The sequence below is a fragment of the Lepus europaeus genome, chromosome 18 (assembly GCF_033115175.1).
Source record: "Lepus europaeus isolate LE1 chromosome 18, mLepTim1.pri, whole genome shotgun sequence".
Taxonomy (NCBI): domain Eukaryota; kingdom Metazoa; phylum Chordata; class Mammalia; order Lagomorpha; family Leporidae; genus Lepus; species Lepus europaeus.
The window spans coordinates 13,148,571-13,384,135 of record NC_084844.1 but is presented as its reverse complement, the minus strand read 5'-3'; the positions used below and the strand labels follow the sequence as shown (position 1 = coordinate 13,384,135).

Sequence of the window (235,565 nt, the reverse complement as noted above, 5' to 3'; positions counted from 1 at the left end):
ATTTTCTTCCTGGCAAAAATTCTCTCTCTCTCTCTTGATCTTTTCCTCTTACTGATATCAGATGTGTGGAATCCTTATTCACTGAATTGAATGATCTTTAAAGACCATTTTGTCAAATGCTTGGTGGACAAAAGTACCAAGGAACTTATTAGTGTAGGGTTTCATGGTGGACCAAGCTCTAAGTCACCCATCTCAAGCCTAGTGTTTTCCCACCACATCTTAACATTTCTAGAGACCAGCCTTGCCACAGGGGTTCAGGCCACACTGTGTGCTTGCCACTGCTGGCACAGAGCCCTACTCTGAAACTTCAGTTACCTAGAGCCATGGGAGTTGGTCTTGCGGGCCCTGTGCAAGTCCATTTCACGTGACTAGAACAAAACCCCTGAGTCTGCCTAACGTTATAAAAAGAGGCTGGTGGAGCTCGCAGTTCTGGAGGTTCAAAGGCCTGCCTCTGGTGGTATTCTTCTGGCTGGCAAAATCCCAAGGTGGTACAGTGTGAAACAGGGAGGGTGCGTGTGTGTGTGTTTCTCTCTCTTTTCTTATAAAGCCACCAGGCTTCAACCGTGGGGGCTCACCATGATGACCTTATTTAGTTCTGACCACTTTTCAAGGGCCCCACCTCTAAGCACCAGAGTTGGATTAAGTTTCTGCCCTTTCAGTACACAACAGGGATTAAACTGTAACACATAAACCCTTGGGGGACTTGCGCAAACCACATCCAAGCCATAGCAGACCCTACATACTATTTCCACTTGCAGTCAGATCTAGGGTGGAAGTTTCCTCACATACATTATTCTTAGTGCTAATTGCCTGTAGAAGAAATCTTGGTCCAATCACAAATACCAAAAATTGGCTACCAGAGTATTTCTGATGTGTTTTGTTTGCTTGTTTAATATTAGTTATTAAGTGGAACATGGAAGATGAAAGGCAGGAAGAAAATTAATTGCTATTTTTAAATTCCCTGCTTAAACATTTATTTATGTATTTATTTGAGAGGCAGAGAGAAAGCTCTAAATACAAACGCCTGCAATGGCTGGGCCTGAGGCTGAAGCTGAGAGCTCGGAACTCCATCCAGGTTTCCCTTGTGAGTGGCAGGAACTCAATTACTTGAGCCATCATCATGGCCTCCCAGCATCTGCTTAGCAGAAGACTAGCATCAGGAGCCACAGCTGGGTATTGTAGCCAGCTACTTGTATGTAGAATGTGGGTATCTCAACTGCTGGGCTAAATGCCCACCCCTAACTCCCTCTGTTTTTGTTATTCATTATATTTGTTTGAAATGCAGAGATGGAGAGGGATCTTCTATCTGCTGGGTCACTCCCCAGATGCCTGTAGCAGTCTGGGGCAGGCTTAAGCCAGGAGCCTGGAATCCCATCTGGATCTCTCACATGGGTGGCAGGGACTCAACTACTCGAGCCATCACCTGCTGCTTCTCAGGGTGTGCACCGGTGGAAGGTTGGGATAAGAAGAGAAGCAGAGATGCAAACTTGGGCATTGTAACAGGAGGGGTGGGTGTTCTAAGTGGCGCCGTCAGTGCTGTGCCAAGCACTACTGCTAAGCCCCTAGTTCAGAAGTGAAACACTTGATGTGATAAGACCTAACCTTGATTCTGAGGAAACGCTTGCACAGTGGCTGCTGTTCTGTTGCATGGGAAAGAAGATCCCCACAAGCTGAGGAGCAACATGTCCTCCTAGGCCTTCTTCGGGCAGAACTGCTGGGAGGAGCCTGAGAAGGGACACCCAGATTCTTTCCCCAGCTTCTACATGGAATGCTTGGAGAGATGGAAGACCACGTCTGCAAAGGAAAAGGCCAGACTGGAAGACAGCAAGAGACGATGCAGCTCGGAGATGAAAAAAGATTCCAGTGTTCCTGAAGGACCACCCTCTGCCATGTTCTGCTTTGCTGTGAATGTGGCCAAAGATCAAAAGTAGCATTGGGGGTACCGTAAAAAACCCTTGGGTGATACATAGTCTGGACAGTCAGCCAAAGGTAAACCACTGTGTGAGTGGAACACAGCCAAGAGAGGGATCTTTCTACATACTGTGCATGGGCAGAAGGGAAGGAGGCAGTGAGGAAGGGCCCTGGCAGGCCTACAGGCTCGAAGGAAAAAGAGCCAGAGGACAAGAATGAGGAGGAGGATGAAGACCGAGTGGCTGTCTTGTGATGATGTGTGGGGAATGTGTTCAGGCTACTGGTTTGCTCAGAATGTGAATTCAAGTTCGTCTCCATATTAGCTTCAGTATAAAAACTGTAGAGGGGCTGGCACTGTGGCACAGTGTGTTAATCCTTTGCCTGCAGTGCTGGCATCCCATATAGGCACCAGTTCGAGTCCCACCTGCTCCACTTCCGATCCAGCTCTCTGCTATGGCCTGGGAAAGCAGTAGAAGTTGGCCCAAGTGTGTGGGCCCCTACACCGGCATGGAGATCTGGAAGAAGCTCCTGGCTCCTGGCTTCAGATTGGCACAGCTCCGGCCATCGTGGCCATTTGGGGAGTGAACCAGCAGATAGATGGAAGACCTTCCTCTCTGTCTCTCCCTCTCTCTGTAACACTGCCTCGCAAGTAAATAAATAAATAAAATCTTAAAAAAAAAAAAAAAAGAAAAAGAAAAGGCAAGTTGTCACTTTTTGAGAGGCTACTCTATACAGTTAATTTTACAGCTTCTGGTCTTAACTGTTCCTAAATACTTAATGGTTTCAGTGATTTCTGTGATTTTTTTAATATTTATTTTATTTGAAAGGCAGAGTTACAGAGAGGCAGAGGCAGAGAGAGAGAGAGAGAGAAGTCCTCCATCCGCTGGTTCACTCTGCAACAGCTGGAGCTACACCAATCTGAAGCCAGGAGCCAGGAGCTTCCACCAGGTCTCCCACACAGGTGCAGGGGCCCAAGGATTTGGGCCATTTTCCACTGCTTTCCCAGGCCATGCAGAGAGCTGGATTGGAAGAGGAGCAGCCAGGACTCGAACTGGCATCCATATGGGATTCCAGCACAGAGGTGGCAGCTTTACCAGCTGATGCCACAGCACTGGCCCCCATGATTTCTTGACTTGCATATGGCAGCTCAGCAAACTCATAAAGTATCATAATAGTAAATTTTGCATTATTCAGGATGGTGCATTCTGCTTTTTAATGTAATAAACTTCTGCATGTCAAACAACAACAGAGTTAACCTAGGTGCAGAGTACCCAGCCATGTTTTGAGCCACCTGCAGATTAACAATTGATAGAAATGCTGTTTTTTAATCCCCTCATACAGGAGAGAGGACTACTGCACGGAGAGGCAGAGGGACCCGCTTAGGGTCATGTAGGACGGAGGAAGTGTTGTGATGCTTTTCGTGTTTCTGTTTGCAGATGCTGGGACTCCCAGCACATCACGTGACATTCTTTAGACCCCTCCGCAGAGGTGTGGAATCTGCCTGCAAGTTGGCTCCTTCCCCTTCGAGAGATTTCTGTGGCCTTTATTTCCTTCCTGCTGTGTTGATTCAAGACCCCAGGAAGCTGGGCTTCCTGTCATGAGCAGTTTGAGGACAGCCTGCAGAAATGCCAACTCAGCAAATTGGTGGTCGGCAGGCCAGGGCCTGCAAAGGCCAGAGGCAGACACACAGCCCACACAGGTATCTGTGCACACATATATGCACATCCGTGATAGAATACACACATGCTCACACTTGCATACACTCCCCAAACTCAAATGTGTGCACACACGTGGACAGAACACACATGTGCGCATGATTGCTGAACATGCATACCTGCTCATATGTGCACACAGTCACTGACACACATGTATGCTCAACATGTGCATACTCACTGAACATACACATACATACATACTTGTGTGCATACATACACTGGCTGAACACACACATTCTCTCTCACTTGCTGAACAGTCTGACTAGGCGAGAACAGGCAAGGTGGTGGCTGTGAGGGAGAGATGAGAAGCAGGAGGCAGCAGCTCCATAGGTGCGGGGACACCAGCTGTTTACACTTTTGCCTGCTTCTTTTTAGAAAGCTTTCTGCCTTCATTGGCAGGGACAATATTATAAAGGTGCTTTTTAAAAAACACATAGACCATGTTTTATAATTTTATTTTAAAATTGAAGTGAAATTCACAGAACATGAAATTAGCAATTTTATCTTTAAAAAAGATTTATTTATTTGAAGGGCAGAGTTATAGAGAGAAAGAGAGAGACAGAAATGTTCCATCTGCTGGTTCATTCTCTAAATGGCACAATGACCAGGGCTGGGTCAGACTGCAGCCAGGAGCCTGGAACTCCATCTGGGTCTCCTACATGGATGGCAGGGGCTCAGGCACTTGGGCATCTTCTGCTGCTTTCCTTGGCCATTATCAGGGATCTCGATTAGAAGTGGAGCAGCTGGGACTCCAACTGGTCCCTATTTTGGGTGTTAGTGTCACAGGTAGTGGCTTAACTGTTTGCGCTACAAAGCTGGCCCCACCACATTTTACCCTTTTTTTTTTTTTTTAAAGATTTATTTTAAAGAAAGAGAGAGAGAGATCTTCCATCTGCTGGTTCATTCTCCAAATACTCGCAATAGCCAGTGCTGGGCCAGGCTGAAGCCAGGAGCCTGGAACTCCACTGGGGTCTCCCATATGAGTGGTGGGGGCCCAAGTATTTGGGCCATCTTCTGCTGTCTTCCCAGGCCCATTAGCAGGAAGCTGGATAGTAAGTGGAGCAGCTAGAACTTGAACAGTGCACTGATAATGGGATGTGGGTGTCATAAGTGGTAGGCTTAACCCACTGTACCACATCAACGGCCCCCCAATTAACCATGTTAAACCTCACAATTCAGTGAGCTTTAAAATATTTTTATCACCCACAGAAAACTCCATGCTTTGTTTTAAAAAGCCTTATTTATTTGAAAGGCAGAGTTACAGAGAGGCAGAGGCAGAGAGGGAGAGAGAACTCTTCCATTTGCTGGTTCACTCCCCAAGTGGCCGCAATGTCTGGAACTGGGCCGATCCAAAGCCAGAGGCCAGGAGCCTCCTCCGGGTCTTCTATGTGGGTGCAGGGGCCCAAGGACTTGGGCCATCTTCTGCTGCTTTCCCAGGCCATAGCAGAGAGCTGGATCAGAAGTAGAGCAGTCAGGACTTGAAATGGCGCCCATATGGGATGCTGGCACTGCAGATGGGGGCTTTAAGCTGTTGCACTACAGCGTCAGCCCCTCCATGCTTATTAAACAATACTCGCTTCCTTGCTCCCAGCCCCTGGCCACTCTGAGACTTTACACACTACCTGGGAGGCAGTAGTGATGGTGTAAATGGCTGGGTCCCTGCAACCATGTGGGAGACCCAGATTGAGTCCTGGCTCTTGGTTTTGGCCCGGCCTAGCCCCAGTTATTGTGGGTGTTTGGGAAGTAAACCTGTGAATAGCAGTTCTCTCTCTCTTTCTCTATCAAATAAGTAAATATTAAAAATAAAAAAGGACTTCCTCTTCCATTCTGCCTTTGCTGGGGCTTGCAGAGCAGACACTCTGGCCAGCTGCAGTCCTGCTACAGAGATCTTGCTTTTCTAAAGCCGGACTGGACTGCTGGGCTGGCTTACACAATCTCTTGCTACAGTCTTCACTTCTTGCTCAGATCTCTTCCCCCACCAGCAAAAGCTGGCCAGGACCCAGCAGATAAGGATTAGAATCCTCCACAGACTACCATTTATGCTTAAAAAAATGAAGATAACATGTGTTTTAAAACAGCCAAAAAAAATCACATGTGGATTTGCACACATTCTGTCCAATATTTTACAACCTTCTTTTCTGTTTTCCTTAACCTTTAAAAAAAAAAAAACAACTTTTGCCCACTTTTTTTATTTTCATTTTTTAAGATTTATTTGAAAGAGTTACACAGAGAAAGATAGGCAGAGAGAGAGAGAGAGAGAGAGAGAGAAGAGAGGTCTTCCATCTGCTGATTCACTCCTCAATTGGCTGCAATGGTCAGAGCTGCGCCGATCTGAAGCCAGGAGCCAGGAGCTTCTTCCAGATCTCCCATGTGGGTGCAGGAGCCCAAGGACTTGGGCCTTCTACTGCTTTCTGCCACAGCAGAGAGTTGGATTGGAAGTGGAGCAGCCAGGACTTGAACTGGCGCCCATATGGGATGCTGGCACTTCAGATGGCAGCTTTACCCACTATGCCACAGCACAGGTCCCCCCCCCCCCTTTTTTTTTTTAAAGCACCATTGAGAGCAACCCAGAACCCTAACCCAGGCCACCTACTTCTCTTTGGAGGTGGCCTTGAACTTGAATTACACAGCCATCATCTCCTCGCCAAGAGTGAGTTTGTCAGTGCTACAGTTTAGTTTTGCTGGCTTTTTGAATTTTATGGAAACAGATTTACACAGCATGGACTCTTGTGTCATTGGCTCAGCACAGTCTATGAGATTCATTCATACTGTTGACTGTAATAGTAGCTCTTTCGTTCTTGCTATGTGGTATTTGGTTGTATGAATATAGAAGTTTATTTATTCTGCTGTGAATATCTGGGTTTCCCTCAGTGTTTGGTTATTATGAATAGTGATGCTGTGAGGTCTCTTGTATGAAGGTACTTCAAGGAGTGCATGGAGGGGAAAGTGTTTAGCCTACAGTTAAGGCACTGATTAAGATGCCCGCAACTCTTTTCTGCTGGAACCAAGGGGTGTGCTAAAGAGAAGAAAAAGAAGGTGCCTGCTGTTCTAGAAACCCTTAGGGAAACCAGAGGAATTTTGCAGAGCTGATGATCAAGTGCCTGAGAAAGAAGTTTGTGCAGGAGATGCTTTGAAAGGCAGTGAGGAAGGTTCTCCACGAAAAAGCTGAGCCCATCTCGAGGCCTGCAGGCAGATGTGTGCCAGACTCAGTGGCGAGGACAGCAGGACAAGCTGGCAACTGCTCTGCACCTGCAGAACCCAAACTAGCGATGCCATCAGGATCAGGGGCGTCGGTGGTGTGAGCCCCAGAGCCCAAAATATGCGGAAGCTTCTTAAGGAGATAAAATGAAAAGGAAAAATTCAGTTCCCCAGTGCCTTGTATTAAATATTAGCACAGATCATACAATATTCCCATTTTTTAAAATCTATACTCTCTAGCAGCTTTATTGCTTTTTCTGTCAAATTTGTATTTACAATCCACCTGTAATTAATTCTGGTTTATGGTGTGAAGTGGAAGATTCATTTTTTTTCATGCGGGAGTCCACTTGTCCCAGGGCCATTTAATGGAAGACTGTCCTCCCTCTGCACCCTGCACTGCACCTTGGATGTAAATCAAGTATCCCAACAGGATATGTCTGTGTCTGCTGTTCTATTTTTTTTTTTTAAAGATTTATGTATTTATTTATTTGAAAGTCAGACTTACACAAAGAGAGGAGAGGCAGAGAGAGAGGAGAGGTCTTCCATCTGCTGGTTCACTCCCCAATTGGCCGCAACGGCCGGAGCTGCGCCAATCCAAAGCCAGGAGCCAGGAACTTCCCCTGGGTCTCCCACATGGGTGCAGGGACCCAAGGACTTGGGCCATCTTCTACTGCTTTCCCAGGCCATAGCAGAGAGCTGGATAGGAAATGGAGCAGCTGGGTCTCCTGCTGGTGCCCATTTGGGATGCCTGCACTTCAGGCCAGGGCGTTAACCTGCTGAGCCACTGTGCAGGCCCCTGCTGTTCTATTCTTTTCACATATTCGTATGCAAACCATGTTGTCTTAATCTCTGCAGTTTTGTCATAGGTTTTGATATCTGGCGAGCAAGTCCTCCTCCCTAGCATTGTCTTGACAATTCTCGTCCCTTTGCATTTCCGGATTAATTTTAGAATTGGTTTGTCATGTTCCACAATAACATTTGGAGATTTTGATTTGGTCATATCTAATCTATAAATCAAGTAGGGGAGAACTGACTTCTTGATACTTTTGTCTTTCATCCATGAATATGGAATTGTAGTTTGTAGACGGAATGCGGGGTACAAGAGTTTATGAAGCATCAAACCTGGGAAGAAAGGCAGAATTGGGCAGAAGGAAAAGTCAATTCAGATCTGGAGAGTCTTCAGGTCACCTGGTGGGAGCTTTGGGGCCAATTCCTGGAGTTAGAGGGTCTTGCATGGCTGAAATTTCCAAGGCTGAGTTGTGACAGTAGGCTACCCTGGGAAGGGCAGGGAGGGCGTAACCTCAGACCACAGAGTGCGCATGCGCAGCAGCTGCAGCGGGCCCTGATGGAGCTGAGCCCATGCGCTCTCGGCTGCTGGGCAGCACTCCTTTCTGTGAAGGGGGTCAGGGGGCAGCTAGCGCTGCTTGCTTTCCTTCCTTCCTTCCTTCCTTCCTTCCTTCCTTCCTTCCTTCCTTCCTCCCTTCCTTCCTTCCTCCCTCCCTCCCTCCCTCCCTCTCTCTCTCTCTTTCTTTCAAGATTTATTTATTTGAAAGGCAGAGTAAGAGAGGGAGAGAGAGAGATCCTCCATTTGCTGGATCACTCCGCAGGTGGCCAGATCATACAGAGCTGTGCCGATCGGAAGCCAGGCGCCAGGAGCGTCTTCCAGGTCTTCCACGTGGGTGCAGGGGCCCAGTTGGGCCATAATCTGCTGCCTTCCCAGGTGCATCACCAGGAAGCTAGCTAGATCAGAAGTGGAGCAGCTGGGACTTGAACCAGCACTCTGATGTGGGATGCCAGTGTTGCAAGCAGTGGCCTAAGCTACTGCACCACAATGCTGCACCCCTTCTCCCTTTTGTAGAGATTTACTTATTTATTTATTTATTTAAAAAGCAGTGACAGAAAGAGAGGAAGAAGAGTCTGGTTCTTGCCAGCTCACCCCAGACAGGTCTTGAGCTCTTTTGTGGGGCAGAGCCCCTTCCCTCCGTTATCAGTCCCCTCATGGCCCTAGCAGCCACACTGTGACTTAAGCTAATTACAGGCGTAGTGGTTGAGGAGAGGGAATTCTTTGAGGACCCTTTAATCCTCCCAGAGATGTTTCTGCATCATCTCACAGCAAATGGGAGAACTAACTCTTCCGGAGGGCACTGGGGTGGCAGACACTTCTGCAGGCTCAGGAGGTTCAGCGACATGGGGGGAGCCAAAATCGTTGGAACCATCACCCTTATATTCCTAGTCCATAGGTGAGGGCCCCTGGTTTCCCATCTAGGGCTCTGACCTTGGCATAACAGACCTGCTTTTGTTGGGTGTCTAACCATCATTGAAATGCAGCTACGTAGACCATTGAGCACTTGGCTTGGCCTTAGCTTTCCAGAAAGCTGCCTGTAGGAAAGGGAAGCTTCACTGTAGGCCACCAAAGCTTCTAGTTGTCACCCTTGCCTTTCAGTGCCTAGTTCCCTTAGCAGTCTCTCATCATTCTCTAGAGCATTCATGGTGCTTATCAAGGCCATCCAAATCAGCTAGCTGAATCTACACATTCCTCTGATATACTACATCTGCTACAGCACTCACTTCAGCCCAGACACCCTCCTCATTTGCAACGGGAAAAACTTGAACATCTTAACCACTACCTTATGCCCAGGACTGTTTGAGATCCACTGCTTAGCACTAATGACAGGCACCTCAGCGCCCACCACTTCCAAATCCCATCTCATTTTCTGCTTTCTCAGACCACTCCTGGTATTGACTGTTAGGGTTAGATTATTCAGAAGGAGCAGAGACAGATTGCAGACACTTCTGAGGGCTGGGTGTTGTGGTGCAGTGGGTTAAACAGCACTTCGGAGTCTCACATCTCATAACAGAGTGCCTGGGATTAAGTCCCACCTCCCCTTCCAATCCAGCTTCTTGTTGATGTGCCTGGGAGGCAGCAGAAGATGGCTCAGATACTTGGGTGGGAGTGCTGGATGGAGCTGCTGGCTCCTAGCTTCAGCCTGGCCTAGCCCTGGACGTTGTGGGCCATTTGGGAAGTAAGCCAGCAGGTAGAAGATCTCTCTCTCTCTCTCTTTAAAGTAAATACATTTTTAAAAAGGAGCATCCTTATTTAAACAAAAACAAAAACAAAACAAAACAAACAAACAAACAAAAAAAACCCAGCAAATAAACAGCAGCACTTGGGAAAGGAAGAGGAGGACACAGCTCAGGCAGCGGAGTGAGTCACACAGCAATGCCTGCCCAGCTAAGCTTTGGCCGGAGAACTGCCTCATCTCGGAGTGGCCCGCACCAGGCGGAAACGGGCAGGTTGTGACGTCCCTGTCTCACCGTCACTGCACGTGCGCTACTCCACGACCTGTGTGAGCTCAGGCAAGGCAGCTGGCTGCTGCAGGGGCAGGCCTCGGAGAAGCAGGGAGCTGGAGGGGGTCTGCTGACTCCATCAGCACAGCTGAGCAGAACGTTTTTTCTCGAAGGGCATCTGAGGTGACACATTTCCATGTCTACCACAGTGGCGTACTCTCCATTTACTTAGATTTTCCTTTATTGCTCTCCAGAATGTTTAGTTTTGCATAGAAGTCTGGCATAAATTTCCTCAGATTTGTTCCTATCTATTTAATACTTTGACAGTCTTGAAAGGTTAGCTTCTAAAACTTTTTTTTTTAATTTATTTATTTTATTTGAAAGAGTTAGAGAGGAAGAAACAGAAAGATCTTCCATCTGCTGGCTCAGTACTTATCTCCCCAAATAGCTGCATCAATCAGGGCTGGGCCAGGCAGAAGCAGGAGCTAGGAGCCTCTTCCGGGTCCCCCATGTGGGTGCAGGGGCCCAAGCACTTGGGCCATCCTCTGTTGCTTTCCCAGGCACATCATCAATGAGCTGGATTGAAGTGGAGCAGCTGGGACTTGAGCCAGTGCCCATATGGGACGCTGGTGCTGCAGGCAGTGGTATAACCTGCTACACGACAGCGCCTGCTCCTAAAACTTTGTGTTCTACCTGATTGCTGCTTTACTAGTATAGACTGATATGCAGAAATACATCTTGTTTATTCAGCTAACTCATTACTTTTTGTTTATTTGAGAGGCACAGAGACAGCTCCCATCTGCTGGCTCACTACCAAGTGTCCACACTGACCGAGGCTGGGCCAGGCTGAAGATGGGAGCCAGAAATACAGTCTGGTCTCCCACATGGGTGGCAGGGACCTTGTGACTTGGAGCACCACTTGCTGCCTCTGAGTGCACATTAACAGGAAACTGCTTTGGAAGCAGAGCCAGGGCTTGAACTCAGGCCCCTGAAAGGGGATGCAGGCCTGCAAGCCGTCTTTCAGTCACTGTATCGAATGCCTGCTCCCGGACTTTTCAGAGTTACATTTTGACAGTTTCTATTTCTTTGTTCTTTTTCCGTGCTTCGTTAACTATTCTAATTACTCAACAAGAACACTCTTATTTTGGTCTCTCTTACTCTCTAAAATAGGTGTTTAAAAAAAAAAATAAGACTTTCTACTCGAGCATGGCTTTAGCTACAACTCAATTTTGGGATGTAATATTCTGCCAGTTTGAAATACTTTCTAGTTCCCACTGTGACTTTAAAAAAAATCTGTGTTATTTATGAGTATACATGTAGTTTTGAACTTGCAGACTTTTTCTACTTAGCTTTTTTAATCTTTAACTTAATTGCATCATTGTCTGAGCATGCAGTCCATACGATTTAGATCTTTCCAGAGTTGTTGGGACTTGCTGTATTGTTAGCGTTTCATGAGTGTTCCATGTGTACCTGAGAAGAACCTGTGTCAGCAGTTGTGGATGCACTATTCTATGTCCATTCATTTCAAGCTTGCTTATCCAGTTGTTCAGATCTGTTTCTTCCTAATTTTGCACCTGCTTTTCTAAACAGTTAAGTGATATATAACTTTGAGTATAATTGCAGATTTCTCCATCTCTTTGCAATTCCATCCTCCCCCCCCCCCCATATATATTTTGAAGCTATGTGTGTTAGGCACACACAAATTTAGAACTGATGTATTTTCTTGGTGAATTGAGAGTATTCCTTTTTATTACTAGTAATCCCTTTTCTCTAAGTCTACTTTCTTTTGGTAAATTTTACATGGTTTGCCTTTTTAAAAAATTGTGGTAAAATACACATCATTTTTAAAAAGGGTTTATTTATTTTAAAGGCAGAGTGACAAAGAGATCTTCCATCTGCTGGTTCACTCTCCAAATGGCTACAACAGCCAGGTCTGGAACAGGCCAAAGCCAGGAGCCAGGAGCCAGGAACTTATCCAGGTTTCCCACGTGGGTAACAAGGGTTCCAGCACTTGGGTCATCCTCTTTTGTCTTCTCGGGTGCATTAGCAGGAAGTGGGATCAGAAGCGGAGCAGCTGGCATTCCAACTGGCACTCCCGAATACCATGTCAAGGGGTGGCTTAACTCACTGCTCCACAATGCCAGCCCCCACATAGTATGAAATTTATCATCTAAACCGTTTTTAAGTATACAGGTCAGTAGCATTGGGTACTTTCACACTGTTTTGCAGCTGATTTCCAAAACTCTTCATCTTGGAAAAACGAATCTCTGTGTTTATAACAGCCCGTTTCCCCCTTCCCCAAACACCTGGAACCGTGCTTCTACTTTTTGTTCCTATGAATTTGGCTGCCCTAGGTGCCTCATGCAAGTGGAACTATATAGTATTTGTTCCTTTGTGTCTCGTTTATTTCACTAGCATGTCTCAAGGCTCATCCATGTTGTAGCATGTGTCAGAATGTCCTTCCTTTTTAGGACTGAAGATTCCCTTGTATAGATAGGTATACCACATTTTGTTACCCATTCATCTGTAGGTATACACTTGGGTTGCTTCTATCTTTTGGCTGTTTTGAGTATGCTGCCATGAACATGGGTATACAAATATCTGTTTGAGCTTTCAATTATTTTGCACATACACCCAGAGGTGGAATTGCTGGATCGTAAGATAAAACTGTTCATTCTTCTGAGTAACTGCCATACTGTTTTCCATAGCAACTGCACCATTTTACATTCCCACCAGCAACAATGACACATTCCAACTTCTCTATATCCTTGCCAGCACTTGTTATTTTCTGCCTCTCACATTGGTGGCAAGGACCCAACTACTACCTTCTGCCTCCCAGGGTTTGCATTAGAATGCTAGAATCAGGAGTGGAGCTGGGACTTGAACCCAGCCACTCCTGATATAGGATGTGGACAACCCAACTGAGTATCCTAAGTGCGAGGCCGAACACCTGCCCCCATTTTCACATTATCACTCCATTCCAGCATTTCAGCTGTCAATGGTGAAATATTCCTCCTGATTGGGAATGACCACTGCCACTGCTTCACTTTCTATAGCACCAACTCCAGTACCCATGAGACCAAGGGTTGGCAAACTATAGCCAATTTGTCTAATTCTGCCCTCAGTCTGTTTCTATGGCAATAGAGTGTTAAGAACAGTTTTTATATCTTTGGGAAATCTTTTTTATTGTGGCAAAATATAATATATAAACATAAAACTTGCCATTTTAAGTCTGTAATTCAGTTGTACCAATTATATTCACAATCTTGTGAAACCAGTATCTATTTCCATGAAGTTTTTACATTTTTAAAGGGTTGTAAAAAAACAAAATGAGGGGACCAGTACTGTGACATAGCAAGTAAAGCTGTCACCTGCAGTGCTGGCATCCCATAGGGCACTGGTTCAAGTCCTGGCTGCTCCACTTCTGATCCAGCTCTCTACTATGGCCTGGGAAAGCAGCAGAAAGTGGCCCAAGTCCTTGGACCCCTGCACCCACGTGGGAGACCTGGAAGAAGCTCCAAGCTCCAGGCTCCTGGTTCCTGGCTTCAGATTGGCTCAGCTCCAGCCACTGTGGCCATCTGGGAGTGAATCAGGGGACAGACGACCTTTCTCTGCCTTTGCCTCTTAAGTCTGCTTTTCAAATAAATATTTTAAAAAGTGAAAAAGCAAAGCAGATTACACAACAGAGACTAGAGGGAATTCATTCATTAACTCACTCAACATGTGTACCTCCTAAATGCCAAGCTCTGTCTGGACACTAAGGATAGACCCATTAATGGACAAAACATATATAAATCCTTGCCTTCATTGAGGTGCCATGGTAGTAGGCTGTATAGAAACCAACCTGCAGTCATTAAGGTAATAGATGCTATAACAAATACAGTAGATTTCATATTCTCAGTGGCTTAACAATACTTATTTTCTGTTCCTCTTAGTGTCCAGTGTAGATGTTTTTGGCCAGATCAATTTTTGAGTGCTCATTTAGTCATAGTTGTTCTAGGTCCACAGGCAAGAACTAGTCACATGGTACAATGGTTTACATGTGATTTTTTTTTTTAATATTTTCAATTCTAATTTACCTTTTTTTTTTTTTTTTTTGACAGGCAGAGTTAGACAGTGAGAGAGAGAGAGAGAGAAAGAAAGGTCTTCCTTCCGCTGGTTCACCCCCACAAATGGCCGCTATGGCCAACGTGCTGTGCTGATCTGAAGCCAGGAGCCAGGTGCTTCCTCCTGGTCTCCCCTGCGGGTGCAGGGCCCAAGCACTTGGGCCATCCTCCGCTGCCTTCCCGGGCCAGAGCAGAGAGCTGGACTGGAAGAGGAGCAACCGGGACAGAACCGGCGCCCCAACCGGGACTAGAACCCGGGGTACCGGCACCGCAGGCAGAGGATTAACCAAGTGAGCCACAGCGCTGGCCTGCATGTGATTTTGTTCCCCAAGGTTTCATGTGTTGGATGCATGGTTCCCCCATGTGGTGGTGGAAAATTGGGTAGACTCTTTTAGAGGTGGAATTTACTGGGAGGTTCTTGGGTCTACCTGGGGCATGCCCGCCAAAGGTGCTGTGGGACCCTGGTCAGTTCTCATTAGAGGATAAGTTTGGGCCTGGCTCTACCCAGCCTCTTCCTGGCTTCCTGTATTCAAGAATGATCACTTGTTCCCATATGCGCTCCTGCTACTGCCATATGTCATGCTGCGACCCAGCTGAAAGGGCTCCCTCCAGAAGTGAGTCAATGCAGGTGCCCTGACCTTGAGCTCCCACCAACTGTGAGCTAAGTAGGTCTCCTTTCTTCATAAAAAGCCTGCCTCAGGGACTATGTTATAATAACAACAATCCTGGGCAGTACACATGATCCCAGCAAAAGGTGTATTTGGGAAATGGAGTTCCTAGTGGCAAACACGAATCTTTGGTGTTTAGCAAACTAATTACATGGGGAGGGACAGACAAAAAACTGAATAAAGGAACTGTAGGTTATATTAGGTGATACATGCTTTGGAGAAAATACAGCATGTACTTTCATGTGACATGGAATATTGTGATGCTAAACAGAACAGTGAGAAGGACTCCCTGGAGTGAGCAAAGGCTTAAGGGAGGTGAAGGCGTGAGCCATGTGGAAAATCCAGGCCCAACATGGCTGAAGCAGAGCAAGGGGAAGGTAGGAGATGAGGCTAGAGAGGAGAGCAGGCAGGACTCCGGCTTCTCCTCGGAACGAGTAGCTATCAGAGCACTGAGTGCAGAGCTCTGACAAAACTCGACTTGCATCTGAGCAGAACCGGCATGGCCGCTGCCAAGAGGGCAGGAGGGAGGCCATTGCGGTAGACTGGACCAGAGTGTGTGTGTCTGAGGGCAAAGCAGGGTTGACGGAGGGACCGAAGGTGGGGCCAGGAAAGACCACAGTGGAGCACATCTCTAGGGAAGATCAAGAATTCAGCGCTGGAAGTGCTGATCTGAGATGTCTAAGGGAGGTCCAAGTGAAGAGGCTTACTTAGCTCACTGTTAGGTAAGAGTGAGAAAGCCCAGAGTGGGAGCTAGAGGCTTGGGAGTCCTTCCTCAGGGTAAAGATGGTGACTTTAGCCTGGACACGGAAGACACGTCCAGGGAGTGTGGCTGAAGTGACCTACGGACTGAGCTCTGGTCTCTTGTAAGCAGCCGGAAACTAAGAGCAGCCCGTGGAGAATGAGGTAGAGAGAAAACGAGGGAAGAGGGGGACTCCTGGGACTGCTCCTCAGATCAGACCGAGAATGGAGCCCAGTTAAGACTGGCCAAGGGGCCTGTTTTCCCCCAGCATTTTCCCTGTGTTCTGTGCATGGTCCCAGTGGTCTGTGGGGGTCCCCCACTCTCTTTCATCAACTCCTCCTTGCTCAGATAAAGGTTTAGTTAAGTCAGCAAATACTTGCTGAGGGCTGCGTGCCAGGCCCTGTGCTCCCAGGGAGCCTGTACCCTAACGGGGATGGGGCAGATCATAAAGAACACAGAATAACGTGTAACCTAGGCCGGAGAGAACACTGACCAGCTGGACTAACCGGCTCATGGAAGTGCTCTTCAGGGAGGAGACATCTGAGCTCAGACCTCAGGGATGGGAAGATGAGCAGGGTTCCCGGTGGAAGGAATTCTGGGATGCAGCCAGGCAGGAGAAGGCCAGCTTGGCCCCCATCCCAAGGAGCAGGGGAAGGTGGGAGCCTGCAGGCCGCGGCTGGGAATTCAGATTTTATTCCCAGCGTGGTGGGGAAGCCTTTGGTAGGTTTCAGGGGTGTGTCACGTGACCTGGTGCACATTCCGCAGGTGTGACTGGCTGGTCAGAAGCAGGATGGACTGCAGGGGGCCGAGTGGAGACCAGGAGGAGAGTTAGGAGGCTCTCCCAGCCGGCGCCACAGGTGGTGTCCTTGGCAAGGATGGACCGGGCAGACACAGGAATCCAGCCCACCCCTAGCAAAGACAGGCTACTGTCAAAGACCCGCCTTGGGTGGGGCAGTGTTTACTTACAGGAAAGGCAAAGGCGCTCTGTGAACAGCAGAGGTTAAATCAGTGCCTCCAGGGGGAACTGGAAGAGGAGCCCAAGGAAGGGAGATGCCTGCATTTGCCGCAGGAGGTGGGTGGGCTGCGAGGGGCACCGCCTGCCACCACCCTAGCCCTGGGCCCGTGAGATGCTGCTCTCCGGCTCACCCGCAGCTTGGAGCTCGGAACGAGGACGCGGCGAGGCCCGCCCCGCGCTGCCTGACTCACTCCCAGGCGCCCGCCCTCGCCACTGACCCGGGGCCAATCCCTTAATGAGTCTACACCTCACTCATCTGGCCGGGACAATTGCCTGGTGGAGTTTTTGACTCCCTGGGGGCAGAGCTCCGTGTGCCAGCATTCAGGCTTGGGAGGGTCCCTGGGAGCCAGCCCCAGCCCCGGGCCCTCCCCGTGCACCCCGAGCGCGGGTGAAGGCCCGTGGCCCCGGCTTCTTCCGAATGCAGAGCGTCCCGGCAGCACTCTGTTCCGGAGACGCGCCCGCAAGGACACCTCCCGAGGAGTCGCAGAAACTTGCCTGAAAGGAAAAAGAGCAAACGGAGCCCAAGGCCGGGGGTCGGCCAGGGTGCCCGCCGTTCTGGGAGGCCGGAGGATGCTGGGGCTCCCGCGGGCTGCTGGCAGCGACCCCGGGCTTCGCGCCCCACCTGGCCCCACCCGGAGCCAGAGCTCGCACCTGCCCGGGCCGCTCCCCCAGCCCCCCGAGTTACCTGCCCCGGGCACGTCCGGCGACCCCGGGCTTCGCGCCCCACCCGGAGCCAGAGCTCGCACCTGCCCGGGCCGCCCCCCCAGTTACCTGCCCCGGGCGCCTCCGGCGACCCCGGGCTTCGCCCCCCCACCCCGAGCCAGAGCTCGCACCTGCCCGGGCCGCTGCCCCAGCCCCCCGAGTTACCTGCCCCGGGCGCCTAAGGCGACCCCAGGCTTCGCGCCCCACCCGGGGCCAGAGCTCGCACCTGCCCGGGCCGCTCCCCCAACCCCCCGAGTTACCTGCCCCGGGGAGCCACAGTCCGGCCGGGCCTCGAGCCGGGGCCTCCGGCGGAGCCCGCAGCCGCCGCATTCCTAGGGGCGGGGTTCCCACCTAGAGGGTCGCGGGTCGCGTTCCCGGCCGAGACGAGGAGACCGCGGGCGGCAGAGTGAAACCGAAGAGGGGGTAAAAGTTGCATTTCGCTTCTCCCTCCCCACCCCCACGCCCCCGCGCCGCGCCCCGACGTGGCTGACCGAGCCACGGGGCCCGCCTAGCCCTCGGGGCCCGACGGCCGCACCGTCCCGGCCCGCAGGGTGCCGCGGCCCCGAGGGCGGGAGCGGGAACCCTCCGCCCACGCGCGTGCCTCGGCCCACGCGCAGCCCGCCCGCGGCAGCGGAGCCTCGGGCTGACCCGCTGCAGGCGTGGGGCGGCGGCGGGGGCCAGGGCGGAACCCCCGGGCCACACGGGCGGGATGGGGCGACTGCCCCACGCCGGCCCGGCGCGCGGGGCGGGGGCCAGCTCGCGGCCGGAGGGGCGGCGCCGGCGGCGGGAGGCGGGAGCGGGGGCCGGGGGGAGTCACTTTAAAGGCGCTTTCCTACCCATGATGCTTTGTGGGGACGTTGACAAGTGGATCCAAGATGGCGTAGAAAGTAATGACAGGTAAGTCCTGACTTCCCCCTTCTCCGCTGCTGGGGCCGCCCCGCGGGCTGCCGGAGCCCTCCGCGGAGGGGACCGGACTCCTCTCGGGCGCCCCGGGCCCCGGGCGAGGCGGGCCCGGGGCCGGCCGGGGGCGCGGGCGGCCCGCGGCGGGGCCTGGGGAGCGGGGCTCTTCGAGGCGAGGCCCGGACGCTGGGGCTGTTTACAGCTTCTTCCCCTCCTCGGTCCCCTTCCCCTCCGCTGGGGGCCGCGCCGCCCGGGGCTCAGGCCTAGGGGGCCGCCTTGCACGCCCCGGGCCGGGAGCCTGCGGGAGGCTTCTCCCGCCCCGGGCACGGCGGGAGCGGGAGCCGAGCCTCCGTGCACGCTCCCCTCCTCCGGGTCGCGGCTGGCGGTGGGGAGCGTGCGGGCCTCCCACGCCCCGCTCGATCCCCCCTCGGGGCTCGGACTTCCCCGCGGCGGGGGCGCGCGCCCGAGGGTGGGCGTCGCGGAAAGTGGGTCAGGGGCGCGTCCCCACCTTGGCCCGCGCGGGGCTCCCGGCCTGAGGTTCACTTTCTAACCTCCCCCTGCTCCCCGTCCCCTCCTCGGAAACGCTCCTTGGCCCCCCCCCCAAGCTCATCAACAAAAATAAAGACAGGCTCTTCTTCCTGGAGATGCCCACAGGGGTCCCCTTCGGGCTGCAGCCTCACCTGCTCGCTCGCCCCCAGTTGTTTGTGCCGTCTGCACCCTCCTGTTGTTTTTTCCCCCCACTCCTGAGGTTCCTTCAGACAGGGCCGGAACCCAGGGTCTTCCTATTCTGGAATTGGCGCCTGCAGGTTTTGTTTGCAACTCAAACATTGGCATCCACGCTTTTCAGTCAAACCATTTTTTATAATAAAAAGTACAACTCCAGATACGGTGGGTTCCGGGAGGAGGGGCGCCTTGGCTGGGTCTCTCTCAAACTCATATTCGTGAGGTTTTGTTTTTTTCTTTCTTTTCTTCATCTCTTTCTCTCTCTCTTTTTTAAAGTTGTCAGTGCTGAAAATGATTTTATTATGTTTTTGATTTCAAGAGCACTTTGTCATCTATTTTATGTCAGTGAAAGGAGATGTTTTCGTTTTAAGGTAAAAGAAACCCCTTTGAAAGCTGCTGCACCATTTCTGTGACTTCTTCTGTTTGAAGTTGAGATGCCCTCACGCGTAGGCTGACACAGTGTTTGCTGCTGATCTTGTCTATTGCTGGTGCTGTACAGACCAATTTTACTTTTCTGTTTGCCCCAGGAATCGGATGAAGTCATTGATCACTAATGAACTACAGTGCTGGTGAGATGTGTAAGGTGAGACTGCAGTTAAAAAGGAGTTCCCTGCTTTCCTTTTTAATTCTAATCACTCCATATGGGTAAGGCTGAAGCTAAGGAATTCGATGGATCCAGCTTTATGTTCCAAATATATCACTCCGGCCACTGGGTGTATGGATTGGGCTACATTTAGCCGGGTAAAATATGTCCAGGGGACTGGTCTCTCGGTGGCTCCGGCACGCTCTAACACAGTGGAGCTCATCCCCAGCCAAGTGTTATTTGCAGCTCTCCTTGATCACTCTCTCCACCAGAGGTAATTATAGTTTGCCTCTTCAGATTTCCTTGTGTAACTTTAATTGGATGTCTTAATCTTATCTTTTACCGTCCATTACTTACTCTGCGTTGAGTATTAGCACGTGTGTGGGGTTTGTGTGGCCACAGTCTGTGGGATACTTGTCTAGCACACCCTTTCCATGGGAAAGAATTATCCCAGGCAAGTCCACCACTCCAGCTTCTCGCTTCCAAAAACAGAATAGGATTTGTGTCTCTAATAATTACTCTGAAGTAAAAGTGATAGTGTTGAGTTCTGTTGAGGGATGAGACTAGTTGGTCATCATTTTGTGGTCACCCATGGTGTGTGAATTCCAAGTGTTGATTTATTTAATGGAACTTGGAATACTTTGGATTTAAAGGGCATTGGTGTTAGTATACGGTTAGTACTCTGCTAGGGAGAGGGAGACAAGTGGCTAATTTTGTATTTTTCACAAGCAGTTTTTTTTTCAACTTTAAAAAATATTCTGCTGTGATTTCTTCAGAAAAATGTAAATAACTATGGTCAACTGATTGGTTACTGTAAATTTTTTTTTTTCCCTTTCCACATCTGGGCCTCTGGATTTTGAAATCTTCACCCAGACTTTTCATATCTGTTACATCTGCTTCAGAAAAGTATGTTGTACATGATTTTCTTCTCTTGATTGAGGTGTATAATTGGCATTTTGCCTTACTCACACACACACACCTTGGGAAAGGTGGACATAAACCAAGATTATTCTAAGTGCACATACCATGTTTGCTTGTGTTTAAAACTCAGCAGAGTTTATGTGTATTAAATCTAATTTTTGCTTTTATTCTTGGCAGAGCAAATCTGAACTTTGAAATTTGTTTTCTGTTTGCTCATGGAGGCATTATCTGTAGGCTTCCCAATATGAATTTTTTTTTTTGAGACCTTCAGATTATTTTGTAGGAAGGAACAGATAGTCTGCTTTTTGCCTATAGAGATTGTTCTTTGTAGTCTGGGATTCCGTATTGGAAGTGGGGGATCTTGTGTGGCTACTGTTGCTTAGCCTGAATGGTGTCAACACATTTTTTGCAATTTTCCTACATGTGAAATGTTAGTATTCACTTCAAAGTGAAGTTAGTGGTGGGCCACCAAACAATTTGTTACACAGAGTGTTCTAAAACGGGAAATACCATAGTATTGAAGGTTGTGGTGAAGTAGAAGTCTGTGTCTTTGGGCTGAATAAAGACATAGCTTTTTTAGTCTGTCCATTTGGCTGAGAAGCTGGGACACTATTTTTAGGTAAGGCCGTAGTTTTTGGGAGTCAGTAAGTACAGCCTTGTACCTCTCTGTCAGCAGGGAAACTGGATTTTTGCACTGTTAGCAAGAAGTTTTACTTTCTAATGCCATAAATGTTCAGTTGACACTCTCTTGAAGTCTGTATTCATTTGTGAACTATACAGTTTTCTCTGGAGAGGGAAGTGATGCCACAACAGCAGGAGAAATGATTTCTACTTGCAGAGGGCCTTGTATCATTGAAAATCTGCAATGTATTCATGAAAGGCTGAGAGTGGTGCAGAGGGCCCTGCAAGTAAGTGGACCAGGTCTTACAACTGCATCTGTGTTCTGTGTTTAAGAAGTAGGCTGGGCATCAATACTGAATGGACATCAACCTGGAATTGTTTCTCAGACTATATATCAGATCCAGATCCAGATCCAGGCCAAGAATAAGATCCTTTGCCTGTTGTTTCTGATGTACAGAAAAGTTTGGGCCAGATTGACCAAGAGTTGCTATCTGAAACAAGGGGAGGAATTATGCAAAAAAATTGTAAGCCACTTGTTCAGATCGTTTGTTTTCATAGACTTAGGTATGAGTTCATGCAAATATAATTGAATTTCTGCGTAATCTTTTGAAATGTTTCCTAGAAGAGCAGTATAATCCAGGTGGAGAGTCTGGCCACTCTACCTTGCAAGTTCATTTCAATTCATGGGCGTAGTCAGGACTGCTTGTGTAGGAGAGCCTTGGTTAGAAGAAGGCTACAACAGTGAGGGACATGGGATAGAGCTATTGAGTAACCATGCATCTATTAGAGGTAGTCATCCTCTTTTTAGAAGACAATCAAGATGTAAGATGAAGACTTTTTATTTGTATACATAATTATTTCATTAACCTTCCAATTTTCTGAAAGAAGTTGAAAGTTTGTCAACCCCCAGGGCTGGTGCTGTGGCATAGCAGGTAAAGCTGCCACCTGCTGTGCCAGCATCCCATATGGGTGCCAGTTCCAGTCCCAGCTGTTCCACTTGCGATCCAGCTCCCTGCCAGTGTGCCTGGGAAAGCAGTAGAAGATGGCCCAAGTCCTTGGGAGACTTGGAGGCTCCAGGCTCCTGGCTTCAGATTGGCCCAACTCTGGCCGTTGCAGCCATTGGGGGAGTGAACAGGTGGATGGAAAACTTCTCTCTTTCTGCCATTGCTACTGCCTCTGCCTCTCTGTAACTCTCCCTTTCAAATAAATAAATGAATCTTTATAAAAAAAAAAAAAAAGAAAGAAAGTTTGTCAAGCCAGTATCAGTGTTCATATCTTTTTTTTTTTTTTTTGGACAGGCAGAGTGGACAGTGAGAGAGAGAGAGAGAGAGAGAGAAAGGTCTTCCTTTTTGCCGTTGGTTCACCCTCCAATGGCCGCTGTGGCCGGCGCATCGCGCTGATCTGAAGCCAGGAGCCAGGTGCTTCTCCTGGTCTCCCATGCGGGTGCAGGGCCCAAGGACTTGGGCCATCCTCCACTGCCTTCCCGGGCCATAGCAGAGAGCTGGCCTGGAAGAGGGGCAACCGGGATAGAATCCGGCGCCCCAACCGGGACTAGAACCTGGTGTGCCGGCGCCGCAAGGCGGAGGATTAGCCTGTTAAGCCACAGTGCTGGCCAGTGTTCATATCTTGTAGATTGTACTGGGTCAGTTTCTTCCACTAGCATCAGGAAGTTGTCTGATAAAAGCAGAGTTTATACATTTATCTTGCTCCTGGACAAAAACACCTGATTCAGCATCAGGTTCTTTAAAGAATGTATTACATGTTTTGGACTGGACCATTCTGAAGTGTGAATGTTTGTGATTATTGTTGTTTCTGGACCATATTATTTTTTTATTTTTTATTATTATTATTTTTTTATTTTTGACAGGCAGAATGGACAGTGAGAGAAAGAGACAGAGAGAAAGGTCTTCCTTTGCCGTTGGTTCACCCTCCAATGGCCGCCGTGGCTGGCACGCTGCGGCTGGCGCACCGTGCTGATCTGAAGGCAGGAGCCAGGTGCTTCTCCTGGTCTCCCATGGGGTGCAGGGCCTAAGCACTTGGGCCATCCTCCACTGCACTCCCTGGCCATAGCAGAGAGCTGGCCTGGAAGAGGGGCAACCAGGACAGAATCTTGGTGCCCCGACATGGACTAGAACCCGGTGTGCTGGCCCTGGACCATATTGTAGGTGTTTTTGGCATTCTGAATTTTCCTTTTTCTTCTGTAGAAATTCTCCTTGTGGTGAAAATATGCTTGTCATAAGAACTTCCTGACAGTAGGCAATATGTATAACACAGCTTTTTAAACTTTTTTTGAGCAAAACTGATACATGACTTTGATGAATAAATTTTATATATATATATAAAGGTGTATTCCCCTGAGCTGCCCATGGTAAATAGTTGAGTGCCAGTTAGCTTTTGGAAGGCCCTTTTTTTCTGAAGAGGGGCACTGGCAGTCGGGCAGGAGAGTGAGAAATCAGGAACGGCATGGTCATTCATCGAAGCGGAGTTTAGATGTTGTACAGGGACTATCCTGTTCTTATTTCCTGCAATGTGTGGTAGTAGTGATAACCTCAGACTACCATCAGTTGAAGATAACTGTAATTGAATTGTTGAACACACAGTTAATTCTGTTGTCAGATTGTTGAAGTTTTGATTTGATTTTTTTTCCCCAAAGCTTTACTTATTTATTTGAAAGAGTCATGGAGAAAAAGGGAGAGACACAGAGAGAGATCTTCCATCCTCTGGTTCACTCTCCAGATGGCTGCAGTGAAAGCCAGGAGCTTCATCCAGGTCTCCCACGTCGGTGGCAGGGGCCCAAACACTTGGGCCATCTTCCGCTTCTCTTCCCAGGCCCCCAGCAGTGAGCTGGAATGGAAGTGGAGCAGCTGGGACCCAGACTGGCGTTACATGGGATGCAGGCGTCGTAGGCAGCAGCTTTACCTGCTACACCGCAGTGCCGGCCCTTGATCTGATCTTTTAAGGAAATATTTGGGAATTGAATTTGTCATTTTAGGGTTGGGATGGATAATGGTGGTAATGAGATACCACTGGTTGAATTTTATGATAGACTGCACATTGTATTTATAGTAGGCTTTTTGTAACTCATCATCTCCTTGAATTCTCACCACAGCTCGCCAGACAGTTGTTACTGCATTTTGCAAAGGAAGAAATTTAGTCTTTCTTTTTTTCTTTTTCAAGATTTATTTATTTATTTTGAAGGCAGAGTTTCAGAGAGGCAGAGGCAAAGAGAGAGAGATCTTCCATCCACTGGTTCACTCCCCAAATGGCTGCAATGGGTGGAGCTGGGCAGATCCGAAGCCAGGAGCTTCTTCTGGGTCTCCCACGTAGGTGCAGGGGCCCAAGGACTTGGGCCATCTTCTACTGCTTTCCCAGGCCATAGCAGAGAGCTGGATCGGAAGTGGAGCAGCTGAGACTCAAACCAGCGCCCATATGGGATGCTGGCACTGCAGGTTGCGGCTTTACCCACTGTGCCATAGTGGCGGCTGGAAATTTAGTCTTAAATGTGAACTAACTGGTGTCCAGGCACCAGATTTGTGATGTCGTAAAGCTGACTTCCTTTATGAAAAGCTTGTGCTCTGGTGGCTGTAGGTAGTCTTTTTCCAAATAAGGACATTTAGTCTTTGAGAAAGTATGTGATTTACCCAAGGTCACACAGTTCAGTAGCAACATTAATGCAAGCTTTTATCTCTGGGTGCTTATCTCAGGACTCTGTGTCCAGTGCTGGGTGTGCTACATTTTATTGAACCAGGGTGGACCAAAAAACTAGATGCTGTGAACATTGGATACAAATGCTTCAGAACTGATACATGGGAAAATGGTGTTTTCTGTGTATTTAAAGGCTTCCTTCTCTCTTTTTCAGAAATTATAAAGAGCTCTGATGGGCTATTTGGGTGTTACCCAGTGCAGTGAACTGCAGGTGAGTAAGGTTAAAGAGCAACTCAACAAAAAAGCCAAATGCACAGCAAGGCTTGAAAAAGAGGAGGGGCTGAGTCGGGAAAGGAGGGGCTGAGTGGAGGGGCTGCGGGGGGGCGTGGCGCGGTGAGGTCGCTTTAAAAGAGCCTGGCCTCCGGAGGCAGGTCCTGGTCAGCTTCTGCTGGAGCGGACTCCATGGCCGGCAGACTCTGAAGGCTCTGCCTACTGCTTGGTCAGACTGGTTAGCTGGAGAAGTGAAGGTAGGTTAATCTTCCACCTGCGTTCAGACAAGTAACTGCCCAGGGGCCCAGCTTGGCTGCCTGTGATTGCAACTCAAGAGGCTCTTCACTGTGTGTGTCAACAATCTTGCGTGGTAATCGCCCTGTGTCTGCTGTGTGCTGTGTCCTGAATGATGGTACATACGTGTCTATACTACGTCCTGCGAATTATTTCTCTTCTGCTGAAATGCTTGCTAGGAAAGACAGTTTAGTCATGAATATTTATTATTTCACAGTAAGTCATTTTCTTGGTCCATTATAATATCTTGGCCTTTTGTTTTCAAACTTAGAAAATGGTAATACTACAGAAAAAAGTTGCAGTAATGTTTAATAGTGTCCTTGTGGGATGTCAGGGCTCAAGCTGGGTTTTGACGTGTTTCAATACTGGTCTTTTGTTAGACATGTCCACCCCCAGAAAGCTTCGTCTCTTACTTAGGTAACCTGGCATCCTGCTGTTTGCGCTCGGGCAGGGTAGCGTTTGCAAGAGCATCGCAAGCTGCTTTCCACCAGTCTGGTGGAAGCTGCAGTTTTTAGCATTGCGTTCTTTGAAGTTGAAAACATGCGAGTGCACACGCACATGCTCAAAAAAACTTTTTTTTTTCCTTTTAACAATACCCAGGCCTCCTGCCCCTAGTTTCTGCCTTTTAACTGATAATAGTCTACTGTCACTTTAGCAAATTGGCCTTGAGAATCTCCCAGAGTTTAATGTGGCAGTTCTGTATACCTTCAGGGCTTAGATGAGACTTAGGGCTTGGCAACTTGCTGATTGTTAAAGTAATACTTGGCTGAAGAGGTTCTTTGTTTGTTGAGTGTGCTTGTTTTGCATGATTTGTCCCCCACAGACTCCTGGGAGCTGATCAGAAAACCCAGAGGCAGTTTGCTGGTCTTTGAAAAACTAGGGTCTGGGGTAGTCATTGGTCATCCTGATCAAAGAGAGCTGGAAAGCTCTCAGTAACGGCCAAAGTGAACAGTAGGCAGGAGAGGTGGTTTTCTTCTTGAGACTTTATCAAGTTTGTGTCCTGGAACCCCTCTCTGGGTATGGTGAAAACTTTTCTTAATATTGAGTAAGTTGATAGGAAATACACTGTTAAGTGAGTTATTACCCTAAAACAGTTGTTTTCCGATATTCCATTTCAAAATACACACATATTTAATTATAGAACATGATAGTTTGGTGTTTTTAAAGACACATATCAGGGCATGAAACATTTCCATGTTGTGGATTTTAATTTATATGCTGAAAGGCCACAAAAATAATTTCATCAAGTCATGCTCCCATAATTTGCTTAAATCTCTTAGTGCTGGGTGTTTATGTTCCTGGCTGGTTTTCAGTTAACACTTTTATTTAAAGCACTGCAGGCATTATTGGTATTTCTTCTGATTAATTTATATCTCTAGGATAAATTTGAGAGTTCATTATCTTAAAGATCGTGAATATTTTATGACTTTTGGTGTATATTGTCATACTGTTTTCAGGGGTGTTGTGCCAGTTTGCATGACTAACACAGACATGGATATAACCTATTCCAGCAGACACTAGACAGAATTCCATTTTTGCCCTCAGTTTCTTGCTAATTGTAATAGTGTAAAATGGCATTGCTAGGGGTGGGTGGTTGGCATAGCAGTTAGGCTGCCGCTTGGGGTGCATGCATCCCATCCTGGATGCATGGAGCATTGGAGTCTGAGTCCTGGCTCTGTTCTCCATCCCAGCTTCCTGCTAATGCGCACCCTGGGACACAGGAGGTGATGGGTCCCTGCCACCCACATAGGGAACCCAGACTGAGTGCTGGGCTCTTGGCTTCGGCTTCCCACAGTCCTGGCTATCGCAGACATTTGGGGAGTGAACCAGTGGGTGGGAGAGCTCTCTGTCTTTCAAATAAATAAATAAAAGGAAAAAATGACATTTACATTTGTGTGTTATATAATGTTGAATTTGACTCTTTGTGTCTCTTCATTGTGAATTTTCATTTGTATCTCTCACTATATTATGTGATAAACTATTGGTGAGGGCTTTGGATGATAAGGCACGTATAACCAGCTATTGCACGGGTAATGATTAGGAAGATAACCAGAGCATGATCAGTGAAAGAGTTCATAGAAGTATAGTGTAAATGGAAAGTGATCTCAGGAATAGTGGTTGGATTGGAACAGATGGATCATTTCAACATTTGATTCAGTAAGTATTCATTGGGCATCCATTGTGTAACACATGTATCTTGTATTATTGTGGTATGTGCTGGGTTGAAGGAGGGGATTGCTTGAGGCCTTGCCACTTTGGAGTTCTGGCTTGTGTTGTTCCTTTGTGGCTTCGTGGAGGGCTGAGATCACCACCCTGTGGCCATCTTTCACTCACTCATGCTGTGGCACACTCTTTGAGAGGCTCTCTTCCAAGGGATTTGAAGATCAGTGCAGCATTATTCCCACTGACAAGGAGAAGAGAGGGGCACCAAAAAATGACACAGGAATTTGTTAGGTGCTGTGAAAGGGGTTTCTCCCGGTTCTTGAGGATTGGGTGGAGGGAGTGATACTGCCCCCTTGGGGACAGCAGAGAACACTTCAGCTGGAGGGATGGCACTTCCATTGTGCCACCCTAAAACAGAGAAAAAGGAGGGAAAGAGGGTATTTTAGAGGGAAACCTCCAGGTAGTGTGAGGAAACTGCCTGTCTAAGTTACCTGAGCCCTGGGACGTGATACATAAAGGAACAGGATGGAAGATGAGGCTTCCAGTAGGGCAGGGCCAGGTTTTGGAGGTCATTAATGTCAGGCCAAGGATGACGGAGAGCTGGGTAGTGAGAAGGACTTTGACAGGACTCATGGTAGTTGTCCCTGTGGGGTTGGAGGGCCCTGAACTGAGCTGGTGGCCTTGGGAAGGCAGTGACGGGTTCACAGAGCTTGTGGAGTGGAATGGAGGTGGGCTGGCTGATTGGATTCGACAGGGTGGGGTGGGAACAGCAAAGGCAAGGCTGCGGTTTCTGTGGCTGAGTGGCTAGAACAGGACATCAGGAACAGGGAAGTCAGGAGGAAGAAGGGGTCTTAGGAGTTTCTGAAAAGATGAATGTGGTTTTGATTGTGTCGAGTTTAAGGAGCTAGCGGAAAGTTGAAATTGGATTTTTAAACTTAGAAGGAACTTTATAGATTTATTGGGGCAATAGTTAAGGAAGTTGGGTGCCTTGAGGAAGAAGAATCAGTGAGCTTTCACAGTTAATTAAATGAGCAGAGTGAAGACTGAAGCTTCCTGATTCCTGGTGGAGAACTTTCTTCTTTGCCTCTCACTGAGCAGCGCTGCTGTCTTAGTGGCATTTCCTTGCTCAGGTGGCACTCCAGGCAGAGTTGGGAGCAGCACAGTGTGTGTTCTGAGGGCTTTATCTTTTACTTAAAACATTTTTGTATGGAAACTTTCATGCATACAAAGATGGAAGGAAGAGTATGTGGGTACTTCAAAAAATTTGTGGAAAAAATTGAATTAAAAGATGTTTATTTTGGTGACCCCCCAATTAAAACCCATGTATCTGAGGGGGAAATGTGTGCTTTGTGAAAAAAGCTATGCATAAATTTAAAAAATTTTCACCAAAGTAAACTTATTAAATTTGTGAGGCAAGGACACACACACACACACACAGAGAGAAATACCCTGGTGTAATTAATCCCAATCTTCCAACTTCAACAACTATTGATGTTGTTTCTTCTGTTTCTTAACCCTTAACCTTTCTTCTGTTTCTAACCCTATCAATTACATTGAAGCAAATAGGATAAAGTGATTTGGTGACTTTGAATTTTACACATTTGCAAGTTAGGAAAGTGGAATGGCTTGTGGGGTTTGATCCTGGGCTTCTGGATGGAGTCCGGAGTGAAGAGAACTAGCATTGACTCCAGAATTCCTAGGCTGCCTCAACTTTGTGACTAAATCTTGTTTTCATAATACGGAAACTTGGTTCTTGTTGAGTACAGGAGAATTAAACAAACAAAAAAGACCAACCCCACCACTCAGACTTGTTCTAACTTATCATTAAAATTTTTTAAAAGATTTATTTATTTATTTGAAAGTAAGAGTTACACAGAGGGAGGAGAGGCAGAGAGAGAGAGAGGTCTTCCATCCGTGGGTTCACTCCCCAACTGGCCGCAACTGCCGGAGCTGCGCCGATCTGAAGCAGGAGCCAGGAGTTTCTTCTGGGTCTCCCATGCGGGTGCAGGGGCCCAAGCACTTGGGCCATCTTCTCCTGCTTTCCCAGGCCATAGCAGAGAGCTGGATCGGAAAAAGAGGAGCAGCCGGGACTAGAACCGGCACCCATTTGTGATGCCGGTGCTTCAGGCCGGGGCGTTAACCCGCTGAGCCACAGTGCTGGCCCCTAAAGATTTTTTTTAATTACTAATTTTCGTTTTTATTTGAAAGGCAAACACAGAGACAGAGGAAGATGTCTTCCATCCACTAATTTACTCCCCAAATGTCCGCAACAGCCAGCCTGGGCCAGGCTGAAGCCAAGAGCCTCCCACGTGTGTTTCAGGAACCCAAGTACCTGAGCCATGATCTGCTGCCTCTGGGTGCACATTAGCAGGAGCTGCAGTTGTAAGAGGAGCGAGTGGAACTCCGAACTAGGCACTCCAGCAGGGGCCAAGTGTTCCAGAAGACTGTGTTAGCGGCTATGCCAACTGCCCATCTGACACTTAAATATCCTAATGAACTTTTGATTTTGAACTCCTTTAGGTTTATAGGAAAGTTACAAGTGTAGGCCAACATTCTTTTTTTTTTTTTTTTTTTACTCTATTTTATTATTTATTTGACAGAGTTGGACAAAGAGACAGACAGGTCTTCCTTCCATTGGTTCACCCCCCAAATGGCCCCTGCAGCCGGTGCTGTGCCGATCCGAAGCCAGAAGCCAGGTACTTCCTCCTGGTCTCCCAAGCGGGTGCAGGGGCCCAAGCACTTGGGCCATCCTCCACTGCCTTCCTGGGCCACAGCAGAGAGCTGGACTGCAAGAGAAGCAATCAGGACTAGAACCCGGCGCCCATATGGGAAGCCGGCGCTGCAGGTGGAGGGTTAACCAAGTGAACCATGACACTGGCCCCTTAGGCTAACATTCTTATGCACTCTTCACCTTGTTTCCCCAGTTACTAACATCTTTATTTCCATCATACGTTTGTTTTGTCTAAGAAGCCATGCTTGGTGTATTAGTATTAATGAAATTTCAGGCTTTGGATTTTACCAGTTTTTCCACTTACGTCTTTTCAGTTCCGGAATCTGCCCAGGATCCTATATGACTTTGGTGGTTAGGGCTTCTCATTCTCTGGGCTAGGACAGTTTCTCCCGTCTTCTCTGTTTCTCATGACAATTTAACTGTTGTCCCAAATGCCTACTCTGCAAATCTAAATTTCTAAAATATATCAACAGCTAAAATTGAGATTTAAAGAACCCTATTATCTTTGTTTTCTCTGACACATTTTATGGAATTGACAATAATTCTGCAGATAGCCTTCTTTTACTGGATATTAACTTTCTTAGTTTCAGTAATTCCAAATTACTTCTTGAAGAATTTGAGCCTCTCAAATCATTTAACATGCTTATTAATCAAAGATATGAAGAAATAAAATCTCATAGTTAAGAAACAACAAATCACACTAAAAAGCTGACTTCTAGAAAAGGTTGCTGCTTGCCCAGAAAATTTTAATATAATAAAAACATTTTCCATTCTTCATTTTTCCTTCCAGATTGTGTAGCAATAATCACATCATAATCCAAAATAGTTGAGCTTTTAAACTAAACATAAATCGATGTAAATAAACCACAGTTGCATTATTAGAATGAAAGTGTACCGCCATCACCCTTGATGGCTGTCTTTAGTTTACCATCAGGTTATGTTCTAAAACTACTTTTTTTTTTAAGGATTTATTTATTTATTTGAAAGTCAGAGTTATACAGAAAGAGGAGAAGCAGAGAGAGAGAGAGAGGTAGAGAGAGGTAGAGGTCTTCCATCCAGTGGTTCACTCCCCAGATGGCTGCAATGGCTAGAGCTATGCTGATCCGAAGCCAGGAGCCAGGAACTTCTTCTGGGTCTCTCACGTGGGTACAGGGGCCCAAGGAGTTGGGCCATCTTTTACTGCTTTCCCAGGCCATAGAGAGCTGGATTGGAAGTGGAACACCCGGGTCTCGAACCAGCACCCATATGGGATGCCAGCACTTCAGGCCAGGGTGTTAACCTGCTACACCACAGCACCGGCCCCTTAAAAACGACTTTCAAATCAGATGTTTGAAATTCAGAACAATTTCCTGGAGAAACAGTATTAAGAATAGGGTTTGGGGCCGGCATTATGCAGTATTAGGTAAAGCTGCTATCTGCAAAAGCAGCATCCCATATGGGCGCTGGTTCGTGTCCTGGCTGTTCTACTTCTGGTCTAGCTCCTTGCCAATGGCCTTGGAAAGCATTGGAAGATGGCCAAGTGCTTGGGCCCTTGCTACGCATGTGGGAGACCTGGAAGATGTCCTTGGCTCCTGGCATTAGCTTGGCCCATCCGTGACCATTGCAGTCATCTGGAGGGATAAACCAGCAAATGGAAAATCTCTCTCTCTGTTTTCCCTCTTTCTGTGTAACTCTCAGTTTCAAATAAATCAATAAATATTTTTTTTAAAAGAGTAAATGTTAGTGGGAAGATATGAGGTGACAAAGATTACAAAATTATCTCTCTGCTATATATATACACACACACACACACCCACACCCACATGCATATCAATGTAACTACTTTATATATGTCTCATTTTGCAAGTAAAAGGAAGCAAAGAACAAGTGGACATGGTGTGGATTTTTGGCCTTAAGACATTGTTTGGGAAGCTTGCATCCCATATCAGGGTCCTGGCTCTGCTCCTGATTCCAGTTTCCTGCTAATGCACACCCAGGCAGCAGGTAATGATCAAGTAGTTGAGTCCATGCTACCCACATGGGAGACCTGGATTGAGTTGCCTGCTCCTGGCTTTGGCCTGGCTCAATCAAACCTGGCTGTTTCGGGCATTTGGAGAATGAACCAGTGGATGGAAGATCTCTGCCTGTCTCTCTTTGCCTTTCAAAAAAAATGAAAATAAATAAAAAGTAAAAAATGATTAGGTTTTCTGTTTTTATCATTTTAATCACTAAAAGTAATAATAGAGATTTTATCTGGATTTTTTATGTATTTAAAATATTTTACTTTACTATACTGAATTCCATTTATTGAGGAGTTTAGGAGAATTTTTTTTAAAGATTTATTTATTTGTTTGGAAGTCAGAGTTACACAGAGAGGGAAGGTGAGGCAGAGAGAGAGAGAGGTCTTCCATCTGCTGGTTCACTCTCCAATTGGCTGCACCAATCTGGAGCCAGGAGCTTCCTCCGGGTCTTCTATGTGGGTGCAGGGGCCCAAGGAATTGGGCCATCTTCTACTGCTTTCCCAGGCCATAGCAGAGAGCTGGATTGGGAGTGGAGCATCTGGGACTTGAACCAGTGCCCATATGGGATGCCGGCACCGGAGGTGGCAGCTTTACCCACTATGCCACGGTGCCAACCCCGAGAATTTACTTCTTTAGGAAAGAGCTTCAGGATAGAATGTCATTGATGACTTTAGTTTTTAGCTTTCTTTTCAATAGGCTTAATATGTCTTCTAATTCATCTTGTACACTCAATGATTTTTTTCATATGTTAGAGAAAAGTTCATGTCTGAATATTAAGTACAGTAAAATAAATAAAACTTTGAAGAATTATTTTTGCCTGTGTATTCCATAGGACCATCACAGATTCCAATTTTTGATAAAGGCAGATAAATTTAAAGGTAAAATAGCATTGTGGTTTATGAGTTGACATTGTAATGCTAACTGAATTTGGTACAGGACAGATAGTTCTTGGAATGCTTGACATTTAGGTTATTTTAGGTCCTATCTTTGGGAAATTGAATTAAAATACTTAATGGTTTGAAGTGAATTGGATGGTTGTCAGGGGGTTAAGAGTGGTATAAAACATTCTTTCTGTTTATAAAATGGTTATATTTGACTATTTGACAGATAAGACATCTGATGTGACCTTTTTTTTTTTTTTTAGTTTGTTTGAAAGGCAGAGTTACAGAGAGTAAGAGAGAGAGAGAGAGAGATATCTTCCATCTGCTGGTTCATTCCCCAAGTGGCAGCAATGGCCGAGGCTGGACCAGGCTGAAGCCAGGAACCAGTAGCTTCCTCTGGGTCTCCTATGTAGGTGCAGGGGCCCAAAGGCTTGGGCCATCTTACACTGCTTTCCCAGGCACATCAGCAGGGAGCTGGATAGGAAGTAGAGCAGCTGGAACTCAAATTGGTGCCCACATGGGATGCTGAGGCTGTTGGCTGTGGCTTAACCCATTGTGCTACAGTGCTGCTCCTGTTGTGATATTTAATACAAGATAATATATTTAACCAAGATAATAGATGACTAAGAGGCCAAATAATCCTATAGAAGTCATGCTCATTTGTGCCTAGTGAAGTAGACCTTGCAGTGTTAGGTAAAGGCTGGGTAGGATTCAGGCCAGGAGAGGAGAGGAGAGGAGAGGATGTCCGTGGAGAGGGAGCAGTATCCTCAGAAGCTCAGAGGCCTGGCTGAACTTGGAGTTTGCTGGGAGCAGTGGGAAAGTTAGGTTGTAGCTAGATTGTGGGTGACCCAGATATCAGCTTGGGCATCATTTTATAGGCATTTTGGTATCTCTGTGCCATCTCTAGAGTAAGGGTTTTTAACTTTTTTTCCTTCCAGTGAACGATGCTAGCTGTGCTGTCCTGCCGAGGCCCTGCTGCTCAGTGGGTGGGGGCGTGTTGTGATAAACCTTCTTTCCTCGCTGCACTTGGCTAGGACATGTGGGCTATTTTAATAAGGTATCAATCTGCCTTGTCTTTCTTTTACCACAAAATTTACTTTATAGTAGAGTCTTATTTTAGGATAATGATAGTTATTAGTGGGGTATTAGGCAGAGTAAAGGCAGCCAACTTAAAACAGTGTGTATCTCTAATTTCTTCTAGTAGTTCTTTTTAAAATTTTTGTCATTTATATAAAGAAACATGTATTTTACTGTATTTGTTTTTTGAGTTTTCCTATGGTTTTATTGCTTATGTAGGCTAATAAGTAAGGATAGTCTGGGGTGTAATGAACAACCAAGTATGGATGTCACGAATTTCCGCCAAAAGAAATAGTGGTCATGTTTAGTGCAACTTATCAGTCTTTTTTTAATCTTTTGAAATGCAGAGTTAGTCATTCCACTTGAGCTAATCATAAGGTACATAATTTTTGTCCTTTCGGAGGCAGATATATAAGACAGAGATGCAGAAATCAAAAATCCAAAAAAAAAAAAAAAAAAAAAAAAGAGAGATGCAGAAACCATCTTGAATTTAGTTTGAAGAAATTCCAATTTCTACCATTGACTTCTGCTATTTGATTGCAGGTTATCTTAAAGTCCAATTCTAATCCCTGAAGGATTTAGATCTTTTGAGATCAAAGGGGACAATAACCACATTAAGAAGAGAAGGAACATATTTATTTATTTATTATATAATATTATTTATTATATTTATTATTATCAATGTTATTTATTATATACTTAGTTATTCATTATTTAAAGAATGTAGATGGTTTTTAGTAAAAGTCCACTTCATGACTGGACTCAGGGTGGTGTGGTTATTGTCACACTGTAAGAGGTCCATGGTGAGAAGAGAATGCTGTCTGTTCATTCGTCAAGGAAAATGTGCGAGTCCAGGAAGCGGCCTCTGCCTTTGTGGCACACTATTGATCACATTTTTCCTCCATTATTTACTTTTGGTTCTGGACCAACAGTCTGGGTATGATGGCATTCTTGAAAAGTATCCTACACTTTGTGCCAAGTGAACTCATTGATTGTTCTATTTGGAAATCTTCTCTCTGAGGCTCCATTCTTGCCGCCCAACTGCAGGAGGGAAAACGTATGGGTTTTCCATGTAACAACACACTGTCCCTCTGAGTCTACATTCAGTTAGCTTGGTGGTTTGGGATGCTGGCTGGGACACACACGTCCCACATCAGAGTGCCTGAGTTAGATTTCCAGCTTCTTGCTAATGTAGACCCTGGGAGGCAGTGGTGATGGTGCAACTAACTGGGTGCCTGCCACCCATGTAGTAGACCTTGGCCTTTGGCCTGGCCCAGACCTGGTGTTTATGGGCATTTGTAGAGTGAACCAGTGAGTTGGTATTCTCTTTCTGTCTCTGTACCTCTCAGATAAATAAGAATCATATCCATTGTGACATTGAGATTAATTTTTTTCTTTAGATTTTATTTATTTATTTGGGAGAGAGAGAGAGAAACAAAAGTCTTCCATCCTCTGGTTCACTCCCCAAATGGCGGCAACGGCTGGGACTGGGCTAATCACTGGTCAGACGGAAGCCAGGAGCCAGGAGCTTCTGCTGGGTCTCCCATACGGGTGCAGGAGACCAAGCACATGGGCCATCTTCCACTGCCCTTCTAGGCCAAAGCAGAGAACTGGATTGGAAGAGGAGCAACCATGGCACAAACTGGTGCCCATATGGGATGCTGGTGCCGCAGACGGAGGCTTAGCCTACTATGCCACAGCGCCGCCCCTGAGATTAATATTTAAACAATATATTTGGGGCAGCACTGTGGTGCAGTGGATTAAGCCGCCGTCTGCAGTGCTGGCATCCCATAAGGGTGCTGGTTCGAGTTCTGGCTGCTCCACTTCTGATCCAGCTCCCTTGGGCCCCTGCACCCATGGTGGAGACCTGGAAGAAGCTCCTGGCCTCGGTTTGGTCTGACTGGTGGGTGCAAGATCTTTCTGTCCCTGCTTTCTTTCTCTGTAACTCTGACTTTCAAAAAAATAAATCTTAAAAAAAGTCAAAAATTTCTTAGATGAACATGTTGTAAAATGACTTTGGTGTTTAATTTTGATGTTAACCCGGATGCAGTTTGTGCAGCCGTTGTGCAGTCAGGGTACAGGTGGGTGTCATCCCAGAAAACGCCCTCCGCCATCCTTCTGCACTTAGTCCCTTCCAGCCCATGACTCTGACAGCCACTGATCTGTCCTCCATCTTTGTAGTTTTGTCTTTTTGAGAGTGTTAGCTAGATGGAGTCATACACTATGTAAGCTTTTCTGACTAGATTCTTTAACTCAGTAATGTTTTTGAGAATCAGCTAAGTGTCTGCATGTATTGTGACGTTGTTTCTTTTTGTTGCTGAGTAGTTTTCCTTTGTGTAGAGGTACCACAGTTTGTCCAGTCACTCATTGAAAGATATTTGATGTCTCCAGTTTTGAGCAATTATAAATAGAGCTGCTATAAATATTGTGTACAGATTTCCCTGTGCACCTAACTTTCATTTCTCGAGGGTAACTTCAGGGAGGGAGAGGGATTGCTGGGTCTTAACACTGTCGTGCACTTCGGCTGTGTGAGCAGCTGGGAAGCCTTTCTCCAGAGAGGCGGAGTTGTTTTACTCTCCCACTAGTAACACGTGAGAGTTCCACTTGGTATTGTCCATGTTTTGTGTTTAGCTCTTCTAATAGATATGTCGTAGCACCTAATCATGGTTTCAACTTGCATTTCTCTGATGACATTGAGCATATTTTCATGTGTTTCTTTGCTATCATTATAGCCTTTGTGGAGAGTCTGTTGAAATCTTTTGTATAGATTTTGATTTTTTTTAAAGATTTATTTATTTTATTTGAAAGGCAGAGTTACAGAGAGAGGGAGAGATCTTCCATCTGCTGGTTTACTTCCCAAATGGCCACAACAGCTGAAGCTGGGCCAGTTCAAAGCCAGGAGCCAAGAGCTTCCAAGTCTCCCATGTGGGTGTCAGGAGTCCAAGCACTTGGGCCATCTTCTGCATTCCCAGGCCATTGGCAAGGAGCTGGATCAGAAATGGAGCAGCTAGGATTTGAACTGGTGCTCCTATGGGAACTCTGGCATCACAGGAGGCTGCTTTACCCAGTATGCCACACCGTTGGCCCCTATATACTTCTTAAAGTTTTTTTTATTTATATGAAAGACAGAGTTACAGAGAGAGGTAGAGACAGACAGAGAGGGAGAGGGAGAGAGAGAGGGAAAGGGAGAGGGAGAGAGGTCTTCCATCTGCTGATTCACTCCCCAAATGGACACAACAGCCATTCTGGGTCTCCCACTCTTGGGTGCAGGGGCCCAAGCACTTTGGCCATCCTCCATTGCCTTCCCAGGTGCATTAGCAGGGAGGTGGATCAAAAGTGGAGAAGCTGGGACTTGAACTGGTGCCCATGTGGGATGCTGGCACTGTAGGCTGGGGCTTTAACCACAACACCAGCCCCCTGTACACTTTTTAATAAGATAGTCAACAACTCACATCAATCATATCTGTCTACTTCATGTCAATTAACTAGAATTTAGTGCCAACTATCTGAGATATCAACCTAAACTGTTTTAAGCTAGAAAGAACTTTGTCCTCCTTACCTGCAAAGCCTAGGCACAGCTAGCTGGATTCAGAGCTGAAGAGATGTTATCAGGACCCAATTTCTTCTGGTGAATCAACTCTGCCTTTTACTTTATAGACTACTTTTGCAGGCACTGTGTGTTAGGAGAATGACTGCAGTGTGTTTACCTCTTGTGGGTTAGATTTTAGATGTAGCAATAAAGAGCCTTTGCATCGAAGCCTCAGTAAAAGTCTCATGACATCTCATTGGCTCTTACATGGGTCACATGTCCTTCCCTGAGCCAATCACTTTTGGGGGCTGTGATGCTCTGATTAGCCAGTTTGGGTCACGAGCCACTTCTGGAGCCCTGTGTGGAATTAGTTCATTAGGAACTACATGGACTGAGAACTGAGAAGAGGTGAATTCTTAAAGGCAAATGGTGGGCTTTTATTACCAGGAAAAGGAAGGGATACTGGGCAGCAAAATAACTAATGTCCATTGAGTGGTATTAGTCTCTTTTGGTATATAGGTCAACAACAGATTGGAGGAGTTAATGGATTTGGATTAGCGTCTTGGTTTCTGATTCCCAGCTTTCTTGTCTGTGAAGCCTCATTTTCTAAGTAAATGTTCCCCACAGGAGTAGGAATTTGCAGATAGCTAGGGTTTTATATTTTTTTAATGAACGTTTGGCCAGTGTTAGTGTTTAACAACTTATTTGTGAGATAGAGCTCCCATCTACTGGTTTACTCTCCAGATGCCCAGTGTTTGTGGCTGAAGTCAGGAGCTGGGGACTCAGTCTGTGTCTCCCATGTGGTTGACAGGATCCTAATCACTTAGGCCTCACCACTGCCTCTTAGGGTCTGCATTATCAGGGGCTGGCGTCAGGAGCTGAAGCCAGGAATCGAACCCAGGTACCCTGATGTGGGACACCGGCATCGTGAATGGCATCTTCATTGCTGAGCCCAATACTGCTCCAGTTTGGCTAATTTTTAACAGGAAGAGAAAGAATTAGGAAACATCTCAGAAGTGGACAAATGTGGCACTTCCTTCTACCTTGGTGCATTTAATGTGACTCACCCCAGTGGCTTCCTTTCCCTGTACCTCTGTTCACATGGGAGACTCTCTGTGACTCATCAGTGTCTGCTCTTGTAGGTCCTGACAGTAAGATTACATCCTACAGATGTGGCTGTATGTCTGTGAACTAGAACTGAGGTGTCAGCCACACAGTGGAGTGCGTCAGGAAGTTGGCCTCACTGTGTATTATCTATAATCCATTTCAGCATGACTTTGTGATGTTTTCTGTCTTTGACTTTGGACATTTTTATTTAACTTTGGAAAACCACTTTAGCTTCTTCAGTAGGAATGGGTATAGCAAGGTCATGCTGGTTTTTGTTTTGTTTTGTTTTTTGGAAAGCCCAAGAAAACAGTGGAACAGAGACCTGCCTGGTATTGATCCCTTCTACAAGGAAGTACCCCTGGTGAGGCCCTTGTAGACCTTAGAAACTAATGTTCGGCCCCTGATTAACAAAGATAATTGTGGTGGAAGCAAGATCCCCTTCTGAGTTAGGCACCTGAGCCTAATGTGTCAGAGACATTTACTCTAAAGACAGACATTTCCCCCAAAGCTTCTGACATTAGTAGTCCTGCCTGGAATCTTTACTGATGCGTTAGTGTTACTTGATCTCCTGACTAATCTATTTGTTTACCAAAGACACTAATGTTGGTCTGTCTTCGTGTCTCTGCATAGCCAGTTTTAGGGTTTAACTAGTCTTTATCACCAACGTACAAATTACTTATTTCTCTGATGGCTCTTCTTGCATGGTCAGTACCAGTTTACTGAGATGGAGAAGTAAGTGAAATAATTCCTCTGTCATGCAGGTAAAGAGGTTGCATAGGGTTATTTTTTTTAATTTTTATTTTTTATTTGTGTAGGGGTTATATGTTCAAATCAGTAAAGTGATTATCTTTTATTATAAATTGAAACTTGGGGATTTCAGGGAAGTAGCCCAGCCAGTGTCCTGAGCACTCCTTATGCGCAGACATTCTTTTACATGTTTACTTACTGTTTCTCGGCATTCTTTTTTTTTTTTTTTTCTTTGACAGGCAGAGTGGACAGTGAGAGAGAGAGACAGAGAGAAAGGTCTTCCTTTGCCATTAGTTCACCCCGCAATGGCCGCTGTGGCCGGCACACCACACTGATCCGAAGCCAGGAGCCAGGTGCTTCTCCTGGTCTCCCATGGGGTGCAGGGCCCAAGCACTTGGGCCACCCTCCACTGCCTTCCTGGGCCACAGTAGAGAGCTGGACTGGAAGAGGAGCAACCAGGACAGAATCCAGAGTACTGGCGCCGCAGGCGGGGGATTAGCCTACTGAGCCTCGGTGCCGGCTTTCTTGGCATTATTAAAGTAACCACAGAAGTAGGTGTTCAGTCTTCTTCCCAGTTTAGGAGTAAGTGAGTTGTCATACTGGATGTTGTCACTTACCTCAGACCACACAGCTGATAAATGATGTTACTAGTGTGCTTTTACTTTAAATTAAAAAAAAAAAAAATTAGAGATGGAGGAAGAGAAAGAAAAAGAAAAAGCAGGCCGGCGCTGTGGCTTAACAGGTTAATCCTCCGCCTTGTGGTGCCGGCACACTGGGTTCTAGTCCCGGTTGGGGCGCCGGATTCTGTCCCGGTTGCCCCTCTTCCAGGCCAGCTCTCTGCTATGGCCCGGGAAGGCAGTGGAGGATGGCCCAAGTCCTTGGGCCCTGCACCTGCATGGGAGACCAGGAGAAGCACCTGGCTCCTGGTTTCAGATCAGCACGATGTGCTGGCCACAGCGGCCATTGGAGGGTGAACCAATGGCAAAAAGAAAGACCTTTCTCTCTGTCTCTCTCTCTCACTATCCACTCTGCCTATAAAAAAAAAAAAAAAAAGAAAAGAAAAAGAAAAAGCAAGGGGCCAGCACTGTGGCATAGTGGGTAAAGCCGCCGCCTGCAGTGCCGGCATCCCATATGGGTGCCAGTTAAAGACCCAGCTGCTCCACTTCCAGCTCTCTGCTATGGCCTGGGAATCAGTAGAGGAAGGCCCAAGTCCTTGGTCCCCTGTACCCATGTGGGAGACCTGGAAGAAGCTCCTGGCTCCTGGCTTCGGATCAGCACAACTCCAGCTGTTGTGGCCATCTGGGGAGTGAACCAGTGGATGGAGGACCTCCCTCTCTCTCTGTCTCTCTCTTTCTCTCTCTCTGCCTCTCCTTCTTTCTCTAAGTAATTCTGACTTTCAAATAAATAAATAAATCTTTAAAAAAAAAGAAGTGCCAGCAAGCTGGAGTAAGGAGCGGAAGACGGGTATTGAACTCAGGCACTCTAGTGTGGGATGCAGCTGTTTTAACAACTAGAGTAAGGCTCACCTCATGCTTTAGGTTTTATAAAGTATACAAATTCCAATTTGAGGAAAGTAGAGACTATTACAGTGTCTTCCCTGTGTGTGCCACCCGTGTTTAACAAAAGCTAACAAACACCATTGAAGTCTTTCTTGAGCTTTTCTTCATCTCATTCCTTAGCTATTTCTACATTCTTTGATATACCAAGAAACTCAGGAGTTGAGGAGGCTGGAACCTCTTGGCTCACTCATTGCTGCTGGCTGTGAGCTATTAGTCCCCAACTTCTCCCCGCTGGAGTTTGTACTTTGTAGGTGGCAGATGGCTACAGAACAGTTAGGGGGGCAGAGTCAAGTAGTCATTATCAAGACCGGAGGCCAGTGTCGACGCTGGGAGCCATCAGTTTCTCTGGAGACAGGCAGAAGGGACAGGATGAAGGTAGATACAGCAAGAACAGCTGGTTTGCAGGCTCCACAGAAACAGTCATCAGGGCTGAGCAAGGTGGATTGGGAACGTCAGGGGAAGGGTTTCTGCTCTCTGCCTGGCCAGTGAGAGGCCTGGGGAGAAACCATGCTTGCGCACTCACTGTCTCTGAATGGAGCGTCTCACTGGCATGATTAATGGCAGTGCTGGCCGCTTCTTGACCCTTGCAGTTTGTCCCCCCCCCCTTTTTTTTTTAATATTTATTTATTTATTTGAAAGAGTTACACAGAAGGAGAGGCAGAGAGAGAGAGAGAGGGAGGTCTTCCATCCACTGGTTCACTCTCTATTGGCCTCAATGGCCGGAGCTTTGCCAATCCGAAGCCAGGAGCTAGGAGCCAGGAGCTTCTTCCGGGTCTTCCCATGCGGGTGCAGGGGCTGAAGGACTTAACACCATCTTCCATTGCTTTCCCAGGCCACAGCAGAGAGCTGGATCAGAAATGGAGCAAATGGGACTTGAACAGGCGTCCATATGGGATGCTGGCATTGCAGGCAGTAGCCTTACCTGCTATGCCACAGCGCTGGCCCCTTCTAACCAGTCCTTCATAGAACTTATTTTTGATAGTTTCCTTCTTTATTGAAAAACTTTCTATCATGCTGCATTGCCAGTGGAATAAAGGCCTCTGTACTTGTGGCATTCATAGCTCCTCCTACTCCTGACACCTAGATTTTTTTTTTTTTTTTTTTAAGATTTTATTTATTTATTTGAAAGAGTTACAATGAGAGGGAGAGACGAAGTGAAAGGTCTTCCTTCTGCTGGTTCACTCCCCATATGGCTGCAACAGCCATAGTTGCGCCCATCCAAAGCCAGGAACCAGGGGCCTCTTCCCGGTCTCCCATGTGGGTGCAGGGGCCCAAGGACTTGGGCCATCTTCTACTGCTTTCCCAGGCCATAACAGATAGCTGGATTGGAAGAGGAACAACCGGGACTAGAACCATTGCCCATATGGGATGCTGGTGCTGCAGGGGGAGGATTAACCTCCTGTGCCACAACACTGGCCTCACACTTTGAGTTTAAGCTGCCTGTTTTTTCCCCTTGATGGTTTGCTTAGCTCTCCTCTGAGCTCTTCTCCCGGTGACCTGGGTGGTGAACTCCTGCTCTCGCTGGGAGGCCAGTTCATGCCTTTAGGTGGGTGGAGTAAGTCTGCCTGGGAATTGTTCCTCTGTGCTTTGCTTTTATTGCTAAAGGCTGAGTTTCTTAAAGCAGTGACAGCAGCTTCCATCTTTGTGTTCATTGCTGCTGGCACACGGCCTGGCCCTCAGGAATTGAATTGATGGACAAGTCAGAATTCCATTTTATGCACTTTTAATTTGGTGGCGGAAAAGTCCTACATGGTATAGATTTTGATTTTTGGCAATCATAATCACAGAATTACGAGACTGAAGTTGGGAGGCTTGGATGTGAGACATTTCTGTAGCTTTGGTTAAAAAAACAGAGGGGCTGGCGCTGTGGCGTAGTAGGTAAAGCCGCTGCCTGCACTGCACTGCTGGCATCCCATGTGGGCTCTGGTTTGAGTTCTGGCTGCTCCACTTCTGATCTAGCTCTCTGCTATGGCCTGGGAAAGCTGTTGAAGATGGCCCAAGTCCTTGAGTCCATGCAGCTGTGTGGGAGACCTAGAAGAGGCTCTTGGCTCCTGGCTTTGGATCGGTGCAGCTCTGGCCATTGCGGCCAACTGGGGAGTGAAGCAGTGGATAGAAGACTTCCCCCTCTCTCTCTCTGCTTCTCCTTCTTTCTCTCTGTAACTCTTTCAAATAAAATAAATAAATCTTTTTAAAAAAGAAGAAATCCTTTCTGACTTGTTATACTTTCCAATATTCAAAATCATGTTTCATTTATAAGTTTGTCTCACTTATAAATTTGGTGTATTGGGGCTGGTGCTGTGGCGTTGTGGGTAAAACTGCTACCTGCAGTGCCAGCATCCCATATCCCAGCACTGGTTTGAGTCCCCGTTGCTCCATTTCTGATCCAGCTTTCCACTGTGGCCCGGGAAAGCAGTGGAAGATGGCCCAAGTCCTTGGGCCCCTGCACCAACGTGGGAAGACCCAGATTAGCTCCTGGCTCCTGGCTTCGGATCGGCACAGCTCTGCTGTTGCGGCCAACTGGGGAATGAACCGTGGATGGAAGACCTCTCTCTCTCTCTGCCTCTCCTCTCTCTGTGTAACTCTGACTTTCAAATAAGTAAATAAATCTTTTTAAAAAAAGTAAAATTGGAAACAGTTTAAAAAATTAAATTTGGTGTATCATGGTGTGAGCCTGGCTTTCGGCTGACATTTTGCTTGGCTCCCGGTGAAGACGTTAGAACATAACAGAGAAGTATTGATTTGGTAGCATCAACAGCTGCTGCTTAGCTGTGACCCCGATCAACAGGCTAGTTGAGAGTAACTATTCAGATAGATAATTAAGCCAGCTGAGACTGGAATAGGACTAGACTTTGTAATTAATGTGTTTTAAACCTTCTCTTACTTGTTCTTTCTTCCCATCTGTAGGATTTTTGTTCCTGAGTCATGGAAGACAGCAGAGCTGAAAAGTCATGTGAACAAGCGTGCGAATCACTGAAGAGGCAGGACTATGAGATGGCCCTCAAGCACTGCACAGAGGCCCTCCTTTCTCTCAGCCAGTCCTCCATGGCTGAGGTCCCAGGGCCATGCCCAGTGGAGATAGAGCGCATCAAGATGGAGAGTCTTCTCTACAGAATTGCCTCATTTTTGCAACTGGTGAGTAGACATTGTCAGGAACTGCTGATGAGCCTGGAAGATGGCCTTTCTCACTGAGTGGGCACCGTTGCTGGGGCCCTCTGTCTCGTGTGAGTCAGGTAGCCCTGGACTGATGGGATTTGCCTGAGCAAGCAGCTGTCTTTTTAAACCTTGAAAATTGATCTTATTTGTATAGCATTTTTTAATTAATCATTCACTCACCAGGTGTTTATTGATGGTATAATATGTGCTAGACACTGATCTAGGTAGTTGGTATATAAATTGATGGAAACATGGAGATAAACCCCCATCAGCAGAGAGACTGACAACCAACAATAGACATTAAAGATACTTGAGATTGGTAAGTGATGGTAGTCATGTGAGAAGAGGAGAACAGGGCAAGGGAGATTGGATGTATCAGAGTTGGGCTTGGTGCAGTTTTAGACAGAGCGGTCAAGGTGGGCCCTAGTGAGCAGGTGATCAGGAGGAGGTTGAAGGGCTGAGACATGTAGAAATCTGGAGGAAGAGCATTACGGGCCAAAGGAACAGTCAGTATGAAGACCCTGAGGTAGAAGCACACCTGCCATGTTTGTGTTGAGCAGCTGGGAGGCCAGTGTGGCTGCAGCAGGGCACCAGAGGGAGAGAGCAAAGGGCTGGAGCCTGCGGGACCTGCTGGGTCATGTGCGTTTTTTATTCTCTGTGGGGCAGGGAGTTCCTGTAGGCCTCTGAGCAAAGAGGTGGTGGGGTCTCATTTCACAGGAGATTTTTGATTTTTGTGTTGAGAATAACCTAGTAAAGGGTAAGAGTAGATGCAGGGAGACTCCTGTGGCGCCTGTTAGAATAATCCAGGCCAGAGCTGACAGTGGCTCAGACCAAAGTGGTAGTAGTGGAGATAGTGCGAAGTTCTGATTTGTAAGTTAAAGTAGATACAGTAGAGTTTCCTGTATGTGTAGATGCAGGGAATGAGCGAGCAGTCAGTCAGTTGCCTCAGCGTTTTGTGTCCGAGCAGTTCCTTTGAAGTCAGAAAGCTGTAGCTGCAGAGTAGGTTTGGTGGGGGGAAGGTGGGAATTTAGTTTTTTTTTTTTTTTTTTTGACAGGCAGAGTGGATAGTGAGAGAGAGAGAGACAGAGAGAAAGGTCTTCCTTTTTGCCGTTGGTTCACCCTCCAATGGCCGCTGCGGCCGGCGCATCGCGCTGATCCGAAGCCAGGAGCCAGGTGCTTCTCCTGGTCTCCCATGCAGGTGCAGGGCCCAAGGACTTGGGCCATCCTCCACTGCCTTCCCGGGCCATAGCAGAGATCTGGCCTGGAAGAGGGGCAACCGGGATAGAATCCGGCGCCCCAACTGGGACTAGAACCAGGTGTGCCGGCGCCGCAAAGCGGAGGATTAGCCTGTTAAGCCACAGCGCCGGCGGGAATTTAGTTTTGAACCTGTTGGTTTGAGGTATCATTTAGGTATCTAGCTGAGATGTTGTATAAGCAGTCACATTTGCAATGTGGCGTTTGGAAGAGTGAGGAGTTTCAGTCTGGGATGTAGATGCTCTATGAAGTCTAGGGCCTGGGTAGATTCAGGGGAAGAAGTGTCCATGTAGAAATGAAAAGGCCCAAGGATCTAGTCTTCTGGTACAGCAGTGTTGAGGAGCAGGGGAGAAGAAGGAGGCGCTAGCGAAGCAGCCTGAAAAGCTATCTGGGAGGTAAAACAGGAGAGCAAGGCGTCCTGCTAGCCAGTGAAGAGGGTGCGTGCGTTAGTCAGGGACTTTGCAGCCATGGCTGCCACAGTCGTGAATGAAGGCATGGTGGTGTTATCCAAGTGGGTACCTGTGAGCCTGGATACAACGGAGGTCACTGGTGACCTTGGATTGTTGGGGAAAAGTCTGATTAACAAGAGCTTAAAAGAGAATTGGAAGGGAGGTATGGAAATATGGTAATATAGACAGCTTTTGAGGAGTTTTGCCACAGAGAGGCACACACACACATACACATACACAAAGCAAAAAAGGGAAAGTACTAGTAGGAGAGCGAAGTCATGAGGAGGACTTAGATGGCGGAAGTAACGGCATATTTGTTGATAGGAATAAGATGATCGAAAGCAAAGATTGGCGATGTAGGAGAAACAGGCGGCTTGCTGGAGTCGGTGTGCTTGAGCAGGTGGCAGGGCACCAGTGTGTAAGTGGTGGGCTGTCTGTCACAGGAACACCGTAGCTTACCTGCTGACAGCTGGAAGGAAGGCAGTGTGTGCTGAGAAGTGGGGGGCATGGTGGTGACAGCCTACTCCTGGCTTCAGTTTCCATAGTAAAACCGTTCACTGCCTGAGAAGGAGGCTCCGGGGAGGTGAGACGTAGGGGTGTGAGTCAGTGGAGTAGGGGAGCCTACTACGCTATTTATTTGTAGAGTGTTTTGTAATCCTCAGAGCTCTGGCATTAGCTTTGCTCTGTGAATATTAAATTTACATTAATGATTAAACTTTGAAACAAACTCCAGCCTCTCTTTGATACCATCTCTGTTGAAAGCAGCCATTGAGCTACTTACTTTATCTTGTGTCTTTTCTTTTGCAGAAAAACTATGGGCAAGCTGATGAAGATTGTAGGCATGGTATGTTTACAAACGGGACTCTTTCCTGATTTGAAGATTTTGAATTATTTAATTGAGCAATGTTTGAGGTTTGATTCCTTTTCATTTGCTGATTTCAAGTGATGGTAATATCCAGTGACTGGCTTGGTGGCTTTCCTGCTGTGGCAGGCATTGCTCCTGCCCACAAGTGTGGGGGCTCCTGTCACTTGCCTGGGACCACTGATAGTGTGTCCTTTCAAAGTTTGAGTAGTTCCAGCCAATAACAGCCAAACCTCAAGAAATGTAACACATGTTGATTAAAATGTTAGGTTTGGTGGCTGTGAGTAGTGAGGACCCTCAAGGTGCTGGCTGGTATTGTCTTGTTCTTAAATTGGGTGTTCGCTATGAAGGTGATCAGATGCCCAGAAAAAACTCATTGATCTGTGTACTTAAGTGCATTTCTTGATATGTACCTTGTATTTTTTTTTTTTTTTTTTTGGACAGGCAGAGTTAGACAGTGAGAGAGAGAGACAGAGAGAAAGGTCTTCCCTCCGTTGGTTCACCCCCTAAATGGCCGCCACAGCTGGCGTGCTGCGCCGATCCGAAGCTAGAAGCCAGGTGCTTCCTCCTGGTCTCCCATGCGGGTGCAGGGCCCAAGCACTTGGGCCATCCTCCACTGCCCTCCCGGGCCACATCAGAGAGCTGGACTGGAAGAGGAGCAACCAGGACAGAACAGGCACCCCGACCGGGACTAGAACCCGTTGTGCCGGCGCTGCAGGCGGGGGATTAGCCTAGTGAGCCACGGTGCCGGCCTGTACCCTGTATTTTAATAAAAAGTTTTTTAAAAAAAGTTAGGCTTGAAAAAGTGGGCCTCTCCCTCCTAAGATGTTTTTTCCTGTTGTCAGAAGGTTTTCCGTCCGGAGAAGAGTCTGCCAGAAAGCTGTGTCGTGATTTTCCTGTTTTCTTTTGGGCAGGAAGTTGAGATTCCGATTCTAGCCCTTTGCATGGTCGCAGTAGAGAAATGCTCTCCTTGGTGATCGCTGCAGTTTCGCTCGGGTGAGCCGGAGAGCGTGCGGGAGGAGAGGTGCCCCGTTCACTCCGACGCTCTCCGTGGAGGCGGCCGCAGTTCCGCACTGAGTACCTGTAGTGTTTCATTTCTCCAGCCGCCAGGGCCTCTGAGGTGTTTTCAATAAGTCAGTTATTTTCTACTATGCCTTGTGTCAATACTTTACAAGGTATTTTTCTTGCAAATCGCGTAAAACCATATTTCATATTTCTGTGGTATATTGAACATAATTTAACCATTCATTAAATATTCAGTGACCCCTGTGTGAACCGTGCTTCATAGACTTGCGTGCTTTGGGAATGGATTTGAATCTGAGGGATATCTAGCACAATCTTTTAAAAATATCCCTGCTATCTGTGAATGTCTTAAAATCACCAGATAGAAGTCAGATAATAGAGGAATGCGAAGACGGGAATGACTTCGTCTTTCTTTATCTGAAGAAATCACTGTTACTAGTTTGCCGTGTCTTCTGCATCTGTGTCTCTCTGTAGTGGTAAGCACAAATGCTTATAGTACGTGGATGGGATTTTTAAAAATCCTGTTAATAAAGAATTAGAATATGATCCTCACAAGGTAGTTTGCTTTCTTATATCCCAGTGTATCTGAGCTGTCTTTCTAGCTTAATACAGTAGCTCTAGCTCTGCTTTAATCCTCGGTGGAGCTGTGCTGTGGGCATTTAGGTGGCTATAGTTTTCTAGTTTGTCGTCATAAACCGTCTTGTAATAAACATGATGATAAGGCATATGGCTGAGTAGTTTGAATTGCACACACCTACAGAAGTGTGTGAGGATACTGGGTCCCTGTCATCTTCCTCAACTGAAACTGACAGTCTTGAAATTTTGCAAGTCTCCTTTCTCTAAGTTTTGCTTCTCTGAGTGCTGGTGAAGTTGATGCAGGCTTCTGATTTTGGAAATGCACAAACAAAAATCCCAGAAGGTTTAGTAGCTTGCAAAAGGCTCAGAAAAGTAAATGTTGGTGGAGGAAGACAGGGGAAAAAATGTTGCATTTTTTCTGTTAATTGCTTTACTCAGCACTTTAAAGTTCGGTCCTCTTTTATAACTATTGAATTACCAAAGTAAATGTTTCATCGTTGTCTGAGATAAAGTTGTAATGAGATGAGTATACTCTTGTCGTCTTGGGAGAGTGTGATCATGCTGGAATGTGCAATGTGTTCGTGCCCTTTGACCCACTAATCTCATTTCTGGGATGCTGTCCTAAGTAAATAATCCAAAAGAAGGAAAAAGTTGTACACAAAGTGATGTCCGTTGCAGTGCTGTGTGTAAAAGTGAAAAACTGGCTAGCTTGGAGTGTTAGGAAGGAGTTACTAGTTAAATTCTATGCATTCCTTGTTCCCCTTTATGTAATTAGGAAGAATGTGGAAAATTCTTATTTTTTAAAAAATATGCAGAAACAGCAAACACGAAGTTGTTTATTTGAAATAGACATTAGGGAATATTGGTAGAGATTATGGTTGTTGAGTTCTGCTATTACATATAGATTTTCTTTTTAAATTTTCATAATGCTGTTTTTGTATGAGACAAAATGCTATTGTTAGGCAGTCAGTAGTAAAGAGAGCCTCAGTGCCTCAGTGTTCTGTTGATTATTAACCTTTCTGTGCGCGGAGATGCTTCCAGGGATAGCTGCTATCTTAAGGCCCCCACCCGACTCCCCCACCTCCGTGCACCCTGTGTTTACATTTTATATACAGTGTGGTGTTGCTGGTTGTTTTCCTACTTTCAGGCTATCAGTTTGCATTGCCTGGAATTCTCAGCATGCCTTATTGTAACTACCCTCCTCCTCTTCTCCATGTGCCACTTCTGACCTGCAGCGGGCAGGAGCTCAGACTGCAGATCTTTGTCATAGAATTAAAAAACATTAACAGTTTTTTTATTATGAAAGATTTAAATTATACAGGAAAACAGGAAATAGTATAATAAGCATTCATATTCTTAAAACTAAAGTTGAACAATGAAGTTTTTCCATATTTACTTCATCTTTTAAAAATATTTTAAAATAATTATAGATATGATATTTACCTTTAAATACTTCAGTATGCAGCTCTAAAAGTAAGGCCATTACTGCATAATCACAATATTATCATTAACCTAATAAAATTGACAATAATTCTCTATTTTTATCTAAAACCTAGTCTATAATCAGATTTACCTGGTTGTCCTGAAAATGGTTTTTATGGCTGATTTGTTTAAACCAGGAACTAATCAAAGGGTCATAGAATTTTGAAGTTGCAATTCTACTTCAATTAGAGTAAACAGGCTCTGGATGAGTACTCACGGACATCTTGAAAATAAAGTACAGAAGATTTAAGTTTGTGGGCCGGCGCCGTGGCTCACTTGGTTAATCCTCCGCCTGTGGTGCCGGCATCTCATATGGGTGCCCAGTTCTAGTCCTGGTTGCTCCTATTCCAGTCCAGCTCTCTGCTGTGGTCCGGAGGGCAGTGGAGAATGGCCCAGGTGCTTGGGCCCCTGCACCTGCATGAGAGACCATAAAGAAGCACCTGGCTCCTGGCTTTGGATCGGCGCAGTGCTGGCCGTGTCGGCCATTTGGGGAGTGAACCAACGGAAGGAAGACCTTTCTCTCTGTCTCTCTCACTGTCTATAACTCTACCTGTCAAATAAAAAAAAAAAGATTTGAGTTCGTGTATTTTGGTTCCAAGTTCAGTCTTGTTTTCTGGATCAAGAAGGTTGCCAAACCAGTGACCACAGGGTAAGTGAGGTGGTTAAGGCATTTTCATTATCAGAACATAAATTTTATCAGGCATAACAGGAAAACTTTCATGAAGCAATTTTTTCTGCCTTTGAAATATTATAATGGGAAACTTAAATATTTTTTTACACCAACAAAATGAATGAGGTAAATGGCAAAAGTGAAATCAAAAGAAAATCTTACCAACTACAGGAGTTTTATGTTGAGGGCAGTGGTATTGTGGCATAACAGGTTACACTACTGCCTGCAACACTGGTATCCAATGTGAAGTGCCTGTTTGAGTCCTGGCTGCTCCAATTCCAGTCTAACGCTCTGCTAATGCACCTGAGAAAGCAGTGAAAGATGGCCCAATTTTTGGGCCCCTGTATGTTGTGGGAGACCTGGGTGGAGCTCTTGGTTTCAGCCTGGCCCAGTCCTGGCTGTTGCAGGCTGTTTCAGGAGTGAATCAGTGGATGGAAGATCTCTCCCTCTCTCTGTAAGTCTACCTTTCAAATAAATAAAATCTTAAAAAAAAAAAGTTTTATGCTACGTGTAATATATGTATGTAAAGCTTAATCATATGCATCTGAAAAATTTTCATAAGACTAAGATTTTTGTTTTTAAAATTTATTTTACAAGATTTATTTATTTTTTTGAAATACAGGGTGACAGAGAGTGAAAGAGAGAGAGATCTTCCATCTGCCAGTTCATTCCCCAAATGTCTCCAATAGCCAGGGCTAGGCTAGACCAAAACAAGGAGCCTGGAACTCCATCTGGGTCTCCCATGTAGGTGGCAGGGGCCCAAGCACTTGCGCCGTCTTCTGCTGCCTTCCCAGATGCATTGGCAGGGAGCTGGATGGGAAGGGGACCAACCAAGACTCAAACATGCGTTATGGTATGGGATGCTGGTGTTGCAAGTGGCTCCACAACACTAGCCCCTTACATTAATTTTTAAAGATTGATTTACTTGAAAGAAGAGAGAGGAGAGAGAACTTGGGCACAAGTGTGCTTTATCTGCTGGTCCACTCCCCAAGTGAATGGAAGCCAAGAATCCAGAACTCCATCGGGTCTCCCACATGGATGACAGGGGCCCAAGTACGTGAGCCATCATCTGCTGATTTCCCAGGTGCATCAGTAGGAAGGTGGATTGGAAGTTGCCTCCCAGGGTCTATGTCAGTTGGAACCTGGATTCAGGAGCTGGACATGGAAATCAAACCCTGGCACTCCAGTGTGCAATATATTAACTGCTAGGATAAACACCCACCCATCCCTTGGTAAATAGTTTTTATAATTAAGTTTTTTTGTTTTTGGAAAAGTAGTTAATGAAGAAACAGTATTTACTCAGGTTTAATCTATCTTGGAGTCAGGTCTTCTGCAATGTGTTATTTATTTATTTATTTATTTATTTGACAGAGTAGACAGAGAGAGAGAAAGAGAGAAAGGTCTTCCTTTGCCGTTGGTTCACCCTCCAATGGCCGCTGCAGCCGGTGCGCTGCGGCCGGCACACCGTGCTGATCCGAAGGCAGGAGCCAGGGGCTTCTCCTGGTCTCCCATGGGGTGCAGGGCCCAAGCACTTGGGCCATCCTCCACTGCCTTCCCGGGCCATAGCAGAGATCTGGCCTGGAGGAGGGGCAACCGGGACAGAATCCGGCGCCCCGACTGGGACTAGAACCCGATGTGCAGGTGCCACAAGGCGGAGGATTAGCCTATTGAGCCATGGCGCCGGCCCTGCAATGTGTTATTTCATGTAATCACATTGTATTACAAGTGAAGAATCAGACTTTGTCAGGTTAAGAAACTTGCTTTGGAGCACAGAGCCAGCCTGGAGTGGAACTGCGGTTCTGAAGGGAGGTCTTTCTGATGTGAAGGGCTGTGCTCTTAGCCCCAGCTGTTGCTGTGTAGCTGCAGGGTGTTGTAGATTCCTGTCCCTGTCTCTGCTTTCTAAGAACTGCTTCTTCATTGTAGAAATGGGCAAGTTGGGGCTCAGGATCGCTGAGATACTCGTTAGTGGAGTGGAGGAGAGAAGTCAAGTCTTTTTTTTTTTTTTTTTTAATTTGAAAGATAGAGTTAGCAGTGAGAGAGACAGAGAGAAAGGTCTTCCTTCCATTGGTTCACTCCCCAAATGGCTGCCATGGCCAGCGCGCCACGCCAATCCAAAGCCAGGAGCCAGGTGCCTCCTCCTGGTCTCCCATGCGGGTGCAGGGGCCCAAGCACCTGGGCCATCTTCCACTGCCTTCCCAGGCTACAGCAGAGAGCTGTGACTGGAAGAGGAGCAACCGGGACTAGAACCCGGTGCCCATATGGGATGCTGGCACCACAGGTGGAGGATTAGCCTAGTGAGCCACGGCGCCGGCCCTGAGAATTCAAGTCTTAATATTCCTAGATCATCCTGTAGTTTTTCTATTGCCCAGGCTTTTAAAATAGAGATGCAGTCCAGTAGCATCCTAACTCATTGTTCTTTTGATCCAGTTCCATTAACTGTTTTGAAAGTATTTTAATGTGTAGAAGCTTTATTTCTCCCGCAGAAATTTTTAAAGCTATTTAATTAGAAATAATTGTAGATTCACAGGAAGATGAAAGGTAGTGGAGAGAGCTCTTCACCCGCTTTCTCTGAATGGTGTCGTCATACATAAGTATTGTACAGTTTCACAACCAGGAAATTAACAGCGAGTACAGTATTCTGTCATTTCCTCCTGTGTAGAGTAATGTAGCCACATTCCAGGAGCAGAACTGTCTTAGCACTGTGATCCCCTGAGCCTTCTGTTAGTCTCTCCACCTCCTTCCTCCCTCCATTCCCAGCCCTTAATAACCGTAAATCGCCCTTCAGCTCGATGGTTTTGTTCTTTTGAGACTGCTGTGTAAAGGGAGCCATACAGTTTGTCACCTTTCAAGATGACTTTTTGTCTCTCCTTAATGCCCTTGGGATCCATCCGAGTGGTTGTGTGTGTCAGTTGTTCACTCGTTTTCATGCTGAGTGGTGTGGCTGCACTGCAGTTTTGTTTTCCAGTAGAAATTTAAGACTTTATAGAATGGGATCTTATTTTCATTCTAAATTTCTCTATAATACCTATTAACTGTTTTGAATGAAGGTCCTATATTTGATAGGCATAAAACTTAAAAATTTACTTAATTTTTGGACAGTGTAGGTCAGAGAAGTGGAAGTTTATGTAACATATGAGTTAAGTTTGAGGACTGTTGTCTAAAGTTGCAAAATAATTTTTTGGATGAATAAATGTTGAAGTAAGCAATAATCTTTTTAAATTTTTTTTTAAGATTGATTTATTTGAGAGGCGGAGAGAGAGAGAGAGAGAGAGAGAGAGAGAGAGAGAGAGAGAGGTCTTCATCTGCTTTTACACTCCCCAAATGGCTGCAACAGCCAGGGTTGAGCTAATCCAAAGCCAGGAGCCGGGAGCTTCCTCCAAGTCTTCCACACAGTACAGAGGCCCAAGGACTTGGGCCATCCTCTCCTGCTTTCCCAGGCCACAGCAGAGAGCTGGATTGGAAGTAGAGCAGCCAGGACTCAAACCAATGCCCATATGGAATGCCGGCACTGCAGACAGCAGCTCTACCTGCTATGCCACAGTGCCAGTCTCAGGAATTGCATTTTAATTGTTACTCTTCCCCTTGTGTTAGCCAGAGGCTATTAACCCCTAAGAAAGAGTAGTTTTTTTATTGGAAAAGTTGAATGAATACTTTTTTTTTAAAGAAGATTTATTTATTTTTATTTGAAAGGCAGAGTTACAGAGAGGCAGAATTAGAGGCAGAGAGAGAGAGAGAGAGAGAGAGAGAGAGAGAGGTCTTCCATCACTGGTTTACTCCCCAGATGGCCGCAACGGTCAGAGCTGAGCCAATCCGAAGCCAGGAGCCAGGAGCTTCTTCCTGGTGTCCCACCTGGGTGCAGGGGCCCAAGGACTTGGGCCATCTTTAAATGCTTTCCCAGGCCATAGCAGAGAGCTGGATTGGAAGTGGAGCAGCTGGGACTTGAACTGGTGCCCATAGGGGATGCCGGCACTGCAGGCGGCGGCTTTACCCACTATGCCACAGTGCCAGCCCCAGAATGAATACTTCTTTAGTATTACTCAGTTTCTAGATTAAAACATTCCAAAGAAACCCATTTCAAGTATTAGGAAACACTACGAAATTTAAAAATGAAGGAGGACAGAGACTCCAACACAGTAACACAGCTGAGGGGGAGGTGTGCAGACTTCCTTCTTTGTGACTCCTAGGGAAAGAGGACCAGTGCAGTGTGAAGAGAGTTGTGTGGTCACAATACAGTTTCAGATACTGGATGGGAAGAGAATTTATGTGCAAGGAATGGAACTTTTTTTTTTACGATTACTAAGATTAGATTGTATTTTTAATGTCATCTCTTTTAGCAAGTTCAATTATTATAGTTAAGACAAATTTAATACTTTGACGTCTTTCAAGGTTTTTTAAAGCTAGTAAAGCTAATAAGGGATCAGATTTACAGCATTGCAAAAAAATTTTTTTTTTTGAAAGAGTAAAGAGAGCCAGAGAGAGAGAGAGGAGTGAAGAGTGAAGAGAGAGAGAGAGGTCTCCCATCCAGTGACTGCAATAGCTGGTGCTGTACCGATCCAAAGCCAGGAGCCATAAACTTCTTGTAGGTCTCCCATGTGGGTGCAGGGGTCCAAGCACTTGGGCCATCTTCCACTGCTTTCCCAGGCCACAGCAGAGAGCTGAATTGGAAATGGGGCAGCCGGGATTGAACTGGTGCCCATATGGGATGCTGGCAGTGCAGGCAGTTGCTTTACCCGCTGCGCCACAGCACTGGCCCCTCTGTCTGTAGTTGTTGACTGTTCTTTGCCGTAGTTCTCCATTTGGTATCCCCTAAGACGTAAACAGAATTGCCTTTAGGAATCAGTTGAAAGAGAGTTTCTCGATGCTGCTTTTCTTTCTTTTTTTTTTTTTTTTTAAAGATTTATTTATTCATTTGAAAGTCAGAGCTACACAGAGAGGCAGAGAGAGAGAGAGAGAGAGAGGTCTTCCATCTGATGGTTCACTCTCCAGATGGCCGCAATGGCCGGAGCTGTGCTGATCTGAAGCCAGGAACCAGGAGCTTCTTTCGGGTTTCCCACGTGGGTGCAGGGGCCCAAGGACTTGGGCCTTTCTACTGCTATCCCGGGCCATAGCAGAGAGCTGGACAGGAAGTGGAGCAGCCGGGTCTTGAACCAGCGCCCATAGGGGATGCCGGCACTTCAGGCCAGGGTGTTAACTCACTGCTCCACAGCGGCGGCCCCAGATGCTGCTTTTCTAAAAGAGAAAAGGGAAACATCATTTTGACAAATATCAAGACATTTCAAACACTAGTGGAAGAAACTTTGCAAAATAAAATTCAGCAGATGCCTTGTACAAAACCCAAGATCTCTGAGAGGTGTTTGTAAAATGTGATATGGTTCAGTACTCCTTAAATATGACATCACCACTGTGGGTTGAAATATTCTTCCTTCAGGAGACTGTGCATATAATGAGCACAGTTAGTCTTGATCCCTCCCCTGCCAAGGGCACAAAATTGGCTTAGCAGATACAGCGTACCTGAACCTCAGTTGTTTTCTTCGTAGAATTTTCCTTGCATTATCTCATTTGATCCCTATGACACATTTATACGTGTGTCTGTTTTAAGGTGACCACTGTGAGGGCTAGGGAGCTGAAGTGACGTGCCCAAGGTCATGTTTGAACAGTTTAGGAATGGTAATGTTGGAAGGCTTACTTTGGACTTTATAAGATGCTCAAGACATTCTTCTTCTTTTTATTTTTTTATTTTTATTTTTTAATTATTTTGACAGAGTGGACAGTGAGAGAGAGAGACAAAGAGAAAGGTCTTCCTTTGCCGTTGGTTCACCCTCCAATGGCCGCCGCGGCTGGCGCGCTGCGGCCGGTGCACCGTGCTGATCTGATGGCAGGAGCCAGGTGCCTATCCTGGTCTCCCATGGGGTGCAGGGCCCAAGCACTTGGACCATCCTCCACTGCATTCCCTGGCCACAGCAGAGAGCTGGCCTGGAAGAGGGGCAACCGGGACAGAATCCGGTGCCCCAACCGGGACTAGAACCCGGTGTGCCGGCGCCGCAAGGCGGAGGATTAGCCTAGTGAGCCACGGCGCCGGCCAACATTCTTCTTTTTTTTAAAGATTTATTTATTTATTTGAAAGAATGAGAGGAAGAAGGAGATCTTCCATTCACTGGTTCATTAACCAAATGGCCACAAGAGACCTAGGGCTGGGTGAGGCCAAAGCCAGGAGCCAAGAGCCAGGAACTCCATCTGGGTCTCCCATGGGCGTGCAGGGGCCCAAGGGCTGGCCATCTTCTGCTTTCCTAGACACATTAGTAAGGAGCTGGATCAGACTTGGAGCAGCTGGGACCAGAACCGGCGCCCATATGGGATGCTGGCATTGCTGCACCACAATGCCAGCCCCTCAAGGCACTTTTGCGTGGTATTTATTGAGGTTTTTCACTTCTTGGAAATCCAGTGACAGTTGAATAGATGAGTAATCTGTAGTGTTAGTGGAGTAAGAGTCAGATGGCCCAAACTAAAAGTAATTGAACAAAACCACTTTAGAAACTGAGGGCTTGCAACTTTGAATTTAATAATCTGATTCAGTGAAGGGTGTTTTACATAAAGATGTTTGTTGCAGGCCGGCGCCACGGCTCAACAGGCTAATCCTCTGCCTTGCAGCGTCGGCACACCGGGTTCTAGTCCCGGTCGGGGCGCCGGATTCTGTCCCGGTTGCCCCTCCTCCAGGCCAGCTCTCTGCTGTGGCCTGGGAGTGCAGTGGAGGATGGCCCAAGTGCTTGGGCCCTGCACCCCATGGGAGACCAGGAGAAGCACCTGGCTCCTGCCATCGGATCAGCGTGGTGTGCCGGCCGAGCGCACCGGCCGGGGCGGCCATTGGAGGGTGAACCAATGGCAAAGGAAGACCTTTCTCTCTGTCTCTCTCTCTCACTATTCACTCTGCCTGTTTAAAAAAAAAAAAAAAAAAAAAAAAAAAGATGTTTGTTGCAGTATTTTTTTTTTTTTTAAGATTTATTTATTTGCAAGTCAGAGTTACACAGAGAGAGGAGAGGCAGAAAGAGAGAGAGACGTCTTCTATCTGCTTGTTCACTCCCCAGTTGGCTGCAATGGCTGGAGCTGCACTGATCTGAAGCTAGGAGCTTCTTCTAGGTCTCCCACACAGGTGCAGGGGCCCAAGGACTTGGGCCATCTTCCACTGATTTCCCAGGCCATAGCAGAGAGCTGGATTGGAAGTGGAGCAGCCAGGTCTTGAACCGGCGTCCATATGGAATGCCAGTGCTTCAGGCCAGGGCATTAACCCACTGCACCACAGCGCTGGCCCCTGCAGTATTATTTTTAATAGTTTAACATTGGAATCCCAAGACAGGTGTTAGGGTTACAGTGAGTTACAGTGCTGTTTGAGATGCCTGCATCCTTTATATGTACTGGTTTGAGTCCTGGCTCCTTTGCTTGTTCTTTTTTTTCTTTTTTTTTTTTTTTAAGATTTATTTATTTATTTATTTGAAAGCCAGAGAGAGAGAGAGAGAGAGAGAGAGAGAGAGAGAGAGAGAGAGAGGTCGTCCATCTGCTGGTTCACTTCCCTAATGGCTGCAAAGGCCGGAGCTGGGTGGATCCAAAGTCAGGAGTCTGGAGCTACTTCTGGGTCTCCCATATGGGTGCAGGGGGCAAGCATTTGGGCCGTCCCTTAACGTTGCTTTCCCAGGCACATTATCTGGGAGCTGGACAGAAGTGGAGCAGCCGGGACTCAAAGGGGCATCCATGTGGGATGCCGGCACTGCAGGTGGCAGCTTTACCCGCAGCATCAGTCCCTCCTCTGCTTTTGATCCAGATTCCTGGTGATGCATCCTGGGAGACAGCAGATGCTGGCTGGAGTGCTTGGGCCCATGCCGCCCATGTAGGAGACCCGGATGGAGCTCCTCCTGGCTTTGGCCTGGCCCAGCCCTGGGTCTGTTATGGGCATTTGGATATGAACCAACAATGGAAGATCCTTCTGTCCCTCGGTGTTACTTTGTCTTTCTGACTTTCAAAATAAAAATAAACAAACATTTAGAGCTGAAAGAAATAAATACATGTTGTTTAAACCATGCATGTACATACAAATTGGAATCCTGGATCAAGGGAATGATGTATCTTCTTGATGGAACTTTATATAGTCAATAACATTACTAATATAAACACTTCAATAACATAGAAAATAATGAATGTTCTTGGGAGCTGGGATCCCAGCAGAATGAGAATATGAATAAGTTGAAGCTTTTAGTCAAGTGGTGAGATTATGGTGAACTTTTATATAGGATTTTGTTAGTGCTGTTGTAATGCTGTTTGTGTGATAAAAACTGAACAATACAACATTAAACAAAACCAAAAGAAATATATTATGCACAGATGCAGTGGATTTTAAGTGTACTTGTTTGTCATAATGATACTTAAACATTGCCTTGGAAATCAGGAAAATTGCAATTTCTAAAATATTTTCTTTGAGCAAATTATTTTCTTGCAAAGAAAGTTAAAGTCTGAATAAACAGACTTTTGTAGTTAGCAGTGAAGAAAAGCAGTTGCTGTGAGAAATCTTAAATGACATGCCATAAAATAAAAATGAGTATGTTCTGTGTTGTTGGATATGAGTGATTTTTGTGGTTGCATTACATTAAATCCGTTAAACACTTGTAAACAATTTGGATAGCATTTCCTGTGGTTATTGGGCAATTGGATTTTTAGTTAATCATGCTGTTTTTTAAATAAAAAATCCTTAATTGTTTAGGAATATCTCATGTTGAAATTTGCAGTTCTTATGAATAAAATGTAGGAACTTTATTCAGTTAATAAGTCTGCAATTTAAAAGGCCCCTTTTACCCAGAAAGTTGAACAGTGTTATTTAATGGAGAATTTTTTTTTAAAGACTTATTTAATTATTTGAAAGGTAGAGTGAGAGAAGGAGAGAACTTTGATGTGCTGGTTCATTCCCCAGTGCTCACCACAGCCAGGTCTGGGCCAAGCTGAAGCTAGGATTCAGGAACTCCAGCCAGGTCTCCCTTGTGGGTGGTAGGGACTCAGGTACTTGAGCCATCATCTGCTGTCCCCCAGCTGCCTTAGCCGGAATGGGAGGTGGAGGCCAAACTTGGTCCCAGGCACTCAGATATGGGATGCTGGCATCGCAAGTGGTGGCCCAGCCTGCTCTGCCTCAGTGCACACCTCCTCTAGAGAGCTTTCAGATTAGTTATCCATGGTGATTTTGGTGTGACTGTAACTGGCTGTAGGCCGTATTAGGGTTGTCACCACGTTCATATCCCTTCATACATGTGTTGGACAGAACTGAAACACCATTGCTTCCCTCTAGTATTTGAAATTGTTCTGTTAATATGCTTGTAAAAATGTGTTGACATGAACAATCGAGAACGCTGTGTTGAATGCCATGTTGTCTCACGGCAGTGCTGGGAGAAGGACTGGCCAAGGGAGAAGGCGCCTTTCGGGCAATGCTTTGTTGCATGCAGCTGAAAGGGAAGCTCCAGCTCGTCTCTGCTGTCCTCGCCAAGTCTCTGACTGGAGAGTCCCTGGTATGTGGATGAGCTCTGCTTTTGAATGCCTGGAACTAGATTGTAATGTCTACCCTAGGCATTAGTGTGTCTGATGTTAATTCTTCCTACCTGAAATCCAAGGCGTGAGTGTCTTGAGATACTTCTTTTGAACACATTGATGTGTAGTCACCTGATTCCTGTAGTTTGTGAGCATGTATATAAGAATTGCAGATACTTTTATAAACTTCAAAGTAATTTAACAGAACATGGTGATATTTTTGGGTTTTAAAATGCTCATGTGTGCATACAGCCTTCTTACAGAGTTTTTAAATTCAGGCATTTATTAAATGTTTAAGTCTGTCTAAACTAAGTCATAGTTACTTTGGTTTCTAGATTTATTTTATTTATTTGAAGGTTAGAGTTACAGAGAGGTCTTCTATCTGCTGGTTTATTCCCCAAATGGCTGCAACAGCCGGAGCTGAGCTGATTCAAAGCCAGAACTTCTTTCCGGTCTCCCACGTTGGTGCAGGATCCCAGGGACTTGGGCCATCCTCTGCTGCTTTCCCAGGCACACTAGCTGGGGGCTGGATTGGAAGAGCAGCCAGGAGTCGAACTGGCGCCCATATGGGATGCTGGTGCTACAGGCAGTAACTTCACCTGCTACACCACAGTGCCGGCTCCAGTTACTTTGGTTTCTGAAGATGGTTTGTCTGTAAGTCAGTATTCACAACCACTCTGATGGAGTTATCCAGTTCTATTCAGACTTTGAGATCCAGTTTTTACAGTACAGAATTTAATGTTCCAGATTTGTTTTTTTCTATTTTGGTTGAGATAGTTGAAAGACTACTTTCTGAGACTTTACAGTTGATGATCTATAGAGACTGGAAGAAAAGAGATAAGCTTTTTTTTTTTTTTTCCCCCACCGGTTGGTAATTTCTACAGAATTTGCCAGTACTGTTTTTTGGAATGTAATGGCAACAGAGAAAACGAGAAAATATATCTTTTGCCATGCAGAGTGATCCCCCCAAATTCACATAGTGTTCCCCTTATTCATTCTGCATTGATGTAGGTTGTGAAAATCTGGAGTATATCTGCTTTCACTGCAGATGAATATAGTTGGGTAAAAAAATAGAAAGTTAAAAAGTACTTGGTTTATTGTTGAATGTAATGTAATGATCCAGCTCAGACGATATTTTATTCATTGTCTTAGAAATTATTGAGGAATAGTTTAATTAGTTTAGCAATGTCTTTTGTTTTCATAAGATTCATAAACTTAACTGTGTTGTGGCTAGCACTGTGGCTTAGCTGATGAGGCTGCTGCCTGCAGTGCCAGCATCCCATATGGACGCTAGTTCGAGTCCCGGCTGCTCCACTTCTGATCCAACTCTTTGCTGTGGCCTGGGAGAACAGTAGAGAGGATGGCCCAAGGCCTTGGGCCTCTGCACCTGTATGGGAGACTTTGAGGAAGCTCCTGGCTCCTGGCTTTGGATGGGCTCAGCTCTGGCCATTGCAGCCATCTGGGTAGTAAACCAGCAGATAGAAGACCTCCGTCTTTCTGTCTCTCCCTGCCTTTCAATTATATAAATAAATCTTAAAAAAACAAACTAAACTGTGTTATTGATATAGCAAAATTATAGATCTGTTTAGTCCTGAGTTGATGATAAAATAGATTTTTTTTTTTTTTTTTTTGGACAGTCAGAATGGACAGTGAGAGAGAGACAGAGAGAAAGGTCTTCCTTTTGCCGTTGGTTCACCCTCCAATGGCCACCGCGGCCGGTGTGCTGCGGCCGGTGCACCGCGCTGATCCGATGGCAGGAGCCAGGTGCTTCTCCTGGTCTCCCATGCGGGTGCAGGGCCCAAGCACTTGGGCCATCCTCCACTGCCTTCCCGGGCCACAGCAGAGAGCTGGCCTGGAAGAGGGGCAACTGGGACAGAATCCGGTGCCCCAACCGGGACTAGAACCCTGTGTGCCAGCGCCACAGGCGGAGAATTAGCGTATTGAGCCGTGGCACCGGCCAGATTTCTTTTTTTATTATTAAGATAATGCTTCTTTTTTTGAAAAAAGATTTATTATTTATTTGAAAATCAGAGTTAGAGAGAGGGAGAGACAGAGCCAGATCTTTCATCTGCTGGTTCATTCTCCAGATGGCTGCAATGGCTAAGGCTGGGCCAGGCTGGAGCCAGGAACTTCGTCCCGGTCTTGTCTCCCACATAAGTGGTAGGGGTCCAAACACTTGGGCTGTCTTCTGCTGCTTTTTCCAGGCCATTAGCAGGGAGCTGGATCGGAAATGGAGTAACCAGGATATGACTGGTACCCATATGGATGCCAGTGTTTTAGGTGGCAGCTTTACTTGCTGCGCCACAAGACTGGACTCTATTAAGATAATTCTGTCCTTAAACGCCTTTTTAAAATTAAGTCAAACGTATTACAGTTTTTCCTGTTGGTTTTTTAAATTTAAAACCAATACAAGAGGCCGGTGCTGTGACGTAGTGGGTAAAGCCAATGCCTGTAGTGCCAGCACCCCATATAGGCAATGGTTCGGGTCCTGACTGTTGTACTTCCAATCCAGCTCTCTGCTAAGGCTTGGGAAGGCAGTGGAAGATAGCCCACCCAAGTCCTTGGGCCCCTGACCCACGTGGGAGACCTGGAAGAAGCTCCTGGCTCCTAGCTTCAGATTGGCTCAGCTTTGCCCATTTTGGCCATTTGGGGAGTGAACCAGCAGATGGAAGAGCTCTCTCTCTCTGCCTCTCCTTTCTGTAACTCTGCCTTTCAAATAAATAAATAAATCGTTAAAAAAAATACAAAGCAGTTTGCCTTTAAATCTCAGGTAAAATCTGAATTTCAGATAAGTGACTTTTTCTTTAATAACTTTATTAATAAGCCATCTTTAAAGCAGTGTGATCATTTTATGTGAGCTTCTTTCAGTTATGGATAACTGTTTGAGCTTGTACATAGAAGCCAAAGAATCTTAGGGAAGAAGGTAAAAAAGTTTTAGATTTATTTTTCTCGTGTGCTCTCTTGCTCTTCAGTGGCGCCTGTTGTGAGGGGTTCATTAAGCGGACTTAAAGCTCTTATGTAAGGTGACTACAGTGTGTTTACTTATCAGAAAGGCGCACTGAGTAGTTTTTCCTGTTCACCTCTCTATTTTTTCTTGTAGATGTGCAGCTCTATTATAGCCGTTCATGGTGGTGGGGTGAGGGTGAGGATAACATTGCTTTTTACAGATACACTTCAGAAACAACTGAGATGTTGAGCTAAATTGCCATCGTGAAAATCTACGATACTAATTGTTTTTTTTTTTTTTTTTCATTTTCTTATGAACTCTTTCAGAATGGGATGGTAACAAAAGATCTGACAAGACTAAAAACACTTCTCACAGAAACAGAGGTAAGACTGCTCAGCGGATCTCTTGGGAAACCTTTGACTCAGTGGCTAGCGAGCCTCTGTATTAATGCATGCGAAATCCGTGCGGCATCAGACAAGAAGGTGAGGCCGTCAAGGCGGGGTGGTGGGCCTGCTGCCCATCCCCTGTAACCAGCTTGGCCCGTTATCAGAGCAGGCTTCTTAGGCCTCCTCTGCATCCCAGCTCTGTTCTGTCCCTAATCCCCAAGAGCTGGTTTTAGCCAGCAACAGGAAACATGATTGGGAAATTGTAGTTTTCAGCTTAACTTCTGGCTGTTAGAAAATGATCTTATTAGAAAGGAGAGACTAAAAAAAATGAGATACCCCTTAAGCTTCTGTGTGTTTTTAAAAGATTTATTATTTATTTGAAAGGCAAAGTTAGAGAGAGAGAGACAGATCTTCCATCTGCTGGTTCACTCCCCAGAAGGCCACAATGGCCGGGGGCTGGGCCAGGCAGAAGTTAGGAGCCTGGAACTCTATCAGGGTCTCCCATATGAGTGGCAGGTTCCAAGCACTTGGGCCAACTTCAGCTGCTTTTCCCAATCCATTAGCAGGGAGCTGGAATGGAAGAGGAGCAGCTGGGACTTGAACTGGCGCCCATAAGGGTTGCTGGTGTTGGAGCTGGCAGCTTAACCTGCTGTGCAGCAAGCTTCTTGTTTTTCTTTAAGCAACTGGAAGAAGAAGTTTGGGACTTCAGGATGTATTTTGAGGGAATGGCTTTAGGAGTCAGAAAGGTATGTCAGGGTAAATGGTGAAAACTGCTCCAGTGAAGGGCTTGGAAAGCACTTGGGAGGCCAGAGACAGCACGGCCTGTAAGAGGTGCGTGCCTTTGTAAGTCTTAAACTTCCATTTCTCATTCCGGCATGTGAAAATAAGTTCTTTTTAATGACCTCCTTAAAAATAGCCATTTTGTCAACTTTGATCATAAGTGGAAGCTTGGGCACTGGGGTTTAGCCTAATGATTAAGAAATGGGTCAAGGTACCTGTATTCCATTTGGAGTTTTGGGGTTTGGTACCCAGCTCCATCTCCTGGCTATAGCTTCCTGTCATTGTAGAAGTGGTAATAGCTGTAGCAGTTAGGTTCCTTCTTGTGGAAGATCTGGACTGAATTACTGGCTTCTGGCTTAGGCCTGGTCTGGCCTTGCCTGGCCTGATCCCAGCTATTGCAGGCATTTTTTTTTTTTTTTTTAAGATTTATTTATATACGAGAGAGAGAGAGAGAGAGCAAGAGTGAGATCTTTCATCCACTGGTTCACTACCCAGATAATTGCAATGACCAGGGTTGGGCCAGGACGAAGCTAGGAGGCAGGAGCTTCTTCCAGGTATCCTACGTGGGTGCAGGGGCCCAAGTACTTTGGCCATCTTCTGCTGCTTTCCAGGCACATTAGCAGAGAGCTGGATCAGAAGTGGAGTAGCCAGGACTTGAACTGGCGCCCATATGGGATGCTGGCACTGCAAATGGCAGCGTAACTCATCCTGGGAGAGTTGACTAGTAGATGGGGTCCGTCTCTCTCCCTCTTGCTTTCTGTTTTTGTCTCTTATATAAATAAATGAAGAATAAAGAAACAGGGAGCTCTTGTAAAGTGATTGCTTGGCTTCCTTGTTCCACAACTGAACACCTCCTGTGTGTGCTGGGTAGTCTGCTTGATGTCGAGGATACAGTGCTGAGCAAGGCACCCATGGTCCTGGGCCTCTGGGAAGCTGCAATCTTGGGGAGGAGATAGATAGCTAATTAGTTAATTAGATAACTATAGATATGATTCATGAGAGGGAGAAGAGTAAGCCTTGGTGCTGCATAAATCGCTGGATCACAGGTGATCAGTGACAGAGACAAATAAGCCAAGAGCTGAGAGTTGAGAAGGTGCTGCTTTCAGGGAAAGTGAGATGAGGGCACTGCTTGCAGGCTCACTGGGTGCACAGAGACCTGGACATCAACCTTGACCTTCTGTGAATGGGAATTCCTTTCCTGTTCCAAATCTAATCACATATCCCAGTTCGTTCCAATAAGTAGTCAGCGAACAAGACAGGCATTACACAAACTGCATTTGCTGGCATTGGGCCTTGTTTTTTAAGGTTTTACTTTCTCTGTGTTACATTATTTTATGGTGAGAACCAAGGAAGTTCTCATTAATTTGAAAGCCATTTCTTCTCTTGTATATATGTATGTCTTTTAAATATCTAATATGTAACAGAAGACAATTGTAAATATTTTAGACTTTTAGAATGAGAACATAAAAACACTACATTTTTTTGGCTTACTCTTAGCTTTTATTGCCTTAACTGACTTAACAGCTTTACATCTGATAACCACATACAACTACATTTTTAAAAGCTTATTTATTTATTTTTTTTTAATGTTTATAATCTTTTTACCTGTAAGGATACAAATAACACTTGACTTTTTTTTGGGACTGTGCTTTTGGAAGAAGTGACTTAAAGTTTTGTTTGTAATTATTTTTCCGTGTGACCAGAGTAGTATTCTTTTTGGTTAGTGAACTGATACAATAAAACCCATCTAGAAAAAGCCAACTAACAATGTTCCCTGTGTTTTTATTGCACACAACACATTTAAAAATAGCAATGATCTATTATTTAAAGATTGGTCTGTGCTTGTATTTAGCTTGTAAGTCCTAGTGAATGAGAGTAAAGACTGGAAACTAAAGACTGATTCATAAAAGCAAAAACAAACACTCTTTAGTAGAACAGAAAACATCTTATCAGTAGACTTGATTGTGAGTTTATGAGTTCTCACGCTGTAGTCTTTGGCTGCTTTCCCTGACAGTGTCAATGAGGACTAAAGGTCATAAACTGTTTGCTGTTGCCCTTCTGCACTGGCTGAGCATTATAAAAAGTGTTTACAAAGCAAATGTGGAGGCAGGCGTTCGACCCTGCACTTAAGATGCCTCCATCTCGTGTTGGAGTGCCTGAGCTCAATGTCTGACTCCAGCTTCCTGCTAATGCAGATCCTGGGAAGCAGTGGTGGCGGCTGAAGTGACTGGGTCCTGCCATCCAGGCGGGAGACCTGGACTGTGCTCTCAGGTTCTCGCTCTGCCCTTGCTCCAGATCTGGCTGATGTCAGCGTTTGGGGAAGTGAACCAAATGGATGGGAGCTCTCTAGCTTTCTCTGTCTCTTTGCCTGTAGTATAAGTAAGTAAAAATTAAAAAGAAGCAAACTTAAGGGCCACATTGTAGCGTAGTGGGTTAAGCCACTGCCAACAATGCTGGCATCCCTTATGGGTGCTGATTGAAGTTCCAACTGTTCTGCTTCCAATCCAGCTCTGATAATGTGCCTGGGAAAGCAGTGGCAGATCACCCAGCGACTAAGGCCCTGCACCCACATGTCTCTCTCTCTCTCTCTCTGCCTTTCAAATAAATAAAAAAAATTTTTTTTTTCAAGTAAGCAAACATAACACCTTGGAACCAAAAAGGATAGCCAAATATTCAGGCACGCTGAGCTCACTCTGCCATCTCTTTCTGATGAGGGTGTGCTGAGTGCTGCAGTGTTAGCCTGGCTTGCTCTGCCCCTCAGTGGATTGTCCCTTGTGCTGAATTGGGAGGCTCACCAGGTTTTCTTTTTTTTTTCCTCCCCTCCAACAATTGAGCAAATGTTTTAGGCTTTATTTTACAGCCTTGAAATGGTAACTAAAAGAATGTTGTTTCCATTCTTTATCTTGTGTATTTGGCAAATTTATTTGGATAAGTTTTGAAGAGGAGGTAACTCAAAAATTTTTAATTTTGAAATTGAAATATATTGAACCTTTAGCTTTTATATTATTTGTTCTGCATAAGTTGAATCATAGTTTAAGGGCTGATGTGAGAGAGTAGCACATAGAGCTTACTTGTAGAATTTCTGCCTTTAAAAGAACCTTTTTTATGAAGTGTAGGATATTTATAATATGAATAATTGCTTCTGATTTGTTAGTTTATGTATTCTTATATTCAGTCCCTCATTTTATTAAAAAATAAAGTAGGTTATCTTTGAAAACCTTAAGAGCTTAAGTGGGAGTCAGAAGCCATCTTATCCAAACAAACCATAGTGAATGTGTTATTTCATTTATAACCAATTAGCCTTTAGGACATTCATTCCACGGCACAAGATATTCCAAGTTGCATCTTGGGATAATGTTTCCCCCTTCTCAATTCCATTGAACATTCATGGAGCACCTGTGCTGCTCCAGGCTGTGGAAAGCTGAGGTATCTATGAGAAGCCATCTGCAGGGTGGGCGTTTGGCACAGTAGGTTCAGCCATCACTTAGAAAACCTACAGCCACATCATAGCGCCTGGCTTGAGTCCCGGCTGTCCCACGCTTCTGGTCCCACTTTCTGCTAACTGCCTGAGAGGCAGCAGATCATGGCTCAAGTACTTGGGTTCCTTCCACTCACATGGGGAGACCTAGATCAAGTTCTGGCTCCTGGCTTTGGCCTGACCAACTCCGACTGTTGGGGAGTCTTTTAGGGAGTGAACCAGTGGATGGAAGATCTCTTTCTCTCTCCCTCCCTCTCTCTCTGTCACTCTGCCTTTCAAATGCATACAAACATGCATACCTACATACTTTATAAAAAGCAATCTGACAGGCCTGTTGGGAATGCACATAGCTAATACATATACAGAAAGTACTATAATCGAAGTACATGCAGAGAAAGAAGAGATTAACCCTGTGTAGGGAAATCATGGTGGTATTACTGTGGGAACTGAGTGAAAAATGGGAACAGCTAAGTAAAGACTTAGATTCTTTGGTACAGGCTTAGATTGGAAATCCTTCAGTTGATTAAGGGAAGCAATGAAACAGATGATAAGGAGGACCTTTTAGAGGACAATGGCACTGGAAATAGAGTATGAGAGAGATTTCTGGAGCTGCTTGGGTGAGATTTGAATACTCATATCAGGAAAGAAAATAGAAGAAAGAGCTGGCTCTGTTTGAGGGGGAACAATCCATTAACTTGGTAAGGAGCACTGGAAGAGGATCAGATTTGGAGCAAAGGTGGTGAATTTAGTTTTGGACATGAGTGTGTTTGAAGTGCTTCAGCAATCTGTCTGTCCATCTACCCCTGCATCCATTCTTCCACGCAGCCCTCTGACATTTGCCAAGCACCTGTTATGTACCAGGTGCTGTGGAAGGTACAGGAATGCAGGAAAGTCAGTTGCCGACTACGGCCAGTAAATCCACGTGTGGCTGACGTGGTCCAGCATGTTCTGGGCTGCGCATTCATTAGGGATATGTGCTATGGTTGCCACTTTGTTGAAATAGGGCCTCTGGAGCTGAAGGAAAAGGTAGAGCCAAAGGCAGAGGTTGGAGATTCATCTGAGGAAGTTGGAGCAAGCAGGTCCACAGCCCTGGACTCCACAGAGGGGGAAGGGCAAGTTCCATAGTGCGGGGGACTTGGCAGGACCTGCTCCCATGGCCCGCAGCAGTAGTGCCCCATTTGCTCCACAGGAAAAGAAAAGGCACCTCTCTGGCTGGTTATTCTGTAGATGGTAGGAAGTGGAGAGCGAAATGGACGGTGCTGCTCTTGTGGAGTCCAGGACTAGGCACTTAGACTTCTTCTTTTACTGGGTAATTTTTATGTAAGGGGTCTGTAGAATTTCTGCAATGAGGGCCTCTCAAGTGTGTTTTCCACACATAATTAAGGTTTACTATAGAACAAAGAACAAACAATATCATTGGCAATTTGTTATTCAAAACATCTAAGCCTTTCAACTCCACCTTTAATGTTGCAAATTTAATTCCACATCAACTGGTTATTTCTTACTTTAAAAGTGTCTTTCATTTGAAAAATTGCAGACAGCAACTAGTAACGTCCTCTCTGGATATCACGTGGAAGACTTAGATGAGGGTGAGTACCACACTCTTTGTAGCTTCTGTGCCTTCAGGCTGTGCTTCTTACTTGAGCGTTGGGAGGGCGGGGGATGCACTGGGTTATGATACATGTAAATGGAGACATGGGTTGGATGTAAAAATTTAATTTTAAGAAGTTGGTATAGATGAAAGCAGTTTTCTCTCTGCACCTTTTCATAGAATAATGCAGTAATGGAGATAGGAGGTAACTTGAGTTCTTCTCGCATTCATCCTTTTGCATCTGTCCAGGACTAAATTCAGATCTCGGTCTTAGAATCTTCTTTCTCTCCTTGTCTTAGGCTAGTACAATGAAATTTTTTGGGAGTTCTGATCTGTAAACTGAGTTGGTCTTGCCCGAATTAATGTTGACCATCTTCTCTGCTCTCCTCTTGCCTGGGAAAGGGAAGAGAGAACAGCAGTCCTGAGCGTTTGCTCATTGCTGTGTCCCGTGGTAGTGGCTTTCGCAAGCTGAGAGTCCTTCTCTATGTTCTTGGTAGCGGGTGAAGCTGGTGTTTATTAAGGTTTAGTAGTTCCCCAGAGTCACACAGCTGGTAGGATCGAAGCACAGCTTGACACTTAAGCTGCTGGAGTCATCTTTTCTTTTTCTTTCATGTTTTTGGGGTAGAGGGAGCCGCAGTGACTTGAGAAGAAATAGGAAATGTCTGTGAGGTCCTCGAAAACTTCCTGCTTAGCCTCTAAAGCTTTTGCCTTTTCTCTCTTAAGTCTTATTTTCCTCGCCTTATTTGGCACCTCACCTAAAAAAATCAACTCATTGTTTTCAAAAATAAACAGGTGATATATTTTTTAGCTGCTATCTTAGGATCCAACTTTCAAGTGTAAAAAAAAGACTGTTATACAGTGACATGTGGAAGCAGCTCCTAGGTACATGAATTACGATGTGGATCCTCTTATCCTCTCATCACTCAGTGTGCAGCAGTGGAATTTCCTTCCAAGACTCTAGTTTTTTCATTCCTGAAGAATTCCCACCAGAGACACATCCCAGGCTTAAGCAATGTCAAGCAAACCACCCTTGGGAGTGGTTGGGAAAGAGATTGAAGTGAAAATATGTCTACCAGTTGCTAGGACAAAGTTAGGGTCACCAATCTGACACAGCTGCTGGGTAACTGCCTCTTCAGAGATTCTTACAGTCATATGGGTGATCGATTTAACTCAGTTTCTTGTTTTTTGTTTTTTTTGATAGAAGCAAATGTGTTAAGTCCTTTGCATCATCTGGGGTGGTGTGTGTGTGTGTGTGTGTGTAAATTATAGTACTGTTTTCAGCTAAATATTAAAATTACTAGATAGCCTCAAATTATAAGACTATATCCTGGCTCCTCCGTAGGGTCTTGCAATGCTTGGCATTTCCGCCCACCACCTCGGGGAATCACGAGCAGCGAGGAATATACTCTGTGTAAAAGGTAATGTGAACCATTACGTTTTTTAAACCAGTTGCATGTCTTCGTTGAGAGGAGAGAGAGTTTTCCTTCAGTTTTTAATAATTCAAATTTAAAGAAGATAATAGGTTAAAGAAGAAAACGTATAAAGATTGAGTTTATTTCCTGTTTATTTTTAAGAGTAGTTTATTTTCTGTTTGCAACAGAAGTAAAAAATGCCATTGTCGGCCGGCGCTGCGGCTCACTAGGCTAGTCCTCCACTTTGCGGCGCTGGCACACCGGGTTCTAGTCCCGGTCGGGGCACCGATCCTGTCCCGGTTGCCCCTCTTCCAGGCCAGCTCTCTGCTGTGGCCAGGGAGTGCAGTGGAGGATGGCCCAAGTCCTTGGGCCCTGCACCCCATGGGAGACCAGGAGAAGCACCTGGCTCCTGCCATCGGATCAACGCGGTGCGCCGGCCGCAGCGCGCCAGCCGCGGCGGCCATTGGAGGGTGAACCAATGGCAAAAGGAGGACCTTTCTCTCTGTCTCTCTCTCACTGTCCACTCTGCCTGTAAAAGAAAAAAAAATGCCATTGTCATTAAATAATAAAAGTCAAAACAATATTCAGCAGCCACCTTTTAATTACCAACAGGTGATATAAATGCAGGCTATTGAGATTTTATCCAAAAGTCTTTTGTAAACCACTTGTATTATTGTGGCTGAACTTAGTTGCCAATCTTTTGTTAATGTGAAATTTACCCGGGTTATTGTGATTGAAATTAGTTCATGTAAACTGAAATAGAGCATAAAATAGAAAAATATTAAATTATTTTAATAGCATATAAAAATACCTTCATGTAATAATTATACAGGATTTTTGAATAATTTATATTTGAAGAACTAACCTTTCAAAATTTAATAAGTATGCATTACTGTAGAAAGAATTGTTGAAGTCACATTTTACAAGGTGAACTACCTAGTTCTTTTTATAAGAACTAGCAAATACTGGGAATTTAGGTATAAATTTTCATTTGCCTTATGATAATGAAGAAAATTTGTGTCATTTTGATGATTGGTTAAGACATCGATTTCATTTTGTAGTAGAAATAAAGAAAACTACATAGAAATATTGAAAATCCTGGTAGCATCATGTTATAAGAGAGGTAGAACACAATTGTATAAAAAGGAAATATTAGATTTATAGCCTAGATAAAAGTATAAAACTTACACTTTTTAAGGAAAATAATTCAAAACAAGCCAATAGACAGATATTTGGTTCATTAAGACATATTGTACTTAGCCACAAATACATTATTTTAAATGTGTTTTCAGAAACATAAGATAATTTAATAAATGGTATAATTTTAAATTGAAGTATTTTTTGAACCATCAGGAGCAATTTTAGATATACTTACCTTTTCAAATATGGTAAACTGTTTGGTAATTTGCATTGTGCTGTGTTTCATTTTGTATTTCTTATTAGCCATATTTTCTCTAGTTGAAATTTGTTTAATGTCTCTCGTGTCCACTTTGCTATTTTTAATTTGATTTTCATCTTTTTCCCTCATAAGGGTACATTAGTTTTTTAAAATGTTTTCGTTCATTTAAGAACTGGTTGTACTCATAGTTTTGCAGAATATTTAAAACTTTAAAAATCAGTGATTGGAATCTTTTCTTTATCTGTTTTGATCCCCACCACAAATTATCAATTGAATTTTCTTTTTTAAAAAAATTATTTTTGATTGACAAATGGTTGTACTTACATATAATGAGTGCCAAATGATGTTTTGATGTACTTGTATGTATGCATTCTACAATTGTCAGTTGTACAATTTGCATTGAAAATTTGAAAATTTTTCATTTCTTTGTGGTGAGAACATTCAAAATCCTCTCTTCCTGCTGTATACTGCATTATAGTTGGCCATTGGCACCCTATTGTTCTGAGTCATAAAACTCGAGAAATTGTTAACTGTCCTTTACTATTGACATTTATGAAATTTACTCTTTGGAGACTTGAATGTGACTGTTGGGTAAATGTGTGACTCTGTAATACGAAACTTCTGTTCTAAATTTACTTAGCACTTATAGGCAAATTGATGTCATCTAATACTTTCAATGAAATATAAATAATAGTACTATAGCAAAGACTAAAAGCATTAGGTTTAAAGGTAAAAAATAGAACCTCTAAAATGACAGTTTAATAACATTAAATTTTTTTCAAAATGAAATTCCTAATATACAGAACTTTGAGCTAATCTGGTGTCAGGATCCCCTGAGGGTCTGAGGAGTGATGGTGCGTGTGTTCTGTGTGACAGGATCCCCTGCGGGTCTGGAGGAGTGATCGTGCGTGTGTTCTGTCTGACAGGATCCCCTGAGGGTCACGGCCGTGTTATGCACGTTAGGACCCACTTCTCAGGGAAGGGGAGCAGTTGCTGGTCATTTTCATTGTTCCCTGAAGTTCTCCCTCCTGTGTACGACAGCTCAATAAATGTGGCCTTTCAGAGCTGTTTTGTTTTTGCTATTGAGGAGGCAGAGGGTGAATGCTGAAGTTTGTCTTTCAACTGGTTCAGCAAAGTGTATGATAAAACAGTCTTTCCTATTCTACTTAGGTTTTTAGAGCAAGGAATCTGTAGGTATGGTGCCCAGTGTACTTCAGCACATTCCCAGGAAGAACTAGCAGAATGGCAGAAGAGATACGCGTCACGATTGATCAAACTGAAACAGCAAAATGAGAATAAACAGCTCTCAGGCAGTTACGTGGAGACCTTAATAGAAAAGTGGATGAATTCGTTATCTCCTGAGAAAGTGGTGAGGAAAATAAACTACATTTTTTTTGTTTGTCTTATACAACGAACTTATTTGAGTCTTGACTTATTATGTATAGTATTTTTGCTTATTTCCTTACCTTCTGTATGAACAACTTGATGCGTGATAAAATGTTTTTAGTGGCAAAAGTGGACCCAAGTGGTAAAATAAAAGCAGAACTAAACCATCTGGTTGGAGATCTGTAGATAATATGTTAATGACTTTCATTTAGGCAGACTTGGTCTGCTGTTTTTTGGTTGTTGTTGCTTCTGTCACTTATTTTAACTTTTAAGTATTTTGTTCCTACAAAAGAAACTGAAAATGAATGTATAAAACACCTGACTTGGTAACAAGTTCCTTCAGAGTCTTTACTGTTGACATGTACTTACCATGCTAAAAGCTGGTGTTTGTACTTTCATCAATGAAAGTATAATGTTAATTGCTCTCTGTTTTCAGCTTAGTGAGTGTATAGAAGGGGTGAAGGTTGAACATGATCCTGACCTGTCCGTTACGGTCAGCACCAAAAAATCCCACCAGACATGGACCTTTGCACTCACTTGTAAGGTATGAATTTTGTGCTAATTAAAGAACATAAATTTTGTTCATTTTTCTCAAGGCTTTTTTGGACCCTTAAATCTCTGTGATAAGAGAGTATTGAAAATGTTTTTCACTAAGTACATTTTCTGTAGATTCCATATTGTGCTAAAGTGTATTCCTGTATTTTGATTATTAGAAGTGCAGTTTTTGACTTGGAGAAACAATCTTTGTAGATATTCAGAATGCTTACATATTTATTTGATGAAGAAGTTTTTGATATATTGGCTCCTAAACTTGGAACACAGGATGGGGTTCATGGCTTGCAATTAACTACTTAAAAAACTTGAATTGCTTGTCTGGAAATTCTAAGATTTTTAAATAATGACAACTTATTTTTAAATTTGATTTGGTGAAATCACAAATTCCGAAATGGATTTTTAATATGAGACGTTTTCTGTAGTACTTTCCATCTTAAATTATAATCGTCAGAGTTTAAGATAGAATTGAAGTGAAAAATTTCTGTGAATATATTCAGTGGAGAAGTTTTGTGTTTAGTGTCATTTCTTCCACTGTATCCTCTCTATTTTGGGATGAAAAATCTGAACATTTAGCTTCAGCCTTGAACCCAATCCAGTACTTTCAGAGGTAACTGCCCTCTTATGAAGGCTTCCTACTTGAGGCTACTTAAAACTTCATTAGGTAAAGGTCTGGGAAGTTGGAGGTCAAGTACTACACAGGGTGATGACAACTTTTGTCACAGTGAAAGATGGACATATCACAGAAAGTGCAGGGAGGCTAGTGATGTAGTATGATATAGCTTCTTAACAGCTGATTTTTTTTTTTAACCATTTTGATTTTTTCTAAGTGGCTTATGAGCACGATTTGTTGTTTTTAACATTATACATTAGAAGCATGGGAAAATGAAAGCCCCTTATGGAAATATTTTCTTTGAAGAGCCCAATTACAATTGGATTTTTCACCCCCTTGTACTCAATGAATTATTTTAACTTCCTTGTAGCCTGCAAGAATGCTGTATCGTGTAGCATTGCTTTATGATGCTCATCGTCCTCATTTTAGTATCATTGCAATATCTGCCGGAGATAGTACTACCCAGGTATCACAAGAAGTCCCAGAAAACTGTCAAGAATGGATAGGAGGAAAGATGGCCCAAAATGGATTAGATCATTACGTGTATAAAGTCGGGATAGCATTTAACACAGAAATATTTGGAACTTTTCGCCAAACCATAGTTTTCGACTTTGGATTGGAACCAGTACTCATGCAAAGAGTAATGATTGATGCAGCTTCTACAGAAGGTAATATTTAGACTTTTTTCCCCTGATACAATGTATTAAAGGCAACATTGAAAGATGTATTGGCCCCCGAATATTCCATGGATAGGGAGGGAATGATAAGGATAAATGATCCCAAGTTAATTGACTCATTTACTGTGTAATGGGCTTAGAATGGTTCACATTGTGCCCTGATCTCTTCTTCTGGTTATCAGGCAAAATTTGCTACAGTTCCCCAAAATTGTATGAGTTAGATGATCAGGTCTATTTTGGTCTACCAATTTCATTGTAAATTAAGATGATTTTAGCATAGTCAAATCTGTTAATATTAGTTTGGGTAGTATGTAAGTTTGATGGTAATTGTGTGTATACCTATAATATCCGTTTCCATGTGCTATCGACTCCAGTAAGCTTTGCTGAAGTTATGTGTGGTACACTAACTCTGAAGGCAAAGTCCTAACTATCAGCCTTCAGAATCCACTCTGTTTATTCACTGTGCACTAGGGTGAAGGACCAAAGTGCTTTTAACAGGGTCTGCTTTCGTTTCTTGGGAAGAGGTCCCTGGTTTCAATGTGTGAGCACCTGCAGAAGATGGATTACTTTGTATGTTTTCATATTACTGTGGATACTTAGATTTTATGTTTGGATCCAACAGGACAAGGAAAGGATACATTAGCCCACATTTCCTTGGCTTTTGGTTGGATTTGCAGGTGCTTTATTTAACAAATACCAAGTACGTATTCAACAGACACTGCATATAGGAGGGCAGTAGGAAGTTTGTTATTGCACTGACTATAGGTTATTGTTCATTGTATACCATACTGACCCGTTTATGAGCCTGGAAGGTGTTTTTTTCATGAGCAAATGCTAAGATGTTGTATTTTGCACATAGTGAACAGATAGAATGAATCTGTTCTTCAAAGCTGCTAGTGAAGTTAAAGCAACATTTGTGCCTAAATTTAACAAGTAGGTGCAGTTTCCTTGTTTATGCGCTGATACTACCCAGAGTTCATTTGCCACTTACTTTGATCCCTTTTACTTGTTTTTAGTCTATTGTATGTATCTTTGTCATCTTCTCAGTACTCTTTGGAATAACAGGAAATTAATTTCTATAGCCAAATATGATAGTTCACAAAATAGATATTTAGTCTGAATCTCTGCACATAGGATTTGACACATTCTTTCTGTAGAGGACTATATCTAGTTCTCTACAAGGCTATATCTAGCTGTATGTATTGTAGGTTCTGCAGGGCAGATGGCCTGTGACAGCTGGCCAGCTCTGTACTACAGTGAGAAAGCAGCCACTCAATGTGGAGATGAATCAGTGTGACCGTCTTCCACTAACTTCGTTTTCAAAGCAACAGCACACTAGTTTGGGCTAGATTTGGCTTGATTGCCGTAGTTTGCCTACTCCTGTACTAGTAAGTTGCTTTTAGAAGCCAAAACTTGAGTACTACTAGGAAGCACCCTCTAAATGATCAAGAGATTTACGTTACAAGGAGAGATGCATGCAGCCCATGCTCTCAGATATAACTGTGTGAGGATATTCTTGGTTTACATACAGGTTATATTTTAGAAATTTGCTTTTGGATTGGTGTTTTGTAATTTATGACTTGTTTTCCCATAGAAATAAGTATGTCTTATCAAGAATTCATTCTAGTTAATGAAAGTCTGTGTAATTAAAATACAAAATATTAAATGTCTACGATAAAAAATGAAAGAAAATGATACTGTTGCAGCAGGTAAGAATGAGAAAAGATGGTGATGAAGGCGATTTCAGGCACTTTCATAGGCTCAGGAAGAGTGAAGGCAGCCTGACTGCTTTTGTCATATATACATGGTACTATTGTAGTTGGATAAGAACAGGGACAAAATTGAGAGCCAAATAGATTTGGATTCAAATCCTGATTTTCTGTTTATTGCCTGTGTGACCCTGGGCAAAGTACTTAACATCTCTGAGCTTCCTGGGTAGTTGTCTGTAGCGTGGGTTAGGAACATCTGTTTTAGAGGGTTGTGAGAAGCAGAAATAAGCTTTGCATGACATTGGCTCATGGTAGGCATTCAGTCAATAGTAGTGATTATTTTTATCATTAGCCATGATTAGGGTAATTGTTAGCTTATATGCAGAATGAAGAAAGTAGGAAAGGGAGAGCTTTTTTCTTGTTTTAAATGAGGATTGGCATTAGGGTGCTTGCCAAGGGACAAAGAAGCAGAGGTAATGACCAGAGCCATTAAGGCCACAGCACCTGCAGGTCTTGGCAACAGAACACAATAAAGACGTTGAAAGAGGAGTTGTCCAAGATGAGTGATGTTTTGAATCTAGTAACTGGGAAAAATAGTTGCCTGTCTGATGTTTCTAATGTATCAGTTCAAAAATACAGTAAATCCCACATTTCATTCAGATATTGGAGAGGGAATTAACACAGACAAGGATATCCGCCTTCTCTTTCATGGTACTTTATTCCCTGCATGGACTCTTTGTAGTTTGATATCTTGGTTTTCTTTCTTATTTTCTTAGTTATGTTAGGGAAAATAATTGAAGAAAATGAAGCATTTTATTGAACTCATTTGGAATCATTTGAAGTAATTTCACATGGTGAAATTTGTTTTTTAAGGATAGAGGTAAAATAAATACTAGAGCAATATAAAATATATTTTCTGATGTAAGATTTTGAACATTTAAAAGCTAATCTAGATTTGGACAAATCAGATGATATTTGGTCAACTTTTTCTGGCTATTACTTCAATTATCTGACTTGTGCTGGTTTTTAGTTAGATCTAATTTCTCTACTCTTGAAATTGATGTTATTGAATAGCTTACTGTTTTTGTTAAGGTCTTTTTTTTTGCATGATTACATTTATTTCAGTGTGATTGTTTTGAGAGTTTTAATAGAATTCTGAAGAAATGAAACAGTGCAAATATGTAATATTTGTTTTGTGCTTCTATCTTGGTGATTATGTTCTGATTATTACAGCAGAGCTCTTATCAGCAAAAAATTTGAGGACAAAAATTTTTTTATGTTAAGTCACAGTTTTATAAAACACTCTGAGATGATAAAGAAGCAAAATGACAGTGTCCCATTTTGTATTTTTCCCTGGAATATATTTAGGAACAATGAGAGCAAGATAGCTACTTTGTTAAAGTCACGACAGTGTGACAGTGTGGCTAATTTGACTTCCAACCCCAGCCAGTTTTTGTTATAGGCTCTTCCTTGACCTGGAGGTGGAGAAAAGTCATTCCAGGTACAACATATTAGCCAAATGCAGGCAGAGTTGGACATTGATTTAAGTCTGAGCTGTACCATATTTCCATACAGTTTTAATAACATTATAAATTATAATACCATTTTATTTCTACACACACATTTAGTGATGTTGTGAAATTGAATTTTGAATGAGAAATATCTATATTCATTGCCTCTTCCCCATGATTAGCTGTTCATTGTTTAAACAAGTTATTCTCCTTAAATTTCTGCTGGACACATATTTCTCTTCCATTAAGCTATAAATTTGTACCCTGCTGGACCATCCATCAGTTCGATGTTTCCTCTTCTGTGTTGCTCTGGAATAAATAGTAGCACCTATAGTAAAAAGTTCCATGAACAAAGAAGTCTGGGCATACCACATGCTTAGAGACTGACAGGCACCTTAGTGATCAGACTCAGTGAAACATTTGGTCATGGGACAGAATTTCCTTAGTGTGGGACTCCCTGAAGCTTACATTATATGGCAGACATTTATATCTCTCTAATGCATTGTTGAGTGTTGAACGAAAATCCTACTTATTAAAGATTCAGATTTGGATTTGGGGGAAAATCCACCCTTTCTCCTCTTTATTGTCGTGATATTAAAAGCATGCAGACCTTTTCTCTTGTGTCCCTGAATGAATATTTTTTCTCTAGACAATATATGGCAATCCTGCAAACTGTTCAGGAAATGTGTGTAACTTTAACTTTGCTTTTTCCAGTTTTTTTCCTTGTTGGTGAGATTCAGGTTCAGAAAAAGACACTATGTACTAAAAATTTTTTTGGACTAAAGATAAGCCTCTCAAAAATGTGTGGCAAAAGACATCTACAAAGAAAGGAAGTTAGTGAGTTTTCCCCTTGCTTAGAAAATAAACTGCATTTTACACTTTATATCACAACTTTGATTAATGGAAAACTACTTCTTGGCAAAATTGAGTTGGAATTCTGTTTTGAATATCTGGAAGCAACATGTTGAAAATTAACTCATATTTAACTCTGAAAGCTTGATATCATACATTTCTCTACTTTGAGTCTATCAGGTATGTTATATTATTAAAAGTTTGTATGATTTAAAAATTATTCCCAACTGCCAAAGTTGTTGGTAAACTAAAGACATACTATATACTTACATCTATATACTATAATGTGATCAGACAATAGAAAAATAGATTTTAAAAAATACTTTGTCAATAGAAGATAAATGCAACTGAGTAAAAGTATGAAGAAAATATGAGATAATGCTTGTGCTATTACTCTGCTGTTTTAACTTTTGTTAGCCTCTTTAAGAGAGATATGGGACTGGGTAAAGCATGGGTAAACTTAGGATATTCGTTTTTCTTCTACAGCAGTTTTGGTGAAAGGAAGGATATTGAAATTGACAGCTCAAGTGGTAGTTTGGGATGACTTTGGGATTTTATTTTGTCATAATTTGGACAGTCAAGATTTGTAAAGCCGCAAACCCAATTATTTCCTGAGGAAGAGTACAGTGTCTGATTCTTTTTTCATCTTATTTTCTTTAAGCCTAGATAAAAAAATTTTTTTTAAGATTTATTTTATTTATTTGAAAGAATTGCAGAGAGAGACAGAGACAAAGACACAGAGAGAGGGGGGTGTCTTCCATCAACTGGTTCACTCCCCAGTTGACTGCAATGGCCAGAGCTGTGCTGATCCGAAGCCAGGAGCCAGGAGCTTCTTGTGGGCCTCCCACGCGGGTGCAGAGGCCTAAGGACTTGAGCCATCTTCTACTGCTTTCCCAGGCCATGGCAGAGAGCTGGATCGGAAGAGGAGCAGCCAGGACTAGAATCAGCACCCATATGGGATGCTGGCGCTTCAGGCCAAGGCGTTAACCCACTGCGCCACAGCGCTGGCCCCAAGAATTGTTTTTAATAAGCTCTGTCTTTAACCCATCATGACTCTTAGGAATTAGCCTTTGTGCTGAGTATCTAGCACTTTTCCACTCTGCAGGTCTGTTAAAAGAGTTTTCAAGTAGGCTGTGTGACACGACTCAGAACAAAAGTAACCCACCCTATGGATGCTTTCCTAGAACAGTAACTTTCTGGTTGAAATGTGAGCATTGACATTCTTCGTACACAAAGGCTAGGGAAGTTGGGAAGGGTATCTTGTGTCAGGCTAGTTATTCCAGCTTTGAATTCCATTTCTGAGAGGGGCAGCCCTTCCCTTGTATCTTCGCCAAAAGATTAGGTGGACTCCTAATTTATCTAAATTTTTCTTAAGAGATTTTCTTAACATGTATTTTTTTAAAAAAGGTTTATGTATTAATTTGAAAGAGTTTCAGAGAGAGAGAGAGAGAGAGAGAGAGAGAGAGAGAGAGATGTATCTTCTGTCTGCCGATTCACTCTCCAGTTGGCCACAATGGCCAGGGCTGGCCAGGCTGAAGCCAGGAGCTTCATCTGGGTCTCCACTGTGGGTGGCAGGGGCCCAAATACTTGGGCCCTCTACTGCTGCTTCTCCCAGGCCATTAGCTAGGAGCTGGATCAGACATGGGACAGCTGGGACACGAACTGGCTCCCTTGTGGGATGCCATAGGCAGTGGTTTTACCTACTGCACCAGAACGCCAGCCCCTTAAAATGTATTTATAATTTCTGCCTGTCACTTGTTAGGGTAACAAATCCTTAGGTTTGTCATTTCTGTCAAGATTGCCTTGAGATTTATTATTATGAGGGCTGGTTATTAAATCAGTGTTAAACTCTCCCTGAATGGTTTTATGAATATTGCTCCTAACCTGGTCACTTTTTGTATTTCCAGAGTGTTTTTCACTTTAACTTAAATCCAGGCTGAAGAACAAGTTCATACCAAGGGGGAGCAGGCCTAGGCTACCCTGAGCAGTGCCTGTGTCTGGTATAGATGTTAGTGGGGGCCACATGTGCTGCGTGTGTTGGAGTGGCAGTGTGCCCCAGGAGTAGTCATGGTCAGTGTCCCCTTGAGGGACCTTGCTTCTGTCTCAAGACACGACAGCCTTTCAGCACTGAGGTCAGGTGGCGCATTCAGCAGGCCTAGCAGATTGCCTCTTAGATGAGAGGGAGGGACGTGGCGGCGTGACTCAGGTTTAGATGAGGTGGGAAAGAGATGTGGTTTCATGTGAAGTAGATTATTGGTAGTCACTGGCCGTGACTCTATGACATCTTGATGCTGGTGCACCTGGATCATTTTCAGGATTCTTTGTGCCATTTACTCCTTCTCTTGCACTGCGTTTGTAGTCATGAAAACATAGGTGGGTTAAAATTTAACATTGAGGCCGGCGCCGCGGCTCACTAGGCTAATCCTCCGCCTTGCGGCACACCGGGTTCTAGTCCCGGTCGGGGCACCGATCCTGTCCTGGTTGCCCCTCTTCCAGGCCAGCTCTCTGCTGTGGCCAGGGAGTGCAGTGGAGGATGGCCCAAGTGCTTGGGCCCTGCACCCCATGGGAGACCAGGAGAAGCACCTGGCTCCTGCCATCGGATCAGCGTGGTGCGCCGGCCGCAGCGCGCTACCGCGGCGGCCATTGGAGGGTGAACCAACGGCAAAGGGAGGACCTTTCTCTCTGTCTCTCTCACTGTCCACTCTGCCTGTCAAAAAAAAAAAAAAAAAAAATTTAACATTGAGAATTGTTTTGAAGGTGTGCTACCTGCTGAAAATGAACTCAAGGTGGGACTCATGGCATACTATTGGTCGGGCCACTTTCCCCCAAAAATTTAAAGACCTCTAGCCCAGAGTAGAAAGACCTGTGTAATTTGGTTTGCACATAAAATAGGTAATACAAAAAGCTTTTCAAATTGTCACAGCTACTTTAACAGTTAGGATTAATTAGTGGCTCTTACCATGTATGAACAGAGTATTGATCTAGGCAAGGTCTGAACTAATTTAAGTAAAATTTAAAATTATGAAATAATCTCTATCCCTAAAGAGTAGTTAGACACCTTTTTGCTGTATACTAAATAGAATCCTTAAATAGTGTTTACTTTTTATTTATTTTTAAAGAGCTGGTTTTTTGGTGTCACTATAATGTTGCTATTTCTCCTTCTAACTTTTGAATTAGGGCTGAAAATTATGTATATTTTTGCTTTTTTGATAATATTTAGCATCTGACCTTTAATGGTAGTATTTGTATAATTTAAATGTTTTGTTTTGTTTTTAGCTATGATCTGATGAGTGAATGGCAGGACCCATTTTTAGAGTGATTAGGAACAAGACTTAGTCGATTGGCTTTAGAAAGCTTCTGTTTGTGGAAGCTATTGCAAAAACTAGCAGTCAATCCAGAGTATTTTAAACATGCACATTTTAATGAGCAGACCGATTTTAATCTTGATGTATTTGTGTTTGAGAAATAATAAAACTCATGTGGAAATGTCTTTTGAACGAGCAAAGGTTAGAAATTAGGGCCTTTATAGTTTTAGATTTTATTTTATTTTTATTAAGATCTTAGAATTCGTTATTTGCTATTCATGAGAAATTTCACTTGGTAGTAAATTTACTTACATGTTAATACTTGTAACATTTAAATATTTGAAAAATCACTCACTAAACAAGACATGGCCATTATACATGTGTGCCTGTTTCACAGATAGTTTAGGATATCTTCTCATTGTGTTTTTGAAACTAATTTTTGTTTTTGAGCTTTTTATTATTTTGTCTTCAAATTTTAACCTGAGAAGTGAAACTATCTTTCCAATCATGTTGTTTTAAAACTGGTCTTGCCCTGATGAGTTAGTTGAGCAACTCTTTACTTCTTTTGGTGAAACTTAATTTTTCTAGGCATATGCATGATCCACCCAATGAAAACTCGCATGCATTCTAGATATGAGCAGCTGGGAGCCGACCTGGGGTTCAGGGTTTGTTACAGTGGCTTCCACACCGTGCTAGAATTGGGCTACGATTTTTCAGAAGCGTTGGAAATTGAACATTCATTTTGATGCTATGCTCTGCTTTGAGGCTAACATGGAATTTTAGAACATGTCATTTGAATGACATCTGATCACATTTTAATGGGGGAATTAGCTGTGTTTTAATGAATGTTTTCTAAAAGATTTTTATTTGTAGTAAGTTAGCTTTCAGATGGTTGTCCTTTACCACATAAGGAAAGATTGAACCTTTCCAAGGTTTCTGATCCTCTCTTTCTCTCATGGGGCAGATACTGGTAGTTTGAAGTGACAAGTGATTGTCATCTGATGAAATTTATCAAGTGAAGAATTTGTCCTATATGCTTCTTGCAGATTAGATTTCTCTTGAGTTAAATTCAAAATGTTAATTTGTATTTTATAAATGTTAACTATTTGTGGTATGTCCAAGCTTGATGTTAAAAAAATTTTTTTTCTTCTATGGGTTCCTGTTGATGTTATTTTGTTAAAACAGACAAATTTATGATATGGAAAAAATAGTCTGTGAATGTGTTTTTGTATTATTTTGTCTTTAAAAATATTAGCTCTAGCATATAAAATTCACTTATCAATTGTGTTAATACACTTGGGAATTTTAATCTCGTGTTCCTTTATAAATGTGTTTTTTGTTTCCATTTAGATCTTGAATATCTGATGCATGCAAAGCAGCAGCTGGTAACCACAGCCAAGCGCTGGGACTCTTCTTCTAAGACTATCATAGATTTTGAACCTAATGAGACTACTGATTTGGAGAAGAGCCTTCTTGTCAGATACCAGATTCCACTGTCTGCTGACCAGCTGTTTACCCAGTCCGTTTTAGACAAATCCTTAACCAAGATCAACTATCAGTCACGGTTGCATGACCTCCTGTATATTGAGGAGATAGCCCAGTACAAGGAAGTCAGCAAGTAAGTTACAGCAGAAGCACTTCTTTTTCAAGTCTCCCCTTTGATGGCATTAAAAATGTATTTATCTATTTAAGTTTTTTTAAAATGTTTTAAGAGATTCAAAATAGTTCATTGATACAATTCTACCAATACAATATTCCTCTCCTCCTTCCCTTCTGCCCTTCTTTCTTTCAGTTTCTGAGATAACTTTTTTTATCTTAAAGTTTTATTTATTTATTTATTTGAAAGAGTTATACAGAGAGAGAAGGAAAGGCAGAGAGAAAGGTCTTCCATCTGCTGGTTCACTCCCTAGTTGGCCGCAATGGCCAGAGCTGTTCTGATCTGAAGCCAGGAGCCTGGAGCTTCTTCCAGGTCTCCCATGCAGGTGCACGGGCCCAAGGACTTGGGCCATCTTGTACTGCTTTCCCAGGCCATGGCAGAGAGCTGGATTGGAAGTGGAGCAGCCGGGTCTCAAACAGACAGCCATATGGGATGCCAGCGCTTCAGGCCAGGGCATTAACCCACTGTACCACAGCACCGGCCCCAACATTTTTTTTCAGGATTTGTTTATTTGTTTGAGAGGTAGAGTTACAGATAGAGAGAGGGAGAAACAGAGAGAAAGGGCTTTCATCTGCTGGTTCACTCCCCAAATGGCTGTTGTGAAGCTGGGCTGATCCGAAGCCAGGAGCCAGGAGCTTCTTCCAGGTTTCTCATGTGGGTGCAGGGGCCTAAAGACTTAGGCCATCTTCCACTGCTTTCCCATTAGCAGAGAGCTGGATCAGAAGTGAAGCAGCTGGGACACGAACCAGCACCCATATGGGGTGCCGGCTGGCGCTGTAGGCAGAGGCTTAGACTTCTACACCACAGTGCCAGCCCAAGATAACATATTTTTGATTTACCTTACAATCAAGGTTAATGCTTCCAGTCACATTTTTAATTTTTAAAATTGAAGAATGTGTAATTCAAGACAGGTAGGAAAATGGTTGTTATTCAGTAGCTATCTTTTATTCTTAAATGAAATATCAGCTTTTTAAGAAAAGAATCTTGTGCTGCTCATCTTGGTATCCTCAGCATGTAGTACGTAGTTCATTTCCATAAGACTTTACCAGGAATCTGCTGGGGCTGGGCACCATGCCATGGGTGCCATGTGCTGCGACTGTAAATTTGTCGTTGCTGCCTAGAAGGGCATTTCTGCCCATACCAGTCATTGCCCACGTGCAATGAATATTTGTTGAATAAATACACGACAATGGATGGAGAACACCAAGTGTCTTGAAAGTTATTTTAAGAATGAAACCATTTAGATCTTCAGGAAACCAGTTGGATAATAAAAGTGCTTTAAAGCACTTTCATGTGCTTGAACATACTTTATATTTTACCCATATACCACAGGTTATCAGTGCTTAAGTTAAAAACTTATTTGAATTATTTAGGAAAAATAGTCTTAGATTGAGTGAAGAAAATGTTAATGAATAGAGTTATAGTGTTTGATAGTAGCTTTCTTTTAGATAAAATGAGATAAGCCTTAAAAATTAAACCCTGGGGCCAGCGCCGTGGCTCACTTGGTTAATCCTCCGCCTGCGGCGCCAGCACCCTATATGAGCACTGGGTTCTAGTCCTGGTTGCTCCTCTTCTAGTCCAGCTCTCTGCTGTGGCCCGAGAGGGCAGTGGAGGATGGCCCAAGTGCTTAGGTCCCTGCACCCGCATGGAAGACAAGGAGGAAGCACCTGGCTCCTGGCTTCAGATTGGCGTAGCTCCTGCCGTGGTGGCCATTTGGGGAGTGAACCAACGGAAGGAAGACCTTTCTCTCTGTCTCTTTCTCTCACTGTCAAACTCTGTCAAATTAAAAAAAAAATTAAACCCAATTATAAGGCATGGCTATAATTTTATAAGCAGTTTTTCTTGTAAGTGTAGCCTAACTAAAATATTTTCCTTCTCTGATCTGCTTATTGGTCCCATCTGATTAATATTAATAGATTCTGGTCATTTATTAGGAGTATAGTTAGAAAAGAAGTGAAAACTTTAAAGATACTTTTATTTATTTATTTATTTTTATTTTTGACAGGCAGAATGGACAGTGAGAGAGAGAGAGAGACAAAGAGAAAGGTCTTCCTTTTTGCCGTTGGTTCACCCTCCAATGGCCACTGCGGCCAGCGCATCTCGCTGATCCGAAGCCAGGAGCCAGGTGCTTCTCCTGGTCTCCCATGCAGGTGCAGGGCCCAAGGACTTGGGCCATCCTCCACTGCCTTCCCGGGCCATAGCAGAGAGCTGGCCTGGAAGAGGGGCAACTGAGATAGAATCTAGCGCCCCGACCAGGACTAGAACCCGGTGTGCCAGCACCGCAAAGCGGAGGATTAGCCTGTTGAGCCATGGTGCCAGCCTGGTTCACTTTCTCCCTCTCTTACTCTGCTTATCAAATAAAATAAATCTTAAAAAAAGAATTTATAATTAAAGACCAAAAGGCTTTTGGAGTGTTATCTTAAAAATGGAAGCTTGTGGGGAAGCATTGTGGCGTGGTGGGTTAAGCTGCAGTTTGGAACACCCACATCGAAGTGCTGGTTCCAGTCCTGTCCACTCCACTTCTGCCACAGCTTCTGCCTTAGTGCGCCTGGGAAGCAGAGACCATGACTGCTGTACGGAGTCCCTTCTGCACATGGGGGAAACCCGGAGTTCCTGGCTTCAGCCTGGCCCAGCCGCAGCTGTTGTGGTCCCCGTTCCCCTCCTCCCCCCCCTTCTCTGCTTCATTCCTTCCTTTCCCCCCTTCCCCCTTCTCTCTCTCTGAAATAATCAATCAATCAATCAATCAGTCTCTCTTTTTTTTGTGTGTGTGTTTGAAAATGTTATGTCTACTTAAAAATTTTTTTTTTTATTAAACTTTTATTTAATGAATATAAATTTCCAAAGTATAGCTTATGGGTTACAATGGCTTCCCCCCTCCCATAACTTCCCTCCCGCCCGCAACCCTCCCCTTTCCCGCTCCCTTTCCCCTTCCATTCATGTAAAGATTCATTTTCAATTCTCTTTGTATACAGAAGATCAGTTTAGTATATATTAGGTAAAGATTTCAACATTTTGCCCATATAGCAACATAAAGTGAAAAAACTACCATTGGGTTACTAATTATAGCATTAAATAGCAATGTACAGCACATTAAAGACAGAGATCCTACATAATTTTTTTTTCAAATTAATTAATTTTCTATGCCATTTCCACTTTAACACCAGGTTGTTTTTTTTTTTCATTTCCAATTCTCTTTATATACAGAAGATCACTTCAGTATATAATTAGTAAAAACCTCATCAGTTTGTGCCCACACAGAAACGCAAAGTATAAAAATACTGTTTCAGTCTCTTTAAGAAATGCCCTTAAGATATGAAAAGGAAGAGTGTGGTAAGACAGAATGTAGACAGTGTGGTAAGATAAGTGCTAAGACAGCTTATAGTTTTTTTAATAGTAATATCTGAGTTTTCTCATTTTTTTAAAAAATAGGGAAAATTGGGTCATAGTTATTGACTTGAGTAGAGGTATTGAATCTAAATCAATAGGATCTTTAAAAAAAAAAATTTGAGTGCTGGTGTGCAAGAGCGCTCCCCTATCCACTGGTTCATTCCCCAAATGCCTAACCGAGCTCAGCCAAAACTGGGAACCCAGAGTTCAGTCCAGGTGTGCCATGTGGCTGACAGGAACCCAGGCACCTGAGCCATCACTGCTGCCTCCCCGAGTCCACATTAGTGTGAAGCTGGAGTCAGGAACTCTGATCTGGGAGGCAGATGCCTTAAGTTTCGCAAGGCCAAATGTTGGCTCCAGTAGTATCTATCACTTTTGAATTGTTAGATATGCTAACTATAAAAGAGGTTTTAAGAACCTTAGAAGTGAGAATTTATTACAACAAGGTTTTTTTTTTTTTTTTTTAAAGGTTTATTTATTTATTTATTTATTTATTTGAAAGAGTTACACAGAGAGAGAAGGAGAGCTAGAGAGAGAGGTCTTCATCCGCTGGTTCACTCCCCAGATGGCTGCAACGGCCAGAGCTGTACCGATCTGAAGCCAGGAGCCAGGAGCTTCTTCCAGATCTCCCACGCAGGTGTAGGAGCCCAAGGACTTGTGCCTTCTTCTACTGCTATCCCAGGCCACTGCAGAGAGCTGGATTGGAAGTGGAGCAGCTGGGACTAGAACCGGCGCCCATATGGGATGCCAGCACTTCAGGCCAGGGTGTTAACCTGCTGCGCCACAGCACCAGCCCCTGGACCATCTTCTTTGGCTTTCTCAGGCCATAGCAAAGAGCTGAATTGGAAATAGAGCAGCCATTGGAAATGGAATGCTGGCACTGTAGACCGCAGCTTTACCAGCACCAGTTCCCTACAACAAGTTTTAATATATAACTTGTAAATAGTTACTGTGCCAGAAAATTCTGTTAAATTTCTGGTGATACTCTCACCCAGAAGTAACCTTGGATGTGAAGGCTGATTGAATTTAGCAGGCTTATAAAATTTAGTAAAGTATGAGGCTGGCATTGTGACATAGTGGTTAATGGTGGTGTGTGTTAGTGTCCCAGCTGCTCCACTTCCAATGCAGTTCCCTGCCAATGACCCAAGTACCTGGGCCCCCACCAGCAACATAGGTGACCCAGAAGAAGCTCCTGGCTTCTGCCTAGCCCAGCGCTGGCCATTGTGGCCATCTGGGAAATGACCCAGTGGATGGAAAATCTTTCTCCCTTTCTCTGCAATTCTGACTTTTAAAATAAATAAATCTTTAAAAGAAATTTATTGAAGGGCAAGACAAATGTAGTACACATACAAAGAAGGTATTCCTGTTAGTCGTCTCACAGTGTATCTGTAAGTAGATCGACAAGGGACAAATCACAGGTGTAGATTGTGAAGATTTTCAAAAGTGGCAAAGTTTCATATTGTTTATTTTTATTATTATTATTATTATTATTTTTTTTTTGACAGGCAGAGTGGATAGTGAGAGAGAGAGACAGAGAGAAAGGTCTTCCTTATTGCCATTGGTTCACCCTCCAATGGCCGCTGTGGCCAGTGCATCGCACTGATCCGAAGCCAGGAGCAAGGTGCTTCTCCTAGTCTCCCATGCAGGTGCAGGGCCCAAGCACTTGGGCCATCCTCCACTGCCTTTCCGGGCGATAGCAGAGAGCTGGCCTGGAAGAGGGGCAACCGGGATAGAATCTAGCGCCCCGACCGGAACTAGAACCCAGTGTGCCGGCGCCACAAGGCGGAGGATTAGCCTGTTAAGCCACAGCGCCGCCCTCATATTGTTTAAAAAGCATATTTTGTTTTCTCTTTTACCCTTTAAACCTAATATTTATATGCATTTTAATGTTGCCTTAGGTTTAATTCACATTGTTTATCTTTAAGAACAAATAATATAACATTTTAAAAAATGGATTTGCAGGAGATTTTCATGCAGCTATAAAAAAATACATGTATTAAAAACTGTGATCCAGTGCAGGGTTCAGCAAACTTTTGCTATACAGACCAGATAGTAAGTATTTCAGAGTTTATGGATCCTTTGAAATCTTGGTTATATATCCTCTTTTGTTATGTTTCTTTGTAACATCGATTCCTAGTCATGGGCTATAAAGTCTGAAGGTTGGGTTTGGCCCTTCGGCCATCTGGCTTTATGTGCGATTGGGTCATTTTGCTTGTCTGTTTAATTGGTACTCCAGTTAGACTAGAACTGGGAAGAACATTCTGTTGTAGTTTGACAGTGATGTTTTTGTATGCACTGAAGTATGCCTGTTTGTGACATTATAGTCAGAACTGCCACATGATTGGTGGGATATTTCCCACGGTCTAGAGAATGCATCAGGCATTTGACAGTTTAAGTAGAATATTGCTAATCATGAAAGTAGTATCCAGGGAGTTCATACTGGGTTTCTTGCCTTTTGATGATAAAGGATTGCACCACTTCTTTGACATAGTTTATCTTCACACTCCTCTTTTAAAGTAGGTTGAATGAAAACTCTCCAGATGAGACAAAGTAAATTTTGGCTTGAGCCTGGATTTTGTAATCGAAATTTTGATATTTTTAAAACAGATGATTTTTAAAACAGATGATTCCAGAAATTAAGATGCCTTCTTATGTTAAGTTTTAGTGTGAAATATGTATTAAGTAGCAAGGATAATGCATTTCATTTAAGTTTTAAAAATGCTTCTGAGTTCTTTTGAGATTTTTTTTCTGTTTGTACTTCACTTACCCTCAGCCACATGATGGTGAGCAATCAATAACAATTCTACCTTGAAGTGGAATCTGTTTGATTCTAAGAGATACATTTTCAAAAGAAATTGACTTTAGCTGAAGCGATTGTGTCCATTAAGTTGTGCCAGTGGCATGCCTAATTGGGTCTTTGTGCCTGACTTATCAGTCCAAACAGCCGGCGGGAGAGGAGGCCTAGTATGGGATGCACTTTTCATCCTTAAGATGGTGTGGAACTTCTGTTGGTTACTTCTGGGTTCAGTTGCTCTCCTTCAGTAAGGCCAGGGATTGTCTTATTACTTTGTTGATTTTTGGTCATATATTCAGAAATTGCATGAAATGAAATTTACTAGATAGCTTTGAAATTTTTAAAAAGGTTTATTTTCATATACTTAAAAGGTAGAGCAACAGATGGTGAGGAGGCAGGGGGAGAGATGTATCTTCTATCCACCGCTTCACTCCTCCAAATGCCTGTAATAGCCAGGATTGGGCCCTGCCAAAGCCAAGAGGCTGGAGTTCCATCCGGGCCCCCCACATGGGTGGCAGAGACTCAGCACTTCAGCTGTCTGCTGCCTTCCAAGATGCAGAGAGTAGAGTAATTGGTACTCAAACCAGGGATGGGATGTGGGCATTGCAAGTGGGGGCTTAATCTGCTATACTACAACACCATCTCCCGAAAAAAATTTTTTTTAAGATTTATTTATTTATTTATTTGAAAGTCAGAGTTACACAGAGAGAGAAGGAGAGGGAGAGGTAGAGGTAGAGGGGGAAAGAGAGAGAAGGAGGGAAGGAGGGAGGGAGGTCGGTCTTCCATCCACTGGTTCATTCCCCAAATGGCCGAAATTGCTGGAGTTGTGCTGATCCGAAGCCAGGAGCCAGGAGCTGCCTCCAGGTTTTCCCATGCCGGTGCAAGGGCCCAAGGACTTGGTCCATCTTCTACTGCTTTCCCAGGCCACAGCAGAGAGCTGGATTGGAAGAGGAGCAGCCGGGACTTGAACTGGCGCCCATATAGGATGCCAGCCCCGCAGACACCTAAAATTTTTTTAAAGTTAAAATATCACTTAAGTTTTATAGAGCAATATATCTCATCTGCCAGAAGTGTGGTTTTATATTCACTGAACATTTGGTTGTCTATTATTCTAGCATTCCTCAAAAGGTTAGAAATTATGTAAGTTTTACTTCAGTTTTTTGATTTTAAATTGTGACTCGCAACAATGGAAGAAGTTTTTTTTCTTATTAAGAAATAACAATTATAAGCTATACTTTAGGTATTACCATGTTATTAAATTATTAAAAATGCATAATAGAATACCTAAGGGAGACTACTAATGAAATTTTAGTTTTTGGTTTATTAATCTTTCAGGAAAATCAGATATTAGCAGCAGTAACTTCTAGAAAGTCTGTTATGTCTGCGTCTTGAACATATAGTGAACCTTCTATGGGAGGAGCTGTATTTTTTTTTTAAATTTCTACACCTGTTTCTGTTGATTTTTAAATTTTATATATTTATTTATTTATTTATTTGAAAGGTCTACAAAGAGAGAGGAAGAGACATACACACACAGATTTTCTACCTATTGGTTCATTCCCCAGATTCCCTCTGTGGCTAGGACTTAACCAGGAGCCAGGAGCTTCATCTGGGTCTCCTACAGGGGTGCAGAGGCCCAAGGACTTGGGCTGTCTTCTGCTGCTTTTCCTAGGCCATTAGCGGGGAGCTGGATCAGAAGTGGAGTATTGGGGATACGAACCAGTGCCCATATGGGATGCTGGCACCACAGCTGCAGCATTACCTGCTACCCCACAATGCCGGACCTGAAAAGCTATAGTTCTTGAATTTTCTAGTGCCTCTCCCTCAGGAGTTTTGTTGTAAGGATCTCTTGTTGCATTAAAACTATGGGGTTAATTTTTTTTCACGCCTGCTAAGTTGTGACCAAGTGTTTTGGAATGATGCCTTCTAAGCTAGGGGTAATAACCAAACTCTAATATGTTGTCTACAATATTTGAGAGGTATATTACAGAATTTTAAGAATTTGTTGGAGAATAATGTGGAGTAGTTGAAATGGGAATGTGGTGCCTGGAAATAATCAAATTATTGTGAAAATGTTTAGCTAGTTCAATGAACAAAATTTACCAAGATTTCTAATAAATATTAGTTTCTAGGCTAGTCACTGCTGATTCTAAGGCTATTAAGGTATGTTTCCTTTGTAATCTAGTGGAGACAGACCCATGACGATAGGCGTGTAATAGAAGTGGAATGCATGGGGACCCCACAGGGGAGGCGCCTAGCCCCGATTAGTTGGAAGAAGCAGGATGGTCAAGTTGGGAAGGAAGTCATGTCTGCTTTTGGGAACAGATGGGATTTGTGCTGAATTTTGAGGGAAAAAAAAAAATCTCACTTCTAGGATTAGATTTGTCAAAGTAAGAAGTAAGGCAAAAGTATTCTGTTATAAGAAACAGGATAATAAAGAGCATAGAAGTTTTAGGGGCTGGCGTGGTGATGTATTGGGTAAAAGCTGCAGTCTGCAACGCTGGCATCCCATATGGGCTCCACTTTGATCCTTCTCTCTGCTATGGCCTGGGAAAACAAATGGAAGATGGTCTAAGTCCTTGGGCCTCTGCATCCATGTGGGTGACTGAGAAGAAGCTCCTGACTCCTAACTTCAGACCGGCCCAGCTCTGGCCATTGAGGCCATTTGGGGAGTGAACCAGCAGATGGAAGACTACCACTCTCTCTGTCCTATCTCTCTGTAATTCTGCTTTTCAAATAAATGAATATTTAAAAAAAAATTCAGGAAAGCTGCAAATCAGTTATTACAGCTGCACAGCAGGGTGCTTTTGTGGTGGTGTGCAAGATAGGAGGGAACGAGGGCTGTTTAAAGCTAACCCTCAGAGCTGTGGCAAGCCACTTCTGCTCAGACTTGGCGTTTCACCAGGATCGTCTGATGGTGGTGTGACGAGTAGATTTGAGGCAAGAAGTCGGGTTCAAAGTTTGTTGCAGCCATTTAAATTCACGGTGTGGAGATGCAGATGAGTTAGGAACTAGTCAGGCCTGGTGATTACATGACGAGGAAATGTGAGTCAGCCAGAGCGGCAGAGTTCAGGGTGGCTTGGTTTCTGGTCTGGACACCAGGGTGGGTGGTAGCACCATTCTTGTGTTGCACAGTGCTTAGGAGGATTGGTTTGAGGGTCATGCTGGGAGGTCAGATGGTGATTCAGGTTCGCTTAGAGTGGGTTTGGAGAGCAGGCATTAAAGGCATCTGCCTGATGGTTGGTTTAAACCTGGGTCGAGAGGTTCACAAGAGGGCAGCCTCACCAGGGAGGGTAACAAGGAGGTAGCTGGAGCTGTAGTCTGTGGTCGATCTCTCCTGGAGAGGGAGGAAGAAAATTACAAGAGTACATCTTTATGGAAGTCAGTGAAAGAGGGAGTTTAAAGAAAAGAGTTGTTGGGGGGAAAAAGGATGAAATCAATTTAACCACAAAGAGAGAAAGAATGCACTATATCTTCTCTCTGAGGAAGATTTTCTTTTAATCTAAATGGAAGGTAGACAACAGAGAAACACAGGCAGATCTTTTTCCATGTCTTTTGTCCTCAAATGCACAACAGATAAAGCTGTGCCAGGCTGAAGCCTGGGACCTGGAACTGGGTCTCCCATGGTGGGGGGCAGTCACCCAAGTGCTTGAACCATCATTGTTGTCTTCCTGGGTCTGTATTATCCGGAGTCAATTGTTAGGTGCAATCCAGGGTCAGATGTGGGTATCCCAAGTGGTGTCTCTAACTACTACATAGCAGCCAAATACCTATCCCTAAAATGCTTTTAGAAAGTGCTTTTAGTCCCTCCTAGGATTTATATTACTTTCTTTATATACTACATACAAAAGGAGATCTCAAAAGAAAGTTCAGGACTGCACCGTGGCTCACTAGGCAAATCCTCTGCCTGCGGTGCCGGTACTCTGGGTTCTAGTCCCATTCGGGGCGCCGGATTCTGTCCCGGTTGCTCCTCTTCCAGTCCAGCTCTCTGCTGTGGCCCAGGAAAGCAGTAGATGATGGCCCAGGTGCTTGGGCCTTGCATCTGCATGAGAGACCAGGAGGAAGCACCTGGCTCCTGGCTTCGGATCGGTGCAGCGCGCCGGCCGTGGCGGCCATTTGGGGGGTGAGCCAACGGAAAGAAGACCTTTCTCTCTGTCTCTCTCTCTCTCTCTCTCACTGTCAAACTCTGCCTGTCAAAAAAAAAAAAAGCCTTTTCTGTAAATGGATGTATAGATTTTGAAGCCATTTAGTTTTTTCACCTGTATTTTTTAAACTTTGAAAGATAATGTAGAAAATGTTCCCCTTATTTCTTTTCATGTTCTCAGTACCATTTCAGAATGGCAAAGAACTGTCACTTAGTTTAAATCTTCCTTTACTTCATATTCCTTTACTATGCAAACTAATCTAGGAGCTGGCACTGCGGTGCATCCAGTTAAGTGGAGCACCACCCTGAGTCCTGCCTGCTCTGCTTTCAATCCGGCTCCCTTCTAACGTGCCTGCGAAAGCAGTGGAAGATGGCCCAAGTGCTTGGGCTCCCAACTACCAGTTTGGAGTTTCCCCGCCCTTGGCTTAAGCTGGCCCTGCCCTGGCTGTTTGCAGCCACTTGGGGAGTGAACCAGCCGATGGAAGATAATCTGTCCCTCTATCTCTCCCTCTCTCTCTGATGCTTTGTCTTTCAAATCAGTCAGTAAATAAGTTTTTAAAAAATCTTGGTTCTCTGTGTTTCTTTCACACACTTACATTCTCTTCTCATGTGCGCACATGGAAGTGTGAGTGAGTGCAACAACTGTTGTCTAGTAGTGTGAGCCTCACCTGCTCCATCCACAGTGGCTGCATGACATCTGCCTACATTGTGGATACTGTTCATTAGCATTAAGAAACAGAAATTTTGTGGCTGGAATCTTCTGCTAGGATCCAGCTGGGAAGCAATCTATTTAAAGTCCATTGGCCTGGTTCCAGGTGACTTTAAGATCTAAATTGTCTCTATAATGTGTTCAAACAGACTTAATTAATTAGTACATAATATTTTATTAATTGATCTTTTTTTTTTAAAGCTCAAGCATTTTTGTGTGTTTTCTTTGACACAATTATGTATGAAACTTTATGTGACTTGTGGGAGTTTATTCACTTAAAACATTCGTCTCCAACTTGTATGAAAGACAGTAGATAGTATATAGGCTTTATTTTTTGATTTAACAGAGTAGAAATGATAAGTTTAAATTCTTGCTGTGTTCACGCTTGATTTATTTTGTTTGACGCTTCTAGTTTTATGTTTTTGATATAAAGTATTCAAACTAGTTTTCTACTTCTGATGTAGGTTCAACCTAAAAGTGCAGTTGCAAATTCTAGCAAGCTTCATGCTCACTGGAGTTTCTGGAGGGGCAAAGTATGCTCAGGATGGACAACTTTTCGGTCGTTTTAAGCTTACTGAAACACTTTCTGAAGATACTTTGGCTGGACGACTGGTGATGACCAAAGTCAATGCCGTTTACTTATTGCCAGTCCCTGATGAGAAGTTAGTACAGACCCAGGGAACCAAAGAGAAGGTTTTTGAAGCTACTATTGAAGAAAAAACAAAGGAATATATATTTCTGAGGCTATCCAGGGAATGCTGTGAAGAACTTCATCTCCGGCCTGACTGTGACACACAGGTATACCTTGGTGAATATTATTCATTCATAGTAAATTGGTACAGTGTCATAGGGCTGGTTGTCACTGAAGGCATGGTATTTTATACATGTTCTGTTGATTTTTTTTAAAAAAAGTATTCTTCATAGGAATGGTTCACAGAACTTTTGTTTAGAGATTAATATACAAATACTTTAGCTTATTAATATGTAAAATGAAGTTAATAGTATTTACATCCTTGGCATTATTAAATGAGATGATCTATGTAAATTACTTATTCCAGTGCTAAATAAACAAAGAAATATCTGTAATAATTATTATTAGAATATGATTACTCTTTTAGAAAGAAGCTATAAAATTGTAAAGGCAAGTGTTTATCTTTACAAAGTATTTTAGTGAACTGCCAGCATTAGTGTTTGCTTTAATCCTTTTTTTTTTTGTTTTAAATGAATTTTGTGTTACAGGTTGAACTTCAGTTTCAGTTAAATCGATTGCCTCTCTGTGAAATGCATTATGCACTAGACAGGATCAAGGACAATGGGGTTTTGTTTCCAGACATCAGTATGACTCCTACGATACCGTGGAGTCCCAACAGGTAAAGAAAGGAGATATCTTATTGAAGGAAGTCATGTTGATCTTAACGTTGACTCTGCATCAAGTAATGAAGCATGCTTTTATAAAGGGGACATCTGAGTAGTTAAGAAAGGAGAGGAAGACGGCCCTCAGAGTGAAGCTTCTGAGGTTCATCACGTGATTTCTTTTGTTTTCCTGAGTCTGAGTGAGTTTGGTTGCTTCTCTCAACAGCTCTAATTTGACAGGATGCCAAGCAAGTTAGGGATGTTTCCAAGTAGAAGTTGAATGAGAAAATTAGGGCCTCTCTAAAGTGGTGCAAATAGTTTATTTAAAATAATTTTGAATATAAAGACATTTCTATAATTTATCAAAATGGAACAAGATGGTAGAGGCTGCTACTTCAGAAAGTGCTCCTAACTTGATGGTTTCAAGAATATTGTTCTGCTTGAATTCTCTTTGATACATCTTTATATCAATTAAATAACATGCTTCTATTTTGTTTCAAGGATAGACAGAAGTGGTAGCTGTATGACTGCATTTTTTCTTTCCATCTTTTTCACTGGATTTTATCCCCTTGGCCCCTGCCCGCAGTTGTCTCATGACATCTTTTTGTTTTGTTTTGTTTTTAAATCTCAGTGACTCCACACAGTGGAAATGTATCATTTGTATCAATCCAATCACAGTAGGGTGTCCTTCATCCCTGACTGATAGAGACTTTGGTATCTTCAGTATGTGGTTTCCAAGGTCACCCTGAGTGCTGACATCCAGAGATGCCCATAGAGGATGAATGAGCACGGTGTCATGTGGGGCATTTTTATGGGCTAGGCCTCCAAGTGGTGTATATCACTTCCCGTCACATTCCATTTTTGTGATCCTAAAAACAGAACAAACCAAAATATGCTTTGCAACACAAAAGCCCAATCATTTCTGCCTTGTTTCCACTTACCCTTGCTGCTCTGTCCTGTTACTGCCTTAAAAGTGAATAATCTGCCTATTTCCAGTGTTTTTCTTTACTCATTGTGTAATCTCTATTTTTCACTTGCTCATTCTCCTGAGAGTAATCAGCGATCTCCCGATTGTAAAAGCCCCGTGACGTCTCCTCAGCTCTCATTTGATTTGGCTTCTAGGTATCTCTTTCCTTCTTTCTGCTTTTAGAGACAGTGCCTCACTTAGACCTGACTGTTTCGGGAGCCTTCGAGTGGGTCTTGTGTCCTGCTGACTGTGTCCTTGTTCTGTGGACCAAGCCACAGATCTCTCCCAAAGTTAGTGTCCTACGACAGTGATGTCATTTCAGTGCTCCCCGGTCTTTGCAGGCTCCTTCTCCATACGGAGGTAGTGGTGACTCGCCTTACACAAACAAGCCCTTGTGGTCTGGTCTTGTACTCTTAGAGAGTTTTTACCTTTTCCTACCTGACACTCGCAGCCTCCGTCTGCATCCCTAGGCTCCAGCCAAATTAGCTACCTTGAAGTTTGTTTAATTTTCCCCTACATATTTGCCTCCTTATCTTTTTCTTATTTTGTTTTTTAAAGGTTTATTTGTTTATTTGAAAGGCAGAGTTACAGAGAAACACAGAGAGAGATCTACCATCTACTGGTTCACTCTCCAGATGGCCGCAACGGCCAGGGCTAGGCTGAACCGAAGCAAGGAGCCAGAAGCTTCATCTGGGTCTACCACATGGGTGGCAGGGTCCTAAACTCTTGAGCCATCTTCTGTTCCTTTTCCCAGGCCATTAGCAGGGAGGTGGACTGGAATGGAGCAGCCAGGACTTGAACAGGTGCTCATATGGGATGCCTGTGGCAGCTTAACCTGCTGTGCCACAACACAGGCCCCTTTCTTATTAAAAACAACAACAGCAACAGCAACAAACTTTTAAAAATTGTGATGAAATCCACCTAACATAAAGTTTACTCACTATCTTAAAGTGTTTTAAATATGCAGTTCAGTAGTATTAAATATAGTAAAGTTGAAGGGCTTTACGTTCTTTATAACCAATCTCCAGAACTTTTTCATCTTGCCAGACTGACACTGAAGTCAAAGGCTGCTCTACTTATGTAACTTAAATAGTAACTAAGGGTGGGCATTTGGCACAGCAGTGTCGTATAGATGTCCATGTCAGAGGGCTTGGTTTGAGCCCTGGCTCCACTTCCAGCTCCAGCTTTCTGTGCATGCTGGGTGTTGGGCCCCTGACACCCAACCAGGAGACCTGGATTCAGTTCTGGGCTCCTGGCTTTGACCTGACCCAGCCTTGGCTGTTGTAGGCACTTGGAGAGTGAATCAGTGGATGGAAGATCTCTGTGTCTCTCACTGTCATCTCTCTCATCTCTCTTTCAAATACAATAAATAAATACATTTTTTAAAGTTAAAAGAGATGTATGTCTAGGGATATTCTGAAAAACCATAAGCCATTTAAAGTCTTTCGGAATGAGTAAAGGTAGGTAAATGAACTTGGGAAGTTGTTCTTGAGCATGAAGTCTATGAATTATGAGTGCATTATGCCAGGGGAAGCAAGGACTTTTAATTAATTTCATTCAGGGAATAAGATAATTTAAATTTAATTTTATTTGTAATAAACTTGAAGAGACTTTTTACTGTTTTAAATCGTGAATATCAGAGATGCCCCTTACCATGTCTTTTGTAAGTCTTCTGTCCCTTATTAAGCAGTGTGGTAAACACTTTGTTTTTATTTATTGACTTTCTATAAGTGTACTTTTTTCTTTTTTAAAGATGTATTTATTTATTTGAAGGGCAGAGTTACAGAGAGGCAGAGGTAGAGAGAGAGAGAGAGGTCTTCCATCTACTGGTTCACTCCCCAGAAGGCTGCAACAGCTGGAGCTGAGCCAGTCAGGAGCTTCTTCCAGGTCTCCCACGTGGATGCAGGGGCCCAAAAACTTGGGCCATCTTCTCCTGCTTTCCTAGGCCATGGCAGAGAGCTGGATCAGAAGTGGAGCATCCAGGACTCAAGCTGGTGCCCATATAGGATGCCAGCACTGCAGATGGTGGCTTTACCTGCTGTGCGACAGTGCCAGCCCCTAAATGTGCTTTTGAGATGATGGATGTTGACAGTTTCTGGTTTGTTCTGTGGCGTGTATTTACACTGAAACACTAGACAAACAGAATGAGCTGTGCATTTGTCATTAGTCTCTGAGATTTGTATTTACATATATGATCTTGTCTTACTCTTAAATTCATTAATGTCTCAAGATTTGAAAGATCGCCAGATTTGTAAAAGCTTTTTTTTTTTTAAAAAAGTGTGTACTATTATTCAATAATAATTTTTCTGAAATCCTTAGAAAATATTATAGCATTGGAAGCTGACACGATTGAACTTTCATTGCTCAGTTATTTTTCTAAGCGGTATCGCATATCTTTCCTAATTTGGTCTTTAACCATCTGATGTAAGTATCTTTATCTCCTTGTACAGTAAAGAAACCAGTGGGGATAGGTATCACAGAATCCTAGTAGCTAGGTTTGAGTGCAAGTAACAGTTTACTGAGCTGTGGCTTAGACAAGTGGTTAGGCCCAGAGGCAGGTGGTCCAGACGAGTGCAGGGGCTCAGACGTGCCATTGAGGACCACGGCCGCTGTTTTCTGCCTGCCGTGTAGAGCACGCGTGTTTTCTTCTCCGTCCTCATTGCCTCGTGGCTGCTGCGGTTTATTTATCAGGCAGCTGAAGGAGGAGGGGAATGAGCTGCAGGGGCTCTGTGTTTAGTTTTTTAAAAATTAAAACTCATGAGGGTGTTTGTGTTTTATTAGATACAGAAGCCCTTTTCCTGCATCTAATTGACTGCAATTGGGTCTCCATCACAGAGGGGTAGGAAATGGAGTTTACCAGCTGGTGAGGCTCAGTAGTAGAGGAAGGCAGAGCAGAAAGGTGCTGTGATTGGCTTAGGGCAGCCATTCCACAGTGTCTGCCACGCCGATTAGGTGTGGGTTTACTGATCACCGAAAGCCGGGCCGGCACTCACAGGAGAAGGAACGTTGCTGGACCTGGGCAGAATTGGAAGTGGACCACCTGGTCCATGCCGAGGGACTCTGAAGGAAAATACTTGCGATTGAGAAAACAGCTTTCTAGGGTGTTAGTGTCACTGCACATAGCTCTTTTTTGTTTTTAAATCTAAAATCTTTTTAATTTCAGAAAAATAAGTAATGGCATATTTCTATGGTCCAAGTTTGTCTCCTAAGATTCTTAAGGAGAATTTTGTTGGTTTGAGATTATGTCATAATATAACATTAATTATAATTCTTTTTTAAAAACCACTGTTCAGATTTTCCATAAGTAACAAGCTGCTGATGTAAATGGAGTAGCATCACACAAAGAGGATTTTCCTGTCTGCACGCACTTTTGCACGCACTTTGATTGCAAATTTTCTGAGCATCTCTTTATACTCCCTTTCTGTTTTGGTTCACATCTGTCTCATTTTTCCCATACTTGTTGTAGAATTTAGTATTTTAATTGTAGTTGTGAGAAAGACTGCTGTTGATTCTCCACTTAGTTTGATCTGTTTCAGCATCTGCTGTCCATCTAAACCTTCAGAACTTAGCCAAGGCATTAGAAGGGCCACTATTTGTTTGAAAGGCAAAATGACAGAGAGAGAAAGAGATCTTCCTTCTGCTGGTTTACTACTCATATGGCCCTGGAACAACAAGGTCTGGGCCAGGCCAAACTTGGGAGCCAGGAACTCCATCTTGGTCTTCCATGTGTGTAGCAGAGAACCAAATACTTGGGCCATCTTCTGCTGCCTTCTCCAGTGCATTAGCAGGAAGCTGGATAGGAAGTGGAGCAGCCACTTGAACTGGCATTTGGATGCCAGTATCACAGTGCTCCTTAACCTATTAGGCCACATCACCAGCCCCCTGACCATACTGAAAACAAATAAACTAAAAACTTCTATTTTCAAAACTAAGGTCCTTTAAAATTTTATGTTTCTTTGTTTTTCAAACTTCTTTTTTAAAATTTACTTGAAAGAGTTACAGAGTGAGAGACAGAGAGAGATCTTTCATCCGCAGGTACACCCCCAGTTGGCTGCAGTAGCCAACGGTGGGCCAGGCAGAAACTGGGAGCCAGGAGCTTCATTAAGGTCTCTCATGTGAGTGCAGAGGCTCAGGCACTTGGGCCGTCTTTCACTTCTTTTCCCAGGCCATTAACAGGGAGCTAGATCAGAAGTGGAGCAGCTGGAGCCAGAACTGGCGCCCATATGGGATGCCATTGACCTAGGCAGTGACTTTACCCACTAAGCTACGGTGCTCGTCCCCAAACTTTGATATTTCTTAACTAGGAACGTACAGGCTTTTTTCTTTTTCCCTTTGTTTTAAGCCTTACTAAGAGGCTTTCAATGGATTATCATTTGAAATTCAGTTAGTTTTTCTACTGCATTTTATTTGCTATGTGAAGAAACTACTACTTATTACCAGAAAAGTTTTCTGATGCTTTTTTTGTAACAGAGAGAAATTACATTTTTGAAACAATGCCATTACTTCTGATAGATTGGATATCAACAAACTAGAAGTGTGTGATTTCTTTAAGCTAGTTTGCCAATCTTTTTGCACTTGGAATAGGACAAGTAAACTAATTTTTGATTTACATGGTAAACCACCATGTGCTGACTCTGTTAATTTTCTAAAATGTAGTTTTAGAATAAGTATTAGTTCTTATAGATGTGATGTTATTTTAGTAGTTTTAGATGGTTCAGTGAAATTCAGGGTACTTTTGTATCATGTCTGTTCATTAATGAGATGCACATATTTAAAAAAGCTTAAATTCTTATTTTCCATAGACAGTGGGATGAACAGTTGGACCCTCGACTAAATGCAAAGCAGAAAGAGGCTGTTCTGGCCATTACCACTCCACTTTCAATACAGCTGCCACCTGTTCTAATCATCGGACCCTACGGGACAGGCAAAACCTTCACTCTCGCTCAGGCCGTCAAGCACATACTGCAGCAGCAGGAGACTAGGTGAGAGGCTGGGGTGTGCTCAGAATTCACCAGCAGGTGCTACCCGGTTCCTGTTTTAAATACAAAATGAGGGCTAGGCAAGACAATATTTACTTAGCTTTTAAAATTAATCAAAAAAGAAAAAAAACTAAACCCCAAAGCACTAAAATTTTAATTCTTCTAAAACATACTGTGTTTCAAAATTGGCAGGGTAGACAATGATAGTTTTTAAACAGCATTTGAAACTTAAAGTCTGTGATATGTCTTAAAGCCAAAAGAGTTGGGTTTAACAAATATGTTTTTATATGATGAATTTAAAAATAATTTTTGGAGAACTTCCTTTATAGCTTAAAGAGTAATGTAATTTCCTAAAGACATCATCGAATAATGTTAGAGATTACTGAGAAGGTTGAGGGAAATGTGTATTAAGATGGCCACTGCTTTTTTTTTTTTGGTGTTGTACTGCTTGAATAGTTTTGTGTTTTATCATTCTTTTTATTTGCACCATTTATTTCAGCAGGATTCTCATTTGCACCCATTCTAATAGTGCTGCTGATCTCTACATAAAGGATTATTTACATCCATATGTAGAAGCAGGCAATCCCCAGGCAAGACCTCTCAGGTATTTCTTCAAGGCTTATTATGTATCTGTGTCATACTTTATTATTCTTAAGAAAAGGTGTCTATAAAGATGTTAGTAACTTTGGAAATACCAAAATTTTTCACTGTGCATTGGCATTTAGAGGTTATGTCGTTTGAAGACATCATTTAAATTAAGGAAATACGTAAAAATCTTTGATCATTCATTTCTTAAACATTAAGTGAAGAGAAAGACATCCTTTTTTAAGTTTTGTGTGTGAAAATGTTGTTAGAACCTGAGTAGATTTTGGTATGTACCTCTAGAAGCTAGTATGATAAAATAATAGGAATATGATGAATTTAAATGAAATAATTAAGATTTCCGTACATTTGGCGTGGCAGCGTAGTCATGTGGTGATGGTTCTGTCTGGAGACAGAAGCTTGACTGTGATCATGCAGGTGTTTTCATGGACTGCACATCAGAGAAGCGTGAAACGTGAAGTGACTGCTGTGACCAGACAGAATGAGCATTAACTTTTGGCTACCATTTGAGAGACATAGCGTCAAAGAAAATTTTAGGTTGACACAGAAAAGTGTTTTTTGAGTATATATGTACATGAAACATTGAAATACAGAAGTGTGGGGGAATACAGATCCCTTTCTTCAGAAAACAATAAAGACTCATTAAATGGCTTTATATTATGCCATTTGCTTTCATTGTTATATGAATTAATGTTTAGTTTTGTCATTTTACAAACTGATATGTCATACCCTAGATTGTTCGAGAATAATTATTGCTAACAAATTAATTTCTAACCACACTTTTGAACCACGATTCACTAACTTTTTAGCCCAAGCATAGAACAATGAAATTACGCTATTTAATTATTTTGTAACTATAAACAAAGCCATTTTTTTAAGATTCCATTAGAAAGAAAACAACAGAGAGAACAGTACCTGTGGCCTGTTAACACAGCTTTTCATGTCATACTTTGTTTTCACTCTGGAAGACAAAACAATAATAATTATTTCAAGTAGGGTCTTTTTTTATTTAGTAAAATATCACAGATATACAATCAGCATAAATAAAAATGTATTTATTGAATGATAAATTTATCAATAGCCAGTTTGCTTCTGATTCTAGTCTTTAGTCCTTTTTTTTTTTTTTTTTTTTAAAGATTTGTTTCATTTATTTGAAAGGCCAAGTTAGAGAGAATTGGGAGTGGGACAGAGAGAGAGAGCGAGAGAGAGAGAGGTCTTCCATCTGCTGATTCATTTCGCAAATGGCCACAACAGCAAGGGCTGGGTCAGGCTAGTGCCAGGAGTCAGGAGCTTCTATCCCATCTCCCATGTGGATGCAGGGACCCAAGTACTTGGGCCATCTTCTGCTGCTTTCCCAGGCACATTAGCCGGGAGCTGGATCAGAAATGTAGCAGCTGGGACTTGAACCAGTACCTGCATGGAATGCTGGCATAGTAGATGGTGATTTCACCTGCTTTGCCATAGCGCCAGCCCCAAGATTCTAGTCTTTTAAAGCTCCTGAGTGAAAATTGAATAGGTAGCATTTGCTGTGAGTATTCTTATTTTAAGAGATAAGCTGTTTTGTTTGTTCTTACTGTTGGTAGCGGGTTTGTGTGTGTGTATGTGTGTGTGTGTGTGGCAAACAAGATGGTTTCAGTTGTTACGGTATACATGGCTTGGAAACGGTATAGACCCCTCAAATCTTGGGCAATTTAGCTTGGGTCATTTGACATTTAGGATTGTGGAGCTGTTGATGAACATTAAAATCTTTGATTTTGCTCGGTGATATTTAGTTTTCTCTATGTAAACTACTTTTTGAACATTATCATCCCAACATGTAGTGCATCTAAATATATAGAATAAGATGCTATATTCCAGTAGGGTGTGTATATGCTTGGGGAGGCCCAGAAACTTGCCCTCTAACAGAAAAATCCCCCCTCTCTAGAGTGATTCAGTCCAAGATGGAAAAATACTTTACTATATGCAAATGCAGGTGTCATGTTATTTCAGTTAGTAGATGGAATAAGAAAAAAAAGGTGAACTTCCTCAAATATTTTCTTTGTATGACCTTACTTTTCATCATTTGGAAAAGGTTACTTTTCACCTTTTTTGGAAAAGGTTCGCTTGCAAATGTATTTCTTAGCAGGATGAAGGTACTGAATTGTTAGAATTTATTAGCACCATCTATTAGTATATTAACATTAATTTGTAATTTTCCTAATGGATAACAGATGTGATCATGGTGCTGTTGGAGCTCAGCTTTGTCTGACTCTTCCCAGGATGCAGCAGGAACACAAGAGGGCACTGTGTGTCTGCACTTGGCTGTGAGCACAGTGCGGGGTACAGTGAGGAGGACTCTGCTGTTTCCCAGCACTGTGCGGTCCAGACCAGGCCCTGAAAAGCGTTATGGTGTGAAAACTGTCACAAACTTTGTACAGTAAATGTTTGTGGTTACAATTTATAAAATTCTGTTAGCTGCCAGGAGTTTTAAACTGAGCTTTAAATATTTGGGGATAAGAGGTTTTAGCAGCCATTTAAGGTTGATTTTCAGTTTTCACTTCTTCATTAGAATTGCAAGATTTAAAAATGAAATAGAAGGAAAACCAGTTTTTGTGTGTGGTTGTGAGGCTCAGTATCGGGTTCTAGCGAAGCTGACAGTAGATTGGGACATTGTGGAGAAAGTGTGCGTGGACTGCTTTCTGGGCAAACTGAAAATTTTATTATTTTATGTAGGTCCTTAAAGAAACAGATTTCCCTCTGGGATGAAGCCTTTCTGATCCTTAGAATCTGGAGTAATAACATTTGGGGAGGGAGTTGATTATTTCATATGAATTCAATACGTAAAGAAAACAGTGATAAATAATCACATATAATCAGACTGTCTCTTGTTTTAAGAATCATTGTAATTTGCCCAGTTCCTTTGTAGAAAATCGGTAAATGACTTAAGCAGTGTCCTTATAAACTTGAGAGTATCATTTGTCACCATCAGTTCTCTGACTTTGAAGGATGTTAGGCGTGTGTGTGTGTGTGTGTGTTCTTTAGAGATTCATGAATTTATTTATTTGAAAGGCAAAGTGGTAGAGAAGGAGAAGACAGAGAGATCGATCTTCCATTTACTGCTTAATTCCCGAAGTGCTCACAACAACCAGGGCTGGGCCGGGCTGAAGCCAGGAGCCAGGAACTCAGGGACTCAGAACTTGAGCCATCATCTGCTGCTTCTCAGGCACATTAGTCGGGAGCTGGATCAGAAAAGTGCTCCAATAGATGGGCTGTGGACACCCCAAGCTTAACCCGTTATGCCACAATACCAGCCTCCAGATGCCTAGGGGTGTGTGTGTGTGTGTGTGTAAGTGTTTTAAGATTTATTTATTTAAAAAGCAGAGTTGGCGGGGTTGGGGGAGTCGCAGGGAGGGAGAGAAGGAAAGGGAGGTCTTCCATCTGCTGGTTCACTCCCCAAATAAGCGCATTACCAGGGAGCTAATATGGTAGTGGGGCAGCAGGGCTCCAGCTGGCACTGGTATGAGATGCCAGTGTCACAGGAGGCAGTTTAACCCACTACACCATAATCCCACCTAGATGCATTTTATTTTATTTTTATCTATTTATTTTTCTAAAGATTTATTTATTTATTTAAAAGGCAGAGTTATAGAGAGGCAGAGAGAGAGAGAGAGAGGTCTTCATCTGCTGGTTCGCTCCCCAGATGGCTGCGATGGCTGGAGCTACGCTGATTTGAAGCCAGAAGCCAGGAGCCTCTTCCTCATCTCCCACATGGGCGCAGAAGCTCGAGGACTTGGGCCATCTCCTACTGCTCTCCCAGGCCATAGCAGAGAACTAGACTGGAAATGGAGCAGCTGGGACTCCAACCAGCGCCCATATGGGATGCCAGCACTGCAGGCGGCAGCTTTACCTGCTATGCCACAGTGCCGACCCTGGTGTATTTTCAATAATCTTTTTAAAGTCAGCACTAGAACATTATATTTTTAAGAAAATAGGTCCAGTGATGTAGCTTTATATTGTTTTCTAATTTGAGAGGCAGAGAGAAAGAGAAAACAAACGCACATACAGTCTCCCATTCACTGATTCACACGCCAAATTTCTGGTTTCTGGAACTCAGTCCAGGTATCCAGGTCTCCCATGTGGGTGGCAAGGGCCCAATTATATGGGCCATCACTGCTGCCTCCCACCTAGGGGATCTGCAGCAGCAGGAATGTGGATTTAGAAGCTGGAGCCAAGAATCAAGCCCGGGTACTCCAATAGAGGATGCTCAGCCAAACACTTGCCCTGAACTTTGTATTTTTGTGTACTGATTACTTCCAACTTGAGGTTGCTTCCCAAGATAATTGTGGAAAAATTCAGTAATGAAGCTTGGGCCTTCAGTTTCTTTCCTTTCTTTCCTTTTTTTTTTCCCCTTTGAGAAGAAGAAAATGCTTGGATTTAGTTAAGTAATTTAGAAAATGGCTTATTTCACTTTTGCAATGAAATATTTGTTGAAGAAAATATAGAATAGCACAAAGAAGAAAATAAAAATTATCAAAAATCTTAGCAGCCAGAGAAAAACACTACTAATGTTTTGGAGTTTAAATTCTTGTTATTTACATACTTGATTTATTTATTTATTTTTAGGAATTTATTTTTATTTATTTGAAAGGCAGAGTTACAGAGAGGGAGAGAGGTCTTCCATCTACTGTGTCGCTCCCCAGATGACTGTAACAACTAGGGCTGTAGCAGGCCAAAGCCAGGAGCTTGGAGCTTCTTCCGGGTCTTCCATGTGGGTACAGCAGCTCAAGCACTTGGGCCACCTTCTGCTGCTTTCCTTGGAGCATTAGCAGGGAGCTGGATCAGAAGTGGAGCAGCTCGGTCTTTAACTGGTTCCCATTTGAAATGGTGGCCATAACACCAGCCCCTGCATGCTTAATTTAAATAGCCATACTAAATACAAATTATATCAGAGCAGATAATTTATAAATGAGATTTAAACTTTATTTTGCATTGCTGATGATAATATGGCTAATATTTTTGCATCTTTTCAAAGTGATGTGGTTAATTTTACTGTTTACATTCCATTCCATCAGTAATTTTTTTTTTAAGTTTATTTACATGAGGAGAGAGAGAAAGCGAAAGAAAGAAAGGAAGGAAGGAAGGAAGGAAGGAAGAAAGAAAGAAAGAAAGAAAGAAAGAAAGAGGAAGTCAGTCTTCCACCCACTGTTTTATTCCCCAAGTACTCCAGGTAGCCAGGATTGGGTCAGGCCAAAGCCAGAAGCCAGAAGCTCCATCTGAGTTTCCACGTGGGTGAAGGGACCCAGGTACCTTTTTTTTTTTTTTTTTAAGATTTATTTATTTATTTGAAAGTCAGAGTTACACAGAGAGAGGAGAGGCAGAGATAGAGAGAGAGAGAGAGAGAGAGGTCTTCCATCCCATGGTTCACTCTGCAGATGGCTGCAATGACCGGAGCTGCGCCGATCAGAAGCCAGGAGCCAGGAGCTTCTTCCGGGTCTCCCAAAGTGGGTGCAGGGGCCCAAGGACTTGGGCCATCTTCTACTGCTTTCCCAGGCCATAGCAGAGAGCTGGATCGGAAGTGGAGCAGCCAGGACTAGAACTGGTGCCCAAATGGGATGCCGGTGCTTCAGGCCAGGGTGTTAAACTGCTGCGCCACAGCGCCGGCCCCTGGGACCCAGGTACTTGATCCATCACCTGCTGCCTTCCAGAGTGCACTAGCAGGAAGCTGGACTGGAAGTGGAGGTGGGCACTATCACAAGCACTCCAGTGTAGGATGTAGGCGTCCCTAGTGGTGGCTTCACTTGCTGTGCCACAACTCCCACCCCCATAGGAGTGTTTTACAAATATAATTTACATTGGGACATTTATTAAACACATTTTTTATTTTGCTTTCAAAAAGATAAACCAATAACCTATTATGTTAGATTTTAGATGATTGTGAGATTAGTTTATATTCATATTACCTTTGTACTGCTCCTGATAAATAAACAGTTGGACATGCAGGCTGGAGCTGAGAGGTGAGGTCCTGGCTGGAGAGTTGGGTGAGTCACCAGGGTGTTGCTGGTGAGTGAAGGCATAGGCATGGATGAGCTTGTCAGATGAGGGGAGAGGTAAAGACGAAGGCTAGAGAGTTGGAAGCAGGAGCAGAGAAAGGTTGAGTCCTGGAGGCTGAGGAGATGGAATCTTTCAAGGAAGGAGCAATCGAAGGTGCCTTCCATGGTACCTAGTGTCATGGAAAGTGTTTATGTTCCTTGGTTGGTTGAAGGGCAAGCCATGTTGGTTGATTAGAGGAGTGAATAGGAGGTTAGTAAATGGGGAGTAAAAATGGATAATTACTAAGATTTGTTTAGTTGAAGGATAGAGTGAGAGAAATCTTCCATCTGCTGGTTCACTTTCTTTTCTTTTCTTTCTTTCTTTTTTTTTTTTTAAAGATTTTATTTATTTATTTGAGAGGCAGAGTTAACAGACAGTGAGAGAGACAGAAAGGTCTTCCATCCAATGGTTCACTCCCCAATGGCTGCAACGGCTAGAGCTGCACTGATCAGGAGCCAGGAGCTTCTTCCGGGCCTCCCATGTGGGTACAGGGGCCCAAGGACTTGGGCCATCTTCTACTGCTTTCCCAGGCCGTAGCAGAGAGCTGGATCAGAAGTGGAGCAGCCGGGACTAGAACCCGCGCCCATATAGCATGCCAGTGCCGCATGCAGAGGATTAATATACTGAGCCACAGTGCTGGCCCTCCCTTTTTTTTTTTCTTTTTAAAGATTTATTTATTCAAAAGTCAGAGTTACATAGAGAAGAAAAGGCAGAGACAGAGAGAGAGGGAGAATCTTCCGTCCACTGGTTCACTCCCCAGTTGGCTGCAATGGCTAGAGCTGCCCTGATCCAAAGCCAGGAGCAAGGAGCTTCTTCTGGGTCTCCCACGTGGGTGCTAGGTCCCAAGGACTTGGACCATCTTCCCCTGCTTCCCCAGGCCATAGCAGAGAGCTGGATCAGAAGAGGAGCAGCTGGGACTTGAACCGGCGCCCATATGGGATGCTGGCACTGCAGGTGGTGGCTTTACCTGCCACGCCACAGCGCCAGCCCCATGGTTCACTTTCCAAATGGTTTTCACTTTGGGGCTGGACCAGGTTAAAGCCAGGAGTCAGGAACTCCATCTGGGTCCCAAGTACTTGTGCCATCACCCATTGCCCTCCCTGGGCACATTAGTTGGGGAGCTGGATCAGCAGCAGAGCAGCCAGGGCTGAAGCCAGCACTTGGATGTGGGATGGCAGCATCACAAGGCGTGGTTTAACCTGCTGAGGGTACTGCAAGCCCCTGGGTGCTTCTGCTGAAAACTGTGGCTATGAAGGGAGAGAGAGGAGAGATGAGGCAGTAGTTGGAAGAATATGAGGAGTTAAATGAGGGTTCTTTTTAAGGAAGAGAAACCAGATTGTTTTAATTTTAAAAAGCCATTAGGTGAGAATTAAATTTAAATTTTGATGATATTCTTTCTCTATAATGATTAAACTTATTAAATAGCTTTTGTTTAGGTTAATATTTATGTTTATAAAAATATTACGTAAAGTATTATAAAAAGTCTAATATTTTAAAGTTGATAGCAAAAGAGTTTTTTTTTTTTTTTTTTTTTTGGACAGGCTGAGTTAGAGAGAGATGGAGAGAAAGGTCTTCCTTCCGTTGGTTCACTCCCCAAATGGCCACTATGGCCGACGCACTGCGCCAATCCGAGGCCAGGAGCCAGGTGCTTCTCCTGGTCTCCCATGCGGGTGCAGGGCCCAAGCACTTGGGCCATCCTCCACTGCCTTCCCGGGCCATAGCAGAGAGCTGGATTGGAAGAGGAGCAACCGGGACAGAACCGGCGCCCCAACTGGGACTAGAAACCGGTGTGCCGGCGCCGCAGGCGGAGGATTAGCCTAGTGAGCCGCGGCGCCGGCCAGGAGTTTTTTTCTTACCTAGCAACTGTCCACCAAACATGATTTCCAAAGGCAGATACTTCCAATTCTCTTTGCCATTTCTTGTGGTATTTACTTCCATTTTTCTAATATATATGTTTATATACATATACATTTCTTGTTTTTGCATATGTTAACTTTCTATTATAGTGCTTCAGTTTTAGTGTTTTCATTGTTATGATTCTATAACTTATTTGCTAACAAACATGCATATTTCCTTTTATTCTTGCATTAATAATGCTTTTTCAAAAATTTGCTTCATGTTTTTTGAACATCTGATCAGACCTTTATACTCTAAGGAGCTCTGTAAACGCCTGTCAAAATATGAATCTTACTGTCTAAAGCTCTCAATTTATCAGTGCCCTGTTTTTCCTTCTAGAAACTTCTCTCCTGTTTTTAACTTCATTCTCCTCTATGAACAAGTTGTTTTTTGTTTTGCTAATATCTGTTTGCCTCCATCTCAGGAATTTCTCTTTCATTTCTTTTTCTTTTCCTCACATGTCCTGGATCCTAGGCTCTTCTTTTTCTTCATTTTCTGCCTTATTTTGGGGGAGCAGACCCTTTAATACATACTTCTTTCTTCTTCTTCTTCTTCTTCTTTTTTTTTTTTCCGTGTTCTCAGCCTTTCTGAGAAAGTACAGAATAGGTAGTATTTTTGAGTTCCTGGGTATCTGAAAATACCTTTATTGTTAACTGTTAGATTAATGGAAATTTTGGTTACAGGATATGTAGGATTCTGTTCTGAAACTAAGGCTCATAACTGGGTTTTTCTTAATATTTGCTTAACAATAAATTGAGTATGTAGATAAGTAGGCCAAGATTCATAGTCATTAGCATCTACCTTGTGATGAACTTTTGTTTGTCTGGAGATGTTTTATGTGAGCCCGCACTTAGTCGTTTGGAGAAAATGGCCATACACAGCCCGATGCAGGGATTGTTACTCTGCTGGCAACCTCGCTTCTCTACACTGGTGACAAACTGAGGCTCACTGAGACAAGGAAATTGCTGGTAAAATTTTAGGCTAATTGAAAGTATACCAATTAAGCACCAGGTTTGCTCTTTTTTTTTAAAATTAATTTATATAAAAGGCAGACAGATAATTGCTATCCACACTAGTCCACTTCCCAAATGCCTACCAGCAACAGGGCTGAAGATGGGAGGAACTTAATCCATATGGGTGGCAGAGACTCAACTCCCTGAGCCATTCGTTGTTGCCTCCTAGGGTACAGATCAGCAAGAAGCTGGAGCCAGAAGCCAGAGATGGGATTTGAACCCAGACACTCAGATGTGGGATGTAGGAATCCTAAGAGGTGTCTGATTCACTAGGCCAGGCTGAAACTTGCCCTGCTCTAACTTTTGTGAAAGCAGAGTTAAAATACCCTTTTGTTTCATATGATGGCTTCTTAGATAAAATGCTTATCACAATATGTACTTTTGAGTGGAGTAGACAATAATTCTTAATTGTTTTGATTGATTATATCCACATGATGATGTCGCATATTTGCACTGGTGTGATACACTGAGTATTAACTGTGTTTGGAAAAGCTATTTTTAGTTTCAGCCTTGCTGTGCGTGAGAAGAGGCAGCTCTAATTGTTGGGGCGTGGGATTGTGCTACATATTACATGTGAGTTATCCCATTGGATTTCCTGAGACCACTGAGGGCTTTAATGATCACATCCATTTTGGGAGTAAGCAATGAGGCTTTAGAAGGAAAAGCACACAGTTTTGAATCCTGGCTATAAGGATTTTTCTTAAATGAATACCAGTGACAAAAATAACAATCACCCTGTAATCTTTGTAATTCATTCAGTGGTCAGAGCTCCATTCTAAGGCATACCACTGCACTCGTGAGCTGTCGTCCTTTTCTCTCCCACAGCGTTCAAATATGCCTTCTGCTGTTGTGAGAAAAACAAAACAAAGCTTGCCTTGTCCCCATCTGTATCCCTTAAGCAAAATTGACGGAAACTTTGCACTCCCTGGCTCCACTCCTCTCTCCTCTTTTCTTTCTTAAGCTTTACTTTGACTCTGAAAACATACTGAGGTCACCAATGGTTTTCTGGCTGTTCAGTGTGGTGAGCATTCCTCATTTTACTATGTCTCTTAGCAGCACTTGACATAGTTTTCTCCTCTCTGTTTCTCTCTTGAGTTCTTTCTTCATTTTGTTTCAGTACTGCAACTCTCTTGAGTTCTCTCCCATTTTAGTGACTGCTCCTGCCCAGTCGTCTTCACTGTATTTCTCTCTTCCAGTCCTATTAATGTTGGAGTTCCTCATCAGTCATTCCTCCTTCCACTAGTTTTCTCTCTCCTTATTCTCCAAGTGATAGAATCTAGTCTCAAGGTTCAATATTATCCTAATTGTATATTTCTTGGCCCAGGCATTCTTCTGAACTCCAGACTTATTTATTGCCCTACTCTCATTGGATGTGTACTGAGTCCAAAATTGAACTCTCTACTCCTACTCCAGATTCGTTCACCATCTTTGTAAATACCACTATCATCATCCAGTTTGAAAGGTGTGGAATCATCCTTCCTCTTAGAGTCCATGGTCATCAGTAAATTCTCTTGGCACTATTCCAGAATGTCTAGTGAATCTGACCAGTACCTCCACAGTTACCACCCAGTCCAAGCTGCCATCTTCATTGTCCAGCTCCTTACAATAACCTCCTGATTGGTCTCTTGCTTCAACCTCCTGCCAGTGCTTCTGTCGTACTCGGTGTTGCATTGGAGTCACCTTGTACTGGCTTGAAGAACTGAGCATGTGCATGTCTTCCCAAGTTCATGTTCAGTGACATTAATGCTCCTGGCTTGAAATTGGCCATGGGAGTAAGCAGTTTTTACACCACAGAAAGCAACAAACAAATCAGCCCTCTCCCTCTGCTATTAAATATTTACCAGGACACAGCCACTCTCTCCCTCCAGGGTATTCTGCCCAGAGGAACGGAATGGTCCTTTAATAAGTCATGTGACTGCCCTGTTAGATTCTGTTGGCCTTTCCTTAAATTCAGAGTAAATTAAAGCTCTTAGGATTGCTCACAAGCCCTTTCAACCTGCTGGGGCATGGTAGGTCTACACCAGGGAGATTTTGATTTTTGTGGATGGGTGGGTAGGTGGGTGCATGGATGGATGAGTTGTTTGTACCATCTTAGTAATCTGTGACTATTGCATGAGGCCTATTAATGTTTTTCTTTTGTGATTAATGGAAGAGATGTACTTTCTTAAGACTTTTTGATTGTTTGAAAGTTAGATTTATTACTGAATTTCCAGAACCTCAGACAGAGGCTTATTTAAATACAAGAACAAAAAGAATGTTATAGCAAAATACAAATAACTTCTGAATTTCTGTTATAAGAAAGCAAGTCACTAATTTTTATTAGCATAAATAGGAGCTCAGTATACTTTTTAAGAATATTCTAGAAAAATAATTCCAGAAGAAGAGTATTTTTAACTTAAAGTTAAAAATAAAACTTATGAAAACTTATATGTATATCATTCTGTTGTTAAGATTAATCTGGACAAATAAACATAATTGGGTATTTATTTTGTGATAGTTCCTATTTTCTGTTTAAGTGCCTTTTTTTTTGGGGGGGGGGGGGAGGTCACAGTGGATACACTGGCAGTTGTCTTGTTAAATTCTGATCTAGTAGAGTGTTTATAGTTAACAGATTTGTTTGTTAATTTCCAGGTATTGTAGTCTTAAAGTTACAATTTCAGTATTTTTAGAGTCAAATACTATTAAGATATTCATAAATTTAAATTGGAAATATTATCTTCTTTATAGGGTATATTTCAGAAATCGCTGGGTGAAGACTGTCCACCCAGTTGTGCATCAGTACTGTTTGATCTCAAGCGCACATTCCACCTTTCAGATGCCACAGAAGGAAGATATTCTTAAACACCGAGTGGTGGTTGTTACATTGAATACTTCCCAGTACCTCTGTCAATTGGACCTTGAACCTGGTATGCTGACTCAAGGCACAGATACGGTGGCACATGGGTTTAAGGCTTATGCATTCAGTTTGACTGGGAGTTGACAAACCTCCTGTGGGCCAAAACTGGCTCACTGTTTTCATAGTAAAGTTTCATTGGATGGAAAATAGCCTTGCTCATTTATTTACCTACTGGTTGTCTGGATGCTTTTGTGAGTTGTATAGTTGCAGTAGAGAGTGTATTGTTTGGATCTTTACTGAAAAGTTTGCCAACCTTTCGTTTAGATATGTTAGTGACTGCAGTTTCATTTGTTCTCTTATTGGTTTGGTTATTTGCATTATTGATCATTTGAAGAATTTAAATTTGGACAGTATTGGTGTTTTTAAGCACTTTTCTTGAATTTTTGCTTTAAAATGCTTTTGTGTAGACACAACAATCATAGGATTTTTTTTAAAAAAGATTTATTTATTTTTTTGAAAGACAGAATGACAGAAAAAGAAAGATCTTCCATCTGATGGTTTACTTTTTGAGTGGCTGCAACAGCTGGGGCTGACTCAGGCCAAAGCCAGGAGCCTGGAACTCCATCCTGGTCTCCTGTGTGGGTGGCAGGGTCCCAAGCACTTGGGTCATCTGCTCTTACTTTCCCAGGCCTGTTAGCAGGAAGCTGGATCAGAAGTGGAGCAACTGAGAGTTGAACTGGTGCCCTTATGGGATGCTGGCATCGTAGTTGATGGCCTAACCTCCTATGTTACACTGACCCTTGATAGGATTATTTTTGTTGATGTTATTAAAGTTATTATATTTAAGTAGAGGAACTATATAAAATCAAGCCAATGTTCTATAAAATACAGATACAAGATGAAAAGAAACTCTGACAAATAAAAGCAGAACTTAACCATCAGAAGTAGTTACTTTAATGTAGTTGCGTTGGAAGAATTCTTATTTATTACTGCTGCCATATTATGATTGTTGATGTTGTTCAACATAGTTTTTTGTTTGTTTTGTTGTTTGCCATCTCCTTTTGGGGTTGCCTTCAGAGCCAGTGGCAAATTCTTCTGAGTCCCTGGAAGGGAGATGCTGTCCTGTTCCCCTTCTAGACTCAGTCCAGGGTATAGGCACTTTGTTGCCCTTGATAAAACTTTACCTTAACTGAAGAAATGATGGCCAGTCCTTTTTTTTTAAATTGAGGAGCAATACCAATAGGGATTAAAAAAAAAAAAAAAAAAAAAGGAGAGAGGGAGAGAGCCATGCCTCTCATTTAAAGAGACTAATTTTCTTGTGCATGCAGCACATAGCTGGCTGGTGCGGGAAACCACAACAGCTGATGTTAATAAAAATGTCTTGAGCAGTGGAATGAGTTCTGTTTTGTCCCAAGTGGCTTCTTTGAATGGAATAACACCTAATTTGAAATTTAAATTTTTGGTATGTTTACTTAACAGTCAGTATCACTACTCTCTGATTAAACTCTGAATATGTACCACGCCGATTAGAAAACCTCCAACATGTGAGACAGCTTTGTGAGAAAGAGTTAAGGACAGACCGAGGAGTTGAGGGACAGAGAAATCCTTCCTGGGAGATCACCAGATTCCTTGTTCTGCGTGTTATTTAAGCTTTTATTTCATTTAATTCTCCTATCAACTCAGTTGAGGGTTATTCTACAAATAAGAAAACCAAGGCCCAGGCTTAGTCAGTTTGATTCATTCAAGTTACTTTTTCTAGCTTAAGCAACAATCATACCAGTTTCATGATTCATTCAGTTCCTGATGTGAGCCTTGCTCTATTTAATTAAAATGTTATCCACTGGAAACAGATTTTTTTCACTACTCTAAGTTCTTCCAATTTGTTCTTATGCTTATGTAGTTATTTTCCTTAATTAGTCTTAGGACAAAAGCACATTTTTTCTTCTACAGGGAGAAAAGTGCATTTGTATCATGCTTGGGCCACTGTTGGTAAATGAGCGACAGTTGCTGCTGCTCACACTGTCAGCATAGCTATTTGTTTGAGTGATGATGATGACAGTTATACCTGCCAACCAGGAATTCAGGAAGTGCCCAACCTAAAAACAGGTTGTGTCCGAAAATTGTATAAACAGCTTGTTTGGAACATTCTGAAATTCATAGAAATAGAGTTTAGGTTCCTGAGCCAGCGCATAGCAACTGATAATCCATATGGCACTGGACTCAATGAGAGGATTTATACCTTTTTGTTTTGTGTCTTGTTGTTATCCTTGTAAAAAGAGAACACCTTTCTCTCTACCCCTGTGAATTGGTAATGGGGGGTGGTTTCCTTCTCAACATTGGAATACCAAGGAGGCTTTTACCTCCTTCGTACCTCTTAAGGTCAGAGGGTTTTCCTCTTCCTGCACCTACAACCCTGTGCCTTGGTGTAAGTGGCAACAGTGACCAAAACATAGGACCTTTCTTGCTGTAGGTATTTGCAGCTGTGGCGTTTGATGATAATGTACATTTTTGACATTTGTCATCAGTCACTAGTTTTTTTTTTTAAGCAGAGTCAGGACTTAGACTAAAAAGTTATATATATACTTATATAGAGCCTGAACAATCAAATCAGTAAATTTGCAAATAAAATAGGCTTTTTCAGTCCAAGTTGGATTGTAGCTTTATCCTTTATATTAGGTTTTGGGTATAATTTTCTTTATTTTAATGTCTAATATGCAGGTTTAGGGTTAAGTTACTTATGAACTACCGTTGTTTTATTTCTTGGTTTTCAGCAAGTAAGCAGTAACAGGGCCTTGGGGCTGTCAGTTTTTAGTTGCCCTTCTTTGGTCAAAAGCCACTATCTTGTAATTTTATAATCTTTTCTGTATTTTCTTTTTTTTTTACGGTTTATTTATTTATTTGAAAGAGTTACAGAGAAGTAGAGAGAGAGAGAGATGGAGAGAGATAGAGAGAAGGAGAGAGAGATCTTCCATCTGCTGGTTCATTCCTCAAATGGCTACAGTGGCTGCAGTTGGGCTAACGTGAAGCCTGGAGCCAGGAGTTTCTTTTGGGTCTCTTCTGTGGGTGAAGGGGCCCAAGGACTTGAACCACCTTCTGCTGCTTTCCCAGGTGTATTGGCAGGGAGCTGGACCTGAAGTGGAGCAGCCAGGATTTGAACTGGTGCTTGTATGGAATGCAGGCACTGCAAGTGGTGGCTTTACCTGCTGCGCCATGGCACTGGCCCCATTTTCTGATTCAACTGTTAGTCTTGGGGTTGTTGGCACCTGATGCATTTATATGTCTGTTATTGAGTAAAATAGCTATTCTTTTTAACCTGTATTTTAAAAGTAATTTTATAAATTGGTGATTGTCCCCATTGAGGATAGATTTTAAAAGCACTCATAATTTTTAGATTAGCCAACTGAGTTCTTTCCTTAGCAGAAAAGAAAACAGCCACTTCTACCTTTATGGCTTCTGTAATATGCTTTATTGTGTTTGCACCATACATTCTAGGGTTTTTTACGCATATTCTATTAGATGAAGCTGCCCAGGCCATGGAGTGTGAAACCATTATGCCTCTAGCATTAGCAACTAAAAACACTCGGATTGTCTTGGCTGGTGATCACATGCAGGTGAGTGTCCTCTGAGTCACTCTATGGAAGTAACTTTTAGTTATATGTACATTTCATTTTACTTGAAAGGCAGAGAGACAGAGAGCTATCTTCTATCTGCTGGTTCACTCCCCAAAGGCCCACAATAGCCAGGGCCGGGCCAGGCTGAAGTCAGTAACCTGAGACTCAGTCCAGGTCTCATGTGGGTGGCAAGGACCCTGGGTACTTGAGACATCACCTGGTGCATCCCAGGATGCATTGGCAGGAAGCTGGATCAGAAATTGAGTAGCTGGAACTTGAACCAGGCACTCCAGTATGTGATAGGAGTGTCTTAGGGGCAGCTTACCTGCACCATAACACCCGCCCCCAAAGTAGTTTAATTTTCTTTTGTAGTGGTAGAAGGCATAACTAAGAATGACTCCTTATACTTCATGTGATCAAGATGGTTGTTTGTTAGTTATTAACAATATTTGTTTTTTCAGTCATAGACTTTATGTTTTACTATAACAACACTTGAAATAATTGATTTTAGTTACTGAAATAGTTTTTTGTTATGTTGGATGAGGTTTTTCTTTTAAAGATTTTTTTTTTTTTTAAATTTGAAAGAGTTACACAGAGAGAGGAGAGGCAGAGAGAGAAAGAGAGAGGTCTTCCATCCACTGGTTCACTCCCCAATTGGCTGCAGCGGCCGGAGCTGTGCCAATCCAAAGCCAGGAGCCAGGAGCTTCTTCCTGGTCTCCCACGTAGGTGCAGGGGCCCAAGGACTTGGGCCATCTTCTGCTTTCCCAGACCATGGCAGAGAGTGGATCGGAAGAGGAGCAGCCAGGACTTGAACTGGCGCCCCTATGGGATGCCAGCACTGGAGGCAGCAGCTTTACCCACTATGCCACATTGCTGGCCCCTGGTGAGGTTTTTCTTAACCTGTGTGTAGAAACTCTAGCTTGGTATTTGTATACTGTGATGAAAGAACATTCTGTGTAGTTGTTTACAGTAGTAACATTGTTCATGGAAAACCTCACTGAGCTTTCGTACTTGAATATTCAGCATGAGGAGATTTAGTACATCAGAAGCTTTAGCAGAGTGGTTTTTATAAGCTGGTTGAAAATGCTGTTTGTATATTTAGTCAAATATTCTCTGTTTGTCTGTTACAGCTCAGTCCTTTTGTTTACAGCGAGTTTGCCAGGGAGAGAAACCTTCATGTTTCGTTACTTGATCGACTCTATGAGCATTACCCTGCTGAGTTTCCATGTAGGATCCTCCTGTGCGAGAACTACCGCTCCCATGAAGCTATCATCAAGTGGGTGTGACCGTCCCCTCTGTGACTCTCTCCGTGGTCTGCTGGGAGGCACCGATTTTTCCCAAGAGTAGTTTGGTGTCCGTGTTGTTGCAAGTTATATTTAATGTTATGTCTTTAAAAAAACCCTTCACAAGTCAGAGTTGTATTTTCTACAACATAGGGCAATTCTTGAAACTAAGATTTTAGGTTCTACGAGCCATAACATATCTTTTTTTCTGTGACTGAGTATAGAATCATGAAAAACTACATGCTGTAATAAACAAATATATTGACAAACCATATAGTGGTTTGCTTATGTGTCTATGGCTGAGTTCTGTAAGGAAGCCTTTTTAAAAGAAAGTAAGAAAGGAGAGAAAAAAGGGAGAGAGAAACATTGTGAAACTTATCAGTAAGTTTTGAAAAGATTCTATTAAATATAGTGTGCATGTATAAAAATGAATGTGTTGTAAGTGACAGTTGAGTGACGAGTCAGCCTCCTGTGTGTAACCAGCATCCAGGTCAGGAGATAGCACAGCCGCGGCACTGTGGAGGGATGCTGCAGGCAACTTGCCAGTTGCTACCCTTACCAGAAGCTGACAGTTTTTAAAGTTTAGTATAATTAATTAATACAGATTGTGTAAGTCCTGTGAAACAGTGTTTAGGTTTCTTTGAAAGAAATAGTATAGTTTTAATTTTATCAGTATCCCAAATCCTGAAATGTGGTTCCTCTTTTATCACTGCCAGTAGGCGGCTATAGTCAGGGTGAGTCAAGTCCCGGAGGGCTGTGCTCTTCAGTGAAGGATGCTTGGTTTCCCAGTTCAAGACCTGTCTGTCTGCTGGTTGTGTGCATTGTTCCAGTGTCTGTACATCTGTGTGTTTGCATGTAGACGATACACATAGGTAAAAATATGTATTAACCATGAAAGTATGCCACCTAGAAATTCCCTCTTGGAGCAAAGTTCTCGTCTAGTGTTGAATTGTTATCTTCTCTCCTTTTTCTTTCTATATTCTGGCTTTGTACCTTACCAAAATCAATGCATTTAACAACGGTTTACCAGAGCCTGCTTTGCAGTTCTTGTTATGGTTACTTTTGGAGAAGTTCTTGGAATCACAGATACCAGATGTTTGGACTAAAATTAATCGTGGACATAAAGCAGTATTATTAAGAAGTGACTGATCTCTTTTATGGGTAAAATTCATTTTGATGATAGATTATTCTTTTCCCCCCATTTTTTCTTTTTCTGCAGTTACACTTCTGAGCTTTTCTATGAGGGTAAACTGATGGCCAGTGGGAAGCAGCCAGCACATAAGGATTTCTACCCATTGACTTTCTTTACAGCACGAGGGGAGGACGTACAAGAGAAAAACAGCACAGCTTTTTACAATAATGCAGAGGTACCTTACTTTTTTCTGAAAATTGAGCAATTTTCTCAGTTACATACTATGGTTTTGTTGAGCATGTTTCTAAAATTTGGGTTGACATTTTATCATGTATCGACTTCATTAACATGAAAATGGTGTAAAGTTTATTCTTTTTTGTATGACATTGATTTGTTAAGATGAATCTCCTGTGGGAAACAAAAACTGATTTACTTTTTGTCTTGGGATAAAACACAAAATACATGACTTCATTTGAAAGAAAAGCCAGCATTCTTCTCTGATAGATAATTATTGTCAGGCATCTAAAAGAGACTGACTAATTAAATTTTGTAGTACATTCTCAAATGCGGTATCATTTTTAATGGGTGAAACCTGAATTGCAGAATCCTGTGCTCCGAGGAGATCCCACAGAACTGGATAACGATGTTGCTATCCATTACATGCTCCAGCTCACACAGTTCTCTCTCCGTTTCTGGCTTCTGAAGTTCAGAAGAATGTACAGTGTGAAGGGTCTGGCCAGGCAGCGCCCAGAAAACATGGTGAAGTCCTTAGGGACGAGCTCAGCAGCCCTGGGGCCAAGGTTGTGGCCGACACAGTTGACCCCAGGAGACCCGAGGAGGGAGGGGTTCATGGTTGGCCATTAGGGGAATGACTTTAAATCCCTACCACCTTTGCATTCCATGCTTTACTCATTTTGTTTACAAAGAAATGATTTCCATTATTTATTGTAGATTATCCTGCATTTAACAAATGGTTTGGAAGCCCATAGTTAGAAGTCAGTACAAGAAAATCATCAGAACTCACTAGATAAATATCCTAGGCAAGGGCAAAGAAACTTGACATTTTACTTAGTCTGTGCCATTTAATTTTAGGAAAAGGTAAACTTTTGAAATTAACTCTAAGGATCCTCGTTTATTGTTTTTGGAGTCAGTCCTGGAAAGTGGCCGTGGTAGGGAGTGGGAGGCTGGGCCTGGAATCTGGAAGGTTTGGTGGTCCTGCTGGGACATCGGGGGTCAGAGCTGGGCCTGAGCCCCAGGCGAGGTTGCTGGTTGCTGGAAGCTCAGTCCTTCAGCCTGATTTGTCCCTTCACAGTGACGTGGTGTGTTCCCTTCACGGTGACGTGGCGTGTTCCCTTCACGGTGACGTGGCGTGTTCCCTTCACGGTGACGTGGCGTGTTCCCTTCACGGTGATGTGGCGTGTTCCCTTCACCAGTGACATGGCGTGTTCCCTTCACGGAGACATGGCGTGTTCCCTTCACGGTGACGTGGCATGTTCCCTTCACGGTGACATGGCGTGTTCCCTTCACCGGTGACATGGCGTGTTCCCTTCACGGTGACGTGGCGTGTTCCCTTCATGGTGACATGGCGTGTTTCCCAGGAAGCCTGCTAGCCATAGGATAAAATGCATTTGCTTGGACTGTCCATTTCACTCAGAAATTGGTTTTGGAAAAATGTGATTTTTCATTGTTAAAAAAACAAACCACAAAGACCACATTTGTGTGACCTTTAAATATTAACCATGTAACTTTGGAGACATTTCATGCTGTCTCGAGTTTCACCAGAGCATGGCTGCTCGGCTCTCTCCCCGGCCTCATGAGCTAATGCAGCCAAATGTTTTAGGACACATTGCCCCCAGGGACCCTCTCTACAACGGGCACAAGCAAATCCTGTCCACTGCAGCTGAGTATCAGTTTTCGGTATATGTGGACATGAGAGTAGGCATATTTGGACAGTAGTATTTTTCGAAGTCCTGGACTTTCCTTAATGATATGTAATTCAAAGGTGGAATTCAAATCTTTTTTTTTTCTTTCTTTCTTTTTTTTTTTTTTTTTACAAAGCAAGCAACACAAGAGGTACCAGTTACATTGATGGGGAAAAAAAATGAGAGCCCTTGTTTTATAAAGATTCTGACAAATTTAGGAGGATGTTCAAGAACAGCTTAAAATTCACTGTTATGAAGTCTTAGCTTGTAATCAAAGTGAACTTAAAATGGAGGTAGGAATTAAAAGTAAAATTAAAGAACCTGAAGATGAAGGAGTACAGATAGCTTTTTTGCCGTGTGTAATTCTTACTTTAGGAAGCGTGTTTTAAATTTTGTGTCACGTGCTTTGTACATCATCGGAACTTGCTTCAGATGGTGGAGTGAGAGTGAGGAAGGTCATCTCCTCCTCTTCTTTGGTTGGGAATTCATATCCCACAATAATGAAATGGTCTCGGTTTTAATGCCAAGTTGGAAAACACAGCAAGATTTAAATAAGAAGCTTTGAGATAGGATTCTCTGAGAATTTCGGTCTGAAGGGAGGAGCAATGGAAACAAGTCACCTCGAGGTAGTCTAAGTAGGAGGCAGACAAGGCCGTGCAGGTGCAGGTATGAGAAGTGAGTCTGTCAGGTGTGCTGCGACCCGAGGCAGAGCGGAAAATGCCTGCTATGTTTGGAGATTCTGTAGTTTCTAGAGTTTGCCATGTCAACCTTATTGCTTCTTTCTGTGGATTTGGATCTAAGGCTGTTCTCCTGTTAGCATGTTGTTGGATCTTGGGGTTTTCTTCTCTTTTTAAAGAATGTAGTTTAAAAGTATCTGCCATTTGATTGGATTGTTTAATCCATCCATGCTTTAAAAAATGATTTTATTTTACTTATTTGAAAGGTAGAGGGATAGTGGGGGAGAGAAAGAGAGATCCATTTACTGGTTCACTCCCTCAAGCGACTACAACGGCTGGTGCTGAGCCAGGCCAAAGCCAAGGGCCTGGAACTCTGTCCTGGTCTCCCTCATGGGTGTCAGGTGCCTAAGCACATGGGCCATCTTTCACTACTTTCTGAGGAGTATTAGCAGGGAGCTGGATCAGAAGTAGAGCAGCCAGAATTTGAACTGGCACTCCGATATGAGGTGCTGTGTTGCTGGTGGTGGCTTAACCCACTGCACTACAATGCTACCTAACTTGTTTGTACGTAATGCTATTTTTAGTATGGTTGGGTTTTCCTCTGACTTTTGTTTTTCTTCTGTGTCTCTTGTAGTTTTTGACCCTCTGTTTCATCTTTACTGCCACCTTTTGTATTAAGTATGTGTTTTCTAGTGTTACATTTTAATTCTTTTAATTCTTTTTTAAATGTATTTTGAATTGTTTTCTTAGTGGCTTCTCTGGGGCTTACAGTATATATCTTGTCAGAATCTACTTCAAATTTATACTAACCTAATTCCAATGAGATATAGACACTTTTTAAAAAAATTATTTGAAAGGCAGAGTTACAAAGAGGCAGAGATGGATTGATTGAGGGAGGGAGGAAGAGAGAGAGACAGAGAGAGAGAGAGATTTTCCAGCCTCTGATTTATTCCCCAAATGGCTGCTGGGGCTGGGCCAGGCTAAAGCCAGGAACCTAGAACTCCATCTTGGTCTCCCATGTGGGTGGCAGGGGCTCACATACTCGGGCTGTCTTCTGCTGCTTTCTCAGGCACGTTATCAGGAAGTTGGAAGCAGGGCAGCCAGGACTTGAATTGATAACTCTGTGATGCGATGGATGTGGGATGTTGGCATCACAAATGGTGGTTTACCTGCTGTGCCACAGTGCGGGTCCCTGTGACATAGTTACTCTCTAGTACTTCCTGTGCTAGTACTGTTGTACATATTATACTGAAATATATTACAAACTGAACAATATACTTTTCTAATTATTACTTTGTATAATTCTGTCTCTTTTAAGAATTCTGAGAGAAGAAAGGGTCATGCATATTTGCAGTTTGTCATATTCTCCTCCTTATTTACTATTTTGGATTCTCTTCTCTGAGTCTCTCTAGATTTGAGTTACCAACTGATGTGCTGTTATTTTCAAACATTTCTACAAGTTGTAGCCTACTCTAATTATATACATATTGCTTTATGTAATTGCTCTTTAAATCAGTTAAGAGGAGAAGGAATAAGAGCTGTGCTTTATACTGTCATTATCCACATAATTATCTTTGTAGCAGCACTTTTGTGTGGCTTTGAATTACTGTCTGGCATCATTTGCTTTCGGCTAGAACTTTAGTATATCTTGTGAGTTTGCTCCTAAGGAGCTCTTTTAGGCTTCATTTATTTGGTAATATGTTTATTTTGCTTTAATTTGTGAAAGATAGGTTTGGTAGGTAAAAGATTGTTGGTTGAGTTTTTCTTTTAGCGTATCCACTGCTTTCTGGCCTCCATGTTTTTTTTTTAATAATTTATTTGACAGGTAGAGTTAGTGAGAGAGAGAGACAGAGAGAAAGGTCTTCCTTCCGTTGGTTCACTCCCCAAATGGCTGCCACGGCCTGCGCTGCGCGAATCCGAAGCCAGGAGCCAGGTGCTTCTCCTGGTCTCCCACATGGGTGCAAGGGCCCAAGTACTTGGGCCATCCTCCACTGCCCTCCCGGGCCACAGCAGAGAGCTGGACTGGAAGAGGTGCAACCAGGACTAGAACCCGGTGTCCATATGGGATGCCGGCGCCACAGGCGGAGGATTAACCTAGTGAGCCATGGTGCCGGTCCCTTGTTTTTTTTTTTTTTTTTTTTTTTCTTTAAGTTATCTGTTAACCCTGTTGGAATTCCTTTGTAATTTATTCTCTGGCTAGTGTCACGATTCTGTGTTACCTTTAACTTTCACCATTTTGACACTGGTACGTCTGAGTGTGGATCTCCTTGTGTGTATCCTACTTGAAGTTCATTGAGCTTGGATGTTGTTATTGTTTTTCATCAAATATGGAAAAATTCTGGCTGTAGTTTGAGTGCTTTTTCTGCTCTTGTCTGTCTCTCCTCTTGTTTTCCTGTTATATGTATTGGTGAGCTCAATGCTGTCCTACATTTCTCTGAGGCTTTGTTCATTTTTTTAATAAAAATTTATTTATGTATGTATTTGAAAGAGTTACACAGAGAAGGAAGGAGAGTCACAGAGAGAGAGGTCTTCCACCTGCTGGTTCACTCCCCAGATGGCTGCAGCAACTGGAGATGTGACGATCCAAAAGCCAGGAGCCAGGAGCTTCTGGGTCTCCTCTGTGGATGTAGCGGTCCAAGGACTTGGGCCATCTTCCACTGCATTCCCAGGCCACAGCAAAGAGCTAGATGGGAAGAGGAGCAGGTGATCTCGAAACGGCGCCCACGTGGGATGCCGGCATTGCAGGTGGCAGCTCTACCCGTTGCGCCACAGCATCGGCCCCTGTTCATTTTTCTTATATTTCTCTCTGTTTTTCAGATTGCAGAACTTCTGTCTTCACTTTTGCTGATTCATTTAATGTCCTATTGAGTCCTGCTAGTAAAATTTTCATTTCAATTACTTTACTTTCCAACTCCCTGGGTCATGTATTGCTCCCCAGTGTGATTTAATGGAAGCGAAGTCCCGTGGCAGAGGGCAGAGTATTGCCAGTTTATAAGGCTTATGCTCCTCCTCTCCTCAGGCTGAACTTTTGGAGCGGCTGGGGAGGGTGAGGAGGATGTCCCACCTGCAGCTGCCCCATGAAACAGGAGCTGTATGTGTGGGTGCGAATGTGTGTGTGTTTGTGTATGTGGACACGGGAGATCCATGCTGCCATCTAGATGCTACCATCTGACTGCTGCCATTGCTCAGTGTCAATCTTGTGTGACCGAGTCAGAAGAGGTTGGGGTTTGCTGATGTTCCCTGGCCTGAATGTACCCCAGGTGGTCTTCTGTCCTGCAGGAAGATGGAATTGTGACTCAGCTGTGCAGACTGTTGGTTCTTCTGTCCTGCAGTACAGAGCAGTGTAGCAGAAGATGGGACAGGGAGGTAGGGATGTCCCAGCTCCTGCCAGTTGATCTGTATAGGCCTTCTGTAGCACAGAACCATGGTATTGGGTGTGTGTGTGTGTGTGTGTGTGTGTCTGTTGAGGTCTACCAGCTGCCATAACCACCTGGAGTAGTTCTTTCATCCTAGAAAGAGTTGGGAACTGCACCTTGGTTGTTCAGGCAGTTCTGTAAGTTGGAGTTCTGGTGGGGAGTGGGGCACTGGCAGTGGTGAAGTCCCTTGCTTGAATGCCTTGGCCTCCCACTGTTCTTTCTGAGTTTCTGAGATTTGGTTGAATAAAATATTTCACAATTTCTTATAAGCTATTTGATCAATCTCCAGACTGCTTATTTTGAACAGTTTAAAAGATGACTCCTACTGCTGTTCCAGGTTTAGGTGTTTTGATGACAGTTTATGCTGGGTATGAAGAAAGCGGAGAAATAGCAATGTGTTGCCTGGTGACAGGAATTGTTACGTGCAGGGCAGGTATCTCCCAACTTTGATCTGCTCCCTCCCACCCCCTTGTACCTTAAGTAGAAACCGGTTTTTTCCTTATTCCTAGTTGGAGTAGACTCAGCCCCACCTTTCCCATTCCTTGTAGTGAGGATAGCAGCCAGTCTTTAGTCTGTTTTGCTCTTCAGAATCCTTGAGCAGTCTGTTATTTGATAGACTCTGTTGTGGCATCATAACAGTAGGACAACTGCAGTCTTTAACTCTGTTGTTCATTGAATTTGTATTAGGAAGTGGAAACTGCTTCTGAGCCAGTGATCTTCCAGTTCATCAAAAGATAAAAATTTTCACATTTTATTCAGTGATTTACCTTTGTAAATTTAAATGGATAATGCTCATCAATTATAAATAATGTACTTAGAGAACATCTGTCTTTATTTTCATATTATTTGAAGTGCAGAGAGAGCTTCCATGTGCTGGGTCACACCTCAAATGCCTGCAACAGTCAGGGCTGAGCTGGGCCAAAGCCAGGACTCTGGCACGCCATCTGTCCCATGTGGGTGGCGGGGCCAAATCATCATGCGCATCTTAGGACATGCGTTAGCATGAAGTTGCATCAGAAGTGGAGTGGAACATATTTTATAATCTCATATCCCCCACTACACCAAACATCGAAACAGCTTGATTGGTTCATAAATTAAAATATATTTGAGAGGTGAGTGAATGGCCTACCAGTTAAGTACCTTCTTCCCGTAATGGAGTTCTTGAGTTTGATTACCAGCTGTACTTTTGACTCCAGTTTCCTACCAGCGCAGACTGTGACGGCTCAGGTAATTTAGTTCCTGCCACCCACGGGGGACACCTGTATTGGGTGCTTGGCTCCTAGGTTTGACCTCAGCTAGGGGCTGTTCTGGGCATTTGAGGAGTGAACCCATAGGTGGTAGCTTCCTCTTTTTCTGTTTCTTTGTTGGCTTCTCAGGTAAAACCAAACTATACTAAAAGCCCTACCCTAATTCAGTTAAGTGGGGTTTAAAAAATTCAGTTGCATAAAATATGGTGTTACTTTACTGAAAGGTTACATGAAATGGATTAGCTGAACTCTTACCACTAGAAAGAATGAATTCTGAAAATCTGTCTCCCTGATTCAAATTTGGCTTAGTCCAAGCTGTGGTTTGGTGTTAGCCTGTGACTGTTGGCTGGTCTGCTTCGTTATCTGAGGATTGAGGATTGCTCCTTGGGACTTACAGGTGCACTGATTACAGCCTGATCCAGAGCGAGTGAACTGGGAAATGCGGGGGTGTGGGGACATGCTTCCCTGCTCTCCTCCTTACACTGGATCTTGAGGCTGTTGTCTTTTTTTTTTTTTTTTTTTTTTTGGACAGGCAGAGTTAGACAGTGAGACAGAAAGTTCTTCCTTTTTTTTTTCCCCCCCTGTTGGTTCACCCCCTAAATGGCCGCTATGGCTGGCACGCTATGCGGATCCGAAGCCAGGAGCCAGGTGCTTCCTCCTGTTCTCCCATGCGGGTGCAGGGCCCAAGCACTTGGGCCATCCTCCACTGCCTTCCCGGGCCACAGCAGAGAGCTGGCCTGGAAGAGGAGCAACCGGGACAGAATCCGGCGCCCCGACTGGGACTAGAACCCGGGTGCTGGCGCCGCAGGTGGAGGATTAGCCAAGGGAGCCGTGGTGCCAGCCAAGCCTGTTGTCATTTAAGAACAGGGATTAAATTAAGGTTGGGGGCCAGTTGCCAGTTGCATTATCTCTGATTTTTATGTTTTCATTGGTTGTATTATTGTTATAAATAAAATGTTTTTACTTTTACTGTGTTCATAACAGGGAAGCGTTGTTTCCATTTTGAGATAGTTTTTTAATGCCATGTGCTAAAATGAGATACTTTATACATCTGTTTCAGTTACCATACTCTTTTCTCCGAACACTGGTGGTGATTTTAATATATATGTTTGTTTCAAGGTATTTGAGGTGGTGGAACGTGTGGAAGAGTTAAGAAGGAAGTGGCCAGTGGCGTGGGGGAAGCTGGATGATGGCAGCATTGGTGTGGTGACTCCATACGCTGATCAGGTGTTTAGAATCCGTGCTGAACTTCGAAAAAAGAGATTATCCGATGTTAATGTGGAAAGGGTGCTCAATGTTCAAGGTGAGTATTTAAGTGAGTTCCGTTGTGCAAAATGTTTAAATCTTAAAATGTGTTCACATTTGATTTTTAATTCTCGAGATCTTTTTTTCTGGGCCAACAATTATGTATTTGTTTTATTCCAAGTTCTTTAATGTCAAATCTAGCAGTTAAAGGTCGAGCTGATTTACATGTTTATTAAATTTTTATATTCAAATAAAAGGATATAAAAATTAACAAATGACCATAGTATCTGTATGCATTAGTTTCAGTCAGAATAACACATAGCACATTCTGTTGTTATAGCGCACCTGAGGACTGACTTCTTCATAAAGATTTTACATAAAAATTTCCCAAGTGAATAGTTAACAGTAACTCTTTTAAATTGTCTTCATATAATTAGTGCTATAAAATGTGTGCTTTTAAATATATGAAGAAGCACCGTGTGAGTGCTGAGAAAAGGTCAGAATGGCGTTGAGTTTCCTGGTAATACAGAAGAGTGACACAGTGTCCACATCTTGGGGGAGCACCGCTCAACTCCACCACGTCTCCTCTAGACCACACAACGTCTGGGCAGGTGTTTAGAAAGACGATTAGCAGTAATCTAAAAGCACACAGAGGAGGTCTAGGATAGGTAGTCTAGAAGCTTCTGTTTGAGACTTAGGATTGGTTGAAAGAACTGGTAGAATTGTTTGACCTGGAACAGAGAAGGCTTGGCACTGACATGGAACCAATATTCAGATATTTGGAGACTTGTCATAGAATGAGGGAATAGCTGTGTTCCTATAAGAAGAGCATAAGACAAATTAGACTCTGTAAGGCTTCCTTCTTTGTTGCCTTTGTTGGGCAAGGCTGGTTTAACTGGCTTCTAGGAAGGGGCCTTGCATTGCTGGGGCCTTAGGCTAGGTGATCTCTGAGGGTGGTTTCAATAATAACATTAAAACTTTTTTCTACTGTGATAAAATACACAAAGCGAAATTTCTCATGTTAGGCATTTTTGTGTGTATAGCTCTGCCGCGTGAGGTGTACTCACATTTGTACCGTCTCCACCATCCGTCTCCAGCACCTTTTTCATCTTCCCAAACTGAAACTCCATACCATTAAATATAAACTCCCATTTTTCCTTCCATCTTGTCCCGGGCAATGACCATTCCACTTCTACCGTATCCATTTTTTGTTTTTAAAAATTTTATTTGAAAGGTAGACTTACAGAGAGTGAGAGACAGAGAGGTCTTCCATCCACTAGTTCACTCTCCAGATGGCTGCAACTGCCAAGGCTGGGCCAGGCCAAAACCAGGAACCAGGAGATTCTTCTGGGTCTCCCATGTGGGTGACAGGGGCCCAAACACTCGAGCCATCTTCTGCTGCTTTCCTAGGCCATTAGCAAGGAGCTGGATCAGAAGTGGAGCAGCTAGAACTCAAACTCGCACCTATATGGGATGTGGCACTGCAAGCAGTAGCTTAACCCACTATGCCACAAGGCCAGCCCTCTGTGTATCAACTTAACTGTTCTAAGTACCTTATGTAAGTGCAGTTATATAGTGTAGATTGAATATCCCTTATTTGGGACCAGACGTGTTTCAGATTTGCAAGTTATTCAAAATTTAGGTGTTCAGACTTGATATGTCCAGACTATATTTATTCTCCTGTGACTGGATTATTTCGCTTAGCACAGTGTCTTCAAGATTTATCTGACACATGCTGTAGCGTGCCTTTGTAAGGCTCAGTAGTTCAGGTGCCCGTATGCTGCATTCAACTGTTTACCTGCCTGTGCACCCTGGGGTTGCTTCTACCTCTTGCTGATGGGTATGATGCTTCTATGAATGTGGTTGTGTAAATACCTCTTTGAGACCTTGCTCTAGTTCTTTCAGGTGTTTTTCAGCAGTGGAATTGATGGATCATGTGATAATTGTGTGTTTAATGTCCGTGGAGCTGGCACGTTGTCTTCCAGAGCTGCGCCATTTTACATTCCTGCCAGCAGTGTGTGGTTTCTCTGTGTCCTCGCCTCGACACTCCCACCAGTGTTTCCATTTCTCCACATCCTTGCTGACATCTGTTACCCAGCAATGCCATTTTTTAAAAAATGCAATGCTTTTATTGTGTCTGTGGTTCAGAATGACAGTCTTAAATCTTTGTTTAAAAATTCTTTTTTGTAGGAAAGCAGTTCAGAGTTTTGTTTCTTAGCACAGTACGTACAAGACATACTTGTAAACATAAACAGACACCAATTAAAAAGAAAGAGCAACTTCTGGAAGATTCCACAGAGGACTTAGATTATGGTTTTTTATCTAACTACAAGCTTCTCAATACTGCCATCACGAGAGCACAGTCCCTGGTTGCTGTGGTGGGTGATCCCATTGCTCTGTGCTCTATTGGAAGATGCAGGTAATTATGTGTTCTGACTGAGACATTAAGGGGGACATGGGGACTCTTGGGGACTCATTTGTATCCTATGTATTTGTGTGCCCCTGACCAGACCAGGTGTGTGTTTTCAGCACCTGATTCCCAGTGGAACACAAAGTGTATTACTTGTGATCGACTCATTCTCTGTATGGCTGTGTACTCCTTTACTCAGTCATTCCTGAACAGATGTGCCCTAGGTGCTTTTCGTCATCTTCTAGCCCTTCTAGCCACTGAAGGTGACAATGTAGATAAGAATCTCTGCCCTCATGGGGCTTACATTCTACTGAGGAGGAGAATTAGACTGATAATAAACTAAGGATATTAAATGGCAAAGAAATAGAACATTAAGAGGAATGGGAATGGTGAGGGTGGGGCCGACTGGTTTGTGATCCCAAAGTTTGGTCAGAGTAGGCCTCACTGAGAGGCTGGTTTTTTTTTAAACAATTTTATTTTCATTTTATTTGAAAGAGATCTTTCACTTCCTGATTCACTTTCCAAATGCTGGCAAACATTTGGTGCTAGGCTAGGACAAAGCCAAAGGCTGGAACAGAACCTCCCACTTGGGTGCCAGAGACCAAAGTATTTGAGGCGTCACCTGCTGCCTCTGTGAGTGTGCATTAGCAGGAAGTTGGACTGGACGTGGAGCAGCCGGTTCTCAAACCATGCACTCCTGTACTCGATGACTCGATGTGGGTGTCCCAAGCACAGCTTTAACCACTTAGCCACTGTGTCCAATGCCTGCTTCTGAGAAGCTGACCTTGGACGTGCAGATATCGGGGTAGCAGTGCTCTAGAACGAGGTAGTGATTGTGTGTACGTGTGTGTCTTTGATGGGGATTCAAGTTTGTTTTGCCTGCTGCCTCATCTTTCCCTCTTCTTTATTACTTTACTTTCAGTTTTGTTTTTTTTTTCTTTTTTTTGACAGGCAGAGTGGATAGTGAGAGAGAGAGACAGAGAGGAAGGTCTTCCTTTTTGCCGCTGGTTCACCCTCCAATGGCCGCTGCGGCCAGCGCATCGCGCTGTTCCGAAGCCAGGAGCCAGGTGCTTTCTCCTGGTCTCCCATGGGGTGCAGGGCCCAAGCACTTGGGCCATCCTCCACTGCCTCCCCGGCCATAGCAGAGAGCTGGCCTGGAAGAGGGGCAACCGGGATAGAATCCGGCGCCCCGACCGGAACTAGAACCCGGTGTGCCGGCGCCGCAAAGCAGAGGATTAGCCTGTTAAGCCACGGTGCCGGCCAACTTTCAGTTTTTTAACAAATGTATTTATTTATTCGAGAGGCACAGAGAGAAAAAAGGGACAAAGAGAACCATCCATTGGTTCACTCCCCAGAGTCTCACAACATCTTGGGGTGCTGAAGCCAGGAGCCAGAAACGTAATTCGTGTCTTCCATGTGGGTGGCAGGAACCCACTTTCTTCATTACTTTCTCTCAAGGTCTGCATTAGTGGGGAACTGGAGTCGGGAGCCTGAGGCACAGAGGACCCAGGTACTCTTGGACAGGACTTAGGTATCTCAACTGCTACGCCAGATGGCTGTCCCATGTTCCAAGTTTTGATGAGTTTTCTTAACGTTATTTTCTCTGGAGGCCTCTCAATGTAAATAATTCTTTGTATTTGGTCAATCCAGAGAATCTTTTTTTTTTTTTTTTTAAAGATTTATTTATTTATTTGAAAGTCAGAGTCACGGAGAGAGAAGGAGAGGCACAGAGAGAGAGAGAGAGAGAGAGAGAAAGAGAGAGAGAGGTCTCCCATCCGCTGGTTCACTCCCCAGTTGGTCTCAACGGCCAGAGCTGTGCCCATTCGAAGCCAGAGCCAGGAGCCAGGAGCTTCTTCCTGATCTCCCACGTGGGTACAGGGGCCCAAGGACTTGGGGCATCTTCTGTTGCTTTCCCAGGCCATAGCAGAGAGCTGGATGGGAAGTGGAGCAGGCAGAACTCGAACTGGCGCCCGCCCATATGGGATGCCGGCATTGCAGGCGGTGGCTTTACCTGATACACCACAACGCTGGCCCCAATCCAGAGAATCTTACAAGTATGGGGATTAAAAATGGTCATTACTTGTTTGGATGGCATTTTTAGTGTCTGTTAGGCTGTAGTTATGAAGAACAGTTTATACTAAAATATGGCTAAAATACCAACCCGAACAAGATATTTCTCCTTACATGTTTGTGACTTTACCAGTTAATAGGAATTTTAACTGTGTAAACCAGAGTGATAAAAGATTTATCCTTGGAATGTTGCAAAGCTATGTTAGCATCTCTTAAAAAGCAGTTGAACAGAAATATATGATATTCTTTTATAAAAAAAGAAATGTATCAGAGATTACTTACTATTTTATAAGAATGGTAGTACCCGTCACAGGGAGTTCAGAAAAGCAGAAAGATGTGTACACAGTCTCCACATTGCCTGAGAGAATTGCTGCTTTTGGACTTGTTGGTATTAGTGTAGACAGAGTTGTTGGAACATCCCTCATTTCTACATCCCATTTTCTGTTGCCGTGTAAACATGGCCACATTTTGTCATCTGTTTTCATGTGGTTACAGGAAAAATATTCTGTGGGAAGGGAAACTGGTTGAGATCTTTTAGAATAAAATTAAAATTTAAGATCCCAAAGAGAAGTTAATATTCTTTGTAGGGGAAAGCTATTAACAAAGGGATAAGTGGAGTTTAATTATGGCTACATTATGAAAAATAGCATCTTTTTTTCAAAAAAAGCAAAGAGTAAAAATACATGTCTTTTTCTTTTTTTCTTTTTTTGAAAGATTTATTTATTTTTATTTGTTTGAAAGAGTTACAGAGAGGCAGAGGTACAGAGAGAGAGAGAAAGATCTTCCATCCGCTGGTTCACTCCCTAAATGGTTGCAACAGCTGGAGTTGTGTTGATCTGAAGCCAGGAACCAGGAGCTCCTTCCAGGTCTCCCACGCAAGTGCAAGAGCCCAAGGACTTGGGCCATCTTCTACTGCTTTTCCAGGCCATAGCAGAAAGCTGGGTTGGAAGAGGAACAGTCGGGACTCGAACCACTGTTCATGTGGTTGCTAGCACTGCTGGCAGCGGCTTTACTTACTATGCCACAGTGTCAGCCCCACAAGATCCATGTCTTAACTGTGAACAATTTTGTTATAGGGGCCAGTAGCAGGTAAAGCTGCTGCCTGCAGTGTCAGCATTTCATATGGGCGTTGGTTCGAGTCCCAGCTGCTTCATTTCCATTCCAGCTCTCTGCTATGGCCTGGGAAAGCAGTAGAAGATGGCCTAAGTTTTGGGTCCCTGCACCCACATGGGAAACCTGGAGGAAGCTCCTGGCTCCTGGCTTCAGATGGGCACAGCTCTGGCTGTTGAGGCCATTTGGGGAGTGAACCAGCGGATGGAGTACCTCTCTCTCTGTCTCTGCCTCTCCTTCTCTCTCTGTGTAACTCTGCCTTTCAAAAATACATGAATAAATCTTTAAAAAATTTTCCATTGTTCTATGTCTTTAATTTTATATTTAAAAAATAGATTGTCGGCCGGCGCCGCGGCTCAATAGGCTAATCCTCCGCCTTGCGGCACAGGCACACCGGGTTCTAGTCCCGGTCGGGGCACCGATCCTGTCCTGGTTGCCCCTCTTCCAGGCCAGCTCTCTGCTGTGGCCAGGGAGTGCAGTGGAGGATGGCCCAAGTGCTTGGGCCCTGTACCCCCATGGGAGACCAGGATAAGCACCTGGCTCCTGCCATCGGATCAGTGCGGTGCACCGGCCGCAGCGTGCCAGCTGCGGCGGCCATTGGAGGGTGAACCAACGGCAAAAAGGAAGACCTTTCTCTCTGTCTCTCTCTCTCACTGTCCACTCTGCCTGTCAAAAAAAAAATAAAAATAAAATAAATTAAAATTAAAAAAAAGAAAAAAAAAGGAAAAAAAAAAAACCACAGTTACAGAACAAGATGATCTGTATAAAACATAACTAGAAACAGTTGAAGAAACAAACAGGTATAAGAACGGTTTTTGGGCAGTTAGTTTTGAACTCTCCTTATAAATAACTCCAAATATTTATCAACCTGTTTATTGTTAAAGGAACCATAACATCTGTCTGTAGTCATACGCCATGAATTGCATGAGATCAGCGTTTTTCACCTTTCTCTGACATAAGTGATTACTTTTTCCAGAGCGAATAATTAAATAATTCTCCCTGAGGCCATGTTGTCAGAATTACCCAGGGCTCATTTTTAACTTAATGCTGGGTTTACTGCTTGTTTATTTCTTACTACTCCGCTGTGGTGCACCAGGGACTGCATATTAATGTATAAGCTACGCAAAATATTTTCAGGGAGATAAATATATATTGTCTTCTGTGGATAATTGGGAATGTTAATTATCTGTTTTATTTGGACAATTTAATTATGACTCTAGCCCAAGAGTGGGTAGTTGAGGAGTATGAATATTTAAACTAATCTTAGTGACAAGTAATCTCACTGTGTAAGTGAGATTACGACCCAGAGGATGTAGTATAATTTTTGGATCCTTTAAGAATGAGGTGAATTCTTTTTTTTTTTTTTTGGACAGGCAGAGTGGATAGTGTTGAGAGAGACAGAGAGAAAGGTCTTCCTTTTTGCCCTCCAATGACCACTGCGGCCTGCGCATCACGCTGATCCGAAGCCAGGAGCAAGGTGCTTCTCCTGGTCTCCCATGCGGGTGCAGGGCCCAAGCACTTGGGCCATCCTCCACTGCACTCCCGGGCCATAGCAGAGAGCTGGCCTGGAAGAGGGGCAACCGGGACAGAATCCGGCGCCCCAACTGGGACTAGAACCCAGTGTGCCGGCGCCTCAAGGCGGAGGATTAGCCTGTTAAGCCACGGCGCCGGCCGGGAATGAGGTGAATTCTTAGAAGTTTGAGTCCATAAGGACTTTGCTACGCACCCTTTTTTCATTTGATAGTTACAGAAAACTAATATGATATTGCAGACTGTCGAATTTTCAAGGAATAGATAACTGTAGACTCTGTCAGTTGTGTACTCTTGTTTGTATTTTCTTCCCTCCCATTTGCAAAGCTAACAAACATTGATGTGGTCTCTGCCGGCTGCTGCTTTAGGTGCTTTGCCCACGTGACCTCACTCAGCCGTCCCAGCATTCCTGCAGTATGGGTTTTGTATTTGCATTTTAAGTGGGCAGCCTGATTCAGAGAGTTTAAATAAATGCCCCCAGGTCACATGGCTGTTATGTGGTTCACTTAAATAGGTATCAGACCGACTTCAAAACCAATGCTGTTCTCTCTGGGTTCTGCTGCCTTTCCCAAGAAGTGAAAAATAGGCCCAGATGAATCGCACTGAAGGGGGGGAGGCCAAGGGAGAGTGACTGCATTTCTTATATGTTTTGTAATACGTATTTAATAGCTTTAGTATTTGGAGATCAATTTTTCAATCTTTAGTAGCATTAGTGTATGACTGCAATAGGTTTTGAGTCTGTTTTTCTTCTTTAGCATTTATTAATTTGATTTAGAAATGGTCAGCATTAAAATTGACATTCCAACCTCCTGTATTTTCCATAATTCTTTTGACTTATAACTTAGTCAATTAATGTTGTGCTTGTGTAAGAGAAAAATATTTGAATAGCTGGTTATTTTCTAAGAATCCTCATGAGGCTCTCTACTTTGTGGCGCAGATTTGTGTCCTGAGCTGGCTTTTCTTAGTCATCCAGCACCTGGCTAGTTTGAATTTACAGTTCAGATAGATAGGCATCTATGTGTACATCTACATATGTATGTGTGTGTCTGTGCACATCCATTTGAATTGTATAAATCATATTGAGTTATATATAGTAGGTATATGTAGGTAGACATATGAAGAGGCTTCGAAAATTGGGAAATGTGCATATCTTTTAACTCCATTTCCATGAACTTTTTGAAACTGTTGCATATACATGTATGTATCTACGTATGTGTGGGTATACCTAGAAGTACACATTTACTGTAGTGAGCTCCATCAGTTTTAAAGTCCTGACGTACTATGTAGACAGCAGAAGTCGTCATTCTGGCTTACACAGGTAGTTGAGTGTTGACCGTGTTACTTGCACTTAGGAGCCGGAATTGCTCAAGAGCGTCTTTTCCATGTACCGTGATACTAGGCAGCTCAGTGGTTTCAGAACAAGTCTATACGTCTGGTGGGCTGGGAGAGAGACCACAGCTGCATCTGAGTCATCCGACTCCTGCACTTGGGCTGTGGGGTGGTGCTGGTGGGAGAATTTGGAAATTAGGTGAAGTAACTTGCAGAGCTTACATTCATTTCTGTGGTCTCATCCATTGAAGTTTGAAATTGATGCCCTAATCTTTTCTGTAGGAAATTCTGGGAGCGTTTTATTGCGCTGTGCCACGAAAACAACAGCCTGCATGGGATCACTTCTGAGCAGATCAAGGCTCAGCTGGAGGCTCTAGAACTGAAGAAGACATACGTGTTGAACCCGCTGGCCCCGGAGTTTGTCCCCCGGGCTCTCCGACTGCAGCATTCGGGCAGCATCAGCAAACAGCCGCAGTCACCACCCAAGGTAACGGCTGTGCTCATGGAGCCAGAGAGGTTAAAGGGCGAGAATAGTGCAGCGGTATCAGAGGTCCATCGGGCTGCATGTTACTTTAAGTACTGGAACTGAAGGCTGCATGTGGCAGTAAATGGTTTCTGAAAGGAACTGTCTAGATTCGGACATGTAAGTGGAAATATGAAATAGTGTTTAGCCAAGCTTTTGTCACAGTCATCCTCAAGAAGTCCTAGAATTCACTTCTGGATGTGAATGAAAGAAAGCCATTTAGAAGATTATCAGGGGCGGTATTTGGCCTAGGAGTTAAGACACCCACATCCCCTGTGATAGCGCCTGAGTTCGAGTCTGGCTCTGCTCCTGACTCTGGCTAGTTTCCTATGACGTGTACCCTGGGAAGCAGCAGGGATGGTTCAGGTAGTTGGTTCCCTGCCGCTCGTTTGGGTGACCCCGATTGAGTTCCTGGCTCCCAGCTTTGGCGTTGCACAGTCCTGGTCATTGTGGGTGTTAGGGGAGCGAACCAGCTGATGACAGTGGACTCTGCCTGCTTGCCTTTGCCTTTCTGCCTCTCATATTAAAAACTATATAAATATTAAAGATTATCATACTTATTAAAGTATGTCCTAACAACATATTATTTACAACAAATACTGCTCTAACAACTTCATTTGTATAAAGAAAGTAATTCAGATCCTTGTTTCATCACAAGTGGTAATTGGCACAGGAACAAATTTGTCTTTATTTTTAAAATTTATTTTATTTTATTTGAAAGAGGACAGAGAGAGAGAGAGGTCTTCCATCCACTGGTTTACTCCCTATATGGCAAAACAGCCAGAGCTCAGCCAATCCGAAGCCAGTAGCCAAGAGTTTCTTCTGGGTCTCCCATGTGGGTGCAGGGATCCAAGGACTTGGGCCATCTTCTCTGCTTTCCCAGACCATAGCAGAGAGCTGGATCTGAAGTGGAGCAGCCAGTACTTGAACCAGTGCCCACGTGGGATGCTGGCACTGCAGGGTGGGGCTTTAACCTGCTGCACCACAGCGCTGGTCCCTAGCTGACTTCTTGAAGATGATACTTCATTGATCATGACCTATATTTGTTATGTAGAAGGAGTCTGGTTAAAGGGCGTGATGGTGGGGCAGTCAATGCTTTTCCCACTGTGAGCCATAATTAATCTTGGACAGAGGCATCTGGCTTATTTGCTACAGTGTCTGGGGAAAAAAAGCTTGCACTTTTCAGCCAGCCGTGAAGGTTCTGAGAATGGCATGTTGTGTGTGTGTCCTTACATCCATCAGCATGTCATGAGTTAAAAGACAGTCAGTTTTGAGTTTCAATTTAAAAATATAAAAACCTAGTGTGTAAGAATGATTAATGGCTAAATATTTGAAAACTCTTTGAGCTAAATAGGTATTAAGCTAAGAAGAGAATTAGTTTCTGTGTTAACATAGTGTTACATATTCTTAGCTAAATAAAAATGGACTTCCTGTGCAATATGGCTTCAGTGATTTTGCCTTATTCGGGAACTAAGCATGCTACATAAACGAGTCTCTTCAGGTGCCAGGTGTCATGACAGGTGCTGAGGAAGCACAGATGAGCAGCTTACAGCCCAGCCCAGCCCACCCCACCCCAGTCCTCCTGCAGCAGGTGTTGGGGGAGTGCAGAGAAATAGGTGGATTCAAGGCAATTTGTACCTCAGGAGACCCTCTTGAATAATTTATTGGCTGGGTGGCAATAGTGGGAGATTGGGAAATTGTCAAAAACCAGAATATAAACTCAATTCAGGCAGAGCGGTTTTGTCTGTATTAGGTACTGTACTGTGTTAGCCTCTGTGCCTGGCATGATACTGATCCATATAATAGGTTCTAAGAGTGAATCTTAAACAAATGAGGAAAGCTTGAGAAAGCTTTTACAAAAAGCAAGAGGTGTGAGAGAACACGGGACATGTTTGCAGGGGACAGCAAGTAGCTTTGGGTGTGTGAGGAGAAGGAAACCCAGGTAGAAACTTAAATTTTACTGATTTTTTTAAAAAAAGAATAAGATATCACTAAATTATTACACTCCTTTGCCCATTCTTAAATACAATAAACTCTTCTCACTTACTTGAGCAATATAGCTGTCGGTGAATGTCCTGAAGGTGAAGCTAGGTCCAAGCCGTGAATCCAGGTGTGTCCTGACCCCAAGCCGGATCCTGCAGCTGGCTTTGGTGTCCGCTTGCAAGGGAAGGATGCCGTGTGTGCTGAGTGCACTCACTGCCCAGGCCAGAAGCCCTCCAGGGACAGCGTCCTGTTTCATGCACTTGTCGTGACCCCTTGGGCCTTGCCTCACTCTTTGCAAATAGTGGTGCTCAGCAAGTATCAGTAAGTGAATAACGATTATGGTTCATCCAGTGAAGATTGCATATACCTCAAGGCCAAAGCCGCCTCTCCCAGCTTTAAACACATTTAAATATTTATGTGTTCTCATTTTAGTTGGGTGCAGATATCTATGTATATGTATATGAATATACATATATATATATATATATATATATAGAGAGAGAGAGAGAGAGATCGATCTTCAATCTGCTGGTTCACCTCCAAATACCTGCAATAGCCAGAGCTGGATCAAGTCTTAGGAGCCTGGAACTTCATCCAGGTCTCCCACATGGACAGCAAGGACCCAAGTACTTGAACCATCATCTGCTGTCTCCTATGATGTTCGTTAGTGGGAAGCTGGGTTAGAAGCAGAGCAGCTGGAACTCAGACCAGGCACTCCTGAATGGGATGGAGCTATCCCAGGTGGTGATTTAACCACTGTGCCGAATGCCCATTTCTCCCCCAGATTTCTTTAAAGATTTATTTTACTTATTTGAAAAGCAGAGTTACAGAGAGAAAGGGAGGGAGAGACAGACAGAGAGAGAGAGAGAGATCTTCCATCTGCCGGTTTACTCTCCAAATGGCTACAACAGCCAGTCAGGAGCTTCTTCCAGGTCTCCCATGTGGGTGGGCCATCTTCTGTTAACTTCCCATGCAGGTAAGCAGGGAACTAGATTGTAAGTGGAACAGCTGGGACTTGAACCAGTGCCCATACGGGGTGCAAGTGCTGCAGACCATGGCTTAACCTGCTGTGCCACAATGCTAGTCCCGCTCCCCAAATTTTTAAAAGAACTGTCCAGAAATTTTTCTTCACTGATCCTATAGATGTTCTTGGTTATTTTCTGTGTCACTAACACAAGTAGTTCGCCAAATTATTCATATGTGCTTGACCATTTAAAATTATTATTACACACACGATAGGATTAGTAATTTTACATAACAGATGTATAACGAGTCACAGGCTATCTTTGTCACCATAATCTCCTCCCCCACCCCCACCTGTATTCTATTTTACTTCCATTAAATTGTTTGAGATTTGAATTTGTAATCTTTTTTATTTATTTTTCTGTGATGGATATTTTCAAAAACATGCGAAAGTAGACAGAATAGGATAATGAATCAATCCCTTATCATGAGGCTTCCTTGGTTATCAACTTAATCTGCTTCATCTATATCCTGCTTCCCTCATGGCCACCCTCATGTGTGGGGAATTTTGAAGCACATTCCAGTTACTTCACGTGCTAGAGTCTCTTTATGAATGGGGATTTATTTCACTAGTAGAGAAGGTTGTTATTTCTGAGAATGTGCTACTAAGCCATATAATTTCAAGTTTTCTTAATGTAACCCAATTCCATATGAAATCTTAAAAATTGGTGTCTTTCATGTTATAATAAGATTTCAAAGCTCAGTAACATTTCATGTAGATAAAATCATTGGCAGGGTCTGTGAGTGTTAAAAATCCTCTGAAACGTGCTTCCTTTTTTAAACAACAAAACAGACCCGCAGCTCTGCAGTAATCCAGTAACTGTTGTCCTAAGACAATACAAGATACCCAGGGATCCAGGCGCAGGTCACGGGTGCCAGCCCTTCTTGGCCTCACTCTCTTAGGTCCATTACAGCAGAGGGCACGCATGTGTTTCATGGGAGCCTGTGCAGTGCACACGCATGGAACCATTTGCCTGCCCTCCCTGCACTTACTCCCAGGCCAGTTGCTGGGATCAGCATTTGCAAGCTTTGCTAAAATGGGCTAGATTCATTTGTCTGCACTATAAAAGCTACTCAGAGGAGACAGCTCTCTGAGGACCATAGCGTCGTTTTCTAGGTTTCCATTTGTTGGTTTTCCCTGTCTGTAGCTTGCTGCTTCTGTTGTGTTTCACTGTCCCTCATCAGATGTGTCAGCCTTGTTTCCCCGAGGCCCCAGAGCCCACCCACGGTGGACGTATGGCAGGTCCTCAGCAAACATTGGAAAAATATGAGCAAGTGAATGAAAACGTAAACGTGAGTGAACGAATGGTAGATGATATGACCTACATTTGCTGACAAAAGTCCTTGCATTAATTAGCATTCTACAAAGGTACATGCCCCTTCCAAGATTTCTTAGCAGAATGAAATTAGTTTGGAATTATTATTATTCATTATTATGGGATGACTAGTAAGCTAGTTAGCTCTGACTTACTGCTACATTATTATTTTGTTTACAAGATACCAAATACTATGTATTTTGTATAAACCAAAGTAAATTTACTGCTCTGTAGTTACCTTCTAAATCAGAATATGCCAGAGGATTCTGCTCTCTGTAGAACTGTGTAGAAGGCTAAGTTACACTTGCAGATGTGCAATTATGCCATGGGCTTTTCTTGTGATAGCCCCCAAGTGCTGATGTCTCCTGGCTAGCGTGTGTCCAGTTCACAGTGTAGGGTTACCCGCAACTCTGCTTACTCTATGAAACTTCTATTGCTGCTGTAACAAATTAGCACAAACGTACAACCCTAAAACAACACAAGCTATCATCTCAGTTCTGTGGGTCACAGGCCCACCTGTGGCCTGGTTGGGTTCTGGCTTCGGGTTTCAGAAGGTGCCGGCTGTCAGGGCTCCTCCCTGGAGGTGCTGGGAAAATCTGCTTCGATGCTCCTCCATTGCTGGCTGATGCTTGTTCCTCGTGGTTGTAGGACTGATGTCCTTGTTTCCTTGCTGGCTGTTAGCAGAGTCATTCATAGCTTATGAGGCTGGTCAATTTCTCAGATGTATTCCACACATCTCCCAGGCGGCAGTGCCTGAATCCTCTCTCCGGGAGCTTCTCTGACTCCCCTCACATCGCTCACTTCCTCTCCAGTGCAGAACTTGGTTTCCAGCCAGAAAACTCTGCTTTTCAGGCTGGCATGATTAGGTTGAGTCCACCCAGCGTGGTCTTCCTAGTTTTAAGCCCACAATTTTAATTATTTCCACTAGTCGCCTTTGACACTTAACTTGATGTATTCACAGGGTTTGAGGCATCTTGGCGGGGTTGGGGGGAGGCATTCTGTTTACCACTTCAGCTAAACTGTTGGGTTTTCTCCCGTGCTACATGGTTAGCCCTGGTTAATGGGTGGTTAGCAAGTTGCAGCCGTAGGTTTGGAGGCTAAGAAGTCTCGGTGGCCTGTTCGCCTTCTTGGAGTGATCTTATCTCTGTGACACTGGCTCTCTCCCCTGCAGCGTGTGTGCTGCTGACTGACTGCTCCTCTTGTTTCTTCCAGTTGGCTCTGCTTCTGATCTCCCCCTACTTCTGCCACCTCTGTGTTTGCCTTTTTCGCCTTTCTTCTGTGTGCTTTTCTTATCACTTACATGCTCCTCAGAAGTTTGTTAGGTGGTGCCAATCACTAACGTTTTTTCCTCTTCCAGTTTATGGAGCAACTGTGATTCTTTTTGACTTATTTTTTCTGACTTTTTAAGGGGTGGATCTTAGGTGCCCTTGCCCACCCATACCCAGTTGGTCTTAAACCTGCCATGTTTACTATTAGTCTGAATGTTGAATGTTTCTGACTGTTAGTAAATAGTAAGTTAATGATGTGAAACATCACTATATTTTTGCTGAGGCCAAGATGAATTTTTCTTCCTGCTATCAATATTATCCTTTTCTCAGTTTTCAGACTCACTGTACAGATAAATTTTTGTGTGTCTAAAGGTGAATTGTGTTACATTTAACCAACAGGAAGAGAAATATTTCTGATAAACTTTTCTTGAAAGGAAGAGAGAGAGAGAGAGAGAGAGAGAAAGAGAAAGGGCGACCTGCTCCCATCTACAGGGACTGAAGCAAGTAACTGGGAACTCAGTGCTGGTCTCCCACGGGGGTAGTAGGGACCCAGCTTCTGTAGCTTCACTGCTGCTTCCGAGGGCCTGCACTGTGGAAGCTGGGGTTGAGAGCCAGAGCCAGGAACTGAACCAGAGACTCCCTGTGGGACACAGGCATCTTAACCACTTGGCTAAATGTCTGTTCCCAGGATTTTTCTTATAGTCCAGAAATTCCTAATCATTGCCTCTTTGAATACTGTACTTGCTCAAATGTTAATCACTTGCAACGCTAGACTAATATACCATTATATGAATCTGCCATTGCTTATTTAATAAATAATTCATTGATGGATATTGGATTGTTAACATTCATCACACATATAAACTGCACTGTGATGAACATCTGCGTCCAAACCCGTGATTATTTCATTTGGATAAGTTCCTGGAAGTGCAATTACTGTATTAAAGGATCTGCACATTTGGATACTTTTGATATATGTTGCCAAATTGCTCTCTAGCAATTAGCTGTATTCTCTCTGAAGCAATTCATGGCAGTGTCTCTTCCTGTTCCTTTAGTAAATTTTATACTTTAAGATGCCATGAGTCGTACTGGAATAGCACAAATCCAAAACCATGTTTACGTTCTCGTTACTGTTTTAAAGATTTTTATCCTCAAGAATTGAAAACTGACATCTTTCCCTTGAAAAGCAGTTTTTATGTTTTGTCATTTAATTAAAAAATTTATAGAGAAGCTGTAAGGAAAAAGAATTTAGTTTTCAGTCATACTGATTGCGTGTTTCTTTTTGTAAGAAAAATCCATTAAAGAGTTTTAGATAGCTTTAATTTGAAACTACAGAAACCTGAGGTTGAGCAGTATTATTTGAGATGGCCATAACTTGATGTTTAAAAAGGATGTTGGTGGGGTGCTATGGGCATTTGGTGCAGCGGCAGAGACACTGCTTGTGTTGTCTGTATCCCATATTGGATACAGTTTATGTCCTGAGTTTATGTCCTGATTCCCATATATGCCCTGGGAAGCACCAGTGATAGCTCAGTACTTGGGTCCTTCCCACTCACATGGGAGACCTGTATTGAGTTCCTAGCTCCTGGCGTAGGCCTGGCCCAACCTCATATCTTACAGGCATTTGGGGAGTGAACCAGCAGATGCAAGATCTCTGTCTCTGTTTACCTTTCAGATAATAAAATCAATTAAAATTTTTTTTTTAAAATTTGGCTCAAAGCAGTCTAATGGTTATTAATTACAGACTCACAGCTTAAAATTTTAAGTGTTGCTGTTCACATCTAATTTGTATATCAGTGGAAAATGGTTGTTGTTCCCTAACATTAAACATGTTTAAATTATATATTTGTCTTTTTCTTTAAAGGGGAAAAGCCTCCATCATACGCAGAATGATCATTTCCAGAGTGATGGGATTGGTAAGTAGGAATGTTAGCCCTGTGGAAATTTATTGTGATACAAGAGATTTATGCCAAATTTCACTATAGGAAAGAAGAGAGTGGGGAGAGAGTCTTTCTCATATACACACACTTTGGAACCTCACCTAATTAATTCTTTTATTCAACACACTTGGTCTTGATAAAAATTCATTGGTGTGTCATTTTGGAAAAGACTGAACTTTTTTATTTGTTTTAAGAATCAATGTACATATCCTAGAGGTTTTGAGGAAAAACATTTCAGCCTTTTATTTAACATAAGTTTTTGGAAAATATTTATGTTCTACAAATGTGAGGTCGCTCAAGTTTCAAGATAAAGTTTATCTTATCTAACTGGTACATGTTTTCCTCATCTTAGAAGCCTCTTCCTGGGAATGTGTGTGTGCGCCTGGTTTTCTTTCTTGGAGGAAGCATCTCCACCTCCCCAGAGTATAGCTGGGATTATGCTGTTTATTCAAAGAAAACTGTAGCTAAACCTAAGGAATCCTACAAAGTGCTTTTTTTTTAAGATTTATTTTTTATTTATTTGAAAGGCAGAGTTACAGAGAGAGGAGGAAAAAAACACACAGAGAATTTTCCACCCTCTGGTTCACTCCCCAAATGGCTGGCAACAGCTTGGGCTGGGCTAGGCTGAAGCCAGGATCCCGGAGCTTCTTCTGGGTCTCCCATGTGGGTACAGGGGTCCAGGCCCTTGGGACATCCTCCACTGCTTTCCCAGGCCATTAACAGGGAGCTGGATCGGAAGTGGAGCAACCAGGACTCGAACCGGCACCCATATGGGATGCTGTTAATTGCAGGTGGAGGCTTAACTTGCTGTGCCACAGCGCCAGCAAGTGCCTAGTTTTTAAACATGCCCACTCTTTGACAGTGATAATTTTTTTTAATTATAAGATTACTTATGGCAAACCTGGGAAATATATTTTACTGTTGGATAATTTAAATTATTTTTGTCTAGGTGAATTTGTACAGCTGTTGAGTGCCACCTTTTCTGTTTATTTTCCAGTTCAGCCCAATCCTTCCGTACTTATTGGCAATCCTATTAGAGCATTTACTCCTCCACCCCCTCTTGGACCTCACCCAAATTTGGGAAAATCTCCAAGCCCCGTTCAAAGAATAGATCCTCACACTGGGACGAGTATTCTTTATGTACCTGCTGTCTATGGAGGGAATGTAGTTATGTCGGTGCCTTTACCTGTAAGTGGATGTTTAAAATTCTTTCTATTGGGTAAAGCAAAGTAGGCTTCACTAAATTAGTGACAATCCCGTAGAGCCTTCCACCAACCTCTTTTTGTTTAACTTTTCAGTGCCATAGCTTCTTCTAAAGCAACTCATATCTTTAACCTTCTCGATTTTGAAATCCTCAAAGAAATGTGAATTGTTGTTTCTTGATTATCAGTGACTATGAGGAAATCCTGTAAATTAAAGGCTTTGTTTTAGATCCCTTTGCATTCTTTTAAAGTATTTCTACTGAAGAAAAATTGATCTCTTGTTTTGTGAAGTGATGTTTTTATTTTATTTTTTGCTCTTTATTCTTCTGAGAAAGATAACTCGTTGGAGGAGGTAGAGAGGCTTGGATTACTCTAGTTGTCCGATGGTTCAATATATCTGAGATGCTATTTGCCTTATAAAATCTCACTGCCGCTTAAAAACATTACCAAATCCTTTCTGAGACTGTGGAGTTTTAGAAGGCTTCCATCTTGTTTGTAAACCCAGTTTTATTTCCTTTGACATTTTTGAGTATTTTAGTAATTTTGTTACTTGCTTCTTATGCATATATTTTCAAATTCAGAAATATTAGCCTGGGAAACAATTTTTTTCATTTAAGCCAAGTATTGTAATTTCAAGTAGAAGTGATCATTGCCAAAGATCTTTGACCCCAGGTTGGAAAAATGCTTAATTGCAGACATACCTGAGCCATGCTGGCTGTGGTCTCACAAACGTGGCAGCCAAGGATAAAGAGAGTTAACTGTCAGTAAGAAGTATGTTAGTGGTGCCCGCCAACTGTAGATTGAGTTATTTCTTCCTGGACAGCCTGGCAACAGTACCTCATCTACTTTGTATAGGAGTCCCTTAGGGTTTATATTTTACTTGGTCAGAGAGGCTTTTATTATGCAAGTTTTCCAAGAGATTGCATTTAACGGTTAACATTACAATAAAGTAATAGGGGCAGCAGCTCAGATGGCATCCTACTTACTGCTTTTATGTAAATATGCAGAGATTATATATTTAGATATACCTAAGTATTTTCTGCCTTGTTTTTAAGATGGAGTTGAATTAATCAAAAGTACAAATTAATGTGCTGTTTGAATTTTACCTGCAATAAATGAACATTAAATGATATGGTTTATTCATATGAAGTTGGAATACCTATGTTTTGAGTTGTGACTTCTTAGAGTGATTTCTTTCTTAAATTTTCCCTGTTCTCTCAGTCTATTAAGCTATGTAGCTTTGCAGTTATGACTTAAAAAGGCAATTTTCATGGTAATCTCTGACATGTAGAAATTCATATTGAAGAGAAGTGACTCAAAAGTATAACATGATTGCCTGCCTTAAGGAATAATTACCAATTTTAAGTCCTCAGTTTCTTTGTTACCTGAAACATGATCCATTTTCCCTTCACACTAAAATTCAGGGAGGCATTTTCTGGCCAGTTAAGACAGCTATAATTCTATCAGTTGCTATTAACATCAACTTTAGTATTCATTTTGATCGGATTAACACACTTAGTGTGTGCATGCACTTTTTCCTGTTCAACAACACTATAGCTGTTTGCCTTCCAAAACATATTTAATGTAATTTTTTATTTCTTATAATATCCTAGGTACCATGGACAGGATACCAGGGTAGGTTTGCAGTTGATCCTCGAATTATTACCCATCAGGCAGCAATGGCCTACAATATGAACCTACTACAGACACATGGACGGGGCTCTCCTATACCTTATGGCCTTGGACATCACCCTCCTGTCAGCATAGGGCAGCCACAAAATCAGCATCCAGAGAAGGATCAGCACGAGCAGAATCGAAACGGTGAGTTGCTTGGCTGCTCTTGTTTTTCTAAGCTTAAGACCTGCAAAGTGTTATCCACATAGAGAGTTCCTTTAATAGTAGGATAGTTAACTTTTTTATGGATTATAGATCACCTTGGGGGAGACTGTGATATAAAAACCATGGATTTTGTTTCCTTAAGATACAAGCATTTGCATAGATACAAAATTTGCATGTAGTTTCAGAGGGTCCTTTAGGTTAAACTTTACCACTTTGTGGTTGGTTTTACCAATTTCCTGAAAAACTATTAAATATTATTACTTAGAATGTTTTAAATGGTAGTCATTTAAACTTGAGATGAAAATCACTCTCCTATTAAACATTTTGTTGACCACAGATATTTTTGTGGCATACTAAGCATTAATGTTGTTGTGGATTAGTTGATGTAAAGTAGTGATTTACTATGGAAATCTGCTAGAGGTACAAACAAGAAAAAAATTACCTGCTGCATTTTCTAGTCAAATTTATTGAAGTAAATTTATGTACCAGGGTACAGCAAAAAATTCATCATAAATGCAACTAAAAGGTAAGCTCAGGGGTTCAGCCTTGTGGTTAAGATGCCAGCATCCAGCATCAGAGTACTTAGGTCTGATTTTTGTTTTAGGCCCTTAATTCCAGACTCGCTTTATATTTTGTTTTGTTTTAAGATCTATTTATTTGGCCGGCGCCGTGGCTTAACAGGCTAATCCTCCACCTTGAGGCGCTGGCACACCGGGTTCTAGTCCCGGTTGGGGCGCAGGACTCTATCCCGGTTGCCCCTCTTCCAGGCCAGCTCTCTGCTATGGCCCGGGAAGGCAGTGGAGGATGGCCCAAGTGCTTGGGCCCTGCACCCACATGGGAGACCAGGAGAAGCACCTGGCTCCTGCCTTCGGATCAGCACAGCGCGCCGGCTGCAGCGGCCATTGGAGGGTGAACCAACGGCAAAAAGGAAGACCTTTCTCTCTGTCTCTCTCTCACTGTCCACTCTGCCTGTCAAAAAAAAAAAAAAAAATCTATTTATTTATTTGAAAGGCAGAGTTACAGCGAGAGAGAGAGAGGGAAAGAGAGATCTTCCATCTGCTGTTTCACTCCCCAAATGGCTGCAACAGCCAGGGTTGGGCCAGGCTGAAGCCAGGAGCCAGAAGCTTCTTCCAGGTCTCCCACATTGGAGCAGGGGCCCATACACTTGGGCCATCCTCTGCTACTTTCCCAGGCCAATAGCAGGGAGCTGGATTAGAAGTAGAGCAGCCAGGACTCAAACCAGCGGCCATAGGGGATGCCACAGTGCCGTGCCCGGATTGCAGACTCTTGCTAATGCAGACCGTGGAGGCAGTGGTGATGGCTCCTGCGGTTGAGTTCCTGCCACCTACATTGGCAATATGTTTTGCATTCTGTACTCAGGCCCCAGCCCAGCCTTGGCCATTGTGGGCATATGGGGAGTGAACTGGTGGATAGAATCAGTCTCTAGCTTGTATAAATTTTTAAAAAGATCATTTTGGCACACACAAAAAATTGAAATCCAGGCATATGAAGGTTCTTCAGATAGTTCATGGAAAATATGCATTATGAAAATAATACAGGGGCTGGCAATGTGGCATAGCTGGTAAAGCCGCCGCCTGCAGTGCCGGCATCCCATATGGGTGCCGGTTCGAGACCCCACTGCTCCACTTCTGATCCAGCTCTCTGCTATGGCCTGGGAAAGCAGTAGAAGATGGCCCAAGTCCTTCAGCCCCTGCACCAGCACTGGAAGACCTGGAGGAGGCTCTTGGCTCCTGGCTTTGGATCGGTTGCAGCTTTGGCCGTTGCAGCCAAGTGGGGAGTGAACCAGTGGATGGAAGGCCTCTCTTCTCTCTTTCTAACTCTGACTTTCAAATAAATAAATCTTTAAAAAAAAATACATGGTTTGTATCAAAATAAACATATTTTAATCCCATTTTCTATGAACTTTTTAAAGTACCCTCATACAGGAAAGTTCATTCCTTGTAAATATACAGTTTGACGAGTTTTAACAAATACACAGAATTGTTAACTACCAGCAGAATCAAAATTTCAGGCTTTACACCATCTTGAAAAGGTCTCTCACGCCCCTTTGTAGGCAGTCCTATCCTCCACCTCCGAGCCCTGGGCAATCTCTAACCTGACTTTTGGCCCTGTGCTTTCAGATGTAGTGTGTCGTATAAATGGAATCATATCGTATAGAGTTGTTTGTGTGCCAGCTTTGTTTATGTAGATTAATACTTTCAGTCTTCTTTCAGGTTGAATCTGATTTGTCCTTTTTCCTTGTTGATTAGTATTCCATTAGGTGGATGCACCACAGTGTGTTTATCCATCTCTCTGTCAGTTGATGGAAATGTCAGTTATTTATTTTGGCTATTATGAACATATGTGTGAACGTGTTTTTATTTCTCGGGTAAATACCTAGGAGTGAGATTGCTGGGCATGTTGTGTATGTATTTAACGCATAAGAAACTGCCATGTTATTTTTTCTTTCTACTATTCATATGTGAGATTTCCAGATGTTTATATTCTTACCAGCACTTGGTAGTACCAGTTGTCTTAAGTTTACCCTTCTAGTGGGTATCTGATGTTACCTCATTGTAGTATGAATTTTCATGTCCCGTGCTAAGTATCTCTTTATTGTTTGTCATGTGTGTATCTTCTTTGGTGACAGTATTCATCTTCATATTCATACCTTTTGCATATTTTTATTGAGCTGTCTCACTGAGTTATGAGTTCTTTATATATTTTTTATATACAAATCTTTAATCACATACATGTTTTGAAAATGTTTTCTCTAAGAATATTACTTTTCCATTTTATTTTTTCAATAGTATTTTCTAAAGACCAGAGTTTGTATTTTTTGATGAAGTCCAATTTATCAGTTTGTTTCTGTTTTTGATGTTGTATATAAAAATGTTTGTCTAGCCCAAAGTCACAGAGATTATGTTATTTTTTTAAAGATTTATTTATTTATTTGAAAGTCAGAGTTACACAGAGAGATGAGAGGTAGAGAGAGAGGTCCTCCATCCAATGGTCCACTCCCCAGTTGGCCGCAATGACCAGAGCTGCGCTGATCTGAAGCCAGGAGCCAGGAGCCTCCCCTGGGTCTCCCACGCGGGTGCAGGGGCCCAAGGACCTGGGTCATCCTCCACTGCTTTCCCAGGCCACAGCAGAGCTGGACCGGAAGTGGAGCAGCTAGGCCTCAAAACGGCACCCACATGGGATACCAGCGCCCCAGGCCAAGGCGTTAACCCCACTGCCCCACAGCGCCAGCCCCCTGTTATGTTTTCTTGTGAAGTTTTAGTTTGAGCTCTTATGTTAGATTCATTTTTAGTTAACTTTTATATATGATATAAGAATTGAGGGTTTTTTGTTGTTATTTTGTATGTGCAGTTGTTCCAACACCATTTGTTGAAAACCCTGATTTCCCTCATTACACTACCTTGACACCTTTGTTGAAAATCAGTTGATGTATCCATGGACTGCACTGGTGATGTTTATGCTAACTGTGCTGTCTTGATTACTATAACTTTGTAGAAGTCCTGAGTTCAGGATGGAGAGGTCCTACTACATGTTCTTCTTTCCAGAATTGTGTATTCCAGGTTTTTCCATTTCCATATATATTATTTTATTTTTCATGATTTATTTCATTTATTTGAAAGGCAAAATGACAGAGAGAGGGAGAGACAAAGAGATCTTCCAGTCACTGGTTCATTCCCCAGATGGTCGCAGTGGCCTGAGCTGGAGAGGTCAAAGCCAGGGGTCAAACTTCATCTGGGTCCCCACAAGGGTAGCAGGGGCTCAGGCTTGGGCTGTCCTCTGCTCCTTTCTCAGGGACATTAGCAGGGAGAAGCACGGGAAGTGGAGTGTACTGGTTGCTACAAGACCTGCTGTGCCACAGTGCTGGCCCCTCCATGTACGTTTTAGAATAAATGTCAGTTTATACAAATATAAAACCCAGCTGGGATTTTGACTAGGGTTGTGTTGAATCCTTAGGTCAATGTGGGGAGAGAACTGATGATAATATTGAGCCTCTGACTTATAAACAGAGTATCTCTCTGTTTTTTCTTAGTTCTTTAATTTTTCATCATTAAAAACAAAGAAAATAGTATATAGACTTTACACATATTTTGTAAAGATGAAAGCTTAGATTAATATGGATATTTCATAATTTTCTTCTTTGGGTATCTCTTCCACAAATTCTGACAGGTTATATTTTCATTTTCATTTTGTTCAGTATGCTTTCTAATTCCTCTTATTAGATACATGAATTATTTAGAAAGATGAGTTTTTAAATTATTGGAAATTTTCTAAGAATTTTTCTGTTATGAATTTCTACTTTTAATTCCATTGTGGCAAAGAAAGTATTTTGTAGAACTTGAAGCCATTTGAATTTATTGATATTTGTTTTATGGGCCAGAAAGGATATTCCATGTGCACTAGAGAAGAATCTAATACTCTATAAATGTCAGTCAGACCTAGTTGATTTATAGAGTTGTTCTTCTATTATAACCTTGCTGATTTTCTGGCAACTTTTTCTATCAATTACTGAAGAGAGATATTGAAATTTCTAAATATAATTAGCATTTGTATTTCTTTCCTTTAAGTTGTATCAGTTCTTAATGAATTTTGAAGTTCTGTTGTTAGGTGGTAAACATTTAGGATATATCTTTTTGATTAATAAGCTCATTTATCATTCTGAAATCGCCTTTTTCACTTTGGTAATATTCTTTGTTCTGAGATCTACTTTAATAATTCCAGTGTAATTGCTTCAGATTTCCTTTTTTTTTTTTTTTTTTTGACAGGCAGAGTGGATAGTGAGAGAGACAGAGAGAAAGGTCTTCCTTTTTGCCGTTGGTTCACCCTCCAATGGCCACTGTGGCCGGCGCATCTCGCTGATCCGAAGCCAGGAGCCAGGTGCTTCTCCTGGTCTCCCATGCGGGTGCAGGGCCCAAGCACTTGGGCCATCCTCCACTGCCTTCTCGGGCCATAGCAGAGAGCTGGCCTGGAAGAGGGGCAACCAGGATAGAATCCGGCGCCCCAGCTGGGACTAGAACCTAGTGTGCCGGTGCCCAAGGCGGAGGATTAGCCTGTTAAGCCACGGCGCGGCCTCAGATTTCCTTTGTTTATTTATCACATGGCTTATTTTTTCACCTTTTACTTTTAATCTGTTTGTGTCTTTATATTTAAAGTATGTTTATTTTAGATAGCACGTTGTTAGCTCTTGATTTTTTAAAACAATAGAGTGTGACAATCCTTGCCTTTTAAGTGGGTGCTTAGACCCTCTGTGTTTATTGTTATTATTAATATTGTTAGGTTTGATTCTGTCATTTTGCTGTTTGGTTTCAGTTTACCCAGTTTTTGTTCTCCTTTTGCTTTTATTCTGCCTTCTTTTGGAATTAGTTGACTATTTGTTTATGATTCCATTTTACCTCCTAACTCTTTATTTTAGTGTTCTAGTAGTTGCTTTGGGGTTTACAGTATATATCTTTAATTCACTATAATCTACTTTCCAATTCCTGTTTTTCCACTTATCTTTGGTAAAAGAACATTATAATATTTCAATTGTCTCTTTCCTATCCTCTATGCTACTTTTAATATGCATTTTACTGTTACATATATTATAGTTTATCCCTTGCCCAAATGTTAGTACCAAAAATCTTTTTATTTTTTATTTATTTTATTTTTTATTTTTATTTTTGACAGGCAGAGTGGACAGTGAGAGAGACAGAGAGAAAGGTCTTCCTTCTTGCCGTTGGTTCACCCTCCAATGGCCGCCGTGGTAGGCACACAGCACCGATCCGATGGCAGGAGCCAGGTGCTTATCCTGGTCTCCCATGGGGTGCAGGGCCCAAGTACTTGGGCCATCCTCCACTGCACTCCCTGGCCACAGTAGAGAGCTGGCCTGGAAGAGGGGCAACCGGGACAGGATCGGTGCCCCGACCGGGACTAGAACCCAGTGTGCCGGTGCCGCAAGGCGGAGGATTAGCCTAGTGAGCTGCGGCACCGGCCCAAAAATCTTTTTAAAGAGTTTTTTGTTTTTAAAGATTTATTGATTTTATTTGAAAGGCAGAATTACAGAGAAAGAGGGGAAGAGAGATATCTTCCCATCTGTTGGTTCACTCTCCAAATGGCTGGCAACAACCAGGGCTGAGCCAGGCCGAAGCCAGGAACTGGGAGCTTCCTGCAGGTCTCCCACGTGGGTGCAGGGGCCCAAGGACTTGGTCCATCTTCTACTGCTTTCCCAGGCACATTAGCAGGGAGCTGGATCGGAAGTGGAGCAACTGGGATTTCAGCTGGCACCCATCTGGGACACTGGTGCTGCAGACAGCTTCCTAACTCACCACGCCACAATGCTGGCCAAGAGTTTTAAATAATAAAAAGCACATACTTATCCATGTAGTTGCCAGTTCTAGTAGTCAGTCAGTCTTTCTGTATATTTGTTTCTATCTCATAAAATTTTCATCTACCTGAAGGACTTCTTTTCACATTCCTTATAGTTCAAGCCTATTGGTGATGAATTCTTTAATTTTTTTATATGTCTGACAATGTCTTTAATTTTCTTCCATTTAAAAAAATGTTTTTGCAAGATTTTTGATTGGCCATTTTTATCCTTTGTACTTTAATGATTTTTCAAAAAGACTTATTTGTTTGAAAGGCAGAGTTACAGAGAGGGACAGAAAGAGAGGACTTCCATCTGTTGGTTTGCTCCCCAAATGGTCACAGTAGCCCTATGGCAGGGCCAGGCTGGAGCCAGGAGCCTGGAACTCCATCTCTTTCTCCCACTTGAGTGACAGGGCCCCCAGCACTTGGGCCATCTTCCACTGCTTTCTCAGGTGCATTAGCAGGAACCTGGACTGGAAGTGGAGCAGCCAGGTGCTCATGTTGGTTGCTGGTGTGGCTTATCCTGCTGCGCCACAGTGCTATCTTTAAAATCACACTGTTTCTAGTAATAAAGCTGATGTCATCGTTGTCCTTATTTCTTTGTATTTAAAGTGTCTTTTTTCTCTGACTACTTTAAAGAATTTTTTATATACTAGTTTTAGCAATTCGATTATGATATGCTTTGTTCTAATTTCCTTCTTGTTTCTTTGGGTTTTTAGAAATTCTCAAATCTTTCAGTTTGTAGTTTTTAATCAAGTTTGTAAATTTTCAACCTTCATCTTCAGTTGGTCTCAGCCTCTCTCCTCCTCTTTAAAGATTTCAATTCCTCAGTATTAAATGGATGCTTAAAGTTTCCCTACAGTTCATGGTTACTCTTTTCATTGATGTTTTTAGAAAAATTTTTTGTGTGCTTCATTCTGAGTAGTTTGTATTGCCATGCCTTCACGTTTATTAAGCTTTCTTTTGGAATATCTAATCTAATGCCAGTTCTACCCAGTGTATTTTGCATCTCAGATGTTGTGGGTTTTTTCCCTTGGTGTTTAGTGGCAAGGCTTTTCTGGCATAATTCATTTTATAAAGTTCCAGTAGCATTGCCAAAAGAATGTTTTTGCAGAAAAAAACAAATCAAGGGTTCATCCAAGAAACAAAAAGTTATATTCTTATAATTTAAAAGCTTTTCACATGTGAAATTATTTAAATCTGTTGTAACTGTGTTTTTTAATCTTATTTTTGCTGCTTCTACTGTTTGCCATTTACCTGTATTTAGTTTGATATCAATTACTTTAAACAGTGTACCTCTATTCCTTTCAGAATGTCTTTATGGTTAGACTCTGTACATTGAATTGACACATCATGTGGATTTTTGCTAAATTCCATTTATGACCGTGAAATTATTTAAGTCTGTTGTAACTGTGTTTTTTAATCTTATTTTTGCTGCTTCTACTGTTTGCCATTTACCTATATTTAGTTTGATATCAATTACTTTAAATAGTGTACCTCTATTCCTTTCAGAATGTCTTTATGGTTAGACTCTATACATTGAATTGACACATCATGTGGTTTTTTGCTAAATTCCATTTATGACGGAAGTTTTGCAGGAATACTTTTGTATGTCTGGCTTAAGAAAATAAGGCCTTGGGCCAGTGCTGTGGCATAGCGGGTAAAGCTGCTGCCTGCAATGTCTATATCTCATGTGGATGCTGATTTGTGCCCCCAGCTGCTCTACTTCCAATCCAACTCCCTGCTAATGGCCTGGGAAAAGCAGTGGAAGGTGGCCCATGTGTTTGGGCCCCTGCCACTCACATCGGAGACCTGGTTGAAACTCCTGGCTCTGGCCTGGCTCAGCCCTGGTCATTTTGGCCACTGGAAACCAGTAGATGGAAGATCTCTTTCTCTCTCCCTATAACTCTGCCTTTCAAATAAATAAATAAATAAATCTTTTTTAAAAATGAGGTTATAAATATCTAGAGTTTGATTAATAATCCTTTGGAATTATTTTATGTTTTAAGTTTTATTCTCTTATTAAGCTTTTGCCTTGTCAGTGAGGTTTGCTTTGTTTATATATTTTCTTTTCTGCAGAGAAATGGCAACTTTGAAAATTGAACAAAGCCCAAGTAGTAATGTAAATTGATAATAGTAGGTATAAAATGTTTAAAGTATTCTGCTTCTTTGTCTAATATTGGTTGGTCATTGGAAATATGATATCTACCAGAGAAAATTTATAGAAACTTTTAACTGTTTTCTTAGGTAAGAGTGATACAAACAATCCTGGACCTGAAATTAATAAGATTCGAACACCAGAGAAAAAGCCTACAGAGCCAAAGCAGGTATGCTGTGTACACTGAGTGAACACGTTGTTCTGATGGCCTTAGTCCAGTGAGGCATCTGCGGATCTCGATGTTGCGGAGAAAACTCTCGACATTTACGTATTGTCTTTTATATTTAACGTGTCGCGAGGATCCGGTGGGCCATGCTGTCCTTCCCTTCCCTTCTTTTTTGGCTGTACTGTTTCACTGATGGATGGACATTTCTCATGCTGTTGTTCACTAATAGTCTTGAATGTAGAGGTTTTCTGTGATCAGGTAGACGATGAAGACAGAGCTACAGCTGGTCGTTGGCAGTTGTCTCAGAATGGGGGGACTGTTGTCTAGGGAAGAAGTCCTTCACTTGTCGCCTCACACAGGGCTTGGGCCTGGAGGTTTTGTTTTTTTTTTTTTTTTGACAGGCAGAGTGGACAGTGAGAGAGAGAGAGAGAGACAGAGAGAAAGGTCTTCCTTTACCGTTGGTTCACCCTCCAGTGGCCGCTGCGGCCGGCGCACCGCGCTGATCCGAAGCCAGGAGCCAGGTGCTTCTCCTGGTCTCCCATGGAGTGCAGGGCCCAAGCACTTGGGCCATCCTCCACTGCACTCCCGGGCCACAGCAGAGAGCTGGACTGGAAGAGGGGCAACTGGGATAGAATCCGGCGCCCCGACCGGAACTAGAACCCGGTGTGCTGGTGCTGCAGGTGGAGGATTAGCCTATTGAGCCACGGCGCCGGCCATGGCCTGGAGTTCTTTATCTGTCCGCTCATCCACTTTTCCTGCTTCCATGTTTGTGAACCATTTCGAGAAAATGAGTTGAATTAATACCACTGGAAATTCATGTTTTCTAATCTCACTGGAGCTGATGGGTCTCCCCCACAGTTTTTTTACTTGTACTTAGCTTTGCTTATTTATTTATTTGAAAGTCGGAATTACACAGAGAGAGAAGGAGAGGCAGAGAGAGAGAGAGGGGTCTTCTGTCCGATGGTTCACTCCCCAGATGGCTGCAACAGCCCAAGCTGCGCTGATCCAAAGCCAGGAGCCAGGAGCTTCTTCCAGGTCTCCCACATGGGTGCAGGGGCCTAAGCACTTGGGCCATCTTCTGCTTTCCCAGTCTATAGCAGAGAGCTGGCTTGGAATTGGAGCAGCCGAGACTTGAACCCGCACCCATGTAGGATGCCGGCATGTGAGGCGGCCACAGTGCCAGCCCCTCAGGGATGATTTTGCCTTAGACGCGTATCATCAGGATTTATCTGTTAACTTATAACCTTACGTATATCTCCTTTTCTATATCCTGGAATATCCCTACTTCCTCATCTCCAATCTCATCAGGGCTAATCTCTCCCTTCCCACTTACCTCAAAGACTTTGTCACTTTTTCTCATTTACCTTGAGATTCTTTCCAGCTACTGATTCTTCTTAGCCTATTAGATATTTACATCTGTTTTAGCCTAAAGTAAGGATGTCAATTCCTCGACTTTTTTTTTTAAGATACTTTCTTTGGTCTTCATCTCCTGTAACTAGATTTCTCTTTTCTACCTCTGCATATTGATTCCTTAACCCACATTGTCTAGATGCTTTATTTCACTGAAGCAATTAAGCTCCTAATGACCACATCCTGGGAACACACTTAGTGTATTTTCATTTGACGTTCCTTTGATATTTGGTACTGCTTGCTGCTTCGGCCTTTGGCCATCTTATTTCTTTCGGTTTCTTTGACATACCAACTTCTCAGAACTCTGTATCATGACCTCTGTCTCTTCTGTTACTGTCCATGCTCCGCATGCGTTCCCAGTCTTCAAGCCAGAGCTTTCCAGAGTTCTGTCATTGTCCCACTCTCCTTGCCTCCTATGGTTTCTTCCTGCACACTAGCCCGGCCCATGGTGATGATTTTCAGATCTGTATCAGCATCCTAGCCTGGCTTTAGCCGCTGTGCTCTGTATTCATACGTATGTCTCACTCAGAGTTTCGACATCTGGAAGGGTAGGGGCCTGCTGGAGGCGCGGCTGTGCAGACGAAGCAGCCGAGGAACCTCCTGGAGAGAAGCTGGCAGCCGCTTTGGAAGAGAACGAGTGGTACGTTAGGAGAGGGCCTCCGCCTAAGGCAGCTTGCATCAGGACGGAGCCCAGGAGTCTTAGGTGCTGTCGGAGCAGCTGAGGCCAGGGTAGCTAATTGTTTTTCGGCCTTGTTTTAGAATTTGTTAGGATGCTTCTCTGTTAGAGGACTGGGTGACGTGGTAGACGTGTTTCAGTTTCTTTTCCACCCTGATGCTTTGACTTTGGGCCCAGGACAAATAGAAGAACTCGTAGCTCTCTTCTCTGACTGAGCCCGTGCCTCAGGATTAAGAGGAGAGCAACAGGGAAGAATCTAATCCTGACAGTAGCAGATGCAGCCCCCATCCTGCCCCGGGAGCCCATCGTAGTGTTGTAGACTAGCATGGTCTTGACTCAGCTTTCTTTTTTTTTTTTATTTATTTTTATTTTTTTATTTGTTTTTGACAGGCAGAGTGGACAGTGAGAGATAGAGACAGAGAGAAAGGTCTTCCTTTGCCGTTGGTTCACCCTCCAATGGCCGCCGCGGCCAGTGCGCTGCGGCCAGCGCACCGCACTGATCCGATGGCAGGAGCCAGGTGCTTCTCTTGGTCTCCCATGCAGGTGCAGAGCCCAAGAACTTGGGCCATCCTCCACTGCTTTCCCGGCCCACAGCAGAGCGCTGGACTGGAAGAGGGGCAACCGGGATAGAATCTGGCGCCCCAACCGGGACTAGAACCCAGGTGCCGGCGCCACAGGCGGAGGATTAGCCTAGTGAGCCGTGACACCAGCCTATAAAGAACTTTAATCAGGCTCTGGGATGTGTGGAGAGCAGGCCTTGAGCTGCTTGGGAAGACCAGGGTTCCCTCTTTTTCTAGACCCAGTCATCTTTGGACCTGGTTGGCCAGATTTAATGGCAGTCTGCTTGAAGTCCGTGACGAGAGGAGAACGTGTTTGGGGCTTGCTTGGCTTCCCAAATGCCTGTTGCCCAGTCTGAAGAGCGGGCTGCTTGTTCTGTGATCCTGGAGTGGTCAGTTCTGTGTCTGTCCTTGAAGCCGTGGTGAGGCGAGCACTCTGCCATCTCAGCGAGGATATGCACTTGGAACTTATGGGGAGAATGAGGGGCCGGAGCAGCTGCGGAGAGCTTGACAGAGCTGGAGTGAAACTTCCCCTTCCGGCTTCTGCTTCATTTTGCACACTGTTACCTCTGTGGTCAGACTGGAATTTCAGGAGGACGACAGCACTCCCTTCTTTAAAAACTCTGAAACTGGTCGTTTCTACAATATGTGCTATTAGAAACAATATTTGGGGCGGGTGCTGTGGCACAGTGGGTTAAACCACAGCAAGCAATGCTGGCATCCTGTATGGGCACTGGCTTGAGTCCTGGCCACTCCACTTTCAATCCAGTTCCCTACTAATGTGCCTGAGAAAGCAGTGGAAGATGGCCCAGATCCCTAAGCCCCTGCACCCTCCTGGGAGACCTGGAAGAAGCTCCCGGCTCCTGGCTTCAGCCTGGCCCAGCCCCTGTCGTTGCAGCTATTTGGGGAGTGAACCAGTGGATGGAAGATTCCTATTCATTGGTTCTCTCTCTCTCTCTCTCTCTCTGTCTCTGTCTCTCCCCCCCCCTTCCTTTCTCCTCTTCTCCTCTCTCTCTCCCCCTCCCTCTCTCTCCCTCTCTCTCCCCCTCTCTCCCTACCTCCCTCTCTCTCTCTCTCCTCCCTCTTGCTCCGTAACTGTTTTCAAATAGATAAATAAATCTTTTTTTTTTTTTTTTTTGACAGGCAGAGTTAGTGAGAGAGAGAGACAGAGGGAAAAGTCTTCCTTTTTCCGTTGGTTCACTCCCCAAGTGGCCTCCACGGCCGATGTGTTGTGGCTGGCACGCTGCGCCGATCTGAAGCCAGAAGCCAGGTGCTTCCTCCTGGTCTCCCATGCGGATGCAGGGCCAAAGGACCTGGGTCATCCTCCACTGCCCTCCCGGGCCACAAGTGGAGGATTAGCCTAGTGAGCTGCTGCACCGGCCGATAAATAGATCTTAAGAACAAAGCAAAACAAAGCGATGCTTATGGCCAGCGTTGGCTCATTCTGGGTTTTATGTGATTGGGCTCCAGCAGGTTTATCTGATGTTGAGAAGGGGAAACACACCCAGAAACAAGGGAAGTGCCAGTACTGTACACACAGAGCTGCTTGTGCTCCTGATCTTCCATGCTCCTCTTCTTTCTTAACCATTGTGTGAGCTGTTACCTTTAACTGGAATATCTTCCCTCCTTGGGATGATCTAGCTCTTTTTGTGTGAAATTCAACTAGAATGCCATAGCCTCTTTCAGGCTTTCTTTAATTTTCTTAGGCACTAGGTTCTCTTGGTACATTCTCCAGTAGTAATTCTAATTATTTGTTTACATGTTGATATCCTTTGCTGGACTCTAAGCCAGGGATTAGTAAACTTTGTGTAAAATGCCAGATGGTCTCTTATAGCTGCTCAGCTCTGACTTTGTAGTGCAAAAGCTGCCACAGACAATATGTAAACAAATGAGTGTGTCTGTGTTCTAATAAAACTTTATTTACAAAATCCTGGTGGGCTAGAAGTAGCATGAGGGTAGGAGGGTGTAGTTCATGGACCCCCTGCTCTAAGCTCGAGAGTATAGACTAAGTGTTATTGTCACTTTCTAATCTCTGGCACCAGGCTCAAAGCACTTGGCGAGCCTACAGTAATGTTTGTTAAGGGAAAGAAAGTCAATGCTCTGTAATGGTGAAACTCGACAACCAGTTGTACAAGGTGATGTAGTACTTGTTTGTTCATCTCAAAGTTGTTTAAATGGAGATGGATTTCTTCTGTTAATACAGATATATTCGAAGAAGTAGAAGTTTAAAACAATAAAATGTCAGAAGAACACATTTTAATGATTTATAACAGAAGGAAATAAATGGCTATCTTTCTAAGGAAGAAAGTGTGAAATTAAAAATAATGTTCTTAAGGGAATTGAAGTGGATTTGCTAATATAATGACAGTGTCTTTCTTATGACTCAAATTTAATTTGCTGATTTTTCTGTGTTATCTTTTTTAATTTAAAAATATTTCCTCTCCTGATTGTCAGAAAGTGATTGATTGTGCACCCAGCGCTCCTGCTGTTCCTAATAAGAATGTATCATATCCTTTGGATATGTTCGGTTTGGCAAAAGGCAAAGAACCATGAATTTGGGTCTTCTGTGGCTAAAAAAGGCTTCTTATTTTTTTCTAGGTTGATTTGGAATCAAATCCACAGAACAGAAGTCCAGAATCGCGTCCTGGTGTTGTCTATCCCAATACCAAATTTCCTCGCAAAGATAATCTCAACCCCAGACACATAAATCTTCCTCTTCCCACTCCCCATGCACAGTATGCAATCCCTAATCGCCACTTTCATCCCCTTCCCCAGCTACCGAGACCCCCGTTTCCAATTCCGCAGCAGCACACCTTGTTAAATCAGCAGCAGGGTAGTTTGCCTGAGCAGCCCAATCAGATGCCACCCCAGCCCAGTCAGCTCGCCCAGCAGCAGAGCCCGCTGGACCCGCAGAGCCAGCAGCCAGCTCCTCAGCTCTCCCCCGCCTATCAGCCAGGGCCCAGTACTGCTTTCTTCAGCGCTGCCGCTGCGCAGCGACCCCCGTCGCCTCCCGCAGAGGCTGTGCTGCCCGAGCAGCAGCCCCCTCCCCTGCTGCACGGAGGCCACAGCCCTCTCAGAGCCATTGCCCAGCCTGGCCCCATGCTGCCTCCACACCTGAATAACTTCATGGAGGAGAACCCTCCAGGACTGCCTTTAGGGGAGGCTCTAGGTGAGTTCTGCTGTTACTGCTGGGTGGGGAATATCAGAGATGTTAGTCATTTCTAGATAACGCCAGCAAGAATCAGCTGTTGAGGGTAATAACCAAAGCCTGGTTCCAAACACTGCGTAGTATCAAGTATCCAGCTAAAGTTAGAGTCCAGCATTATGAGAGTAAGGAAGAATCATCATCATCGTTTTCACAACTCCAGCTTTGAAAAATTTAGGAAAAACAGTTACTGTCTACTAAAGCCAAACTGTAGCTCATTCTTTGTGGGGAAAATTTGCTTGTAAAAACTCTTTAAAAAATTAATTCGAGGAGCAGACTTTAGTCTGGTGGTTAAGACGCTCATGTCCCACACTAGAGGACCTGGCTTCAGCTCCTGGTTCTGGCTCTTGGCTCCAGCTTCCTGCCCATGCAGATTGGGGGGAGCACTGAGTTCCCCACGTGGGGCACCTGGATTCAGTTCCTGGCTTCTGACTCCTGTCCTAGCCTAGCCCTCACCATTGTGGGCACTTGGAAAATAAATCAGTGGATAGGAGCTCTTTGTCTATCTCTCTCTTTCTCAGATAAATTAAAAAAGAAAAAAATTTAAAAATTAACTTGAAACCCCAAATGCATAAAAACTTAGAATTTTCACAAATGTTTTTGCAGATCGTATCCATGGGAGTGTAGCTCTGGAGACACTGAGGCAGCAGCAAGCACGGTTACAGCAGTGGAACGAGCATCACGCCTTCCTTAGTCAGGGCAGCATTGCATACCCACACCATCACCACCCTCACCTCCAACACCTTCCTCAGCCGTCCATCGGATTACATCAACCACCCGTGAGGCCAGACTGGAAGGGCCCCAGCGGTGCCGAAGAAGCAGCCGAGACGACGTACACCAGGTATCTGGCCGACTCACCCGTGACCCTCCACCATGTTCTGTCCTGATGGCAGTCCTTGTAGCTGCAGGCTGGCCTTCTGGGCACAGACTTCAAAGTTCCCTTGATCACTGCTGAAATAGAGAGTAGTTATTTAATAATGACTCCTGGACAAAATCTAGGCATGGGGGCGATCCCCGTGACTTGTACCTTAACTTGGCCCCTTGCTTTTGTGATCTCTTCTGCAAGAGAAACACGCCATCATTCACCCTGGATGGATCTTTAAAATAGTCAGAAGTAATACTTCCCAAAAATGGGAAATGGCAAAGTAAATTAGTGGTTAAAAGTTAAAGATTAGATTTGTCACATTTTTTTAGTAGCACAGGATTCTATCTTTTTTCTTTTTTTAAAGGTTTATTTATTTATTTGAAATGCAGTTACAGAGGCAGAGAGAGAGAGAGAGAGAGAGAGAGAGAGAGGACTTCCATCCACTGATTCACTCCCCAAATGGTCACAATGGCTGGATCTGGGCCAATCTGAAGCCAGGAGCCGGGAACTTCTTCCAGGTCTCCTGTGCAGGTGCAGGGGCCCAAACACTTGGGCCATCTTCTACTGCTTTCACAGGCCATAGCAGAGAGCTGGATCGGAAGAGGAACAGCGGGGACTAGAACCGGCGTGCATATGGGATGCTGCTACTGCAGGTGGTGGCTTTACCCATTACGCCACAGCACTGTCCCCAGATTCTACCTCCTTATCACTATAGGTACATATGTGAGTGTTTGGTCCTAATGCTAAGCTTTTTTGACTGGTCCATGTCATGGGAAGACTGTGAAGTATTTCCTAATCCTTTCTTAATCAGGTCCACCAACACAATGGCCTTTTGTAACTCCCAGCTATCAAAGACATGTAGAGATGAGACAGATGTTTTTTATATGAGAGAAAAAGAAGGCAGACAGGTGATTGGGCATATTTGATGTCTTCAGTTCAGCTCCTATTGAATGTCATGCTTACGTTTGAAATGGATTAATGCTGGTTCTAAACAAGCATTACGATTCAGTTCAGAAGGTACACATGTAGTTGGCTAAGCGCTCCTTCGTGTGACAGACTTCTTTTGCTCTTATTTTTCCTCATCTTCATGTAGGTTTCAAGACTTACTCAGAGAGCTGTCCCATCGTGAGCAGAGTGAGACACGGGAACTAGCTGAAATGCCCCCACCTCAGTCGAGACTTCTGCAATACAGACAAGTCCAGACCAGAAGCCCACCAGCAGCCCCCTCTCCCCCATCCAGTACAGACCACAGTGGCCACTTTTCTAACTTTAATGACAACAGCAGAGACCTTGAAGTAGCCAACAGCCCAGCATTTCCGCAGCGCCTCCCACCCCAGATGTTCAGCTCGCCTTTCTCCCTGCCTTCAGAACACCTGGCCCCTCCCCCCTTGAAGTACCTAGCACCTGATGGAGCATGGACTTTTGCTAATTTGCAACAGAATCACCTAATAGGGCCGAGCTTTCCCTATGGCCTACCTCCGTTGCCTCACCGGCCACCACAAAACCCTTTTGTACAAATCCAGAATCATCAGCATGCTATCGGTCAAGAGCCTTTTCACCCATTGTCATCTCGAACAGTATCTTCTTCTTCGCTCCCTAGCTTAGAAGAGGTAATGTCTTTATTCTTGTTTTTGTTTGTTCATTTTGGGCTTAGGCGATTTTGAAAAATAGCAATATTTATCGAGCTGACTGTAAGAGTGGGCAGGTGTTATTGCATCTAATAGTCTTTTATAGATAATCCTCCTTTGGAAATTATTTTAATTCCCACCTTCTTACTGTGGAATTTTGTAGCGTGGCCCCCACCCAGGCTTCTGCTGCTGTTTGGGAACACCCTAACGGCTCAGGATGTGGCTGTTCGGCTCAGGATGTGGCTGTTCGTGCTGTTTTGTCCTTTCTCATCCCAGGAAATGGTGTCCAGTGATTCATCTTTTCACTTTCAAGTTGCATGAGTTAATTCCAAGGTTGCTAATCAGCTTCTCAAAGCCGCTGGCTTTTTCAGCTAGGGGCCGGTGGCAAGTGCTGTGCTTTGTGTTGTCGCTCATCCTGGTGTTCACTCAGCTGAGACGATTGACAGACCACATGGCCAAGTCCCAGCTGCCAGCAGGCATAGGCCTTGAACGTGAAAGTGACTCTGCTAAACTAAGATTTTTAAATTAGATGGAATTTTGAGCTCTAAATACTTCCGATATTTCCAAAGCATCTTTATGGACTTTCACTGATTAGGCAGACTTTAGGAATTCCAGCTTGTGAAACATCCAGACTGGTAAGCTCTGTGATTAGAGATGAGCATGTGTTAACTGGTCATGGTCGTTGTCAATCACAAGGGTCATCTTAAAACAGGATCAACATTTCCAGTTTCAGTATGTGAAAACAAGTTGTTTGATGTTAGCTTCATTTTGGCATTCCTAAATGATTTCTGAAGGCCATTAGGACTAATTGATTCACATGTTTACATGTTTTACAAATTCTTTGCTATAGATGTTGATTAAACAGTAAAGTTTCACTATTGTCTTTTTTTTTTTTTTTGAGGTATTTTCGAGGTAATTTGTTCACTTTGTTTCAGTAGCATTGATTGGTTTGTTCTGTATAATAACTGTCATTAAAACAACTTAATTGCTATCTAAGGCTCCTAAAGAAGGTTATACGGCGGCATTATAAAGATGAATGGCTATCTGTATATGCACGCATTGTGAAGATCCGGAGTTTTGGTACCATGCCTTGCAAAGATGGGCCATACCTCTGATGTTATTTCAAACTATAAAGAAAGGGCTTCACAGCTGAGCCCAATAGTTTGTTCATTACTGCCATCTATTGCAGAATACTTCATCAGCCCTAAAAGAAAGCCCGTAACCGTTAAGCAGTTACTTCCCAATCTTCCTCTCCCAGTCCCAAGCAACCGCTAATCTACCTGATGTCACTGTGGAGCCATTTCGCATCGATGGAATCATACAATATGTGGCCTTTTGTTGCTGGCTTATGAACTGCATCCACACTGCCGGCATTTTTTCTTTTTTTATGGCTGAATAATGTTCTGTTGTATGGGTGTGCCACAATTTATCTCTTCATCATTTGATAGGCATTTGAGTTGTTTCCATGTTTTGGGTATTAAGTATAATGCTGCTATGACCATTTGTGAACCAGTTTTATGTGAAAGTGTATTTTCAGTTCTCTTGGGGGTGTAACTAGGATTGAGATTCTTGACTCATGGTAACTCTATGTTTAACTTTTTGAGTTACTGCCATACTGTTTTCCATAGTTCTTGGTATATTTTATATTTCCACCAGCAGTGTATGAAAATTCCAATTTTTCCACATACTTACATTAAAAAAAAAAATGCCATTCCGGTGGGTGTGAAATGGATATCATTGTGGTTTTAACTTACATTTCCCTAACGCCAAATGATAAGGTGCCTTCTTGTACCTGCTCATTGGGCATTGTTTATCTCCTTTGGGAAATGTCTGTTCTAATCCTTTGACCATTTTAAAAAATGGTTTTCTTTTTGTCATTGAATCAAACAAGTTTTTAAAAATACATTCTGGATGCTTGTCTCTTAATCTCATAAATGATTTAAAATTATTTCTCCCACTCTGTGGTGTCTTTTCACCTTCTTGATAGTGTTCTTTGAGGTATAAAAATTTAAAAATTGGATAAAGTACAATTTATCTTGTCTTTTCCACTTGGTTACTTATGCTTTTGGTGTCATATCTAAGAAACTGTTGCTCAATCCAAGGTCACAGAGATTTACTGATGTATTGTTTCCTTCTGAGAGTTGAAGTTTTGATAGTTTTGCTTAGTTCTCTGACCCACTGGGGTTAATGTTTATCCATTGTGTCAGGTAGGTGTCAGGTTCCTTCTTCTGTATCTGATTATCCAGTTTTCTCTGCACCATTTGTTGAAAAAGACTCCTCTTCCCCTCACTGAATGGTTGTGAGAAATGCCAAATACCAATGTTGGATTATTTCTGACTCTGAATGTCTGTCTGTATGTCAGTACCACGCTGTTTTGTATGCGAGTGTGGCATTGTAGTAAGTTTGGAATTGGAGTATAAATCTTGATACTTTGTTCTTCTTTTTCAAGATTGTTTTGGCTATTCTGGCTCCCTTGAATTTCCATATATGTTTTAGGACCAGTTTGCCAGTTTATGCAAAATAGTTGAAATGAGATTTTTTCACAATTTTTACATATTTGAAAGGCAGAGAGACAGACATACCCAGAGGGATTTTCCATCTATTTGGTTCGCTCGCCAAATGCCCACAACATGTGGGGCTGGGCCAGACTGCAGCCAGGAGCTCAGCAGGGATCCAAGCCCTGTTGCCTCCAGGATGCCCATTAGCTGGAAGCCAGGTTCAGAGGTGGAGCTGGAACTTGAAGCAGACACTATGACGTGGGTGTGGGCGGCCAGGTGGGATCCCAACTACTGCACCAAACGCCCAACCCCATCAGCTGAGAGTTTAAAAAAAAAAGAGTGGTTTTAATCTGTAGGTTATTTTGAGGGAGCATTGCTGTCTTAGCAATGTAAGGCTTTCTAATACTTAAACATGGGACATCTTTTCCTTAGGTATTTTTAAATTGCTTTCAACAGTATCATGTATTTTTCCAAGTATAAATTTTGCACTTCTTTTGTTAAATTTATTCCTCAATATGTTATTCTTTTTATACTTTTATAAATGGAATTGGTTTCTGAATTTCATTTTTGAATCATTCATTTCTAATGCTCAGAAATATAGTTGATCGTATATTGGGTTTGTGTGTGCAACCTTACTGAACTCTTTAGTTTCTTTTTTTTTTTTTTAAAGAGATTTTTTTTTTTTTTTTTGGACAGGCAGAGTGGACAGTGAGAGAGAGAGACAGAGAGAAAGGTCTTCCTTTTGCCGTTGGTTCACCCTCCAATGGCCGCCGCGGTAGCGCGCTGCGGCCGGCGCACCGCGCTGTTCCGATGGCAGGAGCCAGGTGCTTCTCCTGGTCTCCCCTGGGGTGCAGAGCCCAAACACTTGGGCCATCCTCCACTGCACTCCCTGGCCACAGCAGAGAGCTGGCCTGGAAGAGGGGCAACCGGGACAGGATCGGTGCCCCGACCGGGACTAGAACCCGGTGTGCCGGCGCCGCAAGGCGGAGGATTAGCCTGTTGAGCCACGGCGCCGGCCGAACTCTTTAGTTTCTCTAATGAGTTTTGTGTGGTCACCTTAGGATATTTTATATAGAAGATAATATTGTCTGCAACTAGAGATAGTTTTACTCATCCTTTTTAATCTGAATGACTTCTATTTTCCTTAATTGTACCTCTAGTATGATATTTAGAAGTATATATCAGAAGTCTTCTAAAAGTTCATAAAAAACATATATTATGAAAAAACTACATATGAATTTCTAAAAGTTTTTTGCATCAAAATAAACTTATCTTTCAATTCCATTTTTCTGTGAACTTTTTGAAGCACCTTTGTATTTGGTAAAATTAGAGAAAAGTGAGTATATTAATTGACAATCTCAAGTTTCCTTCGTTGATTGAGTTCTTTTTTCATTCCATTGCGTTGTATAATTTCAGACTTTGGAAGTTTATTGAGGTTTGTTTTGTAGAGAATATTCAGGCATACTAGAGAATATGTATTTTAATCATATTGAATAGAGTATTCCATAGTTATATTAGGTCTATTTGGCTTATAATGTTGTTTAAAATTTTTATTTCCTTTTGATCTTTTGTATAAGTGTTATATCCACTGTTGAAAATAGAATTGAAAATAGAAAGTTGAAGTCTCCAGCTATGTTGAACTGTTTTTCCCTTCAGTTCAGAAAAGGCCCTGTGTTCTCACCTCCAGCTGATCTTGAGGTTCTGTCGAAGCAGATGCGGACTGTCTGGCTGAATGTTGATGTGCCCAAAAGCTGAGAGATGTTTTTGGTTTCAGGCATTTAAGTAAAGCTCTGTGCAGTGACTAACTGACCATTATGCTGACGGAATAAAGACATCAGAGGCCACATGTGACAGATACAGACGTCAGACAATTAGTTCAGGAAAGTTACTGTGTGAACAGCAGTTACAGCGAGCAGTAGCGTGGCTTGGAGCGGGACAGTGTGACTTCTATATTTGTACAGTTCAGAATCCCCAGTTCATCTGGGTGGGCCTTAGAGGTGCAGCTTGGGAGTCCTGCACTCCATATCAGAGTGCCTGGGGTCAGGCCCCGCCTCTGCTTCTGATCCAGCTTCTTGCTAATACACACCCTGGGGGGTAGGAGATGATGACTCAAGTATTGGGGTCCCTGCTATCTGTGCCAGCCTTATCAGGTCTCTGAGCATGTGCACAGTCCCTGTGTTGGCGCATAGATTCCCCAGGAATATGTTAAGAGTTTTTCAAAGACCTTTTCCCCTTACAGATCTCAGTCCTCAGCTTCTCTCAAGCTTGTTGGTGAGTCTGGTTTTGGTTCTACTGTTATGCATTGCTTCAGGCAGAGCATCAAAGAATGGGGGAGAGAGAGAGAGAGAGAGATCTTCCATCCACGGGTTCATTTTCCAAATGGCTGCGACAGCCAGGTCTGGGCCAGGCTGGAGTCAGGTGCCCAGAACTCCATCTGGGTCTTCCATGTGGGTGGCAAGGGCTGGAGTCCTGGTCCATCATTCGCTGCTTTCCCAGGCACGTTAGCAACAGGCTGGATTGGAAGCAGAGCAGCCAGAACATGACCCAGTGCTGTGATATGCGGGTGCCAGCATTGCGAGTGGTTGCTTAACCTGCTGAGCCGAGCACCGACCCCTGTAAACGTTTTTAGCTAGCACTAAGTGAGGTCAGAGTTAGGTGGCATGAGGTGAGTCTCTTGACCCGGCTCCCCAGAGAGGTCAGAGCAGAGAATGACAGTTCTTGGAGCCACGGCTGAACCGGGTGTGGGACCAGAGCCTGTGAAAACACCCCCATGCCTGCTGTTCTTAGTTGGCTCCTGCTTTTTCTTGAGGAAGTGTTTCCCGGTTGCTTTCAGCTTTTCACTGGTTTCTTAGGTCCCCCAAAAGTTGCCAGTTTTTTTCTCCATTTTCGCTGGTATCATGATGTTTTGATTTAACCTGCCAAATGAGTTCATAGTATGTGGGGAAGACTGTGTGCCAAAGGCAGGAGAAGGTTGTGTACTTTACCAAATAAAACTTGTACGGACAGTCTCTAGTTGTGGATCTTTTTCAGAGGTCCTTAACTTTGGGCTTTAAGTTTTTTGTTAATTTTTTGTTTAGTTGTGAGTATATAAATAAGTACCTTCAGTTGTCAGTGGGTTTTTTACTTCTGCAAATACATTTGGTCACCTTTATTTTGATGCATGAGATTCACAAATGGTAACTAACAACCCAGAAAATTCCTTGACAAGGAAAATATTATTTTTGCCACATTGCAGATTTTGACATTTTCAGTGTACGAGGATAACTTGTGTGTGTTTAAAGTGATTTGGCATGAATCATCTCAGAGAATGAATGGTTTACGTGCTTGCTATTTATTTCTAACCTTTTAAAATCATTTCTTTCACTTTGACAATGCAGAAAATTGTCTGATTTCCCTTCCTACTGTGAGTTCTTTTATTGCCAGAGCCCATGGTGGATTAATCTCAGGTGGGATGAAGAACATCTAGAAGTTAGCTTAGACGTAAACTTGAATGGAGATGGCTTTTCATATTATGTTTCACTAGTTTTTTCTTCTTACAATAATTTTGGTTTTCTTCTAACAAATGAAATATAGATTGAGTATCCCTTATCCAAAGTACTTGCAACCAGAAATGTTTTGCATTTCATGTTTTTTAAATTATTGCAAATACATAATGAGAGAGTCTAGGAGATGGGACCCAAGTCTAAACATGAAATTTCTTTATGTTTTATATATACTGTCTACACATAGTGTGGAGGTGATCTGATATATTTTTCATGCCCCCACATTAAAAAAAAATGGATTATGTATGTATTTGAGAGACAGGGAGAGGAAAAGAGCTCCTGTCTGTTAATGCACTCCCCAATGCCCGCAGTGGCTGGGGCCAGACTGAGGCCAGTTCTAGGAGCTAGGCACCCAGTCCCAGTCTCCCATGTGGGTTACAGGAGCGCAGTTCTGAGCCCCCTCGCCGCCCTCTGAGGGCCTGCATTAGCAGGAAGCTGGAGTCCGGAGCCAGAGGCAGGTGTGGAACTCCGGCACTGCACTGGCAGCAGCTGCCCACAGCCCAGCCTGCACCTGACTCTGGCCTGTCACATGAGCAGGTGTAGCGGTTGTGTCATGCTGGCTCTCAAGAAGTTTTTGGATTTTGGAGCATTTAGGATTTCAGATTTTCACAAGGTCCGCATGGGAAATGTAGAAGTTAGAAATTATTTAACAGAGAATCCATGATGCTGATACAGGTGCAAAGCAAAGCTTTTGCCATTTAAGATGTGTTGCACTTGAAATAGTTTGATTAGCAGTGCCTAAGTGTCTTCTCAGAGAGACCGCTATTTATGGATCTAATAACCATAATGCGTGTCTAACAGAGACAGCGAGCTAGTGATAAATGGAAAATTCTTTTCAAAAGCATCACTGGGAAAGCCTCAGAATCAGTTCATGAGGCTCGTTTTTGTGTTGTGATGATGTTGTAATGGCCTTATAATAAAAATGGAATGCTTCCCACAGTCAGCATTTTAACCTATACCATGTTAGAGATGACTGTATGCCTCTGTGATGTATCTGCTTTGAAATAATTTTTTAAAAATTTATTTGAAAAGCAGAGTGAGAGTGAGAGAGAGAGGGTAAGAGAGAGAGAGAGAGAGAGAGAGAGAAAGAGAGAGAAATCTTCCATCCACTGGTTCATTCCCCAAATGGCCACAACAGCTGAGTCTCAGCCAGGCCAAAGCCAGGAGCCAGGAGCTTCATCCAGATCTCCCATGTGGGTGCAGGGGTCCAAGGACTTGGGCCATTTTCCACTGCTTTTCTAGGCGCATCAGCAGGGAGCTGGATCAGAAGTGGAGCAGCTGGGACTCGAATTGGCACCCGTTTGGGATGGAAGCATTGCAGGCGATGGCTTTATGTGTTACACCACATTGCCAGCTTCAAATAATTCTTGTTTTCTGTATTGGTTTTTAAACAAAGACACTTGGAACCATCTACTCATTTCCATTTTTATTTTCCTACAACTCTAGTTCTTACATTAGTTGGTATTTGATGTCAATACTGTTGTCTGATGGTCCCTGGCCTCCCTCTCCATCTTCTCTTTCATGGAGCAAAGTGTTGTACAAAAGTAGCCTGAAGATTATAATCTTAGCTGTTGATAGATTGTGCCTCTTCTCCCCTTAGAAGTGGATGACCAGAGCTTACAGCTTGTGTTGTGGAATCAAGTGGTGGTAGTGCAGCCTGCTTGGAAGTGTCTTCTTGGAGAGATTGCCAATGTACGGGAACTAATAACCGTCTAAAGAATGCGACAGCAGTCAGCTTAACTAATAAATTCAACCTGTATTCATGGTTAAATTACCAAAGCTATTCATTTTTATGAGATGTCCTATTTTAATTAAAGTTTCTGGCACCATAATTAATGAGACTTGGAGTTTCCACTGGAGCATTTAATTTAGCTCTTCCTTGGTGATTAGCTTTGATATTGTAATTATAAATAGAGCCCTAATTAATTAAGTAGCTGACCTGTCTCCTAGTTCTTTGTTTGTTTACATACATGTGAAAGGGCTGGCTAACCTTGTACATTAGAGCTATGTATTATAATATGACATCAGGAACCATATGAGGAACTTTAGCTTAGACTGATAATTATCTTTGTGGAAATTTGTACATCAGTTCTATAATTTAGGTTTTTCTTCTTATTTAGATTTCATATAGTTAGTAGTTTTTGAAATGTTAATTTTTATATTTAGAAATATTAGTAGAATTTAAAATTAATGATCATATATTTAATAACAATGTCTTCACAGTTCAACGTGAAGAATATTTATGAACATAGAAACATATATGGGGGCTGGCAGTGTGGTGCAGCGGGTTAATGCCCCGGCCTGAAGCGCCAGCATCCCATATGGGTGCCAGTTCTAGTCCCGGCTACTCCTCTTCTGATCCAGCTCTCTGCTAGTTCCTGGGAAAGCAGTGGAAGATGACCCAAATGTTTGGGCCCCTGCACCCTCATGGGAGACCTGGAAGAAGCTCCTGGCTTCTGCCTTCAAATCGGTACAGCTCCTGCGATTGCAGCCATCTGGGGAGTGAACCAGGGGATGGAAGACCTCTCTCTCGGTCTCTACCTTTCTCTGTAACTCTGTCTTTCAAAGAAGTAAAATAGATCTTTTTAAAAATATATGGATAATAAACCCAAAAGAATCTCTGAGTCTTTTTTTTTTTTTTTTTGGACAGATAGAGTTAGATAGTGAGAGAGAGAGACAGAGAGAAAGGTCTTCCTTCAGTTGGTTCACCCCGCAAATGACTGCTATGGCCGGCGCTGCACCAGTCTGAAGCCAGGAGCCAGGTTCTTCCTCCTGGTCTCCCATGCGGGTGCAGAGGCCCAAGCACTTGGGCCATCCTCCACTGCCTTCCCCAGGCCACAGCAGAGAGCTGGCCTGGAAGAGGAGCAACCGGGACAGAATCCTGCGGCCGCAGGCAGAGGATTAACCAAATGAGTGCCGGCCCCAATGCTGAGTCTTTAAGCAATAACAATGAACTTAGTTAAGACTCAAGGACTCTTAAAATTAAACCTGAGTGTTGGTCCTTGAATAGAATTGCCATCTAAAACTAAAGGAACACACCAATTGGCAGGAGATGGATGTAGAAGAAATAATCCCGCTGTCATAGTCCATTTTGTGTGGCTGTAACTGGTACTCTACAGCCACACAGAGTACTGTGGTACTCTGCAGTACCAGTTACATCATTTATCAAGAAAAAGCTTTATTGGCTCGCAGTTCTGAAGGCTGGGAAGTTCAGGGCCACGTGGCTAGTCTGGTGAGGCCCCTCCTGCCCCTAGGGACTCTGAGGAGTCTGGAGGCCGCAGAGGTCTCCCTGCCTCTTCCTGTGCGGACACAGCCCCGTTGGATTGGGGCCACAGCTTCTAGGCCTCACCTCACTCTCATGGCCTACCCAGAGTGCCTCTGGCAGATGCTGGATTTGCTGAGGTTTCTGCCCTCCTAGGTCCTCACAGCGGGACCTAAATTTCAGCCCAGGTTTTGGTGGGGACATTCAAACCACAACACTCAGCACAGAAAACAGAACCAGGCAGAAGCATCAGGAAACCAAAACACAGGTCAAGAAACAGGAACCATGGAAGAAAAGTGTAATCTGTGTATGTAAAGCTGCCTGGGGCCCGGCAAGGCCAGCGGAAAGCTGTGGGTGGAAATGTCAGAAACGTTTTTATTTTGCAAACGCAAGATCTTTTTCTGAAGTTTTTGTGTGAGGGCCCTGGACTTTCAACTCACTGCATAGAAATTTCCCTTTGAAGGCAATGGAGGTGGGCCAACTACTAGGGCCCCTGCACCCTCGTGGGAGACCCCAAAGAAGCGCCTGGATCCTGGCTTCAGCCTGGCCCAGCCCCTGTCATTGTGGCCATTTGGGGAGTGAACCAACGGATGGAAGATCTCTGTCTCTCTCTCGATCCCTCTTTGTCTTTACCTCTCTCTGTAACTGCGTCTTCCAAATAAATAAAAATAAATCTTAAAAAAAAAAAAATTTCCCTTTGTGTGGAGTCAGGGTCAGGGTCGAGAAACTGAATTTCTGTACTTAGCAGTGCCTAAGTACAAATGAATTTTAATCACTTAAATAAGCTTGGATTTGTCATCTTTCACTTGGAGTATTTTAGCAAGTATGCCAAGTTTTTGTTGGTTGTCAAAGTTGCTGATAGATTATGTTTGGACATTTTAATAAAAAGTTAAAATAATTCTCATTGACAAAGACTGATTTATTGAAGACTTTAAAATAAATCCTGGAGCTTTGGAACTGGCCAGGGCCTTGAAAATCATGTAACTCTCAGAAAAAGAAACCAAGGCATAAGAGCTGTTACAGGAGTGACAGCTTCAGCAGCTGTTTAAAATTAAAGTGGAGCCGAGACTTCTGGCTTCTAGTCCCTTGTTGTTTCTGAGTTGTCAATTCTTCCACAGGAGCAAAGTTTACTCCTGGGAACTGGGAAACAGAACTTGCTATGGGGGGCAAGAAAAATTATGTTCTGGGGAACAAAGGCTTAAACCCTCAGTGGTATAAAGTCATCCCTTCCAGTGGGGTTGGTAAGTAGGGAGAAAGGGAGATGGTTCACTTTAGAATTCTTGAGTTTTGAAATCTAGCCGATGGTATCCGCGAAGTGTTTGGAGTACTCTATTAATTTTGGGATCTCAGCTATCAGAAAATTAAGCAATGTGCTTAATTTCTCAATATTCTGGAACAGTAAAACAAAAAGGCATTGCATTTTATTCAGAAGCTGGAAAATTTATTTCATTGTGGTAATTACGATTTTTTAGAGAACATGCAAATAGTTTTGGGTTGAGTAATAAACTTTTACTGTGAACTATTTTATTTCTTACCCAAACTGACAGTTTTCTCATTAGAGGGAGTGTCATGCTCTCTAAATGCTACTTGGACTGTTCCTATATCTAAGAGAACAAACAGGAGCCAGACAGATTCCAAGCAGTTCAGGGTGTTAAGCAGTGAATCCGATGTTTTGCTCGGGATGTGATCTTGCATTCATTCTCTTAGCTCCTCTGTTGCTTCCTGTTTGGCCACGGGAAGGCACACATTGCTTGGTGGGAGAATACTATTTGCAAATTATCAGTGCCCTTGCCTGTGAGATGCTTCAAATGGTATTTTTCTTTATTTTGACCTAAATTGATTGTAATGCACTTTGCTGTAAAGTCACATTTATTTTAGTGTACTCTTAGTATTCGTCAGTTTTGCGTTATTACACCAAAATACCTCAGGCAGGTGACTTAGCTGTTTATTGTCAGAGGACTCAAGGGTCTGGGGGGCCTTTCCCTGGGGACTTGCTGGTGCTCAAAGCCCTCCGGAGGCCGGCACCCTTCTCAGTCGTTGTCGGGCTCCCTATTTTTGGCCTGTACTGTAGGGGTATGGCTGGCGGTGGTACACTGCAGTTACAGGAGGAGTGTGTTGTTGGACCCGGCTGCTCCCTGCACAAACTGATTTTGTCCCTTATCCTCCTTTCGTCTCCATTGTGGTGGGTGCTTCTGAGACCCCGGCCTCTGTGGAATTGTGCACAGGGGAGCTGTTCCTCTACCTGCCCCTGTGCATTCCAGAAATGTGTCTTCTGTTGACGGCCAGCATCACGGCCTTGATTGTTGTACTCGTGTATGTCTGTGGAGTTCTGGGCCAACTTCCACTATTACCTGGGAGTCATGTTTTAAACAAGCAAAAACAAAAAACAAAAAAAACATACCATTTTATACTTTGTCAAGGGCTTTCCAATAGTTTGTATCACATGAACCATGAACCCAAAGGTACTGCTGTTGTAAACTACAGCTGAGCCACTACAGTTAGCGCATGTCGGCTAACTCGTTAGTATTGCTTGTTTCTAATCTTTTTTTTTTTTTTTTGACAGGCAGAGTGGATAGTGAGAGAGAGAGACAGAGAGAAAGGTCTTCCTTTTTGCCATTGGTTCACCCTCCAATGGCCGCTGCGGCCGGCGCATCTCGCTGATCTGAAGCCAGGAGCCAGGTGCTTCTCCTGGTCTCCCATGCGGGTGCAGGGCCCAAGGACTTGGGCCATCCTCCCCTGCCTTCCCGGGCCATAGCAGAGAGCTGGCCTGGAAGAGGGGCAACCGGGATAGAATCTGGCGCCCCGACTGGGACTAGAACCCCGGCGTGCCGGCGCCGCAAGGCGGAGGATTAGCCTGTTAAGCCACGGCGCCGGCCGCTTGTTTCTAATCTTACAGTGTTATTCCTGTCTTCCCTTCATCCTGTTTTCTTTGAGTAATTCTCTTCCTCTCTATCAAACTACAGCACATTGCTTTAAGCTTAGATGATCGTCTTAGGGGGAGCTAATTGAAAGGAGTTAGTAGACCCCAGGAGAGTTTGTATAGTCCAAAACTTCTTCAGATCTTCAGAAGGCTATTTAAATAGACTATTTTCGTTAACTGAAGGGGAAAAAATGCAACTTAAATCTAATGTTAAAAGGGGCCAGCACTGTGGTATAGCAGGTAAAGCCATCGCCTGAAGTGCTGGCATCGCATATGGGCACCGGTTTGAGACCTGGCTGCTCCATTTCCTATCCAGCTCTCTGCTATGCCCTGGGAAGGCAGTGGAGGATGGCCCAAGTCCTTGGGCCCCTGCACCCACATGGAAGACCAGGAAGAAGCACCTGGCTTTTGGCTTTGGCCTGGCCCAGCCCTTTTGGGGAGTTGCAGCCATTTGGGGAGTGAACCAGTGGATGGAGGATATCTCTCTCTCTGTCTCTCCCTCTCTGCCTTTCAAATAAATAAAAGAAATCTTAAAAGAAAAATATAAGAGTTTTCATTACATGGAAAAACAATGTTTTGATGAGAAATTACCGAATAGTATATAATGTAATTTCAAATAAATGTATATGTTTTATATGCATATGAGGAAAGTTGGGCATAGCACCTGTCTTTTTCCACTTTAGAGATGTTAAGTTTTGATTGTGGTGTATCATTGATGAGATTATATCAGTCCGATTCGCTGGTTTTTAAAGTTCCCAGTAACCTTTTAGATTTCCTCGGCGAAGGGGGATTGTTGCTTAGTTCTGTCATTTCATTAGAGATGGAAAAATGGTGATTTAAAACCGCCTTCAGGTCCTTCTGTGTTTATTTCTCATCTATTAAGGAGATCTTTTCCTCACTGAATATCTGATTACTACCTAGAATACAGTTTATATAGAAAAGTAGGATAAAGTCTTACCATTATCAGTTAGTTTTCAGAGTAATGAATCCGTGCCTTAGCAGGCCTCAGTGAGGCTTTCTTTCCCCTCTTGTTTTCTCTTTCAATATCATTGTAAGTCAGGTATCATTAAGTATTTGCATTTTCAATTTATTGTAGTCATTATATTTTGACAGCTCATTCTGTGTTTGACCAGTGAGAGCTGTTAGAAGTACTAGAAATACTTTGAACTGAATGAAAATGAAAATATAATCATTCAGAATTTGTGTGATGGGGCTAGAGCAGTGCCAAAGGACATTTTTGTAGCATTAAATGTTTATATTAGAAAAGAAGTAAGGGGCTGGCATTGTGGCACAGAGGGGGAAGCCGCCGCCTGTGATGCCAGCATCCCATATGGGCACCAGTTCATGTCCCAGCTCTCCACCTCAGATCCAGCTTCCGGCTAATGGCCTGGGAAAAGCAGTGGAGGAAGGCCCAAGTGCTTGGGTCCCTGCTGCCTACGTGCGAGACCCGGATGTGCTCCTGGCTCCTGGCTTCCACCTGGCCCAGTGCTGGCAGTTATGGTTACCTGGGGAGTAAACCAGTGAACGGAAGATCCCTCTCTTTGTCTCTCCCTTTCTCTCTGTAACTCTGACTTTCAAAATAAATAAGTAAATCTTTAAAAAATATAAAAAAAGAAAAGGTGTCAGATCAATAATCTAAACTTCTGTCCTACAAAGTTAGAAAAGGAATGGCAAAATAAAATTAACCAGCAGGTAGGGAATACTAAAAAGAGGAGGAGAATAAATGAGACTTAAGCAGTTGGTTCTTTGATAAATATTTAGCAAGGCTGACAACGAGGACACAGCTACTGATGTCAGGAAGGAGAGAGGGGTATCCCTGCAGACCCCCAGGAGGAGGATGCAAACCCACAGGAAATGGATCACTTGTGTGAATGCTGCCAACCGTAGGCCCTCACTAGAGATGAAGTGGATGGCATGCGAATACTCAGAACTATTAAGGGAATTGAATCCGTGGTTAAAAACCTTCCAAAAGAGAAATCTGCAGGCCAGACGGTCACGCTGCTGAGTTCCTCCCAGCGTAAGGACTAACACCACCAGTTTGTACACCATTTTCTGGAGAACAGAAGGGGAGGGAATGCCTCTCAGTTTATTGTTCAATGGCCAGAATTACTGCATACCAAAAACTGAAGACAGCACAAAGAGAGCAGACTAAAAGCTGATTTCTGTGAACCTCAAGGCCAGTATCCTCAACAGAACATGAGTAAATTGGATTAAGCAATACATAAAAAAGAGTTCATACATCATGACCATGTGATGCTTGCTCCAGGAATGCACGGCTGGTGCGGTATTTGAAAACCAATGTCATCCATCATACCAACAGTGTAAAGAGTAAAAATCACAAGATCATATCATTGGATGTGAAAAATAACCCCCAAACAAAAACCCAAAACCCACACACTTTGACCAGCTATTACATGTATTCATAAGAAAAACTCTTGGCAAATAGAAGAAAACTTTATAAAAATCCTGCGGCTGCCATCTTGCTTCTCTCTAAGATTCAGAGCACGGCAAGATGTCTGCTCTACACTCCTGTTCAGCATTGCCCCGGAAAGCTTAGCCAGTACGGTAAAGCAAAGAAATCAAAGGCAGAGCAATTGATACAGAAGAAATAAAACTATCAATATAGGAAAACAAACAAACCAAAACAAAAACCCTGAGAAATCTTCCCCAAAACCCAAACCAACAAATCCTTAACCGGAGCAGACCTAGCAGTTAAAATGCCTGTCTCCCACCTTGGAGTGCCTGAGTTCAATTCCCAGCTCCGACTCCTGGTCCGGTCTGCCACCAGTGGCTCAAGTGATTGGATCCCTGCCACCCACACAAAATACATTCCTGGCTTCCGATTCCAGTTAGACAGTAAGGGCATTTGAGGGAACAGACAATGAAGAGATGGGAGCTCCCTGTTTCTCTCGCTTTGTTGTTCATCTCTCTGCCTCTCAAAAGAACAACAAATCAACAAAAGCAAAAAAACCTTGGTGCCGGCTCTGTGGTGCAGCAGGTTAAGGCACCATCTGCAGTGCCAGCATCCCATAGTGCCAGCATCCCATATGGCCACTAATTCAAGTCCCGGCTGCTCCACTTCGGATCCAGTGCCCTGCTAATGTGCCTGGGAAAGCAGCAGAGAGTAGACCAAGTGGTTTGGCCCCTGGCTCCTCATGTGGGAGACCAGAAAGAAGCTCCTGGCTCCTAACAGATGGAAGATCTGTCTCTGTCTCTCCTTTTCTCTCTTTAACTCTGCCTTTCAAATAAAAAATAAATATATATTTTTAAAAAACCCTATAGTTTTGATTCTATTTTTTAAAAAATCTGTATTTAACAAAGTCAAAGGATATAAAGTGAATGCAGAAAAATCAGTCACACTTCTTTGTACTAGCAACGTGCAATTGAAAAGCAAAATAGAAAAGCTAATGTCATTTACGACAGCTCAAAGAGAAATGCAGAACTGTGGTGGAGATCTGACAAAACCAACCGGTGCAGGATCTGTTTGCTGACAGCAACAAAACTGCCAGCGTGTAATTTAGAGGAATAAACCACTTTATTCATTTGCCATCAAGATTTCTCTACTTGTGTGCAGAATTACCTATGGGGCCAGATTCCAAAGCAGCAAATTGTTTTCTCGCATTTACCCTCGACTGTGTTGTATGAAGTAGGTGTACCAGTAGATCTTTTAAATATATATAATCTTTATATAACTTAAACAGCATTTAAAAATTTCAAGTTTCTGTTCTCTTTCTGACATAAAGGATCAATCATATTCATAATGCAGTTTGAAATTGAATTTCATATTTCACCTACACATTCATCTCTGTCAATACTTCTTAGGAACTGTTAGCGCTACATTATACTATTCTTACCCAGATCCTATTGTGCATGCCAACGTGAGTGGTTTCTTTTGAATTTTGATTTGGAAGCTAGAAACGATACACGTTTTCTGTGAAGTTCAACTGAGCATTATCTCCTCTTAGATCAGCCTTCTTTTTCTTTCTGATTTTTGATTTTCCTCTTTCAAGCCTTGTGGTTAATATGTCTGTTGCCAAAAAAAATGTTTTCTACTACTGGTTTATGTTACATGTTTAGCGAAGAGGAACTCATGAAGTTACTGTGTGTAATTCATGTGCGCACATTCTGTGCTGTCTCTGGGAGACTTGATCATTAGAACCTGCTGTTTCTGAAGCCACACCTGACATGAGTTGCATGGCTTTAGAATGTGATCCCTGCCAACTGTGACGGGGCTGACCACTCAGAGGAAGGAAACACTTCATGTCCATGAGGAGCTAATGGTCAGGGCTGGCAGGGTGGTGCTGCGGAGTAAGCTGTCACTTGTGATGCCAGCATCCCATATCCGGGTGCAGGTTCAAGTCTCGGCTGCCCTGCTTCCGATCCAGTTTCCTGCCAATGTATCTGGGAAAGCAGCAGACACCTGCTATCCCCGTGGAAGAACAGGATGGAGTTCCTAGGTCCTGGCTCAGCCCTGGCTGTTGTGGGTCTGCCTGTCTCTCTCTCCGTCACTCTGCCTTTCAGATGAATAGATCATACGTGTGTGTGTGTGTGTGTGTGAGAAGAGCTAATTGACTTTGTTACAAACCTTGCTGAGGACACTGCCCAGGCAGCCATGGTGCAACCTTCCGGGTTAGTTGAGCACAGACAACAGCACACAGTGTGGGAAGGCAGCCATGGTGCACATGTCTGTGTTGAGCACAGACAACAGCACACAGTGTGGGAAGGCTGGTTCTTCTACTCCAGGGGTGGGAACCATTTCTCTGCTGGGGCCACTGAGATAGTGTTATAGCATTGTTTGCAGGCCATACAAAATGATCAACTTTCCAATTAACTCGCTATATTGTATTTTTTGAGTCTTGCTGGTGGTTGCCTTGGCAGGGCCAGACCAAATGATTTTGCAGGCCTCATACGGACTCATAAGGGCTCCGTACCTTAATTTAATGGCCCAGATAAAGAAAGTTCAGTTATGCTGATAGAATTCATAGCTGCCACTAAAGTAATTAGAACAGTTAGTGCTAGAGAAAACCAGGATGGAAGTCAGAGGATTTGACCGGTGGGGGAGGTGAAGAAGCTGCATTGAAAGCAAAGATGAGTTGGGTCTGATACTGAGAGACAGAAGAATGCACAAAGCTAGGGAAGGCACAGCATAGCTGGCCGTGGAGAGGCAGGCACAGCCTGGACGCTCCCAGCTCAGCCGTGAGCGAGTCGCTCTGTTGCCCCTTCCCGGCCTTTCTGCACAAGGGCAGCCAGTCCACACCCGCTCCCTTCCCTGGTTCCATAGGGTCTGACCACCACTCTCGATGTTTACACCCGCCGTGTACCTCCTCTCCGGAACAAACTGGCCTGGCAGTCCTGTTTGTGCTGTCTTCCGTTTCCAGGAAAGTCCTGCTGTCACTGTGCCGAGCCATTGATGGCCCTTTTCTTCTTAATCCAACCTCTATTTCTTGGATTTCCAATTGTTGCTAACGGTAATACTAAGAGAAAGAGTCCTCAGGATCATAATTGACCGCCAGCTGAATAGCAGAGTGCAGTCTAAGCAGGAGCTCCTTTGTGCGACATTGACGTGGCTGTGCAGCAGCAGGCCCTTCCCGGGTGCCAGGAAGTGCTGTACGTGCACACCCGATTCATCTCATCCTCTCAAGAATCCCACGGGCTGGAGGCTGTGAGTAACTCGCTTTACTGACGGAGTTTCCAGGAGGTGAATTGCCCAAGGTGGCGCTGCTGGTAAAAGGCGGACCTGAGGTCTAACCCGGATAACGTGACTCAAGAGGGATGCTGAGGTCTTCCCGCTACCACTCGCTACCCCAGCATTAGAACTGGTCGCCAGAATCAGACTAGAACAGATAGATCGGGAGGCGTTTAGATACATAACAAATCTTGAAATAACTGCCAAATGTATCTTCTTTTTTTTTTTTTTCCTTAAATGATCACCTTTTTTTTTTTTTTTTTTTAAAGATTTATTTATTTGAAAGGCAGAGTTAGAGAGACAGAGAGGTCTTTCATCTTCTGTTTCACTCCCCAAATGGCCACAATAGCCAGGGCTGAGCCAGGCCAAAGCCAGGAGCCAGGAGCTTCACATTCGGGTCTCCCATGTGGATGCAGAGGCCCAAGCACCTGGGCCATCTCCTATTGCTTTCTCAGGTGCATTAGCAGGGAGCTAGATTAGAAATGGAGCAGCTGGGACTGGAACTGGCATCCATATGGAATGCCAGTGTCACAGGTGATGACTGCACCATAATGCCAGTTCCTGTTAATAGGATTTCAAACATATAAGTAACTTCTGGGCCGGCGCCGTGGCTCACTTGGTTAATCCTCCGCCTGCAGTGCCAGCATCCCATATGGGCACTGGGTTCTAGTCACAGTTGCTTCTCTTCCAGTCCAGCTCTCTGCTGTGGCCCCGGAAGGCAGTGGAGGATGGCCCAAGAGCTTGGGCCCTGCACCCGCATGGGGGACTAGGAAGAAGCACCTGGCTCCTGGCTTCAGATCAGCATAGTTCTGTCAGTAGTGGCCATATGGGGGGGTGAACCAACGGAAGGAAGACCTTTCTCTCTCTTTCTCTCACTCTCTCACTGTCTAACTCTATCTTTAAAAAAAAAAAAAATTAAAAAAATAAGTGACTTTCAAATTCCATTTATTCATTTGTGTATATTTGAAAGAGAACACAGAGCTCCTCCCATCTGGGGGTTCCTTTCCCAAGTGGCCACAGCACTAGGAGCTGGACTAGGCCAAAGCTAGGAGCCAGGAGCTCCATCCAGATTCCACTCCAGCCATCTCCTGCTATTTCCCAGGGTGCACATTATCAGGAAGCTAGAATTGGAAGCAGAGCAGAGACTTGAACCCAGGCCCTCCAGTGTGGGATGTGGGCATCCCCAACAGTGTCTTAATTGCTGTGCCAAATGTCTGCCTGTATTTATTTATTTATTTTTAATAGAATACATATTGATGGGGTGCAGTGTGATACTTCAATTACATGTATATAATGAGTACAGATCTGGCCCATCCATCATCTCAAATATTTATCAAGTCTTTGCATTGAGAGCATTCAGAATTCTCTCTGCTGGCTACTCTACAGTACACAGTCGTTGTCAATCACAGTTACTGTACTGAGCTATAGGACATCAGACGTTATTCCTCCTGTCCACCTGCACCCCTGTGCCTGTTAACCACCTTCCCCCCACGCCACTGCTGGTACCCGCTGTTCTGCTCTCTACCACGATGAGGTGCTCTGAAAAGGAGTTTTCAGAGGAAGCCAAGGAGTCTTCCGTGTCGACTGAAGATTGATAAAGACACATGCAGTGAAGAGGAATCATCTCTTGCCACCAAGTCTAAGAAAAGCATCGCTTGGCGAGTTGTGAAGGCTTAGGACCAAGAACTCAGTCTAGAGAGGAGGACTGTTGAAGCTGGCTGTGCCGCTCGATTTTGAGTAAATGTGCTCCTTAGTACTGCTCTTAATCTACCGTTACCTAAAATAGCAGTGGAACTCTAGAGCTGACCACGGCTCTTCGGCTCCCACGTTTTGTGGACAGAAATCATCACACACGTGCTGGGTTTTTAGCCTGGACTGCTGATGCTGTGTCCAAGCTCAGGCTGCCTTTCTTTATGTGGGGTGGGCCGTTGGAGGGGGAGCGTTTCACAGTCGCGGAGTCTTCTTGAGACTGTCTACTTAATAGAGAGACTTTTCTAGAGTGAAAAGCTGGGGGAGCGCTATGGGATAAGGTGCACTGATTGACAAACGTCCTTTCTCCCCGTGCAGTATGAGCCCAGAGGACCCGGTCGGCCCTTGTACCAAAGAAGAATCTCATCTAGCTCAGTCCAGCCTTGTTCTGAAGAAGGAAGCGCCGCTCGGGACAGTCTGGCTCAGTGCAAAGAGCTCCAGGACCATGCTAACCCAGCTTCTTTCAACTTCTCTTCCCCGGAGTCCTGGGTCAACGCCACCTCATCTGCCCCTTACCAGAACATTCCGTGCAATGGATCCAGCAGGACAACCCAGCCCAGAGAGTTGATAGGTAAGGCCGAGTGGCAGGGGTGGGGTTGCCTGAGCTCCATCTGTGCAGTTCTTCCACCACCCCACTCTTCGATTTCATTGTTGTCTCTGAATCAAGTTGAGCGCTGGTAGCTCATAAGTGTACCTCCGGCCTAGGTATTCATATAGGATTGTATTGGTGTCGTCTTTATGGTCTGGAAGTGGATTCATCCGGATTCAGGCACAGATCCTTTAGATCACTTTGATCTGTGATTGAATGAAAGCAATAGTGGAACTTCAGATCTGTTTGTGAATAGATAGAGCCACCTTTGCTTGGGAGAGGCTTGCTGTTTCTGCTTTGTTTTTTCTCTTCAGGGTTAGGGTGGAAGTTGGTTAGGTCAGTATCAGTTTCCAAGGGTTTGTCGTCAAGAGAGTATTGCCAATTTTGCTATATTATAGAGTTTGGCCACGAGAAAGACCTGCAAAGTGTAACATTCTGGGGTTTTGAAATCCTGTGTTTATTCCTGATGTTCTAATGAACTGAGAACGCAATGGCTGAAGAATAAAAACGGAGTAGGACCGGGCACTCAGGACTTCACTGTGATGTGAGAAGTGCAAAGCCCTCCTCTCCAGCTTGGACCATGAGTGACTGTTTTGTTTTGTTTTGTTTTTTTTTAAAGACTTATTTATTTATTTGAAAGGCAGAGTTACAGAGAATCAGAGGCAGAGAGAGAGAGAGGTCTTCCATCCGCCGGTTCATTTCCCAGATGACCCAATGGCTGGAGCTGTGCCAATGCAAAGCCAGGAGCCAGGAGCTTCCTCCAGGTCTCCCACATGGGTGCAGGGGCCCAGGCACTTGGGCCATCTTCGGCTTTCCCAGGCCATAGCAGAGAGCTGGATTAGAAGTGGAGCAGCCAGGACTCGAACTGGCGCCCACATAGGATTCAGGTGCTGCAGACGGTGGCCCCTATGTGGTGAATTTCTGTCCCAGTACCATCACTTTTGTATTTGAAATTAATCTTGTTCACATCTGTAGATGTGAGCCTGTCATTTCTGTAACTGACCATTTTTGACTATGTGCCCTCTCAGCACATTTCTAGAACAATAGACCTGGCATGGCAAAACCGTTACAAGACTTTGCTTTTGTTCCCAGCGAGAGCGTTTTAATCTTTCAGCATTCATTAGCGCCTGTGTGTGCACTGCTGTGTTTGCCCAGAGAAGCTTTGTCATTTTTAAGATCTGACATGTATACACACATGACATCATATTTGAATTTCCTGAGAACATATAAGTTACAAATCAGTGATGCTAATTTGTTACTTTTTGTTGGTTATATTTCTTATAATTTATTTTAAAGATAACATCATTTCTCTTATTTTTTTTTTTTTCCCTCACCTAAGTTTTAGAATAGTTTTTGGCTAAAATCAATAAAAATCTCATCTGGGGCTGGCTCTGTGGCATAGCAGGTTAAGCTTCCACCTGCGGCGCCGGCATCCCATATGGGCACTGGTCGAGTTCCAGCTGCTCCTCTTCCTATCCAGCTCTCTGCCATGGCCTGGGAAAGCAGGGGAAGATGGCCAAAGTGCCTGGGCCCCTGTATCCATGTGGGAGACCTGGAAAAAGCTCCTGGTTCCTGGCTTTGGATTGGCCCAGCTCGGATCAGTCCAGCTCCAGCCGTTGCAGCCATTTGGGGAGTGAACCAGAGGATGGAAGACCCCTCTCTCTGTCTCTCTCGCTCTCTGTCTGTAACTCTGCCTCTCAAATAAATAAATCTTAAAAAACAAAACAAAACGAAACAAAACTGATCTGAGCTAATAGATAAGAAAGTTCCTGAAAAGTATGTTACTTATATGGTTATTTTTTCTGAAAACATAAGATGATTATTTTTGTCATTGCTAGAAGACAAATTGTATTTTTTAATTGAAAGTTAACAGTTAAATGTAAAAATTAATTCAAAATCACTGATGTTCTAAAGCCCACTTCTTGCTCATCAGATGTTTGTTTTGTAGAGAAATGCAGTAGGTGGTACCTGGGAGGGAAAGTCATTTGCACAGGCCTTCTTTCAGAAGTCTGAGGTTTCCTTCTTGAGCTTAAAGAAAACTTTCTATTGTGGCATCGATTTGAAATTTAAAAGAGATTAGTGACATTTAAAGGGAAAAGGGAGAGATGCACCAGAAAGATAAGTGGTTTACAATAACTTTGAGATTTTTTTTTTTTAAGATTTATTTATTTGAAGGGCAGAATTAAATAGAGAAAGACAGAGAGAGAGGTCTTCCATCCACTGAAGTGGCTGTGATGGCCAGGGCTAGGCCAGACTGAAAGCTGGAACCGGGAGCTTCTTCCCAGTATCCCACATGGATACAGGTACCCAAGCACAGTACCAGGGAGCTGGATTGGAAGTGGAGTAGCTGGGACTCAAACTGGTGCCCATATGGGATGTTAACATTGCAGGCAGTGGCTTTACCTGCTATACCACAATGCCAGCCACTTGAACAATTTTATGAATTAAAATAATAGGTTGAATAAATAAAATATTAAGACCAAAAACAGAGATTTTCAACATAACCCCTAAATTCTAGTGTTAGACAACTGTGTTTCTGATATGAAAATTCTTTCTAATCTTTGTGATAGGGAACCAACTAGTGTCCATCATGCATTCTCAGGATGCTTTAGGAAAAATAAAGCACTGTGATTTGGGTTTGAAAATTTCCTATGGCTTCTGTTTTTTTACTTGTTTTGAATTCCAGGATAGAGCAACCTTATTAAACATCTGAGGATCAAAAGAAAGAAATATTTTACTTCTCTCTATTTTGGTAATTGTCCTAAGCTATACCTGATTGCAGGAAGCAGAAACTGACCCAAGCTAGCTAGGGGGAAAAGAATTATATTGGAAGCAAGGTCCAGACAGGCTGATTGGATTCATGGCAGAGCCAGATGGTTCTCTGGTGGGCATATATCACCCATGTAAAGTCCACAGTAGGAAACTGCCTGCCCAGAGTGAACTCTCAGAGACCACGTGAGATCATTTGGCAGCTGTCTCGGGGCCCTGTGAATCCCTCTGTGCACCTGCTCCTTCGTTGCACTTTTCTCTGCATATGGTCCAGTCGCTCACCTCATCCGTGTATCTCTAACTGGCGTTGGGGTGCATGGTACCTTGACTCCACATAACCCAGCAAAAGGTCTCAATTTGTCTCTCTCTCCTCCTTCCGACCCTCCTCCTTGGCTCGCTCCTCTCTCTCTCTCTCTCTCTCTCTCTCTCTCTCTGTCTTACACACAGACATGCATGCACACACACACATTCACACACGCTCTTTTGGGGAGAAATGTTTATAATCCAATATGATGTTATGTAAATTTTTAAAAAATGGTAACAAAAGAAGTTGTTTCAAAACAAGCTAAGGCTTAATGGGTAATAAAATGGGTTAGGAAGGGTGAAGCCAAATTTTAGCTTTGAAAGAGGCATATTATAGGGGATGTGAAGTGTTGTTGTTGTTGTTTTTAAGGCTGACTTATTTATTTTGGAAGAATTAGAGAAGGAGAAACAGAGAAAGCTCCTCTGTCCTCCAGTTCACTCCCCAGATGGTGGAAACAGCCAGGGCTGGGCCAGGCTGAAGCCATGTGGGTGACAGGGACTCAAACACTTGGGCCTTCTTCCGCTTCTTTTCCCAGGCCATCAGCAGGGAGCTGGCTCAGAAGTGGAGCAGCTGGGACTGGAACCAGCACCCACAGGGGATGCCAGCATCACAGGCATCAACTTTTTCCACCACGCCCAATGTGAAATGGCTTGCAGCTGTTTTTCCCACCTTTCTGCCTGCTTACTCACTATTTATCACAAGGAAGGGTAGCATTTTTAAACAAATGGAGCCCAGCACTACTGTTACTTAGATTAGTGAGAAAAGTGTTTTTGACCCAGAGACTGCATATGTACTTATTTTTTATTTAAGAGAAAGAATGTGTTCCTGTTGACAAGCTGTGAGCAGTTGCTGTAATAAACATCAGAGTAGGGGCCAGCGCTGTGGCGTAGCAGGTAAAGCCACCACCTACATTCCCAGCATCCCATATAGGCACCACTTCAAGTCCTGGCTGCTCCACTTCCAATCCAGTTCTCTGCTATGGTCTGGAAAAGTAGGAGATGGCCCAGGTCGTGGGGCCCCTGCACCCACGTGGGAGACCCAGAGGAAGGTCCTGGCTCCTGGCTTCAGATGGGTACAGCTCCAGCTGTTGTAGCCATCTGGGGAGTGAACCAGTGGATGGAAGTCCTCTCTCTGCCTTTCCTTCTGTGTGACTCTGACTTTCAAATAAATAATAAATCTTTAAAAAAGTAAACATCAAAGTGTACAATAATACAAAGTAGCTTGTTTCTCTGCAAGCCTTTGCTTGACTTTGAATGCTCATATGTTAACTTTCCCAGTTCCACGGTCGTATGGAGTGTGTGTAAGAGAGCTCAGACTTAGATGTGTTGTGTTCACACATTGTGTTGGAGTGTGAAAGCAGTCTGGTCACGTGTGCTGTGCCCCTGGTGTGTGCAGTGGCTGTGAGAGGGGTCTGGTCACGTGTGCTGTGCCCCTGGTGTGTGCAGTGGCTGTGAGAGGGGTCTGGTCACGTGTGCTGTGCCCCTGGTGTGTGCAGTGGCTGTGAGAGCCATGTGGTCACATGGGTTAAGGTCGCAGCCTGTGGCAGGTGTTGTGTATGTGGTGGCCATGGCACCGCAGCGTGGCGAGAGGGGACAGCAGGGACCCCTGTGCGGGCCGGCTCTAACCCCATTCCTGTTCCTGTTCCTGCTTGCAGCTCCACCCAAGCCCGCCAAGCCCCCTGAGGAGCCGGCCGAGCCCGAGAGCCTCGAGGTGTCCAGCCCCTTCAACTACAGCGTGCTGCAGCACCTCGGCCAGTTCCCGCCGCTGCTGCCGCACAAGCAGGTGGCCGAGGCGGCGGGCGTCGGCCCACAGAGCGCAGCGGCCAGCAAGCCAGCCATGTCCTACGCCAGCGCCCTGCGCGCCCCGCCCAAGCCGCGGCCGCCGCCCGAGCAGGCCAAGAAGAGCAGCGACCCGCTGTCCCTGTTCCAGGAACTGAGCCTGGGCAGCGCGTCGGGCGGCAACGGCTTCTACTCCTACTTTAAATAGGCGCTGGTCTCCTGCCGGGAGGGCTTGCGTTTGTACCTGTAGAGGTAAGGTAGTGGGACTCCCCGTAGACGCACCGTTCCCTTTGTTTTACTACCCGACATGTCCTCACTTAATTGCTTTGCTGCTAGACTTGCAACTAATTTTTTAAAAGTATATTCCATTATTTTGCATTTTTTGATGTGAGTCAGAATTTTGACAGCTTTTATGTAGAATAAAAAATATTTTTAAATTTGTGTATGGTTACATATGTTTGCATCAAGCTAGCAGCTAAGAGGTTAATTGTGCAACTATTAAAAAAAAGAAAAAAAGTTTGTCTAAAATGTATTTAAAAAGAAAAAAAATTGTAAGTAGCATTTACATTTATTCAATAATATTACCACATGCTGGGTTTCTGTACCAGAAATGGCCAGTTGATGTACAAATGTATGTTATTTTTGCTTAAATTCATTTAAAATTTTTTAAAATAAAGGGGCAGCATCTTCTAAATACTTTTAAGTTTTATCAGCTTTTTTTTTTTTTTTTGGTGACAGGCTGCTACACTCTAAGACTTCGGTGGTTTTAGACTGTGTGCGCTTGCCGTTGCAGCCTCCATCCTCCACAGGATAGAGTCCAAGGCATTCTTTGCAGGTGTATTTCACATGCCACTGATTTTTTGAGACACACACGCAAAAAAACAGTGGCATCCTTAGTTATTTTTTGGACAAGCTGTACTTCAAGCTTGTTTTTAATGTTAATTTGATAGTGTGGTTTTTTTTTTAAACAAATCATGAAGCTGAAAAATTTTTAGGATTGTTGGTGCTTAGTAGACTTGATAACTATTTTAAAAAAAAATGCGTGAATTTAGTAAAATCCTCTTTGTTTTTCCTCACTATGCATGTGTAAATGTGTGTAACCCGGCTTTCCCTCCTCCTCCACTGGTATCAAAAATTGTGCCGCTTTAAGGTTTGGGGTTTTTTTGTTTTTTTTTTTTTTCTTCCTCCAGTAAAAAATTTTGGTACCTTATTTGATGTTTACATTAAAATGTGACATTATACATGGCAATTCAAATATTTTGCTAGCTGTTTTGTTTGAGGAACATCATTAAAGAAGAAATGCAGTGTTTGTAAAAAATATATCAAAATTCATTGAAATCTGGGGCAAAAAAGCTACCCTTGTTTCTCAAGTCTTTTCGATTCTTCTTAAAATACCATTATTGAGCTTGTACGAAAATATAAAATTGAAATAGCTATCTTAAATATTCTGCAGCCTCAAAATTGTTTTGAGTGAACTTTGGGAAAAATCCAGAGGAAAATGTTTACCTCGTGATCTTGACACACGTGTAATGGTGTGTGTCCCTGACACTTTCCTGGCCCGTTAGTACTGCTTTTGTGTTTCAGAGAGCTGGAAACCCCGTCTCATCTTCCCTTCTGTTGGGGAAGTTGAGGCTGGGCAGCACTTGGAGAAGCCAGCCTTCCTCATGGTCCACGCAAACACTGAGATTTGGAAGACTGCCTTTCGGTAGGCCCTCCTCCACTCAGAGCCCAGTGTTCAAACCACGTGGGAAGTGGCAAGGGCAGAGGAACAGCTCCCGTTCCTCCTGCGACTGGAGCCCAGTTCCCGTGGGCCAGCGCAGCCCCTCCGGCGTTTCGGGACACGAGATCTGTGTGTGTCTGGAGAGCCCCAGGTGGCTGTGAGAGATGTTGCTCTGCCTAACTGTAGTCAGAAGAAAAACATCTGCCCTGGGCCTGTGTGTTTCCAAGTCTATGGCAAAGCCCCAGGCGTGGGTCTCCTGATGGTGGGACGTCTACAATAAGTAATTGATCCCTTCCCACCTCCAGATACGAAGGTAATTCACAAAGGTTAGCAGAAAAATGGCATCAAACAATAAGTTCATTTTGATGCACCAAAATTTTGAAATCCCTGGATAGTGCTTTTTCATAGTGCACATTGTCCATGAACTTGATGAAGACTCCTCACTTACAGAACTGCAACACAAGCTAAAGAGATGTTCAGAAGCTTCTCATACTCTGAAGACAAAAATCATGCGGCCAAGAGTGGTCAGGTAAACCCGTGCTGTAGGTTATGACTGAATTTTCTGTTTCGCATACTTGAGCCTTTAAAAACAAAATCAGGTTTTCAGTTACATGTATCTAGGCAGGGAGTACCTTGTATAAATACCCTGATGGAAGATGGATGTTTTAGATAAGGAAGGTGTCAGGGTGGCAGGACAGCCTCATTCTCAGCCCATGTTTTTGCAACACTAGACAGTAATAGCTCCTTACTGGTCCCCTGCTCCGCTCGGCTCTGAGCTTCTCATCTCCTGTTGTTTCCGTAGCCAGTCAAGGAGTCCAGTGTTGTTTCTGTCTGTTACTCTTTCTGGATTCTGGATTCCTCAGCATTTCCTGGTGCCATTCTTCTAGAGCCGTGCTTTTAGGCATCGGATATAGAGGCATGGTATCCCACAGTGGTTCTGAGCAAGTCCCTACTGTGTAAGAAGCCTCCATTGAAATAAGGCATGGCTTCTGGGTACTTTATGCTCTTTGGGTAGTATGTGGGTAGTATTGGCAAGAACCCATAAATCAAACTTAACAAAACATACCTTATTTCACATTTTATATAAAAGGTTCAATCTTAGAGCTCAGATAGAATTCTTCTATATATATTCCTAAAGAAAAATTGATGATAATTCTCAAATAATACCAATTATTACCAACTTCCTTTTCTTCCAGAAGAGATTTCTTCTAAGTGAGGTTAATTGTTCCCTTGATGTCTTTCTGCGTCTTTGTTCTTTATAGCACTCTGAAGTTTCCTTAATTTTTTTGCAAGAACTTTTTTGTTCATTTCACTTTTTAATTTCAGTGCTACTTTTTTTTTAACCTTAAAGACTTTCTTTTGAGTTTGTAGAGTATTCATGCTAAGTTGTTATTTTTTCCTGATCTAAAAATGCTAAGATTTGAAGAACTTCATTCAGTATAATATGGATATCTTCTGGTGTGGTTTTCTTTTTCTTTTCTTTTATTTGATAGGCAGGCAGAGAGAAAGAGAGATCTCCCATCTGCTGGCTCACTTCTGAAATGCCCACAGATGGCCAGGGTTGGGCCAGGCGATCCCAGTCTTTGTCGTGGGTGGCGGGAGCCCAGTGGTCTGAGCCATCACTGCTGCTTCCCAGGGTCTGCCCTGCGGGAAGCTGGAATCCGAGCCAGAGCCAGGCCCCGGACCCAGGCCTTCCAGCGTGGGGTGCGGGCTCCTTCAGCACTAGGCTGGCCACCTGCTCCCGCCATGCTGTTGAAGGGGGTTGTGGCTGCCATTTTGGCATATACTTTCCACATTGTTGTAGCAGAGCTTTGTTCTTGGTCATCAATAGTTAGTTATTGGCCATGTAAGCTAACATGACCTTAATTTTCCTTTCCTCACACAGAGGTCACTTTGCTAAGTCTAATAACAAAGTGCTTAGTGTGACTTTGTTAGAATCAGAGAATCTCGAGTCGGTTCAGGTCTGGCGTCCACATGGCCTGGTCTTTTCAGTTGGAAGAACAGCAGAGTAAGGAAGGAAGTAGAACTCCTGAAGAAGAAGGATCTCGCAGACCCGTCGTGAGAATCGTTCCCTTTGGTTGGAGGCATTGAAGTGGCTGAGAAAGCCAACTGCATCGGAGGAACTTGGAGGTTATTAATAGAGAGTCTTAGGTTTCCCTAGCGTAGCAGATTGTGTTTCATATTTCTCATCTTGAAGGGAAAGCTATCAACATCAAAGAACGCATCTCTCACCGCCGTGGCTAGAGAACGCCACCTTTGCTAAGAGTCAGGTGTGAAAAACAGCTTCAGGGTAAATTTTAATATTTCAGCTATTGTCACTGAGAACATTAGATTTGTGGAGACAGTTGTTTAAAAAGAGACAGCTTTTACAGCATTGTCTCATCATGGACTTTCTTTAAGAGGACTGTAAAAATACAAGGTTAAAACTTTAAATACATTGAGAGACCCACATTGCTGCTTTGAAACGTTCCTGCGGCCAGCCAGTCTTTGTTCCCACAGCTCCTCAAAGGTAGTCCTTTGTCCTTTGTGTTGCCCAGGCGTTGTTTCTCACTAACGGTTCCCACCACCACCCTGTGTGTTCTCCCAGTGGGCAGGGTCAGTCTTCAGGCCCCTGCCCTGTCTCTGCCCCCTGAGCTGCATTCAGACTACCTAGCAATCAGAAACAATGGGCGATGTTCTCGCCGTGATCTCTTGTTCCAAGTTTCACCTGGATGTGCCCATCACCTATACGTCATTTGGAAGGACTGGGCGCACGCTAGTGTCCAACGTGCCTGTTGCTGTAGACCTCTCACACTCGTGTCTGCGTGAGGGTGGACGCTCCTTTGCTGAAACTCCACAGGGAAGCTGCTGCCTTCCCTCCTGCCACCCTCAGCCCTGTGGCACTAGGGTTTTATGGCCTCAGTGGCAAGGTCTTGTGTTGTACACTTTTATAAGAACACACTCAGAAAATGGCGTTATGTTATCACTTTCCAATAGACTATCAGTAAGCAGCTCCAAAAGCTGTTTTGACGTAACATTGAACATTGTTGAGCCCACCCAAAATACCTACTTTGGAATGAACGTTAAGGATATAATCACCAGGGTCTCTCAGATGTTTTGAAGAGAGGGACCTGATAGAAGAATCTAGACTTAGACGTGTGAACTGTGGTTGAATCCCAAACCCAGTTGTACAGGGGTAGCCTGAAACTCAAGTGTGGAGAAAACCCAGACAGCGTTTGTGTCCTTAATAGTTTTAGTAATCAGAGTATTAGACCAGACTTTGTTTGCAGTTTCTTCAACACAGAGATTTTATTTTGGTACAAATATTAAACATAAAGCATAGTAAGTTTTATATAATTCTGTGAGTTCATTAAACAATATTATGAAATTTTCATTATGTTCTTGGGGAGTCTTTTTAGCTATTTCTACCTCATATATGAGGTCTGTTCTATATTTGATTTTGCATTCTAGCATGTGATTGCCTGCCTTAGAACTGTGTATAGGAGGGGAAATCGATATTCCCTTTTAAGAAATCTGTGATTTTATGAAAGGACTTCTGTTTTGTTAGTACCTTTTCCCCCTGATGTCTGAAACATAAAGGGGGAGAGGGTGGCAAACCGCAGAAGCGACAAGAGTAGCGTCCCCTACAGAAGGGCCCTGTCCTGAGAGTTCTGAGCCGAGAGCAGCATGGAGCAGTGGTTCTCAGACGTTAGCCAGCGGCAGAATTACCTCAAGGTCTTGTTAAAGTACCAGTTGTTGGCCTCCAGCCCTTGGAGTTTCTGGCTCTGGGCTGCAGCCGGTCCATTTGTTTTTCTGGAAAGTTCCCCCACCATGCCCTCCCTGCTGGTCTGAGAACCACTGGTCTAGAAGCAAGTCTGCAAATCTTCCTCGTGCATCAGTTTACTTGCTGTGCAGACCAGGGCTTTGGAGACACTTTGCTAACCCCGAGGCCATGCGTGCAATATTCCTGGAGGAAGAGCTCAAAGCCTTTGGCCTGACTGCTGGCCCTTTGTGTCCCTCACCCCTGCTGGGCTCCGTGCGCTCTTCCACATGGGGTGAAAGCATTCCTAGTGGAGGGGAGTTTGATTTTGTGTGCCCTGCTGCCTGGGCTGTGGGCTGGACGCTGTGTGTGTGTCTGGCGTGCCCAGGGTCCGTCTCAATAACCTGTGCACATGCAGAGGAGCGTGGTGGAAAGAAGCCGTCTGAATGCCTCAGGCACGTGAGGCGCTCAGCAGGGGGGGTCTCTGTCCTATGCTGGCAGTCACAAGGACCATCCAAAACAAGAGAAGACCCGAAGAAGGTATTGTGCAGCCTTTTGGGGTGTCTTGGGGTGGGTTGAAGGCACAGGATTTGCTTTTCAAGTGATGAGTTTCTCAGGTTCACCAAGTTACTTTGGATTCTGTGCCGTGCCAGCAGGTGTTGGGGAGAGCCTGAAGTGGCGATGTGGCAGAAAACGTAGTTGTCTCTAATTACTTTGCTACCTTTAAAAAAATCTGTATATGTTTGCAAAACAATATAGGGGAGTCTACTGCCTACCCAGCATGAATTATTCATAAATTATAGGTGCACATGTATGAGCAAATTATTTTTGAGAAAGGAACTGCCTAAAATCAGATAAATCTGACAGGTCTTTGGCTACTTTTAAATGTGTGTGTTGTCCTTGTTGTCCTAATATTCACCCCAGACTGTATCTTGTGGGGAGTATTGGGCTCTGCTTCTGGTTTTAGGTTGGCTTGGAATTTACTGAGATACTAGAAAAAATGGCCATCGGTTTGTAAGGTGTTAGAACTGGAATGGCTTGGGTGCCGAGGCACGCCTGCTGCAGTCATCAAGTGTTGGGCCTTGGGGTTCCTGGAACACAGGACGTCCCCCTGAGAAGGGCCAGAGACCCTTTATGACCGCCGTCGGCATGCTCAGCGCAGCCCCCTCCCTGCAGCCCCAGCTGCTGGGGAGCTTTGATTCACCGACACTTTTTTTGCAAAGACCTTTTTGTGTCTCCTTGTGGGTCAGAGGGTTCTGCTGTTCAGGTTAAGGTCCCAGAGTGACAGCTGCGAGTGTTTCTCAGCACCCCCACCCTTCCTGCCCCACCCAGTCCTGAGGGAAGGTCCTGATTTCCGTACACCCAGAGCACGCCTGCTCCTGTGATGCGTTTATGTGACATTCTGGACATCATGTACTGTATCCAGTTTCTGTGCCAGTCATCAGATTTCTTTGAAACCCATGAAGGTACTGGTTATGTGTAATAGTTGTGTCCTAGGTAAATATGGCAATTAGAACAGTTCTCGACACTCTGGAGGTCGTGAGTTCTGCATTGTATGAAGGGGCCCTGTTGCTAGCAACCCAGGGTTCTTTCTGAAATGCTTCAGAGATGCCATTGTTAACAATTCTTTAGCTCTTCAGCTAACTGCATGGGATGAGTGACTTAGCAAATCCATCCTGGGGCTTCCTTGGGAAGTCTTTCCTAAAGGAAGCCGTGGAAAATGGCGTGGTCAGTGCCCGTCTCTTCCGAGTACCAGCTGCGTAGCTGTCTTAAGTTAGCATAATTTATGGCAAAAATTATAACATTTTTTTCTTTGCAGTGAATGATAGATACCTCATCTGAGAGGCTCTAATACCTAAAAGAGTTTATTGTTAAAAGTGAAAATGATTTTGTACCGTAAAATAACCCCAAAGCTACTCTCTAGGGTGTTGATTTTCCTCCTTTCTCTGTCATGCTCTTTCCTAACTTAGTTTTGGGATTACTTTAGCTCCTTGGTTCCTTAGAGCAAGTTTTCAGTTTGGGGGTCTACAATTCCTACAGTGTGGCCATTGTCTCAGTGAAGTTCTTTTGTTCTAAAAGACTCATGGTAACACAAGATGTATTTTACTGCTACAACTAAAATGTATTTATAATAAAATGCCTTTTTAATAATTTGGCCCTTGGTTTATTATGTGTGAATGCTTCGGTCTCTGCTTCCTTGTGCTTGTTAAGTCTGACAGAGGTAGAGCTCTGACTTCCCATGATACACAGCGGGAAACCGAAAACTCACTGGCGACTCGTCATGGTGCCACGCTGCTTGCCCGAGCTGTGGACTTCAGGCCGGAGGCCTGCGAGGTTACCCGAAGGTTTAAAGGCCACCAGTGCCAGTGAGAAAACGAGCGCTTTTCAGACTCATTCAGCTTGGATCTGAGGAATGAAAAATGGGGATCGTGGTGCACCCCGCACAAGTCACACGATCGCTAACTGCTGGGCGGGTGGGGCCCACACGTCATTTAAGAACTCCTCAGGCTAGTTTATATCCACACATTATGTACGTATAATAATACACTGCACCGTGGTGTGTGACAGGTATTAATTCAGCTATCGTAAGGAAAATGCTGGCCGGGCAGAAAACTGCCTTGCTTTTGTTGGCGAAGGAGTCTTGCTCTGCCCTGATGTGATTTGAGAAGCATTGGCAGGTCACGGGACGCTTTGTATGTGCCCCTGCTATTTCATTTTTCACCTCCTCATCATGCGGCACCATGAATTAGCTTGAATTACACAGTGCTTAAAGTGCGCGGATCTAAGTGGATGGGGGGGTCAGACTTCCATTTAGGACAGTTGGAGGTTTGTATTCATCCCAGTGAGCCGGTTTTTAAGCTAGGTGTCTTGCTCTCTCTGAGTTGGATTGGTGTGAGATGACACAAATCTTGCCTGGATTTTGGAGAGAAAAACACTCCATAGAAACCAAGTGCACCTGGAAGATTCCATGAGCTGCCTGCTCTCCACAAAGAAACCCAAGGGCCCAGAGTCAGCGGGAGGTCAGGAGTTAATTCCTGTCTCATTTTGGTGCCTCTTAAATCCTTTTCTGAGAATGGTGTTGGTGGGGAGGTTAGTGCAGAAAAGTAATTGAAAAATTAACAGTTGCTGCCTTTCATCAGAACTGCAGGGTGGGGGGCTCGTGGGGCGCAGCTCAAGCAGGTGCAAAGCTGGGCTGGTGGGCGGAGTGCTGCGATGGGGAGTCGTCGCCTGCCCTTTGCTCGTTGAGCTGGAACACCTACTACCCCCGCGGCTGGTGCCCTCAGTCTGAAGTCGACTCTGTCGCTTCATGTACAGTGTCGTCCCCTCACAGAGGGAAGAAGTCGTCTTTTTTTTTTTTTTTTTTAAGATTTATTTATTTATTTGAGAGGCAGAGGCAGAGAGAGAGGTCTTCCATCCACTGGTTCACTCCCCAAATGACCGCAACAACTGAGCTGATCCGAAGCCAGGAGCCAGGAGCCAGGAGCCAGGAGCTTCTTCTAGGACTCCCAGGCAAGTGCAGCAGCCCAAGGACTTGGGCCATCTTCTACTGCTTTCCCAGGCCATAGCAGAGAGCTGGATCAGAAGTGGAACAGCCGGGACTCGAACCATCACCCATATGGGATGCTAGCACTGCAGGCAGTGGCTTTACCCACTACACCACAGCGCTGCCCCTGGAAGTCCTGTTCTTAAGATGCCACCAACATCGTGTTGATTTCATGGCTTTGCTTGTAGTTCACTACCACCCGCATCCAGTTACCTTCCGGAAACAGACCCGACAGTGCCACCCTTTTCCTGAAAAGCCACCGGTGGCGCCCCATCACGTGCTCAGTGTCTTAGCTGGACATTCGACGCCCCGAGTCTGGTCCCTGAGCAGTGCACGCACACAGCAGCCTCCAGCTGGCTGCTGGCCCTGCCTTCCCAGCAAGCCCTTGACTTCCCGGTATCTCCTTTGTCCAGAACGTGCCCTCCAGCCCTCATAGCCCCACTCCCACGTCTGCTTGGGGGGGCTCCACTTAGCCAAGACGATAAACTCCACCTCCTGCACTCGCTGTTGGGTTAGCGCTCTGGGATGAAGCCTCATCACAGTTTTATGCTTTGGAGTTTGTGAGCTTCTGGATGGCAGAGATCCTGTCCCCGCAGGCCCGGGTTTGATGAGGGGAGGGCTTCAAGACACCCTCTCGCTCCGCCTTGATGTCCTGTGCCCACTCAGTGCGGCCAGATGCCAGCGCTGGGCAGCAGGGACGGCCGGGGGGAGTGGAGGAGTGAGCTGAGCTGTGCAGCGACGTCCCCTGCCACTCGGCACAGCCCTGCGCGGGTGACAAAGCGCTGGCATTCTCGCGTGCTTTGTGTCTTACCAGGCATCACTGCTGGAGCCCTCGGGTTGACAGCTTCACCACGGTTCTGTCAGTTTTGACGGATGCTGCCTGCTGGAACACGCCCCGGTCCACAGGCACATCGGATGCCGCTGCAACTCCCCTGGGAGTTTCCACGGCTCCCGTTGCTTTTGAATCGCAGAGGGAGGTAATTAAATTGAATAGGAGCTGCAGCTTGCAAACCTATGGCAAAATGCTGTCGGAGCTCGTTAGAAGGGTTCCTGTGCACAGGGGTTGGAACCGCTTGTCTCAAGAAAACGCTGTTAGTCATGAGAGCAGTGATCTGGGGGCCGGCCCCTGGCTCAGAGGTGGGCTCCGTTCCCCAGACTGGACGGAAACACTGAGGACGGGTCCTCCCGAATGGAAGGACCTGCAGAGGGGCTTCGGTCAGGGCTTTGTTTCCCTCATCCACAGCACAGCCAGCGGAAGGAGGCGGCTCTCCCTCAATCACGCCGGCTGGGGAAGGCTCTGGTGGGCTCACAGTGGAAGCGTGGGCGCATTTTCAGAAAACCCAGCCTCTGGCCCGAGGTTCTTTTTCTAAGAGAAAGGACTGTGGAGTCGGTGCTCTTAGCTCTGACCACGTGTAAACAGGTTGCACACCTTGGGACGGAAGGAGCAGGTGCTCATTGGAAGTAGACAGGCAAACAGGCGTCATCTTTCTTGTTTTTTACATTGCAAATGCCCTCAACAGCTGGGGGGGTGGGGGAAAGCAGGCTGAGGCCCTAGCTGAGAGCCAGGAGCTCAGTCCAATCACTTGAGCCATCAGGGCTCCCTCCCAGGGTCTGTATTAGCAGGAAGCTGGAGTCAGGGACCAGAGCCAGGGATGGAACCCAGTTAGTCCAGTGTGGGATACAGGTGAGTGTCTTAACTCCCAGGCCAAATGCCCACCCTAACTGTTACCTTGCTGACTCATCCACTCAGGGTGACCTGGTAAGCCACCTGGGACCACAGCCGCTCCTGCTGGGCTGATGCTATAGGGTGGAAGATCAACTGTGAAAAAGTTGCGATCTACTGTAATTAAAGATGGTTTTGGGCACCAGTGTTGTGGTGTTGCAGGTAAAAGCGGCTGCCTGGGACATTGGCATCTTGTGGATGCAGGTTCAAGTCCCGGCTGCTCCACTTCCAATCCAGCCCCCTGCTAACACGCCTGGGAAAGCAGTGGAAGATGGCCCAAGTGCTTGGGCCCCTGCACTCACGTGGGAGACCCAGATGTAGTTCCGGGCTCTTGGCTTCCACCTGGCCCAGCCCTGGGCTGTTGGGGCCATTTGTGGAGTGAACCAATGGATGGGAGCTGAGTCTCCTTCGCCGGACCCCAGCCAAGCACGGGGCCAGCGCAGACACCTGGGGCCACGGACGAGCTCCTCACTGCTCCTTTCCTGCTTCCAGGGCCTTCCTACGGGGCTTCTGATGCCTGCGCCTTCTCCCTCCCCCACAGCCACTCCAGTCCATGCCCTTAGGGCACTGTGCGCTGGGCCCTGTGAGAACGTGGGAGAAAGGGTTGGGGGAGCAAGGTGCTAGCTGCCAGGGTGGTTCTGAAGAAAACTGGGCCCCTTACCTTCAAAGAGCTTAGATTCAGTGAGGCTTGCAGGCCAGGTGAGCTGACCCAGCGTGGGGTCAAGGGCACAGACATGGAGAAGCATGAAGTTGGAGAGCACGTGATGTCTGAGCCGAACCCTGCGGAGTTGGCAGGGCCTCCCAGGTTAGAAAGCGGACAGCCGCTTGCTCCTGAAACCCTCCCAGGTCCCATAGCACTTACAAAGTCACCTGCCATTGAACGCCCAGGTTCCTGCGGGACAGGAGCGTGACCCACTCCCGGGGATGCCCGAGTTTTGCACAGTGCCCAGCCTGGCACACAGCGCTTGTCGTCAGTGTGGTTAACAGGAGGCCACCCCCTCTCCGACATCCCCATCATGGTTCTCAGAACCTGTGGGCGCTCGGAGCCACACGGCAGAGAGAGCGAGGGAGCCGGGTCTCCGGCAGCAATAAGGGAACAGAGAAGTAGAAGCCGTCAAGCTCGGCTCAGGAAGACGGGTTAGCCCGAGACACGAGAGCCGTTTCTGACTTGGGTGCACAAGGACAGAAGGTGCCATCAAGACGGAACAAAAACGGCAGAGTAGGTTTGTGGGAGAAGGGTCTTGAGCTGAGTTTGGACTCGGGGGGAGCGGGGCGGTGTGGAGCCCCTGGGGAGCAGGTCCCTGCTGAGAGCCGTGTGGTACGCCCGTCTGACACCTGCCTGGGGAACAGGCTGGGCGTCCTGGCTGTGGGGCACCAGCGCTCTGGAAATGGCCAGAATTTCTCAGATCTCACGGTGTGAGATGCAACACCCGGTGCAGCGGGCAGGTGTTAGAAGGGCAAACATCGAGCGAGGAAAAGGTCCGAGGAAAGCTCAGAGAATGTTAGGTGGAAAGCAGAGGCCAGAAGCACAAAATGCTCCAGCGAAATCTCCTTGGCTGTAGCTGGCAACCGTGAGGTTGGTGGTGGAAGGGCGGTTCCTGGGGCTGCGTGGAGGGGTGGGAGGCAGACTGCGTGGCTTGTCAGGACACTTGTCAGGGGACGGGAGATGCAAGGGGAGGTGGGGACTTAGCAGAAGGGACGCCTGCCCTCCTAGCACTTCCCCCCACGCTCCTGCCCCTGCAGGCAGCTCAGGGCCGCATGGCACAGGGCCACTAGGACCATGACCTGCCACCTCCCAGGGCCATTGCTTAGACAAACTCTGGGATTCGTCTCTCTTGAGTTCTTGCAGGTTCAATGCATGCCCTGCTGCACTGAATGTAGCTGAGGGGGCCCTGGAGATCATCTGCTGATAGATGATTGTCAGTGGTTCCCGAAACTTCTAAGCAACGAAGTCCTTTTTCTCTAACAAAGTCTTAGGACCTACCTGCACGGGTGGATGCTGGCCTGGCCACTGGGGCGCCACTAAGGATGCCCACATCCCATGCTGGCTGGAGTACTGCCTGGGTTTGAGCCCTGACTCCACCCCTGATTTTTTTTTTTTTTTTTTGACAGGCAGAGTGGACAGTGAGAGAGAGAGAGAGACAGAGAGAAAGGTCTTCCTTTGCCATTGGTTCACCCTCCAATGGCTGCTGTGGCCAGCGCACCGCGCTGATCCGAAGGCAGGAGCCAGGTGCTTCTCCTGGTCTCTCATGGGGTGCAGGGCCCAAGCACTTGGGCCATCCTCCACTGCACTCCCGGGCCACAGCAGAGAGCTGGCCTGGAAGAGGGGCAACCGGGACAGAATCCGGCGCCCGGACCAGGACTAGAACCCGGTGTGCCGGCGCCGCTAGGCGGAGGATTAGCCTGTTGAGCCACGGCGCCGGCCTTTTTTTTCCCCACCCCTGATTTTAGCTTCCTGCTGGTGGAAACCCTGAGAGGCAGTGGTCATGGCTCAAGTAGTTGGACCCCTGTCACCCACGTGGAAGACCTAAGTTGAGTTCCTGGTTCCTGGCTTGTGCCCTTGGTCTGTGGCCATTGCTGGTGTTTGGGTGGTAAATCAGCAGATGAAAGCTCTGTTTCTTACATGGATAAGTAAATAAAAATTTAAGGAATAAATATATATGGTAGATTGACATTTGACTTTATATATTTATTCAATAGAAATTTATAACAAATTCATTAGAGCAATTATGATATTCGGAGAAGAGCCATCTGTAGTTGGAATTTATGGAAGACAGACACGTCTGTCAGCCATTGTTTGTTTTGTTTGGACAATATGAGCAAACGATGTGATTCATAAAAGCAAACAGCAGCGTGTGTGTCTGTGCTCTTGTCTGCATTGCAGAACAAGACCCTAAGCCAGGAGACGACGCAGGGAGTGGAAATGCACGCAGAGCAATGGCTGAAGAACCTGTTTTAAGGTCTCCTTAGAGGAAAGTTTGGGGGCTGGCATTGTGACGCAGCAGGTTAAGCTACTGCGTGAGACACCAGCATTCCATATGGGTGCCGGTTTGTGTCCCGGCTGCTCCACTTCTGATCCAGCTCCCCGCTAATGCACCTGGGAAAGCGGCAGAAGATGGCCCAAGTGCTTGGGCCCCTGCCACCCACATGGGAGACCCAGATGAAGCCCACGGCTCCTGACTGGCCCAGCCCTGGCTGTTCTGGCTGTTTGGGGAGTGAACCAGCAGAGGGACGATGTCTCTGTCTGTTCCTCCTTCTCTCTCTGCATTTCAAATAAATAAAATAAATCTTAGAGTACAGGTTTTACTCTGTGGAAGTCTCCAGTGTAGCAGAGTGATGAATGCACCTTGCACATTGGTCGCCATTCCAGGTGGAATAAGCTGGAGTCCAATGTTTGAAGAGGGACCTGCGGGAAGCTTTGGTCTCTCCCAGCAACACAGAGCTCATGTTCCGCAGCCAAGGGGCTCGCAGCTCGGCTTCCAGAAGCAGAAAAAACATGGTCCTGATTCTTTGTGTGACCCTGGGCTGGACAAGCAAACTCTTTGAGTCTCTTTCTTTATCTGTGCAGTAGGGCAAGCAAATGCGCAGGGCCGTCACAAGGCTTAAGAGAGGAGTCAGACATCAGGCACTGAGCCCAGCCCCCTGCCCTGGTTCAGTGCCATCATGTCGCTATGGTGTGTGTATTTTATGGGGACATAAAACTAGTTTTTTAAAAATTTGTCTACTTGAGAGGCAGGGAGAACTTCCGCCTGCTGGTTCACTCCCCAGATGCCCACGATGGCCGGGCCGGAGCTGGTGTGAAGTGGGGATCTGGGAACTCCGTTCAGGTCTCCCACTCGGGTGGCAGGGACCCAAGTACCTGAGCCATCGCCTGCCTCCTCCCAGGATGCTCGTGCGCAGGAAGCTGGAGTGAGGAGCCGGGACAGGACGTGGACCCAGGGACTCTGACCTGGCACCTGAGCACCCTAACCAGCATCTTAACCGCCTGGCCAGTTGCCCACCCCATGGGGACTTTTCAAGTGGGCAACCCGAGGACCCTAGTTTGCGTCTCCATGTATAGTAGATCCCAGTGGAGGAACTCCAGCGATGGGCCCTGGGCTATCATGAGCTGGTGGGACACTCGCTGGGAGGGAAACCGAAGCCTGGGGACCGTTCCACCATCGCACCGGGCTGGAGTTCTTTCCCTGCACCTGGGCGGGCCTCCGAGCTGGGAGCAGTTAAGAGCAAGAGCGTGGCACCGCAAGCAGTGGCTCAATGCCCACATTGGAGTCCGGAGAAGGCTCTGCTGATCGGCCTGCCACGCACTCTCTGTCTGCTCCCCAGCCTACGTCACTGCCCTCGAAGCGATATCTGCTTCCTCTCCTCTCCCTTTTCTTTTTTCCTTTCTCCCTCTTTTAAGCACCTGCTGTGTGCCAGTCCCTGGGGTATGCCCTGGCTCAGCCCAGCAGCCCTGAGTGGACACAGACCAGGAAGGGTACAGTAAGAGTGCCACCTGCCACTGCACAACAAAGCTGCCAGAAGCCTTTGCCTTCGTGAGTCCTGGCAGGGCCCCTCGGGCCGAGGGCTGTGCTGGGCCGTCAGCCCCGGAGGTTGCTGTCTCTGGGCTTCGGCTGGAACTAGGCTCACCTGCATTTCCTGCGTCTTCATCATGGTGGCGAATCTCACCCTGCGAGGCCGGCGGAGCGGCCACTGTGCTGAAAGCCTGCACCTGGCGCTGGGGCGCTGCGTGCCAGCCTCTTGGCTCGGCTGTGCCTTCCCTACCCCCTGACAGCTGCCGGCAGCCCGCAGCCTCTGCTCTCTCCTGTCCCCTTTCCTCGTCTCCTCCCCGCTGGATGGCGGGAGTGACGCGTGGTCTCCACTCTGCCTCTTGGACGTCTTGAGGCAAACGGTGTCCACGGCACCTCCATGGGCCTCACTGCTGCTTTGAAGCGTGCGCCCGGACCCCCGAGAACGTTTTGCTCCCCTTCGTGTCTGGGTGCTGGTGGTGAGCTGCCGAGGCAGACTTGAAAAGGACTGGGTTTAAAAACACGCTTTTTAATGTATTGGGAGAGAGTGGAGAGGTATCTCCCAGGTGCTGGCTCACCCCCCAAAGGCCTGTGATGACTAGAGTTGGAGGGGGGCTAAAGCTAGGAGCCGGGATGGAAACCTGGGTCTTCTACGTGAGTGGCAGAGACCCAAGTCCTTGAGCCATCTCTGCTGTCTCCCAGGGTCTGCAATAGCGGGAAGCTGGAGGCAGGAGCCGGAGCTGGGCCTGAACCCAGGCCTCGATGTGGGATGCAGGTGCATGTGGGATGCACCTGCCCGACATGGGACCGTCTCGTGAGCCACTCAGGCACTCTCAGCTGTGCCTTCACAGACACGCTCTCCCTCGTCTGTTTCTCTGTGTGGTCACCGGGACTGTGCCTTGAGCCCAGAGAAGCAAATCTCGACCACCCCCCCCCCCCCCCAAATGAGGAAGAGTGAGGAGAAGCCAGGTTTTCCACATGCAAGCGAACATTCTTGTCAGGAGCGAAGTCAAAGGAACAGGAAGTATTGCTCCCGGGACAGCCTAGCGTGTGGGTTAACTTGTGGTCTCTGTGGCCATGCAGAGTAAGACTGAGCACCAGCGGCGTCCAACCTGTGTCCCAGTCTCCGCTCCCACAGGTGCGTTCCACAGCACAAGTGCATCATGGGATTTATAGATACCTTGTCTCCCCGTCTCATCTTCTCTCAAAGAGGGCAGGGGATAAATTAGAAATAAATTTGTAAATAATTTACTGGTCCAAGTGGTACAGGTCACTGGGGCTGTGGAAACACTGCAATGGATGTGACTAAAGTTTCCCGCCTTTCCGGTTCGAGTCCCCGTTGCTCCTCTTCTGATCCAGCTCCCTGCTAATGCACCTGGGAAAGCAGCAGGAGGTGACCCAAATCCTTGGGCCCCTGCACCCACATGGGAAACCAGGAAGAAGCGCCTGGCTCCTGGCTTCAGCCTGGCTCAGCCCTGACTGTTGCGGCCATTTGGGGAGTGAACTAGCAGTTGAAAGATCTGTCTGTCTCTCTGTAACTCTGCCTTTCAAATAAAATAAATACATCTGTAAAAATAAATAAATAAAATTTCCCACCATTTCTGGGGGGCACACAGGAAAAGGTAGGACACAGAGGTCCTTGAAAATCTCAGTTTCCAGGAGGGGCAGCCTGGCTGTGTGTTAGCCAGAGACAGTGAGATGCTTCTCAGAATCCCAGGACCCCTGGCAGAGGGGCAAGGGACCACTGGAAGGGGCCCTGCTCAGCCAGGTGGGGAACCAGCTGCCTTCAGGCTAATTCTTGCTCTGGGGTCCATTAACCTTGTCCCAGCCAGCAAGCCCTTCTGCAGACCTCGACAGCTTTCCTCGTGTACAATGGGATAATTCGGCGCCAGGCTGAGCCCCATCTCTATTTAAAATCTCTCTGCTGTGCTCATTGTGGATCATTTTGCATTAGTTTTGATTGATAATGTATCACACAAAGAATGGAAAGCAGGGTCTTAGACATTTGCACCCCCGTGTTCTCGCGAGCATCGTACGATGGACAGGAGTTGGGAACCAGCCCAGTGTCCATCAGCGGAAGGATGCACACCCAGCACGGGGCACACGGGCCCAGGGGACACATTGCAGCCACAGGCTGCTTCACAGACCGGCCTCGGGGACATCATGCTAAAGGAAACAGGCAGACTCAAAAGGCCAGGTGCCGTGTCGTTCCACCCCATGAGGCAGTGCGAGTGGCCGGGCAGGACGTGTGGCCAGCGCCGGATGGGTGAGAATGGCAGTCCGTGTGCTGTGGGCCCAGAGTTTCCGTTGGGGAAGGTGAAGTGCTCTAAGGTGGACAGTGGGGACGGTCACACCAGCGTGAGCACGCTCGACACGACCGCGCCACTAAAACAGGATAAAGATGGCAATTTCACGTGACGTGTATTTTTACCACGAGTTTTAGAAATCACACGTAACGGGGCAAGCGTTCGGTGCAGCGATTGGAGCTGCGGTTCGGGCTGCTGCACCTCGTATCCGGGGCCTGGCTTTGAGCCCCAGTGCCGCTACTGATTCCAGCTTCCTGCTGAGGCACACCCTGGACGGCAGCAGTGACGGCTCAAGTCCTTGGGTCCCTGCCATCCACGTGGGGGACCTGGATGGAGTTCCTGGCTCCTGGCTTCCTTCTGGCCCAGCCTTGGCTGTTGTGGACCTTTGGGGGAGTGTAGCAATGGATGGGCGATTTCTCTCTCTGCCTTTTAAATTAAAATAAATAAAAATTTAAAAACTGAAATCGTTGAAGAAAAAAGTCAGACCTCAGTATCATTGGCCTTGATGATCTGAGATGCTAGAGGGAAGACGCAGAAGGAGGTGACCACGACTCGAGCGGCAGGATTTGGTGCATGTTAAATTCGTGCACCCCGGAGCAAGGAATCCGAAGCCGTGGGTTCCTCAGGCTAACCTCGGGCTGGGCAGTTGGGCAGGAACACAGTGACTCGCGGCATCTGATGCCTCCCAGGGCCTGCTTGAGCAGGAAGCTGGAGCCAGGTGCCAGGGACAAAAGCCAGGTACTCTGATACGGGACTGCTGGGCTAAACGCCCACCCTGCTTCTGATCTTCATGGACAACCGCAGGCCCCACGACGAGAGGCAGTGGGCCAGGTCTGCCGCACAGTCTGAGCGGGGCCAAGCCTCGCCTGGAGGAAGGAGCTCTCGGGGCTCAAGGCCAGGTGCGCAAGGGGCCTCTCTGAGCGCCCTTGCTGGGGGCTGCGTGAGTTCCCTGGAGCGGAAAGGACGGTGCCCTGTGTGGCCTGCGTGGCCCGCGTGGCCCTCTCCCTGGGCATCTAACTGCTAAGCCCTGCTTCCTGAGGTTCTTTGCAACAGAAATCCAGCATCCGAAATCCGACACCAGCGGCCGAGCTGCTTTCCAGCTGCTGGCCCTGGGTGCCCGCCCTCAGGCCTCTAGAAATAGCCCCTCCTATTTTTAACACCCTGGTCTAATCAGAGGGTTTCCAGTTTCTCCCCAAATAATCCCAGAGCTCCAAGCTGGCATGCAGAACCTCTGGGCCCCATGGGTCGCTGCCCCCACCTCGAGCCCACACCTCCTCCCACAAGCCCTCGGCACCCCCCAGGACCAGGCCAGCTTCCCTCCTTCAGGGCAGCCCCCCCCCCCCCCCCCCGGGTATACAGGCAATTGGACGTAAGACTTGGGGAACAAGAGAGTGTTCTGAGAGCTTTTATTTCAAACCACAGTCAGATGCTCCCTGGTGGAAAATGCTGCTTCCCAGAGCTCCGGGAGGCAATGCAGATTCTGGTGGCTGGCAAGACAGAAGGGCCGGCTTTTCACACAGGGGGCACCCAGCACCGGCGTGCGCGCACGGGGTGCTCCTGGGAGGTTTACCAGGTTTACCAGGACCCAGCTTCCCAAGACAACCGGCGCAGCGGGGACGGCTTTGAGCCTCAGTGGAAGGCCGGGCCCCTCCAACCACCTGCCCACCTCGTCCAACCAGGACAGGGCTGGGCTCACGTCCATTCGCCCTATGAGCAAAGGAGCTCCATCAGAGCCACAGAAGGGAAGCAGTCACGGGGTGAGGCAGATGGGAACAGAACAGGTTTGCAATTCCTGCCTCCCTTCTGGAAGGTTCTGGGCCGAGGCTCCCTGGGTGCCCCAGGAGGGCTAATGCTCGGGTTCGGCGTCCATGCAGGACTCCCAGGGGTTCTGGGGCATTCGAGGCAGGGAGAAGAGCAGCAGGGAGATACCCCCGAGGAAGAGGAGGACAAAGGCGGTGCAGGCGCAGACAAAGGACCAGGAGTAATAGTACTCGATCCAGACCGTGTCCTCGCTGTCGATCATGCGTTTCACCGACTGCCGCATCACCTCCAGCGACACGAAGAGGCAGAGGCCTGGGGACAGAGCTGGAGTGGTCAGGGTCCGGGGAGCCCCTGCTGCTGCCCCCGGGCCTGCATCTCTGAGGGGCCTGCATCGGTCCCGTGGAGAAGGGGGTGACAAGTAGGGGTGGTTCTAGCTACACGAGGGATGCCCCTGCCCATCCCCAGGCATTACCACCTCCTTCAAGGGCACCTGGTCTCCGGCCTTTGGTTCCTTGCACACCGGGGAGTGCTTTGAGGATTGAGTCCTTGTGGGACATGGACAACCTGCAGGGGTCGCCTCCCATGCCCCCGGGGGTTACTGAGACACCCCTCCTGGCAGGTGCGACAAGGGGGCCGGGGGTGGGGTGGTTGGAGATCCTGGGGCGAGACCCCAGCCAGGCCTGCGTGGGAACCGCGCTCTTACCAGCAAAGATGTAGAACATGGACGCCGGCCGCAGCAGGTAATGCCGCTTCTTCCTGAAGGCCATGAGCGCGCAGATGGTGCCCACGATGAGGAAGCCCAGGCTGAAGACGCTGATGGCGGCCGCCGAGATGCTGTACTCTGCGGGGCAAGCACCAGGGCAGCTCAGCACCGGCCACAGGCCCCGGGGCGGCCCCGAGACGAGACTCGCTCACTGCAACCCCCACTTCCGGGCAGGGCGCACCAGCCGGGGCCGGGGGCCTCGGAAGGAGCAGGCAAGCAGGGTGGAAGGGGCTGGGAGGTGGTGAGCTCCTGCAGGCCTTGTCCCCTGTTCCTGCCACAATGTGGGAGGGCCCCAGAGGAGGGGAGTCAGGAGGGAACCCGAGCAGGGGTCGTGCCCATTTGCCAGGTGTCCCAGCTGGGTCGTTTCTCACCACCCGCCCCTTCCCCACGCAGGCTCACCCTTCTGCGTGGTGAATTCGAAGATCTCCGAGCTCTCGCCTGGGTTAAAATGCCGGAAGTAGGAGCAGTTCTTCTCTGCAGAGGGGGAGAAAGAGGGTGCGCTGAGCTGAAGGAGGGCTGCCCCGGCGCCGTGGGCACTTCTGGCTCCCCCTCGCCTCCCCGGGATGGCCGTCTGACCCTGGGGTTCCCGCTAAGCTGGGAGATCTTCGGGGAGCTAAGGTGAGCCCTATCAGGTGGCCGGGGTCACCGGAGCCCGGGGTCGGGGCGCCTGTCGGGGTGTGGCGCCCACAGCGGTCCTGGGGACCTTCGATGGTGAGTGGGGTGCCGGCGGCCAGACACTCGGCGTCACGACGGACAGACGTCCAGGCGGAGAAGCCCTGAGCAAACCCCAAGGCTGGGGCTGTGTTCCTGATGGGTGGCTGGCCAGGCGCACGTGGGCTAGTGGAAGGTGGCCGCCCCCTCCTCTTGGCAGACCCCGCCTCGCCTCCCCCACAGGCTGCTCGGCCACCTGACCACTGCCATCGATGCCCTAGAAAGCAGGTGGGCGGCGGGGCCCAAACCCGGGCGGAGGGGGAGCAGAGAGGCTGGGCGCAGACCCGTGCTGGTTGGAAAGGCGACATCACGTTTGCCCCTTGGAGCTCGCCGGCAGCCAGGCATACCATCAACTCACAACGCAGCATGCTGGCCCCGAGCGCGCTCTGTTCTTTACCCCCACGCCGGAAGGAGAGGAATGGGGGTGGGGGTATGATTTTTTAAGAAAAGCTACACTAGGTTGCTTTTTCCTTTCCTGTGGGCCTAGGACCCTCAGTAACAGGCATCTAGCTTCAGCAGCGTCCACTTTGTGAACTGCTGTTTCACTGCCGGGCGCGGGAGGAGGATGAGTGGGTGGGGGTGCCTGGGCTCTCCCCAGGTCTCACCAGAGGCGCGGCCTGAGCTGGGAGGAAGGCTTCCTCCTGCCCCCCGCTCCCCCAGGACCCCGAGGTTGGAGGAGGGGTCTGCTCCAGCCGCGGGGCGCCTCGCCAGTGGCCAGCGGCTTCTATATTTAATTGCTCTGCGTTGGCACTGAGTTACCTGGGGTGTCGGATGCCAGTGGTGATGTCAGAATCGCTGCGGCTCTGTTCTCGCGCGGGCACCTGCTGCTATTTTAAAGTGTAACGCAGACCTCTCGTGTGTGTGAGACGATTAGCTATGGATTCTGGAGTCACTGCCTCACAGTGGCTCGTGCGGCAGCCCGCGTCCCCACGTGTCTCCCTCTGGACAAAGGAACATTTCTGTTTCATTCTCTAAGGGCTAGTTTCAATTGTTGTTGAAAACCCGCTGTAAAGAATTGACTGACTCCAGCGTGTTTTGCGGGCAGCTGCCTCCCTGACTGTGCGCCAGCCTTCCGAGTGCAGGCATGCGGCTTGAGCCTGGCCCCGGGCATGGGTGTTGGGCCCTTGTGCCTTGCACCGGTGACTTTTGCACGGGGGGCTTTGGGTGTCAGCCTCCCGACTCAGATCAGGGAGGGGGAGGCTTTGTGTCTGTGTGAGCCGCGCAGGGGGCGTTTGGGAGGGGTTTCTCCTTTGGGGATTCAGGTGCAATGTTTCCCCTCCCTCTTCTATAAAATGCCCTCCAACCAGGGGGCCCAGGGAGTAGAATTCCTTCTCCAGGCCTCTGGAAGCCGCAGCTACTCTCTAACGTGGCCTGAGGACAGATGAGTGACACCGTGTCCCGGGACCTGCACCATCTCACACACACGTCTGCCCGGAGAAGCATCTCCTAAGGGCCACACCCGCTCCGTGGTCCCTGATGGCTCCTGTAGGGGAGAAGGGGAATACCAGACCCAGGCCTTAGCCAGGACAAACCAGGCCAGGCCCTGGGCAGACCCTACTGGGAGCCTGCCTTCCTGCTCCCGCCCCTCCTAGGGGAGTGGTATCTAGGACGCTCAGTGCCAAGGGCCACTTGTAAAGCAAGGACATCCCGGATGGGCACTGTGTATGCCACTTGGTCACAGGTAGGGGTTGGGGGAGAGGGGACAGGGCTTGGGCCGAGTCCCACGGACCTCAGTGCCAGGGTGAGAGGAACCGTGCGTCTGCTCCGGTTTCTTCTGTGTCTGCAGGTGGCCTGTGGTGAAGTGTTGGGGTTGGGGCCTTTCTTATTCCTGTAGGACTCAAGGGTCTAAAAAACTGCTGGGTGGCCGGCGCCGCGGCTCACTAGGCTAATCCTCTGCCTTGCAGCACCGGCACACCGGGTTCTAGTCCCGGTCAGGGCACCGATCCTGTCCCGGTTGCCCCTCTTCCAGGCCAGCTCTCTGCTGTGGCCAGGGAGTGCAGTGGAGGATGGCCCAAGTCCTTGGGCCCTGCACCCCATGGGAGACCAGGATAAGCACCTGGCTCCTGCCATCGGATCAGCACAGTGCGCCGTCCACAGCGCGCCTACCACGGTGGCCATTGGAGGGTGAACCAACGGCAAAAAGGAAGACCTCTCTCTCTGTCTCTCTCTCTCACTGTCCACTCTGCCTGTCAAAAACAAAAAAAAAAAAACAAAAAAACAAAAAACTGCTGGGTGGGTTACTCTTCAAAAACTACGGCCTCAGCCAGACTAGACAGGGGGATGAAGTGGTCTGGATGAAGGCGTTGCTAGCTAATGCAGAATCAAACATAAATCCAATTTCAAAGAACTAGGAGTAGGGCAGAAGGCACACATAGCTCCAAGCTGAACGTGAGTTAACAGGGATCCTCCCATGGGAGTTGGAGCTGCTCGCAGGATGATGCGAGGCTGAGACTATCAGCATTCCAAGTGGCTGGCTGATGGAGGCTTGAATATATCAAAAGTAATTTGTTGATTTGTGCAAAACTCTAGGGGACTCGAGCTTTAGGCATGGGAAGAGACTTCTCACTTGCATTGATGCCAGTATTAGCTTCAGCTTTTCCTGTAAAAGAGGTGTTATCGGCTCCCAGTAGTGGTGTCTATGTGTCATGCCTCCGCCATGCCTCTGATTGAAGAATTTTACCAAGTGGGCTGGAGAAACCTCTGAGACCCAGGCCTGGAACTGGAGAGCCTTGCTCTTCTACAGGGCGGATTCCAGCTGGGGGCAGGCCTGCAGCGTGGGCTCACAGCAACTCCCGAAACAGGCTCAGGAGCCTCGTGCCCCAGCCCCTGCCCCCAGCCTGGAAGGGAAGGCAGACCAAGAGGGAGACGAGGCCCTGGGGCAGGTGAAGAAAGCAGTCCCACACCCGGCCCTGCGCCAGGGATGGCCTCCCATAGACTCACTCGGGCTTTCAGACAGTCTCTCCTGACCACGGGCTGCTCCTCACGGAGGCCCTGGAGCGGACCTCGGCTTTTCCCTTGTGTGGAAGCCCTTCCACAGCTCTCCGGAGGGCAGTGGGGAAGTTGGATTCCACCCAGCTCCTATCCTCACACCCTCCAGCCTACCATGCCTCAGTGGAGCCTTAGGGAGTCTCCTCCGTAAGACCAGCTCCTGGTCCAGCTGCCCCCAAACCACGCCGTTCCCAAAGCATGGGTCGGCATCTTCTGGAAGTTGTGTCTCTAGGTACAGAGGAGGGCATAGGAGGAGCCAGGATAGAAGGGGGCTCTGTTGTGGCGCCGGCACACCGGGTTCTAGTCCCGGTTGGGGCACCGGATTCTATCCCGGTTGCCCCTCTTCCAGGCCAGCTCTCTAATATGGCCCAGGAAGGCAGTGGAGGATGGCCCAAGTCCTTGGGCCCTGCACCTGCATGGGAGACCAGGAGAAGCACCTGGCTCCTGGCTTCGGATCAGCACGAAACGCCGGCCGCAGCGGCCATTGGAGGGTGAACCAATGGCAAAGGAAGACCTTTCTTTCTGTCTCTCTCTCTCACTATCCACTCTGCCTGTCAAAAAAAAAAAAAGGGGGGGGGTGCTCTGGGTTCAGGGCTTGGGTATTGAAGCTTTTCCCGGGGAAGACCAAGCTCAGCCTCAGCGTTCCTACCTGTGGAGTGAGAACCTGTTCACCAGACTCTTATACAGCACTGCAAGGTATTGACTAAGAAGGTGAATGCTAGGGACGGATGCCCAAGTATGGATTCTGGCTCTCTGCTCATTAACCACGTGGCCTTGCTCAAGTTACCCAACCTCTCCACGCCTCACTTCCTTCATCTGTGAGATGGGGTGATGATGATAGCCTGGAACTCGTGGAGGTCTTAGTGAAGATTCTATCAGGCACCACAGTCGTGTATCATTAGCAACAGGGACACATTCTAAGAAATGTGGTGACAGGTGCTTTAGTCATTGTTCAGGCATTGTAGCGTACTTAGGTGAACTAAGCTGGCCGTGATGTCACTAGGTGATATAAACTTATGGGACCATCATCACATACGTGGCTAGGGTGATGTAGGTAACTCACAGCAGTGTTTGCACACGATGCTACATTTGCGTGCCTTTATTGTTGTTGCTGCTGTTAATAAGAAATAGATGAGGGACTTATGAATTCGCTCCAGAGAGCAGTGGTCCCAAGAAAGTTCTGTTGGGAAGGAAGCAGACACCCACTGCCTTCTGGTCTCCATGGCCTCCGGGGGAAATCAGCTGTTTATCTTATTGCGTGTCCCTGTTACTTGTTCCTTTCTGTTTTCACGATTCTTTATCTTTCAAAGTTTATTCTGTGTCTAGGTGTTGAGATCTTCAAGTTTATCCTATTTGGAATACACTGAGCTCCATGCATTTGTACATTAGCATTTTTCACCCACTTTGGGGAATTTTTGGTCATTAATTTTCATGTAATACCTCTCTGTCTCCCTCTCCATCTCTGTCTCCCTCTCTCTCCTCCTCTTCCTCTCCCTCTCTCCTTTTATCTTCCTCCCCCTCTCCCCCCTCTCCTTTGCCCTCTTCCTCTTCCTCTCCCTTTCTCTCTCCCTCTCTCTCTCCTCTGCTCCCTCTCCTCCTCTTCCCCTCCCCACCTCCTCCCTCTCCCCCTCTTCATCTCCCTCTCCCTCTCTCCTCCCTTTCCTTTTCTCTCTCTCTCCTCCTCCCTCGTCCCCTCCCCTCCCCCTCCCCTCCATTTCCCTCTCCTCCTCTTCCTCTTCCTCTCCCTTTCTCTCTCTCTCTCTCCCTCCCCCTCTCCATCACCCTGTCCTTCTGGAACTCCTATTGTACGTAGATTGGTGTACAAAGTGGGTGAAAAATGGTATTGTACCTTGATGGTGTCACATAAGTCTCTGAGGCTCTGCTCGTGTTCCCTCCATCTGTTCATCAGAATGGCTAATCCCGATTGACCTGTCTTCCAGTTCCCTGATTCTTTTTGCCTTCTCAGATCTATTGAGCCCTCCTAATGGATTCTGCACTTCAGCTATTACACCTTTCAGCTCCAGAATTTTCATTTGGCCCTTTCAGAATAATTTCTGCCTCTTTATTGATATTCTCTGTTTCATGAGACATTATTCTCATCTTTAGTTCTTTAGCTATTGTTTCATTTAGCTTTCAATATATTTAAAGTAACTGCTTTAAAAATTTTTGGCTAGGGGCTGGTGCTGTAGCATAGTAGGTTAAACTTCCACCTGTGGTGCCGACTTCCCATATGGGTGCCAATTTCGGTCCCAGCTGCCCCTCTTCTGACCCAGCTCTCTGCTTATGGCCTGGAAAAGCAGTAGAAGATGGCCCAAGTGCTTGGGTCCCTGCAGCCACATGGGAGACCTAGAAGAGGCTCCAGGATCCTGGCTCCTGGCTTCAGATCAGCCCAGCTCTGGCCACTGTGGCCTTTTGGGGGAGTGAACCAGTGGATGGAAGAACTCTCTTTCTTTGTCTCTCCCTCTCTCTGTCTATAACTCTGCCTCTCAAATGAATACATAAATAAATCTTTAAAAATCTTTGTATAGTAATTTCTGAGCTTCCTAAGGGATCTGTTGGCTCCTCCTCCTCACTCCCCACCCCCACACATGGAGCCCCTACCGTTTCAGTTCTTTGCATATCCATATTTCCTGCGTTGAGCCTTTATTACTGCTTGTTGTTGTTTAGTGACTTCTAGACTAATTTTGTGAACTCTGTATACTTTGTTGTGTCTGACAACTGAAATGTCTATTTCATTAGCTTAGTGGCCAGTTAACAGAGATTTCTTAAAATGCTTAGGACCAGGATCTCTCCCAGTCTTTACTGAGGGGCCCTGAGCACATGTTAGGGCATGCCATGGACCCTCAGCTAAGCAGTCCCATCTCTGCTTTAGACTCCATTTTCTACCTGCACAGAGCCTCAAGATAAGGCAGGGGTGAGAGCTTAGGACCTGCTCAGGTCTCTCCTGAGCCTGTTGGCAGCACCGTGCACGCACAAGGCCTTCGAAGTGCCCAGGAATATATTGGAACTTTCCAAAGCTGCCAACGGACATCACATCCTCCAGTGTTTTGGCAATCCCATTGTTAGCACCAACTGTTTGGTGCTGCCTCAGGAAGCCATGACGTTAAACAGTTGGCTCCAGTTGTTCTCAACAGATGCTCCCTGGGAGAAAGATTGGTGGCACTGGATGAGCTCAGAGCCAGGTCAGATAGAGGCGATTTGTCAGTGGGGACTTGCAGGGAGCCACAGGACAGGTCGCTCAATGACCGCTCTGAAAACAGAGCTGTACAAGAGAGCTGGCCCATCTGTCCCCTTCAGTGGCTGGCGGGCTGCTGTGTTGGTGGTGACTGTGCGATGTTGGTGTTTGAAGCCACGGCAGAGCTGGGGAGGGTGCGTGGGAATGGGCAAGTCTCTGTTCCTCCTGAGCTTCCCTAGTTTTTCTGGAATTCTGTGAGATTTGGTTAATGTCCAGTGTCTTGTCAATTTTTGCCAGAATCCTCATGGCTTTTATGGGGAAGATTTGGGGGCAGCCATGTCTTACTCCATCCTATTTTTCTGACGTCATTTCAAGTGAATTTAGGAAAAGCATTCACAACAATACGTGCACACAGTGCTACTTTGCGTGCCTTTGTTGTTGCTCTTGTTAATAACAAATAAACGAGAGGTGTATGAACTCCCTCCAGAAAACGGTGGTCCCGAGGAGATTAAGGAAGGTAAAGGTGCATTGGGAAGGAAGCAGACATCTGTTTGCAGAAGGGGAAAAAGGCACGGACATGCTTGGGAGGATTACTGGAGGGAAGGCAGTGATTCATGCCTGGGGGGGGGGGGGAGGGAATGGGGTGGAGAGGACAAAGAGATGGACGCTGCTCAGGCTCAAGGCCAAGTGTCGGTCCCCTGGGGCTGGCCTGGTCACCTCTGGCCAGTCTGTCTCTTCCTTGTGTGGACTCTGCCCGCCACCCTGCTCATCGGCTCTGACTTTAAAAGGCAGACGGCTCCAAGGACAGCAGCTAGGACCATGACAGTGTCCCTGGAGGAGCCACCTCGCCCTGCCCCGCCCTGCCCTGCCCAGGGGAGTTGGCTGGAGGAGGCGTGTGTTTACGGGCGTGCTCAGCGGCCGAGGGCAGGGGCATCTGTGCTATGCGATAGCCCACGAGCACATGCCCACGCCTGTCAAAGCTCCCGGCCGTGGACTCAGCGTTTCCAAGACAGCTGAGGATTTACGAGTCCTCTGCACGCCCCGCGGGGGCATGCGGGGCAGGGGATCCCTGGAGCAAGTGGCAGGGGGAGGAAGGGGTGGCATGGGGCTGGGGGCTGGGCAGACTGCAAGACCTTTGGGGGCTCAGCACCACCCGCCTTAAAGGACGCCCGTTCTGAACACGCACGTCAGGCGGGACGGTGTCACTCACAGCCTGGCCGGCTGCCACCTCGGAGGGACCTTGGTGAGCTCTGGGAGGGATCCTGTGTGGCGGAGCCCGAGTCTCCTGTTTTATAGAAGAGGCAGCAGGAGGAGCTGAGCTGGGCTTTGTCTGCCCGGAAGCCTCCTCTAGGGAGCAGGCGGCTAGCGCGTGACTGGGGCCCAGGCCTCCGCTCCCTGCACAGCACCCGCTGCCCTGACACGCGCTCTGCTCACTGGAGCTCCGTGGGCCCCACACGTGCAGAACCGACACTCTTCCCAGGGATCCGTCTTGCTCACTCCCCACGTCCTGGACCCAGGGCTCACCTGCAGTGTGTGGCTGGGTGACGCCGTGGGACAGGGGACACTTTGGAATCTGAGAGAGCTGAGCTCAGGGGGCCCCTCTGGGAGGTCTGTGGGCTCCCACGAGCAGGCAGCCGGCTTGCATGCTGCCGCATCCCACTTTCCAGGGGTGCAGCCTGCACAGTCACACCCACCCCAGAAGCGCCCCCACACCCTGCGGCCGCCCACCTGAAGCGCTTTGTCGCCAGAAACTAGGAGCCCGGCCTTTTCATTCTGCTGGAGGCCCTGCGGACCCTGGAGCTGGCCCTGTTTGCACCCTTGCCTGGGCACTGAGCAATGAACCTGCCGGGCTGGGGGCACATGGCCACCCAGCCTGGGGACATGGGCTGTGACCCCTGCTGAGCCAGAGGCCCTGGTCTGGTGGACCTGCGTCTTCGTCCTGGGCCTCTTGTCCCATCTGTGCAGCTGTCTGCTCTGGGCGCATGGCCCCATGTTCTAATAGCTGGAAACGTAAGCCCTCCGTTCATGGCTGCGCCATGCGCGGCTCCGTCTGCCCTGGGCAGGGAGGGCTGGGGTGCTGCTTGGACCCGAGGCAGAGAAACCTGCCTTCTTTCCCACGGGCACCTCTTCCGGGGCACCTGCGACGGGCAGAAGGCAGCGAGGGGACGGGGCATGGATACGTTACCCCCAGGCAGGGTGATGGGTCCGCAGCTCATGTCCTTGCCCAGGGCGATGCGCTTGGTGCAAATCCGCCACAGGCCGAAGTGGGCAGCCTCGCAGGTGGTGTTGTGGTTCTCCATGTGGGGGCTCAGCACGGCCCAGTGGTCGCTCACGACGGCCGTCATGGCCAGCACGATGCCCACCAGGATGCAGAAGAGAGTCACGCGGACCTTTGGGGCTTCCGTTGGGGACATGGCGGCTGCAGAGGGGTGGGTGCTCCAGGTAGGGTCTGGGGGCGGCGCCTGCCCGTGCAGGTGGTGGCCCGGCTAGGGTGGTGGCCGTGGCTCTGGAGCTGGGGGTGGAAGCTAAGTTTAGTGTGCCCGGCTGAGCCAGAGTGGGCTGGCCTTGGGGCTGGGAGACGAGGGCTGGGGCTGAGCAGCTGCCAGACACGTCAGGGGCCTGAGCGAGGCTTCTATTAATGCCTCCAGCAGGGCCCAGGACGGCATCTGCTCGGGTTTCAGCACTTTCTTCCCCTCTTGGAGCCAGGGTGGGGCAGGAGGAGGCTTCATAGAGTGACTTGGAGTGGACGGGGGCGAGGGGCGGGCCACAGGGACACCACATGTCGGGAGATACACCTGCTTGGCTGCAGAGGTCCTGCTGGGCCAGCTGGGCCCCCGGGGAGGCCCTGCTGCTTCCTGGTCTCACATTGGGCAAGCCAGCTGCCAAGATGGGGTCCTCATCCCGGGGAACCGGGGGACCCAGGGTCTTGCCTGGGGACAGCCCAGGGCCCTCTGCCCAGGGTCTCTGGAGCCCCCTCCCACACAGTGCCTGAGCCCACACAGGAGCCCAGCCCCACTGCCCAGGCCTGGGACTCTGCATGCATGTTCCTCAGCCAACTGTGACCTCACTATGAGAACACCTCTACCTCCTCACCCTCTCCTGTTCCTGTCCCTGTTCAGGGCTAGGGAACGTGTGCTGGAACAACCGCCCTTGGAGACAGAGAGAGGTCCGGAGAATACAGCTGGACTCGGCGGCACCGCTGTTTCTACGGAACTGCTCTGAGCGTCGCCTCCTCTTCCAGGCAGGTCATAAAGATTCCTGGCTGTATTTTCATTTACAAAGTTAAATGTAGGCTGGCACCACGGCTCACTAGGCTAATCCTCCGCCTGTGGCGCCGGCACCCCCGGTTCTAGTCCCGGTTGGGGCACCGGATTCTGTCCTGGTTGCTCCTCTTCCAGCAGACAGTGGGGGGTGTGATGTGCCAGCTCCCAGTGGGATGGCATTTGGAGGCGGGCCTTTGGGGGGTGGTCTGGTAAGAGCGGTGGCTTGGTGCCCCGATGAGAGCCCAGAGAGCTCACTTGCTTCCTCTCTGCCATCTGCAAGCCAGGAAGAGAGCCCTCACCAGAACCTGACCGTGCTGGCTCCCTGGCCTTGGCTCCCAGCTTCCGGAACAGCACTTGGCTGTGGTAACCTGGGCTGGCAGCATGGAGGCCGGCTGATCCAGGATGGCTGCCGTTAGCGTGCTCACAGACCACCAGTGGATGGGTTTTCTCTGAGCTTCGGAGGCTGAGGTCACTGAGACTGTGAGGCACTCACTCTAGGTCCTCCCAGAACCTTCACAGATGCTTATTGAGTAGTTTGATGGATGGACAGACGGACTGAAGGCGGAAGGCAACTGGGGCTTGAATACTTTCGCAGGGACCTGCGAAATGGCAGGTGTTTGGCCTAGTGGTTAGGACACACTGGAGCGTGTGGTTTGGAGTGTCAGCCCCACTCCTGGCTCCAGATTCCTGGTGAAGTGCACCCTGGGAGGCAACAGGAGCTGGCTCAAGTAGTTGGGTCCCTGCCACCCATGTGGGAGACCTTACTCCTGGTTTCAGCCTGGCCCCGCGCCAGTAGTTGTGGGCCTTTGGGAGATGGGAGCTGTCTCTCCCTTTCTCTCGAATGGACATCAGCAATGAAAACCTAGTGAGGATTAAGTTTACTTTAAAACAAAATGAGCCGGTGCTGCGGCTCAATAGGCTAATCCTCCGCCTGCGGCACCGGCACTCTGGGTTCTAGTCCCGGTTGGGGCACCGGATTCTGTCCTGGTTGCCCCCTTCCAGGCCAGCTCTCTGCTATGGCCCGGGAAGGCAGTGGAGGATGGCCCAAGTGCTTGGGCCCTGCACCCCATGGGAGACCAGGAGGAGCACCTGGCTCCTGGCTTCAGATCAGCGCAATGCACCGGCCGCAGTGCGCCGGCCGCAGCGGCCATTGGAGGGTGAACCAACGGCAAGAAGGAAGACCTTTCTCTCTATCTCTCTCTCTCTCACTGTCCACTCTGCCTGTAAGAGAAAAAAAGAAAAAAGAAAGAAAGAAACGGAAGGAGAAGAAACAGCACCTGGGGCAGAGCTTGTTCCAATGGGTCCTTGGCTGTTAGGGGCCGAGGGAGCGCTCAGTGGGACACGATTGTCTTCTGTGAGGTCAAGTTCAAAGGAAGCAGCCTCCTGGGATCCAGCGTGGACACTCTTCACAGTAGAATAGCCACACTCGGCCACCTGGGAGGTGTCTGTTTGCTACTCAGTAAACGGGTTTTGATTTGTCCTGAGAGACTGCCTCCTCCCAGGAGGGAGCCCATTGTAACCGGGGCAGGAAAACACCAGCTCCGGGAGCCGGCCTGCCCGCTGAGCTGGGCCCAGGGTTTTGCTGAGCTGCTGGTCCGATTTTGAGTCGGGCTTAATTAGGTGGAGGGATGGCCTTTAGGGTTGAACCTCCAAACACTATAAAGACGAGACCTCGCCCTATGGGCCCCAACCTCCAGCTGTCATTCAACGTTGTGTCAGGCTGGTGGCCATCAATTCCACCCTGTGAGCTTCTGGGGTGACCCGGAGCTGTGCATCACTTTCCTGCTCCCAGAGGCCTTCCCAGGGCTCCTAGGAGACAGGCAGGAGTCTACAGAGCAGTGAGCGGGTAAGCGAGTGTTTAATGAATGCAGGCCACTGTGTCCGGCAAAGCAGGGAGGGAGTGGTAGGAGATGAGTGCCCTTGACCCCACAGGCCCCGGGCAGCAACTCCCCCACATACACGCTGCACCCTGTCAGCCGCCCCGGTTCCCACTGGCTCAGCAACTTGCCTCTTGCAGCTTCTGCTCTCCCTGCAAGCCGTCTCCGGCTGTCCTGGCCACAGCAGTATCTCCCTCCCTGTTTATCCAAGACCCCCTGAAGCCCCCAGCACACAGAGGCTGGCCAGGGTCCGTATCCAGACCCTGCCTTGCCAGGCAAGAGGAGAGGCACCCCAGCCTTTGGGGAGTGCACAGACGGTGGGGGCAGCGAGACTCTCCTGGGAGGGCCTCCTGCAGAGGGGAAGGGAGGGGAGTGGAGCTCCTGGCAGGACACCGGCCCAGTGCAGGCCGGCAATGCTCACGTACTGCCCTGGCCTTTACAGAGCCCCTCAGGGGCCTGGGCTGGGAGCAGGGCTCACGAGGCACACCCTGCGCACTGGCTCTGTGGCTGAGGGACAGGATTCTGCATTTTCAGACTTCAGTGTTTCTTCCCGTGTAGATCAGAAGTTTCAGATGCTCTGCTTTTGGTGGCTCTAGGGCAAGGTCAAAACAGAAAGTGCCACGTTACAGGAGGAGGTTAAGCTGGCAGGTGCACCGGGAGGCCTAGGATGTGGCCCACGTCGCAGCAGAGTGCCGACGCGGTGGCCGTGTGCAGACTGCAGCGTGTGAGGAACGGTGCACACCCCTGGGAGGGCTTTCGTGGCCCCGGGCCCCAGCCTTGCTGTTGGCTGCGGCCCCGAGAGAGACGGTCCACCCTCCCAGGCTCATCCCCGTCTCAGGGAGCAGGCAGGGTGACCCCATCCTCGCACGCAGCTCTGCTTTGCAAGCAGCTTGAGTGTGTCTCCCGAAGCTCTATGTGTCGTTCTCTGGGAGGAACATCAGGGAGGGGTCATTGTGACGGCAGCTGTGGGAGAGGGCGGCCAAGAGCATGCTGGGAACACAGGTGTTCAATAAAGGGTCAACTCAGCAGGCCTGGGCTGTCCGAACCCTACACATTCCAAAGAAGAACTGGCCCAGTAACAGTTCCCGGGGGGATAACCTCTGTGCCCCTGGAGTCTCCTGCCTCACGTCTGTTGGGACAGCTTGGATCTTGGGCTGCACCGGAGAGTCCCAAGGGAACAGTGGTTTGTGGAGACCGTCCCATGCCAGGTCATGTGACCGACCTCTGGCCATTGAGTAGCTAGGGTCCATCGGGCAGGGAGCGGCACACCTAACACCTAACGTGCCCGATCTGCCCATTTAAGAAGTCTGAGCGTGCAGTCTCGTCTGAGCTGAGCGTCCCTGGTTGGCGGTACATGGCGTGTTGTCACACAGCACTGCTGGGGGGTTGAGTGCTGCACAGAGCTGGCACATGCTCTCTCCTCAGCTCTGCCTGAACACCCTTTCCCTGTCCTTTTGCTGAATATCAGCCGTTCTGAGTTGTGTGAACCCAGTGGGGCTTCACAATGAGTTGAGGGGCCGGCGCAGTGGTGTAGCGGTTAAAGCTGCCACCTGCAGTGCCGGCATCTCATATAGGCACTGGTTCGGGTCCTGGCTGCTCCATTTCTGATCCAGATCCCTGCTGTGGCCTGAGAAAGCAGTGGAGGATGACCCAGGTGCTTGGGCACCTTCACCGGCATGGGAGACCCGGAAGAAGCCTCTGGATCTGGTTCCTGGTTTCGGATGGGCCATCTGGGGAGTGAACCAGCAGGTAGAAGATCTATCTCTCCGGTTCTGCCTCTCTGTAACTCTGCATTTCAAATAAATAAATAAATATATTTTAAATGACTTGAGGGCAGTCTTGGGGACCCCGACACAGCAGGCTGGGGCAGTGATGCTGAAGGGGTGAGTGGGAGAGGGTTTGTGGGTGACCTGGAGGAGGAGGAGGAGGAGCCGGGGAGAGGAGGGAGGGGCTTGGCTGAAAGAGAAGGAAGCAGGTGTGGAGGTTAGAGGGAAGGAGCGGCTCAGCACATTTATAAAGCGCGTGCATGGTGGCAGCTGGGCAGGTGCAGGGAAAAGGAGGGGAGGCTGGGGAGGCGGGCAGCGATCGGACCTCGCAGGGCCTGGCAAGCCAAGTCAGCGAATCTCCCATATGCTTTGTCCTCAGAGCAGCGGGAACTGTGGAAGGCTTGTGGACCGGGCATTCCTATGTGGGCACCTGCCTGGATCAGGCGATCCATCTCAGGGGGTGAGACAGAAACTACAAGAAGCTGTTGAAGTCACAAGAGCCTGATCCGCGGCAGGGACGGTGGCGGGAACAGAGACAGGAAGGGGTGCAGCTGGAGGACCCACAGCTGGCGGCCCCGGAGGGATTTGTTGAAAGATTGAATGTGGAAGGATTTCAAGCTTGGCGGCCTGCGTGCACAGCGACCCTGCAGACACAGACAAAATGCGCGGGAGGAGAGCCTGGGATTTAAGGAGATGGGCTCAGGATCCGTCGCTGAATCCTGCGATCGAGGCTGTGCTGCTGTAACAGAGAGCCCCCGTCACGTCTCAGCCCTGGGTTCCAGCTGCCAGCGCGCACACCTCCTTCCAGGGCCCCATGGACCTGGCTTGCTGCCTTGCCACCCCATCATGCTCAGGGTGTTGCCTTCACTCACAGCTAAGGCTGGGCTGCCTCCAGATGGGGCATGGAGTGGGAGTTCCAGTTGACCCATTTCCCTATAGGCAGCGGGCATCGAGTAGGCAAGAACTCATGCCCACGGCCGTGCCGATGCACGCTGGAAGTTAGCTAGCTGGCCGCAGAGCATGCTAAAGTGCCATGGCACCATGGAAGATGTGAGAACGAATCCGGGGGCCGAGCGCTTTCATGCACCGAGGGGAGAACCAGATCGTGGTGGGGGGAATCTCAGCAACCTGGACTCAGAGGCTGAGCCTGGAGGGATCTGAGCCTACAGGTGTGCTATGGTGGGGGCTGGGCTTGGCTCCCCAGACTCAGGCAGATGGCTAAGCTCCAAAGTCTTGCACTAATGATTGATGAATTAAGGTAGAGCCTTGATCCAACTATGTCTAAAGCTGGGGCCCCTGGGAAGTGATTGCATTGGATCGGTGGCCATGGACTCATGATGGCACTATGAGAGCCCACACTCAGGAGAGGAGGAGCACTCCCTGTCTCTGCTTCCTGGATGCCCGCGTGGTCACGCCTCACCATCCTCCGGCCTCGCCAGGCACCTGGACCAGGGGGGCGGCCCCACCTGGGACTTAAACCGCTAAACACTGAGCCAAAGGTGACCTGTCTTCCTGAGAGGCACCTCTTGGGCATCTTAGTTAAAGTGACAAAACGTGGGCAACAGCGGGAGGGAACGAGGGTGCTAAGGGGGAGTGGCAGTTACGGAGGGAGAGTACCCAAGTGGCTTAAGGTTTAAGGGATTGAAAAGGAGTGAGGAAGTGAGGGACGAGACACAGAGGAGACCCAGAACCTGGGCTTAGAGGACACCCCTGGATCAGGAATGGCCGAGAAGTCCAGGCCCGCAGAGGTCATGGCTGCAAAGTGTCCATTGGCCGTAGCAACCGGGAGGGAGCCAGCAGGGCTGACGGCAACGAGTGGAGGCGAGGGCGGGCAGGCAGCCAGCAGAGACCACGTCCCTACCACGGCCCGGCTTCCAGGGAGGGAGCCGAAGCTGGGAGGGGGTGTAAAGCGGAGGAAGGCTTTGCATTTGCTGCTTTAAGATGGGAGGTACTTGAACACGATTGTGTGCTGGAACTGCCGGAGCCCGGATGGCAGGAGTGGCGTTGGACAGGAGGACAAGGAGGGCTACTGCTCCTGCCAGGCTGGGAAGGTTCCAGCGAGAAGTGAGAACTGGAGGTAACGCGCTGGCAATGGTGGAGAAGCCGGAAGCCCAGGGAGTCGCCTGCTGAAAGCGTCTGTTTCTTTGGAAGTCGGGTCAACTGCTGAGACACGCGAGAGATGGTGGCGTGGAGGGGTCCGCGCGTGGAGAAGACAGCCGGGAAGCGGTGCAGCCGGGCCCCCTGCAAATCCATGGGCACTACCCTTGTTTTCCGTTGCCATTGGAGCAAACTCCCAGAGACTTGGTGTTTTGCACAAGACCAACTTATTATCTCACGGTTCCAGGGATCTGAGGCCCGGCCGGGCTGAGATCAAGGGGCAGACGCCGTCTCCTCCTGCAGACTCCAGGGCCAGCGCCTGCCCCTGCAGAGGCTGCCCGCCTTCCTAGGCCCGTGGCCTTGTCCATTTGAAGACAGCGGTCCCGTAGCGTCCACTCTTGCTCTGTCATTACTTCTGCCGTGGCTCGCTTGTCTCCCGCGTTCCTCGTAAGGACCCTGTGGCTGTCCTGGGCTCCCCCAGATAATCAGGATAATTGCCACATCCTGGGGTTCCTAACTAATCACACCCTTGAAGTCCCTTTTGCCGTGGAAGGCGACGTGGGCACAGGAAGGGGACATCTCGAAGGACTGATAATTTGAGGACTGCAGGCCCTGCTGGTCTCTGGCATCGCCTTACAGCTCAGGTGCAGGGTGGGGGACCTGAAAGAGGGCTGGGGTCCCTCCAGGAGGGCCAAGCTGCGAGGCCAGCAGGCCAGAGTTGATGCTGCAGCAGGCAGGGGGTTGTACTGGGGAAAGGCAGGGCTCAGGACCTGAGGCTTGCGTGTGGTGGAGGGTGCGAAGGACTTGGGAACGGAGAAGGCTGTGACCCAAGAGGAGGGTGGTGGTCCTGAAGCTCACCAGGGGCTGGCGCAAAGTGATGGCAGGGGCCTGGGTGGAGACGAGGGTCCTGGAGCTCTGGGGGGCTGAGGGGTTGCTGTGGCCACTGATGTGGCTCTGTGGGATGGTGGCAGGACTTGGGGTGTGGCAGAAGGCTTTGGCCAGAGGGGACGCCCTTGACAAGCATGAGGGAGTAGCCAGGAAGGAGCTGGGGGTGACAGTGTTGGGAGAGTGCTCCACACGCTCTACTGTGGCCCAGGGATGGGAGGTGCCGGCCTGGCTCACCAGCTCTGCCCCGCAGCTCCACGTCCAAGGACACGAGTTCATGACCGTCTCCCATCCCAGACTCCTGCTCCGGGGCTTGGGCTGCCGGTTTTGTTGGAAGCTGCAAGTTTAAAAATATCCAGCTCAGCTGCCTGTGCCCCAGCCTTCATCTGTGTTCTGAGGTCCCTCAGACCGTCTCCTGCCTTTCCAGGTACTCCTTGGGGCTGGCTATGGGGCTGGGCAGCCATTGGGTGCCACCTCGGGGACCTGGGTACGGACCCCGTGCAGAACAGGCAGCTTCTAGCGGGGAGGCGGGGGGAGGCAGTGTCCCTGGGGGAGGGCGTGGCTTTGCTTCCCCCAGGAGGTGGAGGGGCTCCAGGGTGGGGGCACCCCCAGAGGCTGCAGTGGGAGGGAGGGGAGGAGGGGGCAGCAGTGGACAAGGAGCCCCCGGAGCCCGGGGAGAGACGGGCAGGGGCGAGGCAGACTACAGGGTGGCCACGGCGGGATTTCTGCTCCCTGGTGTTCCTCCGGGGCCTGTCATTCCCCGTCACAGTGAGGAGGCTATTTCTCTCCACTTGAACCCGCAGGGGAGTTTGACTCTTGCAACCTTCAGGGATCGGTGGAAGCGATGCTGTTTGACTTCTGAGACTTCCGCCGGGCTCTCAAGCGCCCTCAGGCCCAGCCACCGTGCAGAGGGGAAGCACAGGCCACAGGAGAGGCCACATGTGGGCGTACAGGCAGCTTAGGTCTTTGCCAAGAGCCAGCACCAACCGTCAGACCTGTGAGTGAAGGAGCCTGCCCAGGGCTCGGGCCCCCAGCCGCAGTGTCTTCCAGCTGAGGCCCGGAGTGTGTGCAGGGATAACTGGCTCTGTCATTGCGTCCGAAATAGACAGATTTTTAAAAAAGATTTATTTTTATTTATTTGAAAGACAAAGTTACGGAGAGAAGTAGATACAGAGAAAGAGGTCTTCTATCCGCTGCTTCAACTCCCCAGATGGCTGCAACGGCCTGAACTGTGCAGATCCGAAGCCAGGAGCCTGGAGCTTCCTCCAGGTCTCCCATGAGGGTGCAGGGGTCCAAGGACTTGAACCATCTTCTACTGCCTTCCCAGGTCATAACAGAGAGCTGGATCAGAAGAGGAGCAGCTGGGACTAGAACTGGCGCCCATATGGGATGCCGGCACTTTGGGCCAGGGCATTAACCTGCTGTGCCAGAGCGCCAGCCCCAAATAGACAGATTTTAATTTATTTGAGAGGCACAGAGAGACAGAGGGATTGAGCTGGTGAGCCCCCGTCTGCTGGTTCACTCCCCAAATACCCCCCAGTGATCAGTACTGGGCCAGGCTGAAGCCAGGAACTGGGAATTCGATCCAGGTCTCCCATGTGGGTGGCAAGGACCCAAGTACTTGAGTGGCTCCTGGGGGTCACGAGCTAGGGCTGGGCACGCCTGTGTGGGACCCGGACATCTTAACCAGGGTCTTAGCTGCCAGGCTACACCTCTTTGAGTGTGTTTAAAGGATGTGAAATGCCGCTCAGTTTGGGGGTCCCTTGTGCGCCCCACTGAACAGGGCACTAGGAACTGGAGGGAACTGCACTTCGGGTGGTTGGGGCAGGTGCATGGGTGGCCCGTGGGGGTGAAGTGTGCTGGTCTTCAGCCAGGAGCTCCAGTCCCCGTGCTGGAGCAGTAGGGGAGGCCGGAGCTGCCATCCCCATGGCCCATGGAGGAGGACCAGCCCCTGAGACGGTGTCAGGAGGCCAACAGGAGACCTGAGCTTCCCATCAGCTCTTAGGGTGAAGCTGGGCGGGAAAGTCCTGGTGAGAGATCACCGGATCTTACCCAAAGGCGTCAAACTGGGCGTCGACATACTTTGACCTTGTTCAGATTTTGTTTACGAGTTAGGGATACGGGCCGGGTGGGTAAAGCTGCCTTCTGTGGTGCCAGCATCCCATATCGGTGCCGGTTTCAGTCCTGGCTGCTCCACTTCCAATCCAGCTCTCTGCTATGGCCTAGGATAGCAGTAGAAGATGGCCCAAGTCCTTGGGCCCCTGCACCCGTGTGGGAGACCTGGAAGAAGCTCCTGGCTCCTGGCTTTGGATCAACGCAGCTCTGGCCATTGCGGCCATTCAAGGGGGTGAACCAGTGTATGGAAGACCTCCCCCCTCTTTCTCTCTCTCATCTTTCTGTAACTCTGCCTTTCAAATAAATAAATCTTTTTTAAAAAGATAAAAAAAAAGGGAACAGAAATAAAGAATTGAACTGTTGACACCCCCATGCCGGCACCACTGAAGTGTTAACCATGCTTATCTCTTGGACAATGGTGTTTGGGTTGATACGGTTTTCTTCTTTAATTTCTGTATTTTTCAAACGTTTTAAAGTGAAAGCTAATAATTTTAGAGTTAGGAAAACATGGAGATTCTTATTACTTTAAAAGAGGCCTGGCCACTGCAATGACCTTGTGGGTTCTGGGTGTCCCATGGGGGTTGTGGTGACCCCCAGAATCGCTCTCAGGGGGCAGGCGTCAGAGCCTATGTCAGTCTGGGAGCCTCTCGGGTCGCAGACTTCTGCCCCTGGGTCTGCACCAGCAGTTTCGTTGGAAGCTGCAAGTTTAAAAATATCTCTCTCAGGTGTATCTGGCCCCTCTCCCACTGCGGAGTCCCAGGCCTGTGAGCACTCCTCCTCCACCCCCAGCCCCATCCCTCCCTCTAGGGCGGGGCTGTACTGGCACCAGTGCAGGGAGCTGCAGTCACTGGCTGGCTCTGAGCTCCCACCAGGGAGGCCTCCCGACCCCTTCCTCTATATCCTCACCTCCCCCATCTTCTCCAGGCCACCCTTGGTGCCAGCTCCAGTGGCTCCACACTAGGGACCCTTCCCAGGGCACTTGGAGCTGGTCAGGACTGGGCGCTTGTGTCCTGCATCACCTTTGCAGACCTGGGAGTGCCCCAGTGGGGGTTGGGGGTTGCTAAGGCCACATCGTGTCCTCAGCCTGGGGGACATGGAAGGTAGACAGACAAGCTCCGTCCAAGGAGCCTCTCCTGGGGCAGCCGTGCGGCTGGATGACCAGTGTCTTCCAAACCACAGTGCAGCACACAGGCACTCTCAGAGCACCACCTCCAAGGGCTTTCTAGAACATTCCATTATGGATAACTCCTGGAGTGGCATTTGGCAGCAAACATTCTTGAACATTCACTCAAATGCCAGGTGCCAAGCTGGGGGGTTCTTATGAATATTTCCTTGTTTAACTTAAAGTTTAGTTCATTCTCCCAAGAACCCTGGTGGGGAGGTGGCATCTTCCTCATTTGCAGAGGGAGTTGGGAGGCTGGTGACCTTCCCAGAGCAGTCCTGGGGGAGTGCAGGGGACAGTGCTGGATTTTAAAAAGTTAGTTATTTGAAAGGCAGAGGGGCTGGCACTGTGCCATAGTGGGTAAAGCTGCTGCCTGCAGTGCCAGCATCCCATATAGGCACTGGTTCGAGTCCCAGCTGCTCCACTTCTGATCCAGCTCTCTGCTGATGGTCCAGGAAAGCAGTAGAAGATGGCCCAAGTCCTTGGGCCCCTGCACCCATGTGGGAGACCCAGAAAAAGCTCCTGGCTCCTGGCTTCAGATTGGCATAGCTCTAGCCATTGTGACCAATTGGGGAGTGAACCAATGGATTGAAGACCTCTCTCTCTCTCTCTGCCTCTCCTTCTCTCTGTAAATCTGACTTTCAAATAAATAAATCTTTTTTTTTTTTAAAGCCGAGAGAGAGGGAGAGATCTTCCATACCCTGCTTCATTCTCCAAATGTCTGCACAGGCAAGGCTGGGCCAGGCTGAAGCTGGGAGCCTGGAGCTCCATCAGGGTCTCCTACGTGGTTGTCAAGACTCAGTAGTTGGGTCACCCCTTACTGCCTCCCAGGGTGCCCATTCGCAGGAAGCTGGAACCAGGAGCTGGAGCTGGGACTGGAACCCCAGCTCTCTGATACGGTTTGCAGGCGTCCCAAGGAGGGTCTTAACCACCACGCCCAACGCCTGCCCATCACAGCTCCGGGGGCGGGGGTGGAGGCAGCTGGGTGCACTCTGGGACTTCCAGCAGCATCCTCAGCCGCCACCCAGAAGATGCCACCCAGGCCCTCTTTCAAATCATAACCACAATTGCCGGCAGACCTTGGCCAATGTTCCTTGGGGCACAGAGCTGCCCTCGCTGAGAACCACTGTGCTAGTGGATTTCCCATCCAAGGTTGTTCTGAAAATCCTCAAAAAATCTTTTCCTTCCTTCCATCCCCCTCCCTCCCTCCCTCTCGGGGCGTGATTCTTCCTTCACCAAGGGCAGACGGAGCGGACGGGGTTCCACCTGCAGCTCTTGATGCTCCATGATGCTGTGGGTCCTGTTTGGGTCAAGGCACAAGTTCAAGCCTGCCCCTTCCCCGCTGGGTAAAAGTATCACGAACCCATTTTACAGATGCGGGCAGCGTTTGGAGCAGGGACACGAGACATGTACAGTCCCAGACACAGGTATCATTGGTAAGTGGGCAATCCCCAAAAAGTTCAGGGGTGGGGAAGGCAGAGGGAGGCAGCAGTGGCCAAGACTGGCCAGGCATTTTTTAGTGGTTTCCCGTTCCCCTTGGGCTGTACTACATTTCCCACCGTCCTTTGCCCCTAGACGTGGCCACTGGCAGGTGGGCAGGTGAAGTCACAACCTCCTGGTCCATTAAAATTCGCAAGACCTTCTATCCACGAGTCCACCTTCCCTCTCTCGTCCCCCTGCCTAGCGGATGTCCACGCCCAGGGCGTCTCTGCAGCCCATGCTGGGGACGGCAGAGCCTCCGCTGCGCGGCTTCGGTCTCTGTGTCCCTGTGTGGAGCCCAGCACCGCCCAGCCGAGTCTGACTTGAACTTGCGTTGTAGGAAGCCAGCCTACCCCAGTCCTACAAGGCAAGTGTGGACTGGGCGCTCCTGGGCTGCAGGGGCCGCTGAGAAGAAACTGGAACATCTCTCGGTGCCAGATCTTGTGGATCTGACTGCAAGACAGGGAGGCAGCATTTTCAGCAAAACTCAACGCGTGACCAGGGGACCACGGGAGGTGGCACCAAGTCTCCCAGTGCAGACTGGCCCCGGAGTCACCCAGGACGGCTGAGAGGCTTGTGCTGAGCCAGGGCTTCCTCAGGGCTAAGAATAAACCGGAGACACAGAGGTCCTGTTGGGGCGGCGCTGGCTGCAGACCGCGTACCGTCAGCCCGCAGCGTGGCAGGGACCCTGGAGGCTCAGCACCCCGGGGACACCGGCTCCCCAGGTGCCCATCCTCGGGCGGCAGGAAAACAGGTTAAGCTTCAGAAAAGTCAAGTTCCTGCAGCCACTCCTGGGGATGCTGGGCTGGGAGTCTCCCTGCTCAACGCCCTTTGCCAGGACCCGGGAGGGACGGGCATTCGTGAGGCCAAAGCTCTCTTGACAGAGGCCCCAGGAGAGGCAGAGAAGCCCGTGGCCCTCAGGGAGGAAAGGCAAGGGCACAGTCCAGGAAGAAAGGGAGCAGTCGGCTGAGAAGGTCCCTGGGCTGGGCGAGGATGGCCCTCGGGGGTCACGGGCAGCTGTGCCTGCTCCAAGGGGAGGATGTCGCTGTGGTTCGTGCAGCTCACGGAATAACACTGGACCAAGAGCATCTCTCGGGCCCCCTCCCTCCATCCCTTACCTCGCTGCTCCCTGTGGCCGGGGGCAGTGGTGGCCCGGGGCAGTGGTGGCCGGGGGCAGTGGTGGCTCCTGTGGCTGGCTGCCCTGTAAGATTAGGCAGCTTGGTCTGGCGACAGCAGGAAGAAGCGCATTGGCCCCTAGCCCCAGCTGTGTCCTCCTGTCCAGCTTGGCTGGTACTTGGGCTCCCCTCTCTATCACTTTATCATATCAGGATTCAGAGGGATTGGAGTTTGGCCATAGGACGTCATCAACCCTCTACTGGGCAAGTTACGGCTTCGGCAGCCACGGCTCTGTCCAGACAGTCCCCTCTCCCTGGCCCTGATCCTCTACTTGGGGCTGGCTCCTCAAGCAAGGCCCGCCTTGCTGAGCTGCCCACGCCATGGTTGTCCATCCTCTGGCTCACCCGTGAAAGGGGCATCTGGACAGTACCGCCCACAGGCCTGTGGCTGGCCAGCGGTCCCGGGAGGCGGCCAGGCAGCCAGGTCAAAGCTCAGAAGCCCACCCTGATCAGAGCCCACCCCTAGCCTCCCTTTCTCTTGGAGGGCCCACAGTGCCCCCCCCATCCCAGACCCTTGGAGTCCTTAACCCTCAACAACCACAAAGACTCAAGGGGAGCTCCTCCCCCACTCCCCTAATTCAAGAAAAGAACATTTTAAAAATGTTTTTATTTAATTAAAAAAAAAAAAGACAGAACTAACAACCCCAAACCAGTGGCAGGTACAGGATTCACAGGTGCTTAACTGGCAAAACACGTGGGGTGTGGGAGGGGGTGAGTAGATGGGCACAGGCCACCGCGTCCCCTGCAGGGGCTGCCAGGTCTGAGACCGGCCGCTGCCAGGGACGGTCCTCAGACAGGGACGGCAGTGGGGACAAAGGCTGTGAAGGCTGGGGCTCCCTCTGGGTCGCTGCTTCCCCTTGCTTCTACTCGGTCTTGGTCCCTAGCGTGGGCTCAGTCTCTGCCCGGGGCTGGGTAAGAGGTAGGATGCATGGGAACACAGCTTTCCCGAGGGTCACAGAGACCCCGCGGGCAGCGGCGGGGAGGCTTTGCTTTCCAAACGGACAGGGGACAAAGTCCCAGGGCCTTGATGGGTCTGTGGGCTGAGACTGCGACCCCTCCCCCAAGCCTGGCAAGACAGTGGCATGGCAGGGGAGGGCTGGGGGGAGGGGGCAGGGACAGGCACCGTCCTGAGGCTGCCGCGCTCACTGCTGTGCCTGCTCGGCCACTTCACGTGTAGGGGTGGGGGTGGGGGTGGGGGGTTGGAGCAAGCTCGCCTCTCGTCTTAGCTCACGGCCAGCTCATGGGGTCGGCTGGCTGCAGCCGCTGCAGGTACACACGGCTCCTCTCCTGGGGGCAGGGGAGGGTGGGAAGGACACTGATGTCATCACCAGAGCACGGGGTGTGGGGGTGTGGGGGGGGGCCCGGGTCTGAACTCCTAGGGGCGGAGTTGGCCAAGGGCTCCGTGAGCAGGTGGCTGAGGTAAGAATTTGCTCACCCCTCCTAGGTGGGGCAGCTCCCGGGGTTACAGAGGACCGTGCAAGATCG

The 235,565-nt window shown here is 45.8% G+C and overlaps 2 protein-coding genes across 3 annotated transcripts; one reads left to right on the top strand and one right to left on the bottom strand.

Annotated features, from left to right (window-relative positions):
• The first annotated feature begins 18,154 nt into the window (after positions 1–18,154).
• On the top strand, positions 18,155–194,250 carry HELZ (helicase with zinc finger). Of its 2 annotated transcripts, none has more exons than XM_062215686.1 (33): positions 18,155–18,239; positions 19,493–19,548; positions 24,950–25,006; positions 43,998–44,225; positions 46,757–46,793; positions 59,977–60,101; positions 63,394–63,450; positions 69,249–69,300; positions 70,645–70,720; positions 73,284–73,482; positions 73,936–74,043; positions 75,035–75,332; positions 84,069–84,336; positions 95,874–96,207; positions 96,649–96,779; positions 102,532–102,711; positions 103,208–103,312; positions 115,017–115,195; positions 118,618–118,736; positions 119,867–120,012; positions 121,239–121,386; positions 129,533–129,716; positions 131,849–132,077; positions 138,390–138,594; positions 146,085–146,136; positions 147,158–147,348; positions 148,976–149,183; positions 157,812–157,891; positions 163,130–163,700; positions 164,343–164,577; positions 165,695–166,211; positions 186,205–186,457; positions 191,203–194,250. In XM_062215686.1, the coding sequence occupies exons 4-33, from the start codon at positions 44,016–44,018 to the stop codon at positions 191,532–191,534; spliced, it is 5,829 nt and encodes a 1,942-aa protein (XP_062071670.1). In that variant the 5' UTR covers positions 18,155–18,239; positions 19,493–19,548; positions 24,950–25,006; positions 43,998–44,015; the 3' UTR covers positions 191,535–194,250. The 2 variants fall into 2 exon arrangements, with proteins under 2 accessions (XP_062071670.1, XP_062071671.1); XM_062215687.1 differs by having other exon boundaries at positions 103,211–103,312; positions 191,203–194,249.
• A 16,459-nt stretch (positions 194,251–210,709) lies between these two features.
• CACNG1 (calcium voltage-gated channel auxiliary subunit gamma 1) lies at positions 210,710–220,675 on the bottom strand. The gene is made up of 4 exons (XM_062215605.1): positions 220,447–220,675; positions 211,787–211,861; positions 211,328–211,465; positions 210,710–210,936 (listed from the first exon to the last, which is right to left on the bottom strand). The coding sequence occupies exons 1-4, from the start codon at positions 220,673–220,675 to the stop codon at positions 210,710–210,712; spliced, it is 669 nt and encodes a 222-aa protein (XP_062071589.1).
• Positions 220,676–235,565: the final 14,890 nt, after the last annotated feature.

Bases quoted from the DNA above. Each gene is read 5' to 3' on its own strand.
- HELZ (XM_062215686.1), top strand. From the start codon at position 44,016: ATGGAAGACAGCAGAGCTGAAAAGTCATGTGAACAAGCGTGCGAATCA. The intron at 96,780-102,531 runs GTAAAGAAAGGA...TATTTTCCATAG, and splicing joins ATACCGTGGAGTCCCAACAG to ACAGTGGGATGAACAGTTGG. The intron at 121,387-129,532 runs GTACCTTACTTT...GTTTGTTTCAAG, and splicing joins CTTTTTACAATAATGCAGAG to GTATTTGAGGTGGTGGAACG.
- CACNG1 (XM_062215605.1), bottom strand. From the start codon at position 220,675: ATGTCCCCAACGGAAGCCCCAAAGGTCCGCGTGACTCTCTTCTGCATC. The intron at 211,862-220,446 runs GTAACGTATCCA...CCCCCTCTGCAG, and splicing joins ACCCATCACCCTGCCTGGGG to AGAAGAACTGCTCCTACTTC. The intron at 211,466-211,786 runs GTGAGCCTGCGT...CTTGCCCCGCAG, and splicing joins CGAATTCACCACGCAGAAGG to AGTACAGCATCTCGGCGGCC.